Source organism: Tenrec ecaudatus, chromosome X (assembly GCF_050624435.1).
Source record: "Tenrec ecaudatus isolate mTenEca1 chromosome X, mTenEca1.hap1, whole genome shotgun sequence".
NCBI classification, from domain to species: domain Eukaryota; kingdom Metazoa; phylum Chordata; class Mammalia; order Afrosoricida; family Tenrecidae; genus Tenrec; species Tenrec ecaudatus.
Genome location: NC_134548.1, coordinates 40,269,409 through 40,557,766, shown reverse-complemented (window position 1 = coordinate 40,557,766; position 288,358 = coordinate 40,269,409). Strand labels below are relative to the sequence as shown.

Sequence of the window (288,358 nt, the reverse complement as noted above, 5' to 3'; positions counted from 1 at the left end):
TGGAAGTAAAGTGCTAATGGAAAGTGGTTGCGTTAAAGTTCTCCAAGACCACCTTCACTTTGGAAGTTTGAGGGAAGGACTCAAAGATTCAGAAGGCTAAGATTTGCTGGTCATGTAGTAAGGACCCATAGTCGGTTCATAAGGGGAAAAGACACAGCCGACTCAGAAGAGATTCATGCACAGGCTGTTAGGCACAGGGTTTCTTAGACTCTCTCTCTCCCATGAGTCCAACAACAAAAATACAGCGTACACATATATATGATTTCTCTGCAGGGTAAACCATTAGATACTCGGTAGCCAAGTTTATAATGGGGTATGGTGATGTGGGCACATTTATCCCCAAATTCACATCCCCAAAGGAAAGTAGGTGTTATCATAAATCGCATTGCTTGCATAGTTCAGACATAGGGAAGTATTTTAGTAATTAGGGAACTGTGAGCACAGCATGAAATCTAAGTTCCCAGGTGCTAGCCAAGAGGGAATTTTGCAAGTGAGCTTTGATCAGGATAGCAGTTCAGGCCCACGATGGTAATTCCTGTCTGTACAATGACTAACCCATCTGGCCTTAGCAAACAGTAGACGCTTGAACACCAGAAATTGAAAACAAACAAATCCACCTCTGCCCCACCCCAAACAAAAGTCCTTTTTAACTGTCGGCTCTGTAACAGCTTTAGTGATAAAAATTAATTTCCTAATTACAAAAATAGACTTTCTCCTGTACTTTATCAGTGTTCTGTTATGAATGGAATGTAAACTGCAAAGCTGTGATCAAAAGCAATTGACTCCTGTCAATGGTATCATTAGCCACCCTGTCTAGGTATTTAATTTAATGAACAGGATGTTGATTTTAATCTAAGTTAAAGTGTAATCCCATTCTAAACTTGATGAAAAAAATAAATGATTATAGGACACTTTTGCTACTCTAAAATTTCTGGTATGCCTGGAGGTTTCCTTTTTAAAATTTTATTCATTTTTAATCGTTTTATTAGGGGCTCATACAATTCTTATCACAATCCATACATACATCAATTGTGTGAAGCACATTTTTACATTCATTTCCCTCATCATATTCAAAACATTTGCTCTACACTTAAGCCCCTGGCATCAGCTCCTCATTCCCCCCTCCCTCCGCACTCCCTCCTCCTTCATGAACCCTTGATAATTTAAAACTTATTATTTTGTCATAGGTTGCCCTGTCTGACGTCTCCCTTCATCCACTTTTCTGTTGTCCGTCCCTCAGGGAGGAGGTCATATGTAGATCCTTCTAATCGGGTCCCCCTTTCCAACCTACCCTCCCTCTATGTTCCCAGTATCGCTACTCACACCACTGGTCCCGAAGGGATCATCCACCCTGGATTCCCTGTGTTTCTGGTTCCTGTCTATACTAGTGCCCATCCTCTGGTCTAGCCAGACTTCCAAGGTAAAATTGGGATCATGATAGTGGAAGGGAGGAGCATTTAGGAACTAGAGAAAAGTTGTATTTTTCATCATTGCCACATTGCCCCCTGTCTGGCTCATCTCCTCCCTGAGACCCTTCTGTAAGGGGATCTCCATTGGCCTACAAATGGGCTTTGGGTCTCCACTCCACACTCCTGCCCTCATACACTATGGTAAGATTTTTTGTTCTGATGATGCCTTATACCTAGTCCCTTGGACACCGTATGATCGCACAGGCTGGTGTGCTGTTTCCACGTGGGCTATTTTGCTTCTGAGATAGATGGCTGCTTGTTTACTTTCAAGCCTTTAAGACCCCAGATGCTGTATCTTTTGATAGCCGGGCACCATCAGCTTTCTTTGCCACATTTGCTCATGCACCCATTTGTCTTCAGCAATCGTATCATGGAGGTGCACACCCAATTATATGATTTTTTTTGTTCTTTGATGCCTGATAACCGATCCCTACGGCACCTTGTGCTCACACAGGCTGGTGTGTTCTTTCATGTGGGCTTTTTTGCTTCTGGGCTAGCTGGCCATTTGTTTACCTTCAAGCCTTTAATACCCCAGATGCTATCTCTTGATATCCGGGCACCATCAGCTTTCTTCACTACATTTGCTTATGCACCTGCTTTGTCTTCAGTGGTTGCCTCGGGAAGGTGAGCATCATAGAATGCCAATTTAATAGAAGAAAGTATACTTGCATCGAGGGAGTACTTGAGTGGAGGCCCAATGTCCTTCTGCTACCTTAATACTAAACCTATAAATATATGCACATAGATCTATTTCACCATCCTCATATATAAATATATTTGTATATATACATGTCTTTAGACCTCTATAAATGCCCTTTGCCTCCCAGCTCTTTCCTCTATTTCCCTTGACTTTCCTCCTGTCCCACTATCATGCTCAGTCTCCACCAGGGTTTCAGCAATTCCTCTTTGTTACATTACCCTTGATCATGCCCTACCAGGCTTCCCACACCCTCCTCACCACCAATTTGGATCACTTGCTGTCCCCTTGACCCTGGGTTTGTTAACACCACTTCCTTTCCCCCCACCTCCTCCTCTCCCATTTTCCCCCAGAACTGTCGGTTCCGTTGTTTTCGCCTACAAATTGTTCATCCAGCCTATCTTATTTTGACAGACCTGTGAAGATAATAACATGCACAAAAACCAGACAGAACAAAACCAAGCAACAATATACAACAAAACAACAACAACAAACTAATGACAAAACAAGGGGAAAAAAAGCTTGCAGTTAGTTCAAGGATTGTTCGTTGGCCTTTAGGAGTATTTTCCAGTCAAGTCTGTTGGGGTACCATGCCCTCGCCACAAAGTCTACCTTCAGCATTCCCTGGGGACCTCACAGCTCCATTTCCTTGCTGCTCTTTTACACCCCTATAGTGTTTTGCCTCGGTGTGACGGGATTACATCGGGTGCAATTCCCACACTGTATCTCCGGTGCTGTCCCCAGCAGGGCCATGGGTCAGTGGGGGGGGCGTCATGACTCATATTGGTGCTGGCCATGTGGCCGTCTCTGTGGACTAGCTGCTCTAATTGGGGTCATCATTCTCAGGGCCTGGTGGGCCAGGATGTGCTCCACTCTCTCCTACTCCCCCTTCATCTGCTCCCGTGTGCTCTGATCAGATATGTCTTTTTCCCGGAGCTGCAGAGTCAATGTCGTCCTTTGAAACAAATTCTTCTCGGGGGAGGGGCAGGTGTCCACTTAGTTGTTGGGATTGTGGCTGTCCCCCAGACCTCTCCACTGGTTCCCTACTCCACGCTGGCTCCTGAACCTTCAATGTGATTGATCTCAACATGTTAGTGAAAAACACTTCGACATAGTGCAGTTTAACACAATTATATTTATTGTCAATTCTCCCTTTACATTAATAATTCAACGGTTTGTCTTTAAACACAACTGGTTTTCATTCTTTTAACCTACAAAATCCCACAACTAAACACTTACATACTTACACGTGCTTTCAACTCATTGCCATCGCGTTGATTTCAATTCACAGCCACCTGATCTAGGGTTTCTGAGGCTGTAAATAGTTACAAGAGCACTTAGCCTCACCTTTCTCTTGCAGAGAAGATGATGGTTTTGAATTGATGGCCTTTTCTAACCCAAAGCACAACCAGGGCTCTTTAGATGCACATACACGTATTATATTAGACACATTTTTTACTGGGTAGATGATAAATGACTCCTTACAGCATGTGATATGTATTATTTTTTTCACTGGGATACACTTTGGGCTTAAGAAAACCTGTTTTATTTTCTTTATTTGGGAAATCCATATGGATAAATTCAGTTGGATAATCAAAAATATCCCATTTCACATTGTAGGGCATGGTCAAAAACTGAACATAGAGCAGTATTTAGAGCAACTAGTTCTGATATCAGTGGGATTTGAGTATTCTCCACCACTTCTTAACTGCAATTTTAAATGTTTTAACCTCTCAATCTCCAAATGTGTAAAATGGGGGTAAAGGTATAATGTATCTCTCCAAGAATTGTAAGTATAAAATAAGTACTTAAAGTATATAATACCTGTTTTATAAATGAGTGGTCTTATTGCTTTATCATTCTTTTTGAATTGATAATGGACACTTCAGAGCTGGCTCTATAGGCAAACATTATGTTTTGTAGCTGGTATGACTGATGTGTTTGTGTGCATTAGACTTTCTATGTTTGTGATCTATGATTGTTGTGAAAAGACTGGGGCTCTTCTGCATTTTGTGTGTATGGCAGCACCCAGGCTGAAGAAGCAGCCTCCCACTAGGGTACTGGGGCAAAAGAAGTCTGAGAAATGTCAACATGAATACTCCATTATAAGCTGTTCATCAGAAATACATTAAGAATAACATCTTAAAATAATGAAGAAATTAATATCATTTAACTAAGTTTATTATCAAACTTACAATACTTTTAAATTTTTATTATTTTATTTTATTTTTTGTACTTACAATACTTTTTGCATGAAAAACCAAGTTTCATTAACAAAATCAAAATATTAGCAAATGATAATAGTGTGGAGGGGGGGAAATTTTAAGGTATGTCAACATTGTCCAAAAAGCCCAGAATGCACCTCTCATGTCCTCCTCTTCTTTCCTTACCTCAGCTCCATGTCAAACTGTCCACAAAGGCTCAAAAGTTTACAGTACGACAACCAGGTAGGTGGCATTGCTAGAAAGGAAATGCAAAATGTGTGCGGTGGCATATATCAGCAAGAGAAGAAAGGTGAAGTTAATACTATCTAAGGCCTTCAGTAAATCACAATCCCACCCTTGTACTTCTTTTCCCTCCCTTCTCTCCAGTCTTATAAGTATTTACATACTTACATACATACTTACCCAGGGTGGTGATGGAGAGAATTGCTTTTAGATGTGTATTACTTCAAATAAATACTAAATTGTGATCGTCAAGATCTCCTTCACTCTATCCATTCCAGAAATGATCTGACTCCTTTTTAAACTCAAGGTAGGTCAGAAAACTTGGTTTGCCATGGAATTAGGCACTCCCTGCATATAAATACCTAGGAAGGAGCGTACCAAAGTTTATGAAATATGTTCATAATATTTCATTTTTTGTTTAATAGGCAAAAAACTTACAAAGCAGATCACAGTTTTGCATTCAACAATCCATTCTCATTCTGATTCAACTCATCCACAGCAATCCACTCAATATAGCATCCCTTGTTCCACTTCCTCTCTGTTTATTTTTTCCGTTCTTCCTTCTTGTCTACCTTTCTGAGTTTTGTAATTGGGTAAATGATGCTCTTCTGAACTAAATGGCTCATTGTTCTAACACAGAGGTGAGTTCAGTTCGTGAAGGTTGATGGCCACTGTCTTAGAAGTATCTTTTATGATTTTGAGTTTTGTCCTACATTTGTCTCCTAAGACATTCTAATACGATCCTGTTCAGAGAGATTGCCAGTGGTAGTCAGGTAGTGTCTGGTTCTTCTGGCCGCAGGGTGGTGCAGACTGACATTTTTGTGCTGCATTAGTCCATTGGGTGCATTGTCGTCATGTGTCCTTTGATTTTCATCACTCGTCTTTCCTCCACATGATGAGAGACAAATAGGAGCACCTTAGTTGGCTACTCACAAGCTTTGAAGACCCCAGTTGTAACTCACCAAATTAGGATGTAGAACATTTTCTTTGTGAACTATTTTATTCCAATTGACCTTGGCTTCACCTGAGATTATTGTGCTGAGTCTCCCAGGCCCAGCAACTCATTCCCTCATGCTGTTTGGCTACGTCTAAGAGGTTTTTACAGCTTTATCCCTATGCACCCCACCACATTTATGGATATATATTTGTAGCAAAAGTAAATACTTATATACAAATATCTTCTATCAAACACACACATATCTTCTATTCTTAAAAGCCCACTTGTATATATCTTAATAATTCACCTAGACGCTTAATTTTATAAGCATCAATCTTACATTGCTGCATACAACTAACTAACTTTGATTCAAAATTAGGTCAGAACTATGTTCTGGTAGGCATAATTCCACATTTCTGAAGGAAATGTCAGAGTTTTTTTTTTTACAAAAATAGTAATAACTAAAGTAATGCATGCTGCATATATAGGTCACTGTCACTCAAGTAAAGTCTGGATAACAAAAATCAGGCCATTAAATATATACATCCTAAATAAATAAATAAAAGTGAAAGATGCTCTAAATTGAGCGATTTATTTCACCAAGCTTATTCCTATTGAAGAAAACAAGAAATTATGACAAGAAGGTGCTAATTTGTGAGTTTTAGTAAAATATTTTTCAATCTAACTGAATGCATGCTGATAACACTTCTTCCAAAGTGAATACACATTTAGTTGTTAAGGATAGAGTTTCATTGTACATCAATTTTCCATAGAGAGTTTAGCGTGTTACTCTTTAGATTCAAGGCTTTTGAATATACCAACTCATCACATATGAACTCTTAGTCATTAGCTAGCATTTTGTCTGCATGGCATTAGTAAAAATATGCTATCTTAGCTATTTTATGCATTAATGGGGCATGGTATGTGACTGCAATCTTTGACTCCCGCCAAAGTCCTCTGGGAAGCTGGGTCACAAGGCCTTGCACCCTCTGTTCTCTCCTGCTGACAGGGGGGTCCAGGTGCTGGGAAGAGCGGCCTCCTTTGTGCTCAAGGCCTCACATCAGATGTGCAGGCAGCAAAGAGCCAGTGGGGCATATCTTCTGGGGTGTCAGCTCCTTTGCTGCCTGAGGACCTGAAGCTCAAAATTGCTGTGGGGTGGGAAAGGCAGAAAGAGACCTCCAAGAGTGTGTTTGGAGGAAATACTGTGTGAATTTATTGACATCCCACATGAGAGGAACTGAGCCGGAAACTTCGGTTTGGTGGGGCTAGGCACACTGCCTGACTTCCAGCATCCTCTCAGGAAGCCTGAGCCAAGGTGCCTTGCCAGGCCAGGAAGGCTCAATAAATTCCAGACTTGCAGGGGTGGGAGTAGAATTCCTGGAGGCAGTTCCGAGAGGAAAGCTCTGACCCAGCACAGGAGGAAGGTGAAGTAGTTAAACTGTGGGCCCTGCAGTCAAGCAGTTGGACTTTATCCAACTTTGTCTCTTTCAAGCTTCCTTCTTGGCAGATGAAGAATCCAGCTCCAACAAATAGACAGTGTAAGGGGACAAAGAGTTTCTATTTTTACATAATGCCACTTTTTGCATTATGACCTGGTCATAATGCAAACTATGTTGAAGCTAACTATGAGGAGTGGTTATTATCCATGCCTCATAGCTACTTCCATAAAACAAAACAAAACCCATGGCCAATGGATTGATTTTGACTCATAGTACGATATTGGACAGGGTAGAATCGTCACTGTGAGTTTCCCAGACTGTGACACTATATGGGAGTAGAAAGCCTTATTTTTCTCCTACAGAGAGACTGGTGGTTTCAAACTACTGACCTTACAGTTAGCAGCCAAATATGTAACCCTCTATGCCACCAGGACTCCTTTGGTAGATGGTTACAGATGAGAAAATTAGGTCAGCGTCTGCATATAGCTAATGTCAAACTGCATCCCAGAAAGAATGAAGCAATTTGTGATTAGCAAGATATATAAAAATGGTGATCCCACTATGCTGTACATTAAATTCCTCAATTCAGGGAGCTTTCTTTATCAAATGTTGAGTTCTTGGGAAGACTGTGATGGTTAATGTTATATGCCAACTTGACTAGGGCATGATTTTCAGTGGCTTGACAGACATTCATGTGACAAGCCTCCATTTTATGATCTGATATGAACAAGCATGTTGAACGTGAAGTTTCCTTGTGGGAATAACCTACATCCAATATAGATGGATGTTTTTTAGCAAGTCTTGTGTTTTCTTTCCATCCTGCATTTGTCTCTTCATCTCTGATCCTGGTTCTTGGGGTGTAAGCCAGCAACCTGTCATCTAACTAGAGATTTTGGGTTCATCAGTCTTGCAACCACGTGAGTCAGAAATTCTCTAGCCTGCTGCCTGACCCATGGCTTTGACACTTGCCAGCCTCCAAAATTGCATAAGCCATTTCCTTGAAATAAGTCTTTATATATACTGCACTGGGTTTGTTCCTCTAGAGAATCTAGTCTAAGAAATACTCTTTTCTGTTATAGGAGTATTGTAAATCTGAGTATAATGACTAGGATGGTCTGCAAATATACCAGGTTTCTCTTGTCTTTCACAACAAACACCAGGTAGCATTGTCTTTCTCCTCTCAGAAGTATAATGAACTGAATTATACATATATGACTGACTTTGGTCCAAGGATCATGAGCAAAAGTTGCTCATAATTTGCACAGTCTCTCTTTCCCGGAGCTATGTTTATAGGACAGCAAGTTTCCAGATGCTGGGTGCTCCAACTGCCTAAGCCAGTCAGAGAAGGCAGCTGTGGGGTAAGGTCCCAATTTCTCCATGGCATATGATCATGTGAGCAAGAAATAAACCCTCATTGTTTTCTGCCAGTACAATGCTGGTGTTTTTTTTTGTTACTGCACAAGATGTTCCTATTGTGTTGGTATGGTTTTAAATATGGTTTTGCTAGTTTCCACTGCTGCATTTTTAAAAGCTAAAGGGCATATTTCCAGATTGCTAAAGGGGACTCAAATATAACAATTGTGAAGATGGCTTGGGACCAGGCAGTGATTCCTTCTGTTGGGCATGGTGTTGCCGAGTCTGAACCAACTTAATAGCCTCTAACACTCACTTTCCTGCCATTTCATAGGACAGTGGAAGAAGACAGGAAGCACTGTACTTACAGAGGGGTATGGTATATTGAGAAGTCTCAATGTTTATTTAACCTCTAACTAATATCCTCTACTTTCTCCCCTCGTTATAGTAAGGAATAAAAAGAAGTAGAAGGCCCAAGAAAGGGGGTGGAGACACCACAGTGAAATAAAAATTTATATTTCTATTGTGCTTGCATTATAATTCAGTTCTAAATCCTTAGCATATATGAATTAAATTAATCCCTAAGCTACCTCATGAGTTATTGTTAAGTGCTGGTGAGTCAGTTCTGACTCATAGTGAATGACAATATGGTGCTAAGCCATGTCACAATTGTTATGCATGAGCCTATTGTTATGCATGAGCCTACTGTGTCAATCCACTTCCTTAAGGCTCATCCTCTCTTTTAGTGCCCTTTCACCTTACCATGTTAGTGCCCTCTCCTGATACCATGTCCAAAGTATGTGATCCAAAGTCTTGACATCCTTGCTTCTAAAGAGCCTTCTAAGGAGCACTCTGATTGCATTTCCCCCAAGAGAGAATTGTTGTTCCTTTGGCAGTCCATGGCACTTTCAGCATTCTTTACCAGTACCATAAATCAAATGCAGCAGTTCCTCTTGGGCCTGCTGGAGCAAGACCTGTGTCTGGTTCCTCATTCTTCTGTTGTTGGCATCTGCCAATCCCAGGAGCCATCAGAAAGCTTACCTATTTTTACAACTGTGTAAGCCATTTCTTGATATAAATATCTTTCTACATGTCACACATACAAGTGTTGCTGGTCTTGCTTCTCTGGAAACCCCAACCTAACACATTAAGTGTGTTCCATAAGTTTACAGAGCTCAGAAGTAGCAGAGCTGAGGTGCAGACAGTGTTCAGAGAACACATTTCAAAAGTTGCTACTTGGGTATACCAAGCTTTGAATGTAAAAATATTCTTAGAGTTTCCAGATAAGCCAAAGTAACAATAAAATAAGTAACAGGATAAAATAAAACAAACAAACAAAAAAACATGTTGTTTCAGGGAAAAGGAATTCAAACACCATTTAATAAGGAAGAACAAAAGGAACAAAGCCTTAATTCTGCTAAACATGGTACATTCCTCTCTTTTCATGCTAGGCAGATGTATAAGCTCAATCTTGTCCTTGACCCTATCAACTCCCTTTTCCTTTGGCAGTCACAATAAATTTGTTCTCTCTCTAATGGGTTGGGCAGCTTGCCAGACTCACATTTATGTTCAGCCAAAGGGAGAGGCTCATAGTGTGAAGAGACAGGGCTCACTGTAGCTTTTAAGACCTTTGATTTTATTCAGCATTAGTCATTTAGCAGCCAAGTTGATAATACTGTTTTCTATGCCTTGTAACATGAATGGACCATTGTCATATCTGAAAAGTCCCAGTTGAATGAGTAAGGAATATACTTGTACTCAGGAAATTTCAGTACAATGCTGACTTAATACTTTGATCAGTGGCTTTAATTAGTAAGAGAAAAACGATGAAGCATATCAGGATATTTTGGGCCTATTTCTCAATATATAAACATCTTTGCTCAGTTCACTGAGTAAACCCTAGATTGTCCGTTCTTTGAACACATCTACAAGGCAGAAGTCAGCACATAGATCTCTTTGGAAAAATTCACTCACACAATATTATGCATTAGAAGCAATTAAGAATCTGTTTGATATTTTTGCATTATACATTTCCCTCCTCAAGGCCAGGTAAAGCATCTTTTTGAGTTTATTGGGAAACGTGGTGGCCTAACAGTGAGATTGCCCATCAGAGATTAAATTTGTTTTCCCCTTCTCTTTATTATTATGAGAGTAGCCTCCTTTAGGAAAAGAAAACACTTTAAAATCACATTTGGAATTTTTTTTAGACTGCATTAGAATCCCCAGGGGAAACATTACAAAGTGCTAGGTAGCACAGCTGCATATCCTCAGGGTTTCTGATTCAATAGGCTATGGGTACTCCTGCCATGGACATACATTTTTATGAGAACAGATAGATTGATCTCTCTCCTATGGAGCAACTAGTAGGTGTGAACCTCCTGGGGTGAGACCTTAAATTTATATTTCTAACAAGTTCCAGGTGATGCTTGTGCTATTAACAAGGCAACATTTGGCAAATCATTGCCTTTCACCAATCCTGGTTTGAGGCAGGAGTTCTGCTACAGTTTCAGTATCAGCACCCGTATTGACCTGTCATAAATCATATCCAGTGAGTATTGGTTTTGTGAAATCCTTCCACCACCATTTTCCATGTTGTGGCAGTTACATAATCTTGTGTCAATTTGAGGATTCAGAGTGAAGGGGTGGAGTCATGCCTGTCACTCAGCTTGATGACCTCATTTGGAGGTGCTAAGGAGATAAATAGCTCGCTGGAGGCAGGACACATGCTCACTCTCTGTGAGACATCCCTGTGGAGCAGAGAGAGAGGCTGATGGAGCCAGACCTCTGGAGCCGGAGAAGTCACATAGATACCCCTGCCATCACTGAGATGTTTACAATGCCACTGGATCCACAAGATTTCTGACCCACTGGCCTGTGATCTTCTTGCACTCAATGTTATTGCATGTGTTTCGTGAGTCTGAAAGGACTTTATAGATTAGTATCAGACATATGGGTTAATATCAGTCTTATGGACATGATCTGGCCTGGGCTGGGTTGTTTTTTCAATATTCAATTGCTCTTGTTTATAAAGCTCTTTCCTATACACATGAGTGTCCATGAATTTATTTCTCTAGCCTATCTACATGTGCACTATTTTGATAATTATGTTCTTATGCTGGGGGCTACCTGAGCTCTGTGCACATCCTCTAATTCATAAACCTTCTTTTGGAAATTAAAAAAACATGCACATTTACTTTTTCAATATGATTTTACTAGTTACTAAACACTATTAGTAGGAAGAAATGTAGGGCATGCCAGTCAGAGGTTAGAGACGCTCTTACCTCAGTATAAATTTTATTGGTTCCATTTTATTCCTCAAATTAAACGCAAGATTCTGCCCACTTCTTCCACCAGCTTTACAGGCATAATTTTGGGAGCTTCAAGTCAAGGAGGCCCTAGGAGTCAATAATAAGGAGCTCTCATGTGCCTAGTAATAAACATTTGATAATTCAATTCAAGTGTACATTTTTAAATCAGAGAGAGTGTGATAGAAAGAATTTTAAAGGTTTTCCCACTGCAAGATTCCCATTTCCTGGTTACTCAATCAAGGGTTAATGTAGGTATTGTTGTGCTGGTTAGGGATTATGTCAACTAAACACTCCTTGATAAAAGTCAGGGTTCAGTTCAATTTATCAATAAGGTTGCAGCCGGATGACACCTCCTTAGGGAGGGTGGCTTTTTGTATAGGAAAGAAACCAAGCAGAACTGAGTTTTCTTTGGCTTTTCTTTTGATGCTGGGGCTGTATTCTGCATCTTGTTCATCAATTCCTTGTTGTGTTACCTGCTGATTCCAGGATCCGGCATCAGACTAGCAACAGTAGATTCATTTACCTCTGCATCCACCAGCCTGTGAAACTCCTGCTTCATCATTTTGCTTCCTGTTCATAACTTCCATTGCTACACAAGTCAGGAGAATCCTAACTTGAACTGGACTAGACTTACCTACTTCTACACTTGGGTACGCTTTTTCTCAACTTAAAATATCTTTCTATATATAAACACATACCAAGGTCACTGGCTTTGCTTCTCTAGAGAACCCAACCTAACCTAGCTGTGAAGGGATTTTTCAGATGTTATTAAAGTTCTTAATGTAGTAGCAGATCGATGTGTATGCTAATCAAATTACCAGAGAACTGCTTTATATGAAGAGAAACACAGCACCAGAATTGGAGAAAGGCTTATTAAAGCCTGCAATATACAGATGATACAACATTACTTGGTGAAATCGAGAAGGACTTGAAACACTTGCTGATGCAGATCAAGGACTGCAGTCTTCAGTATGGATTATAACTCAAAAGAAAGAAAACAAAAACGTTCACATTGGACAAATAAACACCATGATAGGAGAAAAGATAAAAGTTTCATTTGATTGGAGCCTCAATCAATCCTCGTGGAATCAACAGTCAAGAAATCAAACAATATATTGCATTGAGTAACTCTGCTACACGAGCCCACTTTAAAATGTTGAAGAGCAAGGCTGTCACTTTGAGGAATGAAGTGGACCTGACCCAAGCCATGGTAGTTTGAATCACCTCATATGCACGTGAAAGTATGACAAGGGATAAGGAATACCTCAAAAATAATGGATACATTTGAATTCTAGTGCTGATTAACAAGAAGGAAAGTGCCATGGACTTGTTTTCAGAAAAGGCTCTCATGCATGGTAAAGTGGAATGTCGGGGGGAAAGTGGAAGACCGTCCAGGGCATGGATTGACATGGCATTCAAAACAATGGGCTCCAGCATAAGAAGTGTGCGAGTGGCAATTGACTTGGGAGCGTTGCATTCTGCTGTACGGAGGGGCAAATTGAGCTGAAATGGAATGGATGGCACCAAAAGCAACATTTTTTGTAACAATAGGCCACTCTGATACGCTGCTAGAAGTGAAATCAAAGCATTTTATTGAATGGTAGAGAGGTTCACAAATTGGAGGACACTCTAGCACCCTGACAAGGTAAAATATTATTCCAAAATACAAAAAGAGATCAAGGTTTTCATCAGGTGAAGTACACAAAGGGATATATGCTCCTAGGGACAAGTGTGGTATATGCCGAAAGCTTACAAGGGCGTCATTAAATTAGAATCCTCTTACCATTATTAGTTTTATCTTCTAACATCCTGGGGCATGATGAACAAGACATTCTTCCTGTATCATGATATGTGTACACGTTCAACAGGCAACTTTTAACAAACAATTCCCCTCACAAACTAGAATCACAGTCCTTGCTCTTTTTGGGTTACAAGAAGTTCAACTTTTATAAGACACTTAATTATATCAGAGCAGCAGAAGGCAAGCTGATGTTTGGTTGAAACTTGCCTTCAATTTAGATCTAGGGCAGACACACAAGTTCTGCCAACTGCTTTGATTTGGGGATTTCCCTATACACTAATCATTGTTTGTTTTTATAAATTATTGTATTGTGGCTCAGGCAACTCTTATCACAATCCATACATCCATACATTTGTACATTTGTTGTTATCTTCATTCTCAAAACATTGTCTTTCTACTTGAGCTCTTGTTATCAGCTCCTCATTTTCCCCTCCCTCCCCCCACATCCCCTCCCTCACGAACCCTTGATAATTTATAAATCATTATTTTCCCATGTCTTACACACCCACTTTTCTGTTGTTCGTCCCCAAGGGAGGGGGTTATATGTAGATCATTGTGAATGGTTTCCTCTTTCTCTCCTACCTTCCCCTTATCCTCCTGGTATCTCTACTCTCATTATTGGTCTTAAGGGGTTTATCTGTCCTGGATTCCCTGTGTTTCCAACTCTGATCTGTACCAGTATACATCCTCTGGTCTACCTGGATTTTAATGAGATCATGATAGTGGGGTGGGAGGAAACATTCAAGAACCAGAGGAAAGTTATATGTTTCTTCGGTGCTACACTGCACCCTGATTGGCTTGTCTCCACCCCATGACCCTTATGTAAGGGGATGTCCAATTGCCTACAGTTGGGCTTTGGATCTTCACTACACACTCCTCCTCAATCACAGTGGTATGATTTTTTTGTTCTTTTATGCCTGATACCTGATCCTATCCATCACTTATGATCACAAAGGCTGGTGTGCTTCCTCCATGACGGCTTTGTTGTTTCTCAGCTAGATGGCCACTTATTTATCTTCAAGCCTTTAAGACCCCAGATGCTATATCTTTTGATAGCTGGGCACCATCAGCTTTCTTCACCACATTTGTTTATGTACCCTCTTTGTTTTCAGAGATTGTATTGGAAAGGTGAGATTCATGCAATGCCAGTTTAATAGAACAAAGTGTTATTGCATTGAGGGAGTAATTGAGTAGTGGCTCAATGTCTATCTGCTACCGTAATACTAAACCTATAAATATTTGCACATAGATCTATTTCCCCTTTGTCATATATAAATATATTTACATATGTACATGCCTGTATTTAGACCTCTATTAATGCCTTTTGCCTCCTAGTTCCTTCCTCTAATTCCTTTTACTTTCCTCTTGTCCCAGTATCATGTTCAGCCTTCATTTGGGTTTCAGGAATTCCTCTCAGTTACATTGCCCTTGATCAAGCCCTACCAGGCCTCCTACACCCTCCTCGCCATCGAATTTAGATCACTTGCTTTTCCCTTGTCCCTGGGGTTGTTAACGCCCACTTCCTTTCCCGGCTTCCCCATCTCCCATGTCATCCGCGCGGGAACTGTCAGCCCCATTGTTTTCTCCTCCAGATTGTTTATCCCACCTGTCTTATCTAGATAGACTTGTGGAGATAATAATATGCACACACAAAAACACAAGACATAGCAAAACAAAGCAACAAAAGAAAATAAAACAACAATAACAACAAAACCAATGACAAAAAAAGAGAAAAACCTATAACTAATTCAAGGTCTGTTTGTTGACCTTTAGGAAGATTTTCCAGTGGAGTCTGATGGGGTACCATGCCCTGGCCCCAAAGTCTATTTTTGGTATTTCCTGGGTACTTTGTTGCTCTGTTCCCCTTGCTGTTCTGTTGCACACCCTTAGTGTTTCGCCTCAGTGTGGTGGGGTCAAATCAGTTGCAATTCCCTCACTGTGTCTCCAGTGTTGTCCCCTGTAGTGCTATGGGTCAGTGAGGGATGTCAAGTCTCATAGTGTGGCTGGCACTATGGTCCTCTTTGTTCTCTGGCTGCTCAGGATGTGTTCCACTCTCTCTCCGTTCCCCTTCATTTGCTCCCGTGTGCTCTGATCAGACATGTCTCTCTCCCTGAGCTGTAGCTTCAGTGTTGTCCTCTGAAGTGAATTCTTCGGGGGTGGGGGGTGTCTATGTATTTGGGTTTAGGGCTATCCCCTCAGACCTCTTACCCTAATCATTTAACCATAAAATAGTAAGATCATCCTGGATAGCTATGTGGAATCAATGTCCTGAGAGTAAAAGGCAAAGGAAGAAAACCAGAGAGATACAATAGAAGGGGAGATCAGAGATATTTGAATCGTTAGAGGTATTCAATCCACTGTTGCTAGGTTTGAAGAAAAAAAAAAAACCAATGGGTGTGAGAAGCCTCTAGAAACTGAAGGAGCCCTGGTACGGTTGTGGGTTAAACATTGGACAGCTACCTATAACATTAGCAGTTCAAACCCACCAGCCACATGATGTGTGGTAGTTACACAATCTGGTGTCAACTTTAGAATATTAAGAGTGAAGGGGTGGAATCTAGCCTGTCAATCAGGTCGCAGCTTGATGACCTTATTTGGAGGCACTAAGGAGATAAATAGCTCACTGGAGGCAGGACACTCACACACTCCTTGTGAGACATCCCTGTTGAGAAGACACATGGAGCTGTGCTAGAGCCCTAGAGCTGAAGGAGCCATATGGCGGCCCCTGCTAGTGCTGAGATGCTTCCACTGCCATTCTATCCACAAGACTTTCTACCCAATGGCTTGTGATCTTCCTGCATTCAGTGTAATTGCATGTGTTGCATGAGTCTGAAGGTGAATTTATAGATTGGTATCAGACATATGGGCTAATATCGGGTTTGCTGACTTGATCTGGATTGGGCTGCGATGTTTTCTCAATATTCAATTCCTCTTGTATATGAAGCTCTTTCTTATACACATATGAGTGTCTATGAATTTGTTTCTCTTATTCAAACCATACTAACACGCATGTCTATTCAAATTGTGTACAAATAACTAGTCATATACTATTCAAACAAAGATATGGGTAAAGCCAACTTTTTAAACACCATGTAATATCAATTGTTTAATTTAGATTTTTGCTTTTAAGGACATTATTGAAATAAATATTAACTCTGGAACTTTATCAAGAAACTCTTGGCCTTCTTTAAGCTTTGCAATTCCTTCACAGTCTTTACATAGGTGAAAACTTGCATCAGCTTCTTCTAATGGTAACTCTCTCTCATCTTCATTGTCTCATCATCACCATTATTTTTCAATTTCAGATTTCTAATTTTTTGCAGATTTATTCTGTCCAGCTATGTGGCAATGTCTTTGTCGATGTCAGTGTTAGGTATCAAAGGCACTGACCCCATTTTCTTAAACAGTACTTTAAATGTCACTCACTGTGTCCCCAGTCTACATGATATTATGTGTTCAATAACTGTTTCATTTTGTATACTTCTGCTGCTACTGGTAAATAAGAAAAAAATAGGCCTTAAAATATTTTTCTTACTGTTTTGTCCTTAAGCTTTTGGATTGATTATGAGATGAAATTGCACCAAGGATATTGGTTTTCCCCCTAAATCTCAGATGGCAACTTGCTCATTTCAATGTTGGCAACCTTGTTTTGAAGCAATGGCTGCCTGTAGTTTGTTTCAATATTTCGGATAAGGCTATTCTCCAGAGTTTGGAGCACCTATGTTGTGGATGGTGGAAAAATTAATATTCAGCAGGGGTGGTGACTCATGATAAGTAGCATTGTCACAGTATACAAGAATGCTTGGACTTTGTTGTTTCATGTTACTCTTGAGCTTATTTTAAAACTTTTCATATATTGCTTCTGTAATCCAAGTGTGTTAGTCCAATTAGACTAGAGAAAGAGATCCAGAGACACTCTGGCGGAGCCACGTGGAGATCCCTGCCCATGCTGAGATGCTTCCACTGCCACTGGAGCCACAAGAGTTTCCACTCACTGGCCTGTGATCATCCAGCATTCCGCATCATTGCGTGTTTTGCATGAGTTTGAAAAGGAATGTATAGATTGGTATCGGATATGTGAGCTAATATAGGACTTATGAACTTGATTATGACTGGGCTGTACTATTTTCTTAATGTATAATTACTCTTTATATAAAGTTCTTTCTTCTACACATATGAGTATTTATGAATTTGTTTCTCTAGTCTACCCAGACTAACACACCAAGTTTTTCAAATTGAGTTTCAATTTTGCTAAAAGCTGGTTAATTTTGCTCTTCTTGAAGTACAGTGGTTTCTTGCTCTTTCCATTTACCTAAGCTTTCTCAAATGCCCCAACCACAAACATGGTCAAGAGAAGTGTAATCTGCGAACCAACTCCAGGAGCATTTCCCCCCCCTTTGTTTATAGGGTCGGGTGAGCCCTAGTAAAAAGCGTCTTAGTGGTATAGTGGGTTATGACTTGGGCTACTAACTGCAAGGTCAGCAGTTTGAAAACCCCAGATAAGACTCTGCTCCTGTAAACAGTTACAGTTTCCAAAACCTGTAGGGTAGTTCTACTCTAAACTGTAGGGTTGCTATGAATCATATTCAACTTGATTTCAGTGAGTTTGTATTTTGTTTGTTTGTTTGTTGTTAGACATTGCCCTGTGAAATAATCTCACTAGCTTTTGTGGCATCCTTTTTGCGGGATCATATCCCTTTATGTTTTCTTTTAATCTTTTGAACTAGATTTGAACAATATTTTTTGTCAGTTTCACTTGACTCCCCATAAACTACATTGCAAGGGAGTCCATGCTTTGGTTTGTTTTGAAGATCTGAAGTCACCATTAGAGACTGTTTCTTCTACCTTTGCTTGTAGATTAGGTCTTGATGGAATGGAAACATTCTTTTTTCAGAGATTTGAGAAACGACTCAAAAACAGATTTGTTGATTTCTGTATAAGTTCCATTCTTTCCTGGTGTTTCTGTTGGTGCTGATCATGTTTTTAAAAATTATTTTATTGCTTTGCTTCATAATTGAGTATATTTGCATTTTGCTTCAGTTGTTTTTAACTTCAGCTCCCTTGAGGGTATATTATCCTTTTAAGTTATAATTTCTACAACATCAGACTTTTTTTTTCAGAGACATATTTCTCACTTTCTTGTTCAAGGCTATGAAAAAAAATGAGGTTGCCCCCCGCCCTGAAAAAAAAATCTGTTCTTAAAAAAACTAAGGAATTTATAGTATAATTTTCTTGAAAATGTGAGAATATCAAATGCAAAGAAAACTAAAAACTTCATCTGAGAAAGTTAGCACACCAGTAAAATATTTAAGAAAAAACTTATCAGAGGAATGTTTATCATATGTACTCACATTGAATGCATTAAATGAAGAATTGCTTCTCCAGATTTGGGGAGGGGTGTGTGTGCAAGATAAGAAATCTGGAAGGAAAGAATTTCAAGGAAGGGAAGGAGGGAATTTTGAAAATTGTTTTAATTTCTATTAAAATTTTAAATAGCTAAAGCAAAATCTAAACCGTCAAGATGCAGAGACATGTAAAACCTCTCAAGACAAAGGGAAAAAGTTTGCTTTGCTAAATCTTAATGAATCTAAATGAATTAATATCACACAGTATATATCCTTCCAAGTTTTGTGTATGTTCTTGGCTGGGGAAATGTTATCGGTAATAAAGAAAAATAATAAAGAAACCCAAAATGTAAGGAACTGACATGCTTAGAAAACAGCAGTAATACACAGTACACATTCACGTACAATAACAATGCAAAAGGAAGTGGAAATCTGAGCCTTGATCGCGACTCTTGTCATTCTGGAACAATTTCCCACTATTGAATCTGTGCTTCCTTGTATTCAAGTTGCAAAACTAACTATTTTATGAATGCATCAGCTTCTCTCAGATTCCAGATTTCAGAGAGTATTTATTAGACTGAAGTTCTCATTTTCATGGAAAATATTTGAACTTTCCTCTCTGACAGATTTTCACCTTTTACAAGTTCCAGATTTCTCAGTTTTGAAGTAAAGAGAAGGGAAACCACAGTCTTCAATAAGGAAAGGATGACTTTTAATACAGGAAGCCCCGACTTCTGATGTACTCAAGATATGACAAACTACACTTATGAGCATCAGTTCGTTCATCTTACTGTTAGTAATATATACTACACGTAATGCTTTGTATTTCATGATTTGTTGATGTTATAATCTACATGATCCAGAAACTTCCAAGTGTAGTTATTACTGTAACTGGCAAAATGCCAACAATGTTCAACTCTTCATCATCAGAGTACATTTTTATGATTTATGTATTTTTATGTTTGTATATATGTGTGTGTTGAATAGATCTGTATGTTTATATGTAATATTTCCACTTTGAAACACAAATAAAGGTCAGATTTATAGAGTTACTGATAATAAAAGACAACAATAATGAGAACTTTAAAAAAAAGAAATATTCAACATATCTGAACCAACTTACAATGTATTCATCGAAATAGAACCTCGTCATCAGTCAGAGACTACCTGTAAAACCTCAAAGTTTTTGTTTAGGAGAGTAAAAGCACTAAAGTTTCTTTTTGTTAGGTGCATTTTTAACTGAACATGTGTTTCTTTGGCTACTGCCTGCTTGAACCCCAGTGCGCTAAGTTGAATTTGTGTGTTGGGCGTTATTGTGCATTTTTGTTCTGGTCAACATTCTGGTTTCCATGCCCTCTTGCCAAAGAGTGGCCTCCCTGTGCTCTTTATTGACAAATGGAGCCCTGCTTTGGAATTTCAGAGGATGAGAGCTCACAACAGTCCAAGGTCTGGTGTTACAGATGCCAACTGCCCTTTTCCACCACCATTTCCTACTCTTGTCTGCTTCACACCAACTCTGCCTTCCTGTCCTCCCAGTAGGAATCATTTATCCAAACTGCACTGGAAAAGGTCCTACCCCCAAGGGCGCAGTCTTTTATTTGACAGATAACCACTATGCTCTGCTCTCTTACGTGACCGTAAGTATAAAAAGCAAGTGGATATGAGATATACAACACTTGGGCGAGTGAAGGAGGTGATAGGAACACTAATTCTAGGATGACAGGCATTATCTGGATTGTTCTAGGCAAACTGGTATAGGTGGGCACCCCAGCTATAGTTCAAGTGTTACCCTGAGTGCTCGGATTAGCACAGCAAACAGCACAGACAAGGCAAAAATCATTACCCTCTAAGCACTTGCATGCTAAGAGAGAAGATAAACAGTAAGCACATAATCTAGAATATTAGATAGTGCTGGGAGAAAGAATTCTGAAGTATCATAGATAATGCAGAGAGGTAATGGGGAATGTGTTTGGGGAGTAGAAATTAAAACAGGGTGATCAAGGTAAAGCGCAGTGAGAAGGTGGTTCTTTGCAGACATTTGTGGAAGATGGAGAGCACCATCTGGAAATCTGAGGGGTGGGGGGAAGTCCTGGGCAGAAGGAGAGACAATGCGAGATTTGAGGAAAGAATATGTCGGATGTATACTAGGATCCGCAAAGAGGCCAGTGTGGTCAGAGTAGAATGAGGGAGGTTGAGAGAAGTGAGAAGGAGGTCTATAACGTAAGATCCAGGGGAGCTTTGTAGGACCTTGTGAAGACTGACTTAACTCTGAACAGTGGAGGGAGACAATCTGATTGCAGATTGACTAGGATATCGCTGGTGCTATGTTGAGAGTAGACCGGGAGGGTCTAGGAGGGAAGTAGTGATACCAGGGTGTTATTTACTTGGATGAACTAAGAAACACACTTAAGGTACAGGCCCTCGCTCCTGTGGCTCCTTCCCTCTGCTCTACAAACCAGTTTGCATGGTTGTAAATAGATTGCTAGCGCTAGCTGACAATTGCCAAAGGTCAAGCTGAAACATGAGAAGCTGCTAATGTGTGCCTTCATTATAAAGAGCAAAGTCCGTTACCACTGAGCCACCAACCGTTTGTACCAACATCTGATCCTCATATGGTACCCTTGCTCTTTAAATTATATTCCACAGTCTAGCTATAGAAAACACGCAAGATACCCCCCAGCATGCATGCTAAGCAGAGCAGAAAGCATTTTGTTTGAATCGTTTTGTTTCAGTTAAAGGGGAAACATAACATCTCATTCAGCCTCCTACACAGTGACAGAAGTTGCCTGAAGCAACTCCTTGAAGATATTCATTGTAACTCTGCTGAGGACAAGGAAGATTTTTTTCCTGAAGCATCCAGATCTGAGACATAAGCAAATGAGCATCTGCCGGGATTTTGCTGCCATCCTCCCCTACACAGCAATGGAATGCAGCCTTTGATGCTACTGTTTCATGCAGATGCAGAAGAGCGATCCTCACTTTTGAGTCAGGAAAACAAAACAAAATAAATGAAACCAGACAGGAAAGAAGTTAATAAACAACCATTTCAAATGTCTGGCTTATGTCCAGTGCTTGTGGCATTGAATAGTCTCTCCTGCTCATTTTCGTCATTGTTTTAACTAATGCCCAAGATAGTATATTCTGGTTTCCTGAGCTGATAACTATGCTTCCATGTAATTGGAGTTGAAAGGCAGCTTCTAACTCTTGTCATGTACTCATTCAACTATGAACATCCTCCTGCTATTTTTTCCATAGCAAGAATCTGAAGCCACTGACTAAAGATGGGCCCAGAGCATCATGTTGAGCTTAGCTTTCTTTAAAGCATAGTGTGAGCATTTGATATATGTATATATCAATATATATCAACTTTAGGAGGCCATATATGGGGATGGAGAGGGATAGAGAACAGTGAACAGCCATTGTTCAGTGGAATGATTTTGACTTTCCATGTGGGTGACCTTGATATTAATGGAGCTTCTGAACTAAGACAGATTAATATTAAAGGTCTGGCAATGTACTATTGAAATCAGCCAGTGAAAACCCTGTAAATCACAAAATTCCAATCTGGGGTTGCCATGAGTTGTGTTGGGAGCTGACTCAGGATAAGCTAGCAAACACACACATACATCTTTATTATCAGACAGAGTATTGTAGAGATGATTATAGTAGGTACAGTTAGATTAAAATGCAATATTTTCCTTGATCCCCCTTTTATCAGTTTAAAAAAGTACAGGGAAAATACACAGGGATTATAGTGGTGGGTCCCTTCTGAACACAGACCAGGGATGTAAATAGCCGTGCTATCTTTCAGAGTTCATTGGAAGGTGGTTTATGGCAGATATAGTTAGGTTAACATCTTGTCATTTGATTTCTTTTTTGACCCATTTTATAGTCGTTCTAGTTTTTTTTAAAACAATTTATTAGGGGCTCATACAACTGTTATCACAGTCCATAAATATACATGCATCAATTGTATAAAGCACATCTGTACAGTCTTTGCCCTAATCATTTTCTTTTTTTTCTCCTCTTTTCCTTTTTTTACATTTTTTTAGGGACTCATACAACTCTTATCACAATCCATATATATACATACATCAATTGTATAAAGCACACCCTTACATTCCCTGCCCCAATCATTCTCAAAGCATTTGCTCTCCACTTAAGCCCTTTGCATCAGGTCCTCTTTTTTTTCCCCTCCCTCCCCGCTCCCCCCTCCCTCATGTGCCCTTGGTAATTTATACATTGTTATTTTGTCATATCTTTACCTATACGGAGTCTCCCTTCCCCCCCTTCTCTGCCGTCCGTCTCCCAGGGAGGAGGTCACATGTGGATAGTCGTTCTAGTTTTTAATATTTTCTTCTTTCTTTTTAACTGAGGTTTTTCTCTGTTTTATTATTGTTATTATCTTCTGTGTTCCTTACTTTTATGTTTTTGGTATATGAAATCCAGGATGGGTGAAGTGATAGCGACACTAATAGATTAATGATTTCTTGGGGCTATAGCAGGGAAGTTGGGAAGAAATAGAGAACTAATGTAAAAAAATACAAGACAAAGGAATATATTTTTAAATTGATTGTGGTAATGACTGTACAACTCTTCTTGATATAATTGAACAATTGAATTGTGTGGTATGTGGATTATGTCCCAGTTAAACTCTGTACTTACATAATAAAAGTTCATGGGAAAAATGTAACTATCTTTTCATTCCATTTTCCATAAACTTTTTTGAAGCGTGCTCCCCACCTGCCCTGCATCTTACGTGTACTTTGTTGCTCTGTCTAGCAGCGTCTAAGTCATAAGTGCAATGAAAATGCTTAAATTGATAAAGCCATATGCTCCTGGATTGTAAAGTAGCAAGGATTCCCTATAGCTTTGAGTAAGAAAGCTCACTAAGCAGAGTTAGATATTCATCTAGTCGTGTGAGAACTTGCAGTATTGTGGAACTCCTTCCTGTTTGAGTCAGCTAATTCGAAGTTGGGTCGTTTTAACTACTGTTCGTGTTGATTCTGCGTGCGTCTCCCATCACTAGTCAAAATTTTGCCACATGGAGCAAAGAGAAAATAGCCATGACCCATTGCAAAAATTTCAAAACCTCATTTCAAAGATGTTAGACCTGTTCTTTGTCAGTGTCAGTTTAGTGACATGCACTGCTCACTGAAAGCCGCTCATTATACATATTTGTATTAAAATCGGGGCCTAGAAACACATATTTGTCGAAATGGTACTTGATCATTTCATAACACAAAAGGAGTGCTTCCTCCATTGAACTGGATATGACACTTCCATTAACTCACAGTTAAGATTCCATTAGTTTTTCCAATAGCTTGGTTAACACTGTTAATTCATGTTGAGCAGCAACCCCATCCCCAGGACTCTTTCACATTAATTGCTGTCACGCTGGGCCTCCTCCAGTCAGTACAAGTGATCGATCTTTTGAACTTGCACACAAGCCTCTCCTTTTCTCTTAATAAGCTTCCCTTTGTTGGCTTCACCTCATCATTCCAGCCCATCAAGTTTGATAATATTTCTGATTTTGTTATCTGAGGTCTCAGCCAACTCTCCTGTGTGGAAAAGAGTTAGCAAAGCAAGTCTGGGATTACTGCCCATAGAAAAATGTGCTAGTGGGGAGTGGGGAGGGAGGGGGAAAATGAGGAGCTGATGCCAGGAGCTTAAGTGGAGAGCAAATGTTTTGAGAATGATGAGGGCAACGAATGTACAAATGTGCTTTACACAATTGGTGCATGTATGGATTGCGCTAAGAGTTGTATGAGCCCCCACTAAAATAAGTAAAAAAAAGGAAAAATGTGTTCTTGTCCGGGAGCGTGGATTTCAGAAGTATTCCCACTTTTCATTCACTGATAAGGATAGCTTGCTGTGTCTAAACTGTGAAAATAATGTGATTTAGGCTAGGTAGCTGGTTTCCTCTGTGCATCCGGGATCGTGGTCTGTTTTAGGCATGCAAGATCATGCTTGGTTAATGCAGAGGGCAGAGAAACAGAGGAAGACCATCAACAAGATGGATCGACACAGTGGCTGCACCAATGGACTCAAACTTCAGACCAATTGTGCAGAGTCTGGTGCGGTATTTGGTTCTGTTATTCAGAGGGTCGCTAGGAGTCACAACTGACTTGATGGCACCTAAAAGCAACAACAGGCACAGGATCCCTATGGGTCTAGAAATGGAAAAAGCAACAACCCTCTAAGCAGAGTCTCAAAAGGCTTCCTTGGGCAGAAACACTGTAAACATTTCCTGTCTGCATTGCTCGGGCCGGATCACATTATCTGTGATCTTTCAAGTCAAGCAAAAAAACATAGGAAGTCTCTGCCTGCATTCCAACAGACTCTGCTTGTGTCCTTTTCCCTGATGACCTGATTAAAAATGCAGACTCTCAGGTTTTATCCACAACTTCTGAATCTGAGACTTTGGCGGTGAGGACTAGTACTTACAAGAATTTGCTATGGTAAATTGGGTGATTTACATTAATTAATCAATTTTGTATTCAACAGTTGAAACTTTTAACTAATATGCCTCACCCTAGGAGTTTATCTTTCACCCTCTCTTTGATTTCACTTCTCCCTCTTATGGACTACTGTCTTCAATTTCACCCAAGTCTAGCATTTTTAATAGGCCCTGGGTTGGGCTAATATTTAATTGTGTGGCTAATAATCAACATATTCTATAACAGCTGTATGAGTCCTTAATAAAATGATTTTCAATAATAAAAAAAAACAAGTTCCAATCCATCCCGAAACACCTTGGAAGAAAGGATTGGGAATCAATGTTGATATCGTTTATTGTCCCAACCTGGCCAGTAAACACATGTGGGGTTAATTGAAGGGCAGACGGATAAATGGCTGGGTGAGCCTCGCCTTTCAAGTTCCCGGGTTCTTGCTTTCGATGGTCGGACCAGTGTGCAGCTGCCTTAGCCTGTTCCCTGCTTTAGCTGGCAAGTCTCACTTCCTGCAAGACATCCCTGAGGATAAGCCACATGGACCTACCCCGATATAGCCCTGGGTGCTGGAACACCCGTGTGGAAAACCCTGCCAGTGCTGAGATATTTACACCTTCATTGACTCAGCTTTCCTCCTGCAGTCGGCATCATTGCGTGTGTTTTGTGAGATGGAGGAGGACTTTGTGGATTGGTGTTGGACATATGGGTTCATGGGTTAATGTTGGACTTGTGGGCTTGGGCAGCACTGGGTTAGGATGTTTTTTTTTTTTTTTTTTGCCCTAATCATTTTTTTCTCTTTTCTTCTTTTACATTTTATTAGGGACTCCAACAACTCTTACCACAATCCATACATATACATACATCAATTGTATAAAGCACATCCATACATTCCCTGCCCCAATCATTCTCAAGGCATTTGCTCTCCACTTAAGCCCCTTGCATCAGGTCCTCTTTTTTTTCCCCCCCTCCCTCCCCTTTCCCCCCTCCCTCATATGCCCTTGGTAATTTATACCTCGTTATTTTGTCATATCTTGCCCTATTCGGGGTCTCCCTTCCCCCCTTCTCTGCTGTCCCTCTCCCAGGGAAGAGGTCACATGTGGCTCCTTGTAATCAGTTCCCCCTTTCCAACCCACTCACCCTCCACTCTCCCAGCATCGTCCCTCACGCCCTTGGTCCTGAAGGTATCATCCACCCTGGATTCCCTGTACCTCCAACCCTCATATGTACCAGTGTACAGCCTCTTGATGCGCTCTTAACTTTTATATAAAACTCTCTCTTATACATGAGATTCTGTGGATTTGTTTCTCTAACGTACCGAAGCGAACACAAAAGTATAACCTCTACAGGACTAATAGTTAATGATGTGTACATGATTCAGTTGTCTTATTTCGTTTCCCTTTCCCACTTTTATTTACTTATATATTTATTGAGCGTGGTTAAAAAAACCCTTTTTATTATGAAGTGGGTGAAGGTTCACAGAGCACATCATCAGTTTTACAATTCACAAACTTTTGCTTCACCTCATCCATTGAAATGTGTTTCCTATTGACATCCCTCCTTCTTTCCTAACCCTCTGAACTTTGTCCTCGGATAAATGCTGCCCCTTTGAGCTTAAATGATTGTTTATGCTAAGATATGTGTACCACACCATCGTGACTGTTCTCCTGTACATTGTTTGGCTGAAAATTGAACCATACAATAAGTTCAGTTTCAGATCTCAGAGTCTTAGGAGTTCCAACAGGCTCTATCTGACCAGTAAGCCTGGCTTCTTTTTCATGAGTTTTGTTCCCCATTGTTCTTTCACATCATCCATGATGTTCTAATGCGATTCTTTTCAGAGCCTTGGCAGACCAGAAGGGTGACTAAAGCCATAGTTGGGGGTTTCACCAATATCTCTCCTCATAAGCCTAATTTATTTTATGATTTTGACTTTGTTCATGTTTCTCTCCCGCTCTACCCAAGACCTTCTGATGTGATCCTTTACAGAGTAATTTGCAGTGCTAGCTGGGCACCACCTAGTTCTTCTGGACTTGGAAATTATTAAAGGTAAGTGAGTCAAGTATTGTGGTTTAGAATTATTCAAATCTGTAGTAGTAACTAAACCACTTAAGACATGAAGAAATGCGTTGAGATATTTAAAAACATAAAACTATTTAATTTCAGGTTCTAGCTGAAGATTTTTTAAGTTCCAAAGAAATTTGTGATGACTTTGATTGACTGAAATTGTCAACAAGGCTTTTCTTGACCTTAAATTGAAGAGTGCTGATGATTACATATATTTTCCTGGGCTGTATTTGTGATAAAATAATTGCTCAGATTCACTAATAATTAAATTCTAACTCTTCCTATCATGAATATAAGGCATTATAAAATATACTATTTTGATTTAAATTAATTTAAACTATTTTATATATTGGCTTTAAATTTCATTTTAAGAGACTCAAATCTGGAATACAGTTTTTCACAAAAGTTCTGTAATTACTGCTTTGTGTCAGGTGACCACTTAATCAATGGCTACCTTTTAGTATTAGAATTACAGTCATTATCCTTTCTAGAAGAGTTCAGGGTGCTTGCCTGACACCAGTATACACCCTTTGAGAGGCAGTTACTGACTTGATAACTCCCATTTTTCTTCAGATATTAGCTTAAGCTTCATTTCCTCTGGTTGGTCCCACATGCCTTTTATCCACGTGACTAGCTGTTGACTCGATCATGTGTCTCTCATGGGCTAACTGGGCTCATTCAATGGTGGTAATTCAGTGATTCCCAAGAGCAATTAAAAAGGGCAACTTACAGCACCAGCACTTTTCAACTCTCTGCTTATGTTACATGTGTAATTGTCTCAGTAACAAGAGCAAGTTACAAGGGCAAGCTCTGAGTTCATGTGGGAGAGGTATATTCAAAGGCATCGTTAGCTGGAGGAAATATCACTTATATCATTTTTAGCACATTATTTCCTACACTTTCTATATTATTTCTAATTATGAATATGTAAACCCATACTCCAAGCTGGTCATGTTAGATACCTCAAGATTATTTCCACTTCTTTCTTTCCCAGTGTAACACTGAAAATTAATCATTAACTCCTTATAAATGAGAATGGCCAGCCTTTTCCTCCATGTACTTTGGTCATGTCAGGAGGGACCAGTCCCTGGAAAAAGACATCCTGCTGATAAAGTAGAAGGTCGGTGTGAAAGAAGAAGACCTTTGATAAGAGGGATGGACACAGTGGCTGCAACAATGGGCTCAAACCTAGTAACTATTGTGAGGATGGTGCAGGACAGGGCAGTGTTCCATTCTGTTGTGCCAAGGATCACGATTTTGATGAGTTCCAACTGATGTAATAGCACCAAGCAACAACAATAGTATCTAAAAATATATTTGGTGGGAAATAGTTTCCTCACAGTATTGTAACAACAAAAGAAACCCACTACCATTGAGTTGATTCTGATTCATTGCAACCTTAGTAATTGAGCTGTCAATACAAAACTTTGACTTCAGACCTGTTGTTTTATAGTGTTTAAAAACTGAAGATATCAGACATAAGTAGTAGGCTAAAATATTAAACCTATTTTAAATCCATTATAACAAAATACCACTTAATAATTACATTAGCACATTTTATTTTTTCTTACAAAAATTAATTAAAATATTTTATTTAATTAGAAAAATTGTGTATATACTTCTTATCTAAGAATTTAATCCAAGAAGTAAATGTTTTCCCTTGTCAATCCACTTTCTTCCAGCTAATGCCTGATTTCGGTCCCTGCTGCCTCCCAAGAGGTCACTTGTATTGATGTGGAGGGCTGACAATCATAGAAAAGGACTTAAGTTTTACGTGAAGGTGCGTAGTGTTTGGTGTTTGGGCCAGTAGTTCCTAGGAGCATTCTCCATCGACAGGTGGAGCAGCCCCAGCACCATGTCTGGGGAAGTTTAAAAGCAAAGTTATGGGACTTAATGCTTTTTCTAAAGGAGCTCTGGTGGTGTCATGAGAGAAAGAGGAGGCTTTCTGTTCCTGTAAAGATTATGTCTCTGAAACCTACAGGGACAGGTCTATTCTGTCCTTAGGGTTGCTACGAGCCAGAGTTAATGTAATGGCAAAGGCTACTGCTTCTTCTTCTTTTTTTTTTGTGACACTTTTTGGAAATGCAGCCTTTTAGAAAAGGCTGAAGGGAGATCCTTTCCTGCTGAGAGAGGTGGGATGGGATGCAGGCACAAATTGGAGAGGGGAAGGATATTGTGGATCCCCATTCAGTTTAGGTTTGTAACAATTTTGGGCTTTCAGATTATGCCTCCAGAAAACAGTTTAGAGTAGCTTGTGCTTTCTGTTTATGCCTTCTCTTCACTTAGGTTTCTCTAGCTTTGGGATTTAATCAGCAGTCCACTAACCAAAGAATGGGAGGAGGAGAACCTAAACACTCCAAATCCTGGTGAAAACAGGAGGCTCAGAGACTTGCTGCCATGAAGTCAATTTAGACTCTTTGTGACCCTCCGGGGCAGAGCAGACTAGAATAGCCCTGGTGGGTTTGTGATCGTGTACATCTTTTTTAAAAAACATTTTATTAGGGGCTCATACAACTCTTATCACCATCCATACATATACATACATCAATTGTATAAAGCATATCTGTACATTCTTTGCCCTAATCATTTTCAAAGCATTTGCTCTCCACTTAAGCCCTTTGCATCAGGTCCTCTTTTTCCCCTCCCTCCCCGCTCCCCACTCCCTCATGAACCCTTGATAATTTATAGATTATTATTTTGTCATATCTTGCCCTATCCGGGGTCTCCCTTCACCCCCTTCTCTGTTGTCCATCCCCCAAGGAGGAGGTCACATGTAGATCCTTGTAATTGGTTCCTTTTCAACCCACTCACCCTCTACTCTCCCAGTATCACCCCTCACACCCCTGGTCCTGAAGGTATCATCCACCCTGGATTCCCTGTGCCTCCAGCTCCTGTATGCACCAGTGTACAACCTCTGCTTTATCCAGTCTTGCAAGGTAGAATTCGGATCATGGTAGTTGGGTGGGAGGAAGCATTTAGGATCTGGGGGAAAGCTGTATTCTTCATCGGTGCTACATCACACCCTGACTGACTCAGCTCCTCCCCTAGACCCCTCTGTGAGGGGATCTCCAGTGGCCCACAAATGGGCTTTGGGTCTCCACTCTGCACCTCTCTCTTCATTCACTATGGTAAGATTTTTTTTTGGAGGATGCCTTATACCTGATCCCTTTGGCACCTTGTGATCACACAGGCTGGTGTGCTTCTTCCATGTGGGCTTTGTTGCTTCTGAGCTAGATGGCTGCTTGTTCACCTTCAAGCCTTTAAGAGCCCAGACACTATCTCTTTTGATAGCCGGGAACCATCAGCTTTCTTCGCTACATTTGCTTATGCACCCGTTTGTCCTTGGCGGTCGTATCACGGAAGTGTGCAGCCAACGATATGATTTTTTGTTCGTTGATGCCTGATAACTGATCCCTTTGGGACCACTCGATCACACAGGCTGGTGTGTTCTTCCATGTGGGCTTTGTTGCTTCTGAGCTAGATGGCCACTTGTTTATCTTCAAGCTTTTAAGACCCCAGACACTATCTCTTTTGATAGCTGGGCACCATTAGCTTTCTTCACCACATTTACTTGTTTACCCTCTTTGGCTTCAGCAGTTGTGTCGGGAGGGTGAGCGTCATTGAATGCCAATTTAATAGAAGAAAGTATTCATGCATTGAGGGAGTGCTTGAGTAGAGGCCCAAGGCCCTTCCACCACTTTAATACTAAACCTATAGATATAGACACATAGATCTATTTCCCCCATCCTCATATATATATTTGCATGTGTTTTTCTAGACCTCTATAAATGCCCCTTGCCTCCCAGCTCTTTCCTCTATTTTCCTTGACTTTCCTCCTGCCCCACTATCATGCTCTGTCCCCACTTGGGTTACAGCTATACCTCTTCTTTACTTAACCTTACCCTGGATCATTCCCTACCAGGCCTGCCACTCCCCCCTCACCACCAATTTGGATCCAATGTTGTTCCCTTGTCCCTGGGTTTGTTAACACCACTTCCTTATCCCCCCACATCCCCCATCCCAAGTCCCCCCAGAACTGTCGGGCCTGTTGTTTTTCCTACAGATATTTCATCCAGCCTGTCTTATTTAGACAGACCTGTGGAGATACTAACATGCATAAAAACAAGACAGAGGAACACAAAGCAATATTATACAACCAGACAACAAAACATCAACAACAAACCACTGACAAAGAACTAAACAAAACACATCAAGAAAGAAAAGCTTGTAGTTAGTTCAAGGATCGTTTGTTGGCCTTTAGGAGTGTTTTCCAGTCCAGTCTTTTGGGGCACCATGCCCTGGCCCCAAAGTCCACTTTCAGCATTCCCTGGGGACCTTGCCACTCCATTCCCTTGCTGTTCCACTGCACTCCCCCAGTGCTTTGCCTCGGTGTGGTGGGATCAGGTCAGGTGCAATTCCCACACTGTGTCTCCGGTGCTGTCCCCTGTAGTGCCATTGGTCACTGAGGAGTATCATGTCTCATAGTGGGGCCAGCCATGTTGTCCTCTCTGTGGACTGGCTGCTCTAAGCAGGAACATCATCCTCAAGGCCTGGTGGGCCAAGCTGTGCTCCACTCTCTCCTCCTCCCCCTTCATCTGCTCCCGTGTGCTCTGATCAGATATGTCCCTCTCCTGGAGCTGCAGAATCAATGTCGTCCTTTGAAACAAATTCTTCTCGGGGGAGGGGCAGGAATCCACTTAATTTTTGGTGCTGGGGCCAGCCTCTCCACTGGTTCCCTAGTGTGGGCGTAGAAAACCTCCCATTTCTACCATGGAGCAGATGGTGTTTTTGAACTGCTGACCTTGTGGTTATCAGACCAATGCTAATCCACTCTGACACCTGCCCTGCTGGTTAAAAGAGGAGGTGATACAGCATTTAGCAGCACATTCACCATTCTTAAGACACAAATCCAGAATACCAATAACACAAGTGTAATAACAGGGTGAAGTTTCAAAACATTTTGTGTAACAAAAGGCTGCAGGTACCTGCTGCTGGTTTTGGATCCTTAGCTCAGCATGGATGGTTTCTGAAACCTTAGAAAATGTCTATGCAGCATCCCCTTGTGGCTGGAATGGATGCACACCTGCTTTCTGAAGTCCTTCAGGCTGAGCGGATTAGAAGCAGGTTTCCACCACTTTTTCTGGATCCAAGGCTATTTGAGAATCTATTATAGTTACAAGTGCAGTTGGTCCTTAAAGTGATGTGAATATACACAGATTCATCCCATTACATAAGAAAATTATTAAAAAGGCCTTTTGGGTTTTAGGCTCTCCAGGAAACCTGCTTGTTCTAGCTAAAGGCTCCCCTTGGTGGTTACAGACATCACCCCTCATTGTCTCCACCTCAGTGGACACATAAAACTGTCAAGGTGCTCAGAGTGAAAAGTCAATTCTATTTTTTGAACTCCAGTCCTCAGGCCATTATATTTTCCCTCTGAAGTTTCTGTTTCCTTCTTGACCTTTAGGCTTTGGTTTTGTATGAGCCTCTTATCAATGGAGTATCTGATTGAAAGATTTTAGAATAAAACTGGGAGGTCCAAGTCACACACAATCTTAAGAGCTGAGTTCTAGACTTGATCTAAAATGCCCCTGCCCTTTCTTTCCTCCCTGCCACTGATTCACAGAAGCAGATGGAAAAAAGTTCTCCAGCTTCTCAACTGCTATGGGGAAACTGTTTTCCCCTTGATAAGACTGGACTTCCGTGGTATGATTACTCAAACCAAGGCCCCAGACTGCCTCTCCCCATATGAAGAGCAAAACAAGGACTGGGGATCTCCTGGGGAAAGAAGTATCTGTCAGATCTAACTTATGCTGCAAGTAACCTAATGTTAGGGAATGGTGACCCCTTTGCCAGGCATATCCTGTCACGGCCAACTTCTCAAAAGAGGTGGGGGCATGGTGACAATACAGAGACTGAACAAGAAAAAGCGGGAAAGAGTTGGCAGCACAGCAGGTTTGTTGAGCAGTAAAGTCCGGATACACTGGTGATAGACCCCCAGCAGGTCTACATGACAGATACAAAGGGTGAAAGTAGAGGGACACCTCCCAGAGCTGGCAGGACCTTTTTATATATCTGGCAGGGGTTGTTGAGCTCATGGCTGTTTTTGTTTTTGTTTTTTTTTTTTCAGAAAAATAGTGGTTATACCTGATTGGCTGGGATTCAGCTGTGTTCTCACTTGGCAAGGTCCTGGGTTGGCAAGGTCCTGGGTTGTTAGGTTCATGACTTCTGGGCTCCACATTTCTAGTATGTTGAGACTCATAGGTCAGACTACTCAGGTGGCTTTCCCTGTTTGTCATTCCCCACTCAGAGTCATGTCTCTAATTCATTAGGGGTTTGAACATTGTTCATTCAGGCTGCTTTGAGCTGAAGGGGGATGCTTGCCCTGAGTTTTGACTACCTGCATGCTGATGGCAGTGCTGATAACCCAGTCTAGGAAGCCTGGAGTCATATTAGGCCAAGGTCTCCTGCAACTCCAAGAGAAGTTAGCAGGGACCCAGCAAGGCCTTTCTATCTTCCAAACCATTGCTCTAGACCACCCCTCAGGGTTATTTACCACTGTGTTTTTGGACAAGTTGTGGGAGTCAGCAGTTAACTTTTATGGCTCCCTCATGGTGGTTCCACCATACCTAAGGCTAGCCTGTTTAACCATCCAACTGGTGGATCCCAGTTGCTTTGAGATTCCCTTGATGGCATCTCTGTTTATAATGAACAAATCATTGTTGGTTAAAATCAAGGAGACCTGGTGGTATAGTGGTTATGTTTTGGGATGAGATTCTGCATAGTCTGTTTTTCAAAACCACCAGCAGCTCCCTGGGAGAAAGACTGGGCTTTCTACTCCTATAAAGAGTTACAGTCTTGGAAACCTAAAGGGGGTCTCTATGAGTCAGCAGCGACTCAATGGCAGCGAGTTTGATTTTGGTTGCTTATAATATGTATAGTTGAGTCAATCTATGTTTTTATTAATAGTGACCCACCCGAAGAAGGATTTGAACCTGGTTTTGAGTTCATTGGGGATTCTCCTCAGCCTGCCAGTTTTCAAAGTGGTCTCTACCGGCAACATCTTGAGTCTTATTCCCTGTACATTATCTGCACCGACCTTGGGGTCAACAACTCCCATCTCAGCTGGAATGCTCCTATTCTGGTACATGGGCTGTACAACCATCAGGGAGAACATAGGAGCAGGCTGGAAAAGGACCCAGCCTTCACTCAAGCCAGCAAGTATCAGCCTAACAAGGGCGAGGGAGCTTCCTGCCTCACTAAGAATTGGTGTGCAGAGAGCCCCTCTCCACATGCAAGGCAGGACTGTGGGGAGATACCCCTTCACAGGCTGGCCATTGATCCCAACAGTCACGTGATGCTCGGAGGGCAGGCGGCCTGCATAGGATCCTAATGCCAAACAGGTGGCTCCTGTGTCAAGAAGGAAATAAACGGTCTTCCCAGCACCTCTAAGGCAGGGGTTCTCAACCTTCCTGATGCCACGACCCTTTCATACACTTCCTCATGTGGTGCTGACCCCCCAGCCATAAAATGATTTTCGTTGCTACTTCATAAGTGTAATTTTGCTACTGTGATGAATCTGGCAACCCCTGTGAAAGGGTCGTTCGACCTCTCCCCCACCCCAAAAGGGGTGTGACCCACAGGTTGAGAACCGCTGCAAAGGAAACTCATGGCTCTTGCGTTAGGATGTCAATTTCCTGCTGGTTGGTCACAAGCGGGGCGCTGGATTCATCAGTCTCGTGACTTTCTTAGCCAGGAGAACTGTGGAGGTGCATTCTTTTGTCATGTGTCCTGGAGTCCTGAACTTAAAACAAGTGAGAGGGGTCTTCGCGCCTCTTCTGTGCCCCTAGGGTCTTTATGGGGCTGGCGGCGCTCTGAGCTCCAGTGCTCTGGCTTACCACACTAGAAGCAGGGTTTTCCAAGTCGGCCAGTGCTGGTCCCTTCTGACAACTGGGCTGATGCAGCGATGGCTGTTCCAGTTATTTTGACCTTATGGCTCTCCTTCCGCTCCTGCTCAACATCACGATTGTTAAAGACAAAGGTGGCCCCAAAGCAGTTCATTTGGATCTGACTGGGATCCCAGGGCTTTTCTCTGAAGTTTTCCCCTAATATCTTGTGGATACAGGTTGATAAAATGAACTGTGCTTCCCACAGATTACTTGAGGTCTAAGTTGGTGAACTTGATCATAGCCTGAACCAGCTGGTTTCAGAAAGCACCTTGGTGGTCTTGGCGGGTCTAGGTTAGCTTGGCCAGTTTAGAACAGCTTATCAGCTTTATGTGAATGTCCTTAATGAGGCATGCCTGCATCAGTCTAGTTCAGCAGTTCTCAACCTGTGAGTCGTGACCCCTTTGGGAGTCTAAGAACCCTTTCACAGGGGTCGCTCAATTCATAACAGTAGCAAAATGACAGTTATAAAGTAGCAACGAAAATAATTTTATGGTTGGGGTTAACCACAACATGAGGAAATGTATGAAAGGGTCGCAGCATGAGGGAGGTTGAGAACCACTGGTCTCACTGGTAATTCCATCCTGGAATGTCATCGGGAACTGCTTGGGCCCCATGAGCTCATTGGGGGTTGGTGGCCCTCATACTGTCAGACTGAGAGTCGAGCCACATCAAGTATTCTGCATCTTTCATCAGGTGAGCAAGTGTATGTCAGCGTAGTCATGAAATCTTTCCAGTCATATCAAACATGGTAAGCGAGAACTGGAAATCTTCCATATACTGACTGGGGTCTCCTGTGTGGGTGCCAAGCTTGTCTTTGCCCTTTTCTGTTCAAACACATTTTATTGGGAGATAATGCAGATATCACATATTCCATTGTTTAAATCACATCAAGCAGTATTGTATAATTTCTACCACAATCAATTTCAAAGCATTTTCTTCCTTTTTGAACTGCTTGATTTCAGCTCCCTGTTACCACCCCCTCCCCCAGCCAGTGCCTCCACCTTACACCCAACTCTTATTCTACTTATTATCTCTATAGGTTCATCAATCCTGGGTTTCATATACCAAAACTCAGAAATATATATATATACACACACACAACAATTCAAGATGGCTTCCTACAATGACAAAATATATCAGAGATAAACCCCAATATGGAAAAAAGAACCCCAGAAAAATGTTGAGAACTAGATCAGACCCAACATGTATTAGAGGGGGGAATCGAGTGACAAGGATTTAACTGTTCAAGTCAGGTTTATCATTTTGATCTCCTGTATCATACCTTCAATACTCTTTGGTAACCAGTTTATTCCCATCCCTCCATGATGGATAGAGGGAAATCACTGGTGGCTTATTTCCCGTGTAGATCTCACAAACAAATCTTGGACTTCCACTGTCATCCACAGACTTCTCAAAGAAAAAGGGCTCTTCATGTTAGCTGGGATCATGCAAAGTAATGGCGAGGTCTTCCCAGACAGACAGAGGGATGAGGGATACCGATGGGAAAGAAAAGTCAGGAGAGGGAAAAGGGCAAAGACACTTCATAGAAGACAAGTGCATACCTGTTGGTGGAAAATGAGGACCAACCTCCAAGTGGGGGGGAAATGACTAATATACTTTTAAGGACCCTAAGGAGGAAGTATGCCTGGTAATATGCACCCAATAAGCCACGTTGGCCCAAGTTTCTGGACACACCCTGAGGACCCAAGTCAAATTCCATACATCACTAGGGCATTGAATCCTGGATCTTCAAGGTGCATGACACACCCCAAAGGCTACTCCAGAGAGATCAGATGGAAAAACTCCTCTAGGGGAACTGGACTCTACCTCAAACACACCTGCAACCTGAGGACTTAAGACCGAAAATTCATGGTGTTTGAAGAAGCAGAAGACAGCTATACCAAAAGTATTGAAGTTTTGTTAGGTTGACAAGTATTGACTTACTATATCAATGCCTTATGTGCTGTATTAAGATATATATTATTCCAGCAGACCTGTGATTGACATGGTTAGTTAAGATTATTGTAAATTTTGCATGACAACCAACTCCCGTTTGTAAATAGCATCCAGTCATTTAAGGATTCATTCTGTACAATGAATAATTCAGGTAGTGCAATATGGGATTAGCCTACACTGGTCCAATGCCCTGCACTCAGCAGTGGTTTAAAAATTAGTACCAGGGGCTAATTAATGACAATATTAAATTAAGATCTTTATGCTCCCGGGAGATGATTGATAAGACTCTACCATAAATTAACAAGGAGAACTCTAAGGGAATCCACAGGCAGATAAAAAAGCATAGATTTTGGAATCCTAGCTCCAATTTAAGAACAATTAGTTCTTACTGCTCGATATGCACCCTCAGGAAGGGGAGAACACAGAAGATATAGATGCTATGGCAAAGTGTGGTGAAGAAATTAAATGGTGCCTGGCTGTCAGACAGAATAGTATCTGAGATCTCAAAGGCTTATTTGTAAATCAGCAGCCATATAAGTGAGATGTCAGCTAAGCCAACATGGAAGAAACACTGTCCAACATCCATGACCCAAGTATTATAAATGATATAATCTTTACACATTTTTATGTCTCCCATACTAAAGGGAACATGAAACTAGACCTCTTGGCCTCTAACTACATCCTGTAAAGTTCTTAGGACGGGCTAGTGCTGCCCCTCCAGTTGAGGCACCAGGCAAGGCTCCACTACAGACAACAGGTCAGGCTCTAGGGGTTGTGTGGGGCCTTTAACATTTTCTGACCTGTGTCCCTAATTAGTGTGGTGGTGGTTGAGGTGAGGGTAATTTCAGGTGTTTTCTGAGCCAATTTCATTTAAATTAATCAGAATGGCTGTTAAGGTTTGGGTGGACTTAGGTGGGATACTCAGGGAGCAACCTGAGCAAATTTCTAGATGATCTCACAAAAGCATAAAACCTGTACATATGGGACCTTGGACCACATCCCTTCTCAGAGGCAGAAACGATCTAACTGCAAAATGGTATTGTATTCTTAAAGAGCCACCTGGTGGCCAGTGCTCTCTACTCTCCAAGGAGTATTGAAGCCAAACCATATTACAGAAAAACACTATTTTTTACTTTCTCGGGGAATCCACTTCTCAGGGATAAAACCTAAAGGAATCACTCTGGGTCTTGTGGGAGATTGCTTTTGTCCATGATTGCAAGACCTTCAGGGAAAAGAAAGGAAGAAACAGAGAATGCAGCAAAAAGAAGAGCCTCACCTCCTCTGGTCACTTCTGATGTACAAACTACTGGTTCTCATACCTGTTTCTCTTTAAGGCCACTCAAACTCATTCCCTGCCTCTGAGTCAATGCTGACTCATACATAACCCTGGGTTTCTGAGATGGTAACTGTTTATGGGAGTAGCAAGGCCAATCTATCTTCCGAGGTGGTTTTGAACTGCTGCTGATCATGTGGATCTCAACCCAACACATAATCATTACACCACAAGGACTCCTAGTTCATCCCAGCTCTGGGAACATGCCCCAAAGCAGCAGATCATGTTCGTGGAAAAAGGTTAATTCCACCCAGCGTCCTGGCCTAGGATTGTTTTCCCATTTAGGGAAGTCCTCCAATTAAGGAAACTGGATCCAGGGAGACCTTCTCATCCTTATCAGATTTCCTACAGCGGACAGCAGCAGAGAAGCCACTACTGCCTATCCCCTCAGTGCCCCTTTGTGCCTGCTTTATATGCATATTTCTTGACATCACTATCTGTTGGGCTGAGATAGACCCACCTCTTTTCTACAGGGGTGCTCCGGTATAAGTCTTTCAAATCCTTTTTCCTGTGCTGAAAGCTGGATCCTGAGAAGGCAGATAGGGGAGTTCCAACCTGGTCCAGGAAGGCCACCTAGATGATTGTCTTTGGTTTAGGAGGCAGAATGAATTTTGGTAAGCGTGATACTTCTTAAGGAGGTGTCCCTGGGCCCCATAGTGGGATAGGATAGACTATCAATGACAGGCATACAATAGTTTCCAGTGGTGCCATTGTCTGAGCTGACCCGTGACAGGCACAGTCCCTCAATCCCCCAAACAAATGTGCATACAGCAGAAATCAGGATACACTATGGGCCATGCCATATGGGCCAAAAGTTCAAAACACAGGAGGCTTGGTTGTCCTTCGGCCCACAGACAGAATAGGGAGAAAGGCTGAGTGGGTCTGAGTAAAAAGGACAAGGCTTTCAGACCCTCAATAGGCAGTTCCATATTTTGAAAGGACCCAAGTGAAAGAAAACTTATTCAACCCCATTTCGAAGGACCAACGGTTCTCTAAGGTAATAACTCTGGATAGAAAAGAAAAGATGAAGCTCAGGGGTAGGCAAGGATCTGGCAGCTGCCATTAAAACAAAAGAAGTTGTCCACCTAGTTCCTCCTGGACTTTCCAAGCCAAGGAAATAGCTTGGGTGTTATGTGCTGCTTGAAACTTGCTAACTCAGAGGGAGGACTAGAGTGAGGGAGTTCACCCTTGGATGTACCTACCTAGGCGATTTCCCAAAGGACTCTTCAAGAGGTGGCCAGGCTAGGTTTGTCTCAAGGGAACCTTTGGCAGCCTGCTGGAGTCTCAGACATGGGCTCAACTGCTCTTGTTAACTGGGATACCATTATAAACCCACAGCCAGGCCTCTTCACTGACTGGGAGCTGTTGAGGGGGATCACTTTATCCCATATGAAACTGTCTCACCACCTATTCTGAAACCAGGCAGGTGTATGCCGACAATCTCCACTTTTCTAATGGAACGGAGAAGTCCAGAGGCCAAAAGGAGGGAGAGAGAGAAAAAAAGGGGGTCTCTATGTTACCTGGAGGATCCTGTTGCCAATTTAGTCTCTCCTGGACCAGATCCCGAGTTGTTAGGGTGTGGTCTCCCCTTTTCCGGGCACATCCCGGCACCACCAGCTTCTTGAAAGCAGCGTGGTGTTATTACAATTCAGGTAGGAAGAGAGAGCACAGGATGTTTATTGAGCAGTAAAGTCTGGATACACTGGGGACAGACCCCCAGGGGGTCTGCACTACACAATGGGCGAAAGTAGTGATACACCACCTAGAGCTGGCAGGGCCTTTTGATATGTCTGGTAGAGGCCCTTAACTCAGGGATGGGTTTCCCAGAAAATACTGTGGTTGTCCCTCTTTGGCTGGGACTCAAGTGGTGCTCCCTGGTTGGCTGGGATTCAACTATGTCTCCACATGGCAGGGCCCTGCCTGGTCAGGCTCGTGGCCTCCCTGTTTCTGATATGTGATAACACATCAGGCTGCTGTGCCTGTCCTTGTCAAAATGATCAGACAATTATTAGTGGACTTCAACCTGGGGCCTTTCATCCCTAAACGAATGCATCTTCCTATATATTGAAGCTTCTCACTACACTGCTTGCTTTTCAATAGATTGAAATACTTTCAATATGTTTGAGTGTGAAGGATATTTAGGAACAAATATTAAAATTCACCTTTTAAATAGACAAGCATGATAATGTTGCAGGGCCTCAATGTATGAAAAGGAACACTTCATTGCTGAGGAAATTTTGAAACTTAAATGAATGAAATCTACTTTTACTAGTAGTACGAAAGTTCACTTAAGTCAATGGTTATTAACCTCACCAAACATCTGTTTAAGCACACACACACACACACACATACACACACCTCTTTATACTAATTAAGACTTTGCTATACTTAAGCATTTCACAGCTCCCACCAGGGAGCTAACTGGTCACATAACATTGTCTCACTCTTTATTAAGGTATCAGTGGAAGACATTTTGGTTCCCACCAGGACCATTTTCTCCCTTAATATAAACCAAATTGCTCAGTGTTACTTTACTTCAGGATATGTTCTCTTCATTTGTGAATTAAAAGAATATTATTGGACTAAAATACCCCCAAAAGTGTACATACTATATGGAACAAAAACAAAAGCAGGGGCATTTAGCAAACAAGGAGCAGAATGATATGCCATCACCACATTTAACTCATCGTCAAATTAAAATGGCGTTTCCCTTCTTTCCACTTAATTACGCACGATGTCAGTGCCAAATAAATACTTACTAAACAAAAGATTGACAGAAGAAAATATGTGTTCTGAACAATTTTCATAAAACACTAAACCCAATTAAAGTCCCAACTACAAAAACATGGTATTTTTTTAAACGACAATCACAAGTAACATCTGCAAGGTGCATTTATTTAAAAAATAATGTTGATCAATTAGATTACTAATACCATCACTCCTTTGTTATAACTATTAAACCCCTTTCGAATGTGCGTGTTAGACGTCCTACAGGAACAAGCTTCTGTGAAAGACAAAATGCACTGTTTTACAGATCTAAAAAAAGCTTCAGGTACATTGGGTTTCAGCTAAGCCTCAAATTATTTTCAGGTTATCTGTCTCTTTCTTTGTGTTTTTCTTTCTCTAAAACTCATCATATATTGGTTTTCAGCATCCTCAGATCGACAAAATCGCCCAAGGCATCTTTAAGTTATACTAACTTAGTAACCACTGTAGAAAAAAAATGATTTCCCATTTCCAGGAGTCCCAACTGACATAGAAGGTTTAACCCTTGTTGGACAGCCTTTGGTCAAAGGGTTATACTTAAAGGAATCATTGTAACAAGAAATATGAGATATGCTGACTCACGTGTCCATTTCATTGACCACAGCAATGAACTCAGCTGTACCTCCCCACCTGGACTAAAATGGGTGAATGGAAAAGTGAAGGGGCTATTACATAAGCCCGTTAAATAGATGCTAAGCAGGCAAGTACTACACAATTCCACTGATTTCCCCCAAACAACAAAAAACCTTAATTTGCATCCTATTTTTAATAGGTTGAATTTCACATTTCCACCCCAACCTCAAACTTGTGGCCACACTTTGCAAAACAAGTCAAATTACTTCAAATGTGTTCCTCCTATCTGATGTAGTCTCTCTTCACACCCCTCAACAGCCAATTTCCCTGGGAGAAACCCGCTCTGTTAATGGCACAGATTTAAATGTAGCATCTTTATAAATCATGTCCTATCTCCCACAGAATAATACTACCCAGCCCCATACTTCTGCAATACTACTTAAAAGGGTTTCACATTATTTGTGGGAAAAATCTGATTGTCTTTTCATACCGTTTTGCTGCAAGCTTTTTTGAAGCCACTCCCAGGTCTAAATCTATTGTAGCATATCCCACCCACCGTCATCATGCCAATTTCAACTCTAGTGACGCTATCTACACAGGGTTTCCATAGAGATAGCCTAGAATTTCGCCCTTGGAGCAGCTGATGGACTAACAGTACAACACTTATTTAATAGGATCACCAGCTCTCCACTATAGGATATAAAACTAAACAAACTCACTGTCTTAGTACGGATGCAGAATCATAAAAGCCCAATGTGGATTTCAGAAACTGTAACTGTGTATAGGAGTAGAATGAGTTGCTGGTAGTTGGGGACTGCTGAAGATTCAGATCACAATCCAACAATTAACCACTACTTACCCCAAAAAAGAAAACGTACTGATGTCGAGTGTAGTGGTTTCATAGGGACCCCGTGTGGGTTTCGAAGACTGTCTACAGAAGGAGAAAGCCCTATTTTTCTTTGATTGAGAAGCTGATGGTTTTGAACTGCAATCCATGCACTTCGCAGCACTATGCATTATCACTACGCCACCAGGGCTCCTAACCTCTACTTACTTGATGGTATTTGTGAGTTTCTTCTATGAAGGTTCCCCTCACCTGGAATATGCTGTACTTGGGAGTAGTACAGTTATGTGTGTATCCCAAGGAAAACCCATTTGATTTATCTCTTGTGTCAAGGAGAGTGAGGGTCCCAGTTCACATTGGAAGAATTTATTAAGTCTTACTGAATGTCATTTCTCAACCTCAGTAGCCAAATCCTGCCTTAATGCAAATAATCTGAATGGAGGCATCCAAGACCAGCGGTAAATGGGATGGGCAATATTAACGAGTCCAGGAAGGCCTAGAGATATCTTGCAGATAGCACTTTAATGATTGTTATTTTCAATAAACCACCCTGGCTGCAACAACTCACATAGAACAAAATCAGCAAAGTCTGCATTCATTACTAGAGGCGAAATAACTATGATGGATCTGTTTTCAAAGTGCCTGTGATGTCCTGGGTCATTTCATTTGAGTTATATGTCCAATATTTATGAGTAAGGAGAACAAAAATGAAACTGGATGCCTCTGTAGAGGATTCCTTAAGGAATTCTGTGGCTTGGCATTCCTGCCAATGCTTTTTAAAATGAGAAATGTGAGGGGCTAAAGAATGCAGGATGAAGCTATTAAGAGTTAAGAGGAGACAAAGGGGAAAGATTCAGCTTGGGGGAGGGGGTCTAGTGAATTATCCAAAAATTGTGGGCTTTCTGAGTGAGAATCTCTGATTCAAATATTTCTTGAGGAGAAAAGACAAATGTCCCCAGGCACCTAAAGAAGAGAATTAGGACATTTAACCAGAGTGCCTTGGGTGTGGCTTTTTGAAGCAGAGAGGTGTATGAAACTACTGGCTGCATTCACGGTTCTCTGACTTAGTTTATGAATTATTGGAGCATATGAAAGCCTGAAAAGTTTCCTGAAAATATATTCCCGTGGATGAGAAGTGAGGGAGGACAATGCTGAGAACGCAATAAATGCTCAAGTGCCTGGACCTGCATGAAATGGGACCTAACTTGAATCCAGATCGTACTAGGTAACAATGGGTGGGGGTGGGGGATGGGTGGGAAATGTGCTCATGGGTGGGGTGGGGTAGCACATAATGGCTTCCTAGCCAACAGTTCCTGAGGGCGTGTGGCAGGACCACCCACCCAAGTCAGGTCCCAACACCAAAACTAGTGCAGAGATTGCAAAAAAGGCAAAACCCACTTTAGTATTTCTTAATAGCATGGCTTAATAGTCAGATAATTTTCCTTTTGTCCATCAAGATGGAAAATGCCGATTCGGATGATCAAGAAAGTGAGCCTGCAGCCCCCATAGAAGGCAGATGGGGCATGTAGTTCACTAAGAAGCTGTTGGCCGATTTGTGAATATCCTGAGTGAAGACCATTACAGGCTGATGAGGCACTATGGCCTGTTAGGCAACACAGGTCAAAGTACTGAAAAAGAGTTACTGTAAGGACTATGGGACTCTAAAGAGCACCCCCCACCCCCACCCCAGCACCACCACCACAAGACTCAGGTTACCATTAAAGTATATTTGGGGAGGGTGGTGGTGTCCTATGTCCATTGGACTTTTCCCCTACTTCCTGTATTACTGCGTCTTTATAGACATGTGGCTTCCTCACCAGCAAAGAGAAAGATTGCATAGTCTAAGTGGTTTGCAACAGGGGTGTGGGGGATGAGTTTGTTTCCCTCACTCTGAGGGGCATTAGGCAAAGTTGACAAGCATTTTGGTTGTCACTACAAGGCCTCCACAGCAGGGGAGGACTTTCAGGCTGTTGTTTCCCTCCCAATGTGAAAGGGACAGTTTTACTCTAACCAAGAGGCTACTTTAACAGTGCAGGGTGGAGCATGACTTCATGTCTGGTGCTAGGTTCAGTCTGTTCTTTTGAACTGACCTACAATTCCCTGATGGTTCAGTTCAATAAGGGGTACTCACGTACTTTCAAATTTATAAATAATTGCTTATATTTTAGCAATAGTCATAATTTCAACAAAGCCTTATGCATTATCAGGAGGTCTAGTAACTATGGTAAAGCACTCCACTGCTAAGCAAAAGCTCAGCAGTTTGAACCTACCAGCTGATCCTCCTGAAAACGATGTTGTCAGTCTGCTTCAGCAGAGATTTACAGCCTTGGAAATCCTATGGCACAGTTCTACTGTGGTCTAAAGGGTCATTATGGGTCAGAATTGGGTTTGATTTTGGGCATGTGGGATATGTATTATCAAAGGCAATTAAGAGCCTAAATAATTAATATAGATTAATGAGAATTTGACAAAAGTGAAATTTGATCTAAAACAAGTACTATATTTGGGACTTTTCAAAGTTTGTGGACAACTCCATTTCTCCATGAATGTTTGAGGCCCCTTTGTACCTTACTGAAGCTTACTTTACTGGTTACATTTCATTGTAGTGGAATTTTTAAAAGGTGTTCCATTTTCATATTCATATTCATCCCCTCCCTACAGTAGAGGCTACTGAAAATGTGAATGTAGACTCCTTCTAGCTTCCCTTTAACAAATTCTCTCAATTTCTTAAGGATTAGTTAACTTTCTTAAAAACATCAAATGGAAACTTTTGTGCCTTTACTTGTAAATCTAGACAGTGTAGTTCACAAAAAAATTAACTGTGTAATTGTAAAATCTGTGGAAAACATCTGACTCTTTATGTGCTCGTTTTGGCTTGTTTTAGCAATAAACTACCAGAGCACTTTTTAATGATTGTCCTAATTTTACTATTCCCATTCTCCCTCCCCCTATTTTTTGTTAAAAGGTGGACAAGACTCTTCAGATGAAGTATCTTATTGTGATTCCACTGTTGACTGGTTTAGGTCTTTTGAACAAACTGAAAAAGTGATAAGAAGTAGGCAGAGAGGAAACTGAGCTTGCAGAATATTGATCCAGAATAAAACTTAATGATGATGATTCCAGATTCAGATGAGTATGAAACTTTACCTGTAGTGTGAACCCAAGCAAAAGGAAAGAATATGCCTCTTCTTCAAGATAGCCATGGTGGTGGTTGGGCGGGGGGGTGGGGGGTCGGGGGGAATGTAGTGTCACAAAGATCTTATCCTGTTTCTTTACCTTGAACTTTTTAGCATGCTGCAGTCAAGGAAACCGGTTATTTCTAGAACTCAAGTTTAAGAAACAGGGACAGAGCCAATAACTAGAACTGAGTTACAAAGTACAACTTTTGTACCATGGGATGGTACAAAATTTTCAAGGAGAAAATTCTACAGGGAAAATCATCAATGCAGAATGTTGGAGATTAGAGAAATTATAGATTAGAGATTCACAGTATAGAGAAACTGTGTTAGTCTGGTTAGACTCAAGAAACAAATTTCATAGATACTCATGTATAAGAAAGAGCTTTACCTACATGTGACCTCCTCCCTGGGGGATGGACAACGGAAAAGGGGGTGAAGGGAGATGCCAGATAGGGCAAGAAATGACAAAATAATAATTTATAAATTATCAAGGGCTCATGAGAGAGGGGGGAGCAGGGAGGGAGGGGGAAAAAAGGACTTTATGCAAAAGGCTTAAGTGGAGAGCAAATGCTTTGAAAATGATGAGGGCAAAGAATGTCCAGATGTGCTTTATACAACTGATGTATGTATGGATTGTGATAAGAGTTGTATGAGTCCCTAATAAAATGTTAAAAAAAGAAATTTTGATGAATATTCAAGATTAATCAATAAATATTTAATATTTGCTAAAAATTTTAAAAAGATAGGAATTCCTATCTGTACCAGATCACACAGCAATTTCATGGTTAACATTTTCAAAATATATTATTTTTGTTGTTGAAAATATACACAAAAAAATAAACACCAATTCAACACCTAAAAAAAAATTTAAAAAAGAAAGAATTTTATATATAAGAGTAATTGAGCTTTGAGAAAAAAATTCCAGCCTAGTCCAGATCAAGTCCTTAAGCCTGATATTAGTTCATAAATTCTTCTTCAGACTCATGCAGCCATGCAATGATGCTGAATGCAGGAAGATCTAAAGCAAGTAGGTGGAAAGTCTTGTGGATCCAGTGGTGTTAGAAGCCGCTCATCCCTGGTGTGGGTCTCTATGTGGCTCCTCCAGCTCCCAGGCCCTGACTGCATCAGTGTAGCTCCATGTGGCTTGTCAGCAAGCATATCTCGCTGGGAGTAAGCGCGTATCCTGCCTCCAGGGAACTGTTTATCTTCTTCAGGCTTCCAAATGAGGTTATCATGGTGAGGCCTGATTGACAGGCTAAACTCCACCCATTCACTCCTAAGTCTCAAGCTGACAACAGATTATGTAGCTACCACAGAAATCCAAGACTCTTAGATCTTGAAGTACAAAGAGTTCACCATGGAGGAGAGAGGCAGTGTAGCTACTATAGCCCCAATAGCACATCAGAAATCTGTCAGCCTCATCACTCATGAAGAAGGAGGAGGGAGATTAAGGCAGATGTTTTCACAATCGAAACATCCAGGTTTGAGAATATATGTCAGTAGCACGAGAAGGTTCATTTGTAGAACTTCAAATGCTGGTTTAAGTGATACAGAATCTGATTAAAAGCAGAGCACATTCCCACAGACAGTGACAGTATTGGGGGAATCAAGCAACTTGATGCCCAGTGTACCTGCTTTAGGGCCTAGGTACTTGATGCACAGTCTGCCTATTTCAGGACCTAGTTACTTCATTTGGGGTGAGTCATTTTTAGAACCTGGTGACTTGGTGTACGTTGAACCTCTTTTAGGGCCTAGTGACTCAGCTTCAAGTGAAAATAGGGAACAAACAGAGAAGGAGAGCAGTGGTGATTCCAATCATATTCACCCTTTTGGTTCTGATTCAAATCCTAGCTTCTACAATAGCCCATATATTTCATTAATTCCCAGATCAAGCTCCAGTTACATTTATAGTTCAAGTTCTAGTACAAAGTCTGGCTCTAGATCTAGTAGTGAGATTTCTGACATTAGTTCAGTGCTATTTGAAAACAGTAATAAAGGAAGTGTATCATCAGAGTTATTATCAGATTTCAGTCAAGAAAGACAACCCTGGGTCCTTTGACCATTTCCTAATGTGCTTCAGTTTGTTCACCAAAATGAAGAGAACCAAGAGTAACCTACAGGACTCATTAAAGAACAGGTTGACACTTGGAAATCCAATGCTTTAATGGACATGGTACAATTAAATCCGGTAGTGCTTGCATTACAGAATACGCAGAAGGCAACAACCTACGGATACTACCTTGCTCATATGAATATCATGCTCATTGCATGTACTGCTGGCTGGCTGACAGCTCGGCCTGCCCGATTTGCTGCAGGAAAATCATAGATTCTGGTGACAGATAAGACATTTGAGATCTGAACTCTCTACAGAGTGATAGAATGATGGACAGAAAGTTATCACTTGGTCTTTGTTCATTTTCTGGGAAGAATGCTTACAAATATAAACTAACAACCGGAATGGAGTCAGTGAGTTCAGAAAAAAAATATTATTTCTCCAAATTCCAATTTCTCCCAGTTCTCGCATTTCAAAAGGAAATATTTTGTAAGAATCATTAAAGGTCAGTGCCTTGGGGTAACAAAGAAGAACATTGAAGGGGCAAGTATAGAGTTCCCTGTAGTCCAACACTACCACAGACACACTCTTCGTCTTGTGCACATTATCAAAAGCACCTAATTCCTTTTTGGGAAATTCCTAAATTATAATGAGAAAACCCTAGAAATAGCATTTGAGTTCTAAATTGTGCCAGTTTAATTCAGAGCCTGCAGTGAAAATATACCCTTAACACGATGGCTTTGAAAAATCAAACTTCAGGTCATACTTCACAAGTTGTTGTTCTTAGGTACCCATTGAGTATGTTCCAACTTGCCATATGTGAAACTTGTCCTGTGTCATCTTCACACTTGTTCTTATGTTTAGCCCACTGCTGCAATCTCCTCAAGGGGGTTCCCCTCTCTCACTGGCCTTCTACTTTGCCAAGCAAGCGGTCCTTTTCCTGGGCCCGTCTCTGCTGATCTCATGTCCAAAGGACGTGAGAAGAAACCTTGTCATCCTGCCTTCAAAGAAGCCTTCTGGCTCTGCTTCTCCCAAGACAGACTTGCTTGTTCTTTGGGAAGCCTATGGGACTTTAAATATTCTCCACCAGCATCACAATTCAAAAGTATTTGTTCGTCCTTATTTACTGTCCAAATTTCACATACATATGAAGCGACTGAAAATACCATGCCATGGTTCAGGTGCATCTTAGTCTACAAAGTGACATCCTTGTTTTTCAGCACCTTTAAGGGGTCTTGTGCAGAAGAATTACCTAATGCAATTTGATCTCTTGACTGCTGCCTCCATGAGCATTGATTGTGGATCCAGGCAAGATAAAATCCTTGGCAAGTTCAATCTTTTCTTTGTTAATCACGATGCTACCTACTTGTCCAGTTATGAGGATTTTTGTTTTCTCTATATTGAATTGTAATCCCTTGAAGGTTGTGATTCTTGATTTTTGCTGGCAAGTGCCTCAAGTTTTCCTCACATTCAGCAAGAAATGAGGGAAATAAACCTGTCATGAAATGGACTGACACAATGGCCCAAGCATGAACACTAACATAAGTGCACCGTAGTCCTCAAAGTGACATCTCTGTTCCTTATCACTGTGAAGGGGTGTTGTGTGGATTTGCTCATTTTAATATGTCACTTGTTTACCTGGCGGCTTCCTCCGTGAGTGTTGATTGTGGGTCCAAGTAAAATGAAGTCCTTGACAACTTCAATCTTTTCCCAGGTACCGTGAAGTTTATGGGTTCAGTCGTGATGATTTTGGTTTTCTCTCCATGAGTGCCATCCTTACTGAAGGCTGTAGTCTTTGATCCTCAGCAGTAAGTGACACAAAGCTGATGGGTGGACTCCTGAGTCTCTGGCATGGATCAGAGATGAATCAATCAGCCTCCTCTTGTGCCCCAAGGGAAGCTCTCAGGTGGTCCATCATCCCTGAGGAATTTCTCCGCTAAATCAGGCCACCGGTAGCTGCAGCAAGAGGGGCTGCCTGTGCCGCAGTGACCTGACCTACGGGTTTGACAGCCTGGGCCGCTACCAGCTGCTGAAGGTTCAGACTCCCCACAGCTCGAAAGTGCAGTCATAGAGGACCTGGGAGCATTCATGGGACACGACTCCAACAGGTTGCCAGCCCCACTGTCCCTAGGAGCTTGAGTTGGAGCACCCAGGTCTTCCCCAGGTCCTGGGCTGTGCTCCTCGGGGGGCTGCTCTTGTCTGTGAGCTCCCCTGAACCTCCTGGAGGGCTCGCTTCTGGCTGTTTTCCCTTCAGGGGTCTCTCCTGCTCTGAGCATTCCAGGGGGAGAGCTCCTGGCTCCTGGAATCTGTCAATGTACTTTCAGGAGTGAATGTCTGGCTTAGACATCAGCAGGGGGGAGTCCAGAACCTACAGGAGGCCTGAGTCAGGCACACTGTGGCCTCCAGGCTTTCTCGTGCCCCAAGAGACACATGGGGGATTGATGCTGCGGTCATGGCTCTTCAGGGCCATTCCCAGGATGGCCCCGGAGCCCCACCAGGGGAAACGTGTCTCTGGCAGCACACAGGGGTCTGATATTCTCCTTGTGCTGGTCATACTTGTCTAGCCAGGGCCCTGCAGGAGCTTCTTGGACACCTGCCATAGGGCAAGTCTGCCATGGCATTCAGGTGGCAGGTCACCCCAAAGCCTTATAGTGGTGTGCCCTGTTTCCAACCACAAGAACCTGGTCTTGGTACTTTAGAGAAACAAATCCGCAGAAACTCATGTATAAGAGAGAGTTTTATATAAAGGTTAAGGGCACATCAAGAAAACATCCCAACACAGTGCTTCCCAAGACCACAAGTGCAACATTAGCCCATATGTCTGACACCAATCCACAAAGTTGTTCTCCATCTCACAAAACACACACACTGATGCCGACTGCAGGAGGAAAGCCGAGTCAGTGAACGCGTAAGCATCTTGACGCTGGCAGGGGTCTCCACACAGCTGCTCCAGCACCCAGGGCTGCATGGGAGTAGGGCCTTGCAGCTTCTTCTTGGGGATGTCTTGCAGGGAGTGAGCCTTGCCAGCTGAAGCAGAGAACTGGCAAAGGCAGCTGCACCCTGGTCTGACCACACAAAGCGAGAGACCTGAGAACTCGAAAGGGGAGACTCACTGAACCATTTACCTCTCAGTCCTTCAATTAAACTCACATGTGTTTATCGGCCAGGTTAGCACAATAAACTAACTCCCTCATGGGGCAAGAGGCTGGGCTCCTTCTCCCACAGCCAATGCAAAATCTCCGCTAGGAAAGACACCTCTCAGAAGGTCAGGAAACCAGACACATATGGGGCCTTCAGGTTCACCAAGCGACACACCTCAAACATCACCGTTTCTAGAGCAACAAGATTTCCTCAGGAGGACAATCAGCGCTCAGATGCGCCATAGCTTAGCCCTTGTCTTCTTCCGTCATGGCTTTTGTTCTTTGTCCTTCAATGATCCTTACTGGGATAAAGTGCTGCATTTGTACACTACAACACGAATGCAAACAGAAGCGCCAAGACCTCAGTTCTCTTTGCCCAAAACTACACACTCTAATCAACTGGAAGGAGAAGCTAGGTAGTATCAAGAGGTGAGTGCTCAAATACTAGCCCCAAACTTGATGGTCTGAAGATGGGAAGGCAGGGATCTATGTCTGAAAACCCTGTGGAGCAAGTGCCACTCTCACACATGGAGTTGGACTGAGTTGGCTTGTCAACCACTGACAGCAACAATGGTCACACACTCACCAAACCACTGCCACTGAGTTGATTGCTGCCCATAGAGCCCCTGTGGGACAGAGGAGAACTGCTCCTTCGGGAGCCCGGGGCCACTGTGGGCCAGGTGTGTCCCTCAAGAGAACGACGAGGGTGTCTACTCTGGGGAATATTTACTCTCCAAAGCCTATATCATAGGCTCACCGTGAGTCAGAATTGACTGGATGGGAGTGGTTCAGCAGGTTCCTGAGGCTGTACATTTTTTGGATGGGGGGAAAGATCAGTTTCCATGGCTGATATTATATTTTCCACAACCATTTTATTGAGAGCTAACACAGGTATATCATACCATAGTTCAATCACTTCAAGGAGTATCATAAAATTGGTACCACAATCTTTATGGGAGCAAACAGCTTCCTCTTTCTTCCACAGAAAGGCCAGGGGTTCTAGCTGCCAGACTTGCCATTAGGAGTTCAACACTTATGCCACGGCATCCCTAGTATTCCTGGTCCCATCAAGTGGAAAATAATTATCTGAATGAAACATTTCCATATAAAGCTACACAATATATAGAAGGCTTCAAAAAGATTATTTATATACATACATCCTCTTAATAATTTTTTGTGCTCTCATGCAAACAAAGGCACAAAGGCCCTAGGATTATAAAAATTGCAGTGGTAAATTTTAAATATACATACATTCTTATCTATAAAAGCAATTACAGTAATTTTGGGATAAAAGGTTATCCAAACTTATATGGATATTTGATATATTAAGAAAATTAAAAATATTTCCAATTAAAAATTAAATGTTCTTTGATAGAACATTTGAGTAGAAAATCTATTATGTATATTATGCTGCTAACTGAAAAGCTCATTTTCTCCAGTAAAATAATAACTAATGAAATATAGATTAATCACCACATATTATGATCAAGTGTGACATTGTAATAAATTGGTGGTCATATAATACAGAGATACCTCTTAGAGATCAGGCTCAATGAGACTGCCTTTCTTCCTCCAAGTCTCAGGTTCTCTGCCAATCAGAGGGTAGTCTTAACACTTGTCTATTTATCTCTCTTAGTCAGAAGGGTTTGACTTTTCCTTCTCTGACAGGTCTTCCATGTGCTCCACATTCGCATGGTTTACTATACTTCAGACTTGTCTGTGCTCTTCAGTTCTCAGACGGAAGTCACAGGACAGCTGTCAGAGTGGCCTGATGGCATCAGGGCTTGTCTAACTTCAGAGAGAGGAGAGAATATCAAGTTCAGCCCAATGCTGATTCCTATGACATGTAAGTCTCTTCAACTTATTTTTTAAAAACAATTTCTTACACCATACCTCACATAGAACTCTCTACTTGTCTGCAAAACTACAAACTTCTCTGCAAAGCTCCATACCCTGTGGGTTTCTGAGACTATCATTCTTGCAAGAGTAAAAGCCTTGTTCTCCCATGGAGCTGTGAGGGTTTGGAACTACTGACCTTGAAGTTGGCAGCGCAACGGTAACCTCTACACTATGGGGGCTCCTTACTTCTCTGCTGGGTTTGATAGTTCATTGCAGTAGCCACAGAGAACTCACAGGCCATTCAATTATGGGTTTATTAAGGAAGTAACAGGTTCCAATTCAAGATCAGGGAGCAGAGCATGTAGGTAAAGTATGGAAAGCTCCCAAGTGGAGAGGAAATCTCTCTCTTCTTCAATGAAGGATAGCTCTCTCAGCTCGTCCCAGTTTTGTAGGCCTCCTCACATGTCCCCCAGCCTTATCTCAGCCATCTGAAGACAGGCCTTCTGCCCCTCTGGGTCTCTGCCTGGCCCAAGTAAATGTTACAACGCCCTTTAGCATCTTTAATGAGTACCTGTAAGCATCTCCCTCTGCCAAGAAACTTCTTGGCCGAAGGTGCATAGTTCTCTCACTCTATGGGTTGGTATGCCCACCTTATTTGGTGAGATGAAAACACATCATGCTGCCTCATGGTTTGCTGCTTCTGTTTCTCTGCCATAGGAGTCTGCTCTGCTTCTTGCCGCTTCCCGTTAGCTCCTGCTGGTGCCAAGTCCTCTCTCATGCTCTTCAGGGTTACAGTTCTTTGTTTCCTAAGGACATAGGTCCTCAGTTCAGCCACCCGGGGTCCAAATGACCCCTGGATTTCCTATTGTCCTTCCTGGTAGTAAGGTTCTTCTGGCCTCTGGGATTGGCGCCCTGTAAGGTTATGTTGTTGTCATTAGTTGCTGTTGAGTTGGTTCCAATTCATAGCGACCCTACGCACAACAGAACAAGACACTGCCTGGTCCTGTGCCACCTCACAATTGGTGCTATGTTTGAGCCCATTGTGGCAGCTTATGTATTAATCTAGCTTGTCAAGGGCCTTCCTCTTTCCCCTGGCCATCTCCTTTACCAAGCATGATGTTCTTTCCCAGGGACGGTTCTCTCCTGATAACATGTCCAAAGCACTTGACACGAAATCTTATCATCTTTGTCTCTAAGGAGTCTGGTTGTGTTTCTTCTAAGACATTTTGTTGGTTCTTTTTTTAGGGGGCCCCAATCCTTCCTTATTCAGTGTCTAACTCTCACATGTATAGGAGCAATGGAAAATACCTTGGCTTTCGCCAGGCATCCCTTAGTCCTCAAAGTTACATCCCTGGTTTTCAACATTTTGAAGAGGCGTAGCAGATTTATCCAATGCAACACCTCCTTTGATCTCTTGACAGCTGCTTTTTATAAGCATTGGTTGTAGATTCCAGGGAAAAAATCCTTGACACCTTCAACCTTAACTCCATTTATCATGGTGCTACTTACTGGTTCATTTGTGAAAATTTCCATTTTATTTACACTGAGTTTCAATCCATATGGTTGATTACAATCCTTGATCTTCATAAGTAATAGCTTCAAGTCCTTCTCACTTTCAGAAAAAAAGGTTATGTCATCGCTATATCACAGGTTATTAATAAGCCTTTCTCAAATACGGATGCCGAATTCTTCTTCATGCAATCTGATTTCTCTGGTTATTTGCTCAGCAAATAGATTTACTGAGAAATGTGACAGGGTACAACCCTGATGCATACACACCTTTCCTGATTTTAAAACACAGGATATTCTCTTCTATTCACACAGCTGCCTCCTGGTCCATGTACAGGTTCCACATGAGCACAATGAAGTGTTCTGGGATTCCTGCTCTTCTCAAGGCTATCCATAGTTTGCTTTAATCCACAGAGTTGAATGCCTTGGCATATTTAAGAAAAAAAAAGTAATCTTATTTCTGGTATTCTCTCCTTTGAGCCATGATCCATCTGACATCAGCAATGCTATGCCTTATCCCATGTCCTCTTCTGAATCCAGCCTGAACCTCTGACAGCTCCTTTTCAATGTACTGCTGCTACTGATGTTGAATGATCTTCAGCAAAATTTTACTTGACTGTGATATCAATGATATTGTTCTGTAATGTGTGCATTCTGCTGAATCACCTTTCTTTGGAATGAGTGTAAATATGGATCTCTTCCAATTATTTGGCCAAGGAGCTGGCTTCCAAATTGTTTGGCATAAATGTATGAATACTTCCAGTGCTTTACAAAGTCATCTTCTTTGGATGCTTCCTTTATCCTTCGATATTTGGCCCATAGAATCTTGCAACTTGAAGCTTGAATTTTTTCTTGAGTTCTTCTAGCTCAAGCTATGCTGTGTTCTCACCTTTTTGGGTTTCTACTGCTGAGTCTTGGCATATTTCATTAAAATATTCGATTATTTCTGTTCATTTGCCCTTGGAGATTTTCTGTTCAGTTCTTTTACTTGATCATTTCTTCAATGTTCCTTAGTTACTACTCTGTGATTAAGAGCAAATTTCAGAGTCTCTTCTGACTTCTAATTGGAACTGTTCTTTCTATCCTGCTTTTTATTGGAGGGGCTTTTACAGCTCTTATATCATTCCATACATCATTTGTATCAAGCAGATTTGTACATATGTTGTCATCATCATTTCCAAAACAATGTCTACTTCAACCCTTGGTAAAACCTCTTCTATTTTTTCCTCCCTCTCCTCCCTCCCACCCTCATAAATCCTTGATCAAGTATATATTGGTATTGTGTTTTTTTCATATCTTACACTGTCCATTGTCTTCCTTCACCCACATTTCTGTTATTCATCTCCTGGGAGTGACTATATATCCAATCTTGTGATGGTTTCCCCTTTCTCACTCGTCCCTCTCCCTGACTATCTCCCTACCCTCATGATATTGCTTCTCCCATTAATGTTCCTGTGGAGTTTATTGTTCCTGAATTCTATGCGTCAAGAGCTCTGTACCTATGTGTGTTCTACAGTCAAGCCAAATTTGTAAGGTAGAACTAGGTCATGGAAGTAGGGAGGAGGAAGTATTCAGGAACTAGAGGAGTGATGTGTGATTCGTCGGTGCTCTACTACACCTTGGTTGAATCATCCCTTCCTTATAACACTTCTGTGGGGGTTATTCAATTATCTCCAGATGGGCTTTGTGTCTCCACTCCAACCCACATCTTTTGCATGGATATGGTTGCTTGTTTTGGATCTTTTGATACCTGTTTCCTGATCCTGTTGACACCTCTTGATCACATAGGCTGGTTTTCTTCTTCCATGTGGACTGATTTGATTCCCTGCTAGATGGCCACTTGTTTGAATTTAAGCCTTTAAGACCACAGATGCTATATATTTTGATAACTGGGGACCATCTGCTCTCTTTACCACATTTGCTTATGTACTCATTCTGTCATCAGCGATTATGCTGAGAAGGTGAGAATCAAAGAGTACCAGTTTATCTAAACAAAGTGTCCTTGTATTAAGGGAGGTCTTGAGTAGAGGCCCAAAGTCCGTCCATCTTTTATCTTAATACGAATCTTATAAATATATATACATCGGTTTTTATCCATTTCATTATAAAATAATATATTTACATATATACATGCCTATAGCTACCTTTATAGATAGCATTGGCTCCTATTTCTTTTTTATAATTGTTTTATTAGGGGCTCATACAACTCTTATCACAATCCATACAGACATCAATTGTGCAAAACACATTTGTACATTCATTGCCCTCATCATTCTCAAAACATTTGCTCTCCACGTAAGCCCTTGGCATCAGCTCCTCATTTTCCCCTATTCCCCATTTCCCCCTCCTTCATGAACACTTGATAATTTATAAATTATTATTTAGCCATATCTTTCCCTGTCTGACGTCTCCCTTAACCCACTTTTCTGTTGCCTGTCACCCAGGAAGGAGGTCATATGTAGATTCTTGTAATCGGTTCCTCTTTTCCAACCCACCCTCCCTCTACCTTCCCAGTATCGTCACGCTAGCCACTGGTCCTGAATGGATCATCCACCATGGATTCCCTGCATTCTTTTCTCTATTTCCTTTCACCTTCCTCCTATCCCACTATCATGCTCACCCTCCATTTGGCTCTCAGGATTTTCTCTCAGATTCATTGCTCTTGATCAAGCCCCACCTGCCATTATATGGCCTCCTCACCATCGATTTTAGAAACTTTGTTGTTTCCTTATCTCTGAGTTTGTTAGATCCACACTCCCCCTCCCGGCCCCCTCCTGTCCTATGGCCCTCTGGAATCGCTAGTCCCATTGTTTTCTCCTAGGGATTGTTTGGCCAGTCTATCTTATATAGGTAGACATGGGGGAAAAGAAAAAGAAAAACAAATATAAAAAACAATAAAACAAACAAAACTGAAGAAGGGGGAGGACAATAGGTAGTGCCAGATCTGTCTGTTGACCCTTATGTATGTTTATGTTCAAGTTTGATGAGGTGCCAAGCTCTGTCCCCCAAGTCAGAAATCTATTTTCAGGATTCCTTGGGGACTTAGTTACTTTGCTGCCCTTGCTGCCCAGTTGTATTTCTTTTTCTTTCTATATGATTGATGTTCTTGATGTCACCCCACAGTTTATCACATCTTTTTTCATTGCTGTTCAATGTGCCAAATCTATTTTTGAGATGTGCTCAAAATTCAAATAGGGTATACTCAAGGTCATATTTTGGCTCTCTCAGACTTGCTTTGGTTTTCTTCAACTTAGAACTGAACTTACATATGAACAAGTAATGGTCTGCTCCAAAGTCGACCCTGGCCGCATTTTAGCCACTCATACTGAGCTTCTCCACAAGCTCTTCCCACAGTTGTCCTCAATTTGATTTCCGTCTATTCCATCTGGAGAAGCCCATGTGTAAAGCTGCCTTTTGTGCTGTTGGCAAAAGGTATTTGTGATGAAGAAGTTGGTCTTGAAAAATTCTATCAGGTGATCTCCAACTTTGATTCTATCACCATGATTATAATTCCCATCTACTGTTCCTTCCTCATTTCCAACTGACATTGGGTAGACTGGGGAAATGTGATAGAAGGGATGGAGGAATAAACAAGCCCACCCTGATATTTTCTTGAACTTTAAATAACCTCCAGAAAGACATGTATTATCTCAATGGCTGTGTTTTGGGGATATTTTTTTTTGTTTATTTGTATGTTTCTTATGTTGCATTCTGTGCTGCAAAGTGTTAACCTGCTCAGTTGCTACTAAATAAAGTTGGGCATTTGAGTCCACTCAGAGGCACCTCAGAAGAAAGGCTGGGTGGTCTGCTTCCAAAAAATTAGCCGCTGGAAACCCTGTGGCATGCAGTCCTAGCTGTGATTTAGAATCAACTCCATGACAACTGGGTTCCGCCTACACTACAGCAGGTATCAGCATTGAGAAGAAGCTGTCGTCAGCAGTCCCGTGTTCTGATTTTTACCCAAGTGACAATATACAGACACATGTGCATTTGTTGATGTTGGTTTTCATGGTCTCCATAGTGATTCCATGTATGCACAGTAAAATATAGGGTTTTCAACAGCAGGGAATTTTGAAAAGCATTTTACAAGACTTCTCTTCCAAGGTACCTCTTGCTGGATCCAAAGTTCCAAGCTAGTAGTTGAATGCTTAAGTTTAACCATTTAGTGCTTAAATTTAACCATTTATTATAAACAATTCACCTTTCAGTTAGTAGTTGAGTGCTTAAGTTTAATCATTTTTACCACCTAGGGAGTTCTCATTTGTGTATACTTATGGCTGTGAAGTAAATTTCAGCTTATAGAAACCCTAAAGGCAGTAGAAGAACCGTTTCATAGGGTTTCTGAGATTGTAAACCTTTATAAGAGCAGACAGTATCATTTTTTTCCTTCAGAATGGTGGTGGGTTTGAGCTGGTGACCATGCTATAAGAAGCCCAATCTGTAAGTCATGACATCACCAAAGATCTTTTCATAGGGGCTGGTAGCTACATCTTAAATAATATAATCCCTGTCTGCACAAAGACATTGCACACCAAACATCTCTAAAACCAACAAGGCCGACATTCCTTTCTTGGAATCCATTTGCCACCAATGTCTCAGCCAGACACTGTCAGTAACAAGCCTATTGTGAATTGTTACAGAAGGACATTCCCTGGAGTGTCTGCTCAGAGGCAGCACTTTTGTATCTGCCTCCCTGGGAACCCCATAGCTAAGGGCTTTGCAATCAACAGAACAGACCTCCCCAGAACTCATTCTTGGTCCATATGCTTCCTCTTTTGGTGGGTGCTGAGACCTGCTGATGGAAGCTGATGTGTGCCAGGAAGCAGGGACCTTTAGTGGGGGCTGTACCCACAGTGAACACACTACAGAAGGAGTCCTGTTGGCAACAAAGGAGCTATCTCCGGGGGTACTTTTGGAGAATGGCAACCTTTCTCCCACCAGCAACTGTGACCAGCAAGCTTGCTGTGAATTGCTACAGAAGGATCTATACCCTCAGTCAGTACACTACTTGCCTCCCTGTGTACCCTGTAATTCAGCCTCTGAAATGAAGTGGACAAACCTCCCTGGGGACAATTATGATTAGGCTGCCCCTCCACGGCTGGTTAACACTGAGGGCTGCTGACTGAGGCAGCCAGGCATTATGAAAGAAGAGGTTTGATTGGAAGCTAGGCGCAAAGCCATTGATCTATCAGGAGTGGGAGTGGGATTCTAAGAACAGAGCAGACTTCCATGGGGAACTGACTAGAAAGCAATCCCCTCCCACTTGTTTTAAATTGCTACAGAAGACCCCTGGGTGAAGTTGGCTTCCAGAGACATCAATCTACATGCCTTCCTAGGCATTCCATAGCTGAAGCCTTTGAAACAAACAGGAGGTGCCTGCCCAGGAATAATTTAGATCTGGCTGCTCCCCCTTACATTTGATAATGAGGATTGTGGACAGAGACTGCTGTGGATTCCCTGTGTTTCCCGTTCCTATCTGTACCAGTGTATATACTCTGGTCTAGCCAGACTTGCAAGGTAGAATTGGGATCATGAAAGTGGGGGAGGTGGGAGGGAAGCATTTAGGAACCACAGGAAAGTTGTATGTTTCATCGTTGCTATACTGCATCCTGACTGGCTCATCTCCTCCCCTGGATCCTTCCATAAGGGGATGTCCAGTTGGTTACAGATGGGCTTTGGGTCCCAACCCCATACTCCCCCTCATTCACAATGATATGATTTTATGTTCTTTGATGCCGGATAACTGATCCTTTGACACCTTGTGAAGCACAGGCTGGTGTGCTTCTCCTATGTGGGATTTGTTGCTTCTGAGCTAGATGTCTGCTTGTTCTCCTTAGAGCCTTTAAGTCCCCAGATGCTGTATCTTTTGATAGCTGGACATCATCAGCTTTCTTCACCACATTTGCTTATGCACCCATTTGTCTTCAGCGATAGTATTGGGGAGGTGAGCACACAATTATATGATTTTTTGTTCTTTGATGCCTGATAGCTGATCCCTTTGGCACCTTGTGATCACACAGACTGGTGTGAAGCAGATATCTTTAATTGAGGCAGTACCCACAGCCAACCTAGAATTGGGAGGTAGGCTCTGATATGATAACAGAAAGACAGAATGCCTCAGGGAAAACTCACTGTAAAAATCCCTTCTGCAATTGACAACAGTCCTTAGAGAAAAGTTCTTGTAGTAGAATCCGGTTGTGTGTCTCATAGGTGGACACTGCTCCCCCACGTTTTAGAGTGCTACTGGCCGGATCTGAGTTCCTTTAGAAGGGTGTGAACACCTTTTTCTCCAAAATCAAAGGAAAGTCTCATGGTTCTTGTGAATACCAATTCAGATATAGGCAACCCCCACTAAGCAGAGAGGAAAGTTTCAGGCAAAAGTTGAGGGGAGCAAGCACACCAGCCAGTGCGATCAAGAGGTGCCAAAGGGGCCAGGTACAAGGCATCATGCAAAAAAAAAAAAGATATATATGTATATATATATGTTTGTGTATGTGTGTGTATATCTATATCTATCTATCTATCGAGATATATATATATATATATATATATATATATATATATATATATATATATATATATACCATATTGAATGAAGGGGGAAGAGCAGAGTGGAGAACCAAGGCTCAAGTGTCGGCCACTGGAGATGCCCTCATAGAGGGGTTTAGGAGAGGAGATGGGTCAGTCAGGGTGCGAGGTAGTACCGATGAAGAACACAGCTTTCCCCCAGATCCTGGATGCTTCCTCCCCCCAACTACCATGATCCGAATTCTACCTTGCAGGACTGGATAGGGCAGAGGTTGTACACTGGTGCATATGGGGGCTGGAGGTACAGGGAGTCCAGGGTGGATGATAACTTCGGGACCAAGGATGTGAGGGGCGATGCTGGGAGAGTGGAGGGTGAGTGGGTTGGAAAGGGGGAACTGATTATAAGGATCCACATGTGACCTCATCCCTGGGAGATGGACGGCAGAGAAGGGGGGGAAGGGAGACTCTGGATAGGTAAAGATATGACAAAATAACAATGTATAAATTACCAAGGGCACATGAGGGAGAGGGGAGCGGGGAAGGAGGGGAGAAAAAAGAGGACCTGGTGCAAAGGGCTTAAGTGGAGAGCAAATGCTTTGAGAATGATTGGGGCAGGGAATGTGCAGATATGCTTCATACAATTGATGTATGTATATGTATGGATTGTGATAAGAGTTGTATGAGCCCCTAATAAAATGTAAAAAAAGAAAAGTGGAGAAAAAAAGAAAATGATTAGTGCAAAGAATGTACAGATGTGTTTTATACAATTTATATATGTATATGTATGGATTGTGATAAGAGTTGTATGAGCCCCTAATAAAATGTTTAAAAAAAAAATTGAGGGGAGCAACCAGTCACAAAGTGGCTTCATCAGTGAAGTTTGCCAAGTTAAATCTTAGTGATAGAAACCTGAAGCATGCTTTTGTTTTCAGCTTCTGTCAAGTAGTTTCTGGCTCATAACAACCCTAGGATCCGCAGAACAAGACACTGCCCAGTGGTGCACCATCCACACAACCCTTGCTGTGCTTGAGCTCATGGCTGCAGCCAATGCTTATAGAAATTCAAATAGCCATGCTCCTTGACCTACCTGCCTGCAGACGACATTATGTGAGAAACTGAAGTTCCCTGGGAGAAGTTTTGGACCCTCGACTCAATGTTACTTCCTCCAAAGGATGCAATGTCACCCATCCGTCCTGGGATTTGGATCAAGTCATGCAGAAGGAGGCCTAGTTTGTGCTAGTCACAAAATCCTGTTGGACTTTCAATTTGTTTCAAAAGGATTACAAATGACAAACACAAAATTGAAATAATGAAAAGTTAACACCACGCGTTAACTCTCCCTCATTCAGTGTCATTGAGATGACTTTAATTCATAACAAACCTATAGGATGGAGTAGAACTGACCCCCACTGGATTTCCTAGGCTATATATTTGTATGGAAGCGAAAAGTCTCATTTTTCTTTTATGGATTAACTGATGGGTTCAAACTGCTGACCATCAAGATAGTACCCCAACATGTAATCAACTGCACTACCAGAGAATAGCCAATATTAGCCCAGAGAGGGGCTACTTCTAATCTATACTAATATGGACATTGATTGTTTTAATGAACCATGTTAATCGCTCCTGTATACATGAACCATCTTGAATTTATATAAACTACAGCACTTCAAGAAATGCAGGCTTACATACGACATTGACATCTGATTCCCCCCTCCCCCATTACCCATTATCCACAAAATGATACCTTGGGAGAAACTTTTTACAAATAATGTGACTAATATAATAAATGTTTTAGCATTAAAAGTCATAAAAATGACCTAACGCTTGATCTCCTTGGGACATTAGATTACTGAAAACAGTAATATGAGAATTCTATATGGAGTCATATGATAAGTTGAACTTTTACCTTAATATTCATGTGCTCCACAGGCTGCTATGTGTACTCATAGGTAGATGACATCATATTGTGCTGTCATCAGTCAAATATGTGCCTGTCTTCTTGGCTGCAAAGATGTGTTTTCCCGAGGACTGGCAGCACATGTGAATCAACGGTGTGTCACCAGTGTCTGGAGCGAAGCAGCAGCATCTGACACATAGCAAGTGCTCAATATATGTCGCTGAAGAATGAATAGCACACCTAAAGCTTGTGATGCATGCTGTATTCACAGAAATGAAATCATTTTAGTCATACTTTATATTAAAATAAAAATTTCCCTAAAATTATATGTAAGAAAGCGTTCCTTTCCACAAACACAGTTGGCATTGAGAAATGAAACAATGTAATAACATTTCTAGAATGGCAGTCACAAAATTGAGGTCCTTAACACAGGCACAGCTTTAAAAACATGCACAAACACACATTTTTAAAACAGTAATCAATAATTATTTTCAAATATTCCAGCTTTATATTAATGTATTTGTTTCACTAACCTGTGAACATCTTACCTCTGACCATTTGTTCTAATCACAGTCCTGAAGTTCCCTTGACAATTCAATTTAGCATTAGGATGTGCCTGTACTACATTGTTGGGAAGGTTGTGTCATCTAGTGGTCTATGAAAAGGAACTGCAATTTTTAAGGGAAGGACACTGTAACACAGCACCAAAAGACTTCTAAAGTCACGAGGAGGGAGGGAAAGAATCCAGATCGGCTCAAAGCTGATTCTGATGAAGTGAAGGGCAGACACAGCTCCATTCTCCAACCATTTTGCCAGTTCTAACAGCAGTCATCCTCCCGACAGCAGCTCTTTCTGTTGAGGCCAAGTATTCTTTGCAATGGCCACACAGGGCTTACAGCCCATATGCACAAATGTGTGTTTTATTAGAGATTGACAGGCTACAACTCTGGATCAGGATCCAAGAGGATACAGTTTATCAAGGAGGCCAGCTTTCCCTCAGGAGAAATCTCTGCACCTCCTCAGCCATGTCCACCCACAGGCAAAGCACACTTCATGGCTATGCCTGCAGACTGCGCCCTGCTGAGGCATGCCTTCTGTTCCTGGGCTCAACTTGAGTAAGTGCAATAGCTCATTGGCTCTAACACCAAGTGCCTCGAGACACCTCACTCCACCAATAAGCTGCTTTCCCGAAGATGTTCCAGCTCTCCCACTCCACGAGTTGGCCAGCCCACTGAAGCAGCCCAGCTTGGAGCCCACCACAGGGGTCTGACTCTAGTCCATCTGTTCTTGGGGCTCCTACTGTCTTGCTCTGGCTGTTGCCATCTTCCATCATCTTGTTCTCTCTCCAGGTTTATAACTCTCTGCTTCCAATGTCTAGAAGGGCTATAGCACAGGGACCCCAGGCCCTTAGGATGTGCTCTACTCTCAGCTCTTCTTTTGCAAAACCATTTTAGTGGGAGCTAATACTGATATCATATCATTCCACAGTTCAAAACATCAAGAAGTATATCGTACATTCAATTTCAAAATACTCTATTCCTTTTGAACACCTTGATATTGGCTCCCCTTTATCACCACTGCGTCAGCCATGGTCCTGCCCAGGAGCCCTTATTCTACTTGCTATTTCTATAGGTTAATCAGTTCTGATTTTCATATTCGAACACACAGAAAAACATAAAAAATCAAGAGAGTTATCTCCAATGACAAAATACCTCTGAGACAAAGTACAATATGAAAAATTAAAAAAATTAAAAACACAAGCAATGTTGTCAACCAAATCAGGCCCAGCATGCATCAGTGGGGTGATCAACTGACAGGGTTTTAACCATTCAAGTCAGGTTTCTTATTTTGATCTCCTATTGTTCTCTTTCCAGTGCTCTCTATTTGTAACTAGTTTCTTTCCATTCTGCTATTATGGATAGAGGGAAATCACTGGAGATTTAATTCCTGTGCAGATCTCACAAATGTGTCTTGGGTTTCCACTGCTATCCATTGCCTTTTGCAAACCAGAATCTTGCAATTTAGGCTCTGATACAATCCCCTCTTTTTGCTTCAGAATATATGAATTACAATCCTTGGGTCACCGATGTTGATGTGCTGCTTCCACGTGTCCTTACGTGATATCTCACTGAGATGGTTGCTTGGTTTCAAAAGACCTTTAACAGACTAGATGATATTTTTCTCATAGCCAGCACCATCTAATTCCTTTATGACTCTTTGCTATACCATCTATGTCTTTCTTCCATGTTCCCTTTATGAAGGCAATTTTGGAGCAGAGCCATGATGTAAGAAGTAGCTGTTCTTAACTTGGAGCTGGAATTTAGTGTGAGCCCAAACCCATTCCTGAATCTGGGTTTTTTGTATCTGCCTCTGGCTTCCTTTAGAGTCCTCCTGGTTAAGCTATGGTAGAGAGTCTGACCAATCATCTCCCTGGAGCATGAAGATCTTCCATGAATAATTTCACTGATTAGTCCCTGATATTAATTTTTTATTAAACATTTTATTAGGGGCTCATACAACTCTTATCACAATCCATACATATACATACATCAATTGTATAAAGCACATCTGCACATTCCCTGCCCCAATCATTCTCAAAGCATTTGCTCTCCACTTAAGCCCTTTGCATCAGGTCCTCTTTTTTTCCCCCTCCCTCCCTGCTCCCCCCTCCCTCATGTGCCCTTGGTAATTTATACATTGTTATTTTGTCATATCTTGCCCTATCCGGAATTTCCCTTCCCCCCCCTTCTCTGCCGTCCATCTTCCAGGGAGGAGGTCACATGTGGATCCTTGTTATCAGTTCCCCATTTCCAACCCACTCGCTCTCCACTCTCCCAGCCTCGCCCCTCACACCCCTGGTCCTGAAGGTATCATCCACTCTGGATTCCCTGTGCCTCCAGCCCTCATATGCACCAGTGTACAACTTCTGCCCTATCCGGTTCTGCAAGGTAGAATTCGGATCATGGTAGTTGAGGGGAGGAAGCATCCAGGATCTGGGGAAACATCATTGAGAGTCGGGGAAGGGGCTGGGCATTGTTGATAGAGGGATACTGGGCCAATGTAGGCTTACTCCATAGCAAAATTCATGTATTATTCACTTGTACAGAATACTTCTGTGGCTGGATGCTATTTTACACAAACAAAGGGACTTAGTTATCAGTCAAAATTTACACTAATGCTCACTGACAATGTCAGTCACGGGTTGCCAGAATAATACATATATCTTAATTACAGCACATTGGGCATTGATGTGATAAGTCAGTGTTTGTCAGCCTACCAACAGTTCCATACGCTTGGTCTTCTGCTTCTTCAAACACCATGAATGTTCAGTCTTAAGTCCTCAGGTTTCAGGTGAGTTTGAGGTAGAGTCTAGTTCCCCTAGAGGAGTTGCCCCATCTGATCACTCTTGGGCAGCCTATGGAGTGTGTTTTGCACCTTAATGATCCAGGATTCAATTCCCCAGTGCTCTACGGCACTTGGCCTGGATCTCATGTATCAACTCTTCTTAATGGTAATGTGGTCCCCAACTACCTCCTTGGGATTATCTCTTGTCTAAAGCTAATTCTCTCTCAAAGACTACAAACTGACTAATCCCCTTGATAGCACACAGATAATTTATTTATAGAGCAAGCTGTCCTTTTCAGATTGAGCTCTATCAAATCATCTTCACAGAATTATCACCCAGGTAAAGCAAGGCCATATATATTGAAAAACTCACTCTCCTGCAAAAATCTACAGAAATAATTATATCTAACCTGTATTTTAAATGGCTCATAAGAAGTGTTCAATTATTTTAATTAGTTCTTCAGACCAAAAATCTCCATTTGGAAGTACAGGAAAGTTGAATGTACAGAGTGGATGTATATTGTGGCTGACTCTTGGAGGTGGCAGTAGGCCACCAAGTGGCACTAAAGAAATTCAATCTCATTTGTCTCCTGTCTCTTCTTAAGGTCAGCCCATCAATGTATAAATTTCAGGAGAAAAGGAAAAAATTAAAATAGGCTGAGTTTGTTAATATTCCTACCAAAATGATTTCTTACTCGTGTTTAAGGGACAAGAAAAGCTGTGCTTCACAATGGGAATGGAGCTTTGGTTAGACTTTGAGATCATCACTTCTCTAGAATTCACATTTCATTTGGATTTACAGATTTTAAGGTGACTGCAGTGACTCATCAAAATAAAAATTAACAGTAACATTTATTTAAAATTAATAACAAGTACCTATATCTAATAATAAAATATTAATAACACCACATAATTTGATGTCAGTGAAATTCATAGTAAAATAATTATAAAAAATCATTCCCTGGATAGGAGTGTGAAATAGTATCATTTAAGAATCATGACCCCAGTCCTGCCTTTTAGTACTGACTACACTGGAGCATGTACTCTGGTACAGATAAGAGCTCAGGACAAATGGAATCCAGTCAGATAAACCCCTCAGGAACAAAAATGGGAGTAGAGATACTAAGAGTGCTGGGGAAAGGTGGGGGGAGGAAAGAAGGAAGGGGGAACTTATCAAAATGACTGATACATAAATTCCCCCGCCACCACCACCCCCACCTCCCACCCCAGAGCAACAAACAACAGAAACGTGTGTGAAGGGAGACAGCCCTTGGTGACAGATATGAAAATAATAATAATTTATAATTTATCAAGGGGTCACGAGGATGGGTAGGGAAGTGAGGGAAGAAAGGTCAGCTTATACCAAGGGCTCATATAGAAGCAAATGTTTTGAAAATTATGACATGTGTACAAATATGCTTGATAAAATTGATGTATGGATTGTTATAAGAGCTATAAGAGCCTCAATAAAAATGATCTTTAAAAACAATAGAAAAACCATTTATTTTTCTGACTTATGCAAAGTCTAGGAAATCAGGCTTTATCGGATGGACATGTACATTTTGGCTAGAAAAACCATCAATATGAAATAAAACATACTTGGATGTTAGGAAATGTTCGATTTAATTCTCTATTTAAATACCTGTAAATTAATGTATGACCTTGCTATTATGGTTAGGTGCTGTCATTTGGTTCTGATACGTAGAGCCCCAACAAAACACTGCCTGATTCTGCGTCATCCTCATAATTGTTGTTCCATTTAAATCCAGTGTTGTTTTCAATCCAAAGATGTCTATCCATCTTCTTGCGGATCTGACACTTTTCACTTTTTAACTAGTATGATATACTTTTCTAGGGAAGGATATCTCCTGATAACACGTTTAAAATTTGTGAGACAAAATCTTGTCATCTTTGCTTCTAAGGAGCATTCCGGTTTTACTTCTTCCAAAATAGATTTTGTGTTTTTCCAGTAGTCCACCATACTTTCAATCTGCTTCATCAACAGCATAATTCAAGTGCATTAATTCTCCTTCAGTCTTTCTTATTCATTGTCCAACTTCACATGCTTAAGAGAGATTGAAATCACTATAGCTTGGACCTGGAGGACTTTAGGGGTTCAACGTGACATCCTTGCTCTTCACCATTTTAAATAGATCTAGGGCAGGAGATTTGCCCAATGGAATGCAACATTCGATTTCTTGACAGTTGATTCCATGAGAATTAATTGTGAGTCCAAGCAAGATTAAATAGTTTACAACATCAAACTTTTTAAAATGATAACGCTGCTTATTGTTCCAATTGGGAGGATTTGGGCATTCTTTACATTGAATTACCATTCATACTGAAGAGTACAGTCCTTGATCTTCATGGCCAAATCTTTCAAAATCCTTGATTTCAGCAAGCATGTTTGTGTCACATACATATTGCAGGTTGTTAATAAGCCTTCCTCCAATCCTGGTGCTTCATTTTTCTTCATGGTGTCTAATTTCTCAGATTATTTGATCCATAAAAAAGAATGAATAAATATAATGAAATGATACAACCCTGATATACAATGACACTGATGCCCAATTTTCTTGATTTTAAACCATTCAATAGCCCTTTTATGAAAAACAAAACAAAACCCTGTTTCTTGTGCATAATATGGACAAAATTTGTGAGACCCAGTCTTGACTTCCTTGCCTCTAGTCAGCTTTGTCCAGTCCTCACATAAGCACAACGTTGAGTCCCCTATTTTAGATTTTTCTCAATATTTTCCACAGTTTGTTATAATCTACATAGTCAAAGGTCTTTGCATAATCAATAAAACACAAGTAATCATATTTATGGTATTCTCTGTTTTGAGTCAAAATTCATCTGACTTCAGAAGTAAAATACCTTAAAATCCATCTGCCCTCAGAAGTGATTTACCTTGACCACATCCTCATCTATTTCTAGCTTGAAATTCTGACAGCTCCCTGTTGATGTGTTGTTGTAGCCACTGAATTATCTCAAGTAAAAATTTGCTTCCGTAGATAGCAATGATATTGGTCAATAATTTATGCAATCCAATAGTTTACATTTATTTTAAAGGGGCAGAAATATGAATCTCTTTCTGTCAGCTGCCCAAGTAGCTGTTGTCCGAATTTCTTAGCATGGAAGAATGAGGGTTTCCAGTGCTTCATCAGCTTGTTGAAACAAGGGTCAATTCCTGGACCCTTGATTTTTGCTGAGACCTTCAGTGCAGCTTGGATTTCTCCCTTCAATACCATTGTTCTTTATCACACGGTGTCTCTTGAAATGGTTGTATATCCACTAGTTCTTTTTGGTACAGTGACTCTGTGTACTGAAGAAGTTGGTGCAGTTCTTTAATTTCTTCATCATGAACTTAGTGGTCGATATATAAATTTGACTAATAGTCATATGAAAAGGATTCATTTCTATGTGGACAGATGTTTTCTACATTTTCCATACTTAAGGTCATGGTATCTGCAAGTAGAGATAGTTTTATTTCATCCTTTCCACTTTGAATGATCTCTTCTTCTTCTTTTTTGTTTTTGTTTTTTTATTTGCCTAATTTCCCTAGCTCAAACTTTCAGTACAGTGGGGAATATAAGTGGAGAAAATGGACTTCCTTATCTTTTTTTCTGATCTCCAGTGGAAAGTTACAGTTTTGTTCACTACTGTATGTAATTTTAGTAGTTTTTCATAAATGCCCTTTATCAAATTGAGGATACTCCATGCTATTCTCAGTTTGATTGAGTCATGAAATGATGTTGGATTTTTATCATGTATCTTTCTTCATCGATTGAGATATTTTTTCTTTTATTATGTTACTATAGTGTATTATATTGATTTGTTTTCAGATATGAAATCATCCTTGTTTGCTTGGAGAAACTCCCCCTTTGTTATGATGTATAATCCTTTAAATATGCCATTGTATTGCATTTGTAAAGATTTTGTTAAAAATTTTTGCACATGTGGCTGGGGTACATCCTTGTATTTGCTTAGAAAGCATCAACAGTGACCAGATGGAACCATGATTACATAAGATAGACCAAACGGACAAAAACAAAAATAAAAGCCATTGCTATTGAATCAAGGCAAACTCATAGATACCCCACATGTTCCACAGTAGAATCGTGCATGTAATGTTCAATGGCTGCAACAATATGGAAGTAAGTAAGATGACCCTAGGTGCTCCTGGGTGGATTTGAACTGTCAATAGTTCATTGAGTAGCACAGGGCAAAACATCTGAGTCACTCTGGAACCTTTACTATCACACAGGCTCAGAAACTCAGAATGATATTGCAACTATAAGAACAGAATTTGGGACTAAAATGGTGTCTGTCTGTGTGTGTGTGTGTGTGTGTGTGTGTGTGAGTGTGTGCTCAAATGTGTACCTTTAAGTAGGTTAAGAATCTCATAAAATCACACTGCAATAAAAATTATCTTTTATACAAAGAACTGGGGAAAACCAACTTGAAAGAGAAATATTTAACTGACATCAACTCCAAGATTAATCATATATTGGAATCATCTGACTAGGGCTTTATTGCCATAATTATAAAATAATTTTAAAGTTAAAAATTTTATTGACACCATCAAAAGTGAAGAAAACACAAAAAAGAAATATTGATTGAGAAATAGATTTTTGACTAGGTATTTTTAATTAATATATGTGCCTGCACTACACATTTGTATTTTCAAGTATCTATAGTATTTTATATGTCTGGTTAGGTTAATTTCTAAGTATTTTGTTGATTTGGAGGTTATTATAAATGAAATATTTTTCTTAATTTCTTTGTATCTTTGTACGTGTAGGAAAACCAAATTTGTTGTTGTTTATAGATATATCCTACAAACTATCCTATTAGTTTCTTTAGGGTGTTTTGGGAACCTTTAGGGTATTCTGTGTATAGAATCTTGTCATCTGAAAGTAGAGAAAAATTTACTTCTTCCTTTTTTATTTAGATACTTTTAATTTCTTGTGTTATTTCTCTGGGTAGAACTTCTATTCAATGCTGAATAAGAGTAGAGTCAATGGACGTCTTCATTTCATTCCCACTCCCCAAAAGACCCTCAAACTTTTTCTGTTGACTGTAATGTTGGCTATTGGTCTTGAATGCATGACCTTAATTTGTTGAGAACATTCCCTTATCTACCTATTTTGCTGACATTTTTTATCAGAAAGGGTGTTAAATTGAATCAAATACATTTTCTGCATCACTTGATATGGTTATGGTTCTTTTGTTTTATGTGTATGGTGGATTATATTGATTAATTTTGTAAAGTTGAGACAACCTTTTATTCTTGGTGTGAATCCCACTAAGTCATGGTGTACGCTTTGTAAATATATACATTCCCGAATGTAGTTGTCTACAATTTTAAAAGAACATATTATTGTAAATTGGGTGAAGGTTTACAGACTGATCAATTTCCATCTAATAGTTCATGCATGTGTTATTTAATTTCATTGACTGCAGACCCTATAATCTAAAATCATTTGTCTATCTTACTTTCTTCTGAACTTTGTCCTTGAATATACACTGACCTTTATCATCTTGACTGATTATTTGAAACTGTATGCATTTTACTAGTATTATTGTTTCCCTTCTAGGCATGTCTCTTTTTTGGCTAAAAACTGAGCCCCAAGGTGGGGGTGCACAGGTAATTTCCAGACCTGATGTATGATTAAGGGCCATAGTCTCAGTGATTCTACCAGTCTTTATCTTACCAGTAAGCCTTTGTTTTTCAATGATTTTGAGTTTGTTCCACATTTTTCTCACATTTCAACCTAGGCCTTGTAATCTGATCCCTTTCAGAGAAATTGGTAGTGTCAGCCAGGACCCATGTATGCAACTGATGTTCACTAGGTCCATTAGTCCATTGTTTCCATTTTCCTTAGATTCCCATCACCAGTATTTCTTTTTTTTCCCCAGTAAATTATTTGGAATTTTAATCAAAGCAACAGGCTAAGTTAAACAAGTCTGTCAGGGGAAGCCAGCCCCTAACACATCATTACGGGTCCGGTAGGTGCAATTGTACAGGGATAATAAGTAAAGATCACAGTAAAGTTATTGAGAGCATGAGAGATAGAAGTATTGAAATAAATGGGAGTCAGACACGTTTCATGGTAGCATGCTCACCTCAGCCCCGCCTGATGGTCCACGTGGAGGGAGAGAGAGAGCCACCAGTATTTCTTATGGACAGCAGGAGACCAGTAGTTGCACTTCAGATGACCACTGACAAGTTATTAAGTTGCTACTCATCAAAGTTTGATACAGAATCTTGTCTTTGTGTAGTACCTTATGCCAATTGTCCTTGGTGTCCCCAAGACTATGTTCCTGAACTCCCAGGTTGTTTCAGGATTTTACATGGCAACATTAATATCTTCTTTTGTAATGGATTTGTTGAAATTTTCTAACTCCCCTTGTATTAGTTTGGGTAGATAGTATACTCATGAGAATTTTTCCATTTAATCCAAAATTTCAAGTTTGTTGGTGCACACTTAAAAAATAGTAATCAGAATTAAATCCTTGATTTAAATATAGTAACTTCTGCTTTTGTTGTTATTGTTGTTGTCAGTCAGTGGTGTATCTATTTTACTATTCCATTCATAGAACCAGCTTCTGGTTTGTGGATTATTTCTATTGTTTTTCTATATTTTTAATTCTGTTCTGCTTAATACTTTTCATTTCCTGGTTGTTTTCAGCTTCTTTTAATCTTCCTTTGCTATTTGACCCAATAGTTGCTTTATGTTAATTGTTTGGAATTTCTTTCTTTCCACAGCTGTTTCATTGGCATTTAATACACATAACATAAAATTCAATAGTTCAATCACATCAAGAAGAATTTAGAATAATAATAATTGATTTAGAATACTCTCTGCCTGACAGCATGGCTATTCATATCTCTCAACTATGATCAGAGGCAATTCACTGGAAGCTAATGGATTTTGGGCTTCCCCTGTCATTGAGAGTTTTATGACAATTAGGTACTCAAAATTTAAGCTCTGATGCCATTCCTTTTTTTAAAATTTGGATTATATTATTTACAATCCTTGGATCATACAAGTTGGTATGCTTCTTCCATGTGGTTTAGTTGATGCACCGCTTAGATGGCTGCTTTTTTGAATACAAGACTTTAAAACCCCAGGCCCTATTCTTTCTGCTAACTGGACACAATGTAATTTCTGCACCACACTTTGCAATTGCACCTATATCTTCAGTGATCTCTTCATGAGGTTGAACATCAAACAGGGCCATATCATAAGAACAGATTGTTCTTTGATTAGGACTAGAATTAAGGGCAAGATCAAAGTTCATGCATCTAATATACATATACATATACACACACATATATTTATATATATTTCACCTTAGAGGCATCATTGTCCTTTTATGCTAGAGAATACTATCAATCATCCCCCTTGGGGCATCACTTCCACTGCCATCAAGTCAATGATGAGTCAGAGCAGCCCTATAGTATAGGGTAGAACTGTCCCCTGTAAATGTCTGAACCTGAAAATCTTCTCAGGTGTAGAAAGCCTTACCTTTCCTCTGTGGAGCTGCTTACTGGTTTTGAACTGCTGACCTTGTTTTTAGCAACCCAATGTGTAACCAGTACACTTTGATATTGTCATTCGTGTAGCCAATGGTATAGAATTTAAAACACTGTAGGAAAAGGGAAACTATAGGAGTATAGGGCAGCTATGAACTGCAATACATGAATTGTTGACGTGTACAAATAAAACTCTTAGGTGATTGGACACTATTTACACAAACAATGGGGTTGGTGATACGGCAAATCTTCCAATAATATTCATTCATAGCATCAGAGTCATGCCTACCATATTAAAATATGTCACAATCAAACAAGGAGGACATTAAAATAGTAAGTATATGGTAATTCCAGGCCTCCATTCACTGGGCACCCTTCAAGGCAAGAGATTTGAACCAAAGTCCGATGTCTGCCAGTTCTATGCCCTTGGGCTAGTAGTCATCTGCTTATTCTCACACTAGGGTGTTTCAACCTTAAGTTCAATGGGTACAGGTGAGCTTGAGGTAAAGCCCAGTTCAGTTAGTGGTATTTCCACATTGAGTCTTTCTGGTGTGACCTATGAAGGATGCTATATGCCTTGAAAGAAAAGATTCTAGAATCCCAATTATCTTTGGGATATAGACTGTTATCAAGAGCTACTACTATAAATTTTCCTCTGAGTATTGACTTTGCTGTGTCCAAATATTTTGATATGTTTTGTGTCAATCTTCATTTGACTATATGATTGTTCAAAATTTCACTTTTGAATTCTTATACTACCCATAATATTTGTAATTTATTGAGTTCCATACATTTAACATTTCTTTTTTTCACCCTGTTGTTGATTTCTGTGATAGGTAGGTTTATTGTGCCAACCTGGCCTATAGGAACATGGGATTAATAAGGTTGCAGTTTGATTGTAAGGCAAAGAGATAAATGGCTCGTCAAGGCCCACCCCTCTCGCTATTACTCTCTGGTGATCAGACTAGCAGGTGGCTGCTTGAGCTAGTTTGATGTCTCAATTTGTGAGCTACACTACCTGTGGAACAAGCCAACCAATGGATCATACAACTCGAGCTTGAGGTTCCTTGGAGACCTGCTTCACCACACTGCTGGTGTGTACATCACATGAGCTTGAGGATGGTAGGTATCTGTTGTATTGCATTGCTTGTGTTTGATATCCCATCCAGGCCTACTTCGCTAAGCTCCTGAGCTGCTGATTGTTGGTGACCCATTCTGCTGTTTGCTGCCTGTGGGCAGACTCTGCCTGCATTGCTCAAAGGAAGACTCAGCTGTCTACTCCTTGACCTTGGACATGGCAGCCCTCTTGAGTTGAAAGACTTCCAATATATTAACTGTTCTATGAAAGTGAGTTGAACTGAGCCCTCTTTACTGCTCTGTGGACTATATTCCTTTGTGTTTGTGCTGTATAAACTTATATATATATAATCATATATATATATAAAATCATAATTGTCCTTGTTTTGTTTCTCTAGAGGACCCTGCCTAACACAATTCCTAACTTCTTATAATTATTGACAGCACATATTTTGTATGATTTCAATATTTTGAAATTTGTTGAGATTAATTTTATGTCATAACATATGTTCTATTCTGTAAAATAATCCATGTGTGCTTAAGAAAATGCATGCATGCTTGATTCTGTATGCAGACAAATTGTTCTGTATGCCTTTATATCCCTGTTAGATCTGATTGGTTTATGATTTTGTTTACACTATAAATTCCCTTAGTGACTTTTTTCATTTATGGAAAACATGTATTAGGAATTAAAGAGGATAGAGAAAAACGCACATTATCTGGATCAGGAAAGCTATCAAAAAGGACATAATAGCAACCAGCAGTTTACAGAGAAGGGAAGTTGAAGAAAACTAAAAATGAAGCATAATTAGAGGCAGAGCAATATCACAGTTGGAGGTGGGACTACAGAATCAGAAATTGGACCATGATTGGGACACATCCATTATGCAAGACAGAAGAATTTAAAAGATTAGAGTGACTTTCTTACCGCACCCCTCAGAGAATCAAAGGCACTTTTAATCTGTCACAACCACTGTCAAATGTATGAATGACTAACTAAACATTTTATATTTTAATTGTTGGGTATGTGTACATTAAACCTACTGATTCATTCATAATTGAAGCTGCATCAAAGAAATCATGCTTTGGTTTTCTTCTCTCTTATCTGGTCTTTGTTGGTGGTGATTCTATATCAAAGTTGTCAAAATGCATTCATTATGATCCTCAAATTTCCCTTCTGAGGACATCATAACAATTGGCTCTTCATCTCCTTCTATTGGGTTTGCAAGAGGGTGATTGTAATCTATAAGAGTTTGATGATGTTCAGTATGCATTGGGAGAGATACTCAAAACAGGTCATACTATTTTCAGCTCTCACAGAGGTAAGTCGTGGGTTCTCCATCATAGCTGGGGTGTGCAGTGTTTGATCTCTGTTTAACTATGTACTATCATGACTAATGTCTTCAGTGATTGTAAGCTGCATGCCCTCAACCAGTTTATATTGTGTTACCTGTTGGGTTGCTAATTGCAATGTCAGCATTTTAGATACCACCAGCCACTTCACAGGAGACAGATTAAGCTTTCTACTCCCATAAAGAGTCACAGTCTCTGGAACCTACAGGAACAGTCCTAGCTTGTCCTGTCAGGTCACCATGAGTCACAATCAACTCAATGGCAGTGAGATCTTTCTTGTAGATAGTTTTTATTTTTATCTCCATAAAGTTGATCCCTGACTTCAGCCTTCACTTATTACTGACATAGTGTCTTAATCTATATAACCTGGCAAAGAATTTCAGTAAGATGTCAGTGGAAGCAATGCAGCTTCTTTTCACAGTGACATCTAAAAGGTCGTGAACTTCCCAAATAAACACGCATGATTCTTTTGCCTTGTTGGAATAGTTTAGAATAAAGTTAACCCAGAGTATAAAGAATATCAAATTTAAAGCTTGATAGCTCTGTCCTTATGGATTAGGTTTTTGAAAAGCAAATATGGTGTCATCTTCATGTAGCAGGGTTATGGGTGTTCTGGTTTTCAATTAATCAAACTGAAAAGTTAAAGGTAAATGTTGAGCACCTTCTCTAATTCCACTGAATAGTGGACATGATATATGAATGCATAGATTGTTTATTGAATAATTTCACTTAAAAGCTCATGTAAAGTGAGATAAAGTATCTTTGCACACTGATTTTGTCTATCTGCCTTGCTTTACTAATTGTTTAATATCTCCAAAGTCATTACATTGCTGCATATACTGCTTGCAATGCTTTGTATATTATTTGATGATATCTGCATCTGTATTCATCTTCTACACAGTACACACAATTAGCTTACAATATGCTGTGAGTAGGTTTTCCCCTTGTGCATAGCTTCATTTTCATTTTATTTCATACTCCTTTTGACCATGTGCACTGTGACTTTCATTACTACAATCCTTGATGATATCATCCAAAATAAATCAAAGCCACTCAGACTGCAATGCAAATTCTCAAACTCAAACTCACTGACATTAATTTGATGCTGAATCATTAGATCACTAGAATAAAACTGGCTGTGTGGGTTTCCAAGACTGTAACTCTTGATGAGAGTACAAAATTTCATTTTTCTCTGGCAGAGCAGCTGATGATTTTGAATACTGATCTTGGGGTTAGCAGTTCAAAGCATAAACAATTAGGTCACCAGGGCTCCGTTGCAATGAAGAATAAGGAGTCTAAATTAATGGATCTAACATGTCATGTGTCTCCTTAAAGTGTTAAAGAGCAAAGATGTTACTTTGAGGACTAAGGTGCACCTGACCCAAGCCATTCTTCTTCATGTAACCCAGCTTGTCTGATTATTTGCTAATCATACAGATTCAATAATATGATGAGAAGATGTAATCCTAACACACTTTTATTGATTTTAAACCATGATGTATGTATGTTCTTAGTGACAGAAACAAACCTAGAAATCTCATTATAAAATTTTGCAAGGCCAACGATTTCTTCATCACAAGTCCTGCTTCTTTACAACAAAAAAGGTCTCCAAACACTTGCACTTCTGAAGACTGAATACACAGAAACCAAATTGACCACATCCGTGGGAAAAGATGATGGAGAAGTTCAGTATTAGCAGCTAAATCCAGATCAGGTGTTGACTGTGGAACAGACCATCAAATAATCATATGTAAGTTCAGGTTGAAGTTGAAGAAAATTAAAACAAGTCCATGAGAACCAAAGTATGATCTATCCCACATGAATCTGAGACCATCTCAAGAACAGACTTGCTGCCTTGAACACTAATGCCAGAAGACTTGATTCGCTGTGGGATGACTTCAGCAGTATCATGCTTGAAGAAAGTGAAAGGTATTAAAGAGACAGAAAAGATCAAAGTGGATGTCAATTATACTTTCAATGCTGGCAAGGATATAGGAACAGGCAACAGAAGATGATAGGTAGGTAGGTAGGTAGGTAGGTAGGTAGGTAGGTAGGTAGGTAGGTAGATAGATAGGAAGGCGGATAGAGGATAATTTTGCCAAGGCAGTGGTCATCAGGTAGCAAGGACTGTCATTCCTGAGAGATAGGAATTAAATGCGGTGAGTCCAATGATTGTCTCACATGCCTATTGCATTATGAGGCCGTGGCGTGGGACAGGAAAGAGATCAGAGTTCTCACTAATCTGAGGTGATAAAGAGACTTGTACACAAATGCTACAGCGGCTTTATTTGTAATACTCTGAACTAGGAAAAACCCAAACGTCCATGAAAAGGTGAATGGATAACTAGGCCATGGTGGTGCCATATAATGGGCACTACCATTAAAAAGGATGAGCTGCGGGATGGGAGTGTGCAGGAGTTCCAAGAAAGTTGCCCCTGGCGCCAGGATTGTGCGCGTGGTTCCTGTGGGGCCCTGCTCAGAGAACCCCAGCTACGTGTGGGCATTCAGTTTCATAGCAACCGGAACTCTGACTGGAAAACAAACAGCTGGACAGCAGGGAGCCTGACCCACCATGGACCATGAGAGGCCAGGTTCCCGACTTCCGGATGTGGAAGCCACACCCTCAGACTTGAACAGCAAATCCGGGTATGAAGAGGGACTGCCCCCCCAGCCCTTGGCAAAGCCCCAGGAGAGGCTGAGGTTCCCTACGTCCCCGTATAGCCGGAATTTGGTGTTCGCCAAAGAGGGGGTGCAAGAATTCAGAAAAGTTTGCCCACATTGTGGTGAGATAATCATTTTGGGTCCAAGGGAGGAGCCCCTCCCTTTAATTAACCGCAAAAAGGCCTCACATGTTCTAAAGAGTTTTCGAAAGAAGGCGCCCAAAAACTCAATCCTACTTCCCAAGCCCTCAGAAGCCCAGCTGGCACAGAATGCTTCCGTGGAGGAAGCCAGTCAGAAGGTTCATCCCTTGGATGCCTGCTCTGATCTGGAAGATTCACTGACAATAGAGCTGTTACCAAATACGCTGGAAGTGCAAGATCTTGACAAACTGCTTGAAGACACCTGGGATTACTGTCAGGATGGCAAGAGAAGAACGAAGAAACCAGCAGAGCTGTTAAAAGACCATCCTCCGAAGACCCAGCTGAGACTCCCCAAGTTGGCTCCACTGCCACACCCAGACAACTGGCGGAAAGAGAAGGAGGCTGATGTGGAGGATTTGTCTATACCTCTTCAAAATCGAAGCAATGAGTTTAGAGATGTTCCTAGCTTTTTCAGATGCTGGGATACCATTGACTGCACGGGCATTGATAAAGAGATCACCGTGAAAACATATGAATCATTGGACTGGAAACCAAATTTTGGCCAGTCCTATCAGAAGAATGCCGTCGTGGTTGCCCCAAAAGAGGCTGGGAAAACAGACTCAAACAAAGTTATCCTAGCAAGAATTAGACTTCTAGGGGCGAAAAAAATATACAAGAATTGAAGATTTCCAGCTCACATGAAAAGCATGAAAATGAAGTATGTAGTGTGTTATCTTTAACTCAAGTTGTGGGAAAAAAAAGCAAAAGATGAACCTCTGCTTGACCCACCAACACCGCATATGAAGTTGAAGATGGCTGTTTTAGACGTATTGACAAGGCACTGGATAATTTTTAAGACTTTGGGGGGCGATTGCCTTCAAATTTCAGGCAAAGGATACACCATTCTGAGAATAACTGAAAGACTGTTTAAAAGAAAGAAATGGATGTACAATAAGGTGACCATACCTACGACACTACAAAGAAGACAGCTCAGTGGAAAAGTCTTTTGAAGAGGGTAAGATCTTTCTGTATTTACTGCATACGAAGCTATTTCTTTTTCATTTTAAACATCAAACAGTTTACAATGAACGTTCTACGATTGATAACAACTTTGGCAAAGTTAAAACCTAATGCTTATGAACATTTCTGAATGACCATCTCAACAAGGTTCATCAGTATTTTCTCAACTATGCGACAAATATTTCCATACAATTCCCACAACTTTTAATATTTTGACTACCATGATTATATTTCAGTTCTTGATAAAAATATATGAAACAATAAATAAAAGCAAATTTTCATTTACAAAAAAAGAGTGAGTGTCTTATGGGAAAGATCTTAAAATAATTTGGTGGGGGGAGGTGATATAACATATATATCTAACTTAAATTAAAAAGTCACTGATGAAATTAAGACACTTTAGTATATAAACCTATTGCTGAAATGCATGGCCAAAAAATATTGGGCTCATTTAACAGTGAAATTGGAATCTCCATAAAGTCCTCAAAATAGGATAGAAAACTACTTATCAAAAATACAGAAACTTGAATTGTGCTGCTTCCTTTTCTGAAGTGAACATAGTTTCAAATATTGTATATATAAACATTCAGTAGGAATGTGTCTACATTATATAAGAGAGGTTCAGATAGCAGGGTGCCTGAAGATCCTGGGAAATTTAGTTTGCAATCTAAATCTTTGTGAGCAAAATTAAAAAGCCTCACATACTATGCAAATACAAGTATTCTTTGTGGTTCTTGCATAAAAAAATTTCAATCCATTAATAATCTTACAGTGAGAAATCAGGAACTTTGTTTATATTTCTAAAATAACAAAGTTCTCTGGGACAGATACATTTGTAGCTAGCAAGAATAGTACTGCATATCTGAGGTGAACTTCTGATTCCAGTAAGAAAGAAATCTACCTGTAAGAGAACATACATTTTATCCATAGAAGAAAAGGATTTTATTTCTCCTTTATCCACATCCAATCACAATATAAGTAAATCTAGATAAGCTAGTGCAATCATAATGTCATTATTTGCATGGTGCAGCACAATAAACACACATTTCCTGAACAAATTATACTCCATGTGAAACTACGGAAGGTTCTGTTCCTCACAGGCATCCTGGGACCCAGGCTTCTTCCATTTTGGGGCAACGACAGTCCTCCTCAGGATCCTCTCGATCAGACCAGTGGTAAATGAGGGAAGAAATTATAGAGGTATATGTAAGATATATAATGAGACATTACTAGAAGACAGATACTTCACTTCCACCTGCATTCCATTGTCCCAAACTACATTCGTTGCAACACTAGACGCCAGTAGAAAGCTCACGCAGATATTGGTAAGTCCTCAATCTCAGTTTTGAAGAACTATTCCCTCTTTTAGTTCCTTATGATGTGCCCTGTCTCTCAACTATATGCCACATGAGGACAAGAATTCACCCTTAATTATTTTCTGTTTCCAGTAATAATGATGTCAACAGTCAAGGAGGCAGCCCCTGACTCCTTCTGACCCCATGCATAACAGAATAAAACACCAATTGGTCCTGTGCTATCCCCCAAATTGTTGTGGATCTGAACTTGATGATCTACATATAGGAATTTCATTAGGTGGTTTTCTTGTGTATCATCAAGCCTTTATCTCTATCTTAGTCTGTCAACTCTGCTGAGACATTTGAGCATCATAACAACACCCAGTCCTCTCTGCCAGCTGGGTAGTGGCTGTGCATGAGGTGCATCGGCCAGAAAATGAAAGAGCCTTCAGCCTATGCTCCAGTACTAAATCTAAATCTTCAAATAATTGTTTTCCTCCACAAATACCCTTATTATTTAAGTAGAATTACTAAGATCCTCCAAACAAAAGATCATCAGGATTAATCTCATGTTCTACATCCCAGTCATCCCTAAATCATCAAACCTCCATTGTCATCTGTGTTTGTCTGGGTAAACTAGGGAACTAAATCAACAGAATCTCATATGTATAAGCGTTTTATATAAAGGGTAAGTTTACATTAAGAAAGCATCCCAAGCCAGTGCTGTCCAAGCTCATAAATCCAACATTAGCCCATAAGTCATACATCAATCCACAAAGTCCTCCTTCATCTCACAAAAGACACGCAATGCCACTGACTGCAGAAGGAAAGCCGAATTAGTGAGTGTGTAAGTTTCTCAGTACTCGCAGGGGTCTCCACACAGCTGCTCCAGCACCCAGGGCTGCATTGGGGTAGGTCTATGTGTCTTCTCCTCAGGGATGTCTCGCAGGAAGTGAGCAAGGGACTGACTAAGGCAGCTGCACTCTAGTCCAACCATCGAAAACAAGAGACCCGAGAACTCAAAAGGTGAGGCTCACCAAACCACTATCTCTCTGCACTTCAATTAATCCCACATGTGTTTATCAGCCAGGTTGGCACAATAAACCTTAACTTTCTCTTCATCTTTCACCATCTTTTCCCAATGGATTTCTTTGTTACTGAAACCAGAAATGGGCCTCAGATTTCCAGGTCTAATCTTTCTAGCTATAAATGTATCTGTCCTAGAGAACTTTATTTTTTGGAAATGCAAAGAAATTTCCTGATTTCTCACTTAAACTTATTAATGGTTTAAAAAATTATATGCATGAACTGCAAGGACGACTTGTATTTGCATAGTAAGTGAGGCTATTCCATGTTGCTCACAAAAATTCAGATCGTACATGAAATTTCCCAGGAACTGCAGACACCCTGCTATTCTCAACCTCTGTTATGAGTAGGTTTATGGGTATGATGCATATTTTACTGATTCCCAAGCAATTGTGTCCATTTTCTATTCTAATCCAATTCCAACCCTTCCTAACTGCCTAAACCCTTCCACCATTTCCATTTTCCTCCCCTGGAACACAGTTTATTTTCGGCAAAATCTCCTCTGTCTTCACTATCTCAAGCAGGAGGCTCCTATCAGCTCCTTTCCCTAATTGTCAGCTGGTCATTGTGTTAGACCACCGCTTTTCTTGCAGCATCTCAAAGTCCAGGCCTTTTTCTTTTCTTCCTATTTCCAGTTTATCGCTGAGCCTAAAAGTCCTGTTGGTGTCTTCCTTGCTCGCCGCTGCTATTTCCAGACTATTTGTTCTCCTTTTTCACGAAATACCACAGTTTGTTTAAAGCACATTGCACCATGTTGCGCCACACTGCACTTTCCTTGCTGTAATTTACTGTTACCCTTCTATTTACTCTCAAAGGAAACAAAAGGTGGGTTTTATCTCATAGAAGACAGTTGGCAGGATCAGGGTAGATATTGTGGACATCAATTGCAGCAGTTAGGATGTCCTTGAAATTGTTCGTATTGGGGTCCAGATGGGACAAAAGGACAGTATTTTCGGACTGCGTTTGATTGTCAATAAGGAAGAGGGAACAATGAGGAAAGTGGAGATCACTGGAGCAGAAAGCACTGGGTGTGAAGACGCTAACAGAGTGTCCTTAGTGCAGATGTTGCCGTCACGGAGGAAAGCTGCCTTTTGACTAAAGCTCGGCAATATGAAGTGTGCGTGTCCCCGAGTGTTGTAAATCCTGCAGCACTAGCCTACTAGGGAAGCTGCTACTTTGAACCTACTCAAAGGCATCTTGGAATCTAGGCCCGGCCACTTGCTTCTGAAAGGTCAGACACAGCCCTGCCGTCTCCATGAGGTGGAACAAACTCATGGGCAAGTCACAGAAACAAAGCTGATCATAAGTGAGAGCACAAAAAGAAGCAGTAAATCATAAATCAAATCATAAACTCACTGCCATTTATCAAGCTTGATTCTCATTGACCCTGTCAGATAGAGTAGACCTGGCTGTTTTCGTTTCTAAGGTTGTAAATCTGTAGAAGAGCAGAAATCCTCATTATTCTCCTGAGGAATAACTGGTGGATTCAAACTATTAACCCTTAGGTTAACAGCTCATATCCATATGCAAATATGTTGTCATAAGGAATATCCAAAGGACTCTTGCCTAATGTTTGCTCATGTACTTACAAATAACTTGTAAAATGTGCAGGTACCCATGGTCCCTGTCTCCACCAGGCTCCATGAAAGGTGGTGTTAGATCACACAATCATGGACCTGTCCATATGCCCGTACCCCCCAGTAGTGAATAAATGAACCCAACATCAAGGTCCCAATCCTTTTTTATGCTAGATATTACATCTGTGTTCCAATTGTCCCCTTAAAAAGGACCCCACCACAGTGAGCTCATTCTGCCACTGTGGTAACTATAATGAGTCTCACCATCTTCAGAATTTACTCAGGGGACTTCAGCAGGACTCTGTTGAGTGTGAAGTCAGCCACCTTCTGTGCTCCACCTGTGCCCCCATTGTTGCCAGCTGACTAAGCCATGGCTAAAACACCATCCCCTCAGATGTGTCAGAACTACCACCAGGAGTACAAGGCAGCTATTAATTAGCAGATCGACCTGCAATCATAGGCCTACTACACATACTTTACCATGGCCTGTCACTCCGACCACAACATGACCCTGAAGTACTTTGCTGCCTATTTTCTGCTCCAATCACACAAGAAGCACTAGCATGCAGAGGCGATGCTGAGGCAGCAGAGTCAGTGTGGGGGTGGCATACAGCTCCAAGACATCAGGAAGACCAAAATAGGCCATTGGGACAGACTCAGGGCCATGGAGAAAGCTTTACACCTGCAGTAAAGGGTCAACCTGAGTTCCGTGGACCTGCATCAGCTAGCCAGCGAGCAGGGAAACCCACTACATTGTGACTTCCTGGACAGCCACTTTCTGCACCAGCAGGTCAGGGCCATTAAGGAGCTGGGTAACTATGTCACCAACTTGTGCAATTGGGGAGACCCAAGACACCTGCCTGACAGATTGCTCTTCAACAAGCTCAACCTGTCAACAACATGGGGAATCGCCCATAATCACCACAGAGTGACTCCTGCCATTCCCAGTGTCACATAAGCAGGCTGATGCATAAGAAATTCACCTATCTCCCTCTCTGTTTCCTCCCAAATCTTTCATGTCTCCTAATAAAATGATGCGGATCCAGTTAAATTAAAAAAAAAAGGTCTCCCGGTCATTCTTGTGTGTGCAACACTCGCGTCTTTGAAGAACACAGTAAACCCTATACAGGTATCTATGAGTCTCCCCATTTAACCAAGCCTCAACCTTTGGGAATTCAGCATATCCAGGGTACAAGGAGGGAAAAGTTATCTCAGATCAACCTGAAAATCAAAATTGACCTCCTTATAAACAATATAGGGTATAGGTTGTAGTTGAGAGACCAAGCAAAAATGAATGTGATAAAAGGGTGAATTAGAATAATGGTTTCCTCTGAAATGAAGTAAAGTTAACATAACTGGACAGATGTGAAAATAAAAGTAACATGGTTTACTCCTTAGAAGTGCATTTCATCTGTTTGTTACTCATCTAAAAGATTGGGAGTGTGGATGAAGGCAATTTCTCATGAGGTTATGAGCCTCCAACGTGTTTCTAAATCCTTAGTGCAGACACCCTACATTTTGGGGTACAACACCCTCCCATGCCTATTTTTAAAAATGAAAAGTTAAACCAAGTGATCAGAATGACATGTTGAGGGAGAGAGCTACTACTGTCCTCAGTGGTGTTGAAACCAGCCAGGGCAGTGTGGAGACAATGCATCAGCTCACCTGTCCACTTCTCCCTCTGCTGAGGTCTTGAGGGGCAGTTCTGTGGGAATCCTATCCCAGCAGTCAAGAATACATGACTTTTCTTGGGGGCAATGTACCTCGAATTTGCTTCCTCCATCTGACTAACCTGGCGGTATCCAGAACAGGTTTGTGTTCTTTCAAGGAAATTTAGAAGTCAGAGTTTTTATTTTATTGTGCTTCCCCTACCCCCAGCCACTTTTCTCTCGGGATGGGTTTACCGAGTCTCTGGTCAGGTGGCCATATTTTCCCAGGATCAATGTTAGTGCATTTGCACAGTAATTCATTTTTTAAATTACTAATTGCCCTGTAAACTGTCATAAACTCTTCCTGGCACTAGGTATCTTTGAGGAGGTCAGCCAAGACACTTCTCTTTCCAAAGCTTGATTCTGGTAGGAGCTCACACTCAGTGCTCTGGTCCTTCCTGTCTCTGTCTTTCCCAGATCACTGATTTATTTTCTCTACTGCCCATTCTTTCTTGTGAAGTGTCCTTCCCAGGCTGATGATATAGCTCTGATTGCATTCCATCCTTGTTATGATCTTGGTCTCAAGTCTTAATCCATAATAGCATGCACATATCTTATATAATTTAATAAACATTTAATTCAGCAAAAATTTTCTGGCCACCTCAGGCTCTTTGTTATCACCTCTTCATAGTACTTTTTTTCCCATTCTCAGGATCCTTTCTAGAAAATAATATTTCTCTAAAGGTTGTCTGTTGAATGATTCAGTTTGGTGGGCAGGTGGAGCATGAGGTGAAAGCAAACATTTAAAAATTATTTTTGAAACTGCATTAATGGGCATTACTCTATTCCACACTGCATTTGACAAGCCCTGACACAATGTGTCTTTCTGCTTTGGGACCTGGTGGGCATGATGGCTAGGATGAATGACAGCCAGAGGAAGGAAATGAAGGGATCATTTCTAAAGTCAGAGAGGGCCATGTCCTTCCAAATCTAGCAGGAGATTCAATGCATTCCAATGGCATTTGCTTAAACTACAATATGTTCCAATCTATAGGAAAAGAAGCTGTTGCCAGTGGAGTTATTATTTCTGACCAAAATATTAACTAGTGGAAGCATTCTGTTACCTAGCAAGTATCCATCTTAGAAATGCGTCCACTACATCATACTGGTGGTGTATGACACTGCAAGCTAAACTAGCCCTGCTACCATCTGAGGTTCTAAAAACCAATGTACATCAGCGATTCTACCCCAGCCTCCATTCTCATAGCAAAGTTGATGAAGCAGGAGCTATTCTGTTCATAAGGAACAGCACATACATGAAATGTTCCTTCCAAGAACATCATTGCCAAAAGGAAAAATCATGCTGGGTAAATAAAAGTAACCACGTTCTCTTATAATTGAGGGGCAAGAGTTATGTACACATCTCATGTGGTAAAATGACAACAAATTATTATTGCTTTCAACTCTTGTGCATTTTTCTCCTGAGACTAAAAGTAGTTTTGACTTTCAGAGGTTTTTTTCCCCGCACTAGCAGCCCTGGTTGCAATCCACCAGCCCCTGAAGTCAAGATAAATACAAGACTGTCTGCTCCCCTAAAATTGTAGAGCCTTAGAAACCCTAAATAGGGCCACAATGAGTCAGAAGTAGTTATATGAAGTAGATTTTATTTGGTTTGGTTTTCAAAACCTTGATGGCATAGTAGCTGGGATATCTGACCCAACATATCCTTTGGAGAAATATGAGGTTTTCTATTCCTGCTCCTGCAAATATTTACAGTCTTGGAAATTCTGGGGAGGAGTGATACTCTGCCATATAAGATCGCTAAAAGATACACTCACCTGATGGCGATGTACTTTAGGTCACCCCTATTCAATGCCTTGCTTCCTACATCCAGTCTAAAGAAGCATTAACCTAGGTATTTTTATTTGCAAATGTCACTTGATTTACCTTAGAGCTAAAGAAGTATCCCTGTTCTTGAGAGGTCCTACATGAGTACCCACTGTCCCTGAGCTTAGCAGCAATGCAGACATTTTAAAATCACACCTTGGCATCTCACCTGAGGTTTATGTTGTGGTGAATGTAGTTTCTGGGCCAACAAATGAGAACCTCTAGGATGTTCCCATGGACAAGGAATCTCATAATATGATGAATTTCTTTACTTGTGAACATCCCCTGCTCATGGATTCTTCAGACACTGCAGAGACATTTTGTCAATGCCTGCTCTTCAAACAAATGCCTAGAACAGACCACACTTTCCCTCTCCTCATCAGCTTCCAATTGGAAGGGAGGAATATGGGGGCCCTAGTCTTTTAAAATAATTGCCCCTTCTTGTGCTGCAAACTCTCCTTACGCATTTCCTTTGGCCTAAAGGGAGGGTCAGTTTCACAGTCTGTGTATAATAGCTCACATCTTGTTCTATGAAGTCAAACAATGTGTTTACATCTCTGATGGTAACGTTGTGGGAAAATTAAGAGAAGATGAACCTCTTCTTCACTTCAATGCCCCATAAGATACTGAAGATAGAATTTTTAGAAGAACTGACATGGAACCAGACATCCTTAAAGAGATTTATGGCACAACTGCCTTCCAGGATTTTATTCTCAGTCAGGAATACGCCATGCCAATGGTGAATGAAAGGTTGCTTAAAAGAAAGAAATGGGAAATGGGTGGAAAATGGCGACTTGATAGGACTCACCCATCCGGAGCTCCTGCTGCCAGACCAGAAAATTGGGAGGTAAGGTGAAAGAAATGGGGAGGTGGAGTCCTGAAATTAGAACTAGGGTACTATGGTCTCTCCAGAACCCATTTTTTGCATGTGATTTCCACTCACAAAGTAAACCAAAAACACTCTAAAGCGCTGTAGCTTTTGCGAGCCAGCAGGCGCCAGCTGGAAAGCTTCTTGTGCCCTTGTTGGAAGCAGTGATTTCTCCAGGACTGATGCCCTAAAGGGGACAGAATCCCAGACATAAGACAACCTCACACCAGAGTTCTCTGCATGGTTGGCTGCCTTGAGCTCACAGCCTGGGGAGTGGGTAGCCCTAATTTGGAGGAGAAGAAAAAGCATTTTTTTACTTGAGGCAGATTTTGGTGTAGAAGAAAATAGGCGATAGTTGGAGTCCAGGGAGAGAATTTAGTTCCAATTGGCAGGCAAGGAAACAACCCCTCTGATAAGCTGTCAGCGTGACAGCCCCCGAATCAGAACACATCACAAGCATAATATTAAAAAGAGTGAAATATATTTTATTGGTTAAAAACTCAAACCCCAATCTTGTTGCTCAGCTTCAAGGAGCATATAGATATAAATCAACATAAGCCCAGCTAAGGAATACCAGACCTCAGCTACAGGGTCTGGTGGCTTTTTGCATAGCAAAGACCCACTGTAGCAAGTCTCAGCTTCAAACAGCACGGAGCTGCTGCCCAGAGACTGTGGGAGACAATTTAATTTGATTCTATTCTAGTTGTCCAGGGGGATAAAACATAAAAGTTAAAACCTCTGATATAATTGGGTACCAGCAGTCTAGACAGGACAATAAGCTCAGCTTCCCTCTCAGTGATTCTACAAATAGCTGGGGAGGTCCTGCTTGTCCTGGGGCCCTACACGGGGCTATGGGAACATCCTGCCCCCCACCCCTGCTAGAGGGCTACAATGTAGCTATACCAGTGATATCCAGTGCTCAGTACCGTGGTGGGAACTGATGACTCCCCACAGGTGTGATCTTGCCATTGAAAGTAATCCCACATAGCATCTGTGGAACCCTACATCACATGGGTACACCACCCCACTACCTGAGGCAGGGTTGGAACTCCTCCAGCCTCATGGACAGGTGATCAAGTATCAGTTATCTCCTTACTTACCACTGTATTTCCTCTCTTTATCCACTCACCCTTCTGTCTTTCCCACCCCAGTTAGTCTCAACGAGCTCATCTTTGTGTTGATTTGTTTTCTCACTTTCTTCTTTTTCCCTCTTTCTCCTCTTCTCTCCCACTCTTTCCTATCATACTCCACTACTGGCTTCCAGGTCACTACCCTCCACTTAGGGCAAATCAACCCAAATAGCAGGGGGAACACCAGCCTGCCCTCCATGTGAGTGTTGTACACCACACAAGTCAGCTAAGACACCACATTGAGCTGCTGAGGAAACCTCCGTCGGTCCTCTAAGGTAATCTCGTCAACTAGGGCAATTCTGTCCAGCACCACTGGGTCCTTGCATTAGGAGGGCACACCAAACTGCCACTGTGGGGCAGGGTCTAAACCCTCCTGAGCCCACACTGAAGCAATCAGGGATCAGTGCTATCTCTTTAATCTTTATTTCTTCCTTCTTTCTCACCTCCCTCTTTACCATCACAGGCAATCTCAGTGAACACAGTTGAGTTTTTTTCTCCTTCTTTCTCTTTCTTCTCTTTTTTCTTTCTTTCCTCTCTCTTTCTTTGTTCTCTTTGCTTTTCTCTCTGCTTGTATGATTCTCTATTCTCCCTATCTTTCCTTTCACATGCCACTGCTGGTTCCCAGAGCCCTACCCTATGTCTAGGGCAACTCTGCCCACGCAGTGGGCAGTCTGACCCCTAAGACAGTGCTGCACACAGCATGATTCAGTGCTACATGCAGCACAGCACAGAGTCAACTATCTCTTTATTTATTAAATTCTCAATCCTTTTTCGTTCTTTTTCTTTCTTTCTTTGTGTTCTTCTTTCACTTTTTATTCTTTTCTCCTCTTCTCCTAGCTCTTCTCTCTTTCCTACCACAGCCTCATCAGATTCAGTTCTCCATTTTTGTTGGTTTCTTTGTAAAAAATTTAATTTAATTAAATTTTTTTTTTACTGTTTTCACTTTTGTTTACTCTGGGCATTTTAGTTGTGTGTGTGTGTGTGTGAGTGGGTGTCCATTTGCTTGGAATTGTTGCTCCAGTCTGTGTCTTTTTCTTTCTCTATTTTTCCTCTACTTTCACTCTCTTTCCTGTCATAAGCAACTAGCTGCTTCCAAGCCACTCCCCTCTGCCTAGGGAAACTCTGAAAGCACAATTGTGGAGCTCCCACCCACACTTATTGGCTTTGCAAGCAGCTGGGGAAATCACGCTGGTCCTCTTCCATTCAGCAAGCAGCAGGGAATTCTTCCATGCAAAAAGAGGAGGTATCTCCAGCCTAAACTCCACCTGACCACCACTGATGGGGCTCCATGCTACTGCAGGAACATGCACCCAATCTCCAAGGCAATATATCTGTCTATGATAATACCACAGGCAGCTACAGATCTCTAAACCAAATAGGGTATACCCAAATACCTTCCTCAGCACTCCAATTGCTGAGTAAAACACCATAGGCCATCCGAGGTCCTCCACAAACCGAGAAGCCTACTTAATGATCGTCCAGGGAAGCGATGCCCTCGTGGGCCCACAAAAACCCGACCAGCATCACATGAGAGGAATATCCAACACACATTCCAAATAATGGAATACAGGATGGCTAGGATAAGAGTGAAACCACAGGAAGCTATAGCAATAGCCTGACCCCTCAGTACAGCTACTGGCAGGTAGTTAATAGAAGCACTCATATGAATCTCCCAAGAGAGAGCCCAAGGTTCTTTGACTCAGGGGGATGACTCCAGGCTTTTCTAAAACAATACGTAAACAGCAACCAGTTCTAACAGCTTCAATGAAAAATCAGGAGAAACAGAAGACAATGCCAGTAGAAATCATGAACTTAACGATGGGCATACATTTACCTGCCACAAAAAGAAATTTTCAGAATGCTGCTTTGAGTCATAAAGTATATGAGGGAAGCAATGCAGAAAAAAGATGAAATGATAGAGGAGATAAAGGCAATACACCAAAGGGAAATACAAGAGTTAAGGGATGAAATAACAAAATCTAGTGACTAAATGACAGACCTTGATCTTACCAGTGACGTAGGGGATAACCAAGCAGACCTCAGCAAACGGGAAAGGCAGTCAAATAATCCAATCAAAGAAGCTGAAGAAAACTTGGGATCCATGTCTGATGCTATGAAAAGAAACAATATTGGAATAATTGGACTATCAGAACAAGAACCAAAAAGAACTAAACAGTGAAAATAGCAAGGAAATACTTAGAAGAAAACTTGCCCAGCTCAATAAATGAAAATCAGGCAATCATTCAAGAGGCTGAAAGAACACGAGTTAGACTGAATCCTGTGGAGAAGTCACCAAGACACATATATGTCAAATAATTCAACTATGAGGAAAAGGAGAAGGTCATAAAAGCTGCTTAGGAAAAGCAAACAGTTGCATATAAAGGTACTCCAATAAGAGTATGTTCAAACTTATCAGCGGAAACAATGAAGAAGAGGAGGAAATGGAGTAACATATTCCAGAAATTGAAGGAAAACTACGCAAATCCAAGAATACTTTACCCAGTCAAATTATCTATTAAGATACATGGAGAAGTAAGAGTCTTCCTTGACAAGGACAACCTTAAAGAATGTATAAAAAGAAACCCAGCCCTAAAAAGATCTTTGCTGATTCAGTATGGGCAGAAGATCTACACCTACTGAGGGCAAATAAGAGACCAAGACATAGAACAACTCCACCCATAGGGCAACAAAGAGGAAACAGCTCCCAGGATAGCATCAGCTCAAAAGTGGAAATAAGGCAAACATAAACCACACACACAAAACAGAAGCGAATAAGATAGGTAGATCGTAAAATATCCAACACATAAGGTACTATATGAAATCAGAGTCCACAGATGGATATAATAACACTGAAAATCAATGGCCTGAACTCAGGCAATAAAAGGCAGAGGCTAACAGACTGGCTCAGGAAACATAACCCATTGATCTGCTGCCTCCAGGAGACTCATCTCAAGCTTACAGACAAAAACAGGTTGATAATTAAAAGCTGGAGAAAAATATACCAAGCAAATAGCAATGCAAAAAAAGTAGGAATAGGGAACTTAATATCTGACCAAATTGCTCTCAAGATACAGGCCATAACAAGAGACAGGGAGGGGCACTGGGCACTATATAATGCACAAGGGAACAATAGACCAAGAATCAGTGAGCATAACAATCATATATGCACCTAAAGAGAGACCTGCGAAATTTGTAACTCAAACACTCCAAAAGTTTAAAAAAGAGATCACAGGCTCAACATTGAGAGTTCGTGACTTTATTACACAGATCATTGGGAAAGTAACTCAACAAGGAGGCTACAAATCTATATAGCACAATTAGATGACTTGACTTGATAAATATTTTCAGAGCTTTCCACCCACATGCAAAAAACTCACACTTTTAAGGCTACATGGCACATATTCGAAAATAGACCACATGTTGGGACACAAGTTGAACTTGAATAAATTCAAGCACAAAGAGGTTATGCAGACATCTCTCTCTGATAATTGTGCCACAATTAACAGCAGGACGGTGAAGAAAATAAGGGGAGATAATTGGAGGATGAACAATTTCCTATTGCAAATGGAGTGGGTATTGACACAGATCAAAGATGAAATCAGGAAGTTTCTAGAAACCAATGAGAACTAAAATATGACGTACCCAAACCTGTGGGACACAGCAAAGGCATTTATCAGAGGAAGCTGATAACAATAAATGCATACATTAAAAAATAAGAGAGACTCGTGGATGATATACTGGCACAATACTTACACCAATTAGAGCAGAGTCCACAGGACAACCCTACTAATAGCAAGAAGTTAGATATAATAAAAATCAGAGTCGAGATACAGGAGAGGGAAAACAAGGAAAACTATGGAAAATATTAATGCCGCTAAAAGTTGGTTCTTTGAAAGAATTTACAGAATTGATAGACCACTGGCAAACCTAACAAAAGAAATGAAGGAACAAACGACATGTGTAAGGATGAGGTTTGAAACAGGGGTCATTAAAATGAACCCTAATGAAATCAAAAGGATAATTATACAGTACTATGAAGGTCTATAATATAATGAATTCAACAACTTGGAAGGCATGGACAAATATTTGGAAACACATTCCCTCCCTACAGTATCCCAGATGGATGTCAAGAACCTCAACAGACCCATAGCAATGGAAGAAATAGACAAGGTAATCAAGGGATTACGAACAAAATAATTCCCCGGGCCAGATGGCTACACAGGAGAATTCTACCAAGCATTCAGGAAAGAACTGACACCAATCCTACACAAATTCTTCCAGAACATAGAAAAAGATGGAAAACTTTCAAATTCTTTCTATGAAGCTAGTATAACTCTGATACCCAAAGCGGGCAATGATACCACAAGAATCGACAACTACAGACCAATATCCCTAATGAACATTGATGCAAAAATCCTTAACAAAATACCTGCCAATAGAATAGAAAAGCATATTAAAAAAATAATTCACCATGACCAAGTGGGATTCATACCAGGGATGCAGGGATGATTCAACATATGAAGGACCACAAGCATTATTCGCCACATTGGCAGGAAAATTTATAAGAACCACATGATAATATTGATAGATGCTGTAAAACCATTCGACAACATCTAACATGCATGCCTGTTTAAGACACTAAAGAAGATAGGAATAGAAGGAAAATTCCTCAATATTATACAAGCCATATATGAAAACCAATAGCTACGTGGTAATTAAAGGAAAAAAAGATGAAAAGAATCCCACTGAAAAAGGGGACCAGACAACGTTGCTCCCTGTCCCCACTCCTATTTAACGTCATACTGGAGGTCCTAGCTAACAACATAAGACACAGGTAAGATATCAAAGGTATCCATCTGGGGAAGGAACAGGTGAAATTTTCTTTATTCGCAGACGATATGATTCTATATATTGAAGATCCCTTAAACTCCACAAGCTGGGTGTGGGAAGCAATAGAGGAATATGGCAGAGTGGTAGGATACAATATCAACAAACAGAAGTCTATTGGACTGCTCTACACATCAGACAAGATCACAGAAGAGACGATTAAAAAGGTAGCACCCTTTACAATAGCCAAGCACAAATTGAAATACTTAGGGATATACCTAATTTTTAAAAGGAAAGAATTGTATGAGGAAAATTATAAAACACTACTACAAGAAATCTACAGTGTCCTCAACAAATGGAAGAATGTCCCATGCTCATGGAATGGCAGTCTCAATGTAGTAAAGATATTAGTTCTGCCAAGGTCACTATATAAACTCAATGCTATCCCGATAGATATACCACCATCCTTCTTCAAAAATTGGAAAAATAGATTATAAACTTCACATGTAGGGGGAAGAAGCCCAGAATTAGCAGAGAACTCCTCAAGAAGAAGGAAAAAGTAGGAGGGCTAGCTCTACCTGACTTTAGCACGTACTATACGGCCACAGTAGTCAACACAGTGTGGTATTGTTATAATGACAGTTATTCAGACTAATGGAAAAGAGCTGAAGACCCAGAAATAAAAACATCAGCATACAGGCAACTGATCTTTGATAAGGGCGTAAAAATATTAAATGGGAAGCAGATACCATCTTCAATAAATTGTACTGGAAAAAATGGATATCTACCTGCAGAAAACTGAAGCAAGACCCTTACCTCACTCCATGCACAAGAATAAACTCAAGGTGGATCACAGACCTTGAGATAAAATCCCAAACAATTATGGCCATTAATGAGGGAATTGGGACTAACACGAGAAGTTTGGCACAGGCAATACCTAGGCTATCAGAAATAGGGAAGGATACAAATACAGAGGAGTCACAAATAGACAAGTGGGATATAAGACACCTGTGTACATCGAAATAATTCACCAAGAGAGTAATAAGAGAGTCCACAGACTGGGAAAACATCTTTATTAATGACACATCAAAGGCCTTATTACTAAAATCTATAATACATTGCAAGCTTTCAATAAGAGAAAAACTAATTTACTACTGAGGAGGTGGGCAAAGGACCTGAATAGAAGTTTCAAAGAATCTGAAATCTGAATGGCCAATAAACATATGAGAAAAGGTTCCCAATCACTAGCCATAAGAGAAATGCAAATCAATACAACTATGAGATACCACCTAACACTCAACGATAGTCCAATTCAGAATATCAGAAAGCAACAAATGTTGGAAGGGAGGTAGTGAGATAGGAACTCTCATCTACTGCTGGTGGGCCTGTAGGTATGTACAGCCACTATGGAAATCGATTTGGAGATTTCTCAAACAGATGGAAATTGAGCTACCTTACGGCCCAGCAATCCCCATACTGGGCATATACTCAGAAGAGGCAAGAAACAAACCACGGTCAGACATCTGTGCTCCACTGTTCATTGCGGCACAGTACACAATCACAAGGAGGTGGAAACAACCCAAATTTCCATCAACAGATGAATGGATTAAAAACACTGTGGTCCATACATAAAATGTAGTATTATGCATTGCAAAAAAGCAGTGATGAATGCATGAAGCATATCGCTGCATGGGAAGAACTGAGGGAAATTATGCTAAGTGAAGTAAGCCGAACACTAAAGGACATGTATAACATGAGCCTGCTGAGGTAAGTTTATATATACCATACATACTCGAATATAAGCCAACCCGAGTGTAAGCCGAGGTACCGAATTATTACTTAGGAAACCAGAAAAACTGATCGACTCGAGTATAAGCCTAGGGTGGAAAATGCAGAAGCTATTGGTAAGTTTCAATAACAAAAACAAATTAAAATAAAATTACTAAAAATTGAGACATCAATGGGGTAATGTATTTACAATTTTATTTTAAATAAAAAACATAAATAAAAGGACAAGCCATTTAACATTAGTAAAGCAGCACAGTAAGTGGAAAATAGATTCAACAAAAACAATAAGGTATCAACAATGATACCTTAAGAGTACTTACTCCCTGAGCTCAATCAGCAACCAAGCTAAAATGTAAAGAGCTACAATCCTTCAAAACTGGATTCCTCATCATCATGCGTATCCCAATGCAGAGCTCCAGCTGATGTGAGGTCATCATAGATGCTGTCTTCACTGAGATTGTCGTCATCACCATCACTGCTGTCATTTTCGTACAAAGCGCAGTCTTCACTGCCATCCATCACATTACTAATACTACATTTCTGGAAGGCATGTCGCACCATGTCTTCTGGAATGTCTTCCCATGCATCTCCAACTCACTTTGCTATTAACTCTACATCAGGCAGGCTTCATGAGATTTCCTCCTTTTGTTAGTTGGGCTTGACCAGATGACATGCATTCATGCCACATCCTTTGCACATGGTCTTTAAAAGGCTTATTCAACGATACACCCAGAGGATGTAGTACAGATGTAAGCCCACCTGGAATAATGGCTAAAGTAACTTTACTAGATGTTGCAAAATTTTTTATGCCATCCAATAGGTGGGCTCTGAACATATCCCAAACAAGTAACTATGGCTTTTTCTTTAAGGCTGCTCCTGGTCGTCGGTTCCAAAATCTTCCAGCCATTTTCTACTTCTGTCTTCATCCATCTAGCCTTTAACACGTGCACGCACAGTAATTCTTGGTGGGAAATTGATCTTTTTAGGCAAGGTCTTTCTTTTAAAAATAATGACAATTTGCAGCTTAGTTCCATGAGGCAAACATGATAGAACAACTGTAAAGTGTTTTTTTTTTCATTTCCTGTGGTTTTGAGAAAAATGTTTTTTTCCTCCTAGACTTCCCACAGTTCTGTTGCTTGGAAGATCAAAAGTCATGGCAGTTTCATCCATATTTCCAATGTCTGCCAGGTCATAATTATAAACCCTTCTTTGTTTTATAATAGATGACTGGAATGACATAATTTTTTCTTCAATGTCTTGTGGCAATTTCTGGGAAATCTTTGTTCTTTGTCGAAAACATACTAGGCCAAACCTATTCATGAAGTGGGTACACCATCCTGCTGACACAGCAAAATTTTCAATGCCTGGTGTTTTATATCTGTCATCCTTAGCCATTTTTAGAGCACGTATGCGGATTCCCATGCGTGTTATGCAGTAACCATTTTGATGACACTCCATAACCCATTTATGCAATTCACTCTCTAGAGTCCCATAAATAGACGTTAAACCACGACGAGCTTTTTTAACTTTTGGAATCTGTTTCAAGTCGTCCTTCATTTTCTGCCACACCCTCACTTGCTTTTCGTCAACACAGAATTACCTACTTGCAATATTGTTATTGCTCTCTTCTGCTCTTGACACAACCTTCACTTTGAAACCAGCCTCATATGACCGGCATTTTTATTTTGGTTCAAGAGTATCCATTTCTAATAGGATAAAAAAACAAGACTTTGAAAAAGAACTTTCCTGGTAATGACCCCCTTCCCCCCACCGCAACGTGTTAGCTCGGAGGAGGGGGATGCAGGATGTGAATAACACAGAGACCAGAGGGGAGAGAGGAGCACAGCCACAGACACATCCTTACCATTTCAGCTACCAACATAAGTGAATCACTACGAGTGCTTCTGCGAGTTGGAGCCGTCCACGTCATAGGACGGCTCTGATTGGTTAGATGTGAGTAAACAAACATCCAAAGCCCTCCAGTGTCAGCAGGGCTTTGAATGAACAGCGGAGAAATGACAATCACCCGTGAGGTAATGGGTGCTTGTCCCATTACCTCGCTGGGGTACCACTGACCTGTGTATAAGCTGAAGCCCAGTTTTTCAGCACATCTTTTGTGCTGAAAAACTCAGCCTATACAGGAGTATAAACAGTATATGAAAAGAAAGAAAGAAAAGAAAATGCAAAAAGGGGCACGGGGAAAAAGCTACTGTATACAAACACTCCAGGGGTAAGGTTCGGGTAGTATGGCAGGGGCTAAAACAAATCCAGGGATACATAAGGTAGCCCACTAAAAAGGGGGCGGGAAGGGTGGAAAAGGGAAAGAAATAAAGAGATGTGTGGTGGGGGAATAAGGCATTGACCCACCCAAGGGGAGGGTATTATTTGTGTCTCCACAGGGAAAGAGAGACCAGATATAAAGCCAGTGCCAGACCAATGCAGCACACAGGCAAGGAACGGGGAGCCAGTGGAGGGCCTGAGCGCTCCACCCCCATACCAGCTACATGGGCAACTGCCCTCCCCCCAGAAAATTTTACTCTAGTTGCAACTAGGGGAGAGGGGTATGCCTGATCAGAGCACATTGGAACAAATGAAGAGGGAGGAAGAGAGAGTGGAGTACATCCTGGCCCACCAGGCCTGGAGGACCAGATCCCTGCTCTGAATAGCCAATGCACAGAGTGGACCATATGGCTTATCCCACTATGAGACATGTCGTCCCTGGCTGGCCCAGGCCCTAAGGGGAACAACACTTGAGACTCAATGTTGGGACTGGCCCTCACTGACCCTGTAACACTGAGGCAAACCACTAAAGGCAGGTGGCAGAGCAACCGTGGGAGCAAAGCAGGGAGCCCCCGAGGAATTACAAAGGACAGACTCTGGGGTCATAGCGCGTGGCAACCCATCGGAACTGACTGCAGGACACGTCTAGAGATAAAAAAAAATCAGATGTTGATCTAATAACAGGTATTTCTTTCTTTTTAAAATTTGTTTATTTTTGTTAGTTTAAAAAATTTATTTTTTTCCTTTTAATTAATTTATTCTTTTATGGGTCATTGGTTTTCATTTTTGTTGTCATCGTTGTGTTCTCATTCATTGCCTATCTTGCTATGGCTTGATTTTTGGTGCATATTATTATCTCTACAGATCTATCTGGATAAGAGAGGCTGGATAAATAGTATGGAGGAGAAAACAATGGGACCAATGTTTCCGGAGGGACATGGGAGATGGGGAGGCGGGAGTAAGGAGGTGGTGCTGACCCACCCAGGGACAGGGGAGCAACAAGTGATTCAAAATCAGTAGCAAGGAAGATGTCATAGGCCTGGTAGGGATTCAGCAAGGGCAATGTAACTGAGATAAATTACTGTAACCCAAATGAAGACTGAGCATGATAGTGGGACAAGAGGAAAGTAAAAGGAAATAGAGGAAATAACTAACAGACAGGATATTTATAGAGGTCTAAATACTGGCGTGTACATATGTAAATATATTTATATAGGAGGGTGGGGAAATAGATCTATGTGCATATATTTATAGGTTTAGTATTAAGGCAGCAGATGGACATTGGGCCTCCACTCAAGTACTTACTCAATGCAAGAACACATTGTTCTATTAAGTTGGCATTCCATGATGCACACCTTCCCGAAATGATTGCTGACGAAAAATGTGTGCATAAGCAAATGTGGTGACGAAAGCTGATGGTGCCCAGCTATCAAAAGATATAACATCTTGGGTTTTAAAGGCTTGAAGATAAACAAGTGGCCATCTAGCTGAGCAGCATCGAAGCTCACATGGAAGAAGCCCACCAGTTTGTCTGACCACGAGGTATAGAAGGGACCAGTTACCAGACATCAAAGAACAAAAAATCATATCACTGGGTGCTCACCTTCCCAATACGATCACTGAAGACAAACATGTGCATAAGCAAATGTGGTGAAGAAAGCTGATGGTATCCAGTTATTAAAAGATATAGCATCTGGGATATTAAAGGCTTGAAGATAAACAAGCAGCCATCTAGCTCAGAAGTAACAAAGCCCACATGGAAGAAGCACACCAGCCTGTGTGACCACGAGCTGTTGAAGGGATCAGGTATCAAGCATCAAAAAACAAAAAAATCATATCATTGTGAGTGAGGTTGTGTGCAGAGTGGAGACTCAAAGCCCATCGGTAAGCAACTGGACATCCCCTTACTAAAGGGTTGTGGAGAGGAGATGAGCCAGTCAGGGTGCAGGGTAGCAACGATGACTCATATAGCTTTCCTCTAGTTCTTAAATGCTTCCCCCCCCAATATAATGATCCCAATTCTACCTTACAAATTTGGCTAGACCAGAGGATATACATTGGTACAGATAGGGAATCCAGGAAAGATGGCCCCTTCAGGACCAGTGGTGAGAATGGCGATGCCTGGAGGTTGGAGGGAATGTCGGGTGGAAAGGGGGAACTGATTACAAGAATCTTCATATAGCCTCCTCCCTGGGGGATGGACAGCAGAGAAGAGGGCAGGGGGAGATGTCGGACAGTGTAACATGTGAAATAATAATAATGAATTATAAACTGTTCATAAGGGAGGGGAGTGGGAAAGCTGAGGAGCCCATATTAAGGGCCCAAGTAGAAGGCAAATGTATTGAGAATGATGGAAACAAATGTACATATGTGCTTGACACTATGTATATATGGATTGTGATAAGAATTGTACGAGCCCGCCAAAAATGATTAAAAAAGAAAGAAATGCAAGTATGATAAAGTGAAGACACCTTCTATATTAAGAGAGCCTAGCCTAGTAGAGATTTGTTCTCAAGAGGACTAGATTTTTTTGTATTTATAACATACCAGGTTATTTTTCTTTTACTTTAAAAGTCTAACAGAATTCATGATGTGTCCTCCACCATGGAGGGCTACCTTGGGAAAGTAAAGACCTAATGCTCCTAAAGTTCCTTAATGGCCATCTCCACAAGATGCATCTTTGTTTTCTCAACTATAAGAGCAATACTCCATAGATTCTTCTCACACCTGTGTACCATTGTGCCTATCAAACCTTATATCAATTCATTGTACAAATAAATAGAACTAGAATATATATATTTAAAAATGAGTTCGTGATGTCAGCTACAACATGTGAGGGATGTTAAATCAAAATAACAATCAAATAACTTAAAATTAAGATGTCAAATAATGCAATTATTACACTGATTATGCAAATCAAAGTAATGTTACCCTCATTTAATAGCAAAATTGGTATCTCCATCAAGCCCTCAAACAGGATTGTGGGGTGGGGGTTAGGGCTGGGGGCAAGGTAAGGCAAGAAAGGGACAGGGCCACTGGCAGGAGGTGGCACAAGGCGTGCCTATCTCGGCCCCTGCCTTACAGGGCCTCATGCAGCTGGTAGTCTAACAGTGACAAATGCCAATTTGGTTGACTGGTCACTGTGGTGAGGGACAGAAACCTGGGGTTTGTGCTTCTGCTACTTATGGTTCTGCTGCTGAGCCATTGATGTGCTGACGCCGGAGAGCACCGCTTCCTGGATGGAGCTGTGTCTGAGTTAACTCATTAGAAACTCAGAAACCAGACTAAGATTGACTTATATTTAGAATTCAGAAGGAAAAGGAAATGAAATGTGAATAAAATCACTCTATAAGCCTTATCCACAATAAGATGACTGCTAGAATGTCCGTGGTAACTCAGAGACTGAGAGATCCTGACATAAACCCTTACTTGCCGTTCTCATTCCAACTCGTAAATGAAACCTATTTTATGTATTAAAAGAATCTGATTCATCAACCAGGTGTATGGATTAAAATAACTATGGCACTGGAAGATGTTCTACTTACTTCTTGAAATACAAAAATTGAGGAAAATTCTGGAATTCTACCATAGTTCAGAGAATACAGAATGGAGTGAGCCACCTAGGTCTACAGCAGCAGAAAGAGATGGAATTTTGAAAGCCATGGGGAAAATGCTCTGTTGAATGAATGCATTCAAATTGTTTCTATGACTTTTAAACTGATGAGCATTTTTAGCAAGCAATTATTGTAATCTTTTAAGAACTCGCAGGCCTTTCCCAGGCAGTGCTTAGATTCGCCAGTGGGAGGCACAGTGTTAGCACCGTGTCCTTTGCTCTCAGTGCTATGGGCATGGTATGCTGATGCTGTTTTGTGGCAGTGGGTTTACATCACTTCCTGATGGAACATTGGTGCTAAGGGAGGGTACATGAGTTGAGTGTGTCTACTGAGTCTAAAAGAAAAGTAGGACTTATACAAAGACCTAATGAGGGTGAAGGAGGGCAGTGTTTATAAGGATTGGAATAATTGGAGTAGTCACTTGACAGAATGCAAGCTTGAGCCAGGTTTTGAAATAGTCTGTAGATATTTCATACATGGAGTTTGAAATAGCTGGAAGGGAAGGCAGGAAAGGTGATTTAGACACAGAGTGTGGTGGGCCTTAAATTATAGGCCCATTTCAGAATTCTAGCTTTCAGACAACTTATATATAAGTTTAGTGTATTGGCTGGGAGGGGAAGCAGTAGGACAGGAAAATTGTCTTAAATAAATAGTATGCAAAACCTCTGGTTTCTTTATTTTCTTTAAGGAAAAGCTTAAAGGATACCATAGTTAAATTTATAAACATTTGGATAATTTTTTGATGCTACAGCTTCAGGTCCTGAACCATGGTGATGGGGGCAAAGGGGTGGGGACAATGGGTAGGTGCATGAATTACTTAGAAACAACATTTTATTTGTAGGATTAAAAAGGACATAGAAAGGAAGTGTATGAAGATTTATCAGATGTGGGGGACCAGCCTTCCTCAAACCGAATGGGTCTAAGGGGCAGTTGTGTAATTGATGGGTAAATTAATGAGACATCACACAAGATAAAGCATGAAAGGGCTCACCTCTCAGTCTTGACTTCCAGAGCCAGGTCCAAGCAGAGAGAGCAAGTAATGCTATCTCACGAGCTTATATCACCTGGGGCACACAGGCCACGGTAGGCACATATGTAACAGGAAGGTGTTGTACAACAGGCATACATGCAACTGGGGGGTTGGGGATGAGATAGGCATATATACTAGGGGCACACATTTGACAGGAAGGCATACACATAACAAGATGTGTGGACTCTAGATTCAAGATGGCAGCCTAATATTGGCCGTCTGTGAATTGGCTTGACCTTAGGTCTCTCTGAGCTCTCCTTCAGGGGAAAAATCCATTATCCTTATCAGAAAGGAGTGGGTCCTACTTAAGGTGGGACACATGTTAGGTTCTGATTACCTTAGATGGTTGACAACCTTCAGGTAGATAACCTCCAAGTATACAGTCAGTGAGTTTACAAACAGCACCTTAAATTTGGCATTATGATGGGGGACATCATGGGGATTAACTTTTACTTAGGAGAATGTGAGTGGGAAGCATCGCCAATCCACGAATGTGAAGGGGTCCTCCACGGGATCCTTGACCTCCCAGACTCTTTAACGTATGAGTGTTGAGAGTTTGTCCACATACACTCCCTTCCCGGCTCTGTTTCCCACAAATGGGTGAACTCAATACTATGTAAGATAAAATTAGAACTTTATGATATATTTTAAAAGAAGAATAACCATTACAGTATCTAGAGTGGATCTTAGACAATTCTGTATATACCCATTGCCTTTTATTCAGTTTGTTTAATGCAAAGAATATTTTTATTCTGTTTGTTTTATGTACAAGTATTTAATAAAATTTAACATAGATTTTAATCAATGAAAGCAAGTTACCTGGGGCGGTGGGAGAATTGAAAACTATTTATGAAAAATATAGAAACTTGGGTTGTTTTGTCTCATGTCACATACCAAATGAACATATTTTAAAATGTTCACCTTATCCATAAAAATTAAGTATAAATTAATCATAAAGAGTGTTTTCATATCTTAGAAAAATAATTCAGAACAGGAAAGAACTTGGGGATCCTAGGTACAACATATATTTTGTACAACAAATCTAGTGTACAACATAAACTTTTTTAGCAACATCAAATATCCTCCTGTATCTATACAAAAAAGTAAAAATTGCTTTTTGTATAGTAAATTTCAATCTACACATAAATTTGAAATGAGAAATCGGGCAATTACTTTACATTTCTGAAATAACAAATTTCTCTGGGGCAGATAAATTTATAGGTAGTAAGTATAGTATGAAGTGAACTTCTGACTCTAGTAACAAAATAATCTATCTGTAATGGGAATAAAATGTCATCCAAGTAATAATAGTCTTTCATCTGTATCTATGAGTTCTTCATTGTGGATTTAACTATTATTGAATCAAAAATATTCTATGGATTTTGTAAATCAAGGCCTCGATTTTCTTTTCAAATCTGCCATATTAATATAAATTTATGTGACCACAGTGTAATACCATGTTTTCCCAACTGATTCAAAACTAATCTCTTTTCCTTGAGTCTTGTGTTAGCCTGGGTGATCTAGAGGAACAAATCCAGTGATACTTATATATGTATATATGTGTGAAAGAAACTCACTGACTTTGAGTTGGTTCCAACTCATAATGACCCTATAGGACAGAGAAGAACTGACTCTTATGGTTTCCAAGACTTTTATATCTTTACAGAAGCAGGCAGCCTCATCTTTCACCAAATGACAGCTAGGCTTGAACTACTGACCTCGCAATGAAGAGAAAAGTGATTCTGCCAATCAATTTCCTACATAGAAAAGGGATTTTATGTGTCTTTTACTCACATCCAATTAGTCAGGATAAGCCAGCTGTGTTTTAATGTCAACATTTCCATGGGCCATCACAGCAAGTTTATTTGCCGCTCAAAATATAGGCCATGGAGTCTACGGTCCTCTCTGCTTCTAACAGTCACTAAGGTTTAAGGTAAATTGAGGCATGGAGTGAGGCCAGAGTCGGATTGAAGCAAAGCACATTCTAGGATACCTTTATTATAGTGAAAGAGCTCCCGGGCGAGGTTCCATGAACTAGCAAGGCAGGTTGGGGAAGTTACACCCGGTGGTCAGGGTTTAGGGTTTTTTTTAAAAGTGCCTGGGGATGCAGAAACCATCCGCCAAGGCGGCAGGTGTTGCAAGCTGTTCCAAAACTGTTTGTCAGATTCTTGCGGTGCTCTGTGCACCAGAATGACAGCTTTCACTTCCTGAGCCTGGTTGTTCTGTCTTGGCTTCATTTGGCCTGGCCACTTTTCAGCTTTGAAGGGGTACCCTTCAAATCGCCTGCCAGACTCAAGGTCAGGGCTGTTTTTCTTCCCCCCCCCCCTATTTTTCAGTTTATGACTGAACCAAAAAGTGATGCTGGGGCCTTCTTTGCTTCCTGTTGCCACTCCCAAACCATTTGTTCTCCCTTTTTATAAAACACCACAGTTCCTTTAAAGCACATGCCATCAGGTTGCACCACAAATAAATTTCCTAGCTGTAATCAACTGTGCTGTTTTATACATCTTAGCATTCTGTTTCCTCTCAAAGGAAAACAAAAGCCTATATTTTACCACATAGAAAGGAAGAGTTGGCAAGATCAGGATAAAAGTGAGTACATCAATGGAATCACCCTGAAGACACCCTGAAAATTGTTCACTTTGAGATCCAGACAGCCAGAAGGGCCATATTCCTTTCAATTGTAAAGACCCAGGAAGGAATCAAGGGCATCAGAGTCACGTTTAGAAGGAGTGAAAGATGGAGATTATGGAGGTGGCAGTTTGCAGTCTTAGGAGTGTGAACTTGATCATGAAAGGAAGCAAAAATGCAGAAATTATTGGTGTTGATGTCTCAAGCCTGTGTGAAGCAGAGCCTCATTAGTATGTATATTGAAGTTACCGAGGAAAGCCGCCATTCAATTAAGCTCTGTAAAATTAAATGTGAACGAGCTCTGCTGGGGTAATGGTTAGAGGTTGGGCTGTGATATTCCCAGGCTACAATTCGAAACTAGCAGCAGCTCTGCTCTGCAGGAGAGATACTGGGCTTTCTAGTCGCGTAAACCGTTCGTTACAGTCTTGGAAACAAACTCACTGGAGGTCGCTATGAGTCAGCATTGACCGGATGGCAGTGCGTCTGGTTTTTTAATATTAAGTAATGAGAATCCCTGGTGGTGCCAGCAGTGAAGCACTGTCCTACTAGGGAGAGGGTGGCGGTGTGAACCTACTCAGAGGGGTCTTGGAAGACAGACCTGGTGACTGCGTTTGAAAGGGCACACAGTTTGAAAACCCCATGGAAGACTTCAAACTGCACACACGGGGTCACCCACGAGTCCGAATCTACTCAAGGGCAAGTAGCGAAACAGAACACTATTAACAACTCTCAAGGATAGCACAATTAGCCTTTACCATGAGGACAATATGCAAATATATTTTAAGAAGCACCCAGAGAATGATTTCCAAATAGTTGCTCAGAGAGCGCACACTCACTGAGGAGAAGCCCGGGCCTCCAGCCTCTGATGGAACGTGGTGTTGCATTGGACAGTCCTGGACCCGCCCACACGACCGCACCGCCAATAGTGGACCTTCCATCCGGGTCCCAATCTCTCTGTTGGTCGGTCATTGGCTGTGGCTTGCACCCGCCCCTGGGGTGAAACCACCCAAGCGGTACGTTTTGAATTTCCTGATTCGAGTCCAATGACCGTTGGGCACGTCTGGAGAACTCTCTCAACCAGGGTCCTCAAACTTTTTAAAGGGGGGCCAGTTCACTGTCCCTCAGACCGTCGGAGGGCCGGACTATAGTTTTAAAAACTATGAACAAATTCCTACGCACACTGCCCATATCTTACTTTGAAGTAAAAATAAAACGGGGCGAAAACACCCTGGGGGCGGATTAATGTCCTTGGTGGCCACATGTGGCCGCGAACCGCAGGCCGTAGTTTGAGGGCTGTCTTCAACGACGGCCCTCACCGCACCTTCGTCTGCAATGAGCCAGAACGACTCCCGTGAGTGCCAGGCTGCCATCAACCAGCAAATCAACCTGGAGCTCCGTCTCCCACACCTACCTCGCGATGGCGCATCACTTTGCCCGCAAAGACGGAGCCCTGAAGGACTTGGCCGACTGCTTCATGCAGCAGTCCCACAAGCAGCGCCAGCACGTGGAGACGCTGATGCAGCTGCGAACCAGCGTGGAGGCCGCATCCAGTACCGCGACATCGCCAAGCCTGAGGAGGACCCGATATCCGCCACGGGCACCACCTCCACCTGCAGCAGAGCTTCCACCTGAGCCTGCGGACCTGCCTGGATGGCTGAGAACAGGGCGACGTGCAGCTGTGTGACTTCCTGGAGAGTCAGTGTCTGAACCCACAGAGCAGGGATATGGAAGCGCTCACTGGATGTCCACGTGTCCAACCTGCGCAATCTGCGGGGAGGGAAAACCGCCTGGCTGAGTACCGCTTTGACACCTGCCACCTGGATGACAGCAACCAGGAGAAATGCCCCAGAGACAGAGGGTGTTGCTTACAGTCCCAGGTGCAAAGCAAGCATGCAGCAAGTACAGTAAGTTAACGTTTTTTACCTCTTCCGAGTCCCATTCCGTTCTCAATAAAGTGTTTGGTTTCAGAGTTAAATAAATAAAGGTCTTTTGGTCGCGCTTGTGTGTGTGTGTGTGACCAGGACCCCTCCCACCCTTCTTGGTATGTGGAAGGAGGGAAAAAGTATTTCAGGAGATCTCGAAAATCACAAAATTAATTTTCTCCTTATAAAAATATGGAGTGATGTGTGATGTGGTCCTTGTGTGTTGGGTCAAGCATATATGTGATCATTGCCTAGGATTCATGATAGTGTCTTGGATTCATAATAGTGGTGGTATGGGAGTATGGGGGCAGAAGGTTGAAGGGAATGGGGGTGTCTAGAGATTAACATAAAATGAATCTTTAGCCTAAAATGTTTTCTCTTATTTAAGTATGCAAACGTTTACTGATTCTGGGTATCAAGCTGGGGAATCCCCAGAGGATGGCATGGGTACTTTAATAATCTCAACCTGGATTTAGGGGGTCTTTCCTATAACCCTGGTGACATGGTGGTTACAGATTATGCTGCTAACCACACTGTCAGCAGTTCAAATATATCAGCCACTCCTTGGGAGAAAGATAAGGCTTTCTACTCCCATAAAGATTTACAGTCTTGGAAATTCATTGGTGTATTCTATCCTGTTCTATAGGGTCACTATCAGTTTGATGGCTGTGAGATTTGTTTGTGTGGTCCTGTAGCCCAAGTGTTTTTCTTTGTTCACTGGTGCCATGCAGGCATCCTGCAGTTGCAACACACTCAGGTACTTTTCTGTTCTTTTCCAAGACTAGCATTGTTCCAATTAAGTGATTTGGTACCAGAGTTAAAGAAATTAAGCTCTCTTGATCATTCTTATTTGAGCAACACACAAAAATGTTAAGAGCACGGCAAATTCCCACGCTCTTAGCCCTGCTGTGAGGGCCATGCCTTAAAGTGGTCAAAGAGTTTGCTTAAATGACCAGCCAATATCACAGAGGGAGGGAGGGAGAGAGAGAGAGACAGAGAGACAGACAGAGAGAGAGAGAGAGAGAGAGAGAGAGAGAGAGAGAGAGAGAGAGAGAGAGAGAGAGAGAGAGAGAGAGAGAGAGAGAGAGAAATATGAATTGGGGGGAGGACATCTAAAAGACGTGCAATATAGGCTAAGGGCTATTACTCTGAAGATGGCTAGTAGTTAAGCATGGCCCTGTGGAAGAGTCCAAAATGGGCCTGGCAGGAGAGCAGGCGTGCCAGCACAAAGCGTCTGCTAGGAAAGAAGCGAGGAGAGCAGAGCAGGCTGCCACCCAGGACAAGAGTAGGGCTTGGTATCAGCAGAGAGGCCTTTTTGGTGGAAGCCAATAGCAAAGAGTTCAATCAAAGGGCCACAAAGTGTTTGTCCTTTAGCGATTGCTTTATAGTACTCAGCATAGTGTCCACTGGTTCATTCAGGTTGTGAGATATTATATAGATTCATTGCCATCCTTTAACATTAGTAATATTTTATTATGTGTGTATCATTGTATATCCATTTTCTATTGATGTCATTTAGGCTAATTCCGTAATTTTGATACTGTGATGAACATGGGTGTGCTTGTATTTATTCTTGCCATACTACCTAGTCTATAGGCATATACCAACTAGAAAAATTGCTAGGTCACATGGCATTTCTATCTCCAACATTCTAAGGAAGTGCTATGCCATTTTCCAGAGTGGTTGGACCATTTTACAATCCCAACAGCAATGTATGAGGCTTCCAGGCTTTCTACATCCTCAGCAGACATTAAATTGTGGTTTTCTGTTTCTCAGAACTTCCTATTAGTAGCAGGTTGAAATGATATTTCATGACGGTTTTGATGGACATTTCTCCAATGACTAATGATTGGGTGAATTTGGACAAGTGGCTGTTCGAGTCTTGTTGCACTCCCCCTCCTTTTTTAATGTCGAAGCTAAATGGACATCATTAATCTGTAATCCACTTTCTTTTAAAAATTTTATCGACATGTGATTTACATAGCATACAATTCAGTAGTTCAATCATATTAAAAAGACTGTTATAATAATCACCATAAACCATTTTAGAATACGTTGTTCTTTTTACCCCCCATTGTTTTTAGTGCCTCATTTCACCCCAAACACCCCTGTAATGTTCCTAGGAAACTCGGTGGCTATTTCTTAAAATGTATTTTCATGTTGTTCTGACTTGATGGTACTGATATGCTTTTGACTTTTATGCTATCATTTATTATACTTGTCCATGACTTGTCCATGACTTGATTCTGACTCATGTTGACCATTTGTGTGAAGTGTACAACTACTTCATGGTGTTTTCAAAGCTTGTGTATTACTTCAGACACAGATCACCAGGCCTATCTTTCAAGATGCCTTTGAGTAGGTTCAAACCACCACCATTTCCTTTGTAGTCTAGTGCTTCACAGTCTGCACAGTCTAGAGACCGCCATCTTTAACATTGTTGTTGTTGTTAGTAGCCATCCAGTTAGTTCCTGCCCATTAGCAGCTGTATGCACAATGGAATGAAACACTACCCAGTCCTGCACAATCCTCACGATCGTTCCTATGCCTGAGCCCATCGTTGAGGCCATGGTGTCAATCCATCTCCTCGAGTGCACTCCTCTCCTTTGCTGCCCCTCTACCTAACATGATGTCCTTCTCCAGGGACACTAGTCTTGCTTCTAATGTGTGCTCTCAGCTTTATTTCTTCCATAACACATGGGTTTGTCCTTTTTAGTCCATGTTCATTTCCATATTTTTCTCCAGGACCACAATTTAAATGCACCAATTTTTCCTCTGTCTTCTTAATTAAATGTCCAACTGTAACTTGTAACTTCCTTGCTTTTTAATACCCTAAAGAAGTCTTGTACAGTAGATTTACCTAATGTGATGCCTTGTCTGGTCTCTTGACTACTGCTTTCCATGAGCATTGATTAAAGATCCAGGCAATACAAAATCCTTGAGAACTTCAACATTTATCCATTTATCATGATGTTACCTATTAGTCCAGTTGTAAGGATTCTGGTCTCCTTTACATTGAGCAATTCATATTGAAAGCTGAACTCCTTTATCTTCATCATCTAGTATGTACTTCAAGTTTTCCTAGCTTTCTGTAAGAAAGATTGTGTCATCTGGTTATTACAGGTTGTTAATAATTCTTCCTTCCATCCTGATATAACATGGTCTTCATATAATCCATCTTCTCTGATTATTGGCTCAACATATGAATTGAATGAGTATGGTGAGAGGATACAACCCTATTGCACACCTATCCTGATTGTAAACCATGAAATATTCCTTAGTTCACAAAATTGTCACTTGATCCATGTACAGGTTCCACATGAGCACAATGAAGTTTTCTGCAACTCTCATTCTTCTCAAGGCTATCCATAATTTTTTCAGATTCACATAGTTGAATGTCTTGGCATAGTCAATAAAACACAAAGAAACATCTTTCTGTTATTCTCTGCATTCAGCCAAGAATCATCTGACATCAGTGATATCCCTTGTTCCAAATAAAATTAACATGGAACAAGAGCTATTTAATAGTACAGAGCTTTAATTGAATGACAGTGTTCCTATTAACTACAACATCTGTACTAATGACACTCTACCAGCATCTTTACACAGATTGCAGAGCTATCAACTCTGAGGATATTCACTTTTCTCCTTCCCTTCACGATCAAGTTCTCTCTCCTTTGACTGCATAGTACCACTTCCATATTCTCAGTGAATGTTTCCATCTCTCAATCTTTCCCTCTTCCTGAACTTGTTCCTTATTACCTTTATTCTCTCAGGTGTCTATATATATGAACCCAATCTCTCTGTCCTATCTGAACCCCTGAATGGACAATTGCAACGACACCTTCACTGATATCATTGATATGTTCATTTTTACAATGAGTTTGCCAACATTCAGGCTTTTGTTTCCTTTGAAAATAAACAGAAGTTTAATATGAATACAGGAGCATAGTTGATTACAACATAGAAAGTAATAAATGGTGTAACCTGATGGCATGTTCTTTTAAGCAACTATAGTATTTCTTGAAAAGGGAGAACACATAGTCTGGTAATGACAATGGGGAACTAGGAAAGCACCTATATTACTTTTAAGCTCAGTGATAAATTAAAAATAGGAGGAAAAGAAAAATGACCTGGACTTTGAGATGCTGCAGGAAAGTCAGTGGTTTAACATTGTAACCAGCTAAAAATTAGGGCCAAGAGCTCATAGGAGCATTGTGTCTGAGATTGTGAAGATGGAGGAGATTTTGCTGAAAATAAACTGTGTTCCCAGGGAGGATAACGGAAATGTAAAAAAGGGTATAGGAAGTCATGAAGTGATGGAATTAGATCAGAACACAAAATGGATACAGTCACTTGGGAATCCGAGTCCAGGTTCTAGACATGACTTTGAAGCTTTGATGATTTGTTGATGATGGGTAGGTTGGCCATGATGGCATTGATCCTGGTGATCTTGTATGGGGAGGATTCCAGTAAGGTCCATGTGGCTTCTCCTTAGGGATTTTTCGCAGGAAGTGAGCCTCGTCAGCTGAAGCAGGGAACTGGCTGAGGTAACTGCACCCTGGTCTGTCCAGCCTCAGGGTTTTGCTATCCAGCAACAGTCCCACTTGCTAGGACTGCAAAGTCACATGAATCTGGGATCCTTGGACACATGGAGAACCCCAGGCTCTATGTGTGCAAATTTGAGTCTAGAGTGACTTCCTAGCTAATTCATTTTAATTGAGTAGTTACTGTCAAGTTGGTCCCAGCTCATAGCTGTCAAGTTGGTCAGGTGCTGTCAGGTGCTGTCAAGTTGGTCCCAGCTCATAGCAACTCCATGTACAACAGAAGGAAACCCCGCCCAGACCTGCACCATCATCACAATTTTGTTATGTTTGAGGCCATTTTGGTGCTATCTCATTGAGGGCCTTTCTCATTTTTGCTGCCCCACTACTATGCATATGAGGCATCATGCCCTTCTCCAGGGACTAGTCTTTCCTAATAACTTGTCCAAAATACGTGAGATGAAGTGTCAGCATCCTTTCCTCTAAGGACGATTCTGACTATACTTCTTCCAAGACAGATTTGTTCGTTTTTTTTGGTACTTTCGGTAATCCTCACCAGAGCCATAGTTAAAATGCATTGACTGCTGTCAGTCTTCCTTTTCCATGTCTAACTTTCACATGCATGAAGCAACAGAAAATACCATGGCTTTGGTAAGGCACACCTTAGTTCTCAAAGTAGCATCCTTGCTTTTCAACATTTGAAAGCAGTCTTGTGCAGCAAATTTACCCTTTAATCCCTTGACTGCTGCTTCCAGGAAAATTGATTGTGGATGCAAGCAAGATGAATCCTTGACAACTTCAATATTTTCTCCATTTATCATGATGCTCCCGATCGGTCCAGTTTTGAGGATCTTGGTTTTCTTGACATTGAGTTATAATCCATACTGAAGGTTGAAATATTTGATCTTCATCAGAAAGTACTTCATGTTCTCCTCATTTTCAGCACGTAAGATTGTATTGTCTACATATCACAGGTTGCTAATGAGACTTTCTCCTATCCTGATACCATATTCTTCTTTGCATTTTTAAAAGTTATTATATAATCTTTATTTAGGTTTGGTCAGTATAGGTAAGCTATATTGGAGTCACAGAGCACTATGCATTAACAGGATACAACAGTTCCTAAAAACTGAGCAACTGTGCACACAACTTCTTAACATTTAATCACTTAAAGAACAAATGCACAGATGTGTGGGAGCAAAATCTGTCCCTAAAACTGAAAACGACTCAAGGACTCCACCGAGTCCAGCTTTTAGTGATAAAACTACTCTACTAGGCAAATTGGTTGTCCTCACCCACATCTACTATGACAAGTCTGACTGTTGTGTAAGCAGAATGGCATGTCAGAATGCCCTTACAAAGCAAATATTCTCAAAATACAGAGATTTGTGCAGACATAATTGTGTTACACTTTCAGAAAGATTTCTATTTACAACTTCACATTAACTCATATAAAAATAACTTGATCCTACACAAATGTCCTTTTAACAACATTCAAAGTAATTAACTGTTACAATTTCCAAAATGGTAGAGGTAGTGAAACCAAAAAGAAAAACCTCAAACAAAACCAAACCAAAATAAATAAATAACACCCATAAAAAGGAACATTGTGACAAAAGTATGCATTAATTTCTGGCCAGTGTCCTTCTTCAAATTAAATGACACTGTATAAAAATATGCTGAAAAAACCCCCCACTAACATTAAAAAACCAAACCCTGTACCCTCGCACTTGAGTCTAAGCCATTCTGGACATGGCAGGAACCCATGGATAGGTTGCCTTTCCCACTCACTACTTCCTCCTCTTGAGGATCAGAATTGGAGTCTATGTCATTTGAGTGGTGCGGGAGAGTTTTCACTGCCTGTGGGAGAGTCTACATTTTCAAACCCAGCACTGAGTTAGTTTACATAGCTACTACCACCCCTGCCAGTTCTCCCTTAAGAGCTGTTGAACACCATTCCATGGAGATGAAAGACTGTCTCCAGCTCTGCTCTGCTTCCTGTGAAATCCAGACCCAGACGTGTCCTCTGATGGGGGGAGCTGCCATTACTTAGCCCTTAGCCAGGGAACTGCAGTCTTTACTGGTGGCCTCAGCCTGCCACACAGGCATAGAAGATATAGTCCTGCTGGACTTGGGACAAAGGCTTGAGACTTCTCTTGCTGGTACTGAGTCAACTGCTGGCGAGCATTCTTCAGTTGCTGCTGAAGAACTGGAGTGGGGTGCTGCATTCCCTGACCTTTGTCAAGTTGCATGATGAAATCATTCAGTTCATCCTGACTGCTTTTAAGCTCCTCACTGTATTTCTTCTGCAAAGCTAACTGTGCTTCAAGCTGTGCAATTCATCCATTGGAAAGCTGCCTCCCAAGCTCTTGATTCTCCTGGATAAGCATCCCATACATCGCCATTAACTTTTTGCCTGTTTAGAATTGACTTGATGATTAAAAGGGAACTTAAGTCTCCCTTGTTAAAACTGCACTCTGGGACAAGCTGGACCATTTATCTTCCACTCATCTTAAACTCCATGATCACGAAGTGAAAATTCAAATTGGTGACTTAAGAGAATGAGCTGCTGAAAAACATTAACCTTCCAGGATTGGATGGAATTCTGAAGAAAATAATGCCTCATTTATTTAATTGAGCAAACACATTTTCTAGAAATGATCACTAAAAAGCTTTTCTATTCAGTGTCTCACTTAGGCCAGCCCACAGTTCAGCACAGTATCATCTCAATCTTCTGGAAGGCACCCTGTGAACCTGTTCTACATTTCTACTGCAATAGTTTCAGATAAAGTGTCCCAAAGTGCCTAGTGGCAAATCTCCTTCTGTTCCTGGTAGCAGCTGGACAATAGTAGGTCTTTAAAGACTGAAGCAGAAGCAGCCCTTTCCTTCACTAGGAAGAGCACTGTAACAGGTTTTTGCCAAGAACAACCTGCTCTCCACACCCCTCTCAAAATTAAACGGTTAAAGTAAAACAAAATCATCATAGTATTCCTCAAACTTAAAAACAAAACAAAACTATTTCAAGGCACATTCAGTATCATAAGTGCAATACAAAATGCCCCCAAACAATGAAGAAACGCATTCCCAATTACCACCACCACAATGCACTTTCAACAGGGGCCTATTGAATGGAAAAAGGGTTCAATCGATTTCATTTTGTGTGTGTGTGTGGGGGGGGTGCTAACGTCTCATCACAACCAATATCCTTATACAATCTAGGTGTGAAATGAATATTTATAATCCTTTGAACAGTTCGAACCTGAGTTTAACAAGCACACCTCCATGTTTGTACAGCCCTTGGGAAGATTGTCTACAGCATTAGAAACCATTCAGAGAACACACCATTGATTAAAAGCCCAGATTTAAGGCTCCATTTAGGAACAGAGCCCCAAACAAAATGGTTCGCGTAGGAACTATTTGTACTTCTGTCTGTTGATTCTCCTAAGACTATCGAAAGTTGGTTCTTAGCAACTAAGCCCTTTAAAGGCAAAATGACCTCGTTGCAGTTTGACCGGAAGTCCAACACCAAATCATAAAGTCCACAGTCTTATTGGACAAACTAATATACAGTGTCTGAAGGTCCCTGTGCTCAAGGTTAATAGTCGTGCATATTCCATTTTTATATTTTACTTGAATTTTACAAGTTCAATACACGATTTAAAATCTCTACGTTTTCCATTCCCTACATTCTTATTCATACAACCCAGCTTCTCTGATGGTAGGAGGATACAACTCTAATACACATCTTTACCACTTCTAAACCATGCAATATCCCCCTGTTCATAAGAATTGTAGTGCCCATTATATATCTACCATAGTCTCTTTATCCTTTCACCTTTTGATGTAAGATTGGGTTGTTTCCAGATCAGAGTGATTACAAATAAAGCTGATGTGAGCATTTGTTTGCAAGTTTCTTCGTTTTATCAACTCAAATTCATGAGAACGCTGGCCTCTTCCCCTTCACATGCCATGGCCTGAAAATGCAATAAGAGACTCGAGACAATCATAGGATTCACCTCACTTGATTCTCTTATCTCAGGATGAAGGTCCTTGCTGCCTGATGACTACTCTCCAGGCAATGGTGTCTTATTCTGCCTCTTCCGTTCTTCTGCTGCTTCTTTTTTGTTACCTGTTACTATATTTTTTGCCAGTAATGGCAGTATAATTTACAGGTAGGCTCCAATTAGGGATGGGATGACTCTTAATTAAGTATAATAATTTCATCTTCTCCGCAGCCTGCTATTGGCAATGACTTGAATAGAAACTCCTTGAACATCTTCAAGTGATTCCTTGGAAAGAATACCATCAGAAAATTAAATAACATTGCAACATTTTATGTAGCACATCTCACTAATAATAAGCACACAAAACAATGAAACCACCATAAGTACTAAAAAAAAAAACCAACAACCCAAAAAACAGTTACTGCCATGGAATCAATGCGGACTCATAGCCACCCTATAGGACAGGGTAGAACTGCCCCTGTGGGTTTTCCCAGACTGTCACTTTTTATAGGAGTAGAAAGCCTCATCTTCTTTCCTGTGGAGCCACTGGTGGTCTTGAATGTTGACCTTGTGTGTAGCAACCTAACACATAAACATGCCATCAGTTTGCCAGAATTCAAATAGACTGTAAGCCAGGGAAAAAAGTACTGCCTGTACTTTTTTCTTGCTGTATACTAGAAATCTACTGACAAAGAAAAGGATTAACCATAAGATTCATTTTTCACACTCTTACTGATATCTATTATTTGAAATGGTTGATCACACCTATTTTTCTATTTTTATATACTTTTTATTGTAAATTATTTGGAGTTTACAGTTCAGATGATCAACTTTGTATATCTCTGTATGTATGTATACATACACATATATTTATATATGAGACAATTTTTTATAAAGAAAAGGGCATATCAATAGATAGAGACTTACATAAAGAAAATGGCTCACACAGTTGTAGAAGTAGGCAAGTCCAGTACAAATCCAGAAAGATTCTGTGACTCAGATGTTAAGCTGGGGATTTCAACTTACTGGAGTAGCTTTAAAGACTGGGAAACCCAAAATTGGCAAGAAAATCATAGGCTGTTGGTTGCAGAGGCAAATAAATCCAAGGTCAGTCTGTCAGTCAGGCTTATGGTGGCAGAGGAGAATGAAGCCAAGGTCAGCAGATCAAATGGCAAACTGCAAATGGCTCCCTGGATCAGCAACTACTATGCAGGCTATTGGCCCAAGTCCAAAGACCTGGAGGTCAATGATCCAGATCCAATTAAAAGCAAGCAAGTTTTTTCAGTGTTCACTTTCATAGAAGTAGGCCACACCCAAGTAAATTTCCTTTCAATTGAATCAGGATTGCCCTTGTGACTATCTGAGAGTGTAATTACTTACAGGAGTGGAAAGCCTGTGTTTCTACCACAGAGCACTTGGTGATTTCATACTGGCAACTTTCTAGGTCAAACCACTTGTGACCACTATGCCACCAAGGTTCCTCAAGGGTGGGGGCCTAAATTCAACCCTAATCTTTCTACAGCTGATTGCTCACAGCAGATTACATTTGGCGGGGGGCAGGTGGTGATTACATTGTGTTAGGTCCCATAATTAATATTACTAGGTCTTAACTACCAAACCACTGAGAATTCTGGCTTAGCCGAGTTGACACAAAACCTATCATAAATAGATCTCATACCATGTTCTCTGATATTTTTCTCAATGTTCAGAATATTTGTCTACTTTCAATCTTACTTTTAAAAGAATATCAAACCCATTAACATAGCACATTAGGTATTTCACAATTTTGATCCAACATTCCTTCTTACTTGTCATTCTCCATAAGTTTTAAAACAGAAATTTCAGATTAGTTATTATTTCTGAACACAATCCCCATTGCTCCTTTATTCAGCACACATGTTACCTCACTGTCACTCAGTCGATTCTGATTCCTAGTGACACTATAAGGCAGGGAAGAACTGCCCTTGTGGGAAGTGGAGACAATCAGCCAGTTTGCACTGGGTCAGCCAAACTGACAAATAATTTTGTTGAGCTGTGTGAACCAGTTGTTAAAATGGCACTTGTGATAGGGTTTTCTCTAAGTGGATGGCTGGCAGCTGCCCAATGTGGAAATCACAAATTTGCTTTCCTTGCTTTTAATTTTTAACATTCATCTGTGCAACAATATATTCTATGTGTCCATAATAATGTTTATTCTATCCATGAGTATAATATACTTGTAATATTTATTTTTGTTTAATAAACTCAGTTATACTTTTGCTGAAATACAGAAATTTTGTGCCCTTTCTTTTGCTACTTCAGTACATAAACATATAACACAGATAAAAAGAGCCAAACAACCAGAGGATGACGTGCAGTCCTTCATTTCAGCTTTGTGTTATGCCCCAAATTTCTGCAAGATATTATGAGTGAACTCTGCAACTCCTCAAAGTGTTCAAAGAGCTAAAACTATTGTCAGAACAGTTGCTATCAGTTCAGTAGAAGTGGAAAGGGTTTCTGTAGGAATGGACAGAGTCAGCAGTCTGAGGAACGGTGCCATTTTCCCTTTGAACTAGTTCTGGTAGGCAAATGCAGACCCAACTCCGGTCCATTACGTTCCGGAGACTACGCTTCAGTTTTTAGTTGGTTGCTGTGTGTTGGAGAAGGCATACACTCACAAACAGGAAGACAAACACAAAGATGTTTTCAGGTCACAATTACAAAGCCATGGCATTGATTTACATGAATTTACACCAAATCATATAAACCAGGATATCAAAATGCAGGTGCGTGAACAGGAAAATGGGGACTTAGTTTAAACATAGATATCATTGCCTTTGACATTTTTGTTTTCCTTACCCTCCTGCTATATGAAGCATATGAAAAACATCTCCAATTAGGGCCAGGAACAAAGTGAAATTATCAGAGGAGGAAACAAAATCCTTTATCTGAACCACTGGGATAATTCTTAGCAATTACTTGTGGGCTTATTAGACACATCTTAATTTATCAGAATGTACATGAGACTTGAACTCACATAAAATATGTGTGTTAGTCTGGGTTGACAAGAAAAATGAATTCATAGGAACGCATGTGTATAAGAAAGAGCTTTATATAAAAAGTAATTGTACATTAAGAAAACATCCCAGCCTAGTGCAGATCAAGTTCATAAGTCCAATATTAGCCCATATGTCCAATACTAGTCCATAAATTCCTCTTTAGATTCTTGCAGTCATGCCATAATGCCAAATGCAGTAAAATCACAGGCCAGTGGGTGGAAAGTTTTGTGGATCCAGGGGCGGAAGCATCTCAGCTCTGGCTGGGATCTCCATGTGGCTTCTCCAGCTCTCAGGGCTCTAACATAGCTCCATGTGTCTTGTCGGAAGGAATGAATTGTAGGGAGTGAATATGTGTCCCACCTTCAGTGAGTTATTTATTTCTTTAGTGCCTCCAAATGAGATCCTCAAGTTTCAACCTGATTGGCAGATTAAAATTCACCCCTTCACTCTTAAGCCTTAACAGTATGATATACAAATTTTTATTCAATAGCCTATCCCCTTTCTGCATTATTATTGTTATATATAATAAAAATGGGATATGTTGCAAGTCTTAAAATACATTGTTTTCATTATGATTGTATGATTTTATCTTTTTGAAGAAGCTTAAAAATTAGAAAGAGCAATCTTTTTAAAAATAATAACCTACTTATTTTCTATTTCTGGTTCTTTATGTTAGTTTCATATATTTGTTACTATCTGATGATGTTTCTTTTCTTCAATTCAGTACCCACTTCTTATCTATCCTTACTGTCCAATCTATTATATTTCTATTTGACAAAGTCTGTACAATACAATTGTATATATTCATTTTTACAAGTGCTTTATAAATCATATGGGCTGGAAAAGGAGAAGAGATATAAACTTATACTTACACATCATTACAGCTAAGTGATTACATTTACTAGGTGCTCCATACTTTTCTATGTGGATTCTTACTGTTATGATTGGTTATTTGCTTTCAGACAAAAGAATTACCCACAATGTTCTTTGTAAGGCAGGTATGCTTCCATAGTTCTTTTCACGTATTCCAGGATTTTGTACATCAGGGTGAATGCATTTATCTGTATGTATTTTAATGTAACTGGCTTTGTCTTAAAGCAGCCATATCCCTAGCTATTATAAAATGCCTTTGTACATTCAATAAAAATGTTATTTTGAACTTTCTTTATCTATGCCAAATATCACACATGATTTAGAATGTAATCTACCTTGGGTATGAAAATGTAATGTCATTGCTTCTTGACATAATCTGCATCTAGGTCTATACACTTCTGAAGGTAGTGTTTCTACCTCTAAAGCCTTCCTTGAAGAATTCTGCATTCTCCTATTTATACCACGCCAAAATGGCAATTTTGGCATCCTCCCCAAAATTCTAATAGTCGTCATTTTAAATGTTCTCTGAGTTTTAGGAACAAAAGATATTGAAGGGGGCAAGATTGTGGCTGTAGGATGAATGAGGCAAAGTTTCCTAACAAAATTATCTTAGGACAGCCCTTGTTCACCATGAAAAACTGATCAGGTGCATTGTCCTGATTGGGGGAAAAATTTCACTGGCTCTACTTTCCTGGCCTTTGCACTAATTCAGTTTTATATTTTCTTAAATCTTTCTCAAAAAAGCCCCCATGATAATTCTGGGTTCTTTAAGAATATCTATAAGATATCCCCTCCAAAACTACCCAAAACAGTCCCCATAACCTTTTGAACTGAGCTTTCTGTCTTGAATTTAACTGGCCCAGCACATCCCCTTGGAAACCACTGGTTTGGTTAATTCTTTTTGTTGGAAGCCATCTGTGGTAGTTACATAATATGTTGTCAACTTGAGACTATTAAGAGTGAACAGATGGTTTAGCCTATCAATCAGGTTGCAGCTTGATGACCTCTTTTGGAGGTACTACGGAGGTAAATAGCTTACTGAAGGCCAGACTCAGACTCTCTGCTTTGACATTCCTGATGACAAATCACATGGAGCTACACCAATGGAGCCAGATCCCTGGAGCTGGAGAGCCACGTAGAGACCCCTGCCAGCACTGAGATGCTTTCACAACCACTGAATCCACAAGACTTTCCATCCACCAGCTTGTGGTTTTCCTGCATTCGGTGTCATTGCATGTGATGTGTGAATCTGAAGAGGGATTTATAGATTTGTATCATACATATGGGCTTATATCAGACTTATGCACTTCATATGAACTAGGCTGGGGTGTTTTCTTAATATAAAATTACTCGATATACAGCTTCTTTCTTATGCACATATGAATGTCTATGAATTTGTTTCACCAGTCAACCCAGACTAGGACAGCATCCTTATGAGAGTAAGACAAATGTACAAATATCTTGTTTGCAGCTGTTAACTGATCATGGAAACCTGTGTGAAAATAATAATTATTATGATTCAGATTATGCTTGTGCATGTAAGAACTGGTACCCGAGTAGCAATAATTTTGGACTTATCCTTGTATTTGACGTTCTATCGTTTTTACTGTAGAACTGTATGTTTTAGAGTTGGACATAGAATAAAGAAGATCTTAGAAGAATCGATGCAAAGAATATTGAAAGTATCATGGACAGCTAAAAGAACAAACCCATCTGTCTTGGAAGAAGTGTGACCAGAATGCTCCGTAGAGGCAAGGATAGTAAGAGTACATCTTACAGACTTTAGACACGTTGTCAGTAGTGACCTGACTCTCCCTGGAGAAGGACATCGTGTTTGGTAAAGTGGAAGGGCAGCAAAAAAAAAAAAAAAGGAAGATCACACGCAGGATCTTGCAATGTTTCACTGTGTTTTATACAGGGTCACTCAACAACTTCTAAAGGCATCGGTTTTAGAGACTCTAGACATATCATAAATGATTTCTTCATTCACTGGTTGAAAGACATTTAGGTATTATTAATTTTTTTATTTATGGCTAGACATTCATGTATGTATATGTGGTTGTGTGAATATATGCTTTCATTTTATTTCTGTTCATTCACATACTGTGTTAGACTGGGTTCACTAAAGAAAAAAATCCAGAGACACTCATATATATACAAGAAAATCTTTATATCAAAGAGCATTGGATATCAAGAAAACATTCCATCCCAATCAAGATCGAGTGCATAAGTCTCATATTAGCCCATAAGTCAAATATTAGTCAATAAATTCCTCTTCAGATTCAGACAGCACAAGCAATGATGCCAAAGACAGGAAGATCTCAAGGTAGTAGGTGAAAAATATTGTGGATCCAATGGTTGTAGAAGCAGCTGAGTGCTGGTGTGGGTCTCCTTGAGGCTCCTCTAGCTCTCCAAGTGTCTCAACAGCTTAAACCTGAAGCAGAGAGAGAGGAAGTTCCAAGAATTCTCAGGAGAAAGCCATGCCCATAAGGAGGCAACCTCAGGCTATGAACTGATTGACAGGCTAGACTCCACTCCAACAATTATCAGTTGACATGAAATTATGTAACTATCACACCTAGAAAATATTGTTTTTATTTTAAATGTATATATAAACATATATAAAAAGAAGAAAAGTATGTTCGATAGGACCCATTAGAGTCAGCATGTAAAATTTATAACTTCAGATAAGACTAATTTTATTCATTAATTAAAGAGGTACGGATTCAGCATAGCCTGTCCTTTATGCAAGATTATAGCGTGTTTAAGCTGTTGAAATATGGTCCCTAACACATGTATGGAAAAACGTCTGCTTTTATAAATATTTAAAACCTTGGAAATCCTCTGTGCAGTTTTTCTCTGTCCAGTCACTATGAGTCACGATGAGTCGTAATTGTCTCATTGGTAGTAGGGAAGTGATATGATTTGTGTCGCTGGTTGTGAAGATGTTTCTGTTAGAAACCAGGGTCATATTTTCTTGGAGAGAATAAAAAATATTATCGCAGAAGCATAACTTTGGCCATCCTCTTAACATAGATGACATGAGAAAAATAATAATTTGGGTACCACATATTTAGTGTTGATGAACATATTAAACATTTAAGTGACTGGAACTTGGCAATTAACATTCTATTTAACATAAATGAAACCACGAGGACTAGAAAGCCCTGTTTTCAGTCTTTACAAAACCAATATATTTCTATCTACTGTGTGAAGTGTGTGAATCTGTGTTCTGACAATGCACTAGTGGATCCTTTTTCTTCCCATGAATAGATGCGACATAATCAAGGACTTATTCCTATTATATGATCTCAGAGCTTTTGTTTGACCACATAGGACATAAGGAAGGCACTTCAGCAGTGTGATGGAGGGTTTTCTGTACCTATTTTGTAAGATCAGTAGCTCTAACTTTCTACTTAATCTTGTTCTTTTATGTTTGAAATACTCAATCTTGATGTGACCATCTCTTACTAAAGCTCCGAGTGAGAAGCAAAAGCACAGTGAGTCTATAATGCCACATCAGCTCTAAATTTTGGTGAGATGCTAAATATCCTGAAGGTAAATATTGAGAAAAATGAAAATACTACCTCCAATCTATGAGTTTGGGGATTTATTCTTTTGCTTTATTAAATTAATGTTGAAATATGAATTTTCTTTCCAACACAACATCATGATATATTTTCATCAGGCATTGGAGAGCATTATGTTTATAAGGCAATCTATTCTAAAACTTTACATATAAAGCTGGTGACTTCTGTGTGCAAACTTTCCCAAGGGGCCTGCACAGTATAATATGACCAGTGGTCTCTTCCATAGTTAGAGATGATGACATAATTGACATTTAGATATCCTCAAGGTTTCCCCCAAAGAATGTCATGCTTTGAAGAGTAGCACAGTTATCAAGCTGAAAGGCAGGGAATTGATACAATATGATGGATACTGAAAGGCAGATATGTGGGAGTCCTGCATCACAGGTGGTGTGAGGTGGAGGGAAACAAGAGTCTGTCATGTAAGTCACTGAGAAGAACAGGGTATGAAAAGCCTTGGAAAAGCCTTGGGTCTCCTATTATTGTTCCTCTCTAGAGAGTGGGGCTCAAAATGCTTTCAGTCCTCGTGCAAGAAATATGTGGGGAGCGCAGGGTGTCCAAAGCTAGGATTAACTGGCTGATGATAAAAGAAGAGGGGGAAAAAGAGGATATGTTTAGTTCCCACCATCAATGACCACTCTTCACTCCCAGCCCCCACCCCCACCCTGTGCAGAAGCTGTGATGATCTTATTTCATTACACTCTACTCAGAGACATAAAGGAGCCCTGATGAAGTAGTGGTTACACGTTGGGCTGTTAACTGCAATGTCAGCAGATTGAAACTACCAGTCATCCCATAAGAAAAAGATGAGGCTTTCTACTCCCATAAATAGTTACAGTCCCAGAAACCCACAGAGACATTTCTACCCTATCCTAGGAGTTTCAATGAGTCAGAGTTGACTAGGTGGCAGTGTATTGAATTCTAGTTTTAGTCAGTGGTCAGTAGTAAGACCCAGAGATATCATCAGAGTGAATCCAACACAGATGTCCCTATTTAGAAAAATAACTTCTTCATAATGTCCCCACAGCCCATGTTCACTTCACCACCCCACCTGCCAGAATGAAGAAATAGCACACTTAGAGATGGTAACCCACATGAGGTTTCCATCAGCATTTGTTCATATTGGGTGCATAAGTGGTTTCATTCATTAGTGAGACAGTAATCCGTACAAACAGATGAGGGTACAAGGCAGGAATGTTGCCCTTGAAATGGGGTTGGCAGGGTAGCTTACTTTGGCTAAGAAAGGGAGGTTGGCTCTCTAGGGTTTGCTGTGATCTGGAGATAAGAGAGCAGAGGAGCTCTGAGAGTAAATGTCTCCCTGAAACTCCATTTGCGCCCAGCTGTTCACAGGGTGATGAAATCTACAGAGAAATACTTTAGAGATTGTCTACAGAGGCAATTCTAGGCCAGAATAGGCAAGTCTGCTATTTTTAAATTTCATCTTTGAGATAGTCACCTGTCAGGATTTCTATTTCCTTTGCTTTATAAACTCCCTTGATTCCAATACAGTGAGTTCATTTGTGATGAGAATCTTCCCAATCTTTTTAGGAAATGTTTGAGATGCTCAGGAGGACACAAACAGGAGGGAGTGGAAGTCCCTCAAGTTCATTACCTTCAGTGCCGCAGTCTGTATATCCTGTAAAATACAGGATTGAGCAAGCTGTCCCTGAAAAAGTGGGCGCTCATCTTGAATTCTACTGTGAGAAGTTTTGAAGCAAAGCAAAATGCAAGTTAATTGTATTTTAGTTTTTAGCACTGCTTTGTATGACATTAAAACCATAAATGGATGTTTAAAAAACAGAAATCTGTGTTATTATAGTTCAAGAGACTAAAAGTCTGAACTTTGTGCACTTGATCTAGGGGGAAGCTTTCTGTTGGCTCTGGGGAAGATCCTAGCTTCTGAGCAAGGTTCCTCAGTGCCTTGTTGAACTTCAGGTGACATCTATCTCCCCCCACATTTTCTGGCGTGTTTTAATGTCTATAAAAAACAAACAATAAAAAATCAAATCCCTTATGACTTAATCAATTCTGATTCATGACAACCCAATATATTGTAAAGTACAACTGAGTCCAATGGTTTCTGTGCTTGTAGCTTCTTTCTGTAACTGTAACTGAAGCAAAGTGCCAAGCTTATATTCTGAAGCACTTCTGGGAGGGTTCAACACATTAACCTTCTGGTCAATAAATTTGGCACAGTTTTCACCAACCAAGGACTCCTGTGTCTTTGCTGCTCTTTGTATCAATCGGAAGTGATTAGATTTAGAACATGTCCTCTACTGACATGGTCTCATTACCAAAACAAAGAAAATCACATTTCCAAATATCCAATATCCAAATATCCTATGGTTCTAGTGGTCAGGCTTCCAACACATATTTATGGGAGCCATAATTCAATCCATATAACATCAGTTTTGTGTGTGTGTGTTAGAAGGAAAAGAAGATCTTTGAGTTGAAAAAGCTTCAAAATGTTCATGAAAAAGTGTAATTGAACGATAATTAATTTTTCCATAAACTTTTTGGTGACCCCTCAGATAATGGATTGTTTCCATTGTGTGTTGCTGTTGTTTTTTAAAGCAAACACACACACACAAACAAACACGCATACAAAATTTACACCCATCAACTTGAGTCTGACTCGTAGCTATCCTATTGGACAGAGTAGAACTGCCCCACTATGGGTTTCGAGGCTGTAAATATTTATGGGAGCCAAAAGCCTCCTTTTGCTCCCCAGGAGCAGCTGGTGGGTTTCAACTGCTGACCTCCTAGTTGTCAGTCCAAAGCATAACTCAGAATTTCCTAAAAATATTGTAATGTAAATATTTTATTTTTAAAATTCCCATTAAAAAGGACAGAATTAGAACAAGCTAATTTTTTTCATTGAAGTTGCTAAGTACTGGCATTCTGTTCAGAACATCCTTGCCACATTTTAATGAAATGTTGTGCTTTAAATTGGTTAAATTGAGATTGCCTGATGGTGCAAATTTATGATCTTTATTTTCAAGTGTAATTTTAAATGCTATCCTCATCTGATGTTAAATGCATTTTCTTTCTTTTGTGTAGTTATATATGTAATTATTAAGGTTACATTTGTGTACACCAAGGGCAACACATTTCTATCTTAGTGTCAGTATTTATGGATCCCTGACTCTTTGTTTTGTCTTCTCTCTCTCTCTCTCTCTCTCTCTCTCTCTCTCTCTCTCTCTCTCTCTCTCTCTCTCTCTCTCTCTGTATGTGTGTGTGTTTGGATCCCTGACTCTTCATTAATTTCCCAACTTATAAACAATGGACCAAAATTCCAGATGATAAATGTAAACTCTCCTGTTAGATTTACACACCCTCTCTCAGAACTCTCCTATAAATCACTGTCACATTTACAAATGTCCACATTAGCTATTGTTTTGGCAGTCTGATTTGTAAACACCTTCTATCTTTACTATTAAATTATTATTTATCTTTTAAATATATGTCTCATTCTGAAAATTTGTTACTACCAAGTGCTACTGATTTATTAGGGCACTGCAATAAATTTTATAATACAAATTTTAAGGCTTTGAATTAGGCACACCAGATTTCTGAAGGTTTTGTGGCTAAAAACCAATTCTCAAAAATGAGAAGTAAATTGCACATCAAAAATTCTGCAAAATGAAAGAGTGCTTCCCAAGAGACTGTCTTCACTTCGTTGACTGCCCTACCAAGCACTTCATTGAGACTTTAAAATTGTCCTTTTAAAACAAGTGTGGATAATTGTTGGTTAGATCTAAGCAGACTTCTAAGGACAGAGAAATATTAGTGCTTGGCTTACATAGATTGATAAGATCACAGTATACTAAGCCTCTTGTTGAATTTGGGGGGTGGCATGTGATTTAATATTGATTCTCTCTTCCATCTGTGCTTTTCAGCTGATGGGGACAAACTCATGCACATTTCTACTTAAATCCCTGCTTGGGGAGCTTAGAGCACTTGTTGGACAGCCTGTAGGTTACATATATGTGTATGTTATTTATCATTTTATGGACCAAGAAATGAGATATTTATGCTTATCAGTTTTACGCCGTGGCCTACAGATGATGAATAGCTCCTATAGGGGATCAGGGAAAGACTAGAAGGAACTAAGTGAGGATTCACATTTTAAAATAATAATATTTTCAGTGATGTTGTGCACAATAAAGAGAAAAGAAAACTTTCCTCCTTATGATGTCAAATTGAGCATATCTGTGTGGTTCCTTTTTTTTCCCCATGGGCTAATGTCACATATATAGTTTTCTCTTTCTTAGGATGTGTATGCTGCCTCATCATGATACTTACTGTAAAGACTTTATCTTAAAGAATTTCCGGGAGTGATACCTGATTGCTTCAATCTAGCAGAAGAAATGTGATAAGCAATTCTAGAGTACAGCACCACTAAAACTTCACCAAAAATAATTTTTAAATCTCCAAAAATTACTCAGAGGGCAGTGCACACAGTTTGGGTTTTGACTGTTAGAAGAGAGTTAATTCTGGAGAACAATCTAACTTATTTTATTTCAATACTCAGTGAATTGGAACACGACCATAGATTAAGGCTTAGTAACAATAAATGAAGACCATAATAAAAGACTCCCTATTTAGTCCAACAAATAATTATTTTGAGCAGAGAAGAGTCAGCATTGAAAAACACACATAGATCAATCAAATTCTCGTGAGGGTTTTATTCTAGACATGAAGTTTGACCCCACCAACACCTCATTTACAAAAGTCAACTGACCGTGGGGTGACTAGAACATTCAGAGAAGGGAATGTGACTGGAAGCAGACAACAGACATTGTACAGAGCAGAGAGTCTGACAACAGCGTACTCTAGGCGAGGCCAAAAATGCCATAGGAGGAGATGCCCTGCACACAAAACTACGTGCAGCTGAACGTTCCGTAGAAGGGAGGAGAGCAAGGCTTCAGCTCACTTACTCTGGACAGGTTTTCAGGAGGGACAGGCTTTGGAGCAGTTACGTCATGCTTGGTGAAATAGAGGGTTATAAAAAGAAACAAATGAAAAATCATCAACGAGATGACTTGATATAGTGGCTACAACAACAGGATCAAACATGGCATTGATTACGAGGATGACTTATGACCTAGTAATGTTTTATTGTGCATGGTGTCGGTATGAGTTGGAATAGAGACTGTGGCCCCTAACAACAGTGTTACTGAAAGACAATGGACGGTTGAGCGAACCTAGTTTGAAAGGGAAAGTGTTTGGTCCCATTTTATAATAATGCTTTCAAAGGCTTCTTTTTTTATTGTTTTTTAAATCATTTTATTAGGGCCTCATACAACTCTTATCACAATCCATACATACATCAATTGTGTAAAGCACATTTGTACATTCATTGCCCTCATCATTCTCAAAACATTTGCTCTCCACGTAAGCCCTTGGCATCAGCGCCTCATTTTTCCTCTATTCCCCATTTCCCCCTCCTTCATGAACACTTGATAATTTATAAATTATTATTTTGATATATCTTGCCCTGTCCGACGTCTCCCTTCACCCACTTTTCTGTTGTCTGTCGCTCAGGGAGGGGGTCACATGTAGATCCTGGTAATCAGTTCCCCCTTTCCAACCCACTCTCCTTCTACACTCCCAGCATCGCCACTGACACCACCAGTTAGGTGATGCCCTGGCTTTTGTTTTGAAATGCCTTGATTAAAGGCTACTGAATACACAGAACTGGACTTCTTTGTAAAAGGAAAGACTGAATAGGTAAATATGGCAACAATCCACAATAGAGCTGATAAGAGAAGACAGCTGACTGAAGTATGTTTTTTAAACAAGGACTGTGGATTCATAAATTATTTTTGTTGTTTTGTGCCCTCAAGTTGATTGAAACTCAACAACCCTATAGAACAGAGTAGGACCATAGAACTTCCTAGGTGGTGTATTTTTACAGGGGCAGAATGCCAGGTCTTTTCTTCCATGCAGAAGCCAGTGGGTTGTAACCACAAACCATTCAGTGAGCAGCCATTTAACAACCGTGACACCAGGGTTCCTTCAAATGCCTACATATGAATGTATGTACACGTTTATGTAAATGAACTATTTCATTCGGTGCGTAAGCTCTCTAAAACTGAATTAAAACTCCCCCTTTCCCTTATTGTGACACATCCCAAAATTGTGCCTCTAAGAACATCCCTATAGTTATTTATTTATTTTAACAATTTATTGGGGCTCATACAATTCTTATCACAGTTCATACATATACATACATCAATTGTATAAAGCACATCTGTACAGTCTTTACCCTAATCATTTTTTTCTCCTCTTTTCTTTTTTTACATTTTGTTACATCCCTATACTTATATATCAGTTATGAAGGTCAGTAAGTGGAACGTTAATACTTTTTCTGTTACATTTTCTTTCATTAGCAGAACAAAGATCTTTCCTAGTGTAGAGAATTTGTATACAAATAATCCAGTCAAGTAAACCTTTGTAAAATTGACATACCTTTATTTCTAAAATGGAAAGGCTATTAATTAAATTTGGAGAGATACCTAGTCTCTACTTACAAGAAATATTACAGCACAAAGGCCTGTCATTATGGCCGATGAGCTGAAATAAGAAACAATTTTGAAAATCAGGAAGACAAGTTTTCCAAGAGTGCACTGTGGCAGTTCAAAGGAGATTGAACCAAAAATTCTGGAAGATTGCCAAAGATAGGTTTAGGTTAATTGAAGTTACTTATTTAAACATATGTTTTTGATCAAGAACCACACCAAAGCTGTAATGCAGGTTCTTGGAGATCTTAAACTTATTCTAGTTCTCATCTTACATCTGAAGAACCACATATACAAGCAAATAAGAATTTGAATTCAGCACTGCTTAAGTTGTATTCAAGAAGTTTTAAAGTGACCAATTCAAAAAACCACTTTCTAAAAAAATGACAAATATTTTCTGGGAGCTAAACTTGGGAGAATTACTGCTTAGAAAAATTAGCTTATCTGCTGTCATAACCACTTGTCATAAAATATCCTCAACCATTAGATAGAAATAGCATATTAATCTGCATTTTTAATGTTTTAAAAAAATTGATTGTGTCACAGTGGTTAAAGTGAAGATTATAATCTTTAAAACCCTATGAATCTGTTTTATTCTTTCCAATAGCATTGCTCTAAATCAGAATTGACTCAATAAGAACAGTTTGATTTCATAATTATTTATAGAGGAATCTTAAATGTTATTCTACACTTCTAAATTACCTTTTAAAAGACTTAGTAATATGTCCTCTGTATATACTAGTATCTTGAGCCATTTCACTAATCAGTTTGATGAATCTACATTGTTAGGTTTTCCAGAACATGAAATTTTTCCTTCCTCCTGTTGTTGCATCTAAATAACATGCCTATCAATATCTATTATTTTTTCATGACTTAAATTATGGAGGTAAAATAATATTTAACATTGATATATCATATGACATTTTGAACTTTAATTGTCGTCTAAATCCCCCCTATCGAGTTTATGCTGATTCATAGCAATCTTATAGGACAGGGTAGAAATGTCTCCAGGGATTTCCCGGACTGGAACTCTTTTTGGTAACAGTTAAGTTTTTTTTAATTCCCAAGAATTACATTAGTAAATAATATCAAGTGTATTCCAATTTTAGTTGGATTATTTTACTGAGTAAATGTATAATTTTGTGTAACTTTTAACTAGCTCATATTTCAATATGTCTATAGTTATATAAACTAGTAATAAAAAAAGAATTTCCAAGAGCTGAGTGCTATCTAAAGGTGGGAATTAAAGCCATAGACTTTATTTTGGATAAACTAGCAAAACAGTAAACAGAAAGTGTTAGCCTGTGTTCCTTATATAAATCTGAGATTTACAGGAGGCTAGAAGATTTGCGGCAAGGAAAAATCATGGGTGGCAAATTTTTCATAAAGCAGTTGAAATTGATGGTCAAGAGTTTTTCAAATAAAGCATTTTATAACACCATAATTTTTAGAGTCATGTAGTCTGCCCACTTTATCTAATGATCACCCAAGGGCTATTTGAAGGTGCCTGGTTGATGTAGTCCTTACTTTGGGCTGTGATCTGAAAGGTCAGCAATTTGAAACCACTAGTGGCTCCTGGAGAGAAAGACAGGTCTTTCTACTCCAGTAAAGAGTTACAGTCTTAGAAACTCACACTGCCCTATAGGGTCGATACAGAGTCTGCATTGACTCGATGGCAGTGAGTGGGTTATTGCTAAAAATTGGGGTTGGAGTTGGGAACTTGGAGTCCACACCATGTTCTAGAAGTTCAACACGTGATCTGTTTTCTCAAGGGGAAGTCAAGGTACAAACCTTAGTTCCTTCTCCTTAAATAGAGAGAACTTGATCAACAAACATTTATTGAGCACCTTTTATTTGCCAGGCATTATGGAAATCACTGAAGGAGTGAGTGAGAAGGTAAGTCACAAGTCATCATCATGGGACTAAAGTCCAGATGAGAAGACGGGCATTTCTGAAACTAACAGGGCCACACTTGTATGAAAGAAAAGGTTGAACAAACACTGCAGAAAAAAGGAGGAAAATTCCTTAAGGCTCAGACCTGTAATACAAGTGATTCTGTTGGAGATGCTTTTAAATCCTTAAGTGGTGAACATTATTCAAGACAATGTTACTAATTTTATGTACTCCACTCACAAAGAAGTAGCATTTAGCACATAGTTATGTGCCTCTTACTGTGACAATACTTTGAAAAGTTTTTCTATTAAAGATGATGAGCAATGCACATACTTATTGATTTCAAAGGGGAAAATAAAATAACAAGTCAAAGGAGAAAGTGAAATGAAAAGAAAAAGGACCCAGGAGGGATTATATTTGTTATTCATTAATTTGCACACAAAAAAATGGCAATGGTGTGCCCCACTGCTATTTTAGTCGTAGACCTTAAAAGGAAACAACAACTTTTTATATTGAATTAGGTGGGGAGCTATATTTCAGACAAGTAATTTTGTATTCACCAATTGCAACCTATCATCAAACTGCCAAGTAGCTTGTCCTGAGCCCCCACATTGATTTCTCTTCTCCTTCTTGTAGAATACTATCTTCCCCTTCACCTATCCCCGACTCTATCCTATTATTTCACTATACCCATAGCCATCAAAATTTGTTTAATATGGAAACCTTTTTATTGATTTTTCCTTTACATTAGTGATCTCATTTGCCCTTTGTGATAGACTTGATCACAATGGACAAGAAAACCGATCACACTGACTTTGTCATCTGAATGTAACTATTACCTCCAAAAGTTCTCTGAGCATGTTGTAGTCAATTTTCCCACCCTTATTCAAGTTTTGGCAATCACTGCTCTGTTATCATTTTATTGTTTTTATCAGACACCTTTATGTTAGTTCTAACTCATAATTACCCTAGATACAAGAGGATGAAAATTTGTCTGGCTGAGGTAGTGGTGAAATGGCCACTTTTGAATTCCTCCAGGCAGTTTAATGGGGAAGGATAATCCAACTTCACATCTACCCAAGAATGATCCCTCTGAGGTAAAGGTTAGACATTTCTCCACACTCCAATTTTTAAAATTCTATTCTAACACTAAAAGTCCCTTCCAAGACATTCTACTTCTCTGCTAGGTTCAATAATTTATTGCTATGGCCACACAGAATTTACAGACAATACTCATGATTATGGATTTATTGGGGAAGTTAATAGGTTGCAAGTAAGATTCAGAAATATTAAAGATACAGGTGTTTTGTCTGAAGTGACTCTTTTCAGCCATGCCCAAATGCACCTCTAGCTTATGCTGGTTTTTACCCTAAACTACCTGGCCCGGCTCAGGCAAGTGCTACAAAGTTCCTTTTGTGGTGGTTTTTCTTTTTGTCAGATGCCATCAAGTAGATTCTGACTCATAGCAACCCTATGTGTAACCCTATGTACACTGCCCTGTCCTGTGCCATCCACATAATAGTTCTTATGTTTGAGCCCGTTGTTGCAGCCACTGTGTCAGTCCATCTCATCAAGGGCTATTCTGCATTTTACCAAGCATGATGTCCTTCTTCATGGACTAATATCTCCTGATAACATGCCCAAAGTATGTGAAACAAAGTCTTGCCATCTTTGCCTCTAAGGAGTATTTTGGCTGTACTTGTTCCAAGACAGATTTGTGTGTTCTTTTGGAAATCCATGGCACTTTCAATATTCTTCATTATTTTTCTCCAGCAAAAGATTTACCTGATAAATGCATTGTGTGTTCTCTTACTTACTGCTTCTGTGAACATTGATTGTGCATCCAAGCAAGACAAAATCATTGACAATTTCAATCTTTTCTAACTTCATCATGTTTTTGCCTCGGTCCACTTGTGAGGATTGGGGTCCTTTTTACATTGAGTTCTAATTCATATTGAAGTTTCTAATCCTTTCATCAGCAATTTCAAGTCCTTCTTACTTTCAGTAATCAAGGTTGTGTCATATGCATATCAAAGATTGTTTTCAAGCCTTCCTCTAATCCTGATATTACATTCCTCTTCATATAATCCAGTTTCTCTAATGATTTGCTCAACATAAAGACTGAATAATTATAGAGATAGGATACATCCTGATGCACACCTTCTCTGATCTTAAACCTTGCAGTGTTCCCTGTGTTCGCACAACTCCCTCTAGATCCATGTACAAGTTCCTCTGGAATACCCATTCGTCTCAAAACTAGCCAATAAATTATTATGACTTGCAGAGTTGAATGCCTATGTATAGTCAATGAAACACAAGTAAATATATTTCTGGTATTCTCTGATTTCAGCCAAGATCCTTATGACATCAGCAGTGATACCCCTTGTTCCATGTCCTCTCCTGAACCCAGCCTCAACCTCTGGCAGCTCCCTGTTAGTGTATTGCTGCAACCATTGTTATATGATCCTCAGAAAAAATTTACAATTAATGATTTCTGTTGGGTCACTTTTCTTTATAGTGGGTACAAATGTGAATATCTACCAGTTAGTTGGCAAAATAGTTGCTCCCAAATTTCCTGAAAAAATGTGTGGGTGCTTGTTGAAACATTTCAATTGGTATCCCATCAACTCCTGGAGCCTTGTTTTTGGCTAAAGTGTTAAAGTGCAGCTTGGACTTCTTCCTTCAGTTCCATTGATTCTTACTCTTGAAATGATCGAATGCCAATTAGTTCCTTGTAGGGCAGAGCCTGTTTATTCTTTCTATCTTCTTTGGATGCTTCCTACTTCATTCAATATTTTCCCCTTAGAATATTTCAATATTGCAACTGGAGACCTGAATTCTTATTGAGTTCTTTCACTTTAGTATGTAGTAAGTGTGCTCTGCCTTTGCACATTTCATAATATTTTATTTTGTTTTTCGGAAGCTGCCCTTTAAAATGTTCTGTTCAGCTCTTTGATTTCACCATTTCTTCCATTTTACTTAGCTACTCTACAATTAAGAATAAGTTGCACTCTCTTCTGACATCTTTATTTCCTATTTTGCAAAGATATAGTAATTTATTTTTTTATTTAATATTTTATTGGGGGCTCGTACAACTTTTATACAAGCCACCCATCCATCCATTGCATCAAGCACATTTGTACATTTGTTGCCATCATCACTGTTAAAATATTTGTTTTCTAATTGAGTCCTTGGTATTAGCTCCTCATTTTTCCCCTCCCTCCCCATTCCCCCATCCCTCATGAACCATTGATAATTTATGAATTTGTTTGTTTTTAACAATTTCATTGACATGTAAATTAAAACCTTATATTTCAATAGTTCAAACACATTTATAAGTGTTGATCAGTGTTGTGCATTCATCACTACAATCAATTCCAGGATGATTCTTCTTCCTTGTACTCATTATTGTTAGTTCCCCATTTCCTCCCAGCCTTCCCGGTCATGGCCCTTTGAATCTATTGCCAGTTGTTGTCTTTGTAGGTTTGTCTGATCTGGAATTCATATAAAGAAAATCATACAAATTCAAGACAAAATTAAAATTGCCAAACCACAATGAAACAAAGAAAAACCTTAACTGATAACAAAGCAGAAAACATTAAAACAAGAACAACTTTACATTGGATCAAGAGAGAGATTACTGACATTTTGACCAGAGTATAATTGCAGTAATCCATCATGCAATGCACTCTGCCTCACACCAAGACCTTTCCCACCTCTGCTCCACAGTCAGAGGGACTTTGCCAGTGGCTTAATCTAATGGGAGACCCTGAAAATGGATTTTGAGCTTTCACTGAATGGCTTTCAGCCTTCTGCAACAAAAGTGTTCAGAATTTAAGCTTTAATGGCATTCCTTCCTCTGGGTTTGGAGTTTTGTTTAAAATTTCTGGATCACACAAACTGATAGCTGGGCACCCTCTGCTCTCTTCACTACACTTTGCTACAGTACTCTTATCTTCAGTGACCACTTCAGAGAGGGGAAGGTATTAAGCAGGGCCAGGTCATAAGAACTCATTGTTCTTAGATTGGGGCTATTATTAATAACCTTTTGCTTTCTTTGTGTATGATGTTCTTGATGTTATTCCACAGCTTAAGAAGCTTACAGTCGTTACTGTTGAATGCAACAAATCTATTCTTCAAATTTCGGTGGTATATACTCAAGGTTATATTTTGGTTCTTGTGGATTTTTTCCCATTTTCTTTATCTTCAGCATGAAATTACATATGAGCAATTGACCCCTGGCTTGGTTTTAGATGCTGATATTGAGTTTCCCTATTGTTTCTTCTCACATATTTAGCTAATAGGGTTTCTATGTATTCTACTACTTGTCTGTCATAGTGTGGTGGCTTGTGTGTTGCTGTGATGTTGAAAGCTATGTCACTGATATTTCAAATGACAGTAAGTTTACCCAAAGTAAACAGGTTTCATCATCGCTTCCAGACTAAGAACAACAGACTGACTATGTAGAAGGAATTGGTTATCCACTTCCGAGGAATTAGTCACTGAAAATTCTCTGGACAGCATGAAAACAAAGCTCCTTTAGTACTGATAAATGCCAAAAAGACATTCTATTCTAAGTCACCCTTCTATCCAAAAGTACTCAGGTTTTCCCTTCCTCTGGGCCTACTTCTCTGTCTCATAGTCTCACTGCTGCTCCTTTGCAGTCACTAATGCCTCTCTGAGCAGGAATCTCAAGATCTAAAATACATATTCTGCTCTGGACACATCTTTCCTGAACATTGTGAGGTTCTATGTTCCCGATTCTGAAATGGTTTACTTTATATCCAATGAAATGGCAAAATTGACAAATCCCCTCATATTAGCCCCATACATCTGTGGAAATGGCAGCTGTTGCACCATGTGTGAGACCTCTGGCTTAGCGTGAGTCCAGTGAAAGAGTACCCAAAACGACCATGTTCTTAGTATCTCAATGCTGCCCTAGTAATAATATGACAGGTATTAATCTGATAGGCAAGGATCTGCCCTTGTAAGAAATGCTACAGTAAATTTCCCCCTAGCACCAACCGCCATATTCAATGTAAACAAGCACAATCAATAGTACCTTAAACTCTATGCCATTGGATAAAATATTGGTGATATCTATGCTTTTGCCTTATACCCCAGGGGGATGACTGACAGTGTTTTCCTTTTTGGACTGCTTGTTTGTTTGGGGATATTTTTGTTGTTGTTCTTGTTGGTTTTGGTTTTTGTCTTAATGTGACTGCTGAAGTAAACCAGTTTTTTATTATCCATGGACAAGCGGATGGATTCTGAGCATCCACTTAACGCTAGCCTCAATTCAATAAAAGTTATCCTTGCAACATGGCCTTGCTCGATACTTGCCTTCATGAAGAGATCATTGAAGACAAAGCTGCTACAGCAAAGTGTGTTGAAGAAAGCCTATGTATGGTACCCAGCTATCAATTGGAAAAGTGTGTGAGGTCTTAAAGGATTGCATTCAAACAAGCAGTCATCTAAGCAAGCACTCAACTAAGTCCACACAAAAGAAGATGATCCAAAGATGATGAGAACAAAGTCCAAATATGATGAAAGGAAAATTATCAGCTTAAATTTTGAACACCCTATTTGTAGAAGGCTGTAGGGGCACCCCACATCCGTCTGCAGAGTACCTAGTCAGATAAAGCCTTTGGCAGATTCCCTATGGTCACAGGCAAAGGACTCCAACAGCTTTACAGAGTTTATAGTAAACATGATTATGGTGGATTTAGCCATCATATAATATGATACTTGGTCAGTTGATCTCCCTCTTGACTCAACTTGAATTTTCTCTAGGCTTAAATATTTCTCACTTGTGCCATGATAGAAATTTCTTCTCTGACTTTTAAAGAACTGTTGATAGTCTTTTCTTTTTTACCCTTATCTTATTTTATATTATTATGTTATTCTTTATTTGTTTATGTTATTCTTTCTGTTAAGTTTCCTAGTCTATGAATCATAGGAAGGGTGGATGCATAGAGACAATAAGTGATGCAATGGTATATTGGGATGGGTGTAGGAAGGGTGAGGGGATTGGGGAGCAAATAATAAATGCAGGAAGGGGAAGGGAGTACTAGAACTAATGGTGCTGATGTTATATACAACTTTTTAAAACAAAAATTAACTATGGAAGTGTATGATATGTGAAATTTATATGAAGAATACAACAAAGTCCACATGGAAGAACACACCAGCCTGTGTGATCGAGTGGGCCCAAAGGGATCAGTTACCAGGCATCAAAGAACAAAAAATCATATAATTGACTGCACACCTCCATGATAGGATCGCTGAAGACAAGTGGGTGCATAAGCAAATGTGGTGAAGAAAGCTGATGGTGCCCGGCTATCAAAAGAGATAGTGTCTGGGGTCTTAAAGGCTTGAAGGTGAACAAGCGGCCATCTAGCTCAGAAGCAAATAAGCCCACATGTAAGAAGCACACCGGCCAGTGCGATCACGAGGTGCCCAAGGGACCAGGTATAAGGCATCATGCAAAAAAAAGATATAAGTGTGTGTATGCATGTGTATATATGTGTATATGTATATATGTATGTATATATATGTATATATATATATATCATATTAAATGAAGGGGGAAGTGCAGAGTGGAAACCCAAGGCCCAAGTGTCGACCAATGGAGATCCCCTCATAGAGGGGTTTAGGAGAGGAGATGGGTTAATTAGGGTGTGAGGTAGTATCGATGAAGAACACAGCTTTCCCCCGGATCCTGGATGCTTCCTCCCCCCAACTACCATGATCCGAATTCTACCTTGCAGGGCTGGATAGGACAGAGGCTGTACACTGGTGCATATGAGGGTTGGAGGTACAGGGAATCCAGAGTGGATGATACCTTCAGGACCAAGGGTGTGAGGGACGATGCTGGGAGAGTGGAGGGTGAGTGGGTTGGAAAGGGGGAACTGATTACAAGGATCCACATGTGACCTCTTCCCTGGGAGAGGGACAGCAGAGAAGGGGGGAAGGGAGACTCCGGATAGGGCAAGATATGACAAAACAATGATGTATAAATTACCAAGGGCATATGAGGGAGGAGGGAATGGGGAGGGAGGGGGGGGGAAAGAGGACCTGATGCAAGGGGCTTAAGTGGAGAGCAAATGCCTTGAGAATGATTGGGGCAGGGAATGTATGGATGTGCTTTATACTATTGATGTATGTATATGTATGGATTGTGGTAAGAGTTGTATGAGTCCCCAATAAAATGTAAAAGAAGAAAAGAGAAAAAAATGATTAGGGCAAAGACTGTACAGATGTGCTTTATACAATTGATGTATGTATATGCATGAACTGTGAAAAGAATGTATGAGCCCCAATAAATTGTTAAAATTTAAAAAAAAAGAAATAAAAGTTGGCCAGTGTTAACATGGGTTTAGGAGGAATAAGTTTAGCTTAGGAGGCATTGAGTTTATGTTAATTGTGGTGGAATAATGAGTCAGTTAGTTTACTGTGCCAACCTGGCCAATAAACACTTGTGGGGTTAATTGAAAGGCAGAGGGATAAATGGCTCAGTGAGCCTCGCCTTTTTAGTTCTCGGGTCTCTTGCTTTGTGATGGTTGCACCAGGGTGCATCTGCCTTAGTAGTTCCCTGATTCAGCTTGCAAGACTGACTTCCTGCTAGACATCCCCAAGGAGAAGACACATGAACCTACCCTGATGCAGCCCTGGGTCCTGGAGCACCCGTGTGGAGACCCCTGCCAGTGCTGAGATGCTTACACATTCACTGACTCTGCTTTCCTCCTGCGGTCGGCATCGTTATATCTGTATTGTGAGATGGAGGAGGACTTTGTGAACTGTTGTTGGACATATGGGTTAATGTTGGACTTGTGGGCTTGGGCCACACTTGGTTGGGATGTTTTCTTGATGTGCACTTAACCTTTATATAAAATTCTCTTTTGTACATGGTTTGTTTCTCTAAAGTACCCAGACTAATAAAAGTAATTTGGAAAAGGATATCAATAATGGTTGCACAATACGAAGAATATAATCAATGGCACTGTTGTATAAGTATTGTATAAATTATAGAATAGGAAAATGTTTTGCCACAATTAAAAAATAACTATACTAATAACAAATGAGTACAAGGAAGAAGAAAATGTTCTAAAAATGGATTGTGGTAATGATTGTATGACTCTTTTTGATAGGATTGAACTGTTGAATTGTATGATATGTGAATCAAAGCCAATAAGACTATTATAAAATAAACAGAAGTACCCAGTTAGGAACATAGTATCAGTTGCGTTTTTTCCCTTGGTGTCTATATTTCTAGATGCAGACATAGCCCCCATGCTCTTGATCCCACATCCCAGTAAGGTTCATTCATTAATCTTATAGCACTAGCTACTGATTTGGGATAATCAGAGCACATTGCTATAAGGCAGGAATTGATGTATCTTCTTTCTCTCCTCACAGGATGGGAAACTGACCTTCTTAGGAGAGAAGCCACCTCTCTTGATGTGGTATTATGAAACCTAAAAACAACAACAATGGGCAGGCAAATTACCTTGTTACTTGGGAGATGAGCTTAAAGGATAACATAACCTGAAAACAGAATCCTGCCTTTGTCTTTGTTTTTATCTTTATAAGAGTAAACTCATGTTATATTTGTCCTTTTGTGATTAATTAATTTCACTCAGCATATTGGTTTCCAGGTCTATCCATGTCATGAATAGTTCTGTGGATTCATCAGTATTTTTTTTAGCAACGTAGAGTATCCCATTGTGTCTTGGATCAGAGTTCTTTATCCATTCTTCAACTGATGGGCCTTTGGGCTATTTCCAGCTTCTTGCTATTGTGAACTGTGCTGGGGTGAAGGTGGGAGAGCATATGTCTACATACTTTTTTCTTTGTAACAGTTATATTGTATTCCCTATTATAGATATACCATAATTTAGTAATAGTTCTGAAGCACTTCACTATTAATGCCCATTGGAATAAAAAGTATTTTTCTATGCCTGTCTGAAAATGCTTGAGTATCTCTGTGGAAAGATTCATAGAAATAGTGTTAGTTGTTGTGTCTCAGTGTTTTATAAACCAAATTACAAGTGAATTCTCTGTGTCAGGGAGTCTGAAATGATAAATTTGTAACAAATCTCAATAATGTTTCAAAATCTTTTTGTCACAAGCATAGCAGCCTAATGTCCACAGCGTTTATAAGACCTCAGTCCATTTCTATCCGGCTCTTCTCACTTGTAGAAGGCAGTCAAAACCCCTGCATGTTTGAGTATTTTCATTGGTTGTCTGACCTTTATCATTGGCATCCTGATCTTTCTTTTAAGCCTGTTCCCATTTTTACAGAGGCATCATGCTATCAAAATCTCCTGACAGCTATGATGGGGCTGGCTTGCTCTCCTCACGCAATAATAGGCCTCCCAACTCTTTTGCTCACCATTTGGAAATGCCAAGCAGTGATTTACAACTCCTGCTCTCTGCAGAGCCTTTGTAAAGAAATTGCTCAGATGGTGAGAAACACTTCTGAACAGTGCAAAGCAGGACTCTGGAGGGTAGTAATGTCTTGCAGGCTTTGCGCACTCAGGACAAGGCAAGTGCCATACAACAAGAAAGGAAAACAGTACCAGAGCCCAAATTTGAAACCCGTACCCTAGCACCCTTCAGGATAAATTTGTGCAAAATAATTATATGTTGTATTTATAAAAATTATTTTTATTCAGAATTGTATAAATATATAGATGGATTAAAATTGACTTGTAAAAACATATAGATAGAGATACATGTGATACGTATCAAACATAGATACATATGTTCTTTCTCTTTTGGGGTATCTTAGAGCAGGAATCAGCAAACATTTTTTTCTGTAAATGGCCATATAGTAAATATTTTCTGGTTTGTGGGCTACACAGTCTATTGCAGTTTCTCAACTCTGCCTTTGCAATTCCAAAGCAGCTATACCCAACCAAACCCACTGCCACTGACTCTAGTGCCCCTAGATAGGGTTTCTGCTTGTAAGTCTTTACAGTAATAGACAGCCTCATCTTTTACTCTTGGAGCCTCTTGTGGTTTTGAGCTGTAGTTAAAAGCCCAAAGCTTTTCCAACAGTGCCAAGAGAACTCCTTAAAAAAACTATAGGCAATAGACAAACAAATAAGCATGGTAGGATTCCACAAAAACTTTATGAACACTGAACATTAAATTTCATGTAATTTTCAGGTGTCAAAAATAATATTGTTACTTTGATTTTTCAACTATGTGAAAATCGTTTTTAGTTCCTTCACTGTATAAAAATAGATGATTGGTGGTTGAATTTGGCTAGCTCACCATAGTTTGCCTACTTTTGTTTTAGATCAGTGGTTCTCAACCTTCCTAATGCTGCGACCCTTAAATGCAGTTCCTCATGTTGTGGTGACCCACCCAACCATAAAATTATTCTTGTTGTTATTTATTAACATTTTGCTACTGTTATGAACCGGGCAACCCCTCTGAGAGGGTTGTTCGACTCCCAAAGGGGTCATGACCCACAGGTTGGGAACTGCTGTTTTAGAGGATCAAGACCTATAGGATCAAATAAAATTTTATGACATCTAAGAATTTGAAGAACATCTCCAAATACTTAATGCAATCTGTTCATACTATTGGATATTATAATTTTGAAGGACTAAAATGATCACTAGGTGTCTCTCTTTATGTATTCTTTATATATTTTTTACAGCATTTCCTTTCCTCTGCTATGTTTTGAGCACTAGATGGCAGCAACTATTGACAATAGGCTTTACTTCTTTTTATTCTCCTTTGAAGTTAACATTCCTATTTCTGGTCTTATTACTAGAAGGCAAAACAATACTTTGTCAGCTTAAAAGTAGAAGTTATACATATACTTTATCACTGGGAGCATTCTCATATAATAATTAATCGACATTTGGCCAACAGAAGCTATATTGCTAAGAGCTGCAGGAAATAAACCTGACGCATTAAAGTAGCCCTACAGTATGTAAGTCTGAATAATATCTTGTAAAATCTGTCGGCATGAAATAATTTAGTAATTCAAACTGAAAGTTGATTTTGCTTCTTTTTTTTTATAGTGAAATAACGCCCTTATTTCTGAACTGCAAACAAATGACACACTAATGCCCTCTCAGTGAAGTAAAATCAGTCCTACAGGTCAATGCTTGACTTTGTGGGTTAAAATTGCTTTCAAAATCTTATTATTAGCTCTGCTGCTTTGCTGGTTTCTGAATCCATCACTATAGAGGGGGAATTTAATTTCTTGTAATGGCTTGCTTACTTTGAAAATTCAAAGCTTTGAGTGCAAGCAACTGAGTAGACTTGATTTTCCTTAATTGAAAGTAACTGAATGCATTGTCAGTAACTTACTACACCGGGAAACTTTCAAACTTTACAAATTACAGGAAAACACTATATATATAAATTACCGGCACATTTAAGTATGAAATTATTTTGAAATGGTGGCTTTATTTATGGTTGGCTCATTTTACCTCCTTCCCCATTTTCTTAAATTAGATCTCTTTCAAGCAGCAGAGAGATGAGGGAATCCACTTCTGTCATTTAAATTTTACTACCAAATCCATACTGCAATTTCTTTTCCACACACTGTTTCCCAAATGTCATGAGATTAGAAAGCTGTTTGTTTTTACTCGATTTTAAGTGTTTCTGCATATGAGAAATGAATTGGATTATGTGTGAGCATATCCAAGGGAAATAATACCAGTACTAAAAATAGATCACCAATTAAAAAATTTTAAATCTAATATAATTTTTGAAATGTAGTTCAAAATCCCTATTGAGTTGAGGGATGACCAATGTATATGGAGTTTGCTTTGTCTCTTCCTTACTTTTCATTTTCATATGAAATGAGTTCTTTGATTTCTGTATGTATGTATATATTAAATCAGGAAAATACATCATACAATTTATACACTTAAGAAGATAACATTAATACATTCCAGCACTGATAGAATGCTGCTATAAATTCAAAACAATTTATTGTCATAACCACAACAGAGTAATAAAGGTAATAGATCATTCTTGAAATAGCATCTCTAACAGTGCTGTTTTTGTTGTTCATTGAACATAACTTCATCACTGTGATAGGTAGGTTTATTGTGCCAACCTGGCCAATAGGAACATGTGAGATTAATAAGGTAGAAATTTGATTGGAGGGAAAAGGATACATAGCTTGGCAAGGCCTGCCCCGTGGGGTTTCAAGACTGTGATTGTTTCTGGCAGATAAGGTCTGGGATGCTTTTCATTGTTTTAGCCAAAGACAGTGTGATAGTTAGGGATTATGTCAAGTAGACACTCCTGGGTAAGGGTGGCGTCAAAACTATCTGTGGCCGTTACATAATCTGTCAATGTGTGCAGGGGTGGAGTTTAACCTGTCAATCAAGTCACAGCCATTGAGGGCTCTGTGTGGGCTTGGACTTCTCCTAAGGATTTTGGGAACTCCTGTATTCCTCCCTGGAGGTGGGAGATATACTCTCTGCTTCGTCTCCCTACTGAAAAGACACATGGAGCTATGCTAGAGCCCTGGAGCTAGTGGGCTCATGTGGAGGCCCCTGTTAGTGCTGAGATGCTTGCACTGCCACTGGATCCACAAGACTTTTCACCCACTGACTTGTGATCTTCCTGCATTCAGTGTCATTGCAAGTTTTGTGTGAGTCTGAAGAGGAATTTATAGACTGGTATTGGGCATATCAGTTAATATCAGACTTAAGGAGTTGATCTGTACTGGGCTGGGATGTTTTGTTAATATTCAATTGCTCTTTGATATAAAGTTCTCTCTTATATGCATGAGTGCATATGAGATTGTTTCTCTAGTCAATCTAGACTAACACACTGTCAATCAAGTTGAAACCTGATGATACCTCTTTCATGTCATAAGATTTTTTAGAAGAGCAAAACAAACAGTGTTCTCTCCCTCTTCCCCTCTGCCTTCCTGTCTACTAGAACTTTGCCTGCTTCAAGGGGTGACCATATGTGGGCAGGCCAACTCTGAGAGCTGTTGATGCCCTGCCATGTTTCCACAGATTATGGATCAACATGACTCTGTGCCCATCACCTGTGGTCTTCCTGTTTCCTGGTTCACCATTCTTAATCAGTAGCATGTGGTTTTTTGTGAGTCTGAAGAGGGACTTCCAGACTAGCATCAGTGTGTTAGTCTGGTAGACTAGAGAAACAAATCCAGGGAGATATTGATATGTGTATAAGAAAGAGTTTTATAGACAAGAACAATTGAATATTGAGAAAATATCCCAGGCCAGTCCAGATCAAGTCCATAAGTCCGGTATTAGCCCACATGTCTTATACCAATCTATAAATTCTTCTTCAGACTCACAAAACACATTCAGTGTTGCTGAATGCAGGACGATCACTGGCCAGTAGGTGGAAAGCCTTGTGGATCCAGTAGCAGTGGAACCATCTCAGCACTGGCAGGGGTCTCCACATGGTTACTTCAGCTCTGAGCCTCTGACTGCCATCAGCCTGTCTCCATGTGGCTTGTCAACAGAGTCTCTCAGGGAGTCTGCCTCTGTCCCACCTCTAGCTAGCTATTCATCTCCTTAGCACCTTCAAATGAGGTCATCAAGCTGTGATCTGATTGGCAAGCTAAGCTCCACCCCTTCACTCTTAAGCCTCAAATTGACAACAGATTATGTACCTACCACAATCAGACTTATGGACTTGAGTTAGACTAGGCAGGAATGCCTTCTCGATTCATAATTATTTCTTGGTCATAAAGCTCTTTCTTATACATATACAAGTACCACTGGATTTGTTTCTCTAGACAGCTTGGCCTAATACAAACAAAGACAAGGTTGAATTGAGAAATTCTAAGTTTATTTCTCCAAGTGCCTGATACAAGGAAACAGTGGAGTTTGCAACCTCCCCAACTGCTTCAAAGATTCAGTGAAAAGCAAACAAGCTATATACTTTAATCTATGTAGCAAGATCGAGGGATGGTTAATGAGTTTGTAACAATAAACCTAAGTCTTCTAGCAATGGGGCAAAAGAGTTGTGGTTTATAGGGTATGGGAGTCATCCTTGGGCTTATCACTTCCCCAAGGTCCCATCTACATTGCTTATCTAAATGGACCAAATTTCCCAGAAGAAACAGTTCACCCAAACTTACTGAACTAGAACATGCTCACTAATTAATCCTAAAGCATTTTTTTTTACTACAAGTGGTAGGTGGCATTATCCTTTGAGTTTCTGGAAACCAAGTCTTAAACAAGCCAGGTCCAAACTATTCCACATTTTCAGCATTTGATTAACAATGAGTTAGCTATTTTACCCCTCTATCATAATTCTATATTGGAGCAGATAGCCTCATCTTTTCCTGAGGAGTGGTTGGTGATTTTGAACTGCTAACCGTGAGGTTAGCTACCCAGAGTATAAGCCACTATGCCACCATGGCAGGTTATAAAATTATTTGTATTTTTGAACAAATAATTTACATATCATATACTGTAATAGTTCAGTCATATCAAGGAGGATTGTACAATCACATCCACATCAATTTTTTAGAATTTCTATCTCCCATGGATAAATCACCTCTAAGATGAGTTAGGGGATCACAATCCATTCTGCTGTTCCCTCCCACTTCCGGTATTCACAATTTATTTCTGAGATCCACTTATCCTCAATATCTTTTACCCCCAACTCCCCCACACCCCTCTATTCCCTATAACCCATTGTAGTGGTTATTCTTATTATGCATACACTTATTCTGTGCTTCAAAGCTGGGAGTCCCATCAGAGAACAATAAAAAACAAAGTTGTGCTAAGTTGGTAAGGATAAAAACATAAAAATATACAGACAACAATACAAATAATTCATAAAAATGAAAAGACGCCCAATAATATTTTAAAAATCCAGGGAAGAAATTTCAGTCATGGAACCAATAAGAGATTCTTGCACCCAGAAAGATGCAGTTCACATCTGTAGAGTAGTCAACTGACCAGATATCAAGGTAGATCCTGCATAATCAAGATTACTATCTGCCTGATAGTAAGGCTGTTTGAGACTCTTGCCTGTAGCTAGAGTGGATCTGCTAATGGCTCAGTCTAACTAGATAATCTGTAACTGGGTTTGGGGCTCCCACCATCCCCCCTGCCCCTCCATAAATTAGGTTTCATAATTTTTGCTCTGATGCATTTCTCTTCACCATATTCTGATTGCCATCTTTGGATCACACAAGCTAGTGTGTTTCCTCCATGTGGACTTAGCTGACTTTTCACTAAGATGGCTGCTTGTTTGAATACACACCTGTGATAGTTACATAATCTGTTGTCAATTTGAGACTAGAGAGTGAAGGGGTGGAGTTTAGCCTGTCAATCAGATCTCAGGTTGATGATCTCATTTGGAGGTCCTAAGGCAGTGATTCTCAACCTTCCAAATGCCGCGACCCTTTAATACAGTTTCTCATGTTGTGGTGACCTCAACAATAAAATTAATTTTGTTGCTACTTCATAACTGTAATTTTGCTACTGTTAGGAATTGGATGACCCCTGTGAAAAGGTCGTTTGACCCTCAAAGGGTCGCAAGCCACAGGTTGAGAACTGCTGCACTAAGGAGATAAATAGCTTGCAGAAGGAGGGACATACACTCACTCACTCCTGTGAGACATGTTTGTTGACACGACACATGGAGCTATGCTAGCGCCCTGGAGCAGAAGGAGCCACACAGATACCCCTGCCAGCCTTGAGATGCCTTTACTGCCACTGGATCCACAATAGTTTCCACCCAAGGAACTATGATTTTCCTGCATTTGGCAGTCATTGCATGTGTTTCATGAGTCTGAAGAGGAATTTATAGACTGGTTGGTATCAGGCATATGGGATAATATTGGACTTATGGACTTGGTCTGGACTCAGCTGGAATGTTTCTCTGTGGGGGGATGTTCCATTGTCTACAGATGGGCTTTGTTTCTCTGCTCCAACCCCCCTCATTCTCAATGATATTTCTGTTTGTTTGTTATGGGTCTTCTGATGCTTGTTACTCAGTCCTAAAGACACCTTATGATTGCACCGACTGGTGTGCTTCTTTCATGTGGGCTTGTTGCGTCTCTGCTAGATGGCTATTTGTTTAACTTTAAGCCTTGAAGATGCCAGGTGCTATATCTTTTAATAGCCAGGCACCATACGCTTTCCTCACTAAATTTGTTATGCACCCATTTTGTATTCAGTGATTGTGCCGGGAGAGTGAGAATCACAGAATGAAGTTTGTTAGAACAGTGTTTTTGTATTGAGGAAGGGTATGAGCAGAGGCCCAAAGTTTGTCCACTACCTCAGTGTATTGCCATATAAATATATGTATGTAGCCCAATACCTCTATATTTATGAATTAATATATTTACATGTATAAACACCTATGCTTATATCTCTATCCATAACTTTGCTTCCTGAATCATTTATTGCATCCATGTCCCTTCTCATAAATTTGGTTGCATGTTTTTGAACTTCTGATACCTCTTCCAATTGACACCTCATGATCACCATCAGCTTTCTTCACTACATTTGCTTATGCACCCATTTTGTCTTCAGCTACTATGTCAGGAAGGTGTGTATCATACAGTACCACATTAGAACTAACTGTTGGACTGAGGCAAGATTTAAGTAGAAACTAAAGTACATCTGCTTCCTTGTTACATATGCATATATATACATTTAAAAACAATTATATATATGTTTGTGTGTGTGTATTATCCCCATAGTCACTGTTATATTTTCCCATCTTTTGCATCTCAATAATTCCTCTCAGATACTATTCAATTGTTCAAACACTATGAAAAGCTACACACTCCTCTTCATCAATTTTAGAACACTTACTGTTCTCTTGTACCCATCCTTATTGGCTCCCTGCATCACCCCCCTTTCCATGCCCCCCAGGACTATCCGTATAGTTGCTGGCTCCATAAAGTTGGTCCTCCAAGATATCTTGTATAGATAAACACCCAAAAAAGTACAGATAGTCAAAAATCTAACAGGAATCATGATATAGAGCAGATGAATACTTCTATATTCAAGAGAGAGAAGGACATGTTAAAAATTATCAGTCCAGTCCTGTTTCCTTCAGGGTTACCTATCCCAGGTCCAACTTACCTAACAATACATACACCCTTTTAGTCTTCAGCAATTGTGTCAGAAAGGAGAGCATCCTATAAGACCATGTTGCTGTTCCTGCAGTTACGGATGGAGCAGTCTAATGCTCCCCCCTCCTCCAGTTACAACTTTAGTTTTTCAGTGTGGTCCACCATATGAGTAAACCCAAAGTAGTTCAGATGGGGTGGCAGGTGCTGTCCCCCAGAAGTCTTCTTTGGAGACTTCGTGGTTTTTCTCCCATGACTGGTCTGTTACACTGCTGTCTTGGTTTGACCCCAGGTGGGTGGGTCAGACCAGCAGCTCTTCCCAAATTGTATCTTCAGGGCTTTCCCCTGCACCACTCTAATCTAGGGAGAGGCCACCATGTCTCAAACTGAGGCTGACCCTGCAGTCCTCTCTGGGAATGTGCTGCTCCAAGAAGGAACATGGTCCTCATGAATTGGCTTGTCGGAATAAGGCCTATTCTTGCACTCCCTTCCCTGTGGAGATATAAAAAAGACCCTCTCCTTGGTGGGTTGGTGACCTGACCCCCCCCCCATTTCCATCGTTATTCTTTCCCCAAACCTCTGTGAGCCTTAAAGGCATATGGGATAGAAGGATGATGCCTTCTGCACAGGTGCTACCTGCATTTGGTGCTGATGACGAATGCATCATTGACTCTGGTCGGGCTCTTGCCAGAATAGCTAGTCCTTTGCCCGGGAATTTTGTGTTGTATGCATGTTTTCCCTTATGCCTGTTCTGCTGGTTGAACTCAGCTTACTGGACTCATGTTGTACTTGACCTTTTGTGCTTGACTAACTTCACTCAGCATAATATCTTCCAACTCTTTCCACGAGATGAGGTGATCCATAGTTTCATAACTATTTTTAAGGAATGCATAGTGTTCCATCCTGTGTAGGCACCAGAGGGTTTTTTTATCCACTCATCTACTGATGGAAATTTAGACTGTTTCCAATTTTTCTCAATTTTGAACTGAACAGCAACAATCATTGGATAGCAGATGTCTGGTCATGGTCTGTTTCTTATTTATGCCCAGTAGTGGAATTGCCCAGCGTATGCCCAGTAGTGGAATTGCTGGGTTGTCTAGTAACTCGATTTCCATCTCTTTTAGGTATTGCCAAATCACTCTCCACAGTGGCTGTATGTATCTACAAGACCACCAGTGGTGAATAAGGGATGCTGTCTCCCCACACCCCTTCCATCATTTGTTCCTTTTTTTAAATTGGGATATCTTTGTGGGTATCACATAGCTGTTTTGATTTGCATTTCCCTGATGGCTAATGATCTGGAACATTTTCTCCTATGTTTATTGGCCATTTGGATTACCTCCCTTGTGAATCTTCTGTTCAAGTCGTTTGCCCACCTCCTTAATGGGCTATTCATCTTTTTCTTATAAACTTGAAAGATTCTGTAGATTTTAGTAATAAGGTTTTTGTGTGTTATGTCATTACTAAATGTATTTCCCAGTTTGAGGGCTCATTTATTACTCGCTTCATGAATTCTTTTGATGCACACAAGTGTTTTATCTTTAGCAGGTCCCACTCGTTTATTTTAATTTCCTCTGGGTGTATATCCTTCATTGTTTCTGATAGCCCATGTATTGCCTGCACTATGTTAGCTTTGTTCCAATTTTCTCACTGATAATCCTGAGAGTTTGGGGTTTTACCTTGTGGTCTGCGAATCTGGATCGCAAGAGTAATGTTAGCATGATTAAAAGAACAATATGCTTTCTTGTTGGAGAATACTAAAAATAACACACAGTTTTAAAAAGAAAAATATATAGACCAAGATATGCCATAATGAGGGTGGGTGGCATTAATAAAAATAAAAATAATAAGTTGTCTGAGTGGGTTTGCCACTCCCACATAATATGTTATCCTTCTATGTCCTACTTGCTCCCAGGTTCTCCTTCTACTTCCATTGGACTAGAAAACTAGGCCCAAGATGCCCCAGCACTGAAATATTTCCAGTCCTAATAGCATAACCCACTTATATGATGTTATACATATGTCTTATTGATGGAAGAGAATGAAAACACAGTGCACCTATGTTTTCATAGTAGTGGGGAGAAAAATGTTCACACATCCTAAGAGAAGAGAACAAAGGTAAACATGTCACTAAGTCAAGCTCTGAGGAAGTCCAGGGCAGGAGCCTTCTAGGGCCATGGAGAGATTAAACATCTCTGAGATCTCCAAGAACCTCTCACTCCCATTCACAGTGCTGTCTGGTGACAGAAGCTTCCTGGCATTCAGACAATTAGGGGAACAATCTGAAAGATGCCTGCTGCTGAGATAACGCCCAGCTGTGATTTTATTTCCCTCTGTTTGGATAATACAATTCCTTCTTGGTGAATTAACTGAAAGGAACTGCTAAGTAAATGGCCTGAAAGAATACACATGAAAAACAAACACTCCAGAACTTATATTGAGATCGCTATAGCAGCAAGAACATATTCCCCCCCAAAATAGGATAAAACAGCAGTTCGTGGAGAAGAGAAGATATGATCTTGCCCCATTGTGTCATCATCTCACAAGAACACTCACGAGGGTGGGGATGAGACTGCTACTGAAAAAATGAATTTATGGAAAATTCCAAATATTACACATAATAAACTTCCCCCAGCAGTCACCAATTTTTCATCAGCCCTGAAACATTCCTGCCCACCCCCAACCCTCATTCATTTTCAGGTGTACAATATATAAAGAAGCTAGACTGGTTTCATTTGTAAAATGCCAATATTTGTCAATACATATACCCTCAGGAAATGGGTTCAGCTTATAAATGAAGAGCTTTGCTCATTTCCCCCTCCAAAATATGGATGTGATTACAGAGTGCAGGGTGCTTTGATTGCTGTGTTTCTGACAAAGCTGTTAGTTATTATAACATACTGAATTCCTGTTGCAACAAAGTAAGCTTCTTTTAAATGTGTCATTTTTGTTATGCTAAGATTTTCTGTAGAGTGAATGCTCTGTAGAATATAGGCAGAGATGGGAATGAAAAACTCAGACGCACAATGGTATTCCATCTGAGGAATTCATCTCCTTCTAAAGAGTACCCAATAACTTTAACATCAGGAATCCCAAAGCCTGGCTTCCTATCTTTAATGTGAGTAAGCAAGATGAAGGAGGAGCTTTAGCTGCCACCATTCCTTACTTGCACAAACCTTTCCCGTCTTCAATTTCAACCAAGTTTTTCCAGATGAGACACAACTGTTTAGTATTCTACACATGGCAGTGATGTTGTGCTTTATCACCATAGAAAGCCTTCTTCCCTGATTTTTCCGGTGAAGAAAATGTGGAAGATAAAAGACACAATGTGAACAATGAGCAGAAATGTTGACAATCTCAATGCTGCCACTCAAAAATATTTTCTCAAGCATCCTCAGCTAACCCTGTTATTTCAAGTAATCTGTCAGGAAGATGTAAATTCTCCATGTAAATGAAAGCCAGAAAAGAGTTTTGGCATTACTCTGACCTGAACTTGAAAATCTAGAAATTACCTTTATGTGTTGATGTAATTAGGTACAAAAGAGAAGGTTAATGGGTCCTTCAAAAGCAGCAGAATAACAGACAAAGGAAACTGTCCTGTTCTTTCCTTCTTATTTTGTGAAACATGACTCACTGCCTCCTACTCTGGGTTTTGCGGATCTGTTTGCTCCTGGAGAGACCATCCAATCAGAATCAGAGGAAGAATGGAAGAGGGTGAATGTGTGACAGACCTAGGGCCATTCCTTCTCTATAGTTAAACCGAGTCCTTAATGGGCAGGTAGAGATTATAGCTGCTTCATTATCAGTTATGATATAGGGACAGACAGTGGCTGGACAGAGGGAAGTCTCCTATTTAAGGGCTCTTGGGCTCTTGGTAAGCCTCAGTCTTGTTTATTCTAAACCAGCTTCTTTCTAATCTAGGTGCAACCCCTAGGTGATTTTACACAGTGACATTTTAGAATCATTACAATAATTTTTAAAAGCAACACTGATGGGAGTTTGGTCAATGACGCCCACTGCTGGGCTCTTAGAATGATCTTACTTCTTTTGATATTTTCTTACTTTCGTTTCGGAGTTGGTGCCTTCAGTTTATTCTCACTGCTCCTGTAAGCCTGGTCTGGTATGATGACCATGGTTTGCTTTAGAAGACTTCATGTTCCAGCTGCTGAGGTTACACAAAGGACTAGGGATCAAAGAAATCTGCTAATGTCTGTGAGATTTGAATGAGCATCTGATTCCCGAAGGAATAGCTGGGTTGCCCCAACCTGGAGTAATTCATTGGGTGAAAGACATAGTGTATCAGCAAAGACATGGCGTATCGGGAATAGTCCCTTTAGAATCAGAATGGGGTTATAGCTCTACAGTGAACAAGTGGGCCATTCTCTACTTTTTATTGTTGGAATATTACTGAAGTCAAGAATTCCCTACAATAAAATAGGGCTGAATACAAAAGGAATTCAGTCACTCCTTTTGTTTCAGCATTTATTCTTTTTGTTCATGCCTCCATATTTCCCCCACCCAATTTATGAGACTATCCATCTTCACTGTGCAAAATAGCAGTCACTACTTGAAATCAACTCAACAGCAGTGGGGTTTGTTTTGCTTTGTTTCGTTTTTGGAGCTACAGGAGGCTATTGGAATGTGGCTTGGAATGTGGCTAATCTGAATCTAGTTCCACTGTAAGTATAGATTTCACAGTGAATTTGGAAGGCTTAATATTTCTTTTTTTATTTTTTTTAATTTTAACAATTTATTGGGGCTGATACAATTCTTTTCACAGTTCATACATATACATACATCAATTGTATAAAGCACATCTGTACAGTCTTTGCCCTAATCATTTTTTTCTCTTTTCTTCTTTTACATTTTATTAGGGACTCAAACAACTCTTACCACAATCCATACATATACATACATCAATTGTATAAAGCACATCCATACATTCCCTGCCCCAATCATTCTCAAGGCATTTGCTCTCCACTTAAGCCCCTTGCATCAGGTCCTCTTTCCCCCCCCCCCTCCCCATTCCCCCCTCCCTCATATGCCCTTGGTAATTTATACATCGTTATTTTGTCATATCTTGCCCTATCCGGAGTCTCCCTTCCCCCATTCTCTGCTGTCCCTCTCCCAGGGAAGAGGTCACATGTGGATCCTTGTAATCAGTTCCCCTTTCCAACCCACTCACCCTCCACTCTCCCAGCATCGTCCCTCACACCCTTGGTCCTGAAGGTATCATCCACCCTGGATTCCCTGTACCTCCAACCCTCATATGTACCAGTGTACAGCCTCTGTCCTATCCAGCCCTGCAAGGTAGAATTCGGATCATGGTAGTTGGGGGGAGGAAGCATCCAGGATCTGGGGGAAAGCTGTGTTCTTCATCGATACTACCTCACACCCTAATTAACCCATCTCCTCTCCTAAACCCCTCTATGAGGGGATCTCCATTGGCCGACACTTGGGCCTTGGGTCTCCACTCTGCACTTCCCCCTTCATTTAATATGATATATATACATAAATACACATACATATATACCTATAAACATATATACACATACATACACACACATATCTTTTTTTTTTTTTTTGCATGATGCCTTATACCTGGTCCCTTGGGCACCTCGTGATCGCCCTGGCCGGTGTGCTTCTTCCATGTGGGCTTATTTGCTTCTGAGCTAGATGGCCGCTTGTTCACCTTCAAGCCTTTAAGACCCCAGACACTATCTCTTTTGATAGCCGGGCACCATCAGCTTTCTTCACCACATTTGCTTATGCACCCATTTGTCTTTAGCGATCCTATCATGGAGGTGTGCAGTCAATGATATGATTTTTTGTTCTTTGATGCCTGGTAACTGATCCCTTTGGGACCACTCGATCACACAGGCTGGTGTGTTCTTCCATGTGGACTTTGTTGCTTCTGAGCTAGATGGCCGCTTGTTTATCTTCAAGCCTTTAAGACCCCAGTCACTATCTCTTTTGATAGCCGGGCACCATCAGCTTTCTTCACCACATTTACTTGTTCACCCACTTTGGCTCCAGCCGTTGTGTTGGGAGAGTGAGCATCATAGAGTTCCAATTTAATAAAAGAAGGTATTCATGCATTGAGGGAGTGTTTGAGTAGAGGCCCAAGGTCGGAAGGCTTAATATTTCAAAATAATGTAAAATACCTTATAAACAACTTCCATATTGACTAGTTGAAGTGTTAGTACTTTGGATAAGTTGGGCTAAAGAAATTACATTATAAAATTTAATTTCACCTATTTTTTCTTATATAATGCATTACCATAGAAAAATTTAAATTACACATAAGGCTCATATAATATTTATTTTTTGAGAATGTTGGTCTATGCTAGGGAATACATTCATTCTTCTAGGTAGCTTTTTTTAAATGAAATATACTTTTCATGTGCAATCATTATATCTTTACAGTATCATTTTCTGCTAAATTCAGTAGCCTTTTTAGAGTCCTAGTCTAACTTCCTTTTCAATTTGGTTGTGAAAGAAAGACGCATTCTAGAAACCTATGTATTGAACCTCTGATGTTTGCTTAGCTCTACATCAGCCCCAATCAATGCCCATGGAATCAGCTGTCAAAAGATAAAAAGATGTGTTGCATTAAGTAAATCTGCTGCACAAAACCTCTTTATTGTATTAAAGAACAAAGATGTTACTTTGGGAACTAAGGTGTGCCTGATCCAAGCTATAGTATTCTCCATGGCATTGTGTGCATGTGAAAGTTGGACATTGAATAAGGAAGACAGTGGAATAATTGAAAAATTTGAATTTTGATGCTAGAGAAAAACATTGGAAGTACTTTGGCGTGCTAAAAAGGACAAACTGATCTGTATTGGAAGAAATACATCCAGAGTGCTCCTTAGAGACAATGATGGCGAGACTTTGTCTGACATAGTTTTGATATGTTGTCAGGAGCGACCAGTCCCTGGAGAGGGATATCATGTTTGGTAAAGTGGAAGGGTGGCAAAAGAAAAAAAAAAGGAAGGCACTTCACGAGTTAGCTGGACATAGTGACTGCGCTCCAGCATAGAAAGAGTTGTGCTTTGTTCTGGGGTGCATAGGTCACTGTGGGTCAGAACCAACTCGATGGCACCTAACAGCAGCAGCAACATCAGGCACTTTTAAAAAACATCCTTGTTTTATACCTCAGGTGTTCATAGAACTTAGACAACTACTAAGGATGGCAAACAATTGTATCAAGAATTGTTCGATTACCACGGTGAGAAGCCATGCAAAAGGTAAGCTAATCTCCTGACTACAGAGGCATAGTTGAATGGAGGAGTCAAGTATTTTTCAATGGCAAAGTGATATCTAAGCAGCTTTGTTTGGTGTATTAATATAACAATAGTGGAGATGCATAGTTGGATTTCAATCCTCTTCTTGCCAGTTGCCAGTAGAATATTTTTAGGAAATTTACTTAAACAATCAGAGTTTCAGGGTTTTTAATCTATAAAACATTAATAAAAGATCTACCTCCCAGAGCTTTTGAAAGGGAAATATGAGACAAGGTATACTAAATTCCTTCCATTGCATCCCATTAGTCCCATAACTCTCATTACTTCTGCCTATGATTCTTGTCTCTGCCTCCTTTCTCTGTGCTATACGATCTCTCTGCTATCTATAGTGTCAAACCTCTTCTAGGTTGATAAATCCTAAATCATCATCACCAAGTCCATGTTCTATACCTGCAAATATGACCCTGTCTGGAAATGGCAGTTTTCTCTCCTCACATTTCTGAGATCATACCCACATAGAACAAGACTGAATTGCCTTGGAGTTACATCCATGTACCCAGGGGCAGTAGACAACGTATGCGGACCCAACTACAAGCAGAGAAACTCTAAGGATCTGGGCTAGACTCTAGAAACTACGAGAGGTCCACAGAAGGAATGGAGGTGCCCAAATCCTGATTTGAGCTTTTGGCCTTCAAAACTGTAAGGAAATAAAATTCTGTTTGATAAAGCCACTCACTTTGTTATATCTGTCACTGCAGCACTAGGAGACTGATAAAGCAATTTTCAGAATTATAGTACTTTATCAGGAATGTTTAAGGTAAAGGGAATCATACTACCTGTCTTTTAAATCTCAGAAAAAGGACATGCTACATGGTAGATTTCAAGCCCTGATGATGAATGCTCTTTTATCTGAAGTCATCTGCTGAGAAACGACATCAGTGGTGGCGCTCTAATAAACCTGGCATTCTTCATTGCTTTTGTAAAAGAAAAATGTCCACATTAAGGTAACCGATCAGTGCAGAATACTCCACATTTGTTAGACCATATGTGGAAATCTGGGTGCTACATATTTAGAGAGTCTTTAAAAGACTGGACTGTATTCAAAGGAAGTTGAAATGATGACATGAGTAATTAGTGAAAAGTTTTGGAATGTTTTTCTTAGAGATCAGAGCACACACAAAACACAAAAGAGTTGCCTTTAGAAGTTAAACAGGTTGCCAGTTACATAGTGCATGATATTTGAAGAAAATATAATATGCAAGATATCAAGTACGGGGGCTTAAAAAGAGCAACAATGAATAAAAAAGGTAGTGCTATTTTCTTGAAATACACAGAAAAACTATATGTTAAAATTGTGTAAAATGGACCAAAAATAGTCCTGGAAAGCTCATGGGGAAGAGAGATGTTAGAAGCCTATTTTAAGTTGCTTTAGCAATGGAGCACAGATATGAGACATATATCTTCAAAACCAATATAATGAAGACCTGTTTGATGATTATACTAGTTAATATTCCTGAAAATTTACTCTCATCTAGATGCTTCTCTGAGGCTTTTAAATGTATTAACTTATGGAATGATCACAACAATCCTATCAATTGCTACTTGGTATCATTATCTCATTTTCACATGAGGAATCCGAGGCACAGAGAGTTTGCATCCAAATTAACACATCTATCGAATAGCAGATTCTCATTTTGAAATCAAACACTATTTCTATAAACCAGGCTCTCAACACCATCTCTCCCATTAGATGGCAAATCTCCATTATGGGAAATTTTCTTTTCACAACCTCCTTGGTCATCCATCAGCAGGATACTATCCACATGGAGAAGATGCTCTATGTGACCTCTGAAAATTTTCTATCTGACGATTAAAAGTCTATTGTGCTACTGAGATAAGCTGATGTGTAATCAGCAGCCAAACCAATCCAGGAATTAAAGACTAATAAGTTGGCCCTTCTTTTTAACCTGCATCAAGAAATCGGTCTTTTGATTGGAAGTGAGGGGAGCTACATGTATGCTTTTACTGCTCTTCACTTGCAGTTTATATCTTCTGGTTAGCACAGTCTTTCCTTTGTTGTTCTTTCTCCTCACTGAGTACCTATTGTTGATGCCTGTCATCAATGCTGTAATCTTTGTTGTTTGTCACTGTGATTCAAAGTCCCCCACTTCCTTTTGTCCCCCACTGAGGCCACAACTGAGATCTCCAACTGAAGTTGTGCACCTGGAGTCCTGACTTTTACCTCAAAAATGAGTAGCCTAGCATGTCATTGAGCCTCCTTGCAACAAACCTCTCCTACATATTCTTGAATTTGCACACTCCCAAGAGAAAAATCACTGAAGATTTTTAGTCTTAAATAGTACTCTGCTTTAGCTCCATGCAAGACATTGTAAAAATGCCCAATATGACAGGTAACAGTGGTGAGTCCATGCTTGCTTGCAGAAAGTATACCGCTTCACTGGACAGGAAGTTAGTTCACTTGCTTGGACTGCGTTCTGTGTGGTTTGGGTGCCACTCTCATCTCCTGAAACACAGTCTCACTCAATTGAAGACCTTTCTTCTTATTTCAGAGAATGTAGAAGAAAGCGGTTTTCACCATCACGACATGCTTACATGCCCAGCTTTCTTTCTGGCCCCTATAAATTAATTGTTCCCCCTGCAAAAGATAACCTCCGCTTGTTCGCTAGATCTCCTCTCTTTCTGACTTCTCAAAGACTTTGCTGCAATAAGCTTCTCCTTTTCTGCATGACAAATTTATTTACTGAGATGAGAATGTTTGGGGGAGGTGGAAACATCGTAGAGGATTAGTTATCAGCTCTCCTTTATACAGTCCTATGGAATGTCTATTTAATATTCAAGCAGAGCAAACCAAATGAGAAGGTGCATAAAGGGAGTATCAGGCAGAGCTCAAGAACAGGTGGGTTCTTTTGGAATCCCAAAGCACATAAATAGTATCCGAAGCCATGGGATGGAACTGGATGATTTGAGAAAATCAGTGGAACCCCAGTTCAGTCCTGGAGGATCTCATAGAGGAACCAGCACAGCGGATTAAGTGGGAATGGTTCAAGAGGCAGGAACAAATGAAGTATCATGAAAGCCAGGTGAGGAAAGTGTTTTAAGGAGAAAGTTGTCAACCATTCTGACTGCTGCTGAGAAAGATAATGGAATTGGAGATCATCTTTTATTTTTATTATAATTAGGCAAGAGATGAGTAATGGAGGCAAAAAATGTAAATGTTTTTCAAAAAGATTATTTGTGATAAGGAAAATAAAAAATTGGATACTAGATAAAGGGGGATGTCTCTGGTTAGGTAATACCAAGAAATCAATATTTGGAAAATACTATATAATGACATAGCAGTTGCAAAATTATACACATGGCAAATCCAGATGACATTGTTTATGGTAACACTAAAACAGGGCTAAAATAATAAAGAAAGATAAAGAACACTTTTAAACAATTAGTCAATGGACTAGTGTACCAATTGAACCTTGATTTTCATGATCCTGAGAAGACCCAGATAGTGTCTGACTCTAACTACCAGCAGCTCTAAAAGGATCACTTTGGAAGGCCTGGATTGAGTAGGAGAAAAATTTGGAACAAAACTCAAATGACTAAAAAAAGATCAGGTTAACTGGTTAAATAGCTAATGTGGAACCTCTGGGACTATGGTCCTTAGACACCCTGCAGGTATGGAATCGAACACACCTTGCTGGCTCAATTTTCAACTAAACAGTATACAGGGCTATAAGGTGAACAATAACACTGATGAAGAATACACTTCTTATAATATTCAGACCATTTGAAATTAAAATAGCAGCATTTACCCAAGGACAAAATTCTGAACAGTTAGGAGTGAAGAAGATATGGAAATGGAAACAGAGAGTAAGTGGGATAACTGATGTTACATTATGGAGATTGTAATTACTGACATGAAACAAAATGTGCATGAATTATTGAATGAAAAATTTTATCCGTAAACTCCACCCAAATCACAATCAAAAGTCTTTAAAAAGATAAATGGAACATCTAATATAAAATTGTTTCATGAGTCAACCACTGTAAAATACTGACAACAATTTTCAGAACTATAAACCGAGAAGAACAGTGAGTAGCCTTGATATAAGCAGAGGCTGAATGGTTTTCTACAAGGGCAATCAATATTTTGATGCCTCTAAAATTGATCTTTAGCATGCCTGTTACTATGAAGTATTATGTTCTTTAGTTTTAACTTTACCAAAGAATGAATACCTTCTTAGATCAGACACTTGTTTGAAAATTTTTACAATGCTTTGTCAGTTTATCATGAAAAATTCATAGAATGAAGCTTTCCACTACTTCTTTTAATAAAATTTCAGAGTCTGATAACAAAATAATTTTCCTACTGCTTCGTTCATAAGATCATAAAATTTGCAATATTACCCCAAGTGACTTAAGTTAATGTTTCCTTTATTGATGTAATCTTCAATAATTGTTGATAAAAATAAGAATTTTTCCTGCTTCACAGCTAAAACTAATGCCATATTAAGCATAATGAGAAAATTAAGATTCAGTATACTCCAATTTTAGATAATAAATTTTATTTTTACTGTTTATCTAATAATAAACTTTGACAAAATAATTGTGAATTTATACAATTTTATTGTTAATTAATACCATTGAAAATCAGTAATGATTGTGTATACTATATTATGAGGCGGAGTTCTTTTTATCTCAGAATTAAAAAATAGCATTTCTTTTTTAAATTGTATATTTGTAGTAAAAAATATATAAAGGCATTTGTCCATCCCCACACTCATGACAGGTTGTCATATTGCTAGGACTTGTGTGTTGCTATGATGCTGGCAGATATGCCACTGCTATTTCTAGTCCCAATAGTACTATGGGTAGTAACCCATAGTGGATAGGTTTCAGCAGAGCTTTTAGACTAAAACAGACTAGAAAGAAGGTCTTGGTGACCTACGTCAGAAAATTAACTGATGAAAGCCTTATAATAGCAGAATACCCTTGTTTTTCTTGTTTGGAACACATGATCAGGAAGGATCAATGTCTTGAGGACGTTTTAATTTTTTTTATTTGCATGTAATTCATGCAGCATACAATTCAATGGTCCAGACATTTTACGAAGAGTTGTGCAATCATCATCACAATCAATTTTAGAATATTTTCTACATTCTGGCACTATTATTTTTTAAAAATACTTTTATTGGGGTTCTTACATCTCTTATCAGAATCCATACATTCCTCCGTGTGTCAAGCACATTTGCACATATGCTGCCATCATCATTTTCAAAGCATTCTCTTCCTATTTGAGCCCCTCATATCAGCTGCCCATTTCTTCCCCCTCCCTCCCTGCCTACCCTCCCTCCTTCAAGAACACTTGATAAGTTATAGATTATTTTTTCTGTATCTTACATCATCCTCCATCATCCCTCACCCACTTTTCCATTATTTCTCCACCTGGGAGGGGGTTCTAAGTCGATCCTTGTGATCGATTCCCCCTTTCTCCCCCACCCTCCCCTAATTCTCCTGGGATCTCTACTTTCCTTGTTGGTACTGAGGAGTTTATCTATCCTAGATTCCCTGTTTTGCAGGCTCTTATCTGTAGCAGTGTGCATGCTCTGGTCTAATCTGATTTGTAAGGTAGAATTTGAGGTCATGATAGTGGAGGAAAGGAAGCACCAAAGATTTAGAGGAAAATTGTGTGTTTCATTGGTGCTATATTTCACTTTGACTAGCTCATCCCTTCCATGTGACCCCTCTGTGAGGGGATGTCCAATTGTCCACAGATTGGCATTGGGTCTCTACTCCATGCCCCTAACCCCCCCTTTCATATTGGGTATGGTTTTATTTTGGGTCTTAGATGCTTAAGCCCTGATCCTATCTGGCATCTATTATTATTAGCTTATTATTAGTTCCAAATTCCCCCACAACTTCCCCTGTCATAACCCTAAGGAACTATTAATTGAGTTATTGTATCTATAGATTACCTATCTTGGATTTTATATAAAGAAAATCAGATGAAAACTCCAACAGATAACAAAATAAAACACAAAATCTCAGTCTAAAAGAAAATAGAAGATAATAGAAATTAAAAATGGGGCCAAAGGGAAAACAAATGGAAATATGATAAATTTCAACCCAACTATATCTGTATTAATCCACTTTCTAAATGCATTCTGTCTGAGGGTAAGCATATTCACATCACTAGTCAGTGATCTGAAGGAATTGAATGGAGGCTTAATCCATGTGGGGACTCTGCAAATGGAATTTGGGCTTTCACTGTCATCCATAGCGTTCTGCAAACTGAGTACTCAGTTCCCTCTTCTAACCTTGAATGTTATTGTTTATAATCCTTAGGTTACACATGCTGGAGTGCTCTTTCTGTGTGTACTTAGCTGACACCTCACTTAGATGGATGCTTGCTTTTAGACAAAACCTCACGACTGCACACCCTTTTCTTTCTGATGTCCAGGAACCATCTGATTCCATCACCACATTTTGCTAGGTGTGCTCTATACCCACACCTTCAACACTCACTTCATAAGGCCAAGGATTGAGCAAGGCCACATAATAAGAACTACTAGTCACACACACACACACACACACACACACACACACACATACACACACACACATATATGGCTTGAGAGACAGCAGTTTCTGCTTGTTGAGGAATAATTTAAGTAACCTCTCTACCTCACTGAGATATCAGGTGATTCTAATAATAGTATCATTAAACTAGCCAACGGCATAGATTTTATTTTTATTGAGAAAAGGAAATACACATATATGGAAAGCCTTTAAACTAAAATATGTGGGATTTTCATTTAAACATGTTAAAAATTTAAGTAACCAAACACTGTTGAAGAAAGCAATAAGTATAAGAAACAAGGGAAACATTTCAATAGTGCTCATTAACTAAGACAGTCCTATGCAGCACTGAGACACAAAAAGGAAAGAGAGCTTGGAGATAGCAAGAAGAATAAGTAGTCTTATGTTGTCAATTATTAGGCAACCCCAAAAGCAAGCTATATGAACCAAAGTTCACTGGTGTCCAAATCTGCCACCTTGGTATAACAGTCCTCTGCCTCATCATGCACACTAACATGTTTCAGTTTTAAGTCCAGAGTACTATTTCAGTTTCTTTAATCTGAAACAGGAATGTTTGAGGTAAAGTTTGACTCCTTTTCCAAAACAAATAATTCTGATATGGTCTATGAAGACTGCTGTGCAGCTTAAAAAGCCAAAATCTAAAATTTATATCACATGGCCAGGTAACCAAAGGCTGAAAAGAAACTCAGTGAAAAATATGTACGATTAACGAGAAAATGCTTAGCAAATAACATATAAGTAATGTTAAGCATTTTCCCCAAGGTCAGGTTTACCAAAAGTGGAGTCACCTTTTCAGTGACAGGCATAAGCCCCTTCGTCTGGTCATGAATTCTCATTGTAATTCACCGATCACCATTATAGGAGTGTTTATTAATTTGGGTTGACCATGGAACAATGAATGCTATGCGGCAAAAACTATTTTGACCCATCCCTCTTCCCCCAAATAAAAGAAAAACTGACCCCAAGTAAGGTGAGGCCTCCTGTAGAGGAAATTTTGTTGGGTGAATTACAGGGCTAAGGAGTGTGTGGGAGATTCTTGGTGAGATTAAATGACACTGAAGTCAAAATGTTGGAGCTGAACATAAATCCAAACTAGTGGTAACCAGGGCCCAGCTAAGTTGACACACAACCCTAACCATCACAGTAGCAAACAAACAAAACTAATGTTTGCCAAATGAATATTTTTACAAGTATTACTTAGTTAAATTGACCACTTTCAACATGTCCTTTAATTATTATAATTTTCCAAATAATTTTGCCAACATTAACAGAAACTTCATGACCCCCAGCAGACTCCCACTTTCCCTATCTCAGCCTTGGCAATCACCAATAAAAATCGGTCTGTCCATTAACCTATTTCATATAAGTGAGATGTTATAGGACTTATCATTTCTGTTACTGACTTAGTCCACTTAGCATAATATGTTCCAGATTCATTCATGTTGTACCATCTATCAGGTCTTCATTTCTCTTTGTGTGAGTCATATTCCATTGCATGTATATACAACATTTTGTTTATCTATTCATATGAGGAACATTTAATGTTTTTCCACCCTTTGCTGGCCGTCAAAAGTGCAAGAGCAATCCTTGATTGTTCACATAGTATTTGTCATTTCAATATTCTTTAAATGTGCATTTTTACAACATTAATTGTGTCCATCATATTGTACAACAGTTAATATTATCCTTTTCTAATTTCTCCATTACCCCTAACAGAAGCTCAATGTCTCTTAAGCAGTAAATCTCCTTTTCCTTCTTCATTCAGCCCCGCTCTGGTAACTGTTCATCAGCTATTGTTTCTTCAGTGGGAGATATTTATCATTTGCACCCATAGTAGATAAGATCAGTTATATGTGGGGAAGAGACAATGAATAAATACCTGTAATTATATTTCAGTGAACTACTTTGAGCTAATGCAAGGCCTTGATATCCCTTTATTAGGAAATGTTATCATTTGTTACAAGTTAGGCCTCTCAAACAAAAAGTGTGTTTTTCAGGCTAATCTAATATTAAGGAGTGTTTATCTTGAATGTACAAGAAATAAGGTGAAACCTATTTTGAACTCAAATTTGTTTCAAATGAATTTGATTTATTAGATGCCTTGCATTGCCCCAAACTCCATCTTTCTGTTTTATTTTCCCCTATTGTCTGGCATAGTTGGTTTCCATTGGACTACTAATTGCAAGGTAATCAATTTGAAACCATCAGCCACCTTGTGTGAGAAAAACCATGTTTTGTACTCCATAAAGAGTTACAGTCTTGGAAACTTACAGAGGAAGATCAAACCTCCCCTATAGTGTTGCTGTGAACTTATAGCATTGACTCAATGACAGGGAGGCAGTTTTGTGGGGGTGAGGGTGGGGGAGGGCTGTGAATACAGTTTATTAATTGGGTCAGTGTGAGAACCTCTCACTTTTCTTCCACCTTGCATTCTCACTTTTAGAGTGCTTATGCATCTCTTCAGTGTACACAGATTATACCAGAATCCCCAGAGCATCTATATGACCTTTATGGGCAGTTAAGATGAGTGTTTAGGAGATTTAATATCTTTGGGGAAATACATTAATTTTTTTGAGACAGCTGTCCATCCAGGAAGGTAATATCAACTATATCAGTGAGTTCTATACTTATACTTTCTTTTCAACAATGCCATGAAAGTCAGTGTGTTTTCAGGTAGTTTTTAATACAAAAGAAAGATATATTATTACAAATTATTTTAAGTACTGTTCTAATTTCCTCTCAGAAATGGGAAAACACAGTACTACAATTTTCGTATTAGTAAAAGTAACTGTACTCAAAGTTCAGTATCATTTGACTAAGTATTAAAAATTATTTTATTATTACTATTTTCCTTTTAAATTCATGCACTTTTGGAAAGTTATGATATTTCTCTTAGCCTCAGCTACCTCATCTATGAAATAGAGAGAACATACATTATTTACCTACGTTTCAGAACTTTTGTAAGTCTAAAATCAATTTATGTGAAGCTGATTTATAAACTACAATACATCAAAATTTAAGTTCATATTTTTATACTAGACAGCTCTAGGTTTCTTCTATTCTAAAAATAGTTTACATTTAAATGTTAATTTTATAGAAGTGATGGATCATATAAGCTAAAACTTAAGCTAGTTAGACTGCTTTAATAACCTTTCTTAATTATGAGGCAAGTGATGTTCCTGAAATGAGATCCAGGATCATTGCATTTTACAAGGTGAGAACACATTGTAGAAGCATCATAATTATTAAACACAAGGATTTTGAAAATATCGAGTGAAATATATTGAGGGGTCTCTTAAAGATCACTTAGGATATTTGAATAATAAATACTCTAAGCAATTCAGTCAATTAAAACTCATAGCCACCCTATATAGAGTTTTTGAGACTGTGAATCTTTATATGAGCAGACAACCTCATCTTTCTTCAGCACATCAGCTGATGATTTTGAACCACCAACTTTGTAGTTAGCAGACCAACATCTAACCCACAGTGTCTTCAGCTCCTTTGAATAATTAATTAAAAAAACCACTGCTCTCAAGGTGATACTGACTAATAGTCACTCTGTAGGACAGATTAGAACTGCTGCCCCTTTGGGTTTCTGAGGCTGCAAATCTTTATAGGAACATAAAATTCCACCTTTCTTCTGTGGAGCAGTTGGTTGATTTGAATTGCTGGCCTTGCAGTTAGCCGCCCAATGTGTAACCCATTACCTACAAGGGCCCCTTTGAAAAATTAGTAGATGTTAAAATGTAAATACACAAAATATCACCATCCATAAATCAAGTACTGGTGAGAGGCATGGCTCTGGGCGATCATATGTTTGGTGCTTTTCTGAAGTTTTGCCAGGATGAGAAATATAGGGAAGGAAAGAGTTAAGTGCTTCAGATCACAGCTCAAAGGCTTCATAAAAGACCTCGAAGTTTCCACTTGTACCCTGAAGAAAAGCCTTATGTAACAATACCTTATATTGCCAAAAGCGAAACACATAGTTTTATCTTAAGAGCAGCTGACTTACACTGCAAATTTAATTACAAAACTCAAATGTTTTCTGACATTAAAGTTAGGCAATTTATTGGGAAGAAATGGGATTCAGAAATTTGGGATGGGGCTATATAGAGAGATAACTAGGGAACTGGGACCATTGGGCCGTCCAAATCACTTTTGCAACAGAATCAACCCTGTTACCCTCATATGACCTGATGCGATGAACTCAGGTGTGCTTCATGAGTAATTGTCTGAACTAACACCTGGACCAGCCCCTGGAGAAATATCCAGGGCATCACTTAAGGCAGATGCCTTGTAAGTCATTACTGAATGTGCCTAGGAAACACCACTACCACCATCCATTATCACTTTTTATTTGGCTTATGCAAAACAAAGAAACAAATGGATCTTGGAGAATGATAGTGGAATATTGGAAAGAAAATCAGGTGGTGACTCCAATTGTTGCAACTGTTCCAGATGTAGTTTAATTGTTTGAGCAAATTAATACATCACCTGAAAATTAATACATTATCAATTATCTGACCAATGCCTTTTTTCAATTTCTGTTTCAAATGATCACCAGAAGTAGTTTGCCTTCAGTTGGCAAGGTTAACAATATAACTTCATTTCCTCCTACAAACATTTTCTTCTTCATAGATCTTAAGGTTTACACACATATAAGAATCTCTGCCCATATATGTTATCAGTTCCCATTAAGGAAATTCAGGTAGGAAGTGGAATAATCTATGATACATGAGGATGTTGCAATGAATGCATTGAATCAGTATGAATGGGCGTTGTTGAACGTAGAACTAGATGATGTGTTTTGTGAACCTTCATCTAATTATATATATATATAATCTTTAAAATTTATTGTGATAGAATAGATTTAATTTTTGTGCCATTTTGACCATTGACCAATACACTAGTAGCATTAATTGCAGTTACCATGTTATATAACCATCACTCCAAACAGAAGGTCAGTACCCCTTAAGCTAGGAACGGGTAACTCTTTTTTCTTCCAAAGGCCATTTGGATACTTATATAACATCATTTTTGATCCATACTGGTCAAATATTTAATTAGCTCACCCCTAATGTGATGGATTATAGCGACACTATAGGATAGGGTAAAACTGACTCTGTGAGATTTTGACACTGTAACTGTTTACGGGACTAGAAAGCCATATCTTTCTTCTTAGGAGCAGTTGATGGTTTCACACTGCAGATCTTGTGGATCGCAGCCCAACGCATAACCACTACACCACTAGAGCTCTTATGAGTCAGCATAGAGTCAATGACAGAGAGTTGAGTTGAATATGATAGTTGGAAATTCTTCTGTTTTGTGAGGTGTGTGATATTAGCTGGTGTTGACTATTTTGTGGGCCATACACAGCTTGAAGGCCAGACGTTCCCAACTCCTACCTTAAGTAACTAGACCCCATTCCGTTTCCTCCAAGCTTTTAGTGACTGTTACTAGACTTCTGTATCTATGATTCTGTCTATTCTAGATATTTCACTTAAGTAGGAACATATCGTATTTCTTCTTTTGTGTCAGAATTATTTCACTTACAATGTTTTAAAAATCTATCCATGTCATATCCTGTTTCAAATCTTCATTTCTCCTTATGGCTGAGTCACATTCCACTATATGTAAATACTACATTCAAAAATATCCATTCATCTGTTGGTGGACTGTTGGTTTGTTTCCACTTTTTAATTAATGTGAATAATGCTGTTATGAACAATGATGTAGAAGTTCCTGCTGCCAAGTCTCTTAGGTGTATATACCTAAGTGCAGAATTGCCGAGTCAAAGGCAGTTCCTGGAGCCCTGGGGACACTGGGTTTAATGTTGGATTGCTAACTCACTAGCTGTAGGAGAACGATGAAGCGCTCTGCTCCCATAAATCCTTTATAAGGTCATTATGAGTTTGAATTGAGTTAATGACAGTGGGTTCAAGATAGTTTAATGTTTAACTTTTTGAGAAATTTCTAGACTATTTTCTACAACAGTTGGACCCTTTTATATTCCCCCCTATAAATGGATGAATGCTTCACTATCTCTACATCCTAGACAACACTTAATGTGTTCCATTTCTCTCATTGCAGACTTCCTAGAGGGTATAAAGTAAAACTATTGTTTTGATTTGAATTTCTCTAATGATTAATCAATGGGAGAACAATGGGGCTTTCTACTCTCGTAAAGAGTTACATTCTCAGAAACCTACAGGGGAAGCTCCCATCTGTCCTCTGGATTGCTGTGAGTCAGCATTGGTTGAATTTGAGTTGAGAATGATTAATGATGCTAAACATCTTCAGTTGCTTTATTGGCCATTTGTATATCTTCTTAGAAGAAATATCTATTCAAGTTATGTCTATTTTAAAATTCAGTTGTCTTTTTGTTCCTGAGTTACCACTTATACATACTCTGGATGGTAAGCCTGTATTAGATTTATGATTCCCTATTTTTCTCCCATTTTGTATTTTCACATGGTTGATGAAATATTTTGATAGACCAGAACATTTTCTGTTTTACCAAATAAAATAACCTTGTCAAAATAATACTAAATGAACAATATGATTGATGTCTTAATATTTTTGTGACAGTATATTACTTTCAAGGCACATATAAAAAGTCAGAAATCTGTTTTAAAATTTTTATAAACTAAGGGATTGCCATCTTAAAAATGCAATGTGGTGAGATGTAAAGAAGACATGATTAGATTTTGTAAGACCTCGGTTCATTTTGATTCATTGCTTCTAACAAACATTGTGACCTTTGGCCTCAATAGACTAAATATTAAAAAAATGATTATTTGCTCCTTTTACCTACAAATATGTTAATTTAATATATTTCACCCTGCTTAACTCTCTGACACTATTTCTTGTGTTTTATATGGGACCATAGCTTGATTAGAAAGTGATTTTTAAAGTTAAATGAGTTTTTTAAAGTTATCCCTCTCTATAGCTGCAATGCAAGCTCTCTTTCTCCTTCTTTAAAGGTCACACTGTAGTCAATAGTGCTCTTTATATGTGGGCACTGGACACTCCAGAAATATGTTCTAGAGTACATTCAATGTATATACACATAAAACCTGCTCCAGACTTTGGCAAAGTGCATGATAATATGTAAGTCCATGCCATCATGCAACAGTTCTGCAAAGGAACAACCAAGAAATTCGGCTTTGGGATGCTTCAGCTAGAATGGCTTCTTGGAGTTATTGCCTTTTCATTTATTCTCACATCATTTCTTCATCACTGGTCCCTGTCATTTTCTTGATTCAGCCTGTCACAGAGAAGCTGCTTCAGTATGCTGTTGTCTTTTTTCTGCTGCCCCCAGGGAATGGGCATTCAGTTCTAAGAAGACCACATCAATATCAGCACATTGGCTGGACTTCCCTTGGTAGTACAATGGTTAAGCACTTAGCTGCTAATGGAAAGGTCAATATTTAAACCCAGCAATGGCTCTTAGGGAGAAAAGAACTAGATATATGCTGCCATAAAGAATACAGCCACAGAAACCCTGTGAGGAAGTTCTACTCTATCCAATAGGGTCACCACGAATTGGAACTGATTTTATTTCAAACAACAGTTAAGCTATGAAGAGGCATTGATATATATTGTTGAATTACTGCCATCAATCATTGAGCAATAATTGATACAGATGGAGAGTTGTTTGAAATAAGGGAAGTTATTCTGATTTAAAAATATGTGAAGATTATAAATAAGAAATTTATAAACAAGTTATGAATTCCTAGAAAACTTCAGAAAATTATTCCGGTAGAGATAATTGTAGCTACTGTAGCAGGGCATTTTTATTTGGATGAGTTAAAATTAGTTTACCAAATATTTAACAGTTGAACTTGTGACTAAGTATTGAATAGTGTTGGGCTTAAGATTATATTCATTAACAATTTTCTGGAATGTATAAGTTTTTCATCAATTTTAATTGCCATTTAACTCATGGTGATTGAATTTTAGAAAATCATCTATTAAGTTCTTTTAATACCTGTTTTAGTATGAGTTCTCTAAAGTGAAATATATATATATAACAAGTGAAGCACAAGTATAAATATAATTCAAGGAGATTTACTTCAAGTAGATGGTGGCTCATGCAATTTTAGGGGCTAATAAGTATCAAAGCGATGGATTAGGCAACAGTTTAAAGGCCTTTGCCAACTCAAATGCTTACAGCGGTAGGGAAGCCAAACATCTACAGAACGAACAGGTGTCAGGCTGATGCCTCCTGTAGGTTTATGTCCCAAGAACCAGTGGCCAGGTGACAGGAAGCAAGCACAATTGAGAGAGAGAGCTTTTCCAGAACATTCATTTATATTACTTGTATACTGGAGCTCGGTCACACTCTGAAGGAAACATTCCTTTCAACTGATTGGCTACTCACATCAGATTACAAAATGGAAAGTGGCTACATAGAATCTGACAATCATTGAGAATCATAGCCTAGCAAGTTGGCAAATAACATTAATCATCAAAATATCCTTTGAAAGAGGTGGAGAACAATATATTTGTGATTAAATAATTATGTGGTATCATAGCAACTTGAGTAACTTTGATAAATGAACTTTATTAAAGATGAACTGAAAGAGGCTTTGATTTTTTTATTCAAACACTCAAAAACATTGTAGCTACTCATTAGTATGCTAATGTAAGGTAGAAATAATGCCATATGCTGTCTGTTGAGGTAGCACCTAGGAGAGATAGATATAGGGCCTACTCCCTTGACTGCTTCTATGCGTTCTTTATGTAAAATCTTTAGGCTTTTAGTTATATGAACTTTTTCTTGTTCATTAAACATCTCAAGTTTAGTTTTGCCTCAAAGCTTTGGCATCTGCTATCTCTCTTCCAGTCAGAATTTTGTCTAGATTTTCATGCCTGGCTCTGTTTATTTCAAACATCACCTCTTCAAAAAGGCCTTTGCTAACCATCTTCAGCCTAAATAACCAAATCACTCAACTTACCACTATTTACACAAAACTCCATTTTAATATCTTTATAAGTGCTTATACCAATCCAAAATTATAGTTATTTGTTTACTGTCTGTTTTCTTCAAATAAAATGTATACTCCAGAAGAGAAATGAACTGGTCTATCATGTAAAAATTCTAACCTCAGCATCAGATGATATAAACTATGAAGTGGAACCTTAAGGTAAACTGGAAATTTCAAATAAGTTTCTTGCTAAGCTTATTTCAGATAGAATTTGGTGCCTTGGCCTTCTAGATGCATTAGGTTCCTTAACTAAAAATTTTAAAACAATAACTTTACATTGCTTACTGGAAAGATTTAGGACAGATAATTCATTTTACGTTTCTAATGGCTGCATTCTAGAAAGTCAATACATTCTGAAAAGAGTGTCTAAAAACTGAAAACACAGGGAATCCAGGACGGATGTTCCCTTCAGGACCAGTAGTGAGAGTGGTGATACCGGGAGGGTGGGGTGGAAAGGAGGAACTTATTACAGGGATCTACATATAACCTCTTCCCTGGGGGACGGACAACAGAAAAGTAGGTGAAGGGAGATGTTGGACATGGCAAGATATGACAAAATAATAACTTATAAATTACCAAGGGTTTATAAGGAGGGGGGAGTGGGGAGGGGGAGCAAATGAAGAGCGGATGCCAAGGGGCTTAAGTGAAGAGCAAATGTTTTGAGAATGATGAGGGCAATGAATGTACAAATGTGATTTACACAATTGACATATGTATGGATTGTGATGTGAGCTGTATGAGCCCCCAATAAAATGATTGAAAAATGATGTATTAAATTGTGTAGTCCTAGTGGAGTATTAAACAAATTGATATAAGTAGGTAGAGAGTAGAGTGCCCCACTTCCAGAAATGTCGACATTCTTTGGTTGCTGAGAATAGTCTTCATTCTCACAGTAGATGGGGCAACAAAAGCTGAATACAGTTTTCATGGCAATGTGCTATTATTCTTTTCATTTCATTTGTATCTGTTGTAATGTCACTCATTACATCTTTCTTTTTAAAATTTGAACAATTTTATTGCCATATTACTCACATGACATACAATTCAATAGCTTAAACATATTAAAGAGTTGTGTAAAGATCACCATAATCAATTTTAGAATATTTTCTTCTTTTTTTCCAATTTTAAAAATCTTTTTATTAGGGGCTCATACAATTCTTATTATAATCCATACATACATCAATTGTGTAAAGCACATTTGTACATTCATTGCCCTCATCATTCTCAAAATATTTGGTCTCCACCTAAGCCCCTGGCATTAGCTCCTCATTTTTCCCCTCCCTCCCTACTCCCCCTCCCTCATGAACCCTTGATAATTTATAAATTATTATTTTGTCATATCTTGCCCTGTCCGAAGTCTCCCTTAACTTAATCTTCTGTTATCCGTTCCCTAGAGATGAGGTCACATGTAGATCCTTGTAATCGGTTCCCCCTTTCCAACCCTCCCTCCCTTCACCCTCCCAGTATTGCCACTCACTCCACTGGTCCTGAAGGTATCATCGTCCCTGGGGTCCCTGTGTTTCCAGTTCCCATCTGTACCAGTGTACATCCTCAGGTCTAGCCAGATTTGTAAGGTAGAATTGGAATCATGAGAATGGGGGAGGAGGAAGCATTTAGGAACTAGAGGAAAGTTGTATGTTTCATTGTTGCTATGTCGAACCCTGACTGGCTTGTCTCCTCCTCGAGACCCTTCTGTAAGGGGATGTCCAGTGGCCTACAAATGGGGTTTGTGTCTCAACTCTGCACTTCCCCCATCCTTCACTATAATATTATTTTTGTTCTGATAATGCCTGATAGCTGATCCCTTTGACACCCCATGATTACACAGGCTGGTGTGCTTCTTCCATGTGGGCTTTGTGCTTCTGAGCTACATGGCCGCTTGTTTGCCTTCAAGCTTTTAAGACCCCAGATGCTATATCTTTTGATAGCCGGGCACCATCAGTTTTCTTCACCACATTTACTTATTGACCCACCTTGTCTTCAGCGGTTGTGTCAGGAAGGTGAGCATCATGGAATGCCAATTTAATGGAAGAAATTATTCTTACATTGAGGGAGTACTTGTGTGGAGGCCCAATATCCTTCTGCTACCTTAATACTAAACCTATAAATATATGCGCATAGATCTATTTCTCCACCCTCATATATCAATATATTTGCATATGTACATATCTTTATTTAGACCTCTATAAACGCTCTTTGCCTCCTAGCTCTTTCCTCTATTTCCTTTGACTTTCCTCTATCATGCTCAGTCTTTATTTGAGTTTCAGTAATTCCTCTTGGTTACATTACCCTTGATCACGCCCTACCAGGCCTCCTACTCCCACCTCACCACCAATTTGGATCACTTGTTTTTCCTTTGTCCCTGGTTTTGTTAACACCACTACCTTTCCCCCCACATCCCCCTCTCCCATGTCCCCTTGGAACTGTTGGTTGCATGTTTTCTCCTCCAGACTGTTCATCCAGCCTATCTTATTTAGACAGACCTGCGGAGATAATAACATGCACAAAAACAAGACAGGTCAAAACCAAGGAACAATATACAACAAAACAACAAGAACAACAACAAACCAATGACAAAAAAACCCAAAACACAACAAGAAAGAAAAGATTGTCGTTAGTTCAAGGACTGTTTGTTGCCTTTTAGGAGTATTTTCCAGTCCAGTCTGTTGGGGCACCACGCCCTGGCCCCAAAGTCCACCTTTATCATTCCCTGGGGACCTCGCCACTCCGTTCCCCTGCTGTTCTGTTTCACCCCCTTAGTGCTTTGCCTTGGTGCGGTGGGATCAGATCGGGTACAATTCCCACATTGTGTCTCCGGTGTTGTCTCCAGTAGAGCTATGGGTAAGTGAGGGACATCATGTCACATAGTGGGGTCAGCCATATGGTCCTCTCTGTGGACTGGCTGCTCTAATCAGGAACATAGTCCTCAAGGCCTGGTGGGCCAGCTTTTGCTCCACTCTCTCATCCTCCCCCTTCATCTGCTCCATTGTTCTCCAATCAGATATGTACCTATCTGTGGGCTGCAGATTCAATGCTGTCCTTTGAAATTAATTCTTGTGGGGGAGAGGGGCAAGTGGCCATGTAGTAGTTGGGATTGGGGCCGGCCCCTCAGACCTCTCTACTGGTTCCCTGCTCCATGCCGACATGTTGCATTCACATCTTGTAGCACTGGGTTGAAGTCTGTTCCCTCTTTCCCTGTGGAGATATAAACAATACCCTCCCCTTGGGTAGGTTAGTGCCCTGTGTCCCCGCTACCCCTTTCTTTTTTATTATTATTTTTTCCTTTCCCCACCTCTTTTTTAGTTGGTTACCATATGTATCCCTGGATTTGGTCTGGTCCCTGCCACATTACCTGGTCCTCACCTCAGGAATGTTTGTATACGGTAGTTTTTCCCTATGCCCCCTTTGCATTTTTTTTAAAGTTTACCTTAGCGGATTCATGTTGTACTTGTCCTTTTGTGCTTGGCTTACATCGCTTAACATGATTTCCTCCAATTCTTCCCATGCTGCGATGTGCTTCATACGTTCATCACTGTTTTTTAGTGATGCGTAACACTCCATTGTATGTATGTACCACAACTGTTTAATCTACACGTCAGTTGATGGAAATTTGGGTTGTTTCCAGCTCCTTGCATTTGTGAACTGCCACAATGAATATTGGAGCAGAGATGTCCGGCCTTGGTTTGTTTCTTGCCTTTTCTAGGTATATGCCCAGTAGGGGGATTGCAGGGTCATATGGTAACTCGATTTCCATCTGTTTTAGATATTGCCTGATCAATTTCCATAATCTTTGTACACACTTACAGGTCCACCAGCAGTGGATGACTGTCCTGTCTCTCCACAGCCCCTCCAACACTTGTTGCTTTCTGATTCTTGGAATTCGGCTCTCTTTGAGTGTGTTAGGTGGTACCTCATTGCTGTTTTAATTTGCATTTCTCTTATGGCTAAGGATCAGGAACATTTTCTCATATGTTTGTTGGCCATTTGAATTTCTGCCCCTGTGAAACTTCTGTTAAAGTCCTTTGCTCACCTCCTCAGTGGGAAATTAATTTTTTTTCCTTTTTGGAAGCTAGCAGAGTATTGTAGATTTTAGTAATAAGGCCTTTGTCTGATGTGTCATTGCTACAGATGTTTTCCCAGTTCGTGGACTCTCTTATTACTCTCTTGGTGAATTATTTCGATGTACACAGGTGTTTTATCTTCAGCATATCCCATTTGTCAATTTGTGCCTCCTCTGTGTTTGTGTCCTTCCTATTTCTGATAGCCTATGTTTTCCCTGTGCCGAAGTTCTCAAGTTGAGCTGAACTCACTCATTGATGTCCCTAATAGTTTGGGGTTTAACTTCAAGGTCTGTGATCCACCTTGAGTTTAATCTTGTGGATGGAGTGAGATAAGGGTCTTGCTTCATTTTTCAGCAGGTAAATATCCATTTTTTCCAGTACCACTTGTTAAAGAGGGCTTCGGCTTCCCATTGGATGTTTTTGGGGGACTTATCAAAGATCAGTTGTCTGCATGCTGATGATTTTATTTCTGGGTTTTCAGTTCTTTTCCATTGGGTTGTGTATCTGTCATTGTACCAATACCATGTGGTTTTGACAACTGTGCCTGTATAGTATGTGCTAAAGTAAGGTAAAGCAAGCCCTCCCACTGTGTCCTTCTTCTTGAGGAGTTCTCTGCTAATTAAGCTGTGGCTGTGTTGAGATTAAGCCTCGGGCGCACGGGCTCCAAATGATCCTAGCTCTGGCAGACAGTGATGGGGCTAAGGTCAAGCCCTAGCTGGCCTCCACTGTGGTAAGCCAAAAGCCAGCAGCCCCTCAAAGCCTTGTGGGTGTGTGCCTACTTATTGTTATGATGCTCTTCCTGAGGTCCAGCATTGTTGCGTATCCCTCTAAGCAACTCTCCTGGGCTGAATTCTGCAGAGTCCCACTGGTATGTGTTATTCTGTCGCCATCTTTCTGGGAGTCTAAAATTTAAAAAAATTGAATCCTTTTATTTGGGGCTCGTACAACTCTTATCACAATCCATACATAAATCCATTTTGCCGAGTATTTTGGTACACTTGTTGCCATCATCATTCTCAAAATATTTGGTTTCTACTTGAACCCTTGATATCAGTTCCTCATTTCCCCCCTCCCTCCTTGCTCTGCCTCCTCATGAACCCTTGATAATTTATAAATTATTATTCTTTTGTCACATCTTACACTGTCCGACGTCTCCCTTCACCAACTTTTCTGTTGTCCATCCCCCAGAGAGGAGATTATATGTAGATCCTTGTAATCAGTTCCTGCTCTCTACCCCACCTTCCCTCCACCCTCCAGGTATCACCACTCTCACCACTGGTCCAGGAGGGATCATATGTCCTGGATTCCCTGTGTTTAGTTCCTATCTGTTCCACTGTACATCCTCTGGTCAAGCCAGATTTGTAAGGTAAAATTGGGACCATGATAGTGGTAGGGGGTCATTTAAGAACTAGAGGAAAGTTATATGTTTCATCGTTGCTACCCTGCGCCTTGACTGGCTCGTCTCCTCCCTGTGACCCTTCTTTAAGGGGGTGTTCAGTTGCCTACAGATGATATTATCACTGAAGACAAAGCGAGTGCATAAGAAAATGTGGTGAAGAAAGCTGACAGTACCTGGCTATCAAAAGATATAGCATCTGGGTTCGTAAAAGCCTGAAGATAAACAAGCGGTCATCTAGCTCAGAAGCAACAAAGCTCACATGGAAGTAGCACATCAGCCTGTGTGACCATGAGGTATGGAAAAGATCAGTTATCAGGCATCAAAGAACAAAAAAATCATATCATTGTAAATGATGGGGAGTGCAGAGTGGAGACCCAAAGCTCATCTGTTGGCAACTGGACAACCCCTTACATCTTTTATTATAGGTATCTTCTTTTCTTTTTTCCTTTGTAAAGTTTGACAGTAATCTGTCTATTTTTGTTAATCTTTTTTAAGGAACCTGCTTCTTGTCTTCTTGATTTTTGCCTCCCCCCCTTATTGTTTATTTCTGGTTTGATCCTTATGATTCCTTCTTTTACTGAAGTGTTTATGTTTTTGCCCTTGTTCCAGTTCTTTTTTTTAATGAATCATATTTGTGAGGGTTCTTACAAATCTTGTAACAATCCATAATTCAATTGTATTAGGCACACTTGCACATATGTTGCCATCATCAGTTCGAAAACATTGTCTTTCAACTTGAGCCCTTGGTAACAGTTCTTTTTCCTCTCCCTCCCCCTCTTTTTCCCCTCATGAACACTTGATAAATTATTATCATTTTCATATCTTACACTATCCAATGTCTCCCTTTGCTCCCATTTCTGTTTTTCATCACCCTTGTTCCAGTTCTTGAAAATGTTTTATTAGAGTGTTGATTGTAGTTTCCACCTTTTATTTCATGTGTGTGCTGATTGTTATAACTTGACCTCTGATTACTGCTTTTGATGTGTCCCAAAGGTTTTCATATCTGTATTATTGTTCTTGTCTGTTTCAAGGAAATTTTAAATTTCCACCTTCAATTGCTTTTATACCCAACCAATTTTGAGTATTATTTTGTTCCATCTCCATGTGTTGTCTTTATGTTTCTGTTCATTTAATTGTCAGTTTCTAGTTTTATAGCATTGTGGTCAGAGAAGATAATTTGTAGGATCACTCTTTTATTTTTAATCCATTAAGGCATGATTTGTGTTCTAGTCTTAAGAATATTTCATGTGCATTGTAGATGGACATACACTGTGTTTATGTTGAATGGCACTTTCTATAAATGTCAATGATTTAGATATTGTGTCTTTTTTCCTAAACTATTTTATTTGGCACTAATCTAGACAGCCTATCATTCTTATAGTTCAGTCACATCAATCAATACTATACAATCACTACAAAAATCAGGTTGAAAACTTTTTTCTTGAACTCCTTGATATCAGCTCCCCATTACACTACCACCACCATCACCAACCCCTCCATTGTACCCTCTCAAGAACTCTTATTCTAGTTTTTGTCTCTATTGAGTTTCTTTATATTCTTTATTTCCTTAAGAGTGGTGTACTAAAGTCTGCTGTTTTAAAGTATATAGTTTTTTCAATTCTTTGAAGATTTTATTGATATATTTCAAGGGTCTTTCCTTGGCTGCATTTTGTTTATTATAGTCATGTCTCCTTGGGTTATTGCTCTTTTGAACATTATTTAGTATTTGTTCTTGTCTTCTACTGTTCGCCTTGAAGTTTATTTTCTCAGCGATTAATATTGCTACCCTTTCTTTTGGTTGCTGTTTTCTTGATCAGCTTCTTATTTTTAGTCTGTTCATGTGTGTGTTTCTGAGTTATGTTTGTTGTAGGCATCATACATTCATGGATTTTGTTTTCTTACCTGATTTGCTAATCTCTGTCTCTTTACTGATGCATTTAATCCATTAACATCTGGTGACATTGATATGTGTACATTTGTTACTGTGATTTTGCTTAATATTTGTGCATGATGTGGGTGAGTGTTTATGTGTGTTTTCTTTAGTTTCTTTGTTCTTTTTGTAATACTTCATTGCTTTGGGCATTACTCTATGTGTGTCAGGTTTTTTGAAGAATTGTCTTGTATGTTGGTTTCAGGATTGTGTGTTGTTGATTTTTTAGTTTTTGGCCAAAGTACTCATTGCATATTTTTGGGTAGTTGTGGTCTTTTTTTGTGGAAATTTCTTTCAATTCTCCTTGTCTTGGAATATTTTTATTTCTACATCATAGTTGAGTGACATTTTTCCTGGGTACAAGATTCTAGCCTGATAGTCCCCCCACCTTCAAAACTATATGTCACTCCAGTGCCTTTTTGCCTGCATGATTTCTGTGGTGAAATCTGAAGGTATTCTAAATGCTGGGACTTTGAATATAATTGTTGTTTTTTTCTTGGGATCCTCTTAGCATTTTCCCCATGTAGTTGATGTTTGACATCTTGACTATAATATAGTGGGGACTTTCCTTTTGGGGATCTCTCCTGATTAAAGTTCTTTTGGCTTTCTGGATAATTGTCTTTCATATTTTAGGCATTTTGGAAAGATTATTTGCAAGAGTTCTTGGAATAATTTCAGCATGGATTTTTTTTTGCTCTTCCTCTTGTGGATTCTTTATAAGACAGAGGTTGTTCCTCTTGATTGTGTTCCATATTGTTCTCAAGCTTGTCTTTGTCTCTTGTATTTTTTGTTATTTGTTCTTTTATACTGGAGTCTACAGATATGTCTTTATCTCAGTATTTCGACTTTCCATCTCTTTGATTCAGTTTCTCTGTTCTTTTATATTTTTTAATTTTTTCCTCTGTTCTTTCATAGTATTGTCTAATTCTACTATTGAAGTGTTTCACTTTTGTATTTCTGTTTTGAATTTTTATTTTAAGACATGAAGTGAGGTTTCTATGTTTCTATGTTTTTCACTTTCCTTTCAGACTCTTTCTTTGTCTGTTTTATGGGTACAATCATCAATTTTTACAAGTTCTTTGCCAGGTAATTTCATAGCTTGTTCAATTTCAGGCATTTCATGTACTGCTGGTTGGTATTTGGTTATTTGTGTATGTTTCTCTTGTTTGTGTGTTTGTTTTACATGTGAATAATTATTTTCTGTTGTTCCTTTGACATTTTTGTGTAGTTATTAGTTAGGTTAAGAAGGTGGGTTTGTGTAGGAGAAGTTGACTGTTGGGTGATGCAATTGAGGTGTGGTAGATATTTGTATTAAATATCTTGTGGAGAGTGTTAGAATAAATGTTAAAGGGAAGAGTGGAAGAGGGAGTGTTAGAAGAGGGAGAAAGAAACAACTGAAAAAGGGAGGGATCGGGCTGTTAATTGGTAGGTTAAAAGAAAGGAAATTAAATTAGATGGTGCCTGGCTATTAGATAAAATATTGTCTGTTGTATTAAAGGCTTGTCTCCAAACAAGCAGCCAACTAAGTGCACATGGAAGATGCACACCATCATTAGTCACTGAAGGATTGTGAAGCATATAATCTGAAGTTGAATGAAGGGATTAGTATCAGAGCCTTAAGTGTGAGAAAACGGTTTGCAGAAGGGTATGGATGACAGTGGAAGCCCAAGATCCATTTGTGAAACTACATAGGAAATAAGTCTCCAGTGAACTCCTTCTATCCACAATTAAGGGATAGGATGAAAGTGGTTACTAAACAGAGTGCATTAGAAAGTTAAGTATAGAAGACCAATGGCATAAATTTGACTTGAACAGTTAAAACTTGTCAGCAGATCCTTCCTATGATACGTGCTGGACCTGATCAGGTTTCCAAAATTTTCTGTTAACTTCGGTTTGTATTGTTTGATTTAGTTTCTGTTTGTACATATTAGGGGGTATCTCAGAGGAGTTAGGTCATTCGGGCCACCCTCTTGTTCACTGGCATATGAAATCCAAGATTGATGAACCTATAGAGATAGCATGTAGAATAAGCAATTTGCAGAAGGGGAGTACAGTGGTTGTGGGGGGGGGTGTTGCGAAAATGTCAAGCAGTCCATGTAAAAATGAAATGTTTGGAAATGGATTCTGGTAGCAATTGTGCAATTCTGCTAGATGTGATCGAACTATGATATGATTAATTCCCAATTACTGATTAATTCAATTAATAATAATTAGACACATTAATTTAAAAGGAAGGAAATTAGACAAAATATTGCCTAGTTTTGCAATGATTGAGGAATGGCTAATAATATTTGAGAAAAAAAGAAAAACATTGGAAGAGTAGTGCCAGCTATTAATTTTATGAGGATGAAATGGGATGAGAAAACTTAACGAGAAAAAAAAGAATGCCGAAAAAAGATAGGCAAAATGGCTATGGAATTAATGTTTCGATATTAAAGGAGAAAAGGCCAAGAAACAAAATTATTAACAACCTGGAACATGGTAGGTATTCAGAAAATGTTTTTCCCTCACCCTTTGGGGCTGTAGCAGTAGATTCCCATCATATAGTATTTAAAAAAGGAAAGGTTAATTATTGCCTTTCTGCTAATATTTAAATTTCACCATTAGTTTGGTTTAAAGGGTCATTAAGGAGGTTTGGTGGAGTAATGATTAAATACTTGGCTGTTATCCAAAAGTCTGATGGTCCTAATCCAGCCCATGGTTCCACAGGATAAAAACATAGTAATATGGTTCCAAGCCTATTTGTGCTCATATCTGCCCCAGACTGGTCTCACATAAATATGTCCCTGCAGCTTGATTGGTCAGCCACCCTAACTAATTCCAGGATCTGGAAAAGTTGGTCAGTGACTTGGGAAATTGCACAGCCCTACATCTCCGGCTTGTGTCAAGAACCAATGACATAGGAGAATTTATAGGCAGATGTCGCTACCCTTTTATTTTAATAAATGGGTGTCTACTTATTCTTATGCTGAAAATCATGCTGCCTGGACTGTAGGACATCCCTCTCTATGGCCCCATGGCACTGGTCTCTGGGGAGTCCCTCCTGTCGGTGCTACTTGCTTGCTATCTTGAGACCCCAGCCCTCTGTATTCCCAAAGTCTGCTACTCAGAGGATAAACAAAGTACTAGAGATAGGAATGTATCAATAACTTGAATTTTATAACTAGTGTCCTTATATGATCATGCTTCTGGGAAATTACTTGTGGGAATGGTATGTCTTTGCATTTGAAATTTGAAACTTTAAAAAATTCACTCTTGCCATTAGTAAAGGTAAAACTGAAAAACTACTCAACATCTTTGGCTTGGCACAGCTGTTGTATGCAATTTTCAACAGAAGAGGAAGTTCTCCCTGTGTTAAATTTTGAACGTGTCTACAGATGATTAAAAATATCAGCCAATTACAGTCATATGGTGAAAATTGCCTTTGAAATAATTTATGAAGTGGTAAAAGTGGGACTTTAATAATATAAAATATAAACCACTATGGTAAGATTTATTTGTACATTAAAGGATATTTAGTGTGTAAATACGTTTAATAGGTTATTTTATGTTATGTTAGAATTTTTATTATAGACTCTAGAACATTTAAAGTAGGCCTATGAAAATCTTCAGTTTCCTGCTCTGATTTAGGAAATGCTCACATCCTTATGCCTAGCATTTTCTCCATCATTTTCGAATGGTTGCTATAAAAAAGTAGGAAGCGAGTGAATCAGACAGTATTTTGAAAAAATAGAATTATTCATTGATATGTCATAAGCTGTGTATTTTTACTAATAAATACAAAAATATGCATACAACTGTATGTTATCACCATGCATTTTGCTCTTTGACTGCAAAAAAAGAGAAAGTAAATATCCTAAGATGGAAAACTTGTATTTGATGTGACCTCTTTTCTAGTGATGTGCCAAAATGTTTCTCCAGCAGTAAAAAAACAATAAGAGAACCCCACACACCCCAACCTCCAGACTCAGTTGGTCTTAATATGCACAATGTCAATATACATAATGTCACAAACCCTACTGCACTCCTCTTTGCTGTTTTGTGATAAAAAAAATTGACACCATCATTACACTGTCTGTATCAATCAGTTTCCCCTGGTTTGTTATTGTCTTTTCTCCTTTCTCTGTAAACGGCAATTGACCTTGACTTCCCTAAATTACTTCTGCCTGAGGGAGATTGTAGCCTGATTGTAACCTGTTATGGAAGACCAAGGTAATATTCATTAATATTCTAAATGAAATTTCTCCACAAAGTGGCAACCTTATTTTTAGAAAGAACTTTCCAAACTTTAGCCTATGTCAGACTGATGAAGTCAATTTTTAGGGTTATTTCTTACCCCAACTCTGTGGGATATCAGGCTCTTAAACTTAATTCTCAATGGTATAAGAATAATAGAGCATAAATGAAGTAAGGTCAATATTACCCATTTTGTGGCTAGGGAATGATTGGAGGGATAAAGAAAAGGAGGGAGAAGGAAAAGAAGGTGAGAATATCAATTTCCTGACTGAGTTTCAGGGTATAGTAATAAATTAGTTTTGATAAGTAAAATCCATTGCCTTCAAGCCATGTCTAACTCATAGGCAACCCTATAAAACGGAATAGAGCCACCGCATAAGCATCCTCAATTGTACTCTTTAAAAACATTGACTTGTGCATCTTTCTCCTGAAAGTAGCTGTTTGCTTCTAGCCCCCAATCTTTTTGTTAACAGTCAAGCAGTGCCACCAGTCTCCTTTGTTAAGTAAAAACAAAAGAAAAATCTTGTGAGTTTGATTTGAGATGGAAGGAAAGAAAGCAAAGACCTTCACACTGAACCACACAAAAAGTAATTATAAAAATTAGGGTGGAGCTTAATGAGTGGGAAAACAAAACAACACACCTCTGCCCTGCAAAAAAGCTTTCAAAAGCTGTTTCTTTGAAAGGATGAATAGAATTGACAAACCGCTAGCAAAACTAACAAAAGAAAGGAAAGAGCAGACATTAATAGGCAGCATGAGGGATGAAACTGGAGAAATTACAATAGACACAAATGAAATTAAAAGACTAATTACACAGTGCTATCAAGGACTGTACTCCTACAAATTCAAAAACTTGGAGGACACGAACAAATACCTTGAAAAATAATGCCTTCCCAAATGATCTCATATGGACTCTAAGAACTTGAACAGGCCGATTGCCTTTTGGACACTGGGTCCTCGCTGTGCCGGGCAGCGGAGGGAGGAAGCCCTAGCTGGAGCTAGCAAATAAACTCCTTTTGCCGAAAAAAAAAAAAAGAACTTGAACAAACCCATAGCAAAGAAGGAATAGATAAGATTATCAAGGGAGTTTCTACACCTGGCCCAGATGTTTTCACAGAAGAATTCTACCAAGCATTCACGGAAGAGCTGACACCAATTCTATACAAACTCTTCCAGAGCATAGAACAGGATGATAATCTCCCAAACACATTCTATGAAACTCATATAACAATGATTCCAAAGCAGAGCAAGGATCCCACAAGAATAGACAACTACAGGCCCAAATCTCTAATGAACAGATGTAAAAATCCTCAACAAAATCTTGATCAATAGAATACAAATGTATATTAAAAAATAATGCATCTTGACCAAGTGGGATTCATACCAGTGATGAAGGGATGGCTCAACATCTGAAAAGCCATCAACATTGTCCACCACACTAATAAGTAAAAGGACAAGAACCCTAGGCTAATATCAATAAACACTGAATAATCATTTGGAAATATTTAACAGACATTCATAATTAAGACACTCAAGAAGATAGGATAAGACTGAAATTACCTCAATTTAATGTAAGCTATATATGAAAACCCAACAGCCAACATTATAATCAATGGAGAAAAGATTTAAAAAACAAACAAACATTCCCACTGAAAAAGGGGACCCAACAAGGATGCCTCTTGTGCCCACTCTTACTCAACATCATCCTGGAGTTTCTAGACAACAAATGATATCAAAGTTATATGATTGGGAAAAGATGAAATGGAATTATTGCTATTTTCAGATAATATAATTTAATATATTGAGAACCCAAATGATCCACAATAGGATTGCTGGAAACAATAATGGAATTTTGTAGAGTGTAAGGATATAAGATTAACAAACAGAAGTCAATTGGATTGCTATATATCACTGATGGGATTACAGAATAAGAGATCAAGGATATAGTGTCTTTCATAATAGATTAGCATAAATTGAAATATATAGGTATATTCCTAACAAAAAATGAAAGATCTGTATGAGGAAAACTACAGAACATTGTTACAAGAAACCAGAAGACACAAATGGAAGAATATCACAATGGTCATGGATCAGAAGACTCAATATTGGAGAGATGAAAATCCTGCATAAAGCACCATATAAATTGAATGCAATGCCGATACACATTCCAGCCCCAATTTTCACAGCAGTGGAAAAACTGACTACCAACTTCATATCAAAAGGGAAGAAGCCCAGGATTGGCAAGGAACTCCTCAAGAAGAATTAAGTGTGTGGGCTTGCACTACCTGACTTTAAAACTTATTTTACAGCAACAGTTGTCAAAACAGCATGCAGACCAATGAATAAAAACTGAAAATCCAGATATAAAAACAGCAGCATGTAGATAACTGGTCTTTGACAAGAGCTCAAAAAAAACTTTTTTAATGGGAAACAGATGCCATTTTCAACAAATGGTGCTGGATAAACTGAACATCAGCCCACAGAAGAATGAAACAAGACCCTTACCTCACTCCATGCACACAAACAAATTCAAGATGGATGATCATGGACCTAGAAGAAAACCTAAGACTATCAGGATCTTCAGTGAAAAAGTCCGGACAAAGCTAAAGCCTTAGTGCAGTCAATACATGGGCCTTCAGAAAGAAATAAGGAAGGATACACACCCAGAGGAAGGGAAAACAGATGAGTTGGAACTATTAAGGATAAAACACTAGTACACATGGAAAGACTTCGTCAGGAGAGTAATAAGAGCCCACAGACTGGGTAAAGATATTTAGTAATGATATAATAAAGGGCGCATTACTAAAATCTACGTAATCTTGCAAGCTAACACCAAGAAAAAAACAAAAAAATAAATAGCCCATTGAGGAAGTGGGCAAAATTTTCTAACAGAAAATTCACTGAGAGTTAATCTGAATGGCCAATAAACCTATGAGAAAATGTTCCTGATCATTAGTCGTCTGGGAAATGCAAATCAAAACAACTATATATATCTTCCCCTAACACCCACAAAGATAGCCTAATGAAAAAGACAAATAAATAAATGCTGGAAGGGGTGTGGTGGGACAGGAATCCTTATTCACTGCTGATGGTCTTGTAAGTACATATAACCCTTGTTGAAAGTGATTTGGTGTTACTTAAAACAGATGGAAATTGAGCTATTATAGGGCACAGCAAGTCCACTACTGGACAAATACCCAGAAGAAATAAGAAACACATCACGACCAGACATCTGCTCTCCAATGTTCCTTGCTCCAGTGTTCCAATTGCAAAAAAAAAATGGAACCAATCTAAATTTCCATCAATAGACGAATAATGAATACAGAAACTCTGGTACACACACAATGGAATACTATTCATACGTTAAAAACAGTGATGAAACCATGAGGCACCTAATCTCATAGAAAGATTTGGAGGATATTATGCTGAGTGAAGTTAGCCAAGCACAAAAGGTCAAGTACAATATGAGTCCACTAAGGTAAGCTCAAACAGCAGAATGGGCATAAAGGCACACAGGCACAACACACAATTCCCAGGCTGAGGACCAAGTATTCTGGCAAGAGTGAGGCCGGAGCCAATGATTCATATGTCATCAACACCAGATGCAGACAGCATCTGTACTGAAAGATATCACCCCACCCCACGACTTTAAGGTCCACAGAGGTGTGGGGAAAGAATAAAGATGGCAATGGGGGATCAGGGCACTAACCCATCAAAGGGGAGCATATTCTTTATGTCTCTACAGGAAAGGAGTGTGAGAGTAGACCTCATTCCGGTGTGCCAATTCATGAGGTCAATGTTACTGTGTGCAGCAGCTCACTCACAGAAAGGACAGCAGGGCTGGTCTCTGCTAGAAATCTGACATCCTCAACCTGGATGACAGTGCCCAGAGGACAGCTCTGAAGACACAGTTTGGGAAGAGTGGATGGTCTGACATGATCCACCTGGCTCCAAACTGATATGGAAGTACAACAGACCAGTGATGTGGGTGAAACCATGAAGTCCCTGAAGAACCTGAATGTAGACTTCTGATTTTGGGTCAGCACTTGACCCCTCTCTAAACTAGATGTGGATTAATCACAAGGGGACTGCACGGAAAGACTAAAGGTATAACTGGGGTTGGGAGCCACGAGACTGCTCCATTCCTAATTGCTGGAATAGCAACGTGAACCTATAGGATGCTCACCTTTAGGATTCAATTACTGAAGAATAAAAGGATGTATGCATGGTTCGTTATCCAGGATAGGCAACCTTAAGGAAAAAGCAACTGGACTGATGGTTTCTGAGAGGAATGGGAGGACAGTTGGAGGGGAGGGGATGGGGGAGCCAATAATGACTGGTACAAGAGAAAAATAAGTGCTCTAAAACGGTTGATGAGGAGAAGGTAGCTTTTCTTGACACATTTGAAAAATTGAATGCTAACTAATAGGAGTTACTGAAATGTGAACGATGGGTAAACATAACTGTTGGGTATGAGGGAAAAATTTATATATATATATATGCAATGAAGCAGACTTGGTGCTTTCACTTAAATCTTGCCTCAGTAAAAGAACATTTTGTTCTAATAATTTAGCATTGTATGATATTCACCTTCCTCACAGGATCACTGAGAACAAAAAGGTGCATAACAAATGTGGTATAGAAAGGTCATGGTGCCTGGCTATTAAAATATATAGAATCTGTGGTCTTAAAGGCTTGTAATAAAACAAGCAGCCATCTAGCAGGGAGGTAACAAAGCCCACCTGGAAGAAGCACACCAGCCTGTGTGATCATGATATGTCGACAGGAAAACGTACCACAAGTTCAAAAACAAAACAACCAACTCAATGTGAAGGGGCATGGATGCAATAGAAATCCAAAATCCACTTGAAAGTTAACTGAACAGAAGGAGCACATGGAAAGGATGATAATAAATCCAGGGTGTGGTATGACAGTGATGAACCATATAATTATCCACTAGGTTTTTAATATTTCTTCTCCACACTATTAAGGCCATTATTTGGTCTTACCTCATTAATCATGTTAGATTTGAATATGTTCATTTGTATATTTAAGATTATTTGGTACATAAAAGTCAAGATAGATAACTGCAGAAACAGTAACAGGAGTAATGGTTCCCTGAGGGTACAGGAAGAGAGGAGGAGAAGGGAGGGAAGGAGTGAAGAGGTAGAGTGGGGAACAGATAGCATTGATGAGTGTGTAACTCCACTTGATGGGATTGTATGTGAATGGGTATATTGGATTATATAAGAAATGGCTATAAAACTTTTATTAAAAATAAATTAAAACATATCCATTCACCCTGTTTTAAAAAAGGGAACTAAAGATATCACAACAAACTGTTGAGAGTGTTGAGTGGACTAATATGGGAGAAGGGGGGTGGTTATACCCAAGAAAGAAAATAGGAATATAGAAGGGATCACAAATGAAAGGGAAAGATAACTTTATTACAAATGAAGGGGAAAGATAGCTTGATGGCTAATGTTAAATATTCCTATACATTCTGAGACTGAGATAAAGAAGAATACAAGTAAACTCACAAAAAAAGAGCCACCTCACAAGAGATTTCACATTGGCTTGGGTAACTCCTTCAAAAAGGGGAGAAAGGGAGAAGACCAGCCATTTGATGCTATACAGCATTGAGACAAGGTTGTGATAAATCCACAGGCCCTCCACAAGAATGAGGGGAAAAGTTTACTGGAAAATTAAGTTAAGAACAGGGGAGGGGAGCATCTACATTTCAGAGGAGGCATTTATATTTCTGTTGCTGGGTATGGTAGGTAAATGAGGAGGAGCAACCTCACATTCAGAAGGGGTATTAAATAAGTGTAGGGAACCTAAGAAGAGAATAAACCCAGTTCTGCTTTTGTGGGTTGACAGTTTGTATATGTTTCTACCCAACCCTCAGTGAACCACACCATGAGCTAAGCATTTTGATGACCTTAGATACTGGCCTTCCAGGAAACATGGCAGCCCCCAACGGTCACACCGGAAGGACTCAATATGGAAAATTGACTGAATTAATTTGGCCTTACTTCAAAACTACCTGTGCCCTTGGCCTTAGGTCTGAAATTCCCTGTTGAGAGAGGAAACAAAGGATGGCTACTCCAAGACTGTGGAAATGCAGGTTGTTTGACCTTGGGCGGGACTCCTGGTTTAGTGGGTGTCCAATGACAAGGGACCCAAAGATATAATGTATTTAGTATCTCAATGTTCTCCTAGTATTCATATGACAGATATTAATCTAATAGGCAAGGATCTTCCTTTGTAAGAAATGGTACAGATAATTTTCCCCTAGCACCAACCCCCATGTTTAATGCAGTGCCCAATCAGTTAGGAAATCAATTTGGATGGCAGCTTGCCATTGGACTACACATGCCCTCATATCAATAGTACCTTAAAGTCTATGCCATTGTATTAATTTTTTATGTTATCAATGCAATAGTCATATGAGGAGATAATTGATGATCTTTTTCTTGTTCTTTTTTGTTTGTTTTTGTTCTGGTTGGTTTTTGTTTTGTCCTAATATGAACAGCCAGAGTAAACTAGAGTTGGTTATAACCGTACATAGATGGATTCTGGGCTTACATTAAATTCTAGCCCCAATCTAAGAACAGTTAGTTCTTATAACATTCCACTGTATACTTGCCTCCATGAAGAGATCACTGAAGACAAGGGTGCTACAGCAAAGTCTGGTGACAAAAGCAGATTATACCGGCTATCCATGGGAATAGTGTCTGGGGTCTTAAAGGCTTTTATTCAAGCAAGCAACCATCTAAGTGGGGCATCAACTAAGTCTTCATTGAATAAACACATCAGCTTGTGTGATCAACAGATGATGATAGCAAAGTCCAGATATGATGAAAAGAAACTATCAGAGCTTAAATTGTGAACATTCAATTTAACTGCCCCCACCTCTCTACTCTCCCACCTTTGTATGCTATGAAGGACAGGGATAACCCAAATACATCTGTCAGATTCCCTCTATCCACAGCCGAGGGAATCAAACAGCTTTAAGATCAGACAGAGATTATTGTAAACTTGATTTATAGTGAAGAGAACCATGGTATAATATCATATATTGTCAGCTAACCTCCCTCTTAAACCAACCTGTATTTACTCTAGGTTCAAATATTTCTCACTTGCTCCATGACAGAAATTTCTTCTCTGTCTCTTAAAAATATTGTTGGTGGTCTTTTCTTTCTTAATCTTTATTTTTATGTTTGTATCATTATTTTATTCTTTTTGATTTTATTTTGCTTTTTATTGTTTCTGTTAGCTTGAATAGTTTATGAATCACAGAAGGAGCAGTTGGTAATTGATGCAATTGTGTATCGGGAAAGGGGAAGAGAATGTGAGGAGAAAGAGGAGTAAATGAGATGGGGGGAAGGAACGCTAGAATTGATTGTGATGATGTATATACACTCCTTTTTAATAAGCCACTTATTACGGAAGTGTATGATACATGAATACTATACTACTAACGAAAACTTGAAAAAAACAACAAAGAAACCAAAGTTGGGCAATGGCTACCATGGTCGTAGGAGGAAGAGTTTTTGCTTAGGGAGCACAGAGTTTATATTGGTGGTGAATAAGTTGGAAAAGGATATCATTAATAGTTATTCAACACGAAGAGTAAAATCAATGGCATTGAATTATACATATAGAAATTATTGAATTGGAGAATGTTTTGTTGTGTATATTTTTGCCAGTTAAAAAATAATGATTGCACAGAGAAAAAAATCCAGCATTCTATTTAGCACAGGATCTCATCACAGTAAATTATTGTTAATTCACCTGGATATAGTCCAGCCCATTTAATAAACTTTCTCCATGGAACTATATAATAATAATAAAATGGATTCTTTGTGTGCTCTAATGCTCACATGTCTCTACTCATTAACCTCTATTTCAAAACTAATAATATAAATAATTAATAAAATAGACTATCATATACTTCTAAATACTTCATGGTAAATTTTATTTATCATTCTATACTAGAATGTTAACATTTTATTATTTCTCATAAATATGATCCAGTGTCAAAAATCAACCATTTCTCTTAAAATTGATCAGAAAGTCATTTTCTCATTCAAATTATTTTAATATCACTACAATTATTGCTTAACACCTCATCTAAAATAATTAAAATATTGTGGTTTTCCATAATTGAAGCTATTTTAAGTATTCAAAAAGAAGGTGTATCCTTCCAACAAAGCAGACCATAGCAGTGCAATGATGTGCTAGGCCAGGTTGACAAGAGAAACAAATTCAGTGACACGCATATATGTGTAAGAAAGAACTCTATATCATGAAATAATTATAATAATTGTATATCAAAAAACATCCCAGTCCAGTTCAACTCAAGTTCATAAGTTCAATACTGACCCATAAGTTCCTCTTCAGACACTTGCAGTCACATGTAATGATGAAGAATACAGGAATGTCACAGCCCAGTGATTGCAAAGTAGTGTGCAACAAGGTCAAACACATGGTAGGGCTTCAGCAGCTCTCAGCATAAGGTAGGTAGTTTATTGTGCTAACCTGGCCGATAAACACATGTGGGATTAATTGAAGGGTGGAGAGATAAATGGTGCAGTGAGCCTTGCCTTTCTTGTCTCCTGCTCTTTGATCATCAGACCAATGTGTGTCTGCCATGCTTGTTCTGTGCCTCACTTTGCAAGCTACACTACCTGTGGGACACCTAACCCATGGACTGTGTCACTGTAATTTGAGGTTCCTTTAAAAACTGCTTCGCCACACCATTGGAATTTACATCTCTTGAGCTGGGGACTGTTGGACCCTGTCATCTGGCTGCCTGTTGGTGACCTGCCTTGAAGGACTGCCAGTGTTTCACAACTGTCTCACTGGAGTGAGTTGCACTGAGCCATTTGTACTGCTTTATAATTTAATTAACTTTATTTTTTATGTTATATCTACCTATTTATCTATCTGTGTATATATATATGTGTATATATATATATATAATTATTAGCATTCTGGTTTTGTTTCTCTAGAGAACCCTATCTAACACACAGCGTGTCCAGCAAGCAAGAAGGTGACAGTAGAGAGAGAGAAGGGGATAGGTTTCTCATGCCCACCTAATGAGAAGCCAATGCCCACAAGGAGACCTCATAAGGTTGGATCCCACCCCTACACTTTTTTCATCTTCAAGTTGACATAAAATTATGTAACTACATAAATAGGGATATGTTAACACACGGCAGCAAATTTGAATGATGGATATAGGAAATGGGGAATTCTGTTTAATTCAAAAACTTGAGTCAATAATTATGGAAAGCATTTAGAAAGAAGGATTAAGGGAATATGTTACGGAAAAATTAACTTGATTCCTTTTAAATAAATGGATGAGACCTTACATGGCCACAAGCTATTTATTAGATATCCTGTAGTAACCTTAAAGGTGAAAGAAAGCTTCTAGCGCACAAGATAATAATACTCCAGTCAGAACAAGGTTCAAAAGATATAAAGATTCCGGTCAATACTGCTTTGTGTCCTCTGAGGTATGTTGTCCTGCTCTTGTATTTATCTTTTTATATATACCTCTAAATTTATCAGTAAGAAGGAAAACCCTGTTCTATTAAATTGATTGCTGAGAGAACAAAACACAAGGCAAAGATTCTAAATACATAAAGTCACCCTAAAGTTAATCAAATGCATGATTCCCAAGGACAAATGAGGCTGAAAATCAGATCAGTTAGAGTTTTCCTTAGGCTCATAGCTGTTTGGCAGAGAGCAAATTGAGAATATGTGTGTCTGGGGATGAACTGATGCGCATATTATAGATGGTAAAAGCCTTGTCTCTATGGAATCCAATATCACAATATTTGTGAGCCTGGGAGTAAACCACAGCAGGGCAAGCCAGGTTTCTTGTGGATGCTTTATTGTCAAATTCTACACTCTGTCAATTCAAGTCAATTAATACTCTTGAAGCTGGACAGAAAATCATTTTCCTGTGTTCAGTTTTATTTAGAATTTTCCCTTAAATACCAAAGCTTTCAAAAGCCAGAACATATTGTGATACAAACCCAAAATTATATTGGTAATTTACCAAATTAACTTTACACATCTTCAATCCTTAAAGTGGATATAGAATATTAACAAGTTTGAACTAAATTTCAAAATGATAAGGTGGCTTCATTATCTTTTGAAGTAATCAACATCCTCATAGGAATGAGAGGCTTGAAATTTTCATTGTAACAATTATTAATGGCCAGAATTTACATGCCTTTGGTGAAACAGCACTAATCAGGCCATTGTTACAATAATCAAGTATTATTATATAGATATTGATTGAGAAACCTTTTGTGTGCCATTATATAGAACACTAAAACATCTTATAAGAAATTTCCCCAAATCTATTCTTCCTGTGCACAGTCAGATATAGAGTTGTTTAATTCATTAAAGTAAAATGTTCTAAAGATTTCTACAGGTTTAAGCAATTCAGAAACTACTAGAGAAGGTCAAAATAATTTAGACTAAATTAAATTTTTGTTGCTACTGTGGGAGAGATACACAAATGACTTAACATTTTTAATAAGATTTAAGATTCTTTTAAATAGTATTCATTATTCTTTTGCATTTATTTTTTGCTATCATGAATGCACTCAAAATACAGCTCACATAAGACAAAAGATCACATAGATGACATCAGATTATAAATAATATTACTGGGAAAATTATTTTTTAAAGAAAAACAGGATGTATATTTTAGACTGTAAGTGGTAGTCTTGAGTTGATATTTCTGTGAAGTTTTTCATTTAATGGCACCCACATATGTGGTTTAGTTGCAGACAAATTAATTTCTTACCTGTCAAGATGATAACTTACCTTTGAAATAACTTTGTGGTTTCTTAGAATCAGAGCCATTGTAAAACATTTTTAAAGTTGAGAAATGAAAGTATCTTTTCTCTAGCTCAGTGCACAGACTAAAAATATACCACTTTTTCATTTGTTGTAGTTTTCTCTTTTGGTTGTGTCATTAGACCAGAAACTCATGAGCCATATAAATGTTGATGCCTGCCAAGCTACTCACTTAAATAGTTTGCTTCAGCATATTCGTTTACAAGCGGAGCATATGGCAGGTAGGTGCTCTGACTTTCACAGTTGCTTGAGAAATAGCTTGCGAAAGACCTTGGCAGGACACTTTCCTTTCCTTCCCAAACAACAAAGTCCAGAAGGAGAAAATCTTGCTATTGGATACTTTATCATCTTTTGTCAGTATCATCTTTTCTCTTTCTGAAAATACTGCTGAAACAGACCCCCTCTCAACCCTGCCAAAAGGTCTGTATTAACTTAAAAAAATAAATACAATTGTGAGTAGTCTTTGACAGGGCAAATGCTGGGAATTATTGTAGGAAAATTATCATATAAATTATTATAGGAAAATTAAATATATTTTGTGTATCTTTATAATTTTATGTATCCTGATTTCTGCAATATATTTCCTTTAGGACATTTCTTGTGAGAGAATTTCTCAAATGTAGTATAGCAACAGTGGACATTCAAAACAACCATAAAAGGAAATAATTGATACTCAGACTATGCACAGGCTGAGCCAGAGTCTTCCCAATTATCAGGATATCTTCCAACTCCCTCATTTAAAAAATATATTGAGTACAAGAAATTTTGAGGAGCTCACATTCTTCAGAAGTTCAGGAAATGTAGCATTTGGTAGTCCATTAACTCAATGAAACAAAGACCAAATATGTCAGATTATATTAATGTTTTCTGTGTTCTCCCTTCTATCATTCACTCTTATTTACTTGGTCCATTCTTCCCCTGTCTGCTGCATTACACATCTGCAATTAGGCTCCTTTTAAATCCTCTGTATCTTCTCCACTACTCTTCCATTTTACCAACTTGTATTTTTTTCCCAACACTTGATTTTTTAATATAGTTTTTTTATTGTGGTGTGTTGTTGTTAAGAATATACACAGCAAGGCACACACTGATTCATGTTGCTACATGTATTATTTCATGATATTGAGTACATTCTTTGAGTTACATATTCACTGTGACCCTCCTTTTCTGGGGTTATTCCTTGTCCTTTAACATAAATTTATTTCTCCCTAAGGCTTATACTCTTGAGTTGTTATTGTCAATGTAATCCCCTACAGATAAGACTTAAAAGAGCATAATTCTCAAAGAAGACATTATTTACTAGTAACCTGAGCTACCGTTTGGTTTTAAGGAGACTTTGGGAAATATTTTTGGCTTAAAGTTTAAAGATTATCTCAAAGTATCAAGGGTTCACTCTCTATGGTTCTGAAAGTCAAGAGGCCATGAAAATTTGAAAACTTTTTCTGTATTTTCCACTTTTTGATCAGGATTTTCTGTGAAATCTTTGATCACAATATTTAGTAAAGTAAGCGAGCATCATTCAGTTTTTTTAGGCTCATGGAGGAAATTAGCCACACACATTTTATACACTCTTCCTATTCCTAATTCTCCTTCTTTCTCTGTTGCTCCAGGAGAATATAAGCAAATTGCTCTGCTTTTTAGGGGGTTTGTATATTTTAAAAACCCAGATACAACACATCAAACTAGTAGGTAGAACAAATGGACTACACGTGTTATTAAGCCAATTAATTAATTAGGATATACCATGAAACCATGGCACTGAACCTCTAACCTATGAAATAAAATCCCATGAACTTTGTTTGGTGTATACAAGCAGCCTCAGCAGTTACTCTTTTGGGCCATTGTTATAAATATATATGACACAATTTTTGTCAATTAGACTTTTTACAGTTGTACTTCTTATTCTTGCCACTTGTTTCCTATCCTGGAAAATATAGAGATGAGTGATTTCATTCTGGTTGTGGTTTTGTTTTCAGTTTCAGTTTCAGGACACTTAACTGTGCTAACAAGCAACTTATACATAAAACAAGAGGCATTTGTTCAAGAACAACATAATAATGCATCGTTTGAAGCCAGAAAAGGTGTTTGTCAGGGTTCTATCCTTGCACCACACTTATTCAACATGGATGCTGAGCAAATAATTTAAGAAGTTAGAGTGCAGAATTAGGATTGGTGTGAGACTCATTAATAATCTCTGTTATGCATATGACATGACCTAGTTGCATTTACTTCATACAGGAGACATTAGAGAATTCAACAACCTTACATGTTTCTCCTGAACTTTTTATACTATGATGATATCATTACCTAAAGTTACTACTCGATCAAATATTTATCAAAAGGACTAGTTCTATATTAATCTAATTAGCCAAAAATCCCCTTTTAAAATTTTCTTTTATGTTTCTTAAATTGTGAGCCCCACAGCTAGCAAACAATTCAGACCTCAAGATACACTAGTGTTGAATGGAAACAGAAAGCACTGGGAGGAAATAAGATGGAGAACAGTATCTTGAAGGGATTGAAATGGATGAGTTGGGGGGAAAAGGTGTATAAATTCTTGAAAATAAAACTGAACCTCTGTTCTATAAACCTTTGCCAAAAATTAAAATATAATAAATAAACGGAAATAACTAACGATGTGGAAAAAGAATTTACAGCAAAATACTCTGAGCTTGGGGCATTGGATTGCTGCCCAAGGGCATGATAACACTTGCCCCCTTACAGTATTCTTTTTCATCATGACATGTCCTAACTCTGCTCAAGTGTGATGAACAAAGTTGGCAAATACACTCATCAAATGTTTCTAGCTGCCTTGCTTAGTTACATAACAGTTTTTTTAAAAACTAAAAATAAGAACCTCTCAGTTGCAAACTTAACTGTTTCTCATCCCTGGAAGATAGAAGTTTTGCATTTCCCAAAACTGTGCTACCATCAGGACTTGTATGGGGTAAAGTTCATAATTTGGTTGATGAAATCTGTTGGCAAGAACAAAACTCATCTCCTTAGGTAATCCATCTCAAGCAAAGATATATTATACCATATGAGCAGGGAAATGACACATTACTGTTGTTTCTGTTGCATGAATTGGGAAACTGAGAGGCAATTTATTAAATCCTAGGTGTATGAGACACACCTGATTTCAAATCCTAGCTATATAATATGATTTTGTCTATTTTTTAGTCTTCTTATATTTCATGTCAGGACCTCTTGTGGCACAATAAGGTTAGCACAGGGCTGGTAACGGAAAGGTTTGGTGTTTGAACTCACCAATTGCGACACAGTAAAACAATGAAGCAGTCTACTCCTATAAATATTTGCAACCTCAGAAACGTATGGAGCAGTTTTACTGTCTCCTATAGGATTACTATAAGTTAGAATCAACTTGATGGCAATGGAGCTGTTTGGTTTTTGGAAACTTCCAATTACTTACAGTGCAAATGTAGTAACATTTACCTTGCAGGGTGAGAAGGGATGAACAGAGATGAGTGTACAGCATTTAACCTGGTTAAAGGTATTGGTTGTTGATCAAAAAATACTGTGTGTAAAGATGACTATGATGATGGTGTTGGTGAAGACTGGTGATGAGTGTGTATTGAAAAATCTCTGGAAACATTCCTAATTTAAAAAAATCATTTCATTGGGGGCTCATGCAATTCTTATCACAATCCATACATACACCCATTGTGTCAAGCACATGTACATTTGTTGCCCTCATCATTCTCAAAACATTTGCTTTCAACATGAGCCCTTGGTATCAGATCCTCATTTTTTCCTCCCTACCCACTCCCCCTCCTTCATGAACCCTTGATAATTTATAAATTATGATTATTTTCTCATACCTTACACTGACATTTCCCTTCACCCACTTTTCTGTTGCCCGTCCCCCAGGGAAGAGGTTATATGTAGAGCCTTGTAATCAGTTCTTCCTTTCCACCTCACGCTCCCAGTATCACCACTCTCACCACTGGTCCTGAAGGGATAATCTGCCCTGGATTCCCTGTTTCCAGTTCCTATCTGTACCAATGTACATCCTCTGGTCTGGCAGGATTTGTAAGGTAGAATTGGGATAGTGATAGTTTGGGGTGGGGGGAGCATTTAAGAATTAGATGGAAGTTATATGTTTCATCGTTCTTACACTGCACCCTGACTGGCTCGTCTCCTCCCTGCAACCCTTCTGTAAGGGAATATCTATTGCCTACAGATGGGCTTTGGGTCCCCAATCTGCACCCCCCCCATTCAAAATAATATGATTTTTTGTTCTTTGATGCCTGATACCTGATCCCTTCGACATCTCATGATCACAAAGGCTGGTGTGTTTCTTCCATGTGGGCTTTGTTGCTTTTGAGCTAGATGCCCATTTGTTTAACTTCAAACTTTTAAGAATCCAGACACTATATCTTTTGATAGCTGGGCACCATCAGCTTTCTTCACCACATTTACATAAACATCAGCTTCTGCACCCTTTTGACTTCAGCGATCATGTCGGGAAAGTGAGCATCATGGAATGCTAGTTTAATAGAACAGTGTTCTTAAATTGAGGGAGTACTTGAGTGGAGGCCCAATGTCCATCTGCTACCTTAATACTAAACCTATACATATATGCATATAGATCTATTTCCCCATCATCATATATAAATATATTTAGATATGTACATGCCTGTATTTAGACCTCTATAAATGCCCTTTGCTTCCTAGTTCTTTTCTTTATTTCCTTTTACTTTCCTCTTGTGCCAGTATCATGCTCACCCTTCATTTGGGTTTCATAATTCCTCTAAGTTACATTGTCCTTGATCAATCCCTTCGAGGCCTCTTACACTCTCCTCGCCACTGATTTTGGATCACTTGTTGTTCCCTTGTCCCTGGGTTGGTTAACACCACTTCCTTTCCCTCACCTCCCCCTCTCCCATGTCCCCCCCTGGAACCATAGGTCCCATTGTTTTCTCCTCCAAAGTGTTCATCCAGCCTATCTTATCTAGACAGACCTGCAGAGACAATAATATGCATGAAAAACAAGACAAAGCCAAACAAAGTGACAAAAGAATCAAAACAATGACAACGACAACAAAAAAACACCAATGACAAAAAAAAAAAACAACAGAGAAAAGCCTGTAAATTGTTTAAGATCGGTTTGTTGACCTTTAGGATTGTTTTCTGGTCGAGTCTAATGTGGTGCCACACCCTGGTCCCAAAGTCAATTTTTGGTACTCCCTTGGGACTTCCTTGATCTACTCCCCTTGCTGTCCTGTTGCACACCCTTAGTGTTTTATCTCCGTGTGATGGAGTCAGATCGGGTGCAGTTCCCACACTGTGTCTTCAGTGTTGTCCCCTGTAAGGCTATGGGTCAGTGAGGGATGTCGTGTCTCTTGTTGGGGCCAGACCTAAGGCTGTCTCTGTGTATTGGCTGGTCTGAGTAGGGATATCGCCCTCAAGACTTGGTGGTGCAGGATGTGCTCCACTCTCCCTTCCTCCCACTTCAGTTGCTCCCATGTGCTCTGATCAGACATGTCCTTCTCCCTGAGCTGTAGCTTCAGTGCTGTCCTCTGAAGTAAATTTTTCTGTGGGAGTGGAAGCTGTCCACGTAGTTGGGATTGGGGCCGGCCCCTCAGACACACTTCTCCTTTCTGATATTCCATGGCAGGCTAAGAAAAGAATGAAGCCAAGTAAAATACAAGCAAATACATATGAGCAACTTCTGTGCAGTGTAAATTGTTGGGAATTGGATAATTTTTTTCTATCATTAATAGATAAATTCCTGGCAAAAAAACCCTCCCAAACTATTCTAGTCCAGTGAGTCTGTCACCTAAGAAATTTTTCCTGGTTGCATCCATAATGGGGATAACTAAGACTGGTGTGTTGGAATCATGACATTTCTGCTCAGCAGTTTAATGAGGAAGGAGGGGAATTAGACTGCAGTAGAACTCAGGCTTTCCCATACACTAGTGGTGATGGTCTTCTTAACACCCCTGGGCTCAAGTTTCTTCATTTCCCAGGAGTTATTCTCAACTGTCTGTCTATTAAATAAAATGACATATAAAGATTTGTGTGTAATCCATAAAATGAAATAAACACCGAATGAGGGTTATATTTTGGTAGTGTTACTGCATAATGAGAGAATTAAATTAAGAGATAATAACAGAAACCGACTCTCAGGCTAAGAAAGGAATTAGAATAAAAATGTGATAAAATGATGCTATGCTTCAGAGAAGAAAGTAAAAGGGATATTTCATAGGAGCTGCAGATTATTTAATGTCAAGTGATTTCTTACCATCTGAGTTTATACCTACAATTTGGAGCATAATCCAGGTCCAAAAGAAAGACTTGTTCTAATCCTTCTCAAGATGCTCCAGATAGTGGCTAAGCAGCCCCATACCAATTTATGAAAGTATAGTCACAGTTCTATAAGTAAATGATGCTTAAAGCAAACACAGCAAGGGGAATTCTACAGAAACTGGTTGGTGTGAATGAGCCATTAAGTGCAACCAGAGTGAAAGTTAGGAGCAACATTTCCTCTAAAGGCTGCTAAGCTCATCCCACTGCCATTGAGTCAAGGCCAACTCATAGCAACTCTATATGGATTTTCTCAGGTTGTAAAGCTTTATGTAAGCAAATAGTTTCATCTTTCACTCATGGAGTGCCTGGTGGTTTGAATCACCACCCTTAGGGTCCACAGTTCAATACTAACCTGAGAGTACCATGGAATTTTTATGTAATTATTTACCAGGAATTCTAACCTAGGTAACTAATACACTTTGATATGAACTTTCAATGAGCTGTCGATCTAATCAATAATTTTAATCCATTTCTCCATAATCATTCTGTAAGGTATTGTTCATGAATCTTATTGAAATGAAAGGAATATGGCCAATAGTATTTACTTTGGGAATTAATATACTAATTCACTATAAAAGGGAAAAATCTTATTTGACTACATTAACTTCAGTCAATATTTGGGCAGTTTTAGACTCTCTTATCCTAAATTATGTCCAGTAATACTTGCACTTCAATAAACCATAGTAATGGATTTTTTTCATAAAAAGTGCAGAGGTTCTGTGAACCAATGATCACTGCAGCACAGTTCACAGTTTCAAGGAGTTGGAAACAACCCAAATTTCCATCAACGGATGAATGAATCAAAAAACTGGCACATATACACACTGGAGTACTATGCATCCCTAAAAAGCAGTGATGAACACATGAAGCACTTTACTGCATGGGAAGAACTGGAGGATATTATGCTAAGTGAAGTAAGCCAAGCAAAAAGGACAAGTATACCATGAGTCCATTGAGATAAGCTTAAAAAATTGGTGCATAGGGAAAGGCTACTACATGCATACATTCCTGCGGTGAGGTCCAGGTACTATGGTAAGGGCCAAACCCAATCCAGAGATACATATGGAAGCCAACTAAATAGGAAGGGAAAAGAAAGATTAAAAAAAAGTCATGGGTAGGTGGGGAACAGGACACTAACCCACCCAAAGGGAGGGTATTGTTTATCTCTCCAAAGGAGAAGGAGAGAGAGACCAGGCTTCATCCAAGTCAGCCAAAACGTGAATATAAAATACCAGCATGTAGCAGGGAACCAATAGAAAAGTTTGCAGTGCCAGCCCCAACCCCAACTATGTGGATCTGCCCCTCCTCTACACTCACCCCCAAAAAATGCACTTCAGGGGACAGCACTGAAGCTACAGCTCAGGGAGAGGGGCACGTGTGATCAGAGCACACAGGAGCAAATGAAGAAAGAAGGAGAGTGAGTAGAACACACTTTGGCCCACCATGCTCCGACGATGATATTCCTACTCAGAGCAGACAATGCATGGAGAGGACTTTAGGGCTGGCCACACCACAAGATACTACATCCCTCACTGAACCATAGTGCTACAGAGACAACACAGGAGACACAGTGCAGGAATTGTGCCCGATCTGACCCAATCACACTGGGGTGAAACACTAAGGATGTGAAACAGAGAAGCAAGAGGAGCAAAGCAACGAAGTCCCTGGGTAATACAAAAAATAAACTTTGGAGCCAGAGCATGGCACCCCATCAGACTCAACTGGAAAACACTCCTAAAGATCAACAAACAGACCTGGAACTATCTATAGGATTTTCCTTTTTTGTCGTTGGTTTTTGTTGTTGTTGTTGTTACTTGGTTTTCTCTTGTTTTGTTTTTTCTTCCTTTGTTTTTTTCTGGCTTTATCTTGTTTTTGTGCTTATTACTATCTCTGCATGTATATCTAGATAAGAGAGGCGGGATAAACAATATGAAGGAGAAAACAACGGGATAAACAGTTCCAGGGGGACACGGGAGCAGGGTGGTAGAAAGGAATGGGGGGGGGTGTCAACCAACCCAGGAACAAGGGATCAACAAGTGATCTAAAATTGATAGAGAGAAGGGTATAGGAAGCTTGGTGCACCTTAATCAAGGGCAATGTAACTTAAAGGAATTATTGCAACCCGAATGAAGACTGATCATGATAATGATACAGGAGGAAAGTAAAATGAAATAGAGGAAAGAACTAGAAGGCAAATGACATTTATAGAAGTCTAAATACAGGCATGTACAAGTATCAAGTTAGCAAACAGACATTGGTTACTCTACTAAAGTACTCCCTCAATGCAAGAACACTTTGTTCTAATAATCTGACATTCTGTGATGCTCACATTCCCCACATAATATCTAAAGACAAAATGGGTGCATAAGCAAATGTGGTTAAGAAAGCTGATGGTACTAGCTATGAAAAGATAAAGCATCTGAGGTTTTAAAGGCTTGAAGATAAACAAGAGGCCATCTGGCTGAGAAACAAAGCCCAAATGGAAGAGGCACACCAGCCTGTGTGATCATGAGATGTCGATGGGATCAGGTATCAGGCATCAAAGACCCAGAACAAAAAATCATATCAATTTGAATGAGGGAGGTGGCAGAGTGGAGACCCAAAGCCCATCTGTAGACAATTGGACATCCCCTTACAGAAGGGTCACAAGGAGAGATGTGTCAGTCAGGGTGCAGTATAGCACCAATGAAACATACAACTTTCCTCTAGTTCTTTAACTCTCATGACCTCAATTCACCTTACAAATCTGACTAGACCGAACATGTACAATGCTACAGATAAGAGCTTACAGCACAGGGAATCCAGGACAGATAAACCCCTCAAGACTAATATTGGGAATGATACCAGGAGGGTAAGGGGAAGATGAGGGGGGTTGGAGAAAGGGGGACCCGATCACAGTCATCTACATATACCCCTTCTTAGGGGATGGCCAGTAGAAAATTGGATGAATGGAGACAGTGGTTGGTGGAAGACATGGATGGGTGGATTATAAATTATCAAGGGTTCATGAAGGAGGGAAAAGGGAGCTAATGTCAAGGGCTCATGTAGAAAGAAAATGTTTTAAAAATGATTATGGCAACATATGTACAAATGTGCTGGACACAATGTATGTATGTATGGATGAATGGTGATAAGAGCGCAAGAGCCCCAAATAAAGTTATTTTTTAATTGCAGATATCATTTAAATTATATGTATATTTGAAGCTTTTAATGACTCTTCACTTTGAAATATAATTTAATTTGGGAAGTAAACACACAAGGAATTATAATAAAAAATTAAAAGGTCCCTTACCTTTGTACTCTCATATATTACAGTTGTATCATGCTTAGGTTATAAAAATATTTTCTGGCCCTAGAAATTGTGTGTGGGAAACAGTATTGTGAATACAAATATCAGATTTTTGAGTGATCTTTCATATTCTAGTATTCCAGCCACAAGTTCCTTTGGGTTCACTGCAATGGTAGGAAGAGTTGGACAGGAAGGGGTTGGAATGTACTTGCTGAAATTAGTGAACAAAGAAGTATAGACAGCTTGCTCTAGTAGAGTTTAGCCTGACATAATTCATGGATATTCCGTGAGCCTATGAGGAAAACCTAATCCAAACCCATTGCCATCAAGTCACCTCTGACTTATAGTGACTCTATAGATTAGCATAGAACTGTCTCGTTGGGTTTCTGAGACTGTAAACCATTTGGAAGGAGACAAGCTCATCTTTCTCCCGTGGATGTTGGAACCACGACCTTGAAGTTAGCAGTAGAATTTGTAACTTATTATGGCACAAAAGCTCTGGAGTCTATGGGAAGAAGTCTCATTTATGCTTAGATGGGCTCAAGTACTGAGGTCCAAGGAAGCATTTCTGTATGGATTAGGAACTTAAACAGTTGAGACTACAAAGATGGCTGTCCATATTAAGAGGGTAGAAAATTTCAAGTATTTGGAAGTTTGGCCGAAACCAAGGTCTGTGTGAGGGTTTCTTATCTTGAAGAAATTAAAATGTTCTCAGTATACTAAAGTAGGAGACCTTTCAGAAGAATGTACTTAAACTCAAGAGATTAGGTGGGAGGACACAATGTGCTGAACAAAAAGGTGCCAATGTCTGGTATTGAGATGATCAAACAAGTCCTGCCATCCTCCCTGAACCTCTTCCTTTGAATATGACAGCCTACAGAAACATGCCAGCTAACCATATACACATGTACACATGTATGCATAATACATACCTATCCATAAATACATTTCACTGTTTACAAACACCTACAGATAGACCAAACATACACAGGCCATTACTCAAACTGGACACATATACACATAGTCATGTCACATAGACATATTTAGGCAATACATGGACATTGGCAATTGCCAGACATATCTTCAACATATGTGACCATATTGGCTTAGGAAAACAACAACATCAAAACCATCGGTATGCATTGGGTTCCTATGGTCTTTCAGCCTTGCTTAGCTTTGACTCCACTCTGAGCAACAAACCTCCCAAAGTGAGGTTTTTTTCTACCAATGGTTGGGTGAAGGGAGTCCTGACAGTGTAATACAGCTAGCTGCTCTACTTAGCTGCAAGGTCAGCAGTTGGACTCTAGGGGATTTTTATTTCCATAAAATTTAAATCTTAGAAACCACAGGGGCACTTCTACGCTGTCCTATATAGTTGCTATGTGTTGAAACTAACTTGATGGCAATGAGTTTGGTTGGATAGTTGAGTGAAGGAGCCCAGTTGGTGCTGTAGGTTAGGCATTGGGCTATTAGCTGCAAGATGGGCAATTGAAACCTACCAGTTCCTCCATGGAAGAACCACAAGGCTGTACAATTTGCCATCTCTGAAACCGTGTATAGAGTCAATATGAGTCAGAATAGACTCAACTCAGTGACAGTGAACTTTGATTGTATCTGTAGGTGAACTTTGGTGTAACATGACGAGATAAATGCTGTCATTTCTCATATATATGAATAACATGCATACTATGGAAGTATCTTGATTTATATTTTTCTTATCCATAATTTTCTAAAAACAGATTAGTTAAATAGCTACATAATACAAGCAACATGAAGCAATAATTTTTTCATTTTAATAATAGATTTCTTCTGTGATATATGGGGGGTTTCAAAATTCAGGGAACAATAAAATGAAAGGATAATGGAACTTTTTCACAAACATTGTGAAGCTAATTCATACTTTAAAAAGTGAATTGATCAGCTAGGAAGAGTAATATCCACCAATGAAAAAATAATGGTTGGGAAGTTCCATTTTCAGTTTTGAAAGAGTAACTTACATCAGAACAACTTTCCCACTGAGAACAGCTATAAAAGAGTACAAACAACAGTTAAAAGGCATCTGAGAACAATAAATGAAGTCAAGATTTCTGAGGTCAAGGTCCTGGAAGAAATGATATACATTAAATTATACCTAAACATTTTGCACTGCCTCCAGAATCAAAATAATTAAGCCAAAAACTTTTCTTACATTTTTTTGGAGTTGTATGATGACATTAATTAATAAGCTTGACCTAATAGATACACATGGAAAACTCTAATCCCAAAGTGCAAAATAAGTTTTTCCTTAAATATACTTAGAAAGTTACCAAAATTTGCCATACCATGGACCATAAAACAATTTTCAACATATTTAAAAGAAGGTTGTGTTCTTTTCAAAGTGAATAGTAGAAAATGCTGGGAAAGAAATGATAATATCAGATCTAAATATGTGAAATTAAAGTAAAGCCAATGAACATTTAAAAATTTTAATTAAAGCATCAACTGTATATCGTAGAAGAAAATGCTGAAGATCAACAATTTATATATTTATCTCAAAAACACTATAAGTAAATAAAATAAAATCTAAAAACATCAAAAGAAAATATTCTCATCTCTAATATATATATATGTGAATAGAAATTTAATAAAATATGTTTAATAGAATGAAAAGGCATGAGAGAAAATCTTTTCTATGGCTTCATGAGTGTAATTTGGTATCACAATCACATTGCTATTTGGCATTATCACCTGAAGTTGAACAGATGAAACTCTGTGATCCAACAGTATCTCCCCAAAATGAAATGAAGGTGTTAAATCCAGTGATCTATTTTCACATATCCCTGAGTAAAATATAATATTATTGTTAGAAAATGTAAACACCATTAAAATGTATAGTAGTGATAGTGAAACACCCTGATAACCTAGCTTTCCAGATCATCAAAATTGGTTTGATGCATAAACAGCCAATCTTTTTCTATAAATGTACACATAGTTATAGTAAGTGGCAATCACATCATAATGTGCTATAATGCTATGGATGAATGTTATGGCTTTTCATGTCCTTATATTCTTGGTAAAGTAGAGGGTGAGTGAAAAGGCAGAACACTGACATAGTGGCTGCAAAAATATATTTAAATATACCTGCTATTTTGAGCATCATATAGGACGGGGCAATGTTTTCTTCTGTTACACACTGAGTTGCTGTGAGTTAGAACTGACTTGGTGGCACTCTTGAGTAAGCACTGCACTACTACCCACAAGATTGGTAGAAGCCTTGGAAACCCAATAAAAGGTTTTATGAGTCACGATAAAATCTATGAGAGTGGTTTTCGCTTTTAACAATAGCAACAAATGACAAATATTCTTCCATTGAACGGATTTGAAGATTACATGTCTGATAGTCTATGATATGGATTTTTGACAGCCCTGGGTTTTCCCTTTATTAAAAACAGTTCTGGAATGAAGAATCTTGTAAATGCTATTTTTGAGTTTGAGAAACATATCATAAAAATAATTTACTTGAGGTAGAAATACTGGTAAACAAGAATTAATCACTCAAACATGACTATAACTTCAATAACTCTTCCTATATATTATAACTTCCTTCTCTGTTTATTAACATTCTTTCTGACCTTCATTTTGTCAAACTGTCTACAAAATAGTTTAATATACTTCTAACCTTTCCAAGTATATATTTAACTACAGCATTCGCAGGAATCAAACTAATAAACTTTCTATGTCTCAAGCTATATTTTCAGAGTAACTGATGAATATGTTTTTGGTCACTAATTAACTAAACATCAGACACAGAATTATTACAAATCTTAGAAATATTTTTTTCTCAGTGGGTCATATACATGCTGAAATGTGTCATGTTTTCCTGCATATGGCTTAAAATATGAATCTTCTGTTCCAAATAATTGTTTAGGATGTTAAAAGTTAAATTTGTTACTCAAATTCATGTGTTGTTTATATTCATTTGAATATTCATAATTAATATACATTTATTACATTAATTTGTGTAGTATGGTTTATTAGAAGTGATACTACACATTTTTTCTGTTTAGAGCTTCATTTTAGCAATATTCTAGGCTATAAACCCAAAATTCTAATTCAAAGGGAGGCAATATACTCTGATAAAGTAAAAGTTAGACTTTAAAATATTTCTGATTTTATGTTCAATGACCAGTTTTTGAGGCCTTAAATATTTACTTTGTTTACAAACTAAATTAGGATTAAGAAAAATAATAATTATTGTGACAAAGCATGGCATAATTTAACACTTTTCTATCCTAATCCTTTATGGTGCAAATCAATCATAAAGCAGACTGTTCAAAGTATCAAACCAGCTTACTCAAAATATTTAAATCAACTGAGCAAAACGAACAGGATTCTGAGGTGGAAAATGAGGGCAATGCTAACTACTAAAAATTTAGGAGAAAAAGTCTCTCCAACTATTTTTCCAAAGAACCAAGGCAAAAATCCACATAAATAATCTCCTTTCACTACAACTTTTTTCCAGCAAATATTATAATACTTTCCTGGATATAAGGCTGCTGGGACTGTTGTGTCTTTCCTACCACATGTCTGTCAGTTTGTCTTACTGTGGTGGCTTGTGTATTGCTGTGATGCTGGAAGCTTTGTAACTGATATTTTAAATATCAGCATGACTACTGAAAGTGAACAGGTTTCAGCAGAGCTTCTAGACTAAGAACAGACTACAAAGAAGAAATAGGCTGTCTACTTTGGAGGCAGTAGCTACTGAAAACCTTATGTACAAAATGGAAATATTCTCATATACTGAAAACTTCAACAACAGAAGACCATTGTCAGAGATAGTGCCAGAAGATGAGCCCCTCAGATCAGACATCACTCAAAATATGACTAAGGAACAGCTGCATTCTCAATGTGGTCTACCATAATGACATGGCTGGAGTAAACCCCATGAAAGTAAAGGCTTTGAGACCTTAATTTGCTAATGGTGCACAACACAAAATGAGAATAATCATCTGAAAAAATCTAATAATGAAAATTTGGAATGTATGGAGTATAACTCTAGGAATATTGGAAGTCATAAAAATAAAATAGAAATACAAGGAATCCAGGATAGATGAACCCCTCAGGAACAGGGGTGAGAATGGCAATACTGGGAGGGTGGAGGGAAGGCGAGGGAGAAAGGGGGAACAGATTACAAGGATCTACATATAACCTCCTCCCTGGGGGATGGACAGCAGAGAAGTGGGTGAAGGGAGACATCAGATGTGTAAGATATGACAAAATAATAATAATTTATAAATTATCAAGGGTTCATGAGGGAGGATGGATGGGAGAGGGAGTGCAGAGCACTCCCTTGTGCTTATGCAGAACATATACATGGATCAAGAGGCAGTTATTCGAACAGAGCAAGTGCATACTCTCTGGTTTAAAATTCAGAAAAGGTGTGTTTTAGTGTTGCATTCTTTCATCATACTTTCATCCAATGTGTATGCTGAGTAAATCATCAGAGAAAATGTCTTATATGAAGAAGAGTTAAGCATTGGGATTGGAGAAAGGCTTATTAACATCCTGTGATAAGCACATGACACAATCTTCCTGCTGAAAGTGAGGAGGACTTTGAACATTTGCTGCTGAAAGTCAAGAATTGCAACCATAAGTATGAATTACAACTCAGTGTAAAGGAAACCCAATTCTTCGTACATAGTCCAAAAGGTAACGTCATGATAAATGGAAAAAAGATTAAAAATTTTAAGGATTCTTTGTTAGTCTGCATAGACTAGAGAAACAATTCCAGAGACAATAATTTTATATATATATATAGATATATATATATATATAACAGAGAGATTTATATCAAAGAGTAATTATATATTAAGAAAACATCCCAACCCAGTCCAGATCAAGTCCAGAAGTTTGATATTAGTCCATATATCAGATACCAATAAATAAATTCCTCTTCATACTCAAGCAACACATGCAATGACACCAAATGCGGGAAGATCAGGCCAGTGGGTGGAAAGTCTTGTGGATCCAGTGGCAGTGCTAGCATGTCAGCTCTGGCAGGGATCTCCATGTGACTCCACCAGCCAGGGTTCTGGCTCCATCAGTGTGTCTCCATGTGGCTTGTCAACAGGAATGTAATGCAGGGAATATCTCTGTGTCCTGCCTCCAGCGGGCATCATACTGGGACCTGATTGACAGGCTAAACTCCACCCCTTCACTCTTAATAGTCTCAAGTTAACACCAGATTATGTAACTACCACAGATTTTATTTTGCTTATATCCATATCAATGCTCATGGAAAGAGTAGTAGTATTCAAACGATGCATTGCATTGGGTAAATCTGCTGCACAAGGCCTATGTAAAGTGTTGATAAGCAGAGTTTACTTTCATGACTAAAATGTGCTTCAACAAAGTCATACTACTTTGAAACATCTCAGATATATGTGGTTGTTGGACATTGACTAAAGAAGAAGGAAAAGGAATCGATGAATTTGAATGATGGTTCTGATGGAGAATATTGAAGTACAATGGACTGCCAAAAGGACAAATAAATCTGTCTTGGAACAGGTACAGCTACAATGCTCCTTAGAGGCAAGGGTGGAAAGATTTTGTCTCACATACGTTGGACATGTCAGGAGAGACCAGTCCCTGAAGAAGGACACCATGCTTGATAAAGTGGAGGGCCAGTGAAAAAGAGGAAGGCCCTTGACAAGATGGATTGACACAATGACTGCAACAATGGGCTCAAACATAAGAACAATTGTGAGGATGGAACAAAACCAAGCATTGTTTGGTTCTGTTGTACATAGGTTTGCTCTGATTCAATGGCACCTAAACAACACGGCCCTATTCTGTTATTCCTGATCTCTGCTCAGCTTCATATAGTGGTAGTGATTTGGAGAGGGATCTTTATTGATGACGCCTGTTGGGAGCCATCCCAGCCATGCTGTCTAGCAAAGCTCCAGCCTGGTGGAAGAAGCATCTGCAGAGAAGAGCTTCCCAGTGAGGGTCTCCAACATCTCTCAAATATTTACTGTTGTTAAATCCATTCTTGAGAATTTTGTGCATTGTCATGTTTACCGCACCTGGAGTGAACGTGAGGGCAGTCTTGAGAAGTATGAATGAAACCAGATATAAAACTTGCTTCAATATGACGGGGCTTTCCTTAACTGAGGAATTGACAGCAAGACATCTCTGGGAATTCTGAAAAGGTTATGTGGGAATTGAGTGAGGAAGAAACCCAAAAGTTGAGGTCAGAGGAGAAAATGAAAACCACCAAAAAACCCTGGATTCCATTCAGATACGGTAGTGGGACACTCTTTTGACCTTCCTGATATAGAGGACCTTATAGACTGCCTTCCCCAACGGACACCCCTTTACCTTGGACAGGGGCTTACATAGAAGGAGAGAGCATGGTTAATATTAATAGAAAACACGTAAAAGGGGAAACATTAAGTCTTTGGCAAAGAATCAGACGGTTTGGCTCCCATGGTGCCTCAGGAGTATAAAAAATAAGAGACATAGGTAGACAATGAAACAGTTACCATGGGAGAGTTTGTAAAGGAACATATTTGAGAAGCATTTAACTCTGCTTGTAGATATTAGGCTTTGAAGTAGCACACGAGGTAGTTTCATTAAGTAAAGTTAGCCAACCAGGAAAGAGACATTGTGAGCAAAAAATAGGGCAGTTAGTAGGATATGAGTCTAACCAAATTTTTTGAACACCTTAATCAAGAATAGCATGTAACTTATAAGACAAACAGTACAGAAAGAAAGAACCAGAAAGTGATAGAAAAAAAAGTACAGACCTTATAATGGTCTTTCATCAGGTTTTAGTGGAAGCAATAAGGATGATTTTGGAGTTAATCATAAGGCATTATTTTTATGTAGTGGTCTGCAAAACTTTTTATGGTATAAATAACACTGTTTGGAAGAACTTGGCAGAGACTGCTTCCACCAGAACATCTCTCATGTCTGTTTTGTCTGTGTTCGCCGACTCCACCCCTCCTTCAAGTATCCAGTTCAACCCTCCTGGAGCTGGACTCCGGTGGACACCAGTGAAAATAATGATGGTGGGGGAGAATATGAGAGTATTCATGTACAGAATAATTTCCATTGACCAGCACCATTTCTGTTTTGCTAAGTTCCCTTGCCATGTGCCTTTAAGAGCTTTTCTTTCCCTGTGCATTTCTCTAAATTGTGGAAAAACCCAGTCATTGTTGTCTACACCTTGACATTCCTTTATTTCATATACATGCTCCCCTTAAATAGACTCTAGGAAAATAAATTTAGGGGGAATATAAGAGAATATATCTTCAATGTCAAAGGTCAGAGGACATTAACTCTAGATTTTCTGTGCATTTGACTATTGGTTATTTATTATGGAGCTGGTGGTGAAAAACCTGCCCATTTAAGTATGCTTCTTCCCAAATTAGCAGAGAGGTTGCTTTAAGCTCTAACCATTTTAGGAGGCCAGGGCAGGAGAAAATCCAAGTCAAAATGAGAAGAGAAAATCACAGTGATTTATACGTCCTTTGTATATCATATGTGGAATTTTTTTCCATTTTGTTATTTATCATTTTCTATTATAATTTCTTTCCTTAAAATAGTTTCTGGCATATATTTCACATATCACAAATTTAATTGTTCAAGAATACTAAGAAGAGTTGTACAATCACCACCATAATCAATTTCATAACATTTTCTTCTCATATTCATTGTTGTTAGCTCCAAATTACTTTTTCATCTCCCATGCCATGCACCTAGGTAATTATTAATACAGCTATTGTCTCTCTAGGTTTACCTATCCTGGAATACAGAAAAATATATGAGACACAAAAAAGGAAGCAAAACCTCTCCCCAAAACAAAACAAAAACAACCATGACAAAACAAATTAGAGAAAAACCTTAAAATAAAACAGAAAATACTAAAAACTGAACAACTTTAAAATGAATCTAAAGGCTTATTTGAACAATTGAATTGTATCTGAGAGGAATTACTGAAATGTGAATGATTGGTAAACATAATTGTGGAATAGGAGGGAAAATAATAAGAATATATATAGATATATATATTTATGTATATATATGCATATGTAGCAAGGAAGCAGATGTAATTTGGGCTTCTACTTAAATTCTGCCTCAGTACAAGAATGGTTTGTTCTACTAATGTGGCATTGTAGGATACTTGCCTTCCTTACACGATGGCTGAAGACAAAATGAGTGCATAAGCCAATGTGGTAAAGAAAGCTGAGGGTGACCAGCTGTCAAAAGATATAGTGTCTGGGGTCTTAAAGGCTTTTAATTAAATAAGGTGCCATCTAGCAAGAAAGCAACAAAGCCCACATAGAAGGAGCACACTAGACTGTGTGATCATGAGTTAATGACTGGAAGTGGTATCAGAAGTTCAAAAACATGCAACCAACTTGATGTGAAGGGGTATAGAGACCCAAAACTCACCTGCAAGATAATTGGACAGTTCCTCTCAGAAGGGCCTTACAGAAAGGATGCTCAATCCATGGTGCAGTATGGCATTGATGAACAACATAATTATGTGCTAGTTCTTTTATATTTCCTCCTGCCACTATTAAGGCTGTTATTTGTTTTTACCTCATTAATCATGTTAGATTTGCATATGTTAATTTGTGTATTTAATATTGTTCAGTACATGAACAATCAAGATGTATAACTCGGGAGAAACCTTAATAGGATTACTGGTTCCCTGAGGCTACGGTAGAAGAGAAAGGGTGTGGGGAAGGGGGTAATGGGGAGCTAATAGCATTGATGAATAACAGAATTGTATGTGAATGGATATATTTGGATTGTGTAAAACATGTTAACAAAACTATTATAAAAACAAATACAAAAGTCAGCTATAATAAAATTGGTTCAAGGGGAGATCAAATGGTAAAGTATGCATTTTAACCTAACGACATTTGCCATAATCCACTTTACAATCCTCTCCATTTGATAGTTCTGCTATTCCCATCTCTGGACTCGGTTCAGAGGCGATTCACTGAAAGATTTGTCCATGTGGAGACCATGGAAATGGATTTGGGGTTTCTATTGTCATCCACAGCTGTCTGCAAACTAGGTGTTCATAATGTAAGCTTGATATTCTTCCCTCTTTAGTTCTTGAATTTTATTATTTAGAATATTTGGATCACACAGACCGGTGAGCTTCTTCCATGTGGACTTCGTGCCTCACGTCAATGACTGTTTGAAGACAAACATTTCAAACCTCAGACACTATCTTTCTGATAACCAGACAAAATCTCGTTTCTTCAACACATTTTGCTATAGCAGCTGTATCTTCAGCGATTTCCTCATGGAGTGAATATCAAGTAGGGCCATGTCTTAGATTTTGGCTGGAATTAAAGACAAGGCTAAAATTCATTAATGTACCTCTGGCTGTGGATCACTTTAGAGCCATCATTATGGTTTTATGATAGAGAACATTATAAACTATCCCCCTAGACTTAATGTAATTCTATGGATAGTGTCATTATGTAGCCAATGGTATAAAATGTAAAATACTGTTGAGAAAATAAAATTATACAAGTATTGGTTGGCTTTTCAGAAGCCTATACATGAATTGCTAACTTGTATATATTAAGCTCAAGTAATAATGTTTTTGAGATGTCTTTTTCAGAGCTCTCATTGCTGGTATACAGGAATTCAATTAATTCCTACTTAATAATCTTGTAGCCTGCTACTTTACTATGGTAGTTACACAATTTCATGTCAACTTGATAAAAGAATGAAGGGCTGTCGTCCAGCCCATTAAGTCGGGTCACAGCCCAATGATCTTCCTTGTCAGTGTGGCCTACTCATGAGGATTCTGAGAACTTCCTCTCTGGAGGCAGGATACACACTGTCTCGACTCTGCCATCAAAAGAGGTAGGCCACTCTCACTCCCACTCTCTCTGCTACACATTCCTGTTGACAAGCCAAATGGAGCTAAGCTGATGGCAGCCAGAGCCCTGCAGATGGTTGCACCGCTATTGGATCCACAAGATTTTCCATCCACTGGCCTGTGATCTTCCTGAAGTCGACATCATTGCATGTGCTCTGTGAGTCTAAAGAGGAATTTATGAACTAGTGTCAAACATATCAGCTAATATCAGTCTATGGACTTGATCTGGACTGGGCTGGGATGTTTTCTCAATATGCAATTGCTCTTTGTTATAAAGTTCTCTCTTACACATATGAGTGTCTCTGGATTTGTTTTTCTAATCAACCCAGATGAACACATTAACCAAATCCCTTCTTGTTTAAAACAAAAAAGTTTGCATGGGTTCTTTGGAGTTCTCTCTATAAAAAACATTTCATCTGTAAAAGCAGAGTTTTACCTTTTCTTTGCCCAGCTGTATTTCCTTGATTTCATTTTGTTGTCTCATGATTCTAGCTAAGATTTCCAACACAATATTGAATAAGAGTTGAGGCAGGGCACCATTGTCTGGTTCCAGTTCTCAGATAAAATGTTTTCTGTTTTCCCCATTGAGTGTGATATTGGTTTCAAATATGACCTTTATTATGTTGAGGAATTTCCCTTCTATTCCTAGTTGTTGGCTATTGTTAAGTGCTTTTTTGGTTATCTATTTATATGGTCATGTGATTCTTATTGTCTTTTTATGTGGTGGATTACATTGATTATTTTTTTAATGTTGAACCATCCTCACCTCCTTGGTATGAATGCCACTTTGTCATGAGGAATTATTTTTTGACATGTTGTTGGATTCTGTAGGGAAGAATTTTGTTGAAAATTTTGCATTTATATTTGTGTTAGTCTGGGTAGACTAGAGAAACAAAATTCAAAACCCATATGTCTAATACCAATCTAGAAATTCCTCTTCAGACTTGAAAGCACGTGCAATGATGCTGAATGCAGGAAGATTACAGGCCAGTGGGTGGTGGGAAGTTTTGTGGATCCAGTGGTAGTGGAAACATCTCAACGCTTGCAGGGGTCTCCATGTGACTCCTCCAACTCCAGGCCTCTAGCATAACTCATGTGTCTTGTCAGCAGGAATGTCTTTCAGGAAATAAGCATGTGTCCCACCTCCAGCAAACGATATATCTCATTAGCACCTCCAAATGAGGTAATTAAGCTGTGATCTGATTGACAGGCTAAACTCTACCCCTTCGCTCTAAGTCTCAAGTTGAGAACAGATTATATAACTACCACAGTGTTCATAAAGGATATAGTTCTGTAGTTTTCTGTTTTTATGGAATCTTTTTCTGGTTTCAATATCAGGGTTTGGCTGACTTCATAGAATGAGTTTTAGAATTTTCTGGCCCTTTCTATGTTCTGTGATAGTATGTGTCCAATTTGTGACAGTTCTTCAATGAATTCCCCTGGGCACCATTTTGTCCTGGGCTTTTCTCGGTTGAAAATTTCTTGATGTCTTTCTCTATTTCTTCTTTTTGTGATGTGTATGTACAAGTTTTCTACATTCATAAGTATTAATTTGGGTAGATGGTGTTATTCCATTTCTTCTAGATTATTGAATTTGTTGGAATACAGTCTTCCATAGTAATGTATAATTATGTCTTTTAATTTATTTGGGTCCTTTGTGCTGTCATATTTTTCATTTATAATTCCAAATATTTGCAACTTCTTTTTTGTTTCCTTTGTTAAATTTGCCAGATAGTATTCCTTTAAATAGGAACCAATTCCTTGTTTTGTTGTATTTTCCCAATTTTTTCTGCTTTCCAGTTCATTTATTTCTGCTCTAATCTTTATGATTTATTTCCTTTTGTTTTTGGACAGTATATATGGTTGTCCTTGTTGTTGGAGGTGTTATATTAAAGCTTTGATTTTGGATTTTCTTCTTTTTCATGTAGGTTGATTGCCCTCTATAAACTGCTCTTGCTGTATGCCAAAGGTTTTGCTACCTTGTGTGATTGTTCTCATCTATTTCAAGGACTTTTAAATTTTCAGCCCTTATTTGATCTATCACTTAGTTGTTTTAAAATAGTTTATTGTTCAGTCATCATGTGTTTGTCTGTTAGGCTCCTGTTCTTTCTATTGTTGACATTATAGCATTTTGATCTGAGAAAAATATTGTAAGATCTAAATGTTTTTTAATTTATTGAGGTTTAATTTGGGCCTAACGTGATCTATTCTAGAGAATGTACCATACACATGTGCACTGGAAAATAATATATACTGTGTTGTTGTTGGGAGAAGTGCTCTGTATATGTCTATGACAACGATTCTCAACCTGTGGGTCATGACCCCTTTGGGGGTTGAACGACCCTTTCACAGGGGTCGCCTGATTCGTAACAGCAGCAAAATTAGTTATGACATAGCAATGAAAATTATTTTATGGTTGGTGGATCACCACAGTATGAGGACCTGTATTAAAAGGTCGGGGTATTAGGAAGGTTGAGAATCTAGGAGATGAATCTGGCTGATTGTGTTGTTTAACTCCTCCATTTATTTATTGAGTTTTTCCTGGACATTCTTTCCTTGAGAGTGATTTGTTGAAGTCTCCTCCTAATTATTGTCAAGTTGTTTATTTCTGTTTTCAATTATGGGATAATTTGATTGATATATTTTAAAAGTCTTTCATTGTTGCGTATATGTTTATTAAGGTACTAGGGTATTTTTTCTTTAATCATTAATTAATGTCCATTCTTGTCTCCAACTATTTTATTCACTTGAAGTCTATTTTATCAGAGATTCATATTGCCACTCCTGCTTTTTTATGCTTACCATTTGCTTGGTCGATTTTTCACCATCCTTGATTTTTAGTCTATTATTAAATTTGAATTTAAAGTATATCTCTTGTAGGCAGCATGTTGACAGGTCTTGATTTCTAATCCAATGTGTTACACCTTGTCTTTTGGTTGGTGCATTTAACCCATTGTAGTTCAGTGTCATTAGTGAGTTTTATGGATGTGTTGCCATCACAGTTTTCTGTTTCTTTAGTTTCTTTATCCACTTCCCTCTCCTTTTAGTTTTATTGCTATCTTTGTTCATCTATTTATATGTTGTCTTGAGTACTGCTGTCATTGCACTGTTTTCTAGGTGGGATTGTGCTGTGTGGCACTCTCAGGTTTGTCTGCTGCTGTTTATTCTTTGCCCATAATTATCCAGTTAATATTTTTTTTGTAATAGTGGTCTTCTTCCTGTGAATTTATTTCTTTTCCTTCTCTGGAAATACCTCTAGTTATCTTTCAAATTTGAATGATAAATATGCTGGATATAGGATTCTTGGTTGGCAGGCTATGCTTTTCTTTCAGAATTTTATATACTTCAGTCCATTGACATCTTGCCTGCTAATTTCTGCTAAGAAGTCAGAGCTTATCCGTATCTGTTTTCCTTTGTAGGTGACTGTTCTTTTTTTCCCTATCTGTCTTCAGAATTGTCTCCTTTAAACTAAAGTATTTGAATATGATATGCCATAATGTTTTTCTTTTGTGGTCTATCCTATTTGGGGTTCTCTAAGCTCCATGAATAGTAATTTTTTCCTCCTTTGTGAGGTTGAACAAATTTTCTTCCATGATTTTGCATCATCTAATGGGTTTTCCACATCACATCCTTGTGGTATGGCCTTTGGAGGGTGTTGTACAGTTTGAAGATCCAGGTTTCAATGTGCCAGTGTTCTATGGCACATGACCTGGGTCCCCCAATGGGTGTACAGAAACTTGAAACAATGTGGCATATTAGGAGCATATTTATTGTTAGTCATTTCCCCCCTAAAAATACTCTCTTATTTGGGTAGGTGTGCCCTAATCTATAAGCCATACAGTTTTTGCATGGGAGGAATTTATATTCTCATGAGGGAGCGGCTTCACTGGTAGAGAAGGTGGAGAGAAATACAGAAATAATAATGAAAGTATTATAATACAACAAAAGGTCAAAAACCAAAGAAAATAAATAAAGTAAATAAAAATAAAACCACCTTTTGTTTGGCCCATCCCCCCAGTGCATCCTCCTGTACTTTTCTTTTTAATCATAAGATTTAAATTCATATACCCCAATTTTAGCCTGTGTATCATGAAATCCAATATATATTTCAGAAAACACAAATAAACAGCTCAATAATTTCTTTAAAACTGTGGTAGGCTGGTTTGACTAGCGAAACAAATCCAGGGATATTCATATATGTGTAAGAGAGAACTTCATATCATTGAGCAATTGCATATTGAGGAACATCCCAACCTAGTCCAGATCAAGTTCATAAGTCTGATATTAGCCCATATTTCCAAGACTAGTCTATAATTTCCTCTCCAGACTCATACAACACATACAATGATGCCTAATGCAGGAAGATCACAGGTTAGTGGGTTAAATACCTTGTGACTCAGAGCTGGTGGAAGCATCTCAGCACAGGTGTGGGTCTCCACGTTGCTCTTCCAGCTCTCAGAGTGTCCCAACAGAAGGAAAGTGAAGCAGAAAAGAATGTCTCTTGCAGGGCTCAGCAAGTCTCCATGTGGCTGGAACAGGAACATGAAGGCACCGTTCCTAGAGACTGTGGCCCACCTCCTGGAAAAAAGAGAGAAAGTTTAATGAATCATCCTGAGAAGGCTACACCCACAGGGAAGCATCATTGGGCTGTGACCTGATTGACAGGCTAGACTCCACCACTTCACACTTAATATCAAGTTGACATGAGATTATGTAACTATCACTGAAACTGATCACCAATGTATATCGAGAGCACTTCAAAAGTTCCCTTATGTCCCACATCTGTGACTACTCTCTTCTCTACAAAGTCAAGTCCCACACTAATCCTGGAAGGCAGAGTTCCTTATCTTATTTACATTTGTATTGCTTTAACATGCATTCACAAACATGAATGATGCATTTCTAAATTATAGTAAAACACATGTAATTTAAAATGTGCTAATTCATGCATGTCAACAAAATTTTTTCATTCATTTAATAAAACAAAACCAGCATGGCGGATTCATATATTGTGACAACTTCAATAAAAATATGAGTTGCATAGGACTAAGCATATAGGTGAAGAGCCCTAGATGCATACGGTGAAGCATTCGACTGCTTACTGAAAGTCAGGAATTGGAAACTATTAGCCATTTGTTCTGTGAGGGAAAATGTGGCCTTAGTAACTCAAAGCAACAATGAATAAGGTAGTTAGAAGAATTGAAGCATTTGAATTATGGTGCTGGTGAAGAATATTGAAAGTATCATGGATTTTCGGAAGCGCAAACTAATGTGTTTGGGAAGAAGTACAGCCAGAATGCACCTTAGAAGTCCAGACAATGAGACTTCCTCTCACGATATATTGTCAGTAGAGAGAAGCCCCTGGAAAAGAACATCCTGCTTGGTAAAGCCGATTATTGCCAAAAAAGATATTACTCCTAAAGAGATCTTTTCCTCATTTCAGCACACTGTGGCTGGAACAACGGGTCCAAACATATGAGGGGCTACCCCCCAAAAAACAGAACTCTTTTCCAAAGCTATGTATTAAGTTGTTTTTTTTTTTTACAAAATAACTTTATCCTTGAAAATACTCTCCATTACACTTAATACATTCATCAAATCTAGATTCTATTATTGGAAACATTTTTAAAACTCAGCTGTTTGCATGGCTGACAGCACCTCCCTCGCTTTTTTCTTCACATTTTCTGTCATCAAATCACTCTCCTTTCATATTCCTCTTCTTTTGTGGAAACAAAAAGAAGTCACAGGGAGTGAGGTCAGGTGAGTAAGGTGTGTGAGACAAGATATGCATGGTGTTTTAGGCCCCAAAGTGGTAAACTGAGATAGATAGATACATGAGCAGGTGCATTGCCATGGTGGCAAAACCAGGCCCCCTATCTGCCACAAATCAGGTCTTTTTCAGTGCACACTCTTATGCTATTTTTCAGAACCTTTAAATAGAAAGCTTGGTTAACAGTCTGACCTGAAATGAGAAAACCCTTCATAGACTTGAGTTCTTCCCATAGCGCTGTTCGTGTCAGCTTTGTTCAACACCACAACAGTTTCTGCAGCATTTTTTATTAAGCAGGGAAAAAAAATTCACAGCAGTATGCTTTTCTTGTAAATTGTCCAGCACAAAAAAACAAGGTTTGAGTGAAACTGCTTTTATGAAATAATTAACTGTGACCAGAGAGAACAATCCCAAGCTATGCCATGGGGTACACTAACTTAGACCAAGTTGCTGGAGTCTCACCTACCGGGCCAAGAGCAAACTGTGAAAGCATCACCCAGGAGAGGTTTTCTATTGTCTTTCTTGGGAACCCCTTTGTAACAATGACTATGATGATGGAGCAGAACCAGGCAATGTTTCATTCTGTTGTACATAGTTTGTTATGAGTCAAAACTGACTTAAATTCACCTAACAACAGCCCTGTTGGGAATTCTACACTGTCTTATAGGGTCACTATGCTTCAGAATAAAGTCATAACAATGAGTTTGGCTTAATTTAAATATATATGTAGGCATATATTTTAATTAGATATGACTTTTTTAGATTCTGATTAGGACATTTTAAAATTTAAAACAATATTATAATATCAGTTGAGAAATGTTCTATCATGAGCATAAAATTATGGTATTTTCACAAGTAAATTTCGGCGTCTTTCCAAAGAAAATGTTATTTTTATATCTGCTTTGTTTATTCTTCTTTGACAACTCAATATTTCCATTTTTAGAACTACAATTGCTCCTGCATTGCAGAGTAGTCACTTAATCACTAGGATAGTTGCATCTTTAAAAATAAGGGTGTCGGCTGCACTTGGAAAGCAAATAACCTTAAATAACTATCCTTTGTGAAAACTTCTACGTGATAGTCCAATAAAAATAAGCAATAGTTCTTGGGTACTCAAAGCTATTTTTACCAGATTTTTATGTTTATGAAATATTATATTCCTTTTTGAGATCAAATGAATACAAGTATGTTTGTTGTTACGTGTCATCATGTCGGTTCCAGGTTACAGTGACTCAGAGTACAGCAGAACAAAACACTGCCTGATCCTGTGTGTGCCATCCTTGCAATAGTTCTTCTGTTTGAGCCCATTCTTGTGGCCACTGTGTTACTCTATTTTATTGAGGATTTTCTTCTTTTTTTGCTGCCCTTCTACTTTACTGAGCATGATGTCTTTGCCTAGAAACTGGTCTCTTGTGACAACATGTCCATTGTAAATGTGATGAAAAGTCTCACTATCTGTGCCAGTTACATACTCTACTGTCAACCTGAGTGAAGAGGTGGAGTCAATGAGGCCTCTGTGTGGACATAGGTTTCTCCTGAGGATTCTGGGAACTCCTGTCTTCCTCCCTGGAGGCGGGACACACACTCCCCCTACAGGACATTCCTTTTGACAAACCACATGGAGCTATGCTGATAGAGCCCGAGCTCTGCAGCTAGAGACACCACATGGAAACCCACGCCAGTGCAGAGATGCTTCCACTGTCACTGGATCCGCAAGACTTTCCACCCACTGGCCTGCAATCTTCCTGCATTTAGCATCATTGCATGTGTTGTGTGAGTCTACGGAGGAATTAATATACTGCAATCAGACATATGGGCTAATATCAGACTTAAGGATTGATCTGGACTAGGCTGGGATGTTTGCTTAATATACTATAACTCTTTAACATAAAACTGTGTATTCAATATATATGAGTGTCTCTAGATTTATTTCTTTAGTCTATCTGGACTAACATACCATCCTTGCCTCTAAGGAGCATTCTGGTTGCACCTCTTGTAAGACAGATTTGTTTGTTCTTTTGACAGTCCATGATGCTTTCAATATTCTTTGTCAGCAGGATAATTCAAATGCATATATTTTTCTTCTGCCTTCCTTATCCAATGTCCAACTTTCACATACATATGAAGCAATTGAAAATACCCATGGCTCGGGCCAGGCACACTTTTTCCCTCAAAATAACATCCTTGATTTTCAACACTTTAAAGAGGTCTTGCTCAGCATATTTACTCAATGCAATGTGTTATTTGATCTCTTGACTGCTGTTTCCATGAGCATTGATTTTTGAATCCACATAAGACAAAATCCTTGATAACTTCGATCTTTTCTCCATTTATCATGATGTTACTTATTGGTCTGGAACCCTGGTAGGATAATGGGTTATGAGTTGTGCTTCTAACTGCAAAGTCAGGAATATGAATACACCAGCCACCCCGTGGAAGACAAGACTTTCTACTCCCACAAAGTGTTACAGACTGCAAAATCTAGGGGAAGTTGTATCCTGACTTATAGGCTTGCTATAAGTTGGAATCAACCTAATGGCAACAAAAAAAATACCGGTCCAGCTGTATTTTGGTTTCCTTGGCAATGAGTTATAAATCATACTGCATGTACTTCAAGTCCTTATCACTTTCAGCAAGCAATATTGTGTCATCTGGGTATCACAGGTCATTAATATGCCTTTCTCCCATCCTTATACCATATTATTCTTCACATAATCCAACAGCTCCGATTATTTGTTCAGCATACAAATTGAATAAGTATAGTGAGAGGATACAATCCTTACATTAACCTTTCCTGATTTTAAATGTTTACATATTTCTCCACCTCATTACATCATGAGTTTCTCAAGAGATTATCTTGTTAATCTCTGTGTTCTCAGTGTTAAACATAATAATGCATAGCAGGTGTCATGTTTGTTGAAAAATTAATATAATATACTGCAAAATTTTAAATTTTAACATGCTAGTTTTAGACTCTCAGTTGGTCTAGTTACTAGATAGAACCACTAGCCCATCTTTTAAAAATTCCCTAAAATACTAGGATCTTTAGGTGTTTGATAAAACCTTCTTGAGGACACAATATTATCTGAGCCTCAAATTTCTCCTGGTAAGGTTAAACCATTGTCTTGACATTATCCTGGATTGCAACCAATGCCATTGAAGATCAAAATAGGAAACTATTTTATGATTTGTTGAAAGAAGAAAAAGAAACATTTTTTAAATAGTCTAGCTAGGTACTATCATGTCGCATGAAGTAGACACTATTCAGACTAATGTGTATGGCACATGTAAAGGTTTTTTCAAAAATACTTCAAGAAAAGAACTTACACAGAACTGCACCAAAAGATAGAATAGTGTGGAGAGGAAGCTTCACTTACAAGATCAAGTTAAGAAGAACAGTTACTCTCACTTATTTTGCCTGGTTGATGTCCACATAACATTCCTATTATATATTGGCAAGTTCACTGGAGGAAACAAATTGCCCAATTAGCCAAAAGTATTAGCACCAAAAATAGATATAATATATAAACTGCACTGTGAGATCATTTTTCTGCCTAAATATTGGAATATTATGCTCAAATTACTGAGATGTAACATGCTTGTTTCTCTTAATTGTTAGTACTTTGGCAAAAATGGACGAACAATTCTTTTAAATTGTACCCCGGCTTATTTTGACAGAACATAATTAAGGAAACATCTTGCTTGATGAAGTAGACATTTTTCTCTTGAGAACTTTCCACATCATTTGCAATTTTATAAAGTTTAATTATACTTTCATTTCAAGCCTTACTATGTGAAATTTATTGTCAGGAATCATTTTTTAACATTAGCTCTATATTTTAAGAATGTCAGAATCAATTTTAGAACATTATAGATTAGAATTTTTCAACTCAATATATTTAAATATTTTTTCTTTGTTCAACATATATGCATTTTATTACATGTTAAGAATAAAAACAAAAATATTGCAATCCTTTAAACATCTCTGAATTTGTGAGTATATAATTACTTATTTAGGTGTTCCTATAACATCTTCTCATTCCTATATGTTTAATCTTGCCATAGTACATTGCAGGACATTTTGATGTTATGCAGCTGCAATAATGTGTAACACCTACCAAACTTCTAGTTGAGGCTAAGTGGACAGCTTTACTTCTAGGTCTGCTGGGAGGGTGAAAGGTGACAAAATGATAGAATAAGACGCGCCAAGGTACATACTTCTACAGAAACACTAACTAATGAACCAAATTGTCAGAATCCATCTTGTTAGAATTCTCAGATTTACAGCATCCATGGGAATGCTGCATAAAAAAAACATGACATAAAGATTTTACCTTATCTTTGTTCCTCTCCCCAGTGTGCCAGTGGGCTTGAAGACTACACACCACATTTTCAGTGTGTGTGTATATGGTTCCAGGAGGATGAGAGTGGCTCCCTTTCCCCCAAGAAAGTGTATTTGTGTGTTTTAATTTTTCTGGGGATTTTATAGGGGTAGAAACAAGGTCCCTGTTACTTGAAAACTTTGAAAGGAGAATGAAAACATGTGTGCTCATTTAAAAAGAATGAAAGAAACCCAGGAAAACAATATCTCATAGAACAAACAATTTGAATCAGAAAAAATGAATTATAGAATGACACAAATGGAAATTTGATGGCCTGGAAGTAAAATCATTTATGTTAAAAATTCACTAAAATTTTTCCACTATAGATTTGAAACACAGGAAATAATCAGTAAACCTGAACATAGTTCAATTTAAATTCAGTCTTAAAAGGATAAAATATAAATAAACAGCATAAGAGACATATGTGTCATCACCAAGTGTACCAAAATATGCAGGATGGGAGATCAAGGAAGAAAGGGGGAATAAAAAGAAGCAGAAATAATACTTGATGATATAATAGATAAATATTTCCTAAATTTATGAAAGTTATCAATCCATATTGAAGAAATTCAACAAGCTCCAAGTGAGTTAAAAGTGAGCTAAAAAAGATATCACACTAAGATTTATCATAATAAAATTATAAGCAACTGGAGAAAAATGACTCTTCTGTATAAGGAACCCACAATAAGATTGACAACTTATTTCATATGAAATCATTGAGGCCTGTACTTAGTGGGATATCATAAAGTATTGAAACAAAACAATAATGACAACTATCAACCAAGAATTACATATCTGGAAAAAACTGTCCTTCAAAAACAAAGGCGAAATTAAGACATTTTCAGATAAACAATAGCTGAGAGGTTTTTTTTTTATATAGCAGACCTTCCTTACAAGAAATATTAAAAGGTATCCTTAAAGTTTAAATAAATGGACATAACACCAAAGTCCAAAGTCAGATGAATTTAAGGCCAAGCTTTGGATTTCGGTTATGTCTGTTCCACTTAACTTGTAATAACTTTGAGCCATCAGGTAACAAAGGTATGTTTTTCTCATGAGGAATGGCAAGGCCTAATGAAGGACTTGTGTCATAACAAATGTATTGATATTCCAGACATCAAACCTAAGGTCAGTAAAACCACAACCTTACATACTTTGGTGCATAATCTACGTAGAGAATATTTTTTCAAATCATAATTAACATTTTATATTTATATTACATTTAAGAAAATTTGATAGATTAATTAAAAACAAAATTTTTCTTTTGAAAGATATCATCTGAGGAAGAATCCAGACACATAAGTGCCAAGAATATCCACAATCAGTGAACTTATAAGGTGGCTAATTATGAAGGCAAATTGAGTTGTGTTGCAAAGCATAAATAAACATTTTCTGTTTAAAAAAATAAACAAAAATTGAGAAAGAACAGAAATTTAGGAAAATTTGGTAGCAGACAGAGTAATCATGAATCTGTTAAATCAATGTAGTCATTTGGTGAGAATGACAGGTTGAGAAATCTTTATACTCTGTAAATTGGTCAACCCTTTACAATCTTTAAAACACCTCAGCTTGGATTATAGTTTTGACAGTAAGTGAACCGTCAATGTTATGCTATGTTTGATGCATTGGACCCTTTAAAGCTGTAGTTTGCTCACTGGACATTCAGTCATATTCCTAATTAGCGGGAATATTGGCCAAAATTACAAAATAAAGATAGCTGAAGATGGGTTACTACTGAATTATTCTTTAAATTTTTTACTTTACTTTTTATCGGATCTTCACTCTACATTCCTTTAAAACTTTTCAATGTGGATTAAATAAAAATTTACAAAGCATATCAGTTTTCCATTTAAGAGATCATACAAAATTTGTTTCCTGCCACTGATTTTGATCCCTTTATGTAACATCACTTATCCTACTCACATTTCCTGTTTCCATTCCTCCTTCTTTCTTAACTCTTCTGAATGTTGTCCTGGGATAAATATTGCCCTTTTGATCTCAAGTGGTTGTTCATTTAAGTTATACATACTTCCCTTGTGTTATTTTCTCCCTTAAAGATCTGTTTATTATTTGGCTGAAACTTTAACTATGGACCCAATGCCCATCTGTAGACAGCTGGACATCCCTTGCAGAGGGGTAGTGGGGAGGAGATGAGTCACTCAGGGTTCAGTGTAGCAACAATGAAACTCAAAACCTTCCTCTAGTTCTTGAACACTTCCCAACTATCATGACCCCAATTCTACCTTGTGGAGCTGGTTAGACTAGAGGATGTACAGTGGTGCAGTAGGGATCTGGAAACACAGGGAATCTAGGACGGATGAACCCCTCAGGACCAGCGGTGAGAGTGGCGACACCGGGAGGGAAGGAGGTGTAGAAAGAGAGAACCGATCTTGGGGATCTATATGTAACCTCCTCTCTGGGAGATGGGCAATGGGAAGGTGGGTGAGGGGAGACGTCAGGCAATGTAAGATAAGATAAAATAATTATTTATAAACTATTAAGGGTGCAGGGGCAAGGGGGAGCGGGGAGGGAGGGGGAGGGAAAAAAGGAAACCGAGCTGATTCCAGGAACCCAAGTGGAAGGCGAATTTTGAGAACAACGAGGGCAACGAATGTATAAGGGTGCTTTGCTCAATTGATGTATGTATGGATTGTGATGAGTTGTATGAGCCCCAATAAAAAGATTTATTAATAATAAAAAAGGCAGATTGATTCTCAGTTCCAAAATATGTTATGTTGTTTTGTCCCTATGTACTTTGTAAATGGATTATGACTCTCTCTCTAAGAATATGTTGGTATTAATAAAAAACTAAACGTTCCTCTCTACTTCCTTTACAAAGTTTTATGCCAAACTATCCTGTGTTAGAGTTAATTATGTATGTACAACCCTTCTAACTTATTAGTTATCACCTAGTATTGTGAGAACACAATCACATTCTTATTTTTAAAGTTCCATTATGGATGGAATTGTTTTCTTTTATTCCCCTTCTGATTCAGATAGCAGAAGTATTTAAAAGTCTATGAATACTGGATAAGAGCCAATTATATGCTTTGGTAAGGCCTGAGGGATGAAGAAGAGGTCCAATAATTTGCAGCCATCTGGCATAAAATGCTCTTTATATTCATGTTGGAAAAAGGCAGTCTCTGCCTTTATTTTATTAGGATGGGCTTATGCATATACCAAGTCATGCTAATTTTGTCCACACAATTCAAGGTTGCCATATGGATAGATGTGCAAGAAAGTTGTCATAGATATGGTATTTTAAAATAACTTTTTAACTTTAGAAATTATATATATAGTTACATGCAATTGTCAGAAACAATGCACACAGATCTGACTTTACTCCAATGATAACATCTTGATAACCCATAATATGATCATACAGACACAATACTGACATTAAACTAGTTAAAATACAGGACATTTCCGTTTGTCATTTCGTCTTTTCCTAGTCACACTCATTTAACTCTGTGATAGTCTAGGTAGACTAGAGAACAAATGCACAAGGATCTACATGTGACCTCCTCCCTGGGGGACGGGCAACAGAAAAGTGGGTGAAGGGAGATGTCAGATAGGGCAAGATATGACAAAATAATAATTTATAAATTATCAAGGGTTCATGAGGGAGGGGGACTGGGGAGGGAGGGGAAACATGAGGACCTTATGCCAGGGGTTTAAGTGGAGAGCAAATGTTTTGAGAATGATGAGGGCAATGGATGTACAAATGTGTTTTACACAATTGATGTATGTATGGATTGTGATATGAGTTGTATGAGCCCCTAATAAAATGATTAGAAAAGAGAGTTTTATATAAAACATAAGTGTACATTAAGAAAGCTTCCCAAACCAGTCCAATCCAAGCCCATATATCCAAACTTATCTACAAAGTCCTCCTCAAACTCACGAAACATGTGAAATGACACCAAATGCAAGAGGAAAGCTGAATCACTGAGCGTATAAGCATCTCAGCGCTAGCAGGGGTCTCCATGTGCCTTCTCCAGCACCCAGGACTGCATCAGGGTAGGTCCATGTGGGTTCTCCTCAGGGATGTCTCGCACGAAGTGAGCCTTGCCACGTGAGTCAAAGAGACCAGAGAACTAGAAAGGAGAGGCTCACGGAGTCATTTATCGCTCTGCCCTTTCATTAATCCCACATGTGTTTAACCGCCAGGTTGGCACAATAAACCTTAACTATCACACTCTCCCATCTCATTCACCCCTGGAAATCATCAATTTGTTGTTAATGTCTATAATTTTGTCATTTCTTCTTCTATTCTGGATTATGGGAAATTTTAGAAACAGATAATGGGGATAATTGAGCAATATGCTGAAATACTTTGTCAATGAATTATGCCTATGAAGAATATGGAAATTTCAAGTGTTTGGTTTCATATAGATTGATCACAATGAAAAATGAAAATGGACTTGTTCACATTTTGGAATCTGCTTTTTCACTCATAATAGTGCTCTGTAGGTTAATCTAGATTGTTTATGTACCAATAGTTCATCCCCTTTTATTTCTGAGAAGTATGAATGTTCCAATTGTTTAACCATTTACTTGTTAAAGGAATATGATTTGTTTCCAGGGTCCAGTGAGCAGATATCTTTATTTTTCTAGGATAATTGCCCAAGAAAGCAATTCCTAATTGAGGGCTGCATATGTATTTTTTCTAAAGAGACTATCAAAATGTTTTTCAGAGTGACTGTCACATAGTACACCAATAATAAATTATTATTCCTTTAAAAAAGTGACATTCAGTTTTAATTTAAGTAGTTACATTCCTTTAACCTCACCCTCATCAGCATTTGGTGCTGTAATTCAAAACCACTGAAAAAGACCAATTTATTATTTTATGGGTCTTGAAGGAAAACCAAAACCCTTACAACTAGACCAATCGACAACATTCTGATAAATGGAGAAATGATAGGATTCGACCATGAATTTATTTTGCTTACATCCACAGTGAATGTTCATAGAAGCAGCAATCAAGAAATCAGGTGATGTATTTCATATGGCAAATCTGCTACAGGATTCTTCTTTAAAGTGCTGAAGAGAAAGGATGTAACTTTAAAGACCAAGATGCACCAGACCCAAGCCATGGTATTTTCATTTGCTTCCTATGCATGTGGAAGTTGGATAACGAATAAGGATGACCAATGAACAATTGATGCACTTGAATTCCGGCATTGGTGAAGAATACTGAAAGTACCGAGGATTGAAGAACAAGCAAATCTGCCTTGAATGCTCTTTAGAAGTGAGGGTGGTAGAAATGTACTTTGGACATACTGTCAGAAGAGCCCAGTCCCTGGAAAAGGACACCAGGCTTGGTGAAGTAGAAGGCCATGGAGAAATAAATCCTTAACCACATGTATAGACACAGTGGGTGCAACAATGGTCTCAAACCAAACAACAATTGTGAGGATGGCATAGGGCTGGGAAGTGTTTTGTTCTGTTGACCTGGGGTCACTATGAGGTCAAGTCAACTTCAGGGCAGCTAACCACAGTCTTTGGTGCCAAGTCTAAGAATACTTTGCCTAATCCTAGATCACAGAAGAAATGTTTAAAAGAATGTCTTCTATATCCTTTTATTTCCTAAAAGTTTTAATTTATAAAAATTTATTTTACACCTATGATCAATTCTCATTTATTTTATTCCACATAGTATGCAAACTGAGATGGACTTTCCTTTCCATTGAGTTAAATTCACATAACATAATTTTAACCACTTTAACTGGATTGATTTTGTGAAATTTAGTGCATTCACCCCATTTGAATTCCTCCAAAAGCAAATCCTGTACCCATTAAGAAGTCAACTCTCCATTCACTGCTCCTTCCAGACCCTGGGAACCACTTACCTGATTTTTGTCTTACCAGGGAGTTAGCTTTGTGGATAGTTCATGTAAATGAAACCATACACTATGTGGCCTTTGGCTTGACATCTTTCATTTATCATAATATTTTTGAGGTTCATCCATGTTGTAATATGTATCATTACTCCGATACATTATATGGATTTATATTCCATAGTATGAATATACCACTTTATTTATCCATTAATCTGCTGATAAATATTTGGGTCATTTCTACCTTTTGTGATGCTGTGAATATTTGTCATGCGATAATTCTATGCTTAATATTTGAAGAATTTCTAAACTGTTTTCCACAGTGTCTACATCATTCTACAGTCTACATTCCCATCACCAATGTGTGAGGTTATAGTTTCTCCACATTCTTGTCAACACGCATTTTAAAAAAAATTATATAATTCCTAAATGGTGCAGACAGATTCGGCTGCTAACAAACGGTTGGAGGTTTGAATCTACCAAGAGGCAACTTGGAAGAGAGGCCTGGAAATTTACAACTGAGACATCAACCACTGGAAACTCTTTGGAGCACATTTCTACTCTGACACACATAATAAGATTTATATGCGTTAGAGTCAATTTGATGAGAACTGCTAGTAGTTACAAAGTGGTATCTCATTTTAGTTTTAATTTGCATTATGAGCATCTTTTCATGTGCTTGTTCATCAATTATATATCTTGTTTGATAAATACAAAGTATGTGCTCATTTTTTAATTGACTCCTATGTCTTTTGTTGTTTAATGATAAGAGTTCTTTATTTATATTGGATTTTAAATCAGATATGTGATTTGCAAAATGTTTCTCCCATTCTGTGGGTTGTATTTTCACGTTCTTTATGGTGTCCTTTAGTATACAAGAGGAGCCCTGGCGTTAGGTTGGTCGGCAAGGTCAGCAGTTTGAAACCATCAGCTACTCCTCAGGAGAAGGATAGGTCATTCTATTCCCATTAAGAATTACAGTCTCAGAAATTAAGATGGGCAGTTCTACCCTATCCTGTAGGGTTGCTATGAGTCTGCATTGGCTTGATGGCAATGAGTGAGTTAATTCACAAATGTTTTATATTGTAAATTAATGAAGTACTATGAATTTGTCTTTCTTTCTTTTGTCATTTGTGCTTTGGGTGTCATATCTAAAAGCCATTACAATATGCAGGGGCATGAAGATTTACCCCTATACTGTCTTCTAAAAGTTTTGTTGTTGTACCTCTAAGATGTATGGCATTGATCAATTTTGAGTTAACTTTTGTATATGCAATGAGATATACATTCAGCTTCTTCTCCCTGCTCCCACCACTGTGGATATCTAATTGGGCTGCTAGCCACAACGTCTGGAGATTGAAACTGCCAGACAGTGCAAAAGAGAAATATGAGGCTTTATGATCCCATAAAACTTACAGCCTATGAAACTCAAATGGGGCAATTTCACTCTGTCCTACAGAATCACCAGGGGTCAGAATTAGCTCAACAATAGTAAATTTGGCAGGCATATAGTTGTAATAGCACCATTTGGTAGCGTGCTTTCAAAAAACAGGTTCAATCAAAAGAGTGTCTTCCTAGGATACCTGTTGCACCAGATAAATTGAGGCAGAGAGGCAAACTCAGAAGGTTATGGAAACTATTTGGGGGGATCTCCAGGGAATAATAATGAAAGATTTTCTCAAAGACTTCAAGTCAATCATGGAGACATTATATAGAAAATTTAAGGATATTAAAAATTGTACTGGTGAGGAAAAGGCCAGGAAAGTTATGCTAGGGAATTTTTCCCCATCAAAACAAATCACATGTTCATTCTTTTATTCTTCAAGTGTAGCAAATGCTCTTACAACAATTTCATGGAGAAGCATAACTGAATCTACCCTACATCGACAATCTTGTGTCTTCCAAACTCAAAGAACATTTATTATTTTTAAAAACTTTTATACTCTTGTAACAATCCATACATTAATTGTATCAAGCACTTTTGTACATAAATTGCCATAATTATTTTCTAGATACATATTTTCTATTGAGCCCTTGGTGTCAGCTCCTTGGTGTACCCCACCTTCTTGGCCCTTTGCTAAATTATTATTATTTTCATATTTACACTGACGGCTGTCTCCCTTCCCCCCACGTTTTTTGTTGTTTGTCTCCCTGGGGGAGGCGGGGAGTCAGTTATGTGTTGATCATCTTGATGAGTTCCCCCTTCCTCCCCTCCTCTCTCCAGCATCCCTTTGCCCTCCTGATATCGCATATCCATTCCTGTTTCTGGATTCTGTTTGTTGTGAGCTATTATGTCTTATCTGTATCTGTGCCCATGCTTTGGTCTAGCCTGCCTTTAGGGTCATGGTAGTGGTGAGTGAGGAAGCCTCAAGGAACCAGAGGAATATTGTGTTTCCCTGGTATTTTATTGCACCCTGATTGACTCATCCCTTCCCTGTGACCCCTCTGTGAGGGTATGTCCCATTGTCGACAGGTGGGCTTTGGGTCTCTGATCCAATTCCCCTCATTCTCAACAATATGGTTTGTTTGTTTGGGGTCTTCTGATGCCTGTTACCTGGTCCTGGTGACCAGGACCTAATGATCACTCAGGCTGGTGTGCTTCTTCCTTCTGGGCTTGTTTCTACTCTGCCAGAGAGCCACTTGTTTAATTTCAGGCCTTTAGGATCCCAGATGCTATATTTTTTGATAACCGGGTACCATCTCTTTCTTCTTCATATTTGTTTGTGCCCACATTTTGTCTTCAGAGATTGTGCCAGGATAGTGAGCATCACAGAATACCAGCTTGTTAGAACAAAGTGTTCTTGCATTAAGGAAGGGCATGAGCAGAAGCCCGAAGTCCATCCACAATCTCAGTGTATTGCCATATAAATATATGCACATAGGCTAATACCTCTGTTTTTATGAATTAATATACTAACATATGTACATACCTATGCTTATACCTCTATCCTTTTCTACCTAGATAGTTACTCTGTTTCCTTTCACCCTCCTTCTACCCCACCATCATGTTCTCCCTACTACTACTGCCTCTTAGGAATTCCTTTCAGTTAGATTGCTGTTGCTCCAACACCCCCAGGATCTCTGTGTCCTTGTTGTTGTTCATTTTAGTTCCCTGGTTGTTCCTTGTATATGGTGTTATTTGCTCACTGCTCCATTCCTGCACCTCCTCCTCTCGCCATTCCCTCTGGGACCGTCGGTCCTGTTGCTTTCTCCTTGAGCTTGCTTCCCCTACATATCTTATATAAGTAGGCAACCCAACAATAACGGAGATCAAACAAAAAGGAAGCAAAGATTGAGAAAAAACAACATAATCCCAGCATTTAAAAGAACACAATTGGCAACCCTCAAGGTTAACAGAATGTCTATTTGGACATGGTGTAAATAGAAGAGCACAGAATCCTTCAGGAAAGCACACTTACTCTCACTCACTCACTGCTATCTAGTTGATGCTGGCTCATAGTGACCCTATAGGACAGGGTAGAACTGCCCTGGTGAGTTTCTGGACTCTAACTGTTGAAGGAACTTAGAAACCTCATCTTTCTTCAGCAGCATTGCTACTGGTATTGAGCTGTGGACTTTGTGGATCCTATTCCAACATGTTACCATTATACCACCAAGGGTCCTTCAGGGAAGGGTAAGAGAGATGGAAACCTTGCATTCATATAAGTAGATCTAGATGGATCTACATGTTGAGAAATGAAGATTCACATTTTGATATTTTTGTTTAGTGAAGTTTTCTATATTTTTAGCATACTTTAAAAATTATCCTTGTATAGTTTTCATTTTTGTGTAATATGTGTATCTGTCTTTTATATCACAATAATACCATCCTTATGGAATAAGCTAGGAAGCATTTCTTCCTCTTTTTGTTTTGGAAGAATTTGTGAAGAACTGATGATATTTCTTTTCAAAATTTGAGCAAAATCATTAGTGTATCTATCTTGTCCTGTGATTTTCTTTACTGGAAGGTTTTGAATACTGATTCCATAAAATGGGTGTTTCTAGGAATCTTCCCATTTAGTTTATTAGCTGACATATAATTGTTTGAAGCATTCTCTTTTACTTCTGTAAACCCTTTAGTAGTATCTCCATTTGCCATTGTGTTTTTTTAATAATTTGAAGGGGGCTTTCCCTTTAGTTTAGCTAAAAGTTTATCAATTTTACTAATATTTTAAAAGGGTCAACCTTTGGTTTTGTTGGTTTCCTTTTCATTGCTTCTTGACCAACTGGTTGTTTAAGAGTGTTTCTGTGAAAAAAAACATTCCACATACAGTTGAATTTATCAGTTTTCTTTTTGTTGCTGATTTTAATTTTTATTTAACTGTGGTTGCTGAAAATATATAATCCCAGTCTTTCTAGTATATTGAAATATGTTTGTGGCATTAAATTTGATCTTTCCTGGAAAATGTTCCATATTCAATGGAGCAAATATGTGCTATGCTATTGTTGATGTATATATATATATGTATATATATATATATTTAAAAAAACATTTTATTAGGGGCTCATACAACTCTTATCACAATCCATTCATGTACATACATCAATTGTATAAAGCACATCTGTACATTCTTTGCCCTAATCATTTTCTTTTTTTTAATTTTCATTTTTTACATTTTATTAGGGGCTCATACAACTCTTATCACAATCCACACATATACATACATCAATTGTATAAAGCACATCCGTACATTCTTTGCCCTAATCATTTTCAAAGCATTTGCTCTCCACTTAAGCCCTCTGCATCAGGTCCTCTTTTTCCCCCCTCCCTCCCCGCTCCCTCATGAGCCCTTGATAATCCACAGATTGTTATTTTGTCATATCTTGCCCTATCCGGAGTCTCCCTTCCCCCCCTTCTCTGCCGTCCATCTCCCAGGGAAAGGTCACATGTGGATCCTTGTAATCAGTTCCCCCTTTCCAATCCACTCACCCTCCACTCTCCCAGCCTCGCCCCTCACACCCCTGGTCCTGAAGGTATCGTCCACCCTGGATTCCCTGTGCCTCCAGCTCCCATATGCACCAGTGTACAATCTCTGCCCTATCCAGTCCTGCAAGGTAGAATTCGGATCATGGTCGTTGGGGGGAGGAAGCATCCAGGATCTGGGGGAAAGCTGTGTTCTTCTTTGGTACTACATCGCACCCTGACTGACCCATCTCCTCTCCTAAACCCCTCTATGAGGGGATCTCCAGTGGCCGACACTTGGGCCCTGGGTCTCCACTCTGCACTTCCCCCTTCATTCACTATGGTATATATATACATATACATACATATATACACACACACACACATATATATATATATATATATTTTTGCATGATGCCTTATACCTGGTCCCTTTGGCACCTCGTGATCACACCAGCTGGTGTGCTTCTTCCATGTGGGCTTTATTGCTTCTGAGCTAGATGGCTGCTTGTTCACCTTCAAGCCTTTAAGACTCCAGACACTATCTCTTTCGATAGCCGGGCACCATCAGCTTTCTTCGCCACATTTGCTTATGCACCCATTTGTCTTCGGCGATCCTATCATGGAGGTGTGCAGCCAATGATATGATTTTTTGTTCTTTGATGTCTGATAACTGATCCCTTTTGGACCACGCGATAACACAGGTTGGTGTGTTCTTCCATGTGGGCTTTGTTGCTTCTGAGCTAGATGGCCACTTGTTTATCTTCAAGCCTTTAAGACCCCAGTCACTATCTCTTTTGATAGCCGGCACCATCAGCTTTCTTCACCACATTTACTTGTTCATCCGTTTTGGCTGCAGCAGTTTTGTCGGGAGAGTGAGCATCACTGAGTGAAAAGTTAATAAAAGTATTCATGCATTGAGGGAGTGCTTGAGTAGAGGCCCAAGGTCCTTCAACCACCTTAATACTAAACCTATAAATATAGACACATAGATGTATTTCGCCATCCTCATATATATATTTGCATGTACATGTCTTTGTCTAGACCTCCATAAATGCCCCTTGGCTCCCAGCTCCTTCCTCCATCTCCCTTGACTTTCCTCCTGCCCCACTACCATGCTCCGTCCCCACCTAGGATACAGCTATACCTCTTCTCTACGCAACCTTACCCTTGATGATACACAGACTTTTATAAATAAACTTTTCTGTAATGCTAAGACACAAGAACCAGCTACTTAGTGTGTTTTTTAGGTAGATGAAACACCAACTCTACAACATGAATTTGAACATTGAACATTGGTCTTAACATTTTTACTCTTGAAAATAAGTGCTGGAAATTTTAATCTCCACATGCCATTAGAATTGATTTCTCATGTTTACACAATATGCATTTCTGACCTAAAGAAAGCAGAGCTGTTATTTCGCCCTTTCAATAGTGTTGAGTTCATGTAGAAGGTTTTCAGGTTGCTCCCTGCCTGCCTCCCTCCAGGCAGAATCTTTAATAGGAACTTAGAGTCTGGCCAATAGCTCCTCAGTTTTTTTCTGGCCGTGTTTTATGAGCAGATACTATGACCTGGCCATGAAAATTTGTAGCTACCACCTGGCATTGTGTTATATTCTACTAGTTCGATCTTTTCATAAGCACTTAAAAGTATTCCAAAGTGTGTTTACAAGAAATAATAGAGTTATTGGAAAACATACATCCATTAAAAATATGTTTAGTTTCTACTTTGCTTGCCTGTTTCCAAAATATACAAGAGGAAGGCAGAGCTCCAGTAGTAACATTTATTTTAATCCCTTATTTGGACAACAATAAAGAGCTGTCTCCCTGCTTCACAGACCGTGGTTTCCAAGATAGATGAAAGTCTCCCAGCATTGATAGCAGAATGGAGACCACTGCAGCCCCACCATGAGGTTCTCTCTGCAAGGCTCTTCTGTTTGCTTATAGTTTCTCTCCAGACAAGGGTCCCTGAATATATATACCTTGTTTCTTTTCAGCTGTTCACTCACAGATTCCTGAATCTCTGTGTCTCATCCATGCTTCTTAAGAAAGCAGAGTAACTATAGATTGCCCATCTGATTGTGAGGTATGGGCTCGGGAAGCGAGGCAAAGAAGATGAAGAGGGAACAAGGGCAGGGCTGCAACCCCTGGAAATCTCTGGTCCCAGGCTTCTTTGTTGTCAGAGTGATTTTGATTGTCATTTATTCTACCTCAGACTCTTACTGTACCCTAGATGCAACAACATTTTAAATTTCCTCTTCCAGGGTAATTCACGAGGCTTCAGCGGGAAGAATGAGCTGGTGGAGTTGAGTGTTCTTAAGGGATGAGAGGAGCGTCAAATGAGAACCGTTGTCTCCTATGTGAACGTTGCGCACACATTCCCAGTTTAACCTCCACGCAAGCCTGTGAGCCATAGATTGATGGCTACTTACTCCCATAATAACAAATGTGGAAACTGAAGATGGGTTATGCTGTGAATGTTTTCCAAGGTCACCCAGCTGGTAAGTTTAGGGGTTAGAATTTGAACCCAAGGAATGTACCTCCAGAGACTGAGCGCTTCCCGTCAAGCATGTGGTTTCCAGCTTGCAGGGGTCAAGGGTCATCATTTTACAGACTGTCATGGATCCTGCTTTGCGATCCTTATGCAGGGCCAACTGAAGTACTCCCTAAGGGGAGTCCTTTTCCCAAGGGACAGGGCGCTGATTACTCTGTGCCCCACCCTGCTCCAGGGGCAGGAGACAGACACACAGATAATGGAGAAAGTCCCTGCAGTGGCATGGATATTATATTGTGGGTGAATGAGATTCCCCAGTTTACCTACTCTACTGAGTTACGTATTTTCACAAAGCAACCAGTGATTTGAATACAGTCAATGCTGGCTGCAAGAATCAGTGCTTGAATCATTCATTGTCATCATCATTGCAAAAGTACCGTGTCTTTTCATTGGGCCAGCTCCTGTGACGAGCACAGCTTCTCGTAAAAGACCTCACCTCTGGTGGCTCTTCAAAAAACTGCTTGTTGAATGAGACTGGAAGGACTGCAAACTGTGTAAGCTGCATTCTGCTAATCAAGAGAAGTGGGCACTTTGTTCCCATTAGCAATCTAAACCAGCACTAGTTCTTAGTAATCAGCCATGTGGGGGTAAGTAATTCCCCTTCCAGCTTTAGCCAGGAATGTGGCATTTCAAATCACAGTGTCCAAACATTCTGGATTAGCTGAGGTGTCCAAATAGTGTTGTGACATAAGAGGATCTCATTTTAATTTTTAAGTGAGCAACTCAAAGTAACAGCCAGCCTGCAACCCTGCCTTGATTATTTGCCTTTTGCAAGGGGACGCTTTGCTGTCCAGAACCTCATTCGCCTTTCTGCAGCATGCACTCAGGGTCAGGTGTTTCCCTTCTCTTTATTGAGCCGGAAGCACCCCTTTCCACCAAACAGAAGTGAGTTTTCCATTGTGTCTTTCCACCTGATTCTTTAGATGTTTGAAGGGCAACAGTGTTGTCTGTTTGGATGGAATAAAAAAGACTGTCGTTGAACACCTGACAAACTATAATCCAGCAAAGCCAGTGGGGAACACAATGCCAAAATCCAGCTGACAGGAAGGTTGGAAAGGGAACCCATGGCCTGGGACAGGCAGGCATGTCCCCTCTCTCCACATGGCTGGTATCAGCAAGCAGTCAGTAGCATGTGCACGAGAACATGGTCTCGTTATTTAGGGACATGGACTTTTAGAACTGGTCAGACCCGTGGAGATGGCATTCCTCTCAGTCTGCAGAATGATTTCCAAGAGGCTCAGCCCCTAAGGAGTAGAGGTCAACAGAACACTTGTCTTCGTCTTCTTAGAAATGTGGACTTTGGAGCAAAGGCAGGACTGGAATCCAGATAGCCTGAGGTTGGCAGGGTTTCTCTCAGTTAATGAATCACTTCTTTATTTCATGCAATGAGCTACCTGTATGTATGCAGATGGGCAGTCACAGTCCTAACTCGGAGGAGGATATTTATTGTCTGGGCAACGTGGCTCATTTTCTCTGAGGGGAGGAAGTCCCAGGGTGAATGTACCGAGTGCAGTGGAGGTGCTGGGGATGCAGCCGTCAACGCCGTGGAAGATGGAGGAGAAGAGCACAGGGAAGGCCTCGGGCAGGAAACTGCGTCGGCACACAGGAGAGAAGGTCCCCACCACTACACCCAGCTTAGTAGTACGTGCCGCTCCCTCACCCAAAAGGTGCAAACTTAGTGTAAGATATGGAATAATAATAATAACAATATATAATTGATCAAGGATTCACGAGGATGGGAGGTTGGGGGAGCCAGGGGGAAAAAGAGCAGCTTATATCAAGGGCTCAAGTAGAAAATGTTTTGGAAATGATTATGGCAATATATGTACAAATATGCTTGATACAATTGATATAATGAACGTAATAAGACTTGGAAGAGCCACCAATAAAATTACTTTTTTAAAAAAGCAAAAAACAAACTTCTAAAAACCTAAAAAAAAGTGCAAACAATTTAATTCAAAACTAAATAAATGTTACCAATTTAATCCTCAGGAATTGTGCCCCCATAGAATCACAGTTGCAGGCTTTCTCCACTCCTTAGAAATACACTGCCTGGGAAGATGAAAAAATCTGTTAATAATAAAACTCGAGAAATTTAACCAAAATATACCCTGCTTTCTGAAAATCTTGTACATCTATCAAAACATTGGGCCTACAATGGTAATAATGTAAAGCTGAAATGTTTGGGCATCATCTCCAGGGCTTCAGGTTCTTCTCATAGTAAGCCCCTCTGGCAGAGGAGAACTGGCCCACAGGTTTTCCTAGGCACTAAATCTCTGGGACAGCAGATTAACAGGATTTAGATGCCAGAGTTAAATCCTATAACGGAATCCTTTCTTGGCTCCTCCTTGGAAATTCTATAATCTCTAATGTTATATCTGTTCTGTTTAATTTTCTAATGTATGAGGCAACTCCAATAGAAGTAACCGAATAGGTTTGTGTAACATTAGATTACTAGAGTGCTCAAAGACAGTGCATTAGCAATTGGCAATCTGGACCTAATCATATTACTTTTCTTCCTTGAAATTTATATTAGAAGTGAGTTTACTATTTAAAATGTTTCTAGGATACCCTCTAGATCAAAAATTCTAAAATTTAGCATAGTTCAAAAATTCATAAAACTGGATCAAAGTCCCTAAATAAATGCAGTTTTAAAGTATCCTTTATGCTTGGTCTCTTAGCCAACTATTCTAATAGTAATCTTAAGTGTTATTTAATGAATGTAAGCATATCTTTTTTTAGCGATTATAGGCTCTGCTATAATTTAAACTGAGCTCTTGCTCTTCACGTTGAAACCATTTGCAGAACAATAACACCTAAAAGAAAACTAAAAAAGACTGCAGTGCTTCCAGGAGTCACTTGTGCCGTCACTCAGTGAAGCCCCCAGAGCTTGTGCAACAACAGCCCTAGTGCTGCCAAGTCTGTATAAGGAATGGGCTCGAGGACAAACATGGACAAACCACTCCCTCTGCTACATGCACTTCTAGAAGTCCGTCCCTGTGGACTCTTTGTGCCAAATTCCTCGTTAACTTTCAGTGTCTCTTTTTAAGCGATTCCAGTCCCACAGTAGAAAAGAGCAACTTATCTTTTAAGTTATCGAGTTTCCTTTTTCCCTGCAGCACAAACTAACCTACCATGACTAATTCAATGATCCACCATGGGCAAGTGATGAACGAAACTAACATTCGAATAAAGGTACATCCGCGTATTGAAAACTAACTTAGTTGTGCTATGGATTCCTGAGCTGATTCCTCTTATTTTATTGTGTTCTCTTTTTCTTGTATTAAAGTAAAAAGTGTAGTAAGGAAGACTAGAGAATAATTGATGCATTTGAATTATGCTGTTGGTAAAGAATATTAAAAGTACCAGGGAGGACCAGAAGAACAATGAGATCTTTCTTAGAGGAAATACAGCTCCTTAGAAGCAAGGATGGCAAGACTTCGCCTTATGTACTTTAGGACATATTATCAGCAGAAACCAGTCCTTAGTAAAGGACATCATGCTTGGTAAGCAGGGGGTCAGCAAAAACGAGGAGACTCTCAATTAGATGCCTTAACACAGTGGTTGCTACAATGTGCACAGACATAACAACAATAATGACAATGGTGCCGAATGGGGCAATATTTCATTCTGTTGTATAGGGTCTCTATGAGTTAGACACTGAGCAGAAACTGAACAACAAATTACAGTGACTAGCGCATACACACAAATCATTCAATATGTGATGTGATATGAAAGGATTCTAGTATTTTTTCTGTAGATCATTGCCTTTGGCATCACACAGACTATAAGTTCTCTGCACTAATGACTCGAGTGGAGTTTCTCTTATGGATTCCATGGTCTATGAGCATGCAGTCACCAGACTTTTTCCAAAAATTCATGTCACAACAATTCTGGCAAGACAGACACTGAGTGGCAGATTTGTTTGTAGCTGAAAATAGGGCTCGGGACTAGGAGCGCAAAAGCTCAATGATTCTGCTTCCTGCTTTCTTTGGCTCATAGGAAGTTGTGACAAGCGCTCTCACCAGTTTTAAAAGGGAAAGAGCACCTGCCCTATTGCTCTCCCCATCTGAGATTTTTCCCCCTCAAGTTAAAAATATACTTATCAGTAAGAGAAGGCTGATTTTCTCAAGGAACTATCAGTTTTGTTCTAAGAACTTTCTAGGAACCCAGGGCAGGCATACAGCTTTGTAGGCAAATACCATCTCAGTCCAATGGCCTTGTTCTCAGCCACCACTTATCTGTCAGCTTTCTTTTACTATGGTTCCTTGTGTGTTGTTATAATGCTAGAAACTACATGACTGATATTTCAAATGCCCAAAGGGTCATCCAACATCAACAAGTTTCAATTGAGCATCCAGATTAAGAACCGACTGTGTTAGTCTGGGTACTTTAGAGAAACAAATCCACAGAAACTCATGTATAAGAGAAAGTTTTATATAACGGTTAAGTGCACATCAAAAAAAAAAAAAACACCCCAACCCAGTGCTGCCCAAGCCCACAAGTCCAACATTAACCCATATATCCAACACCAATCCACAAAGTCCTCCTCCATCTCACAAAACAGACGCAATGATGCCGACTGTAGGAGGAAAGCAGAGTCAGTGAATGTGTAAGCATCTGAGCCCTGGCAGTGGTCTCCACATGGCTGCTCCAGCACCCTGGGCTTCATCAGGGTAGGTCCATGTGGCTTCTTCTCAGGGATGTCTTGCAGGAAGTGAGTTTTGCAAGCTAAAGCAGGGAACAGGCTAAGGGAGCTGCACCCTGGTCTGTCCATCAGAAAGCAAAAGACTCGAGAACTAGAAAGGCGAGGTTCACCGAGCCATTTATCCCTCCGCCCTTCAATTAACCTCACATGTGTTTATCGGCCAGGTTGGCACAATAAACTAACTACCTCACAGACAATGAAGAAGAAATCGGCTGCTTACTTCAGAGGAAGTAGCCTCGAAAAGTTTTTTGCATAGTTTCAAAACATGGGCAGAAACTGAAGGCAAAATGAGCAGAAGCAGAACACTCAGAGAGAGTGCTGGAGGATGGGCCCATCCTGAGTTGAGTGGGAGGCCACTCAAAATGTGACTGAGGCAGAGCTGCTTCCTCAGAGTAGGGTCCACGATAGTGACATAAATTGGGTAAAGCCTGTGGGAGTGGAGCCTTTGGGATCTTCATTTTCTGATATAACATGAGAAAAAACAAAAATCCACTAATTGGAACTTAAAATGTATGAAATATGAATCTTAAAATATTGGAAATTGTCAAAAATTAAATGGAATACATAAAAATTCATATCCTAGGAGGGTTAGTGAGCTGAAATGGACACTCATTGGCCATTATGATTCAGAAAATCATAAAGTTTATCATACTGAGAATGCCATATTCAAGAGAAATGGGGTTGTATGCACTGTCAAAAGGATATATTAAAATCTATCTTGCAATACAGTGCTGTATTTAATAAGATCATATCTATCTGCCCTCAAGGAAATCCAATCATTACAACTATATTAGAATTTATACAACAACCACAAAACGAGTAGGAAATTGAAGAATTCAACCAATGTCTTCAGATTGAAATTGATCAAACATACAATCAAAATGAATTGATAATTATTAGTGACTGGAATGCAAAAGTTGGAAACAAGGAGGAAGGAACATGGATAATATGGTCATGTAGATAGAAATAAAGCTGGAGATCACATGATAGAGTGTAGCAAGAACAAATTGTTCATAGCAAATGTCTTTTTTAACAACACAAATGGTAACTATACACATGCACCTCTCCAGATAGAATACATAGAAATCAAATTGACTATATCTGTGAGAAGAGATGATGGAGAAGCTCAATATCAGCAACTAGAATCAGATCAGGGGCTGACTGTGGATCATCAATTGCTCTTATGTGAGTTCAGAGTGAGGCTGAACAAAATGAAGACAAGTCCATGAGAGCCAAAATTCAACTTTAAGTCTGTCCCCCACTGCATTTTAAGAACATCTCAAAAACATATTTAATGCATCCAACACTTACGACAGGAGGCATGATGAATTGTGGGAAGACATCAAGAACATCATACATGAAGAATGAAAAAGATAATTAAAAAGACAGGAAAGAAAGAAATTATGAAAGTGGATTTCAGAAGAGATTCTGAAACTTGCGCTTAATTGTAGAGTAGCTAAGGAAAGTGAACAAAATTATCAAATCAAAGAGCTGACAGAATATTTCAAAGAGCAGATCAAGAAGACAAAGCCAAATATTATAATAAAATGTGCAAAAACCTAGACTTAGTAAACTAACAGGGAAGAAAATGCTCAGCCTATCCTAAACTGAAAGAACTGCTGGGAAAAAAAAATCAGTCTTGGAATTTCAGTATTGAATGGGAAAAATATTGAATGACACAGGAAGCTTCAAAAGAAGATGGAAATATTATACAGAGTGGCTGTACAGAAAAGAACTCGTCAACATTCAACCATTTCAGGAGGAAGCATATGCTCAAGAGCCAATCGTTCTAAAGAAAGCTCAAGCTGCTTTGAAATAATGAGCCAAAAGCAAGGCTACCTGAATGGATGAATGACCAACTGAAATGTTTCAACAGACTAATGATACATTGAATAAGGTATAGAATCAGGAATATCTTTGCTGATGTCAGATGGATCTTGACTGAATGCAGACAATACCACAAAGATGTTTTCTTTGTTTTATTGACCCTGTCAAGACACTTGACTATGTGGATCTTAACTCACTATGGATAGCCTTGAGAAGAATCAGAATTCCAGGACACTTCATTGTCCTCATGCAGAACTTGTACGTAGATCAAGAAGCAGTTGTGAAAATAGAACAAGTGAATACTGCATGGTTTAAAATCAGGGAAGGTGTGGGTCAGTGTTGTGTTCTCTTACCATACTTAATCTGCATGCTGAACAAATAATTAGAGTAACTGGTTTATATGGAGAAGAATCTGGCATCAGGATTGGAGGAAGGCTTATTATTTATTTATTTTACTTTTGACTTCATATTTTATTCTCTTTTTAAAAATTATTTTATTGGGGGCTCATCCAACTCTTATCACGATCCATACATCCGTCCATTGTGTCAAGCACATTTTTACATTTGTCACCATAATCACTTTCAAAACATTTTCTTTCTACTTGAGTACTTGGTATCAGCTCCTCATTTTCCCCCTCCCTCTCCCATCCATCCTCCCTCATGAACCCTTGATAATTTATAAATTATCATTACATTTTCATGTCTTATACTGACCGATGTCTCCCTTCACCCACTTTTCTGATGTCCATCCCCCTGGGAGGGGGTTATAGATAGATCATTGTGATCGGTTTCTCCTATCTCCCCCCACTTTCCCCTTCTCCTCCTGGTATGGCTCCTCTCAATATTGGTTTTGAGGGATTTATCTGTCCTGGATTCCCTGTGTTTCCAGCTCTTATCTGTACCCATATACATGCTCTGGTCTAGCTAAATTTGTAAGGTAGAATTGGGGTCATGATAATGGGGGGAGGAAGCATTAAAGAACTAGAGGAAAGTCATATGTTTCATCGGTGCTATACTGCACACTGATTGGTTCGTCTCCTCTGGCTCATGGCCTTTCTATAAGGGGATGTCCAGTTTCCTACAGATGGGCTTTGGGTATCCACTCTGCACTCCCGCTCATACACAATGATATGATTTTTTGTTCTGGGTCCTTGATGACTGATCCCCGATCCCGTTGACACCTCACGAACACACAGTCTGGTGTGCTTCTTTTCTTCTCAGCTAGATGGCCGCTCATTTATCTTCAAGCCTTTAAGACCCCAGACCCTATACCTTTTGATAGCTGGGCACTATCAGCCTTCTTCACCACATTTGCTTATGCACCTGCTTTGTCTTTGTTGATAGTGTCGTTAAGGTGAGTATCATGGAATGCCAGGTTAATAGAACAAAGTGTTCTTGTGTTGAGAGAATACTTGAGTAGAGGCTCAATGTCCATCTGCTACCTTAATACTAAACCTCTAAATATATATGCATAGATCTATTTCCCCATTATCATATATAAATATGTTTATATATGTACAGGCCTGTATTTAGACCTATATAAATGCCCTTTGTCTCCTACTTCTTTCCTCTATTTCCTTTTACTTTCCTCTTATCCCACTATCATGCTCAGCCTTCATTTGGGTTTCAGTAATTCCTCTTAGTTACATTACCCTTGATTAAGCCTTACCAGGCCCTCTACATCCTCCTCGCCATCGATCCCAGATGACTTGTTCTCTTGTCCCTGGGTTTGTCAACGCCCACATCCTTTCCCCCGTCTCCCCCTCTCCCATGTCGCTCCAGAATGATCAGTCCTGTTGTTTTCTCCTCCAGATTGTTTAACTGGAGGACGGCTTATTGACAACTTGTGATATGCAGGTGACACAACCATGCTGGTTAAAAATGAGGAGTACTTGAAGCATTGCTGATGATTATCTCTGATTTCAGCCTTCAGTATGGATTACAACTCACTATAAAATAAACCAAAATCATCCCAACTAGACCAATATGTAACATCATGATAAATGGAGAAAATGTTCAAATTGTCAAGGATTTCATCTTGCTGGGATCCACAGTGCTATAGGAGGCAGCAGTTAAAAGGTAAAAGAGTGTGTTGCATTAGGTAAATCTGCTGCACGAGACCTCTTTAGATGATTGAAAAGCAAGGGTGTTGCTTTGAGGACTATGTTGCACCTGGCCTAAGTCATGGTATTTTCAACTGCCCCATATAACATGTGAAAGTTGGGTATTGAATAAGAGGACCAAAGAAGAATTGATACATCTAAATTGCAGTGTTGGGCATGACTATTGAAAGTACCATGGGCTGCTAAAAAGACAAACAAATCTGTCTTGGAAGAAGTATGTCCATAGGGCTCCTTAGAGGCTAGGATGGCGAGATTTTGTCTCATATACTTTGGACATGTTGTCAGGAGAGAGCAGTCCCTGCAGAAGGCCATCATACTTGGTAAAGTAGAGGGGCAGTGGAAGAGAAAAGGCCCTTAATGAGATGAATTGATACAGTTGTTGCATCAATGGTCTCGAGTACAGGAAAAATTTTGATGGGGGCTTAGGCCTGGGGAGTGTTTTATTCTGTACTGCATCGTCTCTGGAGGTCATAAATGACTCGATGGAACTTAACCAAAACATCACACAGAGGTTTGTATTGTTAAAGATTGGCCTAAAATGCTTTCTAGTCTTGTATGATTAATGTTTGTTTTTCCATTTTATTCTCATTATTGTGTTCAGATAATGGGGGGTGAGGGGGGTTTGGTCTACATTTATTTATCCTTTCGTGTACCAAAGTTAAGGAGAGGCTACCTGCCTAACTTTTTAATTTTAATGATTCTTTCTACTACATGATATGGGAACTGTAGAGAATACCTTGGGAGATTTATGAGACATAATATCGGTAAACTTGCGCTGTTATTTCTGCTCTGTACCTCACAAAATAATAAGCACAGTTTGATTAAATTAAAATATCATTAATTATTTACTCCTAAACCAAGCTTTACTTTTACATTTCTTATCATAATAGAACATTCTTCCTTCCCGATAAATATGATATTCTAAGCTTTGATCAACTTTCAATCCTGTTCTATTGCAAACACACTGTCTTAGGCTGGGTTCTCTTGTGTAACAAAACCAGTGAAGAATCTGTGTTGGGGATGGGGAGGGGAGGGAGCAAGGGTTGATTATATAATATTATAGAAGAGTGACCAGTCCAAAGTCTGCCAAAAACTAACATTCAAGTAAAAAAAATTGGCATATAATATTAACTATCACAATAATTTTCCTTCTCAATTTAGCACCTGTACATAACTATTTACATCATACATGATCTCTAAATAAAGACATGTGGACAAAATAACAATAATTTATAAATTATCAAGGGTTCATGAGAGAGGGGGGAACTGGGAGGGAGGGAGGGAGGGGAAAAATGAGGAGCTGATTCTAAGGGCTCAAGCAGAAAGCAAATGTTTTAAGAATTATGATGGCAACAAATGTACAAATGTGCTTGACACAATGTATGTATGTATGTATGTAGGGATTGTGATAAGAGTTGTACGAGCACCCAATAAAATGATTTTTTTAAATCACGCACAAAGTCATACTACTGCCAACATGATACAACTAATATGCATACAACCAGAAATTCACTAGCTCTTTTTACATCTTTTATAAGTAATGCGATAAAAGAAGGAAGAAGGCACATTTGCCATGTTTACATATCCATATGTTTATAAATGGAATTCTGGTGGTGTTGTTTGGTAAGCTTTGAACTGCTGATCAAAAAGTTTGGGTTCAAACTAGCCCAGGGAGATGAAATTATCTGATCCTCTAAAAATTTATAGCCTCAGAAATCCTATATAGAGTCACTATAAACAGAATGAACACAATGGCAGTGTGTGTATACACAGTCATATATGTGTATAAGTATCCCCGGTGGGACAGTGAGTTAAGAAATGTGTTGCTAACTGAAAGGTTAATGGTTCAGTCAGACCCAGCAGCTTCTCCAAGGAAGAAAGATAAGTCTGTGAAGATTTACATTCTCTAAAACCCTATGGAGCAGTTATTCTCTGATCCCTAGGGTTGTTATGAGTGAGAATTGAGAGTGATTATATTTATATATATACATACATACATAGATGTATAATGAAACAATTACATTTCTCCATTCTTCAATTGGTCATGTGATCCATTCCATATTTACTTTACCCTCAGTAAGCACCTTAAATAAACATGGTTTATTGCACTCTGTCATTATTAGCCATGACAGAGTTGGGCTGCTACAGGGTCCCATTGGCTTGAATCACAGGGCATGGTAATAATGAGACACCCTAAAGGGATCATCTGTACTTCAGACATACTCTTCTTTATGTCAGTTATGTAATATCAGTTAGATTTCCCCATGGTAGCATGAATCAAACACACCAACCAGAATGGTAACTCCTTTCTTTGCATGTTGATCCAGAGGCATGAATACCTCAAAGTTATCAGTTTTAATATCTAGTTCAATGGAATTTTCATTGTATTTCCAGATGATAGCATTCCTCCCTTTGAGCCTAAGACTTCTAGACCTACAAGTAAAGGGGATCACAAGAATAGGGAGTAAACCTTTTGCAAATGGACCACTATAAGTTATCACTCACTTTTCTACTCCTTGATTTCTGATTCTACAAATCCTGTCTATGGGGCACACAGCACCATATACTGGATGCTGGTTTACAGCATATATAGCCTCCTAGTGAAAATTGTCCCAAACCTACAAGGCATTACCTTCTAGCTAGTGCTGTAATTGTGTTTTTAGAAGGCCATTTAATCACTTCACCAAGCCAGTTGCTTCAAAATAATGAGAAACTTGGTAAGACCAGTGAATTCCATGAGCATGGGTTTATTACCACACTTCATTTGTTGTGAAGTAATTTCTTAACTTGAGGCAATGCTGTGTGGTATACCATAATATACCATAATGGCGAAAAAGGCATTCTCTAAATCCACAGATGGGATTTTTGACAGAAGAAATGTATGTATGGGAGGAAAACTTATATCCCTAGTGTCTATCTCAGCAATTACAAACCATACAATGAAAATAGTCCAGTGTAATCAACCTGGCACCAGCTGGCTGGCTTATCCCACTGCGGAATAATTTCATACCTCAGACTTGGAATTTCTTTCTGCTGGTGGAATATTGGGCACTCAGTAGGGGCTGTAACAAAGTCAAAATTGATGAGTGGAAGTAATTGTTTCTGAGCCCATGCATAACCTCCATGCCTGCCATCACAAACACTTTGTTTATGAGTTAATTGGGCAGTTGCAGGAGTGGGTGGCAAAATAGGACACAGATCTCAATCCATCCCCTTGTTTGGAAATTCCTCCTCTGCTGATCTCACCCTTTGGTGAGCATTCACATGAGACACAAATATCTTCATTTCTTTGGTCCATTCGATGAGTTCTATACACATGCCTTTTCCCCACAATCCAATGTGATTGTCCAGTCAAACGCTTGCCACAGGCCATGAATCAGTATACAGTTGCACATCTGGCAATTTTGCCTTCCAAGGAAAATGCACATTAAGGAGCCCTTCTCAAATTTCTATCCACTGAGAAGTTCGCTACAACAAATAAAGTGTGATAATAGACCCTACCTTCACCACTCTCCTTCAGGGAGGTCCCAGAAAGAGTCTTCAGTGCTGTTACTTTCCACTTTCAAGTACTGTCTGCACTTCACACTGAACCATCTAAAAACAGGTAGGACAGTTTTCTTCCTCGGTCAATGATCACAAGGAACTTCTCATAGGACCATAGACACAGACTGGAGAACAAAAGTAATGTGAAATGAGTGGAGATCATAGGCATTTAAGCCACTTGTTCTAACATACTTGTGTCTAAGGCCCTACCCAAGACTGATCTTATATACACCACTTCCATTTAATGGTAGAATGCTACTGGGCACATCAAACTTTATAACAGTTTGGGTTAGACAACACCCAGTTCATGATGGGCAACTCAGACCACATAATTAAGCAGTCAGTCTCTATTAAGGTCCAGTAACAATACAAAATCTGTTAATCAAAAGGAGAGTAGTTGTTTGCAGAAGGTGGCTGTGTTTTGCTTCTATATTCTAAAGGACTGTGCTGTGATTCACCATTAGGGACCTCTCAAAGGCGGAAAATATCTTTACCTTCCCCTTTGTCTTCAAGCGCTATTAGATCAGTTGGATCATATGACCCAAGTGACAGCGTGGTTTGCAAAGCAGCTTGCACACACTGCAGAGCCATTTTGTTGTTGTTGTTCTGAGCCTCACTAAAAGCTGGCAGCTTTTCAAGTAATTTTATAAATAGTCCGATAAGTCGCAAACCCACATGAGATCTATGCTACCTTCATGTCTTATGCTGGATTCTCTAGAGAAGCAAACCCAGTGAAACTTAAACGTGTGTGTGTGTGTGTGTGTATGTGTGTGTGTGTGTGTGTGTGTGTGTGGTGTTAGTAGGTGCCATTGAGGGGGTTCTGACTCATAGCAGAACAAAATACTGCCTGATCCTGTGTCATCCTCACAATTGTTATGTTTGAGTCCATTGTTGCAACCACTGCATCAATCCACCTCATTAAGGATCTTCTTTGCTGACTCTCTACTTTAGCAAGCATAAAGTTTTTTGAAGAGTCTTGTCTCTCTTGATAATGTGTCTGCAGTATGTGATACAAAGTCGCACTATCCTAGTTTCTATGCACGTTTCTAGATGTACTTCTTCCCAGATATGTTCGCTTGTTCTTCTGTAATTTCAGTGTGCTTTCAATATGCTTTGCCAAAACCACAAGTGCATCCATTCTTCTATAGTTTTCCTTATTTATTGTCTCTTTATATAGAGATGTGTATATCAAGAAAATGACTCACACAGTTGTAGAAGTGAGAAATTTTAAGTCCAGATAATTTCCAAGTCAGATGTCAAACTTGAGGCTTCTGACTTGCATAGCTGCTAATGAACCAAAAATTGACAGAAGAGAACAGACTGGTGAATGAATGCAAGCTCAGGAGGTCACATGGCAGGTCACTAGTGATTCCTAGGGACAGCAGACAATATGGCAGGGCATTGGTTCAAATCCAAAGAACCAGAGATAGATGCATTAGATACAGAACTCAGGCTCCAAGAAAAGCAATCAAGCTTTTCCGCGGTGTCTACTTATGTTGGAAGTGGGACACACCCCAGTGGATGTCCTTTCAATTGATTACATCCGGGTTGTGATCTAAGAGTAAACCAGCCCACCATAATATTATTATACCCGATTGGCTGCTCATAGGTGATTACATTGTTCGGTCACATCCTGGGGAATTAATATGTCATAATTACCAAACCACTGAGAACTATGGCCCAGCCATATTGACACAAAGCCTAACATATTCCCAATTCAAAAGAAGCCCAACAATGTTATGTCTCCTTCTTTGTTATACATTTTTAAAAGTTATTGTTCACTGTAGAAGGAATATCTCAACCTAACTCACACTACTTGACCTATAGAAATTTCACTGAGGTGGAAGGTACATGGATTTTGTCAAGTTAATTCCTATGCTCTAGCATGCAAATATATTACCAATAAGCCTAGAGTAGTTGATATTTCTTCCTTATTAGGTCTAATAAACAGTGTTACCAATGTGACTCCAGAGGAAGGAAAAGGTGGGCAAGTTCTCTGTGGATCAAATTGTGACATAGATAGGGCTGGAGATTTGATACATTCCTGACATAGGGCTGTGAACATTTCTGTCCTTGGCAGTTGAAGGCAAACTGCTTCTGATGCTCCTTCAAAATATGTATGGGTCAGATCAATAGCTACATACTAGATGCTATAAGGTGCATTAATTTGTTCAAGCAATGAAACCACATCTGGAACAGCAACTGCAAGTGGAGTTATCACTGGTTAAGTTTACAATAATCCACTGTCATTCTCCAAAATCCAGCTAGTCTCTGCACAGAGAAAATAGGTGAGTTGAATGAGAATGGGATAGGAATCGCCAGCCCTACATCCTCAAAGCCCTTTAAGATGTCAGTAATCTCTGTAGTCCTTTCAGAATTCTAGTTTACTCTTTTTCTAATTAGGGATAGTTCTAATGGCTTGCCCTTTGGCTTTCCTACCATGACAGTCCATACTCCACATATCAGGGATCCAACGTGGATCTACAAATTGCTTAGAAAGTCCATTCCAATTCAGCATTCCGGACCTGGGCAATCACTACATGATTGAGGAATCCAGGTCCATTTGGAAATGGATGTGAGATAAGACTCCATTAATAACCTGATGTCTATACACTCCCACTTCTGACTAGTTGTCCACAATGACACGTTGGGTCTTTTGTAATTAGTCTGAGTGTATAGTAATTCTCAAAAAGTATGATTTTTTTCTCCAATGAACTCTTTCACTCTTGTAAAAGACTATAGATTCCTTTGGGGAAGGATCCTAGAAAGATCAACAGTATACATTTTTGGCTGTGTAGTGACACTGCTGCTGCTCTTCTCCATTTGCACTATCATTTCCCTCCAAGTTCAAGTCTTCCTTTAAGATATTTAATCTATCCCATTGCTATGCTTATATTTCCCTTGGAACATCTTTCATCAGAACACTTACCATATTGTTCAATAGTGATTTGATTAAAGGTAAATCTCCCCGCTGGGCTGTGAAATTTCAAAGACAGCAATCACTTATGTACTTCCGTGTCCCCAGATCCTATGGCACAGTCTGTTACTAATAAGTGCTCCATAAATGGATGTTAAATGAAGATTTTCTTAGTATCTCCTTCTATATGTATTTTCAGCCAAGCCATAATAATTCTGAATGTAGAGATACATTCATAAAACTGTACTGGTCAATAACACTCATTGGCATACTATTGCTTAACAAATACATTATAGACTCTTTAGCTTGATATGCCAATGTCTTCCCAATTTGCATTGTGAGTCATTCTAAATCTTTTCCTATTACTGTTCCAGAAAAACTGTAACAAAGTTCAACTGTACTACTTGCTTTTCTCCTGGTGCTTTGCTCATGATAACTCCTCTGCCTCAAGCAGTTTCCACCTTGTCTTCATGCTGAATTTCTATTCATTTTCATAACCCATCTCTAAATATTCTACTGTAACCTAGGCTGTGTTCATTCAACACACCTTCATAACATGCTACAGATGTTGTGCATAACAGAGTACATACAAAAATAGAAGCTCTACTGTTCCCAAAAAGAATACAATTGTGCAGAATAGGCAGATGTGTTAACTCTGAGTGCAATGTTTATGCGTGCAATACTCTTGGACCCCTAATGATATGCACCTATCACAGACCAGAGAGGATTGTGCTGAGAAATGCACATGGGGGGGATGCAATAAGAAATGTGATGGGGAAATCTATAATAGCTAAAATAAGCTTAAAAACTAGAAGGAAAAGAAATGGGGCCAAACATATTGGAGACAGAATAGGCAGCAAAACATTTTGAATGATGTAGCTTGGATGGCACAATTAAGCCATACAATACTATGTTTTGTATAGAGGTCAAAATAATGACTATAATCATGTTTAGAACGTTTGGAATGTTAATATATTAATCAGGAAATAGTAAAATGAGGGAAGTTGAGCATATTATTGGAAAACTATGGGAGTACCTATGGAAAAACAGATTTTAAAAATTTATCTGCAGAAGATTTGTGATCAGGCCAAGTCTGACAAGCATATTGACAGCTTCCTGATGCATTAGAGGACAGTGGGATCTCCATCTGAGAAGATAAAATTTTTGGCAGAAAAGCTTGTGGAAACTTTTTTTTTTACATTTGGTTACAAAATAATCATAAAATTAAGTTTGGGACCGGCTATCAAAAGAGATAGTGTCTGGGGTCTTAAAGGCTTGAAGGTGAACAAGCGGCCATCTAGCTAGAAGCAATAAAGCCCACATGAAAGAAGCACACCAGTTTGTGCGATCATGAGGTGCCAAAGGGACCAGGTATAAGGCATCATGCAATATATATACCACATTGAATGAAGGGGGAAGTGCAGAGTGGAGACCCAAGGCCCATTTGTCGGCCAATGGAGATCCCCTCATAGAGGGTTTTAGGAGAGGAGATGGGTCAGTCAGGGTGCTATGTAGTACCGATGAAGAACACAGCTTTCCCCCAGATCCTGGATGCTTCCTCCCCCCAACGACCATGATCCGAATTCTACCTTGCAGGACTGGATAGGGCAGAGATTGTACACTGGTGCATATGGGAGCTGGAGGCACAGGGAATCCAGGGTGGATGATATGTTCAGGACCAAGGGTGTGAGGGGCGATGCTGGGAGAGTGGAGGGTGAATGGGTTGGAAAGGGGGAACTGATTACAGGGATCCAAATGTGACCTCCTCCCTGGGAGATGGACAGCAAAGAAGCGGGGGGGAGGGAGACTCCAGATAGGGCAAGATATGACAAAATAACAATCTATAAATTATCAAGGGCTCATGAGGGAGGGGGGGCGGGGAGCGAGGGGACAAAAAACACGATTACCTGATGCAAAGGGCTTAAGTGGAGAGCAAATGCTTTGAAAATGATTAGAGCAAAGAATGTACGGATGTGCTTTATACAATTGATGTATGTATATGTATGGATTGTGATAAGAGTTTTATGAGCCCCTAATAAATTGTAAAAAAAAATTAAGTTTGGGAGACTTTCCTCTGAAATTATTGAATGAAAGTATATGTTTCCTGTATGTCTCTATGATGCTGGATTACTTTTCATTCTCTACGATGATACCATAAGATTATGACCTAGGTTTCAAAATACAAATAAGTTTAATGAAAGTCAAGTTTTGGAACAGTTATGATTTGATGTCCATGGAAGGCTACTGGGAAGCAATGGAAAAATACACTAGACCAGACCTTAGCTTGAATTGGTTTTATAGCTCTCCTAAATACTACTTAGCATAAATCATTTCAATTTCCTTACTTTGAATTAAAATTTCTCAATGTAAAATAAGGATATGAATGTTTTATTGTTGTGAGAACTAAATTGGTCTATGTGTAAAATACTTTGTAAATACCAATATGTTTAAAATAAGTGTTATATAGTAATATTATTTGTATAACACCTTTTCAGTGTGATTTCTAACATAATTCACATGTGAGTCTGAAATCAGGGCATCTATCTTACTAGCTGATTTAATTATTTTAAGCTCTGTAGTCATTAATGCAAATATGTTTCTGAGAGCTCAGATTCAGTCATTAAAATGATTGATATGCCAGTATATTGCATTCATGTCTTGAAGCACTGGGTTGAAGTCTAGTCCCTCTTTCCTTGTGGAGATGTAAATAACACCCTCCCCTTGGGTGGGTTAGTGCCATGTGTTCCTTCACAGTTCTGGGGTGATCATGGGAGAGACTTAGGTGGGGGAAAGGAAGTGGGTGTTAACAAACCCAGGGCCAAGGGAACAAGTGATCTAAAATCAATGGCGAGGAAGGTGTAGGAGGCCTGGTAGGGCTTGTTCAAGGGCAATGTAACCAGGAGGAATTACTGAAACCCAAATGAAGACTGAACATGATAGTGGGACAAGAGGAAATTAAAAGAAAATAGAGAAAAGAACTGGGAGGCAAAAGGCATTTATATTGGTCTAAATACAGGCATGTATTTACATAAACATAAGTTTATGTAAATAAACTTATACGTGATGATTGGGAACTTGATCTATGTACATATATTTATAGGTTTAGTAATAAGGTAACAGATAGTGATTGGATCTCTACACAAGTACTCCCTCAATGCAAAAACACTTTGTTCTATTAACCTGGAATTTCCTGATGCTCACCTTCCTGACATGATCTCTGAATACAATATGGGTGCATAAGCAAATGTGATGAGGAAAGCTGATGGTTCCTAGCTATCAAAATATATAGGGTCTGGGTCTTAAAAGCTTGAAGATAAATGAGTAGCAATCTAGCTGAGAAAAAACAAAGTCCACATGGAAGAGGTACACCAGCCTGTGTGATCATGAGGTGTCAATGGGATCAGGTATCAGGTATAAAAGACCCAGCACAAAAAAAAATCATATCATTGTGAATGAAGGGGAATGCGGAGTGGAGAGCCAAAGCCCATCTGTAGGCATCTCTTTATAGAAGGGTCATGAAGAGGAGATGAGCCACTCAGGGTACAGTATAGCACTGATAAAATATACGACTTTCCTCTAGTACTTTAATGCTCCCTTCCCCCATTATCAAGACCCCAATTCTACCTTAAATATATGGCTAGACCAGAGCATGTACACGGGTACAGATAAGAGCTAGAAACACAGGGAATCCAGAGAAGATAAACCCCTCAGAACCAATATTGAGAGTAGCCATACCAGGAGAGGAAGGGGAATGTGGGGAAGATAGGGGAAACCGATCACAATGATCTACCTATAACCCCCTCCCAGGGGGATGGACAACAGAAAAGTGGGTGAAGGGAGACATCAGTCAGTGTAAGACATGAACAAATAATGATAATTTATAAATTATCAAGGGTTCATGAGGGTAGGAAGGATGGGAGAGGGAGGGTGAAAATGAGCTGATACCACGGGCTCAAGTAGAAAGAAAATGTTTTGAGAATGATGATGGCAACAAATGTAAAAATGTGCTTGACACAATGGATGGATGCATGGATTTTCATAAGTGTTGTACAAGCCCCCAATAAAATGATTTTAAAAAGAATAAAGGCAACAAACAGGAAAAAATGATTGATCTGAACCATGATATCACCTAAGTAATTTAATTATGGCATCCCGTATTTAATTGTTTGCCAACTGAGATGTTTTGCAGCTAAACGATTACCTCATCTGTGTTTGGTGTCAATCTAGTATAAGCCTCAACTTCAAGAATTTTTCTACTGAAGGGAATAAAAGTGTCCATGCCTAAAATAACAGCAGCAAAACGCTTATTTTGTACTCTGATATGTGTGTGTCTTGAGGGGAAAATGAGATTTTATACCTAGAATATTCCAAACATATAAATAATCATGACTTTTATAGGCTGGTAAAATGTATGGGAAAATATACAGTTGAATTTTCAGGAAAAATGACAACAAATGTCTAATGTATTATGAATATGAACAGGATTTTAAGGAGTTAATAGTGGATGAGAATTTAATGATATCTGTGAATCTTATAGTAAATATAACCAATTTTTTATTATATCTGATATCGATTGTAATTATTGTGTACATAAGAGCCTGCCTCCAGTGACATTTGAGGTACCAGTCACATCCACTGCTCCTATTCCACAAATCCTATGTGTTTATTTGCTACTTTTCAAATCTCCTTTCCCTGCATATGAAATTCTGACTTCTTAAGGAGATTAAATATCTTGAGCTATAATTTACAATTCTTTGCATACCACTTTGCTCACTTTTTAGAAACTATTTTTTGGCATGTGATCAGAAGGGGTCAGACCCTGGAGAAGAACATTATGTTTGGGAAAGTAGTCGGTGAAAAGGAGAAATATCCTTATAGGGCTGGATTGACATTGTGGCTGCAACAATAGATTCAAACATATCAATTGTAAGAAAGGCACAGAAACAGGGCAGTGTTTCCTTCTGTTGTCTATAGCCATCTCTGTCAGTAGGAACCACCTCAACACCTAGACAGCACCTAACACCACCACCACCAACATTTATTTTAATTTTTTATTATGAAGAATTTTGAACATACATACATGTAGTTAGACTGATGTAAGCACACTTAAGTACTAATTCACCAAAGCTAAATACCATCACTCCATTGCCAGTTCTGCTCATGTAAACTCTATCACTTTCTCTTTCCATCTGTAAATTCCTCAGTTTGAATCTCTAAAATATAGATATTTTGATTATAAAAATCACAGTATTATTTTCACTTATAAAATAGAATACTTTGTGCCATTAAATATCTAGTTAGTGTTTAAAATTAAAAATGTCTTATACATCATGACTTTTTTCAATCTGTTTAATAGATATAAATATTTGTACATAAAAAAGGAGTCCTGGTGACAAAATAGTTCAAGTGTTCAACTGCTAACCAAAAGATCAGCAGTTCAGACCCACCAGTGGCTACAAGGGAGAAATAAGTGGTAATTTGTTTCCATAAAGATTACAGCCTGAGAAACCCTCTGAGGCAATTCTATTTTATTCTACCAGGTCACTGTGAATCATAATCAACTGGCTGGCAGCAGGGTTTTTTTTGTTATATTACTATCATTGATATATTTTTCATATCCTTTTTACTGTTTTATTGATGTGAGATTCACATAAAATTAGCCATTTTAAGTGATAATTTCAATGGTTTATATTGTATTCACAATTTTATGTAACCACTGCCTCTATCTTGTAGAACATTTTCGAGATGCCAACAACAAACCTCAGACCTATGAAATAGTTGCTTCCTATTCATCCCTCCCTCAAATCTTTGGAAAAACAAACTGCATTTAGTCTCTATATGTTTCCTTATCTAGGATGTTTCATATGAATGGAATCATATAATCTCATTTTCATGTCTGGCTTCTCTATCCCTGACTACAAATTTAAAGGATCCATATGATTAGGTCAGGCCCACCTCTATAATCTCCCTTTACTAAAGGCAACTATTGTGTTTCTGTGAATCAGAATTGACTCCGTTGGTTTGGTTTGGGTTATATCATAGAAACCCCGGTGGGACTGTTCAGCAAAGTGCTGGACTACTAACTGCAAGGCTGGTGTCATTTGATGCCAACCCTGTTTTAAGCTCTATTAATGAAATAGTAAACACAAACAGATGTGGTCTTTATCATATGGAGTTTGAGATCTAGTTGGGGAGATCCATATATATTTTAAGAAAACTTACAAATAAATGTAAACTGAAATGATCTTGTTCTGTAGATGGTATCAAGTAGGTTTCTTTGACAAATTCTCCATTGAAATGAGTCCCAAGGACTAAGTGATATGAAATGTCAATTGACGAATTGAAACTCTTCAAGAAGTGGGGAATGTATAAAAATGCTTTGCACTTAATGGGAACAAGCAACATTAGGAAAAACAAAAACAGAGTGGCTAAAATACAAATTATGAAAGAAAATATGGTGTCAGGTGAGGTTAAAGAGCTAGAGCAGGTCAAAATGTTTATAACTATCAGTTCTTTATTGTAGTATAAACAAAACACCATTGAATGGATTTAGCAATGGGATGATATGAGCCAGTAGATATGTCAAAATTTTTACTCTAGAAAAAATTAATGTAAGAGGGCCACAATTTATGAAAGGTGATCAAGTAGCCAAGAAGAGATTAATATTTTAATGAATAGATTAATTTCAGAGAAAACAATTGATTTATACCATAACCAATGTTTTTTCTTAGGTATCTAGGGAAATCTTAGTTTATGGGTCCAGCATCTTTATTTTGTGGTATAATATCCACTTAGCTCCTTTACCTACATACATGGTGTCCATCAGCCAATAACCCATTTCTGAAGTGTGAACCACACAAATCCAGACATGCACAGTGATGGGAATTATCAAGCAGGACAATAAAGGTGAAAATATCCAAGCCAATAATATTCAAAGAGGAGGAAGAGGCCTACTGCATGTTTTCTTAGGCTTTCATTAGGATAGTCAAGAACCTAGGGAACGGAGTGCTCTCAAAATTCCCTTTAGTTTACGTCCCAGAGAAGTTTAGATTAAGATAGCAAACAAAACAAGAAAATTGCAGCTTTAGGAACTGCCAGACTAAATAGCTCTTTCTGAAAAAAAAACAACTAGTGCTTTCTGTTAGATACTGTTAAGCACCAAAAGCTGTAATTTTCCATTTATGTTCCTTTGTCATTGCTGTATGCATGATATTTACGCCAATTTGATGCCATTTGCTCTTTGTCAGAGGCAGTTATTTCACTGGCTCATATTAAGCACATTTTTTTCTCCTAAAACACGTTATAAAAATTGTTCCTGTCACTCTTCTTTTGACATTAGCCATTTCCTCATAAGAAAGTCAGTTGTCATATAAAAGATCCGTGTAATTTTCCTTTAATGGATTATACAAGGCAAGTGTATTTTAAATGTCTCTGGTTTGAAATATATGTTGTAAGCTATTCTAGTTTTAAAATACCTTTCCCCAAACATCCCCAATACATGAAAGTATATAATCTTCCAATAGAAGGGAACAAATTCCAAGGCAATTGCTACAAGAGCAACATTTGTGACAGTTTTTTATTTAAAGGAGGTTTTGAGTGGGTGTCTTCTCTTCTTCTTATTGCCATAGAGCAATTCTAACTCATAGCAACACTATGGGACAGAATAGAACTGCCTCTGTGGGTTTCTGAGGTTGTAAATCTTTACAGGAGGAGAAAGCCTCATCATTTTCCCATAGGCTTAATGTTAGAAAACACACATAAATCACTGGTAAGCTGGATATCAACTGCTACATGCTGGGTGAATTGAACAGTAGTCTAGGCTGTGTATCCTTTCATGGGCCAACTAATTTTTTTCTTTTTAACTCCAAGGTTTCTATATCAATTGTTTAGTTGCCTCCATAATTTATAACGTCTTAAATAAAACAGCATCTCTAACAAGCCTGAGTCTCAGATGAAGGGAGATGATTTTCTATGAACTGAAAAAACAAACCCACTGCTATTAGGTTGATTCTCACTCAAAATGAGTCTATAGGGTATAGTAGAACTGCACCTGTGAGTTCCTCCCGCAGAGTTATTGGTGGATTCCAAGTGCTGGCTTGGTGGTTAGCCACCCAATAAAACCCACTATGCTATCAGTGTTCTACTGTGTTTCTAATCGAGCTAAATGAAACTCAGAAGTGTAATTAGGGTAATGTATACGCAAACCTCACTTCAGTAGTTAGTGAGTCAGGGTTGATGCCATTGAATCAGTTCCTACTTACAGCAACAAGCACAAGAAAAGCCAACAAGGTCCCTACTCTGCCCATCCTCACAAATGTTATTTTCGAGCCCATTGTTGAAACCATTGTGTCAATCTATCTCCTCAAGGGTATTTCTCTTTTTTGATATTGACACTAGTTCGTATGGACTAGTTCACATGGACTAGTTCATACTGATAATGAGTCCAAAGCAGTTGAGAAGTCTTATCATCCATGACCATGGGTAGATCTTGCTTAATAGCAATATCTAAATTCTAAAACATTATTCTTTTCTCTAATATTACTTCAAATAGTAAATAATATGTAAAATATTACAGATTACTCACAAAAATTTAACTTTACCCCTTTTTCTACTACTTGTCCATACGTTTCTCATACTATAGTCACTTGCATGCTATTGCAATGCTGGAAGCTATGTTACCAGCATTTTAAATACCAGCAGCTACCCCAAGGTGTTTATATTACAGTATAACTTCTAGATTAAGAACAGACTAAGAAAAAGGAATAGATTGTTCACTTCTGAGGAGTTAGCCACTAAAAACTTTATGAAAAGCAGTGGGACATTATAAGATATGCTGAATATCTTATGAATAGTACTGGAACATTGTCAGATATAGTGCCAAAGGTGAGCCCTTCAAGTCATAACATACTCAAATATAACTAAGGAGCTGCCCTCTTCAATTAGAGTCAACAGTTATGTCATAGAAGGAAGAAAGCTTTGGGGCTCTTCTTTGGTTAATGTGGCGGAATTCAAAATGAGAAGACATGCTATAGATATCTATTAATAATCAGAACATGGACTGTACAAAGTATGAATCCAGGAGAATTAGAAACCATCACAAGTGAAATAGAATATATAAAGAATATCTTAATCCATAGTAAGCTGAAAAGGACTAGTATTGGCCATTTTGAATCAGACTATCATATGCTTGGAATGACAAATTCAAGATTAATTATGTCATTTTCATCATCAAAATTAACATTTCAAGATCTTGAAGTACAATGCTGTCTGTAATAGGATAATCACTATCTGCATTCAAAGAAACCCAGTCAATACTATTATGACTCAAATTTATATACCAATCACTAAAACTGGTGATGAAGTAATTGATGAATTTTACCAATATCTTAAGTTTGTAATTGACAAACATACAGTCAAGAAGCATTGATAATAATTGGCAATTGGAATGCAAAAGTTGGAAACTATGGTCTTGGTGATAGAAATGAAGCTGGAGGTCACATGATAGAAGTTTCTAAAACCAAGGACTTCTTCATCACAAATATCTTTACTCAACAACACAAATGGTGGATATACATGTGGATTCTTCAGCTAGAACACACAGGAATAAAATTGACTACATCTGTGGGAAGAGATGATGAAGGTCAATATCACCACCCAAAGCCAAACCAGGGACTTACTGTGGCACAGACTATCAGTCGACAGTATGTAATTTCAGGTAAAAGTTGAAGAAAATTAAAGTAAATCTATGAGAGCCAAATTACAACCTTGAATTTGTCGCAGCTGATTTTCAAGAACATCTCCAGAAAATATTTGACTCATTTCATACTAATGACAGAAGGCCTGACAAACTGGATGATATCAAGAACATATACATGATAAAAGGTAAGGGTCATTAAAGATAGGAAAGAAAGAAAATCAAGGTGGATATCAGAAGAGACTCCAAAACTTGCTCTTTATCACAGAGCAGCTAAAATTTTTTAAAAAAAACAAATGATGAAGTAAAAGAAGTAAACAGAAATTTTCAAAGATATGCTAAAGAATTCAAAATATCATCATGGCATTTGCCAACTGGAATTAAACAACCATAAAGAAAGAATCTTTTCAGCATATATCAAGCTAAAAGAACTGAAGGAAAAAAATAATTCAAGCTTCACATTGTACTATTGAAAGAATCTATTGTCGAGATATTGAAAATTTCAGGAAATATCAAAAGAATATGAGAGGAATACATAGGTTGCACCAAAAAAAAGAACTAGTTAGTATTCAACCATTTCAAGACGTAACATGTAATCAAGAGCCAAATGGTACATAAGGCTGAAGTCCAAGATTCACTGGAGATATTAGTGAAAATCAAGGATTAAGAAATTGACAGAATACCATTTGAAATGTTTTAAAAAGGTAATGATGCTCTGGAATTACTCACTCACCTATGCCAACTACCTGGTGAACCAACTAGAAAAGATTCACATTTGTACTGATTCCAAAGAAAGGTGACCTAAAAGAGTGAAGGAATTATGGAACAATGCCATTCACATCACATGCCAGCAAAAATTTGCTGTAAATAAAATTTTAAAGTTGCAGAGACACGCCAACAGAAATCCAAGCCAATTTCAGAAGCTGATGAAGAATGAAATGCTGACTTGGAAGAGATCATGGCTATAAGCAACAGAATATCAGAACAATGTTTACTTATGTTTTATGGACTATGCAAATGCAATCCACTATGTGGGTCATAACAGTGGACAGCATTGAAAAGAATGGCAATTCCAGAATAATTTATTCTGACCATGTGGAATCTGTACATGAAGCAAGAGGCAGTTATTCCAAAAGAATAGGTGAATATTTCATGGTTTAAAATCAAGAAAGGTGTGTGTCAGAATTATATTATTTTATTGTTGTTCTGTCTTATTTCAATTAGGATAATTTTTTGAGATTTATCACTGTTGTTTAATAGTGTATTTATTTCTGTACATTTTTAGTTGTTTTAAAAGGGGCTTATACAACTCTTATCACAATCCTTACATACATCAATTGTGCAAAAAGCACATTTGTACATTCACTGCCCTCATCATTCTCAAAACATTTGCTCTCCACTTAAGCCCCCGGCATCAGGCACTCATTTTTTCCCTCCCTCCCCGCTCCACCCTCCCTCATGATCCCTTGATAATTTATAAATTATTATTTTGTCATATCTTGCCCTGTCCGATGTCTCCCTTCACCCACTTTTCTCTTGTCCGTCTCCCAGGGAGGAGGTCACATGTAGATCCTTGTAATTGGTTCCTCCTTTCCAACCCACCCTCCCTCTACGTTCCCAGTATCACCACTCACACCACTGATCCTGAAGGGATTATCTGCCCTGGATTCCCTGTGCTTCTGGTTTCTATCTGTACCAGTGTCCATCCTCTGGTCTAGCCAGACTTTCAAGGTAGAATTGGGATCATGATAGTGGGGCGGGGGGGGGGGAGGAAGCATTTAGAAACTAGAGGAAAGTTGTATTTTTCATCATTTCTACATCGCACCTTGACTGGCTCATCTCCTTCCCAAGACCCCTCTGCAAGGGGATCTCCAGTGGCCTACAAATGGGCTTTGGGTCTCCACTCCACTCCCCACTGCTCCACATTCACTATGGTAAGATTTTTTGTTCTGATGATGCCTGATACCTGATCCCTTCAATACCTCATGATCACACAGGCTGGTGTGTTCCTCCATGTGGGTTTTGTTGCTTCTGAGCTAGATGGCCACTTGTTTATCTTCAAGCCTTTAAGACCCCAGATGCTCTCTCTTTTGATAGCCGGGCACCATCAGCTTTCTTCACCACATTTGCTTGTTCACCCGCTTTGGCTTCAGCGGTTGTGTCGGGATGGTGACCATCCTAGAATGCCAATTTAATAGAAGAAAGTATTCTTGCATTGAGGGAGTACTTGAGTGGAGACACAATGTCCTTCCGCTACTTAATACTAAACCTATAAATATATGCACATAGGTCTATTTCCCAATCCTCATATATAAGTATATTTGCATATATACATGTCTTTATCTAGACCTCTATAAATGCCCAAGGATTATATTCTTTCACCATACTTTTTCAGTCTGTATGTTGAACCAAATAATTTGAGAAGCTGTATTATATCAAACAAACATGGAATCAGGATTGAAAGAAGGCTTAACAATCTTCAATATGCAGATGACATGAAATTGCGTTCTGAAAGCCAAGAGGACGTGAAGCGCTTATTGTTGAAGAAGATCAACGATCTTCAGTATAAGTTCCAACTCAAAAGTAATGAAAGCCAAAATCTTCACACCTGGACCAATAGAAAACACCATAATAAGTGGGGAAATTGAAATTATCAAGGATTTTTATCTTGCTTTGATCTACAATCAGTGTTCATGGAAACAGCAATCAATAAATCAAGCTTTGTATTACATTGGGCATATCTGCTACACAAGACCTCTTTAAAGTGTTGAACTAGGGTGTCACTTTGAGGCAGGGGTGCTCATGCTTTTTCAGCATGCAAGCTATTTATAAAATGATCAAGTCAAAATGATCTACCAACTACAAAAATGAAAAACATATATTTTAATTTATTTATTACATTTATTCATAATTGCATTGAGAATTCTTTATATGTACAATATATGTTTATGTACCTTGCATAACTGCATGAGTCCATATTGCACAACACAATTAACTATGTACATTTTTTGTTATTACCTGATTTACTCTGATGATTTGCACTGGATGGAATGAGTCAGGGATGCATAGTCTGGACAGTAGCTGCTGACAGCCAGCCTCAAGCACACTTCCAAATGATCATCAATCATGGTGGAATGGTACTTGGACTTAATGATCTTTATGTGGGAACAGGCTGACTCACATAAATAAGTAGAGATGAATAATGCAGACAAGGAGGTAGCACATTTTCTCATTTTGGGGTACTTTCCCTCTATGAGTTATTTCCAGAACTGTTCATGCATTCTGGACTCTAGCTGAATGCCGGCTTGTAGTGTCAAAATCTCCCATTCCGTATGAAAGTACTTGATCCAGCTCCCCCACTCATTTTAATACCCTTTCTTACGTTTATGAGAAAAAAACCAAAGTCTAAAAATTGGCGATAACTTAGCCTGTCAGTTTTTCTGTACATAGCGCAGTTGTTTGCACATGCGTTTGACACCTAAGATAGCATTTGATTGGCTGCTCTGTATATCAGTTATGTGACAGGACTGATGATAGGCGTATGTCTATTTTTTCTAATGTCATGCACTCTACCCACAGTACATTTGCCATCAACTAGTAGATCACAGTCAATGTATTGAGCTTCCTGCTTTGAGGACTCAGGTGTACCTGAATCAATCCAGGGTATTTTAAATTGCTTAATAAAAACAAAAAAAAGCTCACTGCTCTTGAGTCAATTGCTACTCATATTGAACCTGTATGACAGGGTAGAAGTGTCCCTGTGGGTTTTGGAGACTGTAACTCTCATTTCTTAAAAACAATTTTATTGGTATTTCATCCACATATCATACAATTCAATATTTTATCATATCAATAAGAGTTATACAATCATTACCGCAATCAATTTTGGTACATATTCTTCTCTTTGTCCTCATTGTTATTAGTGTGATTATTTTTTAAAGTTTGGCAAGAATGCACACAATGAAACATTCTCCAAATCGACAAATTCTATGTGTATAATTAAGTAGCATTGATTATAATATTCATATTGCACCACCATTATTGATATCCTTTCCCAAATTATTCCACCAGCATTAAGATAAACTCAGTGCCCCTAAGCAAAAACTCTTCTTCCTACACCCGTCGTAACCATTGGTCAACTTTGGTTTCTTTTTTTGAAAGTAGTTTTTTTGATATTGTATTCATTTAACATGCAATTCCAAACTTAAATAGCTTTCTAAAGGTAGTATATGCATTATAACAAACAATTCTAGTGCTCTCTTCCCCTTCCCACATTCATTGTTTGTTCCCCCATTTCCCTCAACTCTCCCCACCCTTTGTCCCCTGTAAACCATCAGTTAGTGTCTCTAAGCATCCACTCCTGTGCTTCATAAATTGGGAAACCTAACAGAAACAATGACAAACAAAATGATACAGAAGGAAAATTATAATAACAATAGAAAGATAAAAATAAAGAGAAAGAAAAGACCACCAACAATATTAAAAAATGCCAGAAAAGAAATTTCTATCCTGGAACAAGTGAGAAATATTTAAGTCTTGAACAAATTCTGGTTGGGTCAAGAGGAAGGTCAACTAACCAAGTATGATATTAAACCTTGGTTCAATTCTACCATAAGCAAGTTTACAATAGTCTCTGTCTAGTAGGGAAGCTGTTGGAGTTCCTCGCCTGTGGCCATAGGGGATCTGCCAGAGGCTTAATCTGAATAGGATTTTGGTCTCCCACTGTCCTCCATGAACTTCTACAAATTGGGTGTTCACATTTAAGCTCTGATATTATTCCCTTCATCAGATTTGGATTTTTTTTTAATCCTCATCTTTGGGTCACACAGGATGGACTTAGTTGATACCTCACTTAGATGGTTGCTTGTGTGAATACAAGTCTTTAAGACCCAGACACATTTGCAATTGATAGCCAGGCATTATCTACTTTCTTCACCACACTTTACTATAGCACCTGTCTCTTCAGTGATCTCTTCATGAAGGCAGGTATTGAGCAGGGCCATGAACTAACTCTTCTTGGATAGGGGCTAGAATTAAGTGGGACCCCAGAATCCATCTACTTGTCCACAAGTTATGAACGACTCTGGTTTACTTTAGCTGTCACATTATGGAAAAAATGAAAAACCAACAAAAACAAGAAAAAAAAGAGAAACAACCCCCAAAAAACAAGAAATAAGAAAAACAAAACAGAAAAATATTATCAATCATGCCTAGGGATATAAGGCAATTGCTTTGTCAACATCAGTAATGTATCCAATGGCATAGAATTTGAGGTACTATTGATAAGAGGATTTTATGAGAGTATAGTCCAACTTTGAGCTGTAATCTATGAGTTGTTGCTTTGTAAGATTGATTTCTTAATTGATTGGGCTGTTTACATTAAGCATGGGGTTTGATTCTAGGGGAAAATTTCCTGTAACATTTCTTACAAAGGCATATCATGGCCTAGCAAATTAATACATGTCATATTAAGCCAAGAGGAGCATTGAGATACTAAATATATGGTGGTTCTGGGTCCCTTTTCATTACAGTCTTTGGGTGGCCATCCTTTGCTTCCTCTCCCATCAGGGAATTTCAGTCCTAAATCCAAGAGTACAAGTAGTTTTGAGGTAGTGCCCAGTTTCTTCAGTCTAGATTCCAGGTCCAATCCTGGTGTCATCTTTGAGCGTTCCTTGTAAGGTTATCATCTAAAGTCATCATAGTGCTTAGTCCATGGCATGGTTTACCAAGGGTTGGGTAAAAACATATTCAAAGTGTCTACCCAAGAACAAAGAACTGGGTTTATTCTTCCTTTAGTTTCTCTACAATATTTAGCTCCCCTTTCTGATGTGAGGTTGTTCCTTCTCATTTACTCACCATACCCACCAACAGAAATATCAGTGCCTCCTCTGAAATTAGATGCTCCGCTCCCTTGGTCTTAACTAGATATTCCCATAAGGTTCTCCTCTCATTCCTGTGGAGAATCTTTTGATTTGCCACAACCTTGTCTCAATGTTGTATATCAAGTAGATGGCCTTGCCCTTCTTAAATGATATACCTTGGCAGATGTGAGGTCTCCTCTAGTGAGGTGGTCCTTATGAAGTGATAATAAGGTGTGTGTGCATAATTCCTGGCCAGTAGGCATATTTTTACCTTTGTTTAAAAAATTGATCTCTAGTATTTGTTTAACTGATGTTTCTCCCTATAGTAGTAGACTCACAATATTTGTCCTTTTGTGACTGGTTAACTTCACTTAGCATAATGCTTTCCAAGTCCTTCCATGTCATGGGGTGCTTCATGCTTTCTTTACTGTTTTTAGGGATGCTTTGTATTCCATTATGTGTATGCATCATAGTTTCTTTATCCATTCTTCCAGTGTGGGGTATTTGGGCTGCTTCCAGTTTCTTGCTATTGTGAACCGCTATAAACATGGGGGAGTATACATTCACTCATATTTTGTCTCATTTCTTTGGGGCATGTGTCTAATAGTGGTATTGCTGGATCATATATGTCAATTCCCAGTTGCTTTATGTATTGGCATTTCATGTTTCATAGTAGCTATATGCATTTACAAGTCCACCAAAAGTGTATGAGTTTCATTCTGTCCACAACCTCACAAGCATTTGTTGTTTTTTGGTTGTTGTTTTTTTTTAATTAAGCTAGCATTGTGGGTGTAAGGTGTTATCTCATTTTGGTTTTAATCAGCATCTCCAGATAGTTCATGTTAGCCATGTATACATCATTTTTGGTGAACTGTATGTTCATGTTTTTCCCCACTTCTTAATTGAGTTCTATGTCATTTTCTAATTGAGCTGTTGTAGACTTCTATAGCTTTTGATTATGAGAACCTTTTCTGATATATCCGTGGTTTAAAAAATTTCCAATCTGTGGGCTCTTCTTACTTTTTTGATGAAGACTTTAGATGTGGATAAGTGATGTTATTTCAGCAAGACTGAGTCATCTATTTTGTCTTCAACTGTGCGTGCTTCCTTCATTATATTTGGTATATATGCCCTGCAATATGCCCTTAACTTTGTTCCTGTTTTCTCATTCATTATCCTAATGAGGTAGTTAATTTATTGTGCTAACCTGGCCAATAAACATGTGGGATTAATTGAAGGGCAGAGAAATAAATGGCTCAGTGAGCCTCACCTTTCTTGTATCTTGCTCTTTGATCATTAGACCAGTGTGCAGCTGCCTTGTTTGTTTTTTGCCTTTAATTTGCAAGCTACACTATCTGTGGGACACCTAACACGTGGACTGTGTTGCTGTAATTTGATGTTCTTTCAAGACCTGCTTTGCCACACCATCGGAATTTACATCTCTTGAGCTGGGGACTGTCGGACCCTGTCAGTTGGCTGATGTTGGTGATCTGCCTTGCTGTTTGCTGCCTATGCCCAGATAGCCTGAAATTGCTCTACAGAGGACTACCCAGTGGCCCTCAAGACTTAAAGGACTGCCAGTGTCTCACAACTGTCTCACGGGAGTGAGTTGCACTGAGCCATTTGTACTGCTTTATAATCTAACTAACTGTTTATTTCTTGTGTTATATATCTTGCTATCTGTATATATATATATGTATATATATATATATATAATTATTAGCATTTTTGTTTTGTTTCTCTAGAGAACCCTGTCTAACACACCTAATAACTCTGGGGGTTAAATTTAGGTCTTTAATTCGTCTTGATTTCATTTTTCTGCATGGGCGGGGTGGGGGGATACATAGGTCTTGTTTCCCTCTGCATATGGAAATCCAGTTTGCCCAAAACCATTTGTTGAAAAGTCTGTCTTTATACTATTGGATATTTCTAGGTCTTTTGTTGAAGATTAGTTGCCTGTAGGCTGATGCATTTATGTTTGGATTTTTTGTTCGGATCCTTTGGTCTATATATTTCTCATTGTTCCAGTGCCAGGCTGTTTTGATTGCTATGGCTATGTAGCATGTTTTAGGGTAGATAGTACTTTGCCCCCTATTTAGTTATTTTTTGCTTATCCTGGGTATTTTGTTTACCGATATGAAATTGTTGAGTAGTTTTCCAATTATTTAAAGAACATACTTGGGATTTGGATTGGGATTGTGTTTTATTAGTAGATTGTTTTAGGTAGTACTGATATTTCACACTATAAAGTCTGTCTATTCATGAGCACAGGATATTTTTCCAATTATGTACATCTCTTTTGGTTTCTTGTAGTAAAATTCTGTAGCTTTCTCCGTATAGGTCTTTTGTTTCTTTAGTTAGGTTTAGTCTGAAGTATTTCATCTTTTGTATGGTCACTGTAAATGATATTGTTTTCTTAATGTCTTTCTTGTGACTCTCACACTGGTATACAGGAATCTAATTGCTTTCTGTTTTTGTTTTGTTTGTTTTTTAAATTTTGAATCTTGCCAATCCCTTGATTTTTTCCAGTAGGTCTTTGGTGAAGATTTTTGATTTTTCTATATATTGGGGCATATCATCTGAAAATAGCGAAAGTTTCACTTCTTCTTTGACTGTTTGTATGCTCTTGATTGGTTTTTGGTGTCTGATGGCTCTAGCTAAGGCTTTCAACAAGATGTTGAATAAGAGTGATTATAAGGGAAATCCTTGTTTGTCCCTGTTTTCAGTGTTACTGTTTCTAACTTTTCCTTATTGAGTATCATGTTGGCTGTTTGTTTTTCATATATGGCTTTTATTATGTTGATGAATTTCCTTTCTATTCCTATTTTGTTGAGCGTTTTGATAAAAAATTCATATTAGATATTTTCAAATGCATTTTGGTGTCTATGGATATGGTCATGTGATTTTTAGTCTTTGCTTTATTTATATAGTGGATTAAATTTATTTTCTGTGTGTGTATGTGTGTATATGTGTCAAATATTGAACTGTCCCTATATTCATAGAATGAATTCCACTCGGCCATAATGAATCATATATTTTTGATAGAATACTAGCTTCTATTGTTGAAGATATTAGTATCTATGTCCATGATAGCTTTTGATCTATGATTTTCTATTTTGGGGGGTTTTGCCTGGTTTGGGTATCAGTGTTATATTGGCTTCATAGAATGAGTTTGTGAGTTTGTTGTCTTTTTCTATGTTCTAGAATAGTATCTATAGTATTAGTGTCAGATCTTTTCTGAATACTTGGTAGAATTCTCCTTTGTTGGTAGTTTCTTAATGGCCTGCTTTATTTCTACTTTTGTTATCAATATGTTGAATTTTTCAATATCTTTCTGCATTAATTTGCATGGGTGAAGTATATCTAGATATCAGTCCATTTCTTCTAGATTTTTTAATTTGTGTGAATAATGTTATTATTTCTTTTTACTTCATTTGAATCAGTTCAAATGTCACCCTTTTCATCTCCTATTCTGGGTATTTACATCTTTTCTTTTATTCACTTTGTTGAGTTTGCCGGTGGTCTGTTTTGTTAATCGTTTTAATGAACCAGCTTTTTGTCTTATTATTTCCATGTTATTTTTTTTCACATATAGTTTATTTCTGCTTGTCCCCTTCTTTCTTTTATTGGAGGGTTTATGTTCTTGTCCTTGTTCCAGTTCTTGAAGGTGTTGGATTAGCATGTTGTTTTTAGATTTCTCCTATTTTTTTCATGTATGTTTTTGTTTGTATGGGTCCCAATTAGGCAGACCTGTTTGGACTAAGCTGAAGCAGATCAGGCCCTGCTCGTGCTTCCCTGCACATCCCAGAGGTCAGCAGCAGATGGTGCCAGATAAGATAGCAAGTGAAACCAGATGTTCTGGATTCGAAGAAAGCCTTAAGGAGTCCACAAGCAATTCTCCCAGTTTCCAGACCCCATATGCTAATTGCCATAATTGTCATATATTCCTCACCAGCCCTTTAAAAACCCTCGCCCCCCCAACTGTTAAGCATGCCTTCCCTGACCTGTTGGCCTAGGCCACAGAACCTCATCTGGGAGCTCCCCCAGCCCCTAATAAAGCTATTTCTGTTTCTGTTCTCCCTTGTCCTGTCAGTTATGTCTGTCTTCCTCCCTGTACCTCAGTTTCACCCCTTTACATTTGGTGCCCGAAAATTTGGGAGAGGTAGGGAAATGGGCTCTTTGCTGTCCTGGCTCTGCTTTGGCTGGGACACAGCCACCCCTTCTCTCCCCTCTAACCTCTGGCGCCTGTCTGAATGAGCGCCTTCTGGTCAGTATCTCACTGTGTATGCTCATTCTGTCTCATTTGTCTTGTTTGTCCCTCTGGACACTGAGGACCAGAAAACTCATATGGGAACATAGGGTCCGTGGGGGGCTAACTGAAAGCCCTGAAAAGTAAGTATGCTAGGAAGCTGAGCGTGGCACCACTGCAGGGCTTTATTCTGCAACCCTAGTACCAAGAGGAGCTGGAAATGACTGCCTTTCCCTGAAAGGGGTGCAACAATAAGGCCAGTTTCTCGTGTCCATCTTTTCTCTGTGTCTATCTTCTCTCATGTGGCCTCCAGCCTTTTGTCTTTGTGTTTACCTCCTGGGATTCCTGCTGATAACAGGCCTCCTAGCACTAGGCCAGGCAGTCACTTACTGTACCTTCTGCCTGCACTGGAACGCAGAGGGAGTGTCTGAGCCCTTTCTAACTGTGTGCTTTGTGTCTGTGGCTCTGTGTGCTTTCTCTAAAATTGTCTGCTTCCCCTTCCTCTCACCCTAAACAAAGGCTTGACCAACATCCATTTTTACCGGTCATAGAAGCCAGGCCCCCCTCCCCCTCCTAGGCTTCCATTGTGTCTCTCTCTGATCCAAGGTCCCTGCATGCCGGTTAAAGCCGCAGGCCTGTGCCAGGGAACCTTTCTGTTCCGGAGAGTCCAGGACTCTCCCACTGGGCCCCTAGCTCTGACCAGCATGCCTCTCAGGGTTATCAGGCCACCTCCTGACTGGCGGGTGGGAATGGGGACCAGGGAACGCCCTTCTCCTCTATCCATACCCCTTGCAGTTTGAGACACAATGGGAAGTCTTCTGTCCCAACCCCTTAAGGACAGTCCTTTGGGGTGCCTACTGCCAACCTTACTGAATTGGGTTTGGCTCCATATCTCCGCCCTAAATGCCTGGTCTTTTTCTGTAACCCAGTTTGGCCTCAATACCAATTGGACAATGAGTCACACTAGCCAGAACATAGCACTTTCGATTTTAACATTCCATGCAACCTCAAAAATTTTGGTCAACAAACTCACAATTAATCAGAAGTCCCATATGTTCAGGTTTTTTTCTTTCTTCACTCCCGTCCCTCTCTACTACCTGTCACCCTGCTCAAGTTCTCTTAGCCAAACACTCTCTTAATCAGGCCCAGACAGTACTCCCCTTCCTTCTTTCTCCAGACCCCACGACTCCTTATCTGTGCCCCCAGTAAGGCCACCTCCATATTCTGGGTACCCCTCATCATCACCTCCTCCGCTACCCCCTCAACTCCTAAAGGCTGAGGCCCTGTGCCTCCAATACCCAACCCCTCCCCAGAGCCAGACCCGTCAGACTGCCTGGAGTCTCTCCCTCACTCCACTTCCTGGTCCACTCTCTGCTCAGCTTCCACTTAGATAACACCCCACAGCCTCTGACAGACCTCTCCCAGATAGTGAATCAGAACACAAATCTATGGTCGTCACCCTGAGACCCGCAGGAGGGAGGGGTCAGAAAGCTCCAGGAAGTAACAACTTTAATCACCTGCTGCACTTTGGATTTCATTATCCTCTGAAATCTCAACAATTTCTGCCAGTAAACTCACAAATAGTTTAAGCTCCTGTACGTCTGGGCCACCTCTTCTCTGCGATCCCAACTCTGTATATTTCTTGTTCCCCTTTCCAAGTCCTCCTGACTAACGAAAATTCCTCTTCTCCTGCTTTTGCACCCCCTCTGATGTCCATCTTTTCAGACCTGCCTGAACACCTTGTCTCCCCTCCTACTCACCCCTCTCCCTATCTGGCAACACCCGGAGGCCCCCCCCCATCCTCTTCTTCTGATCTACCCGCCTCGCTGGAGGAACCCGAGTCTGCACTCGCCATGCCAGTTAGCAAGCACCTGCGATCGCAGAACCCCCCTTGTTCTTTGTCCACTCCAAAAAGTGTCTGGATTGAGAGAGTGGTGCAGTTCATGTTCCCTTCTCTCTCACTCATTTATCTCAGATTGAAAAGTGTTTAGGCCCCTTTATAATGATCCCACCACCTATATTAAGGAGTGTCGATATTTAACTCAAGCTTATGATTTGTCCTGGCATGCTATTTCTGTCATCCTTCCCTCCACCCTAACTGCAGATAAGATGGAACGCGTTTTTCTCACTGCTCAGCAGCACTCCGACCAGGTTCGTTTAACCGACTCTGACCTAGGCGGCTCCCAGACAAAAACCTGGTTAAAGTTATCAAATTGACAATCAAGCAGGTAGGGACAGACATGCCCACCACAATAAAATGCTTCAGTGTGTCCTGACTTGGCTTCAGGCCATTTCCCATATAGAAGTCAACTTTAATCATCTTAAGATTACTCAAAAGCCTGATGAGAATCCAGTCACTTTTTAAATCTGCTTAAGTGATGCTTTACATTACAAGTTTAAAAAAGCAGAAGAAAGGCCCTCAAACCAGGGTCCGAGATTTAGTGAACATGGCCTTTTAGGACTTAACACCCGTGAGGAGGAGGCAGAGTCATCCTGTAATGCCTGGATCCAGCAAAAGGTAAATTTTCAAACCCAAGCCTTAGTAGCAGCCCTGCGGCCAGCGATCCCACGAGGCCCCAGAAGGGCAGCACAGGGCAAGGGTGTATGGAAACAACGACTGGCACCTGCTTCAAGTGCGGAGAAGGGCACTTGTCACAGAAGTGCCCCAGGCCTAAAGCTGCAATGAAATCCTACCCTGCTTGTGGTCAAAGCAGACACTGAAAGTCTGACTGTCTTTGGAAAAGCAACAGGCCATTTGCATCTCCACATGGGGGGACTGTCCTTCCAATTCCTGACCCGCCGTTGACCCTGATGGGATTGGCTGAAGTCTGAAAACACCCTGACTGGACCCCCATCACCCTCGCCCAGTCTTGGGTATTGCTCAAGGTATTGGGGGAGTAAATTTCCTTCTTACACAGAAGCTATCTTTTCTTACCTGCCCTCATTTTCAGGACGAGGCAGTCCTTCCTCAATCTCAGTCATGGATATTGATGGCAAGCCTGCCTGCCCTAGGTGTACTAGCCCTTTACTCATTCATTCCTTATAGTCCCTTTGTGTCTGATCCCTCTGTTGGGAAGAGACATTTTAAATTATTTAGGAATCTCCTTACACCTTCCTTTTGGTCTCACATCAACTCTGCTCCTTCCTCTTCTTTTGCCCAACCTGGAAAAACTGGCCTTACAGACATCATTGCTTCCAAATGCTAACCCATCATAACCCTTCTTTCTAACAACCTCATTACTCCGACCCACTCTCCCTGAAACACTCCAATCTTACCAATAAGAAACCAAATGGTACTTATTGCTTGGTCCAGGCCCTGCGCCTAATTAACGAAGCTGTTATCCCCATACACCCGGTAGCTCATGACTCCTATACTCTTTTGTCTCACATTCCGCCTTCTACTATACCTTTCTTGCCATCCCCTTAACCCAACTTGTCAGCATTCCTTTGCCTTTACCTGCAGTCCCTCCTAAAACAGTTCTAAGGCAGACACATCCCAACTCCTTTAACTTCTCTCTCCCTCCAAGACACATGAATCTCATTCTGCTGCTATCTGTTTAAGCCTGTGACCCACCCCTGCCACTCGGAGTTTAACTCTAAATACACACTAAGTCATAAGGAACCTCCAACCACCAACTTCTGCTGAGCAAATAACTAAATGCGTAAATTTTTCCACAGAAGGACCTCGTTTTCCAGTTACTGTATGTAGTTCCTCAGCTCATCCTCTATGGTCAGTATGAATTAGCACAGTTACTCCCCACCCAAAGGTCGAGAAAAGCAGCATACCTAATCCATCCCAGTCTCTCTAGCCTCCCTGCAGTAACAAGCTCAAGAGTGATGTTATTATGATAAGAAATCTGGGCTAATAAGGCAAAGAATAGCTGTAACCCTACCTTTCCTTGTAAACCTTAGTTTTGCCTCCTCCCTGGAAGTGGCAGAAATTTCTAGTAGAGCCTTAGATCACAGCATGCTCTAAACACAGAACTTTAACAGACAACTCCAACTAGTCATGGATCCACCTCAGAGTCTCTCGCCTCCTTGCAGCAACAACTTACATCCCTGACACAGGTAAACCTTCAAAACCATCATAAAGCTATTTCTCTGTCTGTTTCTGCTCTCCCTTGTTCTGTCAGTTATGTCTGTCTTCCTCCCTGTATCTCAGTTGCACCCCTTTACAGTTTTGATTACTAGGATTTTACCTCTAATTTACTGCTTTTATTGTGTTCAAAAGTTTTGATATGTTGTGTTATCTTCTGATTTGTCTCAAGGATATATTTAAAAGTTTTCTTTTATTTCCTCTGCTATTTGTATTATTACCCAATGTTTTAGTGCTATTTTGTTCAATCTGCACATATTTGTCTTTGTGTCTTTTCACTTTATTGTTGATTTCTAATTTTACAGAATTGTGGTCTGAGAAGATAGGCTGTAGGATCTAAATTTTTGAATTAGTTGAATCATGCTTTGTTACCTAGTATGTGGTCTATTCTTGAAAATATTCTATGTGTATTGGCGATGGATGTCTAATGTATTTTTGTTGGATGAAACATTCTCTATATGTTTATATGTCTATGGGGTCAATTTTGTTGATTGTGTTGTTGACATTTTTTTATTTTGTTGATTTTTTTCCATTATGTTCTGTCTTTTGAGAGTAGCATATTGATTTAGTGGCATTAGATTTTGTTTTCATAAGTTCTTGTCTGCAGAAATTTTTTTGTTCAATAGCTTAGCTGACCTTCAAAGCAAAGGCTTATCTTCAGGTGACAAAACTTAATATGGCTAAGATTCAGATATATATATTTAAAGACTTAAATGGGGAAGTTCACAAACTATTTCAAAAATGAACAAGGTTAATCAAAGATCAAAAGGATTATCAACCAAAAGGAAATATAAATGGTTAAAAGCTTTAGATATAACACCTTATTTAAAATTGAACAATACTTAAAATGTTCATTAACATTTACTTAATTGATTACCTTTACAATTTAGCCATGATGTAGTCTATAAACACACTGATATTGAGTCAATACTATATCACAGTGACTCTATAGGATAGGGGAAAACTGCCCCTATGGGTTTCCCAGACTGTAACTTCTGAGGTTTTCCAGTTAGCTGAATGTCTAACCATTGAGCCTCCAGAGCTCCTAGTAATAAACAGTACTCTTTACTTTGGCTAGAATTGGATAAAAATGCAAAGAGGGGTTTTCTTATACTAACTATCCTCTGGCCTACAGAGCCTCTTGAGATGCAAATAATGTTATCCTTTGGATCTACCAAGTTCTATCTAATGTTGGAAAAAACTTAAATATAAAACTATTTCATTGTTTTAAATTGCTCTTATAGTACTCATTTAAGAAAGACAAAAAAGGACGGACTGTAGCAGATAACTTAGAGAGAGATCTTGATCCTGAAGTTATAATAAACCGTTTTGATTAATAAGCATTCACTGCTATAAAATCAGTTAAGCTTTTAAGTAAACAAATCCATATATGTATAATTTATCTAGTTATTATCCAGAAGTAAAACTGACATTTTACCAATATTTTGTTTTAAAAGGCATTTAAACCAATTTAATCCAATAGGTTTATCAAGATTTTGGCTTTCTGTTTCTGCTTCTCCTCCTCTCTCCCTCACAAAGACTTGGTAGGCCTTCCTCAATTATTCATCAGTGGGTTTGATGCTCCATCCCTCAATATTTGGCAATTTCTTAGTGACATTGGGCCAGGTTTTGATTGCAAAGTTGACTGTCAAGCATCCTTGTCCAATCTGGCCCTGGCCCTCCTGTTCTAAGGAAGAACACTTTCTTATTGTAAAGGTGAAACTGAGGTACAGGGAGACAGACAGACATAACTGAAAGGACAAGGGAGAGCAGAAACAGAAATAGCTTTATTAGGGGGAGCTCCCTAGACCAACAGGTCAGGGGATTCATAATCAGCAGTTGGGGGCTCAGGTTTTTAAAAGGCTGGTGAGGAATGTATGGCAATTATGGCGATTAGCATATGGGGTCTGGAAACGGAGAGTTGCTTTTCAACACCTTGCTGCTTTCTTCAAACCTGGAACATCTGGTTTCCCTGGTTATTTCTCTGGCGCCATCTGTTGCTGACTTTTCCGAAGTGCAGGGAAGCGCATGCCAAGCACTCATTTTGTCCCTAAGCCTCTGGTGGAAAGCTGATGGGGTCTCCTCCTTTCCCTGTTGCCTGAACTACATTGGGGATCTGGGGATTGGTTCCTTTATTCCTTTGATTATCACTTCTTTAAGGTCTCACATCTGGCATTTCTTCTTGGGCTCATCATTATCCCATCCTGAGTTAATGTTGGGAATTTTTATTCAGGAGGAGGAGCTTCTCCCTCCCCAGGAGGGTGCTACTTCTTCCAGAACAACACAGTGTCCCTTTTATTTGTAATGTTGGGTCATGTACTGGTCGGAGGACATTACAAATAGCCTGCCTGCCGCTATCGGACCAATAATTTCAGGAGGCCACAAAAAAATGAGCCATCTGCCTCAGTGCCAAATGGAACAATCAAAGCACTACCCTACCTCAGAATTTTTATGGACAGAGGCCCATTTAGAGCCTGCACAGCTGCTAATCCTCTCTCCTTCCTCTTTATTTGCCCACCTGTGGTTTCTACCCACTCCCTTTATTGCTTTACTCCTCCCTTCTTGAGCAGCTTAAAACTCTCTCTCCACCACAGATAATCGCCACTTCTCAGACCCCCCCCTCCAATGGGGGTCCCCATGGAGTTCCCCCACAAGTTCAGAGCTCCCTGCTCTCCCTTTCCCTTCTCTCCCTCCCAGGCAGTGCAGATTCTCTGACTCCCTCCTGGAGTCCATGAATCCCTCCAGGGAAGCACAGAATAAACTTCCCCTTTTTCATTCTCTGGGGCTTGACTTCTGTTAATCTTTGCAGCAACTTATTGCTTATCACCCTCTTCCCCTATAAAAAAGATGTCCATTATGGCCATCTCTTCCACCCAGGTATAATAACTGGGCCCCAGAAATTTTTCTAATTGTTTGGCTAGGACAAAGGGGTCTTTGAGGAGGGATTTTATTTCTTTCTTGAAATTTCTAACTTCCATCCTAGTAAGAGGAGTATTAACATATCTAATTTCACCTTGGCCTACTGGGACCTCTTGAAAGGGAAACATCTCTTGTTTAGGAAGCAGAGGAAACTGCCGAAGGTCCCTTTTGCATTGTTTTAATTTCTTCCTTGTGGGGGCAAAGTTGTTTGCTCCTTGGGCAAGCAGCTCAGGCAAGGCCAGTGGGAAATGCTGAAGGCTCAACCACGGGAGCTTAGGGTGCCCTTAATTGTCCACCTCTCAGTCTGAGATAAAGTGGCTGAAAAATAATCAGTTACTCCCTGTCCCCAACTCTACCCTCCCCTCCTGTCTGTAACGAGCTTAGCTACGAATATTTCTTTGTATGCCCTCCGATAATTGTCAACAACTATCCCTTCGCGTGGAAGCCTGTCATGAGAGGCAGGCTATTTGACAGGAAGTGTAAATAAACCTGCCTTGAATAAAGTTCTGGGACCTGGAGTGTTTATTGCTTCAGGAGTCCCCCATCCTCAACTAGATCTTATCTATTCTCTATAAGTTTTCACATTGCAGATTGAGCCTTCTCAAACCTGCTCGATTTGTAAGATAGAGCCAATCTCCATTATTCTTACACTTTCTCACACCTGGGTAGGATGGGGCCATTGGTTCTTTCTTCAGATTCTCAGTCCCTGCCTCTCTCTGCCTTGTGGCATAGGAGGTGGCAGACAAGCCAGAAGATCCCACAATTTTCATGAAGAGTCATTTTTTTCCTCTTAAAGGGGAAACATTCCCTGGGCTGGTTCTGATCTCTTTAAGAGCCAGCAGAGGTCATGGCCACCTCCTCTTGAGGGAGAGGTTGTTAGGTAGCAGGATTAGGGGTTGGTTCCTCTCCGTTCCTAGGGCCCTCTACAGGATGTTGGCAGTCAATGCAGGTTAAGCGGGGAACCAGGCGAGCTTAATTCAGCCGATGGGGTCAACCAGTCCTGTCAAACTCACCTCCTGGTGGAAGGCCCCAAAAGGCCAGAACCTGGAGCTCACCGCTGTCTTTTTCTGGCTGCTTCTCAGTTTTCTGCTGCGCCATGCCACCAGAGTCTGTCTGTCTGTCTCTCTCTCTCTCTCTCTGCCTCATGTAGCCACGTGTGGGTGTGCAGTGCCATGAGGTTGCCTGGGACCGAGGTATTTCCCATCTGAGAAACCTCACAAGGTGACATGTCCTTAACAAATAGGGCTAGAGCCTGACAGACCCAGTCTTCACTGGAGTGAAATTGGGGCCAGAACACAAATGGTGAATGAATTGGTACTTTTGGTCAAATGAAGCAGCAATATTTAACCATGGTTTGCTTTTCTTTATCTCAGGTTCAGGGATTATCTTCCCAAGACCTCAATTACACACACCCACATTAACGCCCCACCCCAGCAAAGGACTGTCAGAAGGAATGTCTTTGGTCAAATCAGTGAGAACAGTCTGAAATGGGAAACAAAAGATCGAGGACTAGCAGGAAGAAACAGAAGGGAGTGGAGGGTGATCTCAAGGTCACCTCTACTCAGTCACATTTCCTCACTCTGTCTCTTACACACGTTTGCCTGAGTGTTGTGGTAGTCTGTCTTCACCCTCTGGTGTCTGTCTCACTAACTCCTCTAACAGCATCAGGTCATCTCTGGGTACTGCTGGGAGGACAGCAGCTCTGTGGTGCAGGCTGACAAAATGGAGGCAGGGACATGTCTCCTTTTCCAGCAGGACTGCTGCTTCAAAGGGCTAGGAAATGTCTGCGAAGAGCGCCCAATGTTGTGAGAAATGTTGTCAAAATCCAAGACACCATATTAGTTCCTATTGGTAACTAGCTGATCAGTTTAAGCAAACCCTGATCTAAGGCCAGGTCTCCATGGGTCTCTCCAGCGAGAATTGTTGCAGACTGTCTTATCACATGAGTTTACCAATGCCCGATCATGAGATTTTAACTAGCAAATGCTCAAGAAATCAAATCTGTACTTACTTTAGTGAGAGAGAGGCAATTGTTGTTCGACTTTGCAAAATTGGTGCCTAAGGGATGCATCCCACAGCTGCTCTGAAAGCATTTCATCCCTCAGTCTACAAAGCCCCTCTCCCACTTCCTCTTGGGGTTAACAATCTTTTGTGAGCCCAGATTGCATCCCCCACCCCCACCCGCCTATTTTGTTTATTCACTTTATTCATTGGTTCCCACATTCCATACCCCAGGTGCCTCAGCACTAGTGCTTGCCCTATCAGCTATCAATTGGTGCCCTGACTCTGCTATATTTGCTGAATATGGAGCAGCCTCATTACTTATTTCTCACAGGTGGAGTCTCCTGAGCCCTACCCAGAACTACTCAGTGAACAAGAGACTTGCATTAGAAGTAAAGATCTATGTAAGGGGGGACGGGAGCAGTTAGGGTTGGGGAGACTGTGTTTGGCTCTTTCAAATTTGGGCAAGCAGTTCTCAATTGGATACATCAATACAGGAAAAGACTGTAAAGACTGCACCTATCATAGAAATCCCTTTTCAAGGACTGAAAGTTAAAAGGAGCTAGTGAGCAGATAACTTAGTCCAGTGGTTCTCAACCTCCCTAATGCCGCGACCCCTTAATATAGTTCTTCATGTTGTGGTGACCCCCATTTTAGTTGCTATGTCATAACTAATTTTGCTACTCTTATGAGTCAGGTGACCCCTGTGAAAGGGTCATTCAACCCCCAAAGGGGTGGCGACCCACAGGGTGAGAACCACTTACCTAGTGTAATAATTATGGTAACTGTTAGGTTTGAGTCCCTAGCCAGGAAGGGGTAATACACCTAGGTGGGTGTTACACCTGGATTGGCCCATCTAAGACAGGTGAATTTGAGTCAGCCAATGAGTTCGATCAGTATTTTAGACATCCCCTCCCAACTTGGGCTTTGGGGCGGGGGGGGGAGGGGGGGGAAGCGGGGAGGGTTGGTTTGAAAGGCCAGAGGTTTTGCTCCGGCACTCTTTCCCTCGCAGTGGCTGTTACACAGTGCAGCACGGCTAGGCTGTAGTCCCGCAACTGTGCCTCGGTCTCTGCCTGACTTGTGTTCCATTTACTGTAAAACCTGAAACTGCTTCTCTATCCTTCATAAAACTCACTTGGATCACAAATCAGACTTTGGTGTGAATTCTTTCTCATGCGAAGCCAAGGACCGAGGTTTATCACGAGAGAGAGAGAGAGAGAGAGAGAGAGAGAGAGAGAGAGAGAGATAGAGATCTAACATAACCACCTGGGTCCACTTGTGAGTGTAAGTGGGAGAAACACAACAGTGGAGAGAGGGACTGAGTTTCCACATTTTCCATTGGCACCTAGAGAGAGAGACTAAAAATAAGGTAGGAGAAGAATGGCTTACTTGTCTGAGGTGAGGGAATTATGTGGACTCCTGAGCCTCCTGCCATGACCCTAGCCCATGGGGGGCTAGGGCTGAGCAATAGTGGTAAGGGGACAGCTGGTATGAAATATGTGTGTACTCTCAAGCTTGCAGCTGATATCCAATGGATTTAGCATGGATGGCTAGGAATTAGATGACCAGAGCTCAATCAAATGAAAAGAAAGATACTTGAAATTGTAAATTGGTATGAACTACAGAAATGTGATGGCTCTCAATTGGATACAGAAGGCTAAAGTGCCCGCCAGAAACGAAGATACTTCATATTAAGAAACATTCTTGCTTCCTCAGCGTACACAGTTGTTAAGGATGAGCAGTTTAAAAAATAGATATTTCAGGTAGGGGGATGAGAAAAGCATGAAGAGCCTAACTTCACAGTAAAATGATTAAAGTGGGGATGGAGGAAGTTAATCTTTCATTCATGAAAAGGACAATGGCTATAAGAGTCAGAGTAGCCTGCAAAGCAGTGGATTATTTTATTTTTTTAAACATTTTATTAGGGGCTCATACAAGTCTTATCACAGTCCATACATACACATACTTCAATTATATAAAGCACATCTGTACATTCTTTGCCCTCATCATTTTCAAAGCATTTGCTCTCCCCTTAAGCCCTTTGCATCAGGTCCTCTTTTTTCCCCTCCCTCCCCACTTCCCCCTCCCTCATGCGCCCTCGATAATTTATAAATTATTATTTTGTCATATCTTGCCCTGTCCGGCGTCTCCCTTCACCCCCTTTTCTGTTGTCCGTCCCCCAGGGAGGAGGTCACATGTAGATCCTTGTAATCGGCTCCCTCTTTCCAAAGCAATCACGCTCTACCCTCCAAGTACCGCCCCGCACACCCCTGGTCCTGAAGGTATCATCTGCCCTGGATTCCCTTTGCCTCCAGCTCCTATCTGCACCAGTGTACATCCTCTGCTCTATCCAGACTTGCAAGGTGCAGAATTCGGATTCTGGTAGTTGGGGGTGTAGGAAGTATTCAGGAACTGGAGGAAAGCTGTATTCTTCATTGGTGCTACATCGCACCCTTACTGACTCATCTCCTCCCCTTGGCCCCTCTGCCAGGGGATCTCCAGTGGCTGACAAATGGGCTTTGGGTCTCCACTTTGCACTTCCCCCTTCATTCACTATGGTAAGATTTTTTTTTTTCTGATGATGCCTTATACCTGATCCCTTCAACACCTCGTGATCGCACAGGCTGGTGTGCTTCTTCCATGTGGGCTTTGTTGCTTCTGAGCTAGATGGTCGCTTGTTTACCTTCAAGCCTTTAAGACTCCAGACAGTATCTCTTTTGATAGCTGGGTACCATCAGCTTTCTTTGCCACATTTGCTTATGCACCCGTTTGTCCTTGGTGATCGTATCATGGAGGTGCACCCAATGATATGATATTTTGTTCTTTGATGCCTGATAACTGATCCCTTCGGAACCACGTGATCACACAGGCTGGTGTGTTCTCCCATGTGCGCTTTGTTGCTTCTGAGCTAGATGGTCACTTGTTTATCTTCAAGTCTTTAAGACCCCAGACGCTATCTCTTTTGATACCCGGGCATCATCAGCTTTCTTCACCACATTTGCTTATTCACCCGCTTTGGCTTCAGTGGTTGTGTTGGGAGGGTGAGCATTATAGAATGCCAATTTAATAGAAGAAAGTATTCATGCCTTGAGAGAGTATTTGAGTAGAGGCCCAAGGTCCTTCCGCCACAGTGGATTATTTAATATGGCTTTTCTACACATAGCCTTTGCTCCTCCCACCAAATGACCTTCATTTTCCTGATGGGTCTGGACAAGAAGGTGGGGGGAAGATACTAGATTACATGATTACTCTGTGAATGATCGCTAACAGAGTTTATTATGATCGCTGTCCAGTTGGGTGAAAAATAAGCAAACTCAGAAGCAGGCAGGAAAGAATCTCACTACTAGCTAAAGTGAAGAGCCAAGATTGTAGCACGTTCTTTGGATCCTGAAATCCCATTGAATCTCCTTGATCCAAGAGGCAGCTTTGACAACAGAGAAGCAGCAACAGTGGAACCAAGAACCAGAACACGAGACAGTGAATTTCCCAGCTCACAGATGTTTGGAGGCAGGAGGTTGGCTTTTGCAATGTGAGTGGCACTACACATTTCATTCAGGGAGCAGGGTGTGCACACACACGGAGCTAGAGCAGAGTTCCTTCAGGTTGAGTTTCACAGTGGAGTACCTTTGGGCATTTATTGACATCCTTAAAAAAGCTTTCTAACATTGTCAAAGCTGGGTAGAAGGTAGACCAAGGGTAGGAAGGCTAAGAGAAGGCCAATCTGCAGGAATGGTAGAGAAGAAATTGTCCCGACTGACCAACTGTATCCTGAGTATTTCTTCCCCAAATTGTAAGCTGTTAACTTCACTAATAAACCACAAAATCAATAGTATCATCTGTGAGACCTCTATAGCCATTGCAATGAATTATTGAACTTATCCACAGAAGATGAGAGTCATGGAAGGGACAGTTGGTGTCAGAATAGTTGGCGGGGCGGTGGGAGGAAGGTGACATGGTGCTGATCAGATCTGGGAAGAGGACAAAAGTCCAGGTGAATGGGAGGTCCCTCACCAAATACTGCTATCTGGACCTTGAGCGAAGGATGGACTCATGATACTCGAGTGAAAGGTCCAGTTAAGTAGAAGTCTTTCCAAGAGAGAAGTGGTAATCATTGGAAGTTACGTGCCTTGCCCAGAGAACCCCTTGCAGTGCTTATCAACCTTCCTAATGCTGCCACCCTTTCATACAATTCCTCATGTTTTGGTGACCCCCCCAACCATAAAATTATTTTTGTTGCTACTTCATAACTAATTTTGCTATTGTTATTAATCAGGCAACCCCTGTAAAAGGGTCATTTGACCCCGAAAGGTCTCTTGACCCACAGGTTGAGAACTGCTATCATAAGGTATCCCTGAGAAAGGGTCTAAGAGAGACCTTCCTCACAGTTCTTTCAAGTAATGGTGTGAGTGTGGAAATTATGGTAGCTACATTAAGAGCTGTCAAGTGTCCTATGTTCCCGTGCCCCAGTCAAACCGATACTTAATGTGCCCTCAAGTCCTCAAATGCAATGCTGGTAACAACCCCAAAAGAGTAAGTAAAACCCCCAAGACCAAGGTTAGAGCCAAAATATGGAAGTGTGAACACTTGAGTGGAATGAATTACACATAAAGTGCTGCCTCTCAACAAAAGTGATTGCTATGATTCCCCCTTTCCTCTCAGTTGGGACTCTGATCCAGTAGGAACACACTGCATGATGGCTCTGTACTAGGATAAAGGTGCTTGGGGAAACAGCACTTGTGAGAGCTTCTCATCGCTCTTCCCTGCACTGCAGAGGTGGGACCGGAGAACAGTCTCTTGCCTCTCAAGACAGGGAGGAGAGTTCACAGTATTTTAGGAGCACTGACAACCTGCACCCACATCCTAAATGTCATCGATAAGCCTTGCAGTAGCAACTATTCAATCCTCAGTGTGCCCTGGGCAGATGTCTGATGGTATTGTGGAAAGGAAAGCCAGCAGGCAATCCCCTTCACCCTAGTGTTCCAAAGAAAATCCAGAGCACAATGAGAAATCCAGAGATCTCTCCCTGAGCCTCTTGATCTTTAGTGAATTTACAACTAGAATTGAGATAGCAGCACTTTTGGGTGGTCAAACGTAAACAAAAATATGGGCTGGGTTAACTACATCTTCTATAACCAAGACAGGTTCATAAACTATACCTGAGGTGCACTACACGGAGCAGCCAGCCAGTTAGACAAAAGTCAGATGGCTTGGCGAAACAGGGTGGCACTAGTCATGATGCTAGCTGAGAGGGAAGGTGCGTGTGTAATGGTTCAGACGAGGACATTGAACAAAAGATATGATTGCTGATGCCAGATGGATTTTGGTTGAAAGCAGAGAATACCAGAAAAAGGCCTGCATTTACAATTCTTTCCTAAATTCCAGTTATTTTCCAGCTTTACATTTGGAGGCATTTTTAAAAGAGGTTATCAGGTATCATTATCTTCAAATCTTGATAGGCTGTTACATCTTAAGTCTCAGTAATTCACAATTAAATATCACACACAATACACACTAAAATATTTAAGCCTTCCCAGCACATAACAAACTTATAGGGAAAATTGGACTACCATGACCAAAGACGTTACAGAATGCATGCAGTTCTGAAAAGAAAGTCATGATCACAGAATGGTTTTGGGACATATTTCTATTTTAAAAAACAGAATGTACACAAAATTTAAAATGTTCAAGGCATATAAATGCATGCCAGTGACTTCAAATTGCCATTAAGTATGATTTGTTTAGGGATGCAAAAACTTTCCCCATCCCATAGAATGTTATGTTGACACCCAAGACAGTCAACTCTTACCACATTTCAACATCCCACTATTTGCTGGTTGATAAATAAATAAATAAAAGATAAATAAATAAAAGTCCAGTAAATGATTTCACGCTTTAACAAAACACATTACACCTTTAAAAAGGGGGTATGATATGGGATTCCTCCTTCTTAAAAAAGTTTCT

General features: G+C 39.4%; 2 pseudogenes; one reads left to right on the top strand and one right to left on the bottom strand.

Annotated features, from left to right (window-relative positions):
* The first annotated feature begins 101,785 nt into the window (after positions 1–101,785).
* LOC142434607 (coiled-coil-helix-coiled-coil-helix domain-containing protein 7-like) lies at positions 101,786–101,970 on the top strand (annotated as a pseudogene).
* An 11,876-nt stretch (positions 101,971–113,846) lies between these two features.
* Positions 113,847–281,494, bottom strand: LOC142433288 (pre-mRNA-splicing regulator WTAP pseudogene; annotated as a pseudogene).
* Positions 281,495–288,358: the final 6,864 nt, after the last annotated feature.